Source organism: Globicephala melas, chromosome 1 (assembly GCF_963455315.2).
Source record: "Globicephala melas chromosome 1, mGloMel1.2, whole genome shotgun sequence".
Taxonomy (NCBI): domain Eukaryota; kingdom Metazoa; phylum Chordata; class Mammalia; order Artiodactyla; family Delphinidae; genus Globicephala; species Globicephala melas.
The window spans coordinates 129,994,935-130,275,580 of NC_083314.1; the positions used below are offsets into that span (position 1 = coordinate 129,994,935).

A 280,646-nucleotide genomic window follows, 5' to 3' on the forward strand; every position below is an offset into this window, starting at 1 on the left:
ATTATCAACATCACTCTCAGAGTAATAATAAAAGCTGCCCTCTGAATGCAGTCTATGATGCAGTCTATTGCCAGGCACTGGCCTAAGCAATTCACATACACACCACCTCATAAACTCATGTCAATCTCACCACATGCCTGAGAAGTCACTCCTTAAACACACAGTCAAATGACATATTAAAACATCTGGAAAGATGATCCTTTTCCATATATATCAGGTCATGTTACTACTCTTCTGCTCAAACCCCCAGTGGCTTCTCAACTCATTTAGAGTAAAACTTAAAGGTTTTACATGGAGTAATGTTCCTTCTTACTTTTCCTCAGACATTAATTCAAAGCATACCTTCCACATTAGGGTCATTGCATCTGCTGTTCCTCCCACCTGGAATCTTCTTCTCTACACTTAGTTCATGTTTCAGCTCAAACGTCACCTTCTCAGAGGGGCTTTCTTTGACCACCCCTTCTAAATAGCTTCTTTCCACCCCTCATGCCCCTTACTCTGCTTTGTTCATTGCACTTGCCACCTGGCATCCATATTTATCTATTACCTGTTTCACTCAACTAGATTCTAGGTACATGAGAAAAGGAACTCTGTCTTTGTTCACGCCTGTACTTATTCCCCAGAGCCTTGAGTCACACATTGCAGGTGCTCAAAAAAGTATTTGTGGAAGGAAGGAAGGAAGGAAGGGAGGGAGGGAGGGAAGGAGGGAGGGAGGGAGGGAGGAAAGGAGGGAGGGAGGGAGGAAAGGAGGGAGGGAGGGAGGGAGGAAGGAAGGAAGGAAAGAACTGTTAATATACCCATTTCATAGATGAGGACTCAGGTTAAGTAACTTGCTCAAGGTCACACAGCTAATTAAGTGGCAAGACAGAGATCTAAGACTTCAACTCTTAACCACTACATGGTTCTGTCACTAATTATCACCTCACACATACAGGAGTATTGGAGAGTTTATTTGCAATATTGGGTGATTTTTTTTTAAAAGAGGCCTAAGTAAATGTTATTTATAGATTACTTGCTTTAAAAAAAAAAAAAGGAAAAAGAAAACACAGAGAGAACCAAAAAGCAATATACACATTCTGGGTGAAAACACAAAATTAGAAGTGCTTGAATATTTTAGTTGGCTATGGCTTAGTACTTTATTTTAACGCCTTCTCACATGTACACTCAAAAGGCATGGAATAATTCTGTCTGTGACATAGGGCAGTCGCTGCAAATGCCTGGGCATTGGGCTTATCTAGAAGGCCACAGTCCAGGTATCTTCTCAGAATGCTGACCTATTCCTTTTATTTAGCCAAGGTAACATAATCCTTTAGACATCCAATTTGTAGGTCAGCTGTAATGGGGGTGGCAAGTTGGAGGCTGGGTATTATCCTTCTTCACTCTTTTCAGTTTTTAGTAAACAAAAAGTGAAATACTATGTCCAAAATACATAAACCAGAGCGCACAAGTGCTAGAAACCCCTTTAGGGAGCATCTGGTCTACCCTCTCATTCTCCAGATGAGGAACATAAGTCCCTTGGAGGTGAATTTCTACATATATAATAATTATGTTTGACATTTGCTTTCAAAGTTAGCATGGCATTATGCCAAATGAACCCAAAAGCTGAGAATATATGGCCAAAAAAGTCCATGTGTTTCTTCAGGAACTCATTGAATCATGACATCAGTTTTCTTCTCAAGTCTCTAAAATCTGAGTCTCACTAAAAATGATCTCACACCTCAACAGGGAATAAATCTGTGGGACTGTTAATCTCAAATTGGCCAAATATTGGCACTCTTCGTGTATCCTGGACCACATCTGATTTAACCCACCAATCCTCATAGAGCTCCATCTCTGTTCAAGGGTGCTGACCACGTACTACAGATATGAAGGCTTGGTCTTCAGCCAGGCCAGAATTAAAGTCTAAGGATGGGGTCTATGTGACTGCAGTAAAATCCTCTGCACAGGGAACTTGTTAGCTTCGATGGCCAGAGACAAGTCTGAACAATTTATTTTCTTTTCTTCTTTTTTTCCCCTATTTTATTATTGTTTTATTTCCTACTGTTCCTTTTCTTCCTTCCTGATAGTAAAATAAATGCATGTTTGGGGACTTCCCTGGTGGCACAGTGGTTAAGAATCCGCCTGCCAATGCAGGGGACACAGGTTCGATCCCTGGTCTGGGAAGATTCCACATGCTGTGGAGCAACTAAGCCCATGCGCCACAACTACTGAGCCTGTGCTCTAGAGCCCGGGAGCCACAACTACAGAGCCTGCGTGCTGCAACTACTGTGAAGCCTGCATGCCTAGAGCCTGTGCTCTGTAACAGGAGAAGCCACCGCAATGAGAAGCCTGCACACTGCAATGAAGAGTAGCCCCCACTCGCCACAACTAGAGAAAGTCCGTGCACAGCAACAAAGACCTAACATATCCAAAAAAAAAATTTTTTTAAAGCATGTTTGATGCAAAAAAAATATGGAAAGAACAATTAAGTATTGACATTACATTTATAATTCCAAATACTGGAAACACTTTCATGTGCGGCACTTAGAAGTCCATTCATTGAGAAAACAAGGCTGTTTGTGAGAAATATGGAACCTCAGATTTGACATCATCAATCAGAACCTCCTCCACATCTCCCCAGGGCCCATACTGAGAAAGAATCTTGGTGTGGGTAGTTGAGCTCATGATGGGAAATTTTTTGTAACTGAGATCCTGAAAGTAAACTGCATCAGAAGGTTACCTTGAGATTGCAATGCTGGTGAAGGAGAAATGAAGGTTAAGGCTATGGTAGGCGCATCATGATTAAGCCCCTTGAGGTTTTGGAGCTTGACTCCTGAGTTAGAATCCTTCTCTATTACTTTAGGCAAGCAGGTTACTCAACCCCTCAGAGTCTCCTCTATAAAAATGGAGATCAAGGGGCTTCCCTGGTGGTGCAGTGGCCTGCCTATGCAGGGGACACGGGTTGGTGCCCCGGTCCGGGAAGATCCCACATGCCGCAGAGCGGCTGGGCCCGTGAGCCATGGCCGCTGAGCCTGTGCGTCCGGAGCCTGTGCTCCACAACGGGAGAGGCCACAACAGTGAGAGGCCCGCGTACCGCAAAAACAAAAAATTGGAGATCAAGATCCCTTCTCTGAAGGAAAATTGTGAGGGTCTCATGAGACGGGCCTATAGAGACCTTAGCGCAGAGTCAAGCCCATGGTATGTCCTCACTCAGCATGTGCCGCTCTTGTATGTTGGCCGTCAGTGCAGTGCCATGGCAACCAAAACTAAAGGAAGAGTCAGAAGAAGTTGCTCCCTGCTCTGAATCATCCACATTGTCACAGGGGCTCTGCCCGCAACCTCGTGGTAGGTGGTTCATAGAAATCTGGCTAGGACCAGGCACAACCTGCCCATTGCTCCGGGCCTGGGGAGCCAGGGCAGCAGCTGCCAGGGATGCAAAGTATCTCTTCAAGTTGCCAGAGTCACTCCCTCCTTCACTCCAGCATGTTGTCCAGCATGAAATCTGGTGAAAATGAGGAGTCTGGACCACCAAAGGAGCAGGAGGAATGGAAGCCCAGAGGAACAACTTGAAGCCTGAGAAGGGGGTCGTGTGGAGTCAGGGAAGTGATTGCCAGGTCCATTGCCCTGGTGATGGGGGCAGGAAAGGAAAATGAAGTCAGTTAGCTAGTTCCTATGACAGGAAAAGGAACTCCCCAAGTAAGAGGACTGGGGAAATCGACTTAGGAAATTAGACAGGGCTTAATTTGTTAAACCATTGGAAGGATAGAGATACTGGGAAAGGGCTTCCAGGTACCTTGGGAGAGGGGACGGTGGGTGGCACATCCTCTGCAGGGAGAGATTCAGATAAATACACTTCTTCTGTTGTCTGTTTTTCAGGGGAAAGGAAAAACACACACACCCTCTCCTCCATAATAAGAGGTTTGGTCTGTGCTTCTCTCTGACTTCCTCACAAACAACCACGGAGCAGACAGACTTCTCAGATTACTCTTGACCTTGGGAGTTGACCCTTAGAAATGCATTCTACTTCAAGATCTGAAAAAACTAAACAAAACAAAACCCAAAAACCTCTTGTGGAAAGTGGCTTATTTCTGTTGGGGCCCTGTTTCCCTTCTCTAATTCACTGCCACTCCACAGTTAAGATCACTTTAATAAACACACACACACACCAGGCCATTCCTCTTCTAATTAAAGCACTTCACAGCTTCCTACTATCCTAGATTAAAATCCAAATGGCAAACCGTGGACAATAATGTCTCCCATGATCTGGCCCTTGCCCACCTCTCAGACCTCATCCGTACCACTCTCTGGGTGTTCATTATCTCCAGTTACCCTGGTCTTGGTCTTCTTCCAGGCTTATTCCCACTTAGGGCCCTTGCACCAGCTGGTCTCTGTATCTGAAATGCTCTTCCCCCTGATTTTGTCATGGCTGACTCCTTCCTGCCTTTCACATCCCACTCAAATGTCACCTTCTCGAAAAGAACTTCCTGAACCACACAGTCCAAATCTGAATCCGTACACACTCCATCACTTGCCAGCACTTAATCACTTTCTGGCCTCTTTCTTGTGTACTTGCTCCTTGATTGTTGTTGTCACTCCTACAGGGACATAAGCCCCATTATTACAAGGCTTTAGCTTTCCTATTCATCACTATCCACAGAGTCTAGAGTCTTGCCTGACGCACAGCCGAGCTCAATACCTAATTATAAACCAGAAGAATAAAGCTCATACCTCCCTACACTTTCCCCCATTGCCATCTTTGATGACAACACCTGATTCCTTCTCATCTCCCACCTACACCACCCAGATACCGGAGCCTTTTTTTGGCCTTCATCATCACACTCTGGGGCTCCTGCTCAACCATCACCAGCTTGGAACCCTTCTGATCTCTTGAAAATTCTACATCTTCCAAGTGTCCTTTACCCCACCTCCACTAAAGCAGGAATTCCAGCTGTTCAACCCTTCCCAAATCCCCAAGCCCATCAGCTTCCTTTCAACTTGACTCCCTGCACAGACTTTTGGCATCATGGCTAAAAACACAGGGTGGCGGCCACACCAGTGACTGGGGTTTGAGGTTTGTTATGAGGATTAAATGAGCTCAGCACAATGCCTGGCACATCCTAAGTGTTCAGTCAACATGAGCTGGTCTTGTTACTACTAGTACCATAATTAAAGTTTCTTCTTTGCCTCTGCCTCCTACTGTTTCTTCTCCCCCACCCCTACTCCTACTTGGTTAGTTTTACTCTGTTTGGTTCATTTATGAGTTGAAGTTGGGACCCAGCCAGGTCTTCTTGGTGGTAGTGCATAGTTCTGACTGGATAGAACCAGCTCGGTGCAGGTTGGAGACGAGCTAAGAGCTTTCCAGACTCCCTAGGAACCTTGTACACCAGCCTTTGGGCTTCAGGCTCTGGCTGTCTGGTGTCCATGGCTGGGGCTTCTAAAACTGTTGGAAGTGGGGAGCAGAGGCCCTCTGAGCACGGTATGTTGGAGGGATGTTCACCCATGTTTTCACTTATTAGATGCTTAAGAAGCCAGCTTCTACCCTTTGGGGTTATCAACTCAGGGTTTATTACAACCCCTTCAGTTTTTTAGCCTTTCTTGTTCAAGGTCTCAGGCATCTGGAGAGGCAATCCTTGGAAACGATCACAAGTAATTCCTGGCCTGATTCCCTGTATGGGGTGGGGTGGAGTTGGTGCAAACAGGGGAAGCTGCCCATGTCTTCTGGCTATAGTTCTATGACCCAGGCAAACTGAAGTCATGAAACCCTTTCTTTGCCTCTCCTCAGATATGTCTCAGGCCTCAACTGCGGGGAATTTTTCATTTGAGGAAATCCAATTTATTTCAGGATGGTTAAAAGTGGTCACTTACCAGATTCTCAAATATTTGCAAGAAGGAACTCAGAAATAGATATGACTAGAGACCCTGCTGCTATGAGGGATTGGCAAGTCTGGAGTAACCAGGGTGACCTTATAAAATTAACTAAATTATTTCCACAAATGCCCTGAGCACATTGTATGTGCCAGATACTGAGCTAGATGCTGGAGATGCAGGGGTGAGCAAGGCAAGCCCAGTCCCTGCCCTCTTAGAGCTCAGAGTGTACGGACAAGGATTATATAGTGTGAGAGATGCTACTGCCAGAGAGAGGTACAGGGTGACTTATCTGGGAGCACATGAGAAAGGACGCTTAACCCAGACTCGAAGCACTGGGCTCAGGGAGGGCTTCTTGGAGGACAATACGATGCTCCAGGTGAGGCTTAAAGGATGAATGAGTCAGCCAGATGGCAGGAGGGGAGGGGAGGTTAAAGGGGAAGTGTTTCAGGCAAAGCCAAGAGCATGTGCAAAGGAAGACAAGAGAGGGCATGGTGCACTGCAGGAACTGAGAAGTAGTCAGGTAGGGCTCCACTGCCAGAGGTTCTGATTTATTTGGTCTTGGATTAAGCCCAGCCTTGGGTAGTTTTAAAAGCTTCCCAGGTGACTTTCAGTGTAGCCAGGATTGAGAACTGCTGGACCGGAACATGGGATGGGACGGAGTGGTGAGAGGCGAGGCTAGAGACGTGAGCTCGGCTGGATCACACAGAACCTGGAAGACCGTGTCAAGGGATTTGAGTTTTCTTCTCTGAGCGCTGGGAGGCTGTTTAAACATTCAAGCAAGAGAACAAATGGCATGATCAGACTTGCAGACTTAAGAACATTTCTGTTGTGGAATAGGATCAGAGGGGAGCAGGAATAGAAGTAAGAAAGCCAGTTGAGAGGCTCTTGCAAGAATTGAAGCAGGGCTTTCCTGGTGGCACAGTGGTTAAGAATCCGCCTGCCAGTGCAGGGGACACGGGTTCGAGCCCTGGTCCGGGAAGATCCCACGTGCCGCGGTACAACTAAGCCCATGCACCACAACTACTGAGCCTGCGCTCTAGAGCCCGTGAGCCACAACTACTGAGCCCGTGTGCCACAATTACTGAAGCCTGCGTGTCTAGAGCCCATGCTCTGCAACAAAGAGAAGCCACCGCAATGAGAAGCCCATGCACCGCAACAAAGAGTAGCCCCCGCTCACCACAACTAGAGAAAGCTCGCACGCAGCAACGAAGACCCAACACAGCCAAAAATAAATAAATAAATTTATTAAAAAAATAAAGAATTGAAGCAAAATATAATCATAAACTGAGTTAGGTGAGTGGCAACAGGGATGGATGGAGGCAGATGAATTTCAGAGATTTAAGGAGTAGAACTACTAGGGCTTGATCAAAGATGGGCTGTGGGAGAGAGAAGTCAAGGGCCATCCCTTTGTTTGGACAGTGGGGTGGATGGAGTATCATCCCCTAGGATAGGGCTTGCCAGAGGGCAAGCACCAGGAGAGAAGAAGCTGATGTGTGGATGGGTGGGTGAGGACATCAGCCTGGGATCTGTTGAATTTGAGGTGCCAGTGGGACATGCAAGTGAGATAAGTAGTCAACAGATAGTAGTTTAGCCCTCAGGTAAAACACCTAGTTTGAAGACAGAAATGTAGAAGTCATCAGAAAAGGGTGGAAATGGATGCGATCCCCCGGTGGGGAGGGTGTGGAGTACAAAGAAGAAAATATGTTCACAGAATCCTGCAAGTTGTTTCCTTCCTCCAGGTAGACAGCCCTGAACACATTAAGGTAATTAGGATACGTGGTGAAGTGACTTGTCCTAGCTAGTGCTCCTTAAGTATGTGAGCTGGCTTACCCCAGCCAACAGGAACCCTTGCCGCTGGCCTATATTTGGCCTGTCACTGTTAGTGCGATTGGATCAAGCTGATTGGCAATGAGGAGTGGCTGGCAGTTGTGTCTTGCACCTACGGAGCTTAGCTGCAGCAGGCAGTTCCAAATTCCATGGTTCTGCTTAGGGGGTTCTAAATGCAGTGGTAGTTATGTGTTAGACATCTGAGGCGTTTTAAAGAACATAAGCCTGAATCATCTGAGAATGGGAACATTTGACAACTAACTCAGCAAGAAAGTCCTGGGAAGAATTTGCTGTGGAGAAGGGAAGGATGGGTAGGCAGAAAGTGACGCTTTTATTCTAGGCTCGGTGCCATTGTGATTCTATTTTACATTTAGTCCACCTTGATCTAAATGCCCCAAGTGCCCTCAGATTCCAGAATCAGGGTTTTTTTTTTTTTTTTTTTTTTTAACCCCTAACAACAAGACTATAAATAAGGCAGGTGTTAGCCCCATTGTAAAGATGAGGGAACTGAGACTGAAGCTAGTGTATTAGCTTGCCCAAAGTTGCAGAAAATATAAATTGGGCTGTGGTTAAGAATCCGCCTGCCAATGCAGGGGACACGGGTTCAAGCCCTGGTCCAGGAAGATCCCACATGCTGCGGAGCAACTAAGCCTGTGCGCCACAACTGCTGAGCCTGAGCTCTAGAGCCCGCGAGCCACAAATACTGAGCCTGCGTGCTGCAACTACTGAAGCCTGTGCTCCTAGAGCCTGTGCTCTGCAACTGCAATGAGAAGCCCGTGCACAGCAAGGAAGAGTAGCCCCCACTCGCCACAACTAGAGAAAGCCTGAGGGCAGCAAGGAAGACCCAACGCAGCCAAAAAAAATAATAATAATAAAAATAAATAAATAAAACGATAAATTGGGCTGACAGTTTCTCACTCCAAATCCACTTCAACCTCTCAACTCTGGCTTTCACCTCTTTTATTTTGTTTTGTTTTGTTTTGTTTTTTTGCGTTACATGGGCCTCTCACCGTTGTGGCCTCTCCTGTTGCAGAGCACAGGCTCCGGACGCGCAGGCTCAGCGGCCATGGCTCACGGGCCCAGCCGCTCCGCGGCATGTGGGATCTTCCCGGACCAGGGCACGAACCTGTGTCCCCTGCAACGGCAGGCGGACTCTCAACCACTGAGCCACCAGGGAAGCCCCTCACCTCTTTTAAAAGGGCCTTTTTAACCTGCTCCAGAGGAGAGCTACAAGAGAGGATGAGAAGAAGATGTGGAAAGAAGCTGAACATTTACCTCCTGTGATTGCTGTGTTTGTGACTTTTTCCTTTGCTCTTAATCTCGTCCCAGCATAAATCACACATGCCTAATAGCAAAAAGTTTGAAGTCTGGAGTGGGCAGAGGAATCGGGAAACCTGATTCCAGATGAATTATAGTCCCCTAGGACTGGAAGGAACCAATGGGTCATCTACTTTAGCTCCTAAATTTACAGATGGGAGAAAGTGAGAGGAACGTAACAAATGCATGCTCACCTAGCCAACTGTGGCCAAAGGAGCCCAGAACCTTAGCCTGCTGATGTACACCCAAATAACAGCATGAAAACAACCACAGACTCACAGCACCGAAACAAACACAACACCCCAAAATATATAGGGGAATAAAGAGCTGACCTAAAAGAAAGAGTACACACTCTGCTATACATTCCCCTTTTCTTTTGGATACATTCTCACAGGGCTCTGATTGAGGAAGTTAATTAAGCAAATTATTATGGTGCTCTCTCTTGTCTCTTACTGAAGTCATGGAGGGAGGTTGGCAGAAGTGCCTAGAAGGTAGAGTGGGTGGAATTGGGAAATTGCTGTGTAAGATTCAGGTTGGTGACAATGGGATTATTGATTCCACCAGTTTACTATTCACTAGGCACTAGAATTAAATGTAATAGTAGCTTGCATTTGTACAGTATATTCTAATTTACAAAGGGCTCTTATGACATTATCTCATTTGATCCCACTGATAACCCTTTAAGGTAGACAAGACAGGTATAATTATCCCACTTTATGGATGAGAAAACTGAGACTTGGAGAAATGAAACAACTTGGCCAAGCAAATTCGGTTACTAAACTACAGTCTGGACTAGAAAGTAGGTGTTCTTACTCAGAGAGCTTCAGTTTTGCAAAGGTCACACAGCTAAGTAGGACTTGAATCCCAGTGAGGCCGCCTCCAGAGCTTATGATTTTTACCACCATGTTCTACTAGTCATGCGAAAGACATAAGTTGAGTGACTCTTTTCTTAGTTCCCTACTCATTGTAAATATAACCCATGTGCTCCTGCTGAGACAGGGACTCATTAGTGAAGGCATGCTTGGAAAAGGCTTCCAAAAACCCTCTCCACACTTCAGCAAACACAAGTCTGTGTCCTAATTCCAGAGTCCCCACTAGCCCTAATTTCAGGGAAGATGAGCTAAGAGGAGCCTGGTGGACAGCCCAGGGATGGCTGCAACCTTCAGGCTCTGGGCTCGTGAGAAGCTGGTGTGCTACAGTGTCACCCTGGGTCCAGTCGGAAGTAAGGAAGCCAGATGAAGGCTCTTTTTCCCAGGAGTCTTCTCTGTTGCCCTCTCCTTTGCCCTGTTAGCACCTCTTCTGAAAAACTAGTAGCAGCTGCTAGCTGGTCTTGAAACTTGCCCAAACTGAGGGGAACGTGTCACAAAGTACACAGGGCCTCCTTGAGACTGGACCCCTGGGACAGGCGGCTCAGCCCAGCAGCTCCATAAATAGCACCGTCGTATGTGAAAGGGGAGGTAGGTCAGGAAAACATGCTGGCTCTCCTCGGTGACTGCAAACCAGTGAGTCTAAATGATGAGTCTCAGGAAAAAAAACAATTCCTATTACACAGGTTTAACGCTGAGGAGTCCCTTTAAGGACTAATTCCTGTTATGAGTTGTTTAGGACTTTCTGTTCTTCATTTCTTCACTCTCTTTTCTTCTGTCAGTCCCTGACTAACATGCCTTTTCCATCTTGTCCGTCAGATGATATTGTATAAGAATCCAGACAGAGTTTTTCTGACTATTTATAGAAGACAGTTGTGCTGCTTTAGCACGGGAACTAAAGTTTGGTTCCGGGTTATGTTACTTGTAAAAAACTTACAGAAATGTGTTTGTTCTCAAATGTTCTCTCCCACTCCTGTCCCATCACATCAGAGAGGCCTCTTTGAGAAACATATCCCTTTCCCCTGTCCTTTTTGAATTAAAATTTTTTTTTTCTGATTGCAAAAGCAGTTCATGCCAGTTACAGGTTTCAAGGACTATATAAATGTATAGTTAAAAATGTACAAGTGCCTCTTAGTCTCTAGCCCAGAGATAACCACAGTTAACAGTTGATGTCTCCTAGGATGAAGGCTTTTGCAATGATGCGTAGGAAAGGTCAAGAATAACGATAGCAGGTTTCTATAGGAGGGGACCATACAAAAAAGTTTCAAAGCAAAATCAAGGGGAGGTGGGAAAAGAGAAAAGTGAAGGAAATTAGCCCCAGTCTTTCAGCCTGGGTTATTGGGAGGAAGGTGTTGCTAAGGGAAAGAACTAGGAAAGATGTTTAGTCTGCTAGGCCTGGGTGGTCATCCTGTGTCAATTATTATCATTGTTCTAGGAGCCACAGTCACAAATGCTTCAAAGCCTGCAGTTGGCCTCCCAGATGTGCTGTTTGGTATTCCAAACTGAGACCACTTCAGCATCTCAACAGGAATTAAAAGCTGAGAAGGAGGGAGAAAGTTCAAATGTAGAAAAGACGGACTCACCTATGTGAGGAACCTAAAGTTTTCAACATCACCTCCAGGCAGCTGCTCAGAACATTTTAGAGCTGCCATCCAGAATTTCTATAAACTTACCCATAACCTTCTCAAACTCTAAACATTCTCTAATATTTCTTTTTTTAATACATTTATTTATTTATTTTTGTCTGTGTTGGGTCTTCGTTGCTGTGCGCGGGCTTCCTCTAGTTGCCGCAAGATGGGGCTACTCTTCGTTGTGGTGCACAGGCTTCTCATTGTAGTGGCTTCTCTTGTTGCTGAGCACGGGCTTTAGGCACGTGGGCTTCAGTAGTTGTGGCTCGAGGGCTCTGGAGCACAGGCTCAGTAGTTGTGGCGCACGGGTTTAGTTGCTCCACGGCATGTGGGATCTTCCCAGACCAGGGCTCGAAACCCTGTCCCCTGGCTTGGCAGGCAGATTCTTAACCACTGCGCCACCAGGGAAGCCCTAAACACTCTCTAATTAATGCAAAATCACCTTCAACAAAATGTAATTTGAGCCAAACAAACATCTTAAGGCTAGGGTAAGAGGTAGACTATTTCTAAGTTAGAAACGTGAATTCTGTCCACCTACTTTGGGGGTACATCATATAATAATTAACAGCAGACCAAGAGTCAAGCTCTTGACCCCATCACTCTTGACACTATTAATGTCGCTGGTACTCATTGTTGTGTGTATAACCAGGCAAATTCCCATTTTAGGACCTTGACAAACAGGTCTCACTGGTCCTTCCCTTCTGAATCCAGTATCCTCACAGAGAGCATGTGTTATTAAGTAGGCTGAACTAATGCCAGTTCCTATGCACCTTGAATGAGGCTGGTGAGGAGAAAGTCAGCCCTTGGCCCTGCTGACTTCAGAGTGGGAGGGTAATTGCTGCTGACTTGCAGATCTAGATCCTGGGAGTCTCCTACTCCCTGGATTGCTCTCAATGGGGGTGATGACTGCTGTAACTGTACTTCTCTTTCTTTTTAATTATTGCAAAAGAAAAATAGGAATGTAGAGATAATATCGTGTTGTCACTTGTTATTTAATTTTACTTTGCTATTTTAGGCTTTATCATTGGCTTAACTAAACGGAGAGCTTAAATTTTCTCAGCATAGCCCCAAGGGATAGAACAAGGATCAAAGAGAAGAAACGGAAAAGGAGGCAAGTTTTAGCATTTCTAAAGGCACCAATCAAAGAGTGAAGAAGCAACCTCCTGAAAACGAAGTTCCCTCTCTCTAACAAAAGTCAAGTATAGGCAGTAGGATCTTTTGTTAGGATGTTGTTCTCATCTGAATGGAAAGACCTGGGGTAAGGTCAGATGTGACTTGAGCCACAAAGCTAGTTGACCAACTAGAGAGTCTACCAGATGGTGGCATTAATTAGGGATAGTCTCCAGATTTCCAGGAAGGATTATACTCTTTAAAGGCTTATAAATTGAATTACAAGTACACCAAGATATGATCGAAAGCTAAGAGAGACATATGTACAAAAATTAGTGTGCCATATACTCATTCCCTATGAGAAATGTAACTACACAACGTATTGGATATGTCAACCAATTGACTGCATTATCAATTGTAAGGGTAAAAACACACACATTTAGACACATCTACAGAATCCTGGAAATATACTGTCAAGACTGTGATAATTAGGGATTTTATCACACTCTTGGGTTCTCTAGGAATATAGAACCAGCCTCATAACATGTAAGACTATTGAGCAATTTTAGCACATTCACCTTTTGGAACATGTTTCCAACTTTCGACCCCAGCAAGCTTTCAAGAATAGGCCTGCCTTTATGTGTTTAGTAGAAACATTTGTTTTGAAAGGGAAGGGTTCACAGACTCTCTCTTAGGTCATTTCCTCAGTCACTAAGCTTATGCCTTACATTTTGATTCTTACTAATGCTCTTCCCAGAGAGTTCTGAGTTGAGTCAATTGTGAAAAAAACTGGCAGCTCACCCCTCTACTGACTATAGGGTATTCAGTTATTGAATGGGAAGCTGTACTAGATGACCTTTATGGTCCTTCTCAATTCTCTGGTTTTATGGTTTCATGAACCTATTCATAGGGGAATAGAGGAAGGGATAGGAAAAGTTATATAGTTGAGGCAGGGGAATAAGGAGAAGGTTGAATCTGATTTAACTAACTAAAGAAACTATTTTTACTGAGGGCAGAGATATGGAATTATGTATGTTGAATTTTCTCCACTTTCATTGCTCATAGGCACTTGCCACATTTGGCAGCTAAAATCCAAGGAGGCTCTCCTGTGAGACAAACTAGGCAGCAGCTCAGAATCGTGTCTATGCAGCAGCCCCACTGCGTAAGGGCCCACATACCTTGCACTGAATTACCATAAACACTTTCTGATTCCACACAGAAATTGGTTTGGCTGCAATTCCATTCAGCTAAGTAACTTGCTCTGTCTAGTCATTCATTTATTCAATCAACTTTTACTGAGCAGTAAGCCAGATGAGGGCAGAGAGAAATAAGTAAGATACTGTCCATTCACAACCTAACAAACGAGTAAGATATAGAAGGAATGGTTTTAAAACAGGAAATTTTGTGTCTTGCTAAAGGAACATGCAAAGTACTGGGGTATTCATAGGATGGAAAGAGTACCTCCAAGAACTGCTTTAGTTGCATCTCACAACAAATAGGTTGTATTTTTATTTATTTCTATGTACTTTTTATTCCTCTTGAGACTTCCTTTTTAACCCAGGGATTGTTAAAATGGATTTGTTTTGTTTATAAGTGCTTGGAGATTTTTCGGTAATCTTTCTTTTATTCTAATTTGATTTCATTGTGGTTAGAGAAAACACTGTATGATTTCAATTTTCTAAATTTTGTTGAGGTTTGTTTTATAGCAAACCTCATAGGATATGGTCTATCTTGGTGTATGACCCATGGGCACTTGAACAGCATGTGTATTCTATTGTTGTGAGGCAGAGTATTCTATAAATGTTGATTAGATCCTGTTGGTTGATGGTGTTGTTCTCTTATGTCCTTGCTAATTTTTTGTCTAGGTGTACTATCAATTGTTGAGAGAAGTATATTAAAGTCTCTAACTATAATTGTGAATTTGTCTATTTCTCCTTTCAATTTTATAGGTTTTGTTTCACACATTTTGAAGCTCGGTTGTTTGCTGCATACATATTTAGGATTGCTATGTCTTTTTGGTATAGTGTCCCTTTTATCATTATTTTTTTGTGCCTGTCTTTGGTAATTTTCTTTTTATTGGAGTTTACTTTTTCTGACATTAATATGGACAATCATGCTTTCTTTTGATTAATGTTTATATGACATATCGTTTTCTATCTTTTCCTTTCAACCTACCTATTTCATTATAATTGAAGTGAGTTCCTCATAGATAACATATTTGGATCATATTTTTAAATTCACTTTGCCAGTCTGTCATTTGATTGGTGTATTTAGGCCATTTACATATAATTATTGATATGTGAGGGCTTAAGTTTGCCATTTTATTTTCTATTTATTCTGTTCCATTTCTCTGTTTTCTTTTTTATGCCTTCCTGTGTATTACCCGAACATTTTTGAGAATTTCATTTCGATTTGGAGTATATTTCTTTGCATAGCTTTTTTGATGATTGCTTAGGTATTATATATACATAAGTTATCTACTCATAACATCACTTTACCAGTTTGAATAATAAGAATGATTGAATTATAAGTGAAATTTTTTCCAAAGTCTGCAGCATTTAACTACAAGACATCACCTCAGGCACCTGGGAAGGTCTTGATGTCACTGAAATCCAGATTTCAGAACTTCCTCAAGTCTCCAGAGGTGCCTGCCTGTGAAATCCAGCTGTCATCACCACAGGAAAAAGAGGTGCACTGAAATGTTTGGGAAGCTACCAATTGTCCACATTTAAGAGCAAAGGGATAGATTAGATACTTAAAATTCAGATAGAACTTTCAAAATTCCAAATTTTAGTTGCATATACCAACTTGATAAACCTTAAAGAGGAAAGTTTAAAAACAGCAAAATTACATTATTCAAATTTTACCTGACAATTTTATCTTTTTTCTAGTATTTCATGTAAAGGGAAAAATGGGTCATAAATGACTCACACTGGATCATCAGACTGCAGGTACTTTGAGTGAGGCAACATAAATTTGCATATGGAAGATGTCTAGACTTGGATGTCAGATAGATGTGGGGTTGAATCCCATCTTTGCCATTTATAAGCTATGTGACATTAGATAAATTACTTAACTTTTTGGATACCTTGTTTATAATCTGTAAAGTGTGGTCAATCATTTTTCCTGTAAAAGTGAGGATTAAACAACACATGACATATATAAAAGGCTTAGCCTAGAGGAGATGAGCGACAAAAATGAATTTCCTTGTTATATTTCTGTTGACTTTCACAGAGAGAAACCAAATATCTTTATTTACAAGCAAATGGGTATTTCCAAACTAGGCCTCTCTCATCAACCAAGGTTTGTATTTGTTGATACCATCTTGACATATAAGCATGAGGTGGTTAACAGAGAGCAGAGAAGTGTGCTAGATATTTAATATTTTGGTAGCATTAAAGAAGTCCCTTCTTGAGACTTCCCTGGTGGTGCAGTGCCAATGCAGGGGACACGGGTTCAAGCCCTAGTCTGGGAAGATCCCACATGCTGTGGAGCAACTAAGCCTGTGTGCCACAACTACTGAGCCTGTGCTCTACAGCCCGCGCGCCAAAACTACTGAGCCCACATGCCACAACTACTAAAGCCCACGTGCAGCAACAAAGACCCAAAACAGCCAAAAAAGAAAGAAAGAGAGAGAGAGAGAGAAGGGAAGGAAGGAAGGAAGGAAGGAAAGAAGGAAGAAAGAAAGAAAGAAAGAAAGAGGAAGAAAGAATAAAGAAGTTCCTTCTTAAAGGGTTTAAAAAACAAAACAAGATTTACTGATCACTGACTATGTGATGAGCAGGGGAGGGGCACTTTGACATCTGACATCATGGCTTCCTTTCATTGCACCCACCTAGTCATCTCCAAGATCCAGAGAGATAAAGAGTCAGGCAAAAAGGGACCTGACTTGAAAATTAAGTCTGGGATCCACATCAGAGTTGCCTAGGTAATTGTTTGACCTTGAAGAAGTTACTTAGCTTCTTTAAACCTCAGTTTCCTCATCTATTAAGTGGGACTAGACCTCCTTTGGGGAAGCTGTAAGGGTGAATTAGGTCATGTCCATAAAACACTTGAGGTCTTTGAAAGAAAAGCTTTTACAAACCTATAAACAGCATAATTAATGTCATCATTGCCATTATTGTTGTTGATGATGGGGAATAGTTTAGCACACATGCAAATTGCAGAATAGGGAATACTTGTTACAGAGAATATGAATCTGAACACTTTTCTATGGAGTATATCTTACCCCACACTCTTTTTTGCTGGCTTAAAACATCCCACTCCTACAGAAGTACTTTTGTTCTTAGAATTGGCATTTTATTGCTAGCAATAAAATGTATGTGTAAAAAGTCCCAAAAGCCATCACGACTATCTTTTGCAGTGGTTAAGAGTCCCTCAGGAGTGTCTTATGTGGAACTAGAAAACTTTTCACCTTTCCTGTAATGCAATACCTTCTTTAATAATCTAAACAGCTAATATTGATATGGCACCCAGTGTATTCCAGACACTGTGCTAAGATTTTATCAGCATTATCTCATTTAAATCTTACAACAGCCTGGAATACACTTTATTCTTTCACTTTCTTTAGTCTCTACTCAAAGGGCACCTACTTATGGGGTCTTTTCAGACCACCCTATATGAGAATAAACTGCTCCCTCACCCCCAGTGCTTTTACTTGGCTTTGTTTTTTCCATAGTCACCACCTGACACAATTAAGTTTCTTGGTATATTCTTGTCTCCCATTAGAATGCAAGGTGTATAAGGATGGGATTTTGTTTTGTTAACTGTCTATCCTCAACATCTAATACAGCGCCTGGCAGGTAGGTGTTCAAAAAAATATTGATTAGCAAATTAGTGACCCTATGAGTTAAGATTATACCATTTTACTGATGATGAAATAGAGGCTTTGAGATTTGTCCATAGTTACAAAATAAATGGCCGAGCTGGTACTGGAAAGAAGTCTATCTGATTCTAGACTGGTCACTAACCATTGACCTCATGCCCCACTGCCTTCAAGGAAGATCACAAAGATGATACTTTATTGCTGTTTCGCTGTGGCATGTTTCTGTTAGAAGAGTCATGAAAGTAATAAAAATGAGATAAAGGCAAGGGATGTGTCTAAAGTGACAGATAAACTGGGGAAAATAATTAGATTCTAGTAAATTGTCCTTTTCTCCCCTTCCAACACCTTTCATATGTAAAAAAGATATATCAGTCAATTTTCTCTTTGGGTCTAGCTAAAATGACCTATAAATATGGGGCCCCATGTTTCTCCTTTCCCTTGTCTACCTTCTATAACTTCTCCATCAGTGTGCTGGGGCCACAAGTTCCTATAAGGAGAAAAGATGAAATAAACATTTTAAACATTTAACGTGCATTGCCACTGCCCTAGACACACTACATTCTTTATCTCTACCGCACACCGATTTACAGGGAGTGGGTATTTTAAATCCACATTTTATAGATGAGAAAACTCAAGGAGGCTAAACACACACTTCAAGGTGTCTCAGCCTGCCTTCAAAGCATGCTCTTTATCTGTCTGGATTAGTGAAGACAGTCAAAGACTGGAGTAGACCCACTGGGATTTTTCTACTAGATATCATTTGATCTCCTAGAAGATTGGTGACAAATGCCAGTTCTTGAGTATAAGGAGTACTCAAAACTGCAGGGGTTGCAACACCAGAGCAAAATGACAAGATTGGTATCTCCGTACTTGGCTAAGATATGTCCTCATTGTCTCTACACTTGGTCCTCAGATGTTCTTCCATGTGGAAAAGATCAGGGTCTAGGATTGGGCATCTCTACCCTTGAGCCTTTACTCTCTTCTGGGAGGATGCCTATGCCTAAGGAAGAAGATCCCAATTAAAATAAGTTATCTTAGGAGTATGGTAGAGTCAGGTGAGAAAATGGGTCTGCCTCTGTAAGACAGAAGGAAGGAGTGTTGAGGAAAGGCAGCCCCAAGGAAGAAAAGGTGGTTAGGCTCCAGGGACAAGGTAAGAGTTGGACCTAACACTTTCCTCCCCTTTCTACTTTCTTCCCATTTCCTCTCCTAATCCCCTCCTCCCCAACCCCTGGACCACACCTATACACAGTCTGTAAACCCCCTCCACACACCACTCACCCTCCCTACCGTGCATTGTGAAAGGATTCCCTCTGACAGAAACAGGCTCTGGGGAAGTACAAACGCCTAATAAACATTAGAAAAGCTGCCAACCTCTCTGGAAACCTGGGAAGTGGAAATTTAAAACAAAGCTAACAATGCTTGGAAGAGTTTTTAAAGCAGAGGAGTGGTGTTGTCAGAATACATGTACCTTTGTTTGACTTGGGATTTTAATGCAGTGTATAATTCTTTGGATACATCCTCCGAAACAAATGATTCAATTTCAGGTTTTAAAAAAAATATACCAACAACTACCCTGGTGTTTTGGTGTTTAAAAATAGCATGGTATCCTTGTATATGGAAAACTAGTTATGCAATAACTAGCTACCTTTCTTTTTTCGTATCTGAAGGATTTCTTTTACCTTGGGAACTTATAAAAGAAAAAACAAACAAATGATCAGTGATGAAAAAGCAAAGGGCAAGGCATATTCTAACATGCTCAATTTATAGTTTAAGTATTACTGAAACAGATTTAGATATACATAAATTCCATTTAATATGAAGACATACCTTTGGAGTGGGACTGGGGTTAACTGCATAACTTAAATCTTTAGAGAAGTTCTAAAAGCTGAAAGTTGGTGGTGTTTAGTTTGGTTTGGTTTAGTTTTGTAACTCATTCCTGGCAAGACATAATCTGATCTGAATTCATTTAGTGGCAAAAACCTGAACTAAGCTCATATGTTATGTGGCTATTTATAGTCTTTATTTCCCACTTAGTATGAATATTCATAAGTTTTTGTGCAGAAATAATGTTTGATTACAATTACGGGTCTGCTGTATATCCCACTAGAGTGTTACATAATATACTTTATATGCACATATTATCTTTCTTATATCTGAAAAATTCTGAATTCTGAAAACCTCTGGCAAAGGTTTTGGGTAAGGAATTGAGGACTACCTTTCTTCACCCAGGTATTAATAGCTGCAAAACATTTTTATGTAAGGGGTTAGATGTTGGACATGATGATCTCTGAGATAGCTTCCTGCTTTAAGTATTACACTTCCCCTCTTTTAAAGGGTGAAAACTATTGTTTACACAGGAAGAGCCTCCAAACACACGAACGATAACTCATAAAGCTCAGGCCAGCATCTCCAAGGCTTATCTCTGATTCCGGAGAAATTCAGCCAGTGAGTGGCACCTATGCTGTCCTGGCATGAATCATCTACTTTCACTGTCATGATGCTGAACCTGGCTTTCGTCCACCTTCTCTCAGAGGCTGAGAGAAGCCCAGGCCATGTGTGGTTTTTGAGAATCTTGGTATGTTTTTTAAAAATGCTAAAATAGAGTTACAAAAATTGTGGTCATGTTTACATTAAGTGGTTTTTAGTAACAGTTTTGTTAATAATGTATGATAAAAAGCTATGCACAAAATAATTACAGAATTGTCATTAATTTTAAAATTAATTGTCATTAATTTTATTAAAAATATTACACATTACAGGTGGTAACGGTCCAGCAATGAAACACCAGTTTAAAACTGTGTATGAACATGACCCACTTTCAATTCTGTAAATATACCTCCAGGACAATCAAACATATAACCTCATTTGGAGATAACATCAAAAGTCTACACGGGAGGGCTTTGAACGTGAGCCCAGGCTCTGTGTCAGGCCTCCTGGACTGTCCCTGGATTGTTTGCTCTTCTATTTTAATGCTGATCTGCCAACTGCAAAGAACTCTCAGTCTCTGAAGCTGCCCAAAGTTGGGTCTTTCCAGGATGGAGTTTCCCTGCATTATGTATTTCTATTGCTAAATTCATATTATTCTTACGTTTTGTTTCTGTACACAGTAGTAATAGAAGAGAACCACACATATCAGGAGGCATGACTCTCTCTCCAGTCAAAAATCCCTCCGAAGAGTAAGTCAGAAAGAGAAAAACAAATATTGTATATTAACGCATATATGCGGAACCTAGAGAAATGGTACAGATGAACCAGTTTGCAGGGCAGAAAGAGACACAGATGTAGAGCACAAACGTATGGACACCAAGAGGGGAAAGTGGCAGGGTGGTGGTGGTGGGATGAACTGGGAGACTGGGATTGACATATACACACCAATATGTATAAAATAAATAACTAATAAGAACCTGCTGTATTTAAAAAAAAAAAAAATTCCTCTGAAGGCTTTGGAATGCCAGGGACTCTTCTCAGACCTGTGGTGGAAGGACAGGCTGTTAGGGACCTCTGTGTCTAAAGTCTGTTGAAAAGAAGATTGTTAGGCTTCCCTGGTGGCACAGTGGTTAAGAACCCGCCTGCCATTGCAGGGGACACGGGTTTGAACCCTGGTCCGGGAAGATCCCACATGCCGCAGAGAAACTAAGCCCGTGAGCCCCAACTACTGAGCCAGCGCTCTAGAGCCCGCGAGCCCCAACTACTGAGCCTGCATGCCACAACTACTGAAGTCTGTGCACCTAGAGCCCATGCTCCGCAACAAGAGAAGCCACCGCAATGAGAAGCCCGCACACCACAACGAAGAGCAGTCCCTGCTCGCCACAACTAGAGAAAGTCCGCAAGCAGCAACGGAGACCCAACGCAGCCAAATAAATAAATAAAATTAATTAATTAATTAAGGGAAAAAAAAGAAAGCCATTAAGAAAAGTTAAAAAAAAAAAAAAGAAAAGAAGACTGCCTTCTGAGCCAAGCACTGCCCGGAAGACTCTCCTCTTACTCAAAAGCCTTTTCCTCTTGGGTTGTTTCCTGCCTCTCGCTGTAACTGTCTCCCTGGCAGAGGAACCACCCGCTCTGGTTCTCCAGGGCCAACTGACCTGGGGATTTCTGTTTAACTACTCCATGCCTATCCCATGTGGGATATTACTCCCGCTCTGAAGGCAAGGAGACTTGAGGCCGAGAGGAATTATGTAACTTGCCCCAGATCTTGTAACTAGCAAATGGCAGAACAATGACATTAAAATCCAAGCTTTATTCCTCTATGCTAGATAGGCCAGGTAGTCTACTCCTTCTGTCTTTTACAAAGCGTTTGTAGCCGATTGTTTAATCAGTTACAAATCACCTAACTCCACTATCCTGTGGCCCACATTTCTCTCTCTTTCCCTCAAGAAATTCATGAAATGCTCTGCTAAATGCCTTGAATTCTTTATGAAATGTGTGGTAACTCCATCAAAAAAAGAAATAAAATTAGTTCATATACCAAGTATTTTTTGATGACCTGCTATGTGCCAAAAAAAGCCCTGTGTCTACCATGATTTATTCCTAATCAGTATGGGATCCTAGTGATCAGTTCTTCCTCTTTTTTTTCTTTTATTTTTTTTTATGGTACGCGGGCCTCTCACTGTTGTGGCCTCTCCCGTTGCGGAGCACAGGCTCTGGACGCGCAGGCTCAGCGGCCATGGCTTACGGGCCCAGCCGCTCCATGGCATGTGGGATCCTCCTGGACCGGGGCACGAACCCGTGTCCCCTGCATCGGCAGGCAGACTCTCAATCACTGCGCCACCAGGGAAGCCCTAGTTCTTCCTCTTTTAGTAATTCACAAACTATTCCTTGAACATGCTATTCCAGAATCCAGCCCAGGATGATCACTGAAGTATTAATAACTAAGTTGTAGTTTGCAGAATTCAACTTTTTCACTTTTTTAGAAAATCAAACTATTCATGCATCCCCCCCCAAACCTTTTTCATTCTCCCTGATACCTTAGAGAGATAACCAAAATGGTTTGGCTCCCTCATTTTAAACTTCTTTCCATTGCTGCAATAAATCTAATCGCAAAGTATACTTTATTCATATTTTGACTTTTATTTTTTAATGGTAATGCTATTAAATTCTTTCAGCTGTTTCTGAGGCAGCTATACTGCCTGCCTGTTTCTCCCAGAGTCTGCCCAAAGGGGAAAAATCTCTCTGAGCCCAGGGAAGCCTGACTCCCGGTCTGGGATTTATGTGTTTTATTGTATACAATCAACCTTCTGTGTGACTTTTCAGCAGAGGATCCTTTCACAGACTTGCTATCTTGAGCATTTTTTGGTTAGGGCTAACTGCAGTTGTTTTGTGGGAATGTTCTCATGATCTATTGCTGCATAACAAACCAACCCAAGACTTCGTGAATTGTAATAACAGTTTATCATTGTTCCATGGGTTGACTGGCCTCAGCTGGGAAGTTCTCACTTAGGATCTCTCAACTGGTTGCAGTCAGAGTCTACTAGCACCAGGGTGGGCTTCATGGCTGAGACCTGTGCAGTCACACAGGACCCCATTCTTAGAAGGGCCTCACGCTTGGTTCAATGTCCTGTTGTTGCCATCTTGATTCTCTAAATACATTTTGAACAAGGAGCCCAGAATTTTCATTTTGCACTGGGCCTTACAAATTATGGAGCTGGTCCTGGCTGAGGCTGCAGTCATCTGAAGACTTGACTAGACTGGATATCCCAGATGCCTCACTCACAAGGCTGCTAGCTGATGCTGGCTGTCGGCTGGGAGCTCCACTGAGGCTGTCACCTGAAATCCCCACACATGACTTCTCTGCATGGCCTGAATTTCTCAGTGACAGTATCTCAAGAGTGAGGTGTCCAACAGATCCAGGCAGAAGCTGAAATACTTCTTATGACTCAGCCTTGGAAAAACCAGAACATCACTTGCAACACACTCTGTTGGTCAAGCAAGTCATGAAGACCAGCCCAGACACAAGGGCAAATGCATTGGACTCCACCTGTTTTTTTTTTTTTGGGGGGGGGGTGGGTGCGCGGGCCTCTCACTGTTGTGGCCTCTCCCGTTTCGGAGCACAGGCTCCGGACACACAGGCTCAGCGGCCATGGCTCACGGGCCCAGCTGCTCCGCGGCATGTGGGATCTTCCTGGACCGGGGCACAAACCCGTGTCCCCTGCATCAGCAGGCGGACTCTCAACCACTGCGCCACCAGGGAAGCCCCTGGACTCCACCTCTTGATGGGGAGTTGGAAGATCACATGGCAGGAGAGCACGTGGCATGAGACATTGTTTTGTTCATCTTTGGAAAATACACTCTGCCACAGGGCTATTTGGGGCACCCCACTGCTTTGCTTTGAGTGCTCTGCCTCTTTCAGGCTTCCCTGAATGCACTCTGCCTTGTTGGCAGGCATTCATGACCAAGTGTGGCTAGACAAGACAGCTTTGGGGTATCCGCCCTGGTTTTTGGTATCTGTCTAACATGATTTAAATGGGACTTGCTTAAAATCTCTTCAAACCAAGTATGTGCTTGGCGGATGAGAGGTGTGCTTAAGGGGGGTTCTGATCTTGAGATGGGGTAGGGGCTGCTAGGAGGAACTACTTTTTGAGGTTTTGCCACAGTTCACGTTGAGTAAAAATACCGAGCTTTTCTAGATTACATTGCTAAATCTTGCAGCTTTCAACTAAAAGGCCTTACAGTAGAGATGAAAGAAAAGAAGGTGTAGTGTTTGATAATCCTTGGACAAATCCCAATTCCACTACCTGTTAGGTAGGGAAAACTGAGAGCTTCAGTTTCTTTATTTATAAAGTAGGACTAATGATATTCCCTTAGGGGCTATTGTGATGATGAAGTAGGATAATGTATTAGCTACGCAAATAGTTACTGTTATTAATAAGTATATAACTTGTTTTTGATTTAGGTTATTACCTTTTAGGTTCCCTTTGCCAAACTCATGGTTGAGTTATTAGACCTACCTAGATCCTCTGGGGTGACTTACTGGTGTAGACATAATGAAAACACCCTAAGAGTAGCATGGTCCTGCAGCCTCTGTATTAGAAGTTGCTGGTTTCGGGCTTCCCCGGTGGCGCAGTGGTTAAGAATCTTCCTGCCAATGCAAGGGACACAGGCTCGAGCCCTGGCCCGGGGAAGATCCCACATGCCGTGGAGCAACTAAGCCTATGCGCCACAACTACTGAGCCTGAGCTCTAGAGCCCATGAGCCACAACTACTGAGCCCTCGTGCCACAACTACTGAAGCCTGTGCACCTAGAGCCCGTGCTCCACAACAACAGAAGCCACGACAATGAGAAGCCCGCGCATTGCAACAAAGAGTAGCCCCCGCTCAACGCAGCTAGAGAAAGCCCGCGCACAGCAACGAAGAACCAACACAGACAAAAATAAATAAATAAAATTAATTAATTAAAAAAAAAAGTTGCTGGTCTCTACCTTTCAATGTTGAGGGCTGACGTTTTGTCAACTACTAGTGGTAGTGGGTAATTAACATTTACTGAGCAGCGTACTTAAACGTGTTAGGGGCTTTTGATTTAATCCTCACTCAATCCTCTGAGATGAGTACTGTTTTATTTCTGATATTATAGATGAAGAAATAGCAGGTTGGTGAGAATAAGAAATTTGTGCAAAATCATCCATGAGATAAATAGTGGCCCAGGATCCAAACAGAGATCTCTCTAGCCCCAGGGCCTGTGTTTCACCATTGTGTTACATGGCCTCTCAGACAGATTAAAGCATTCACATATTTGAATCCTTTGCGTGTGACCTGAGATCTCAGGCTCTTTTTAGCAACTGATTTGGAAGCTTAAGGCCCTAATATTTTACTATCAAGTCTGGTTGTGAGACCTTGTTGGAGAAGAGCTCCTAAAACCATCCAATTTTTAGACTGCTGGTATAAATTTCCCCAGAGGATTATCTTGTGGTAGGCCAATCCCTTGTGCTTGTGGCTGGGTAGCTTTCAGCAAGGCCTCTCATCTGACATTTGGCATTTTTCCTGGCAGGCAGCCAAGGGGACTGAGTATTTCTCTGTTTTCTTTTACTTTCGTTCTTAACCATTTCCTCTCAAAATAAACAAAAAAGAACTTGGGGATTTTACTAGTGGAAATGTATCTTAAAAAGCTGTTTCTGAGGGAAATTTTGTAGCTAGAGGGGAAAGGGGGGAAAAGGAGATTTAGGGAATGGAGGAAACAGAGCCCTTAAAATTATTAACAGAATTCAGAATTCCCTTGAGCTAGAACGGTTCCATCTAATTTTAAAAGTTGTTTAAATTCCTCAAAAGAGAGGTATTCTGTAAGTATAAATATATGGTCAGGCACCTCTTAATGAGCTATGGAGAATCTCTAACGTGATTATTTATTTGTGCTGTGTCCCCAACATTTCCCTTTAGCAAATGTTTACAATGACCTTCTCTTTCCTAACATTTAATTCCCAGACTTGATAAAAAGTAGAATTGGCTTAAGTTTGGATGCTTTCTCTTCCCTCTTCTACTCATTTAGAAAGGTGTTAGCAGCTATTCATAAACCACTGAAATGATTATTTGGTTTTAGTGAACCTCCTCAAGAAAAAACTTTTTCCTCCTTTTTTTTTTTTTTAGCATGCCTTGCTTTGTTTTAAGTGTTTTACAAGTATTAACTCATTGAATCCTCACAAACCTAAGAGCTCTCTAACAATTACATCCCTATTTAACAGATAAGAAACCTGAGGCTTAGAGAGGTTAAGAACCAGGCCCCAGGTCAGTGGGGTGATGGTTTGATGCGAGAGCCTTTTTTCACACAGTCCCAGGATCAAGACCAGGCTCTGCCACCTCCCAGCATGACTGGCCAACTCACAATTGCTTATACTGCCTGTAATATGCTTGAAGCTCTCACAGTATTTCAACCAATCCCAGTGAAATCTGACATTATTCCCATGAGAAATTAAGCGCATTCCAGTTCCTAATGGACTTTCTATCTTCCCTCCTTAAATAGGCTAACAACTCCTTTTGCTCCTGTAGAGGTTGGAAAGGATTCTATTTGTTCATTCCTTCACTTGACAGACACTCACACACAGGCAGTATGGCATAGCGTCAGAGTGCGGACATTGGAACCAGACTACTTTGTCTGAATTGTGGCTTTGCCATTTACTTGCTCAAGGTCACACAGCTTGTTAGTGAATCTTTCTGTGCCTCAGGTCTCTTACGTAAAATGGGTTAATGATTACACTGACCTCACACAATTATTATGAATTTAAAATGAGTTAATCTATATTAAATACTTAGTACTGTGCATGGCACAAGTAAATGCTCAATAAGCACAAAGTATCATTGAACAGCTACTTAGGAAATAGAAGTATGCCAGGCACTGCAAATAAAAGCACTTGAAATCTAGTGAGAAAGAGAGGGCACATTCCGTCAATAGATCCACTCACGTGCTAAGCACCAGGCATCGGGGGGCATAACAGCTAAACAAAACACCCCCACCACAAATATTTACAAACTACTAGAAGAGGTAAATAGACAAATAATGACAGTGCAATGTAATAAGTACTGCAAATAGAGTAGAAATGAGTTATATTAGAGCATAAGAGCGGGTAGGGGTGCATAACATTTGAAGGTTGGAGGAGGCTTCTTACAGGAAGTGAACTGAAGGTAAGACCTGATGGATGAGAAGGAATTTGCCACATATTGCTAGAACAGGATGTGAATTGTAAGGTGTATAAAGAGCATGGAGCACGTGCATGGGATAGTGTGAGTAGTTTTACCTGGCTTAAGGAATCGGGTGCATGGGGCAGGAGGCAGGAAGAAGGTGAGGAGGCTGGAAAGAAGATACCACCAGATTATTAAAGGCCTTCAGGGCTTTGCTGAGGACTTTGGACTTTATCCTGTAAGTAACAGGGAGCCATGAAAAGCTGTCAAGTCTGGGAGTAATATGATCAGATAATCCAGACCTGATGAGATTTGAAGTCAGTGCCACAGTGATACTCCTAGAGAGATATGAAGGCCTGCATTGCAGTGCTGGCCATGGGGATGGAGAAGAAGAGGTATTTGGGAGATAATACGAAGAATTGTTAGAGTGTGATGACTGATTAGAACAGAATGGAAGGGCAGAATATCCTACATTGCCCTCAAAAGTAATATCCTTTTAGCTATGATGGGTACTTAGTTGGAAAAGTTTGAGGAGTACAGGTGGCATAATGGAAAGAACATGAATTTTTGGAGCCGCATGCAACTGAATTCAAATCTAGTCTCTACCATTTGTTGGTTTCATGTTTAGTGTAGATAACAATCCTACTTCAAAGTCTGTTATATAATAACATAAGCATGTAAAACACCTAGTACAGTGCCGGGCACATAGTACGCATGATCATTGTATTCTGGGATTATAAAATAAGACACAATCAGAGGTTCATGCCAGACAGCAGTGGTCCTTAGTCTTTTGAATGTCTTAGCTATTCATTAAAAAACAAAAAACTTTACTGAGATACCATCACATACCATCAATTCACCCATTTAAAGTTTACAATTTAATGTTTTCTAGTATATTCAGAGTTGTACAACTATCACCACAAGCTAATTTTAGAACTTTTTTTTTTTTGGCCAAGTGTCCTGTGGGATCTCAGCTGTATGACCAGGGATTGAACCTGGGCCATGGCAGTGAAAGAGCTGAATTCTAACCACTAGACCACCAGGGAACTCCCAAATTTTTGAACATTTCAATCACCCCTAAGAGAAACTCCACACCCATTAGCAGTCACTACCCATTCGTCCCCAAGCCCCTCCACGGGTGTAGGCTGCCACTACGAGAATCTGCTTTCTGTTTCTACATATTTGCTCTTAAATTCTTCAAAAGATCTGATGAAAGCAAGGTCTATTCTGGGAATATGCAAAATTTTGTATGCAATTTCTAGGAAAGCAGAGGCCCCAGCTTAAATTTAAAAGGAATACCCTTAACAAATTCAAACCCAATCTCTACAAAGTTGGCACTAGAGGAAGAAACTCCCTGTGGTGACAGTGGGCAGCAAGGCCTTGTAGCCCTCACTCCTGTGTCTCTGCCTAACCTGAGATCTCTGCACACACACAACTTGCTCTAAAATTTCTACACATAATCTCCACATGTGAATGTCAGCCACAAGGATCCATCTCCTATAACCTCACCATTTGTTTCTTCTGAGAGCAGCAGAAACCTAAGAGATTCCAGCCAGCAATCAAGAGTAGTGTCTCTGAGGATTGGTTTAAGCTATTGTGATAACAGCTCCTATTCATTCGGTGCTTATTATGTCTGAGCATTGCACTTATAATTAACTCTACTGATTTTTCAATTTTAGGGATACCACCTGCACATGTACTATTTCAGTTTTTTGGTAGCTCCTGGTAAATAATATGATATCACCATGAAGAAACCTTCTGCCAACAATCTTTGTTTGGTACTGTTACATCTAACCTACTTCACAGAAGCCAAGAACAGTCAGAGTACGGAGAGGGAACTTTTAGTGAAAAAAAGCAATGTTTGAGCTCCTATGGGATCAATAAGAATGCCTTTGCGCTCTCAATGCCTAAAGTATCAGGTTAAAACTTCAAGAATGTGTTGACCTGGCTTCTTTCAGAATAACAAATGAGAATTTTGATTACAGAATATTTTTAAAAGATTTATTATTTATTTATTTATTTATGGCTGCATCAGGTCTTAGTTGTGGCACGCGGGATCTTCGCTGAGGCATGCAAGATCTTTCGTTGCGGCACAGGCTTCTCTCTAGTTGTGGTGTGTGGGTTTTCTCTTCTCTAGTTGTGGCACACTGGCTCCAGGGCATGTGGGCTCTGTAGTTTGCGGCACGCAGCCTCTCTAGTTGAGGCACGCGAGCTCAGTAGTTATGGCATGTGGGCTTAGTTGCCCCACGGCATGTGGATCTTAGTTCCCTGACCAGGGATGGAACCCGCGTCCCCTGCAATGTAAGGTGGATTCTTTACCACTGGACCACCAGGGAAGTCCTCAGAATATTTTATATTGTAAGCTTTATTACCATGTTAGTTTCTTCTTCTTTTTTAAAATTTATTTATTTTATTTATTTTTATTTTTGGCTGCGTTGGGTCTTTGTTGCTGCATGCGTGTTTTCTCTAGTTGCGGCGAGCAGGGCTATTCTTTGTTGCGGTGCGCAGGCTTCTCATTGTGGCTGCTTCTCTTGTTGCAGAGCATGGGCTCTAGGCGTGCAGGCTCAGTAGTTGTGGCTCGCAGGCTCTAGAGCTCAGGCTCAGTAGTTGTGGCACGTGTGCTTAGTTGCTCCACGGCATGTGGGATCTTCCCGGACCAGGGCTCAAACCCGTGTCCCCCCCCATTGCACAGGTGGATTCTTAACCACTGCGCCACCAGGGAAGCCCAGGGGATTCTTCTTGGCAGAGAAAATTAGAAGCAATCTGAAAGCACATACAGACTAAATTACCTTTGTATTCACTGTAAGATCTGTCTTCCAGTTCGCCACTCCAACCTCATGCTCATCTGGCTACACACTCAGAGATTTTTGGTTTTGCTTTTGTTTTTTGTCTTGGAATCTACAAGCTCCTTCCTACTTCATGTTCTCTTGCTTGCTGTTTCCTCAGCTTTTTCTTAAAGTCTTTGCAAGGCTGGTTTCTTCTCATTGTTCAGGCCTTAGCTCAGAGGGCTTTCTGAACATACAATCCAAAACAGTTGTCCCTTCCTCACATTATGCTCTCATAGTAGGTACCATTCTCTGAAAATGATGTCAGTGACATTTATTTACTTGTTTATTCTTTGCTTCTTTCCACCAGCATGTAAAGTCCACGAAGACCAGGGCCTTGCCTGTTTTGTTCACCACAGAATCCCTAGGACTCAGAGCAGTGCTTGACATACAGGTGGATGTTCAATAAATAGTTGTTGAATTAAATGTTTATTATCAAAATGAATAAATAGTATTAAGTGTGAAATATATTTTCTGTTTTCAAAGGGGTTTATACAGGTGCATTTGGAACTTCATTGGATGTATTTAAACCTAAAAACTTGCAATTTATTGTAATGTCCAAAATAAAATGTTTTTAAAATAGTAAGATGAAAAATAACCACCTTTTTTTTCCTTCTAAAATTTTTCTTTGGGTTTGACATATTCAAAATTAATTTAAATTAAAAGGAAGGGGAATACATGGAACAAAAAAATTAGTTTTAAATGGATTATAGGCCTAAATGTAAGAGCCAATACTATTTTAAAAATCTATAAAACTTTTAGAAGAAAACATAGGAGTAAATCTTTGTGATTTTGGGTTAGGCAAAGGCTTGTTAGATATGACAACAAAAGCACAAGTGACCAAAGAAAAATAGATAAATTGGACTTCATCACAAAAGACCATATCAAATTAAAAAGGTTTTATGCTGCAAAGGATACCACCAAGAAAGTGAAAAGTCAGCCCACAGAACTGGGACAAAATATGTAAATCATATAACTGATAAGGCCCTTGATCTAGAATACATGAAGAATTTTTATAACTAAATAATTAAAAAATAAATATACTAGTTAGAAAATAGCAAAGATCTAAATAGACCTTCTCCAAAGAAGATATACAAATGGGCAATAAGCATGTTAAAGATGCTCAACATCATTAGCCATTAGGGAAATACAAATCAAAACTACAATGAGATACCACTTCACACCCATTAGGATGGCTATAATCAAAAGACAAACACACAGGATATGGAGAATTTGGAACCCTCATAATTGTTGGTGGGATTGTAAAATGGTGCACGCTCTTTGGAAAACAGTCTGGCTCCTAAAAATGTTAAACAGAGTTACCATATGACCTAGCATTTCCATTCCTAGATATATATCCAAAAGAAATGAAAGCATATGTCCATACAAGTTCTACAAACAAATATTCATAACAGCATTATTCATAATAGCCAAAAAGCAGAAGTACCCAGATGTCTATCAACCGGTGAATGTATAAATAAAACACAGTCTATCTATACAATGGAATATTATTTATTCACAAAAAGGAATGAAGTACTGATACATGCAACAACATGGATGAAGTTAGAAAATATTATGCTAAGTGAAAAGAAGCCAGTCACAAAAGACCACATGAATCCATTTCTATGAAATGTCCAGAATAAACAAATCTATGAGACAGTAAGTAGATTAGTGGTTGCCCAGGGCTGGGGGTGGAGGGAATGGGGGAGTGACAGTTAATGAGTATGGGTTTCTTTTGGGGGTGATAAAAATGTTCTAAAATTAGGTAATGGTAATAGCTGCACAACTCTGTGAATATCCTAAAAACTTTTGAATAGTACTCTTTAGATGGGTGAATTCTATGCTGTGTGAATTATGTTTCAATAAAGTTGTGTGTGTGTGTTTTTTTTAAGAGTACAATGTAAGGGAAAAAAGGAAGGGAAGCTTAAAATCAAGAGTATCAACCTTCAAAGAAAGTTTGAGGTGACAAAATAGAGAGTGTAACATTTCTATTTTTAGCTTTGATATCCTAACTTTAGCAAGAGCCTAGACTTGAATATTATATTTAGCATTCCATACTCAGACATGGCGGATTTGCCCTTTTCTTCATAAGAACCACCTTTATTGCTTTTGTTTTAAAAATGCATTATATAGAGTACACTAAAAATCAGATTCTCTTATTTACATTTATATGATACCTGTATCCAGTGTCCCCAAAGTGTTATAATAGAATAATAGTTTTCTTTTGCTACAGGTGGTAGCCATGAAAGACTTTGTTCTCTCTATCATGCCACTCACAAGTTTAACAGGCTGTGAGATCAGACTGTCTGGACTCTTCTAGGCAATATGAATTTGGGAGAGGCACTTAACCACAGTTTCCCCATGTGTAAAAGGGGAGTAGAGTAATATTATTTACTCCATAATGTTGTTCTGAGAATTAAAGGAAATGACTCATGCAAGGTATTCAGCACAGTGTCAAGTGCATAGCAAATGCTCAAACTGTAGTCCTTGTTAGTAATTACTATTATAATATAGCAACAGTTAGTAACAGAGACTTGAGATTTAGAAATAGGTAAAAAACAAGTTGTAATGTGGTTGACAACTGAGTATTAGCATCCTAAAAACAAGTGAGGGCCGGAAGGAGGTATAATATTCCATTTCTCAGTTACATTAACATCAGGCAACTATATTGGATATTTAATCAAGGTATTTGGATAGTTTTCAGCATTTACTGCTAGAAAACTCTAGAGAGCTTGCTATAGATAAGGCTGTGAAGTTGCACAAGTATTTTTCAGAGAACAATATGTGATTCAAGCATCGCTACAGAGAGCTGATATTTTAAGCTACATTTCTAATCAGTGATATCTTATACCATGTCACCTTACAACTCCTGCCATTCATTTGAATAAGTCTGCAAGAAGTCTCCTTTTCCTTCTCTCTTGAGGTTTATTTGGCCAATATTTTTTCTATTGAGAGTAGCAGGAACTTTTAAATATTTTTAAAGACTATTTCAACTTCTCAGAAGAAAGGAAACATTTGCAAAAATAATTACATATAAAATAAAATTGTGAGATGTAAAAGAATTAGCATTTGGAGCTTTATTGGTATACTTTAAAAATGGGCTTTAAGGGCTTGCCTGGTGGCGCAGTGGTTGAGAGTCCGCCTGCCGATGCAGGGGACGCGGGTTCGTGCCCCGGTCCGGGAGGATCCCACGTTCCGCGGAGTGGCTGGGCCCGTGAGCCATGGCCGCTGAGCCTGCACGTCCGGAGCCGGTGCTCCGCAACGGTAGAGAGGCCGCAGCAGTGAGAGGCCTACCGCAAAAAAAAAAAAAAAAAAAAGTTCCTGTATTAACCAAAATTCCAGGAGAGACAAAAGGGAGAGAAGGAAGTTGAAAGTGCTTACAAATTTTTCCCGTTTTTCCCCAAACGTTTATTTATATTTTTACGTTATATTAATAGATAAAGTCCCTGAGGAGCATGACTGAAACTCAAAAATTCATAGCCATACAATTTCCCTACATGTAGCATATCTTTAAGTATTCTTGTTGTAAGAGTGCTTGGTGGTCATAAAGATCTGTCTGAGGAAATCAGAGACCTGTACATAGGATAAAAAACAACTAAGGACAGGCCTGCCCCACCCCCCAGACTGTGGTAGAAGTGGGTAAGTTACTTAGTCCCTCTGTGCTTCATTTTCCTCACCTTAAAAAGGCAATAATAATACCTTTCTCATAGAGTTGACGTGAGGCTTAAATGAGATCACACATGTAAAGTGCACCAAGTACCTAATAAAATATAAAGTTTTAGCTCCTGACATTGTTGTGGCAGTGGTCAGAAAGGGGTAAGAGGAGGAGGTGTAGCAGATGTCTCAAAGATGCAGATATTAACAGCCCTTGGTAAAGAGAAAGATGTTGTTAAAGCAGGGAGATCTTCCAAATGGCACTTGCGCTATTTTCAAAGGGGCATGAAGAGTATAGTCAAACACTCCTTGTCCTTTGTCTTGGTAGGAGCTACAAGAGCCAGAGCTCATGGAAGGAGGTGGGGTCTCTGTGTGAGATGGGAGTGTGTATGGCAGGGACTGAGGCGACAGAGAAATAGGTGACTTTGAGGAATGGGGGCTGGATTTAGAAGTAAGAAAAACACTAGGCTTGCTGCCACATGCTTGTAACACGACTCTCTTATTTTCCCTGTTAAGGAACTGATTTAAATTCTGCTCAGAAATCGATAAGATTCCATTTGGCCATGTGACATACCCTGCCTGACATGCAACAATATTTAAATCTTATTAAATACTGTAAATTAACTTATATTGACTGACTTCTATCAGAAATCAGAGTCTGGATTAAAGAGCTGATGTCAAGAGTCTCAGAGTGGAGTTAGAAGACTGGGTTAACTCCTGGCACTAGCACTTAAAAAGATGTGAATGTGGTACTGTGAAATGGGAAAACCACCTACCTAACAAGTTGTTGTCGACATTAAGGTTGTTCATAGCACCTGGAACATAGAGATGCATTTTTCTATATTTTATGTTAATGGAAAAAGGTTTTAAAATTATGATAGTACACTTACAGCGTTACCAAATATGCCTGAATACGCACTGACACTCTATTACATTAATGGACTTTAATATTCTCAACTAATATCAATGCTTTTAGTAATGACAGTTAATTCGCTGATATTATTTTCCTCCCCTCACTGCACCTCTCAGCAGACCACACATTCAGATGCTCTAAAATGTTATTTCTTGAGCACTTTTTACTGACACCCAATCCTTGGCTTGCCGGACACTAAAGGACAATTGGATTGACTCTAGAAAGTGTTTCTACAAACAGTGCCTTTTCGAGGCTTGCCCAGCGTCTGGCTAGTGTTGCAGTGTCAGCAGTTTACTTCAATTAAAGCACTAGTGGCAACACGGCATTCTTCACACAAGAAAAGAGCGCAACACTCACATATGATAGTTCAACTTGTCTTTTGGGTTGATTCTGCTGCTCGAGTTCAGTCCCCGCGAGAGGAAGCGTATTCCGCCTCATATTAAACAGAAGAGCCTCAATTCATTATTGGGGCTGCAGGAGGGCGACTCCAGCAACTGATCAGCTAGGAACTTGACACAGAGCGGGTCCTGCCTTCGTGAGGCAAGTGCGGCACCTCAGCAACCCTCCAGCCCTGGAAGTTTGTGAGTCTCCACTTGTAAGACTGGTAGTCACCTTGACCTCCCGGACAGGTGGGGAAAGTTAGCCCTGGGCCAGAGGCGGGACGTAAAAGCGAAAGCTCAGAACTTTCCCGAGCAAAACAAGCCGTTTTCCTGTTTTCAGCGCAGCTCGAAACCCGGAGAGTTTAAGGGTGGCGAGAGCAGGTGGCAGGGCTCCGCCCACCACCACTCTTCTCCTCCCTCTGCTTGCTGCTCCACTCCCTCGGTGAGGTCCCGCCTCTGAGGCGCGCGCGAAGAGTTGTCGCGCCGTGTGTTCTGGGAATTGTAGTCCTAACGCTGGGAGCCGCCTCGGGAGAGGCGACTTCGGCCTACACACCCCATGGTACCGCGCGGCGCTGGCCGCTCCCGGATGTCTGCCTGGCGCCGGAAGAGAAGACGGCCCCCCTCTCTCGGCCCGGCCATCTTGTGGGAAGAGCTGAAGCAGGCGCTCTTGGCTCGGCGCGGCCCGCTGCAATCCGTGGAGGAACGCGCCGCCGAGCCACCATCATGCCTGGGCACTTACAAGAAGGCTTCGGCTGCGTGGTCACCAACCGATTCGACCAGTTATTTGACGACGAATCGGACCCCTTCGAGGTGTTGAAGGCAGCAGAGAACAAGAAAAAAGAAGCCGGCGGGGGCGGCGTTGGGGGCCCTGGGGCCAAGAGCGCAGCTCAGGCCGCAGCCCAGACAAACTCCAACGCGGCGGGCAAACAGCTGCGTAAAGAGTCCCAGAAAGACCGCAAGAACCCGCTGCCCCCCAACGTCGGCGTGGTTGACAAGAAGGAGGAGACGCAGCCGCCCGTGGCGCTTAAGAAAGAAGGTAAAGCTGTGGTGGAAGGTGGGGGAGACCCGGGATGGAGGGAAGGAGCGAGGGGACTGGCGGCTACCACTGGCTTCTGGAGCTCCGAGGGTCCGCGGGAGACTTGGCCGCCGATTTCTTCGCGTTTCCCCCGCCTGATGAAAGCCAGGTCCTGCGAAGGTGCTGGGAGCGTGGTAGCCACAAGTTCAAACCGCCACCTGCAAGGATCCCGGAGCCACCCCTTCCCGCCTCAGGTTCTGAGCGGAGGAGCGTGGTCGGGATCCTGGGAGGCTGTTGTCTTCCCGCCGGATTCCTTGGCGGGCGAGCGCATGGGCCGAGGTTCGGGGAAGGGAGCTCCTTTTCGGAGCGTTTGTTGTTAATGGGATGGTGGGGCCTCCGCGGCTTCTTCCTGCTCAGAGCTTTCTCTCAGCCCGCCGCTCTGAGGTGCGGTTGTGTCTTTTAGGCTCCTGCCCTGCCGTCTTGTCCCAGGGTGGCGTGGGGTACCCCCGAGAAAAGCTGGGGGTCGGAGTTTCCACCTACGCCCCCCCCGCTACGTTCGAGCCTATCGGATGTTGTGGAGCAAGGTGCCCTTTTAGGTGCCCCCTCTGCTTTATCGTTATCCCCTCGCCCGCACCACTATTGCAAACTTAATAACTTGCTGGAGTGCGTCAGGCTGTTGGGAGGGAGAGAAATTTGGCCACCCTGGATTGAGCAGAAGCGGGAATTCTGAATGAAGATTGGTGATGGCAGGAAATCCTGAAGCTCGTCCTCGGGTCACGATCTTTTTCTCCGGCCGGACCCCCCGCATGCAGTGTTTCATGTGGTGTGGCCTGGCCTGGGCCTCGTGGTGCAAAGAGTGCCGAGGCTGTCACAGCGTTTAGCTGCTGCAGAGCCTTTTGGAGTGCAGCTTTTTCTCCCCATGTGTGTGAAGCATGGTCAGGATTTCATTGGCGGGTAGTAGTTGCTTCCAGGTCACTGTAAACTTCTCAGGACTGTCTTGAACTTGGTTTTTGCTCTCTCACTCGTTACTGGTTTGTCTTTTGTGATGGATGAGAAAGCAAAACAGTGGGGGATTAGAAAAAGTGTACACGATCCGTAATAAGTAGGTGTAGGACTTAAGCTTTGAAGCTTAAAGGTTTCCTTTATGTGTTGAAAATTGAAATTTTGCCACGTGCTTCTGAAAGGAGTTCTCATTAGCTTTAGTCGAATTTGATAACATTCAACTAATTTAAATTAAAAAAATCAAAACAATTGTGTTAGGTTTTGGTTTAGAATTTTTAGAAAATACAGAGAGCTTTGTGAGGCTTGGGGTGAAGAACCTAGGTGGTAAATAAAACAGTTGTATTAAAATTACAGGTTGGGGAGGGAAGCACAAGTTGGAGTATTAGAAAGCATGTATATACATCGTTTAGACTAAATATTCAGCTAAGTTTTATAGCAATCTGTAGCACAATGTAATAAATCTAATTTCTGTGTTAAGGAACACTGGTTTGTGTATTTATTTAAACTGCTCAAGTTTACCTCCTTCATCACACTAATCCAAAGAAAGTACGTGAAAAAATGGAATCTGAAGTGTGTTCACCCCTTTTGAATTTTTGAAACATAAAGCATGGTTTAAACCCCTCATATGTTTTGATCATAAAGCCCATTTTTGAAATAAGCTCTTAGCGGGAACCTAGTATTTTAAATTACAAAGTTAAAAATTCATTTCATAAATTTATGACCAGGACCGAGTTCAACATTCACTAGTCTTTCCTTGGGAAAACTTCCATTATTACCTATCAACATTTTCCTTAGGTCAGCATTTCAGAGCACACTTAACCTTAAATTGCATAAAACACAAGCCTATAAAAATATTGAATGAAAAAAAATCGTTTTGAGGCCTTACCTCTTAGCAGTCAATTCTGGGCATTGGGGAAGGATAGACCTGTAAACAAAGTCCCTGCCTCTTGTCATGGGATTGATTGTTAACCTGATCATGTGTTCCTTGCCTTTGAATAGAGGTCCTGGCATGATCCTAGACTTACTTGCCTTAGATGTGTGTTGATGTTTATATTCTTTGAATTTTGTAGTTTGTCTTTTGGCCATTTGAGGAACTTGAGAATTGACACCATCTACTCATTTGTTTTTTTAATGTTAGAAGCCTGGAATCTAGTGAAAATCAAGAGACACTTGCATTTTTAAATGTCAGTCATTGGGTGGATTTATTTTGTAAGTGTTGTAGATTCTGTAAGCCTGATACTGGATATTGGGGTGGGGAAGCAAGCCATTGTTCACTTGGGTGTGTGGCTTGGATATTATAAGGACTGGTTCCATAGCTCCACCCTAATACACTACCTCTGATGAAATTTATTTAAAATGCCTTGGTGTAAGATCTAAGATTTCTGGTCTGTCCTGAGAGTGTATGGAATGGACCTTAAAATTTCACTGAAGAGTTTGACATTTACCGTTTGACTTTGGCTACCAGCAGCCGAATTGGGGGCATCCTGGTGGTGTTACACTTTCTTAGAAAGAACCAGAGTGAACCAACTTAATTTCTTGCGAAACCAATTCCTCAGGTGCTTTTTGACTTTGTCAGAAATTGTGGATTGGGAATTAGAGCATACCTAAAATATTAGTCATGAATTTAACCATCAATCTACTTATTATGTTTAAGGCTACCAGTAATGCATATTGGTTGCCTTTCTGGCCTCTGACACTAACAGGAAAAAAGTAATGAATGAAGGGGGAAATCAGTAAATGCTTCAGCCATCACTTAGTTTCACAAGTTTCTATTTCTGTGTCTTGCTTAAAAGGGGTCCTTTTGTGTATGTGGTTTTTAAAGATTCTTTGGAAACGAAGATACTTGAAAGGGCAAACCAAAAAAATCTCCATAATAATAAAATAAGTGGACTATTTCCTGTTGGTTGCATAACAGTATGTTTTAAAAGTTAGGTGTGGTATGTATGTATATGTATACATATATATGTATGTAGACTGCAACAGGAGAGGAAAATGGTACTTTTTTGCTGTTATATAGCTATCTTCAACTATAGAGAAAATTTTTTATTGAAGTATAGTTGATTTACAATGTGTCAATTTGTGCTGTACAGTGAAATGATTCATCGATTATACATATATACATTCTTTTTTCTAATATATTCTTTTCCATTATGGTTTATCACAGGATATTGAATATATCAATAGTTCCCCGTGTTCTACAGTAAGACCTTGTTATCCATCAGAGATGTAATCTTAAATGCCATTTGTTTTCCTTTCAGTTTTGTAATTTCATAGAATCATCAGTCTTTTTACTCTGTTCTTTTTCTCCCCCTCCAGATTATATAAAATAAAATAATGTCTTCACTGGGGTTTTTTGGGGGGTCTTTACCTGGTGATTGTGTTGGTTTGCTTGGTTATTATTTATGAATGGCTAATGGTGTTATCTTTGGTATCTTTAAAACCAAAATGTATCATTTGCTTAAAATTTCTTTAAATTTAGAATTTTAAATTAAGAGACTGGCATCTTGAAAAGTGAGAGAAATAATGGCTACCCAAATGACTTCCAGGTCAGTTATAGAGAATGCTTTAGGGGAAAAAAGTGATTTGGCAAACTGAATGGAAGTTTGAAACAAGTTTATTTAAATAGGAATTTTTCTGAAGTACCTTGTTACACTTTAGAGATGCCCAGTGTTAGCCTTTTTCAGTGGGAAGTGCTAGTTAATGGACTTAAAGAGTAAATTTTTTTTTCTTTTAACAGCCTAGGCCTAGTTTTTTGTGTTACAAAAAATAATTTGCTTACGTGGTTTTTTTTTAAATCATTTTAGGAATAAGACGCGTTGGAAGAAGACCTGATCAGCAACTTCAGGGTGAAGGGAAGATAATTGATAGGAGACCAGAAAGGCGACCACCTCGTGAACGACGATTTGAAAAACCACTTGAAGAAAAGGGTGAAGGAGGAGAATTTTCAGTTGATAGGCAAGATTGTTTCTTAATCTCTTCATGTTTTGTCAGTTTATAGAGAGACATCTTAACACAGATAAATGGAGCATAATTGCCAGGAAGCAGTGTGGCTAGTTAATTTTATCAGTTTTTCTAGCGAAACGTCTAAGTATGTGTTGTTGTTCGTAGGACATTTTGGTAACAGTTTTTAGTATTCAAACTTAGATTTCTTGTAATGAAACACTTCAGTTATGAAGGTTACATGTGTTTATTTTAATTTTTATGTATATTGGTGAATAGCAGTTTTACTAGATTATAATGTGAAATGAGTAACAAGGAAGAAGTATATGCATTAGTAGTAAAGTTTTAGAGAATGTCAAAGTAATTTTCTTACGTTGGGGAGTTTCCTAGTTTTGATTTCCTTTGGGATATGAGCCAGTAAATATGTTCCTGCATCTTTGAGCCTTTGAATTTCCCTTCTTCCTTTTACCAGAAACCTTAGAAGTATATAATATTTTTTTATTTGTTACAGACCAATTATTGACCGGCCTATCCGAGGCCGTGGTGGTCTTGGAAGAGGTCGAGGAGGTCGTGGACGAGGAATGGGCCGGGGAGATGGCTTTGATTCTCGTGGCAAACGTGAATTTGATAGGCATAGTGGAAGTGATAGATCGTAAGTCTTATATTGGTTTTTATTATACTTTTATATTTGAAGCTACTACTTTAATAAAACAATTTGAATTTCTAGAACTAAAGAGTATTATGTTAACTCAGTTTTGTTAGTTCTTTTTCACATTACAGTGGCCTGAAGCATGAGGACAAGCGTGGAGGTAGCGGATCTCACAACTGGGGAACTGTCAAAGATGAATTAACGTTGGTATTCTGGTTTTTTTAAATAAATACTTCTAATAAAATTGATCTTATACCTTACTAGAGGTTTGCCCATTAAATTTTTACTTGTCCCTGGGACAAGGATGGATGCTCTTATCTCAGAGCTACTTCCTTACAAGATAATGAATGCTTTTTTGGATATGTTTGGATTATAATGTATCAAATGACCAGTTTTTCTACGTTTCAAAAATATATGGTACTAATTTTTCTTTTCATATGGATGTATAGCTTTTATTGAAATCCTATTTTGAGGTTATTTGGGTATTATGTTATTGTATGTTTCTTACTTAATAGTTCTTATTCTAGCTATTGACCCCTTTGGTGATGACAAAAATTTGAAAAGCCAGTAAGGCTTTATTTTAGAACTAACTGCTGTCATACTACTCTTTGAGTAATGTACTTGAGCTATAACTTGGATCAGTATACATTTTTAAATTATTTTCTCTTAGTGGTCTACTGGGGAGTAAATTTAGTAGGAAAAGACATTGGGAATGTGAGAATTTTAAAATATTTCTGTGAAGACTTTCAGCTACATGTAAATGGACCTAGATGCCTTTTTTTTTCTTTCTTTCCTTAGAGAGTCCCCCAAATACATTCAGAAACCAATATCTTATAATTGCAGTGACTTGGAGCAATCAAATGTGACTGAGGAAACACCTGAAGGTGAAGAACATCCAGTTGCGGACACTGAAAATAAGTAAGTGATTTGTGTGTACGGTAGCGGTAATGCTCGAGCATTGAAATGTTTGGGGTTTAGCAAGAAAACAACCTGTAGGCTTAATGCTATTATTTATTTGCTTTTTAAAAGGAGAGACTTTATTGTACTCCATTCCCTCAAATAGTGTTTAGAGGAGTGGTTTACAAATGTATATGTTGGGCTCTAATGGTTTGACAAATAGAAGTGGTTATTTCTATTTGAAGTTACCATTGTCATCTTAAAAAGATACGGAAGATACGTATTTTAGTAAATCCTGTTAACCCTAAGCACAAAAATAGCTGTTTTAACCTGAGAAATATTTGGAACTCGTAGTTCAAAGTACTTTGGACTCTATGTAACTATACAAATTTTATTCTAATACAGTTTAAAATGAGAAAACATGACCATTTTAAAATTAGTTGCTCCATCTCCTTGAAGTTTTTTTTTCCATCAACATAGAATTTGGAACATAGCATTATTGGCTTGTTTTAAAATGTGTGAGGAGAGCAAGCACCAGAACATGTTGTCAGTTCACTAGAAGACGGTTTTGAAATTGTTTGTTCAAGGGTGTGGGAGAGTTTTAAAGACTCAAGTTATGCTAGTAGAAATAATTTAATGCCTTCCTCTGGTTTCCATCAATACAAGCAGAAGTTATATGCCAGGCATTTCTTTCGGTATGTGGTTTAAAGTCTTGCATTACAGATTATTTAGGTCAGTAATTCTTAATCAGGGCATATTCAAATCATTTAGGGAGGCAGTGCTTTTCTATCTCTTTTTCTCCAGAAAGAGTTGTTCTTACAGTGAACCACTATTAATGATTGGAAAATCATATTTTGTGGATTTGTTTGAATAAGGAATAATAATCAATTTACTATTGGAGAGAGTAGATAAAAATACATGGTGTTAAGTGATGTGTAGAACTTGGTAATATAAATTCATTTATACGAAACTATGGAGTCTTAATTTTGTGTGGTAAACAATGAAATTGTGATAGGTGAGATAGATGAACCTTACGTAACATTAAGTACTTTACAAAGCTCAACATAAATGTTGTTCCCTTAATGAAGAGTTCATGTTTAACTCACTTTAAGAGTAATCTGGGGGGCTTCCCTGGTGGTGCAGTGGTTGAGAGTCGGCCTGCCGATGCAGGGGACATGGGTTCGTGCCCCGGTCCGGGAGGATCCCACATGCCGCGGAGCAGCTGGGCCTGTGAGCCATGGCCGCTGAGCCTGCGTGTCCGGAGCCTGTGCTCTGCAACGGGAGAGGCCACAACAGTGAGAGGCCCGCGAACCCCCGCTCCCCTCTGCCTGCAAAAAAAAGAGTAATCTGACAAGATTATAACTTTATCAGAAGGAAAGGATGTTATTGATAGGGTATTGGAAGCAAATCCTTAGCTCAGTTCCCAGGACTAAAAAGGGGGTATTGGGTCTAAAGACCATGATGATGACATTAGAACAGCCTCTAGTCTTACCCCAGAATAGGGGAGAATCTGAACATAGTATTATGTCTTGCATGTGCAGGTGTAAATTTAAGAAACAGCTTTGGCTGAATTTGATTAGCTTCCTTATGTATAGTTCTAGAGCTTCTGTTTTGTCTCATTTGATCCTTACAATCCTACCCTTGACGGTAGGTGTCATGGTTTCATGATATGATAAAGGTGTGCCGAGTTCTTTTCTTGGCTGTGGTACAACTTACGCGTAGCCTAGGACCTTTTTTCAGTCTTTAGTTTTCTGATATATAAACTGACAGGGTTGGACTTTACAGTCTAGATCTCATCAATTCAGTGTAAGCTTGGTCTGGGAAGTTTTAAGATGGGATTTGTCAAACAGTAAAGAGTAGTAGCACAGACAGGAGATATTTGAGCAAGGCTAACTGAATCACCTGCTATCTTTGGAAAGCAATGCTCCCAAAATAGCAAACAACTTGTTTGGTGACAATTGGAAATTGAGATTAAATAGTGGATTCCTAGGCCCATGCTTTGTTTCTGTAAAAAGGGAAAGGGATAATATGTAATAGTTATAGCCTGAGAATTATATTTAGAAATAACTAATTTGGTGTTAAGCATTGAAACCAGTATTTTGTAGAAACTTCCATTACTAGTGAAACTGTAGTCTTGTTTTCATATACCGATTCGTTTGAAAGTTGGAGTATATAACGTTAAGATCTGTAGAAATTAAAGATTTGCCTTAAGTGTTAAAGGATAGGGGAACAGTTCTTTTATATTCTAGAATATGAAACTTGGTTGCTTATGGATGTCCTAGATGATTACATTCATATATGTTATAAATTATGTATTGTGAAAAATTATGGAAATTAAAAAATGTGTTTTAGGAGAAGTTAGGTTAATGATTTTAATCACATAGTGTAAGTTTTAAAAACAGTAGTGTGGTTTTAAAAAATGTGTTCTAGGTTTGATATAGCCAATTCAAGATTGTGTTACTGATAGATGATCATTTAAGAGTTTATGAAGATGAATTGTATGTTCCTTAGTTATCCACGCTTTCAATAATTCAAACATTGGATTCCTGGTCTCTGCCAAGTCACATGTTAGCCACTGGGTTACAAAGAAAACTGTGATTCTCCTGTCCTTGGGTAATCTAGAAGATTACCAACCAGCCAAGGTTAACTTCCTTACTTATAATTGTAAGTTATATGATTTTATAAGCCCCTTACCACGTGTAAAACTTAAAACATTTTCACACAGGGAGAATGAAGTTGAAGAAGTAAAGGAAGAAGGCCCAAAAGAAATGACTTTGGATGAATGGAAGGCTATTCAAAATAAGGACCGGGCAAAAGTAGAATTTAATATCCGAAAACCAAATGAAGGTGCTGATGGGCAGTGGAAGAAGGGATTTGTTCTTCATAAGTCAAAGAGTGAAGAGGTAAAATGAAGTTTTGTGGTGTTTGAAAATGTTCAGATGTCTTGAATTGCATTTACAATTTTTGTGTTAAAATTTCACGTGGGTAATCTGTTTATAAAAAGTTTTACATAGGATTATTTGAGGCAGATAAATTGCCCCAAGAGGAAAATAAACTGCATTATCATATAGTCTAAGAAATTATTCTTTCAAATTTGTGTAATATTTTAAAAAATCTTACCTAACGGAGTCATTAAGACTTGTATTAGGTTAGGCGGTTTGCATTTTTATGTGGGAAACTGTCTGCGTATGCCATATATAATATCCAGGAATCTTTATCCTTCTTTACTGAGGAGTGATGTCTTGTAAAGACCAGAGAATTAATTTATGAGTTTCCTTTCCTTAGGAAACAAGGAAACTAATGAAAATATTTGAGAAAAACGTGTGTGGCTTTTGATTTGGTAGCTTCTATTTAAGCCTTGGGGCACATTCTTAGAGGAAAATCTCACTGCTGTATCCTTTTAGGGTTTGTGTAAGTATGAGATTTTAGTCACAAAGTTAAATTGAAATGTTATGAAGGCAACCTGTAATAAAAAGATTCAATAAAATCCACATTTTAATTTTCTAAACAAAAAAATAGCTGTGAAATAAACTTGGAAATACTTTTAAATAAAATAGAGGTTTGGAGATGATTTTTTTTTTAAACTTTTTTTGTTGTTGCTGTTGTTGTTTTTTGCGGTACGCGGGCCTCTCACTGTTGTGGCCTCTCCCGTTGCGGAGCACAGGCTCCGGACGCGCAGGCCCAGCGGCCATGGCTCACGGGCCCAGCCGCTCCGCGGCATGTGGGATCTTCCTGGACCAGGGCACGAACCCGTGTCCCCTACATCGGCAGGCGGACTCCCAACCACCGCGCCACCAGGGAAGCCCTGGAGATGATTTTTTAAACATTGACTTCATGAAGGTAGTATAAATGAGGATATTGTCAATTCCTGTAGGGAAGAAAAAACATCTTCCTTCATTAGAATGCTTTTGGTTATTTTTTTGTAGTTCTTGCAGACAGAGTTGTTTTGTGTATCTGTAAAACAAAGAGAATTCTTTATTTAAAGAACCATGAAAGTTCACTTCGGGGAGATTGTTCATTTGAACTAATTATTAAACTGTTCAGGTTAATGTGAAAGAGGTTTACCTTGGCACCTTGGAGACAATTATTCATGACCTTTTTGGGGTCCCGATGGAACTTTTCTCCAAAATAGGACACACAGATATAAAATGTTCTGATATATTGTATCATTAGTATCATTAATACCCTGAAGCCTCTTCATGCATTTTTTAGACATCAGGTTAGGTGTTCCAGCTTTAAGTATTATTTTACATCGAGCTTTTAAGAAATAACTATTATACAAAGTGATGTATATAATTAGAAATTTTAGAAAATTATAAAATGTGAAATTGCTGGTGAGTAATCTTGAAATCAGGACATTTTCATTATCAAGCCACTTTTGTATGTTTGGACCCTTATAGTTATGCTGCCTTTGTGATGTATGTACATGAAATCCAGCCTTACTGGCATATATGGCCTTATCATTTGAATACAGATTGATCCCAACTTAGAACTTTTTGGTTTTTTGATTTTAAAATGGTGTGAAAACAATGCACATATAGTAGAAACCATAGTTCAAATTTTGAATTTAGATCTCCCAGGCTGAATATGCAGTACTCGCTACTCTTTTGTGATGCTGGGCAGTGGCAGCGAGCTGCAGTTCCCAGTCAGCCTCCTGATCATGAGGGTAAACAACTGATACACTTAAAACCATTCTGTTTTTCACTTTCAATACTGCATTTAATAAATTATGTGAGATATTTAACAGTTTATTATAAAATAGGCTTTGTGGTTTTGTGTTAGATGATTTTGCTCAACTATAGGCTAATGTAAATGTCCTGAGCACATTTAAGGTAGGCTAGGCCAAACTGTGATGTTTGGTAAGTTAGGTGTATTAAATGTATTTTGGATTTAAAGATATTCAGGTTTTATCAGGATGCAACACCATTGTAATTTGAGAAAGATCGGTATGATAGGTCTTCAAGTTTGTTGTATACAGTGCTTTAAGTACTCTTTCTCTTTTACTTATCTTCATCTTCACAACAAATATGAAGTAGTTAGGGAAAGAAAGAAACTTTGAGAAATGGAGAACTGAATTATTGACAGCTGAGACCAGAGCTCTTATTTCCTCATGTCATACAGTGCTCTAGAAAAAAAACTTTGTAAAAAATTTATCCTACTAGTTAACTTGAAGGTTGGGGATGTAACCTGAACATCCAGACTTCCTCTTTATTATTATAGTAAAACCTTCAAGATGTTTTCAGTAGTATATCAACTTAAGTTTTTTTGCTTCTGTGCTCTGGAAACCTATAAATGCTTTTAATTGATAAATTGATATCATTGCAATAGCTAACGTTTAAAATCAGAGACTTAGTATATATCATTGACTTTAATTTGCTAGTGATTTTGTGGGTTTGCATCTGTGTTTTATGCTCCTTTATAATATTTTAAAAAGAATCTTCTGTTGCCTTTAAAGTTCACCTAAAGGGATGACATTTAATTTGGGTATTCGATGATTAAAGGAATGAAAATCTGTGTAAAAATACAAAATTTACTTGTACTTAAAAGGTAATTATTAACGTAATATTACAAGCTATTTAGAAAGAGTGAAATATCTCTTCAGAAAAGAGGATTATATGTGTATTTAGAAAAATTAAAACATACTTTAAATTAGTATGAGAAGTTTCTAGCTGGAAGATTAAAACCCATTTACCCCAAGCATACAAAAGAGATCAGATATTAAGCAGTGTAAAATTCTCTGGCCTTTTTTTGCAGAGTCCATTATGTAGCTTAGGATCTGGGTTTCCCAAATATGATGACTTCATTTTTAAGAAGGTTCCTGTGGTAAATTTAAGGCATGGTTTTATTTGTGCACAGCTTTTCAAGGTTCCTTTCTTATGTAACGTTGTGTTTCACTTGAATTTGTAGTTCTCCAATTTATATGGAAGAACACATAGTTATATATGAACAGAAAAGCATTTTGAGAAGTTTATATATAATTTCTTTCCCAGGTCATAGTTGGAAGAGTATAGAGCAAAAGTTCTCTTTAAAACTTAAATATTCAATAATGTCTCTAATAGAAATATATACCATCTATCCAAGTCTTCCTCAGAGGTTCACATTGGAATGCTAATCTGAAGGGCATATTTTAAATGTACTTATTCATACTTCACTGCTAAAGATGATGATTCAGTAGGTGTGAGATGGGGCCCAGCCACTTGAATAATTGTGATTATATCTCTAATCAAGACTTGATAATATCATCTATAATTTAAAGTTAAGGGAACATGAAATAGAGAAAAGTGAAGGGAATTATTCCTCCTAGATTACTGTAGCTGATCCCAAAGCTTACTTATTACCTGTAGAGGTGTTTCTATATTTTTTCACACAAAGAGCAGGTTGGATTTTTGGTCTTTTTAGGAGAAAACTCATTATTTAGAAGTGTGCAACATTACTTTCCTATTAATCATCCAGTGGCCTTCACTTAAATTTTTAGGCTCATGCTGAAGACTCGGTTATGGATCACCATTTCCGGAAGCCAGCAAATGATATAACGTCTCAGCTGGAGATCAATTTTGGAGACCTTGGCCGCCCAGGACGTGGTGGCAGGGGAGGACGAGGTGGCCGTGGGCGTGGTGGACGTCCAAACCGTGGCATCAGGACTGACAAGGTAGTTTTAAGGCTTCTTTTACCCTTTTAAGTAATTCGAGGACCTCTTTCCATATATCACTGCCCTAGGTCCTTTTGGGGACATAAGTCGAAGAAGAAAAAGGTTGACATGCATGCCTTTAAGAAATTGCATTTTAGGTTATATTTTTTGTTTAAAGCACTTATGTGACTGAATAGTGCTGCCAGTAGTTAAGTTTACCACCCTTCATCGAGTACTTATCTGGTGCCAGTTATGGTACTGTGCTAAAAAAACAAAAACAAACAAACAAAAACCCCACCATTTTACAGAAGATGAAATTCAGGTGAAGGGAACCAAGGTAATTCTTGGCCTTTGGTAAGGTCTGCCTGAAATGCCAAATATTTACTTTGCCTTGACAAATCTTCACTGCTTTTTAGGGCTCAGCTTAATAAAACCTTTGTTTCCTTTGTATAATTTTGTGGCATTGACTGATTGTTTATTGTTCATGAGAGCTGTTCTGTAAGTTGGGATTCATTTGTGTCCTATTTTCTGTAATCTCCATTGCCTTGTACTAAGTGTGACAAAAAACAAATTCTTCTGAAATACGTTGATAGAAGCCCTAGTAATTGGTAGATTTGAAATGATCTGTCGGATGCCAAAGTCCATGGTTTTAATGACTAGATGTTACTAAAGTATTAGAGATAACTTGGGTTAGTTTATTGTCTCTTATGGTCTACCTAGGAAACAACCATAATGTCCTCCTGAATTCTCAACACCTGATATACAAATTGGGGGACCCATCTGCTTGATTGAGTCTGCCAATGTTTGATTATAGTGGTAACTTAATATCCTAGATTTTATGGTCACCCATAACAATGTAGTGATTTTTTATTTCTTTCTGTGACATGGGTTCTTTTTAAAGGCATTGTGTATATGGATCTTTTCAATACTTTTTTGTTTTGTAAAAATTTGTATTTTGACTGTAAATAGCCATGAATGTGCTGCTTCAATAATTGTAATTGGTTTCTTAGCCTGCTGTCCTATTGCTACCATTCTTATTTAGCAAGTGGGGAAAATAAAAGGATACTGAACAACTGAGTAAGAATCCACATACATACCTTGTGTGAATCTACTTGTGTGATTTATTAGAAAAATAACCCATGCTGTTGCTAGGGAGTTTTCTGAGATCTTGATAGAAATTTAGGACAAGGCTCATTGCAAATATTTGTAGTCCTATTCTTTTTTTTTTTTAATTGGAGTATAGTTGGTTTACAATGTTGTTAGTTTCTCGTGTACAGCAAAGTGAATCAGTTATACATATATCCACTCATTTTTAGATTCTTTTCCCATATAGGTCATTACAGAGTATTGAGTAGAGTTTCCTGTGCTATATAGTAGGTCCTTATTAGGTATCTGTTTTATATATAGTAGTGTATATATGCCAATCCCAATCTCTCCCCAACTGTAGTCCTATTCTGATCCATAATTTTGCCTTTCAAAAGTAAAAGCTTTGACATATTTTACTTATTGTAATAAGACTAAGTTTTTTCCAGAATTCTGTGTCTAAATGTAGACACTGGAAATATATTAATAAGATTTGAAAATCTTTAATTTTGCTTCTGTTTCTTTTTCAGTCAAGTGCTTCTGCTCCTGATGTGGATGACCCAGAGGCATTCCCAGCTCTGGCTTAACTGGATGCCATAAGACAACCCTGGTTCCTTGTGGACCCTCCTCTTTGAGGCTTGCATGCTTAAGGATCCCAAACGACTAAGAAATTTAAAAAAAAAAAAAAAAAAAAGACTGTCATTCATACCATTCACACCTAAAGACTGAATTTTATCTGTTTTGAAAATGAACTTCTCCTGCTACACAGAAGTAACAATATGGTAGTCAGTTTTGTATTTAGGAAATGTATTGGTAGCGGGGATGTTTTCATAATTTTCAGAGATTATGCATTCTTCATGAATACTTTTGTATTGCTGCTTGCAAATATGCATTTCCAAACTTGAAATATAGGTGTGAACAGTGTGTACCAGTTTAAAGCTTTCACTTCATTTGTGTTTTTTAATTAAGGATTTAGATGTTCCCCCTATTACAAACTGGTTTTAAATATTGGACATAATAGCAGTTTTAATACCTGCTTTGCATTTTCACACATGGTCAACTGAGACATGTAAACTTTGATTGTCAAATTTTATGCTGTGTGGAATACTAACTACTTTATGTATTTTAACTTAGTTTTAATATTTTCATTTCTGGGGATAAGGTCTTTTTTCACTTCTCATGATAGCTGTTATATATGCTAGATCTTTATATACAAAAATATCCGTACTTGAACAAATTCAAAGCACATTGGTTTATTAACCCTTGCTCCTGCATGGTTCATTAGGTTCAATTTATAATTGATTCACAATTTTAATTACATTTACTTTTAAAATATGTCACTTTCCTGTTTTAAAAACCAATCTAGACACCTTACTGGTGAAAGTTGTTTAAGCTACTTATTGTTGATAGACACATACTGTCAAGTGAAGTAGTTTTATGGGTGTTGGGTTTTTCCTCCTCCAGTAGGGTGGGTGGAACAAGTTAATTTGGCTAATGCGTAATATTTAAACTGCTCTGTAAAGTAAGTGGCCGCTCAGTATGATTTGTATGTGTGAAAGGTCCCAAATCAAAATTGTACATCCATAATCAACCCTTCAACCCTTGTTCTAAAGAAACCAAAGGGCACTGGTTAGTATGGTAAGTGGGGGGGTATGTTAATTTTTGGAATTTGGAAAGCAGACAGCTTTACTTTATAAGGTTGGAACAGCAGCACCATCCATGAAATACAAACCAAAAATTTTACTGTTTCTGAATTTCCTATATTGCTATTCATTTTGGTCTTAAGTTGATAGATTCCACAGAAAGTGATAAGTATCTTTTACCTCTTCCTCCCTTAGAGAATTAGGTTAATAATGGATTTCTTGATCGAGAGCATCACCACTGACTAAAACATACATGGAGAGAATAATCAAACAGGCTTTCTAGGACCTTTTTTTTTAAGTCTTCTGCAACATTTATTGATAAACAGGAAAGGGGTTTTATTTACAGTTTTGAAGATCTTTTTGTCACTATTATTAGTAATTTTCTATCTATGGTATGTCCAGTTTTTAAAATACTTTATGATTTAAGACTTTAAATCATAAAATGTCTGTTTAGCTGATTAGTTCTCCCCTATACTTCTAAATGAGAAATTGTACAGTACAAGAGTTGTTCATTGGGATTAGATTTATTAACCTAGTTACCTACTAGTTTGACATCTTAGGAAGGAGGTAATTGGTTTTTTTTTAATGATGGATAAACTTGTGCTGGTGTTTTGGATCTTATGATGCTGAGCATGTTCTGCACTGGTGCTAATGTTTAACATAATTTTATATTTACAAATATACCTGCTACCCAGAGGCAAGTATTAATTTAGTCCATATGGACTTTTACCCCTCTTGAGATTGCAACATACACACTCCTAAACACACTCATACATAAGTGTGTTTAGACTTAGAAGTATCTTAACTCATTTCTGGACATGAATGTGTTATAAACCTCCTGATTCTAGCAACATATAAAAAAACACTGCTATTAAAAACCCATCACAAGTTCTATTCATTGTCAGCCATTGCTGGCATTCTGTCACTAGAGAATACACAGCAATATCTGGTATGTTGCAAGCTTTCAAGATAGCTTGGAATTTAAAAGTTGGTCCATTAGTTGTATCTGATGGATGTAAATTTGCCTCCTAGTTCACTTTGTGTCAAGAGCTAAAACTGTGAACCTAACTTTCTCTTATTGGTGGGTAATAACTGAAAATAAAGATTTTATTTTCATGCTCACTTCTTAAAAGTCATAAAAACAATCAAATAGGAGCCCATTTATCGTCATGTGTTTTCTATGTGTGCACCCCCAAGGGTAATGCTCATATTTCTTTTTTCCTCCTTAAACTTAGGTTTTGTTTATGTGGGGTGTTTATTAAACTAGGCTGTCAACATTTGGGAGGGATACCTATTTTAATTATTATAATAAGAAAGTTCTTGTAAAATGAATTTCAAGGACTGACAAGACAATTGGCATTTCTTTTTAGCAAACCATGTTTTTGAGCGTGAAGGTTAACCATACTGAATGTCGGGGGGTCGTTTGTTTTTTGGTGGCTGATAGAATGTTCTAATGAACTTTTATCTTGATGCTTTTAAATGGAAATAATGCCAGAGCTTATATTTTTTATTAACATGTTTCCAGTTTGCATTGATGATTGGGATGAGGTCTCTTTTTTTATAATTAAATGTTTTGAGACCTGTGCAGAGTTATGAAAGATTTTAATATGTGTTGCTAGGCACTGTACGTCTAAGTTTACTCAGTTTTATTTAAAAAGTGGAGGCAGGACATATATCTAGTTGTAAATACATTTGGGGCTTGTTGGTGTGGGTGTGGAGGGGGAATATTAAGTGTTCATTTTGATTGTGTTATTTTTCGAATTGCTGTAGATGGTTGTCCTGAAATAGAAAAATTTTGTTATGCTGTTAGGGAGTTGCATAGAAAGTCTGAATACGGTATATTGGATTTTTAAAATATATTTTTAAGAGCACTAGCATTATATGGAAAGAATCAACAAATAGTAAAGGGCTAAATAAAAACTTAGAAATGTGGAGCTACTAGAACTGGAATGATTTTGACTTTAAGGTAAGATCATATCAGGTATACTAATGGACATCTGTATCCCAACGTTGAAGTAATTGGTAAAGCAAATTCTCAGGCTCTCAGATGCCTGTAGTTCTACTTTGTAAAGAAAATAAATAAATGCTTAGAAAATAGATTCTAATGCAGACATTTGTAATTCTGCTGAGATTAACGTGTAAATAAATGTTTAGGGAGTCGGAACACTTACAAGCCACATCTCCAGGTTCACTGGAGAAAGCCCGGAACGTGATGACTAGAATGCTTTACAGTAGTAACAAGGCATAAAATCCCTAGTCAGATTTTCAGTTCTAGTAATTAGTGAGATAATCTATAAACATTGTAAAACTATCAGGTTTTACCATTGAGCTGTATGTTAAGTGGCAGCTTTCAGAAATTTGGGCTCAATGATTTTTTGCTCAGCCTGGGTTTACCTATGACATGTTCTCTCAGCTTCAGAATCTTACTTGATGTAAGTTAGACAAATAGAGAAGTGATCGAAATAAGTCAAGCTGAGAGGAATGCATTAGATCAGTAATATGGGGAAAGGTTGTAACCTAAAGGATAAGCTTAATTTCAGAAAGCGATTAAGATATAAATTATTGAAATCATTACTAACATTGGAAATGAGTAATGAGTATCATTTAAATAAGTGCTATGTCTAAGCCAGGGGTCAACAGATTTCAGCCTGTGGCCTGTTTTTGTATGGCTCCTGAGCTAAGAATGGCTTCTACATTTTAAAAGGATTAAAAATTATTCTATAAAGATGTGTGTAGCCCACAAAGCTTAAAACATCTGGTCCTTTACAGAAAATGTTTGCTGACCCCTGATCTAAGCATCACTCTCAGGTCAACATATAAGTTCTTTTTTTAAAAAAAAAAGTTTACTTCCAGGTACAGATTAAATCACCCTACCTCCTGGGAAGTTGTGAAATTAGAAGTGTTAAAAAACATTTTTTTTTACCCCTTACCTCTAATCAGAATAAGGGCAAGATACTTGATAGCTTCTTAGTAAAGAAGATCTTGTTATTTAAAAAATTGTTTAGCTTGCAAATTCTGAAAGCTGTTAGGAAAGTATAAATTTGCTAAAACAGTATATTTAGTGCCCGATTATAGTTTTTCACATTTAGTGGCACTTAACCACTTAGTGCTAAGATAATTCTGTTGTGCTAATTTTGACTTTTCCGTAAGATGACAGTTATGAGTATTTTGTATAGGTAAGAAAACTAATGTCTCTAACTCCATAGGTTGACTGGGGTGGGAATTAATGGCTTCTGAGGACTGCATTTCTCAGCTTAACCAGGAGGTTATCTGGGCAGAATCTAGCTTTTGTGCCATTACTTCCGTCTTAAATAACAGAGTCAGTTGTTCGCTTCTGTCGTACAAAATAACTGGAAGTCAGTTCGCTTTGAAATGGAAGGAAAGAAAAGGTGAGAAACGGCCTGTTCAAGTTAGAAAATAATTTACCAAATTACATTTTTGTTGGAGATGTTAATTACATAGGTAGTGTTAAATCAGTAACATTTGTCCCTTTTGTTGCCCATTGAGGAGGGTATGACAGTTCTATTGCACTTGAATGTGTATTCTGCCACTTGAAGGTGTACTCTAAGTCTTGTGCTTGGAAAACATAAAAGAGATACTTGCTGATAACTAATCTGACAATTCTGGTTCATAATGGATTTTTAAAAACTTTACAGACAGTACCTAAAGTGATGAGAATTGCTCTGAACTGATCTTGCTGTGGCTTTACTCCTTAAATAGCTGCTTTAGTGTTACTGGTATGGAAATGTGAAAAGCAAAGGGCTAGTGAATATTTAGGATTTTGTTATTTGGAGAACTGAGAAGTTATTTGGGAAGTAGTTTGTTTGGACAGTATTGTTTACACTATATACAATACATAGTATAATATACACTGTATATAGTTTACACTGTCACCTTAATTGCAATTGTAGTTGATTTCTCTTACAGATTTTAGGACCTAGAAAGAGCTTCAATTTGAAGAAATGGCACAGGTTTTCATCTACCTAGAATGGAGATTTTGTGTAAAGTGATGCAGTTGAACTTGGTTCTTGACATTGCCCAGAATTTTGTCAGATTGGATCTCAAGTTTTTTATTAGCTGATGAATAATGTCAGAAATTACGGGAACTTTTACATGTTGAATTCGTTGTTTCACACCTTGGGTGTAATAATCTATAGTGAAATGTTACTTTGTTTGGCAGCCATACTGACAAAAGTTAGATGAGCACATGTTTAGGCATTTTGTCAAAGTGCTCAGGGGTTGACTAAACACATCAACAAAGATGGTAGAATCCTCCCCACCCCCCCCAACACTATTTCATAGCTGAAAATGTGTAGGCTTACATGACTGGCAAAATGAACTAAACACAGAAAACCTTTCTGTTTAGAGAGACAGTGGTTTGTCTTTTCTGTGGAAATTCTGAATTTCCAGTGAAGCTTCCACATTTTTTTTTCCCCAGTAAAAGAGGAAGACCTTTTCCTAAAAACTACAGATAATTTGGTTTCAGCTTGCTCTTGTGTACTTGTTTATCAAGGCTTCACTTAGGTGCTACAGTTGTAGTAGCTTCTTAAATATGCCATGGAAGACTGGATTGGATAAAACTACTTTTCATGCAGGTGTTCATTGGTCACTAATCATACGAGGAAAATCAGCATACCCAGCCACGTATATTGTGTGTGCTTCAGACCACTGTGTTTTGTTCATAACAGTATCCCTTGAAGATGAGTGGCACTTTGTCACTGTATTGACAAAATCCAGTAGATGAAAGTGTTCAACATTGAACAGTTGGATTGGCCCACCCCCACTCAGCCCCACATTTTGAGTCAAATGGTAGAGCTGGAAGTCACGTTGACAGAAATAGAGAAGTGCTTTGGAGGCTGTATGATACCAGGTGAAAATATTTGCTTGAAGAACTTAAATAACCAGCACCTCAATTACAGCAAAGCATGGATGTTCCCCCCACCTTTTTTTTCAGGATCATCAGTTTCTTGCTACTTAAGAGTTATTAAACTTTAAAAATAACTGCAGATTTTTAGAGGAAAAAGTTTGAAGAGTATCTGTAGCTGGAGAAATTACTGAATTATCCTTTCTAGTTATTTTATCTATTTTAAGTATGTCAAAAGTGGGTGTGTTTTTTTTCTTTTACATCTATACAACTGCTCTGAAAGCTATCCTGCCATAGACCAGAGGGGAGTCTAAAGGGAGTGTTCATAGGTATGCAAAGGAATCCAGTCATATGCAGTTGTTAAAGTGAAAGGAGAGAAAACTTAGAAAACTAGTATTTTCTACAGTATTGTGAAAAGGCAAATGGTCTTTTAACTCCCTTTGTGATGGGGTAAAGTAAGATTTCTGCTTCTAAATGAACTCTTGTGGCATCCTATTTTCACCTTGAGAGATTTTTTTGTCTAGGGATGAGGGTCTCCAGGCTCTTCGCTTTGAATAGCACAGGAAAAACCCTCTAGTTAACACAGGCTACATTTTCAGCTAATGTGCAGGAGGATATATAGTTGACATTTTAGTAAGTGAGTTAGATTTTGTTTCCTAAAGGAACAAGTGTGTTTCGTTACTAATAATTTCTATCCAATTTCAGAAGAATGTTTTTGCAGTTTTCTGAACTTGCAAAAATGTTTCAGCTTGTGGGTGTTCTACCTTTCTGGTGAAAATTCAGGGCCTTTGAAAACAATTTAGTCTCTGTGAGAATCTCATAACAGCTTTTATAAGTATTTCATTGGGTCCAATTACCTATGGGTAGCAAAATATGTGAAATTGGAAAAGGGAAGGTATTGTGGGCCTCACCTGACATTCTCTTGCCTAGGCAAGGCCCAGGTCTCTTGTGGAAGAATTCCGTACAGGTGTGGAAATTGAAAAGTGGCCAGAATTGAGGTAAAGGAACCCCAAGGTAGCACATAATAGGTTTGTATGTTTCTTGGAGATTCGGAGCCAAATTAAGAACGGTTTTGCCACTTGTAAATAAAAGAAAGGACGATTAACAAAATGTGGAGCCAGTTACCATAGAATGAAGGAAAGGCATTTATGTTTCAACAGTTCATACAAGCAACACAGTTGAGTCAAATGCAGCCCTACTTTTTACTTAAGAAATAACCATGTTTGGAAAAAATCAGGTAAGTTGGATGGGGTTATAGTTATTTTAATTAAAGAGAGAACACACTGCTCTGGTTACTTTTCTCTTTCTTTGAAAGGCATAATGTTTTCATAGTTTTAAATACTTACCAATTTCCTTAAAATAATGGACTTTCTCAGGAGTGTTATTTCCCTTCTGTGGCCTTACACAGTGTGCCTTGTATTGTAGGATTTAGATTAGCTGGGTAGATAAGTTAGCAAATTCAGGAGTGCTAGAGTTGTCCTGGTGTCATGCTTTTTGGGTAGATTTCTCAAGAACCAAGAAGGCTCTAGAACTTTAGAAGTACAGAGATGCCAGTTTTTGGTTACCTAGTAACAATAGCTTCAAAGATTTTTATGGACTCACAGTTACAGTCAACTACAGTCAGAACCCTAATCGATATAAATTTGTTGTGTAGTCACTTGCACAGAAAAGAATTAAAGTAGTTGAAAATTATGCTCTAAAACCAGACCGGTATCAGGTACTAATTGTGTGACTTTGGTTAAGTTACTTGTATCACAGTTTCCTCATCTCTATAGTGGAGATAACACCTACCTTAAACCAGTCATGGTGAGAACCGTCTTACACCCCTTAAAAACTGCATGTATTAAGTACTGTGTTAGAGGTCATTGATCATTAACAATTACTGTTAGAATGGGAATAAGGCAAAATTTGGCTTTTTATATAAACTTTGTATTTCAAAGATCCATTGCTTCAGTTATTACTCTAACATCCCCCCCCCTCCCCCCGCCTCACCTAGTGTGGAAGCTACTTTGTCTTTTCTACCCTCTGACTGGAGTATTAAGGGTCGAAGTGCCAGACAGGAGGTGGAGGATGAAAGAGACATGGGCCATAAAGAAAGTGGTGAGTGTCTGTCGTTAGGACCCACTGTCTCAGGTCTTTGGAAAGAAATTGGTAATATTTTATATTTCATTGACTCTCCACTTCTAACAGTAATGAGCCTTTGTGATGAAAGGAATGCAAAAGTGTAATTTAAAAACCTGTGGCTGGATGTAGTCACTGTTAGCATTTTGGTGTATATTTAGATTTTTTTTTGCATTGCTTTATAAAAGTGAGATGATTCTATTCAGCCGTTTTAACCACTTCCATGTCAAACATTGTTATGTTTTTTTTAAAAGGCTGCATAGTATGCTTTGCATCAATTCTAAGACGCATCCCAATTTCAGTCATGTTAAAATTATGTGGAGGGGGCGGGGAAGTGTGCACCATAGCAATCAATGGCATATTACAGTTTAATTTGCATTTTTCCCTATTCATAGCAAAGTAATGAGGTGTCCCCTAAAATTGGTGGCGTCTTAGACTCCATGAAATTCAGTGATTGATTGTATGCGTGATTTAACCATGTCCCTACTGAAGGGCATTTAGGTTCCTCTCCCCATTATAATCAATGCTGTGATAAATCTTTTATAGACTTTATGATATTTGTACTGTTCTTTAGTCTACATTGCTAGTCAAATTTTATTGAATATTGCCCAGGTGCCTCCAGAAAAGAGCCAACTAACATTCCTGTAGCCAACCGCAGTTCTCTGATTAATAGTCGCTAATTTTTTCATTACTGTTGCTAATTTGGTAAGGGAAAAATGGTACTTAATTTTTATTTCTTTGATTACAGCTGGGGGCTTTTTATGCATATCGGACATTTATATGTATTTTTTGAGTTGCTCACTCCATTTTTCTTTGAAGTGTTGGCTTTTATCATATTGATCTGTAAGAGTGCCTTATTAAGTATCTTGGCATGTCTTGCAAATACTTTTATCTAACTTGGTGTGTGTGTTTTGCAAAGTTTTAATTGGAAATTTATTCCTGTGTAGGCTGTGATGTAAAAATATGACTTGTTTCTTTCTATCATCAGTTGGCCAGTTGATTAAATTGCTTATCTTTTTTTTTTTCTTTTAGGTTGAAGAGGAGGCCTTTCTGATCTTTTATTCTAGAGATTGATTAATTTGAGGGTTCACCTATTAGCCTTTCATAAGGGTGGATAATGTGAGTGTCTTTGTGTCCTGCAGGCTAGGAAGAGAACAACAGGGCTTCTTTGGAGGGCCTGAGCTGGGACAGATGACGACTACGTCAGGTGAAAGAAAAAGAGCTTGATCGAGAAAACCAAGAATCAAACACGGGGGGATTGACTAGAATAGAATGTGCCTAGTTTGGCATTTCTTTGACTGGCCTCTGGGAATTGGAGAGTTGCAGCTGTAGGCTATTAATGGAAGCTGAGAAATTGGGACAGGGTGGAGGGGAAAAGGCACTAAAGGGAAAGAACTAGATAACACCAGTTTGGCTTTCCTATTGCCTATAAGGAAAACAGAGGCCCAGGAAATAGAATTTCTGGCTTCTGGAAAAGAGGGCCCTTTTAATTCAGGGTAATGATCTGTACACAGGAATTGGTAGAGATTCCCATGAATTCATTGAGAATGAACTTGGACTATTTGTAGTATTTAGGTCCCAGAGAATTAAGGAATTTGATGTGTTTTAGTAGAGCAGAGATTTCTGGGTTGGCTTTTGGATATAAGGAGAGAGGATTTAAAGAGTTGCAATTTTCCTGAGGAATGAAAGCCTGGCTATATGAATATTAGTGAGCTCTACCTAGTCCTGGTAAACTAGGCAATCTGATTTGGGATTTTGACTGTGTGTGGGCAGAAAGGGAGATAACAAAAACTTTGGGGCAAGGGCAGAATGAGGTTACCCATCCTGTCATTCACGGAAAGAGGACATTTTCTCTGGCAGGGTGAGCAGCCAAAGGCATGTTCAAATATGTTTTTAATATAAGAAACTGCTACATGTATTACAATAGTGCTGTCAATAAACGGTAGGGTAGAATGGGGGTTGGGAATGAAGAGATTACAAGCAAATGCAATTGTCTCAATAAAGAGGAAGCAGGCACAGCTGGACTGGCTTCTGGAATAGAAGGAACAAGGTGGAAGTGGTGGCAGAAGACATCTTTTACTTTTTATTGATAGCCTACTATGGACCAGGCATGGTGCTGGAGATTGCCATGGTTCCTGCTTTCCAGCTATTTGCAGTCCACTAGAGGAAGTAAGTGCATCATGCTAGGGGAGCACTGAGGAGGCCTCTGCATCCTTAGAAGGAGCCTTTAGGGGTCAAGGAACTCTCACTTTTCACCTTTTAGGAAAGCAAGTGAGGACTGCAGTACCACCTGGAGTTTTAAGGGAGGGGAAAAGGTGTGGAGGGGAAAAGGGAGACTGGGGCCTGTGTGTTGAGGCCAAAGGGGTAAGGCAGCGGTCCCAAACCTTTTTGGCACCAGGGACGGGTTTCGTGGAAGACAGTTTTTCCGTAGACGGGGGTAGGGTGGGGGGAGGGGGGATGGTTTCGGGATGATTCAAGCGCATTACGTTTATTGTGCACTTTATTTCTATTATTATTACATTGTAATAAATAATGAAATAATTATACAGCTCACCATAATGCAGAATCAGTGGGAGCCCTGAGCTTGTTTTCACTTGCCGCTCACTGATAGGGTTTTGATATGAGTCTGCAAGCAATTGATTTATTATGGTCTCTGTGCAGTCACACCTCTCTGCTAATGATAATCTGTATTTGCAGACGCTCCCCAGAGCTAGCATCACTGCCTCAGCTCCACCTCAGATCATCAGGCATTAGATTCTCAACCTAGATCTCTCGCATGTGCAGTTCACAGTAGGGTTTGCGCTCCTATGAGAATCTAATGCCGCCACTGATCTAACAGGAGGCGGAGCTCAGGCAGTAATGCCAGCGATGGGGAGCGGCTGTAAATACAGATGAAGCTTCGCTCGCTTGCCCGCTGCTCACCTCCTGCTGTGCGACCCGGTTCCTAAGAGGCCATGGGCCGGTACCGGTCCATGGCCTGGGGCTTGCGGACCCCCGGGGTAGGGGAAGAGTGACTAAGATGGCTATCAGGTAATCAAAAGGAAAGTAAATATAGGAAAAGCAGGTATTGCAAGAAAGAAAAGTTGGCTCTTATTGTCAAGAGGTGATAGGTTGGCCTGCTTCTGAGGTGGCAGCTTTGTCATGGCCCATTGCAAACAGTCAAGGGGCTCCACATCCTGGGTGCAGACAAGCCAGTACTGAAGCTGCTGAGATGCAGGGAACCATGGTATGGGGGTGCTACACAGCAGCTAAATAGAGTAGAATGGAGATGTAAGGAAGAAGCTTAAGCTTTTCAAATTAAGCTCGGAAGAACTAAACGTGTTAGTCTGGAATAGCAGGAGGCATGGATGAAGTGTTGAACAAACAGAGCAAATGCTCATTTCAAGTTCTAGAGCTCTGAGGGACATCTGGTAAACCAAAGCTGCCTCAGCTCCAGTGTTTGAGCGGGATGGTGGTAGGGTGTATGACCCAGGCTTGACAGGGATTTAAGAAAAAGGTTTCTGGACCTTTCATCCCATTTGTTTGCAAAGAGTACTATTAGCATGTAGACTAAGAGTCTTCTCTATCAACTTAGCAGAAGTGCCTATAGTTAAGGGATAGAGGCAGTGATGGGTGAAGGGAGGATGATAAGCCAGAGGCCATATCTTTAAAGTTTTCCAAGTTCATGCTGGGGAAAAGAGAATTATCTTCCATGCTCAACTTGAACTGTCTGAGGACCAGCTCACGAGTTTTCTTGAGGAAGGAAAGCAGGATGCCTTCAGAAGGGATGACTTATGAGTGCAATGGTCTTAGACCCTGAGGTAGCCCTGGTCCTAAAGGCAGTATCAGCTGCAGCAGAAAGAAGAGGAAACACAAGGGGTCAGAGAAGCTTTGGCCCACTCTTTTACAAGACATTGGATTTCAGAGAGGGGAGGCTGCTTGCCCAGGGTCCTACAGTGGGTTTAGCAGTAGCTTTCCACCATCAAGCTGCTTTCACTGAAAAAGGGTGAAGGCAAAAGAAAACAAACGGGCAAAACTAAGGAAAAGGTACATTCTTAGGCTTCTACAAATAAGGACAACCATGACCATCTTGGGAGCCCTTTTATATTGGTGTTCACTGGGGTCTTTTATGCCTGCATATGTAAAACTAGGTCGATCTGTTTTGAAGGTACCCAGTAATTCTCACTAATATGTCCATCATTTAGAGTTGTGCTCTCCAATACAGTGGCCAAGTGTCAATAAAAAGTCAATTCCTCAGTCATACTAGAGATACATCCCTAAGTAATCAATGGCCAATGTGGTTAGTATCTGTTGGATCAAACAGGGCAGCTATACATAGAACATTTCTATCTCAGGCCTATTGGACGGTACTGATCTAGACATAAGACCTGGTTTGTAGTAGCTGCTTTATAAGTTGACCCTTAAACAATGTGGGGGTTGGGGTGCCAACTCCCCTGTGCAGTTGAGAATCTGCATATAACTTTTAGCTGGCCTTCCTCATCTGTGGTTCTGCATCCATGGGCTCATCCAGCAATGGATCATGTAGTACTGTAGAATTTATTATTTAAAAAAATCTGTATATAGGTGGACCCATGCAGCTCAAACATATTATTCAGGGTCAACAGTAAATAGTTGTTGGATGAATGGTCCTCTGGACTGTCTGCCATTGCTAGTAAGAGTTTTGGTTTCCACTCTTGCCTTTCTCCTTTCTGGCCAACATAGCCAAGAAAGTTGCAGGAACCCAGATTGGAGTCTCTAGGTCCACACAGCAGAGGATGTGATCTTAAGGCTCTGGAGAAGGCAAGATGAGGTATCTTGAGATGAGATTCACCCTGAGTTGGCTTGCCTGCCCTCTAGCTGCAACCAGACATAACAACCACTGGAGCAGGTGGCTGGGTAGATGGGGCACGCTGTGCCACTTGGAGGCACATCGACTTTCCAAACTTCAAGCTTTGCCACTCAGAGCATGAGGGAGCCACACCCCATCTTTAACTGATCCAGAGTCAACTTTTTACCACAGGAGGAGGTGAGTGGGTGAAGGGGACTCGAGGGGAAAATGGAAAGAGAGATGTGCTGAGGCAGTTCTTCCCAAGGGTCAGTTATGGGAGGCTCACGTGAAGGGAGATAATCTATGTTGGAGGGTAAGTAGCCCTCATGGGCAGGAAGGTAGTCCACTGGGAGGACTGTCGAGGGGCTGGCTGGGTTTCCCGGTGTTGAGTCGGGGCCCTTGCTCCCCAGCACCTTGTACAGATCCACCCCTTGTCCTGTCTCTGCTGTGAGAGCTCTTGGAGGTGGGGGGCTCGAGGCACTGTATCCTGTGTCTTCCTCAGAGGTATAGTGACCTTGGACTCCTTGTCCCTTTTCTGACCAGTTGGGGTGATGGGAACGTCTGAAGGCTGGGGTCACTTGGTGAAGGACTTTGTTGATGACCAGGATCTCAGGTTCCTCGGGAGTGGGCCAGTCTGTCAGGAGCCTATCCAAGGCCAGCTGCGTCTCCTCCTGAAAAAGGGGAGGAAGAAACTCATGTGGCTATGTTGAGTAAGTAGCCATGACGACCGACTTCTCCAGGGTTCCAAAAGGCCTGGCAGCCTGCACTGCCTAGTCAGCTCAAGGTGGAACACTGTGGGCCTTTACTTTGTGAGGTAAGAGAAGCAGTTAACATTGCTGGGGAGGCAGACAGGCAGGAGCCGTGGACTCCTCTCAACCCCAGCCAGTGAGCGATTCGCTACCCTGCTCAACCTTCAACTAGACTTGTTTCTGGTGAGTCAAACTGCACCAGCTGCTTTTCCTCTAGCAGAGAGGGTACGACGGTGTGCAAAGGAAGGGCTGAGCTTGCATCTGTCTGGGGATGAGGCACAGAAGAATTTAAAAGAGTCACACTAGGGCTGAATCCTGAGAGATGTATAGTATTTTCCAGGTAAGGAGGTGGTGGGCAAGGAGAATTGGTCTATTCTGGAACCTGCTAGTTCTTTCTTAGGACAGACACACTGAGGCTTCAGAAATAGAAGGAGGTCACATGTTGAAGGGACTTTTATGGGATGCTAAAGAGTTTGGGCTTTGATACAACTACTGAAGGTTTTTTGTCAGGGTAATATCCTTGTCAGTTATGCTCATAAGAAAGAACCCTCTGGAATAACTTTTTTGGAAATGATGTTCATCCTTTCTTCCCTACAGCTAATTTCAGTTGGTACTTTTCTTGCTTTGTCTTTCTCGACATCTAATTGGTTACCAGCTCTTCAGTGTCATATCTTTCCTTTCCAAACTTATTACTGATTCCTGAGTCAAGTTCAAGCACTTTATTAACATTTCTTTTTACAGGCTTTATTGGGCTCTCTTTACGTCCTTGAAACTATGTTTTATGCTGACTGCTTGATCTTTCTGAAGCAGATCTCCAAAGCCTGCTTTCATGAAGCCCCTAGTGACTGTTCCCTCCACTGGATTCCTACAACAGCAAAGAAGCCACCTGTTAGGTTCTTAGCACAAGAAGCTTTATGCTGTCACTTTTTTTTTTTTTTTTTTAACATGTCTGTAAGCTATCTGCAAGTAGGGACCATGCCTTAAGGGAGGAGGAGAATAACAAAAAATAGCATCAGGACAGGGCAAACCCTGAGGACTAGTCCCAACTCGGAGACTCTACGGCTTGGGAAAACTCAGTCTACCTGTCTGGACTTTGGATCCCTCATCTGTCGGATGCCAAGTTGTGCAAGAATGGTTTGGTTTGGACTGGCCTCTGATGTCCCCACCCTTGCCTTGAGCATGGCAGTTGTCCCCAAAGTGAATGACGATGCTGTCTTAGGGTAGACTTCTGCAAAGGGCGCTGAGCAGCCAGAGGGTACGTGTGTACTTTTCTTTCGGGAGCCTGCTTTTTCCCTATCGCTATGCAAACTGGCCCTGGCACATTGGTCTGGCTTGGAACATGACTGGCAGCGGCCAAAGTGCTGAGACCACTGCTATGGAAGAGATCTCACTGGATGAGGATCACGTTGTTTTCACAGTGCGAGGCTCTGCCTTCTTGAAAGCTCTGGCAGTATCAATAGAGGCTGTTCCTCAGAGCTTTTACAAAGCAGCCCCCCTGGCTGACAAGTCCTGGGGCAAGGCGTCTTGGACCACTAATAACTCAGGTACATCATGGAAACTATTTTAAGCTTTTACAAGCTCAAAATAGATAACATCCCAGTGATCCCCTTTATGACTGGGCCTTTCCCTTTAGAGCTTTAAGACCCATGGCTTTTTAGCCACATTTTAAGAAATGGTAGGGGGATGTAAAGTCTGAGAACTTAAAGCACATTTTGTTGGAGGTGAAAGACTATTGTGTTTCTGATGTCTGCCCCAGCCTGTCACCAGGAGAGCAGTTTGGGTCTTTAAAAACAGTCTACCCCTTCAAGGGTCAAGTGACATGGGGTTCTGAGGCTGCCACAAGGCCATCATAGATGGCATGTTTAATTTTTTTTTATTTTCTAATTTACTGGTTATTTTTGCAAAAGAAATATATGCACATAGTTTTGTAAAAAAACTTTTTTAAGTTCAAAGGGAATTTGTAATAAAAATTAAGTGGGCTTCATGCCTACAGCTGCCTCCCCAAAGGCAACCACCATTATCAGTTTCATATTTAGGCTTCCAGAAATATCCTGTGTACATGTTGGAGACTGTGTGTGTGTGTATAAAATCATCTTTTTATACAAATGAGAACCCACTTTAGACAATTAGTACAAACTTTGCTTTTTTTCACTTTTAAATATATTAGAGATGTTAGACACATATAGATCTCATTTTTTTTGAGTAGTTGCATAACATCCTGTTGTACAGATATACCCAAATGTTTAACCTAGCCCCCTGGTGGCAGGTTACGTTACAGCTTCTATTTATAATGCTGCAATGAACATACTCATACTGTACAACTTTGGGCATGTGTATGGCAATTTGTTATTTTTTCCATGTGTTACTTTCTCTAACTCTTTGTCTTTCTCAGCATCTCTTCTAGGCTTTTATGGGCTCTTCAGTGGCTCTGCATGCCTCTGTATCCCCTCATGTCCAGGCAGTGGCAAATAGAGGCCATGATGCCACAGCTACCAGCTTGGGAGCCAGGTGTCAGCGACTGACCCAGAGCTGCTTCTCACTGTGCTATTTCAGGCTTTTAGGACATGGGACTGTGGAATCTCCGCATTGGAAGAGAGAGATCTTAGAGCTCAGTTGATTCAGTTCCTGGTACCTGAATCCCCTCTAATACTAGCAGTGGCATCCTTATTGAGTGCCTTCCCATAGGTCATCACAATATTGCCACCAAGTGAGGGCCCAGTGTGTGAACACCTCTTGAGTTAGTCTGTTCAGCTCAGAGGTTTTGACTGCTGGAAACACACCCCTCACCCTGTGCTTAAGATCTTTTAGAACGTATAGTATAATGGAGGACAGCACATCCTGCTTGTATGTGAATCCAGGGTCCACCTACTAGCTGACTAACACTGGGCAAGTTACTGAGTCCTCTGTCCCTCACTTTCCTCATCTGAAAAATGGGGATAATAATATTACAATCTCATAAAGCTGTTGTACAGATTAGGTGTTAATGCATGAAAATTTTTTTTTAAGTGCCTGGCATAGAGAAAGTAATGTATGTTATGTGTATATATAAATGTAAATATATTATTATGTAATACTGTTGTATATCATATATAATTATATGTCATGTATAATCAAATATATATCAAACATCTATCATATATACGACATATACACGCACATACACATACTGTTATTATTATACTGTTCTTGCTACTGTAACTTAACAGCAACAAAACTCCTCAATAGAGAGAGGAGACTTCAAGTGTAAATCTTCCTGGGAAGAAAATGAATGATCTTTGCCTTGTATGAGCCATGTGCTTTACATGGCATCTTACTTAGTCTTCACAACAATATACATGAGAGATATTGTCAATTCCTATTTTACGGAGGATGAAACTAAGGCTCATGTCATCGGGCAAGCGCTCAAGGGTCATTGACATAGTAAGTGGCAGAGGTGGCCTTATTTCAAAGGCATTAAACTGCGGTGACTTAACTTCCTACGGAGGCAGACATGGCTGGGACCAGCTCTTTCTCTGAGAGGCGGCTGGTACCACTGGCTTCTGGATGAGGCATGGGTGACTGAAGAGAAGAATCTCGGAGGAGGAGGGCTATACGATGCGAGAGTGCGGGGCTGCCGAGGCGCCGGGTGATGGGAAGAATGTGGGCACCCCTCTCCTCCCCTTCAAGACCCTCCGTCAGAGACAGACCCTGCTGCCCGCTGTGAGCTGCTCTTCCCTCCTAGGACTGTGGCAGCCGCTCCCTGCGTGTCCTTTACTCCCAGCACGCTCATCTGCAGCTGAGCAACCTCTCCTGCCTTCAAACCTTTTCCTTGCACAATGGAATGACTTACTGGCTTCCTGCCAAGACCAAAATAGTCTGGGCTCTATTTATCTGTTCTGTGCTCACACAGGACGGGGAACATCACAGTAAAGCTTCAGTGCTCTTGAATTTGGATGAGCCAATGCTCAGACTAGTGCTTGGCAAATATATTTGCTTTTAAAATTTCTTTTGAAGTGAGCTGAGGTGAGGAGAGGAACAGAAGGCATAGAGAGGAATGAAAAGTTATGGGTCTTTTAGTCTTGGTCAGAAGCTTCAGAAAATTCCTGTGCATGGGAGTGATGACTCAGATGGTAACCTAGCACTCGTGATAAGCAGCTTATCCATAGGATCTAAACACCAAGGTTTCCCTGTACTACAATGAAAGACTTAGATGTACTGATCACCAGAACCCCATCGACTGACCACTAAGGCTTTATACCTTACCTCCACAATGGGATATTTCTTGGCCCAAGTGCTATTCGCTGGGTCTGGAATTTCTTTGCTACACCACTGAGGTCTGAGGGCCAAAAGGAGAACAACTACCCTGCAGGTAAAGAAAACAGTGACATGGGTTAAGTGGGCACACGGTGGCATGGAAGCACAGTGACTTCAGTGTAGGGGTATGCAAATGAGTAAAATGTAAACACTGCAGGAGAAAGATGATGCATCGTCCAAGTCTGGACTAGTTTTCTGTGAAGTTTGGATAGATGATAAAGACTCGTGGTGCAACCGCTTAGGGTTTGCTAAATAAACTAGGGAACTTTTGCTCGGTGTAATGTTTAGCTATCACTAAGCAGCCAAGCACTCACTCAACAAACGTTGATTGAATCCTTAATGTATGACCAGCACAGTGCCACATGCTGGGGATAAAACAGCAGACAAGAGGACATGGTCAATACCCTTGGGGAGATTACTGTTTATATTTAGTAAATTAGAATGTTTATAAAGAGCTTGTAATGAAAACAAAGAGTAAAACGGGATACAGGTGGTATAAACAGCTTGGACATAACCAATTAAAAAAATGCCAAAAAAAAATACCAATATGGAAATATCCAAACTATTAAAGTAGTTGTATTTGGTGATCAGAGGGTCTTTTTATTTCTTCTTTCCACATCTCTGGGTTTTTGAAAATATTTTAAAGTGAGTTTATTATGTGGAAGAAAAAATCCTAAAAATGTTTCTCATATGCATATGACTTAACTATTTTGACTTTTTAAAAAAAATTTCAAGACCAATATGAAGCATTTTTAAAGACTTGGCTTTAACACACTTTGTTTAATAAGAAAAGTAAGCTTCTGGGACGTGCTCAACCCTTTGAAACAAGAGATGAGGCCATGTGACTAGGTTTTTTCCAAAGAAATGTGAGCAGAGGTACCTGTGACCTAGTATAGATCATGCAGATGAGGAAAGTACCCAAGGGATGGTGGGCCAATAAAGTGGAAGACAATTGGATCCCTAAATGACAGTGTGGAGCAGAGCTGCCAACCAATCTGGATGACATACCTTAGAACTATTATATGGGAGAAAAATGAGCTATTTTATTAAAGCCACTATATTTGGGGGCTCTTTTTTTTTCTTTAACAGCAGAAGCCTCCACCCTAACTGATACTATTTCCCTGAAGAGAGGATGCATGTGATCCTAGTTGACTCTTTGAGTTCAACTTTTTCAAAGTCTACCTAAAGAGAGCTCTGCTTTGAATTATCTATCACATATGGGGGAACTTCAATAAATGGAAAACCTTTCAGACAGGTTCAATGACTAGTAGAATGACTTTGAGCTAGTTTTATTTTGACCTCTTCTCCTACATTACACAACATCTGAAGAAAACTATTGAATAACTCATTTAAAAAATTCTCTTTACCAAATAATACATGTTTAAAGAAATTTTAGGAAATACAGTTAAATAGAACTAAAAGCACTATGATTCTATCCCCTGTTATAACCACCATTAATGTTTTAGTGTATGTCCTTGGAGCAGACAGTATTAACTGCCGTCCAATACCCATTTTCCCCTCTTAGAAAGGGGACCCTGATTTACTGGGACAACAATAAGCCCAGCTAAAAGGCCACAGTCTTAAGCCTTCCTTGCCTCACCAAGTTCTGGCTAATGAGAGGTAACCTAAAGTGCCATGTGTGACTTCTTCATGTGTCTTGAAAAGGTGGGTGTGGGCACCTCCCCTCTCCCTGTAGTTGTAGAATGCAGGCACGATGGCCATAGATCCTGCAGCCATTGGACCATGAGGTGAACTTGATGATGAAAGCCAATGTCGGGATAGTGAAGCAGAAAAAGAAGGAGCCTAGGTCTCTGATGACTGGGGACCTCCTACACCAGCCGTTACCTGAGTTTACTTACTTTACCTGGGTGAGAAACTTAGCTCATTTGTCATATTTTTATGTTACATACAACCAAATTAAATGCTAACTAATATAACTTGCGTGTCTGTGGGCACGTGTGTATGCACTATTTTTTAAAAATGAAAGTACATGTTTTGCAACCTGCTTTTTAAAATGTAATATAGCAAATAGTCATACCATTTAATTTTCTTCTACATCTTTAATGAATGCATAGTATGCTGTATAGCATGAAATATACTGTGATTTATTTAACCAATCCCACGTCGTTAGGCATTTAGGTTGCTTCAAATTGTTTTCCTTCTATGAACGATACTTCAGTGAACATAGTTGCCACTAAATATCTGTATATACCTATGATATACTTAGATGGGAATTGCTAGGTGAAATGTTTAATATTTTTTAAAATTAAACATATACTGTCACCCCAAAAAGGTGACTATATTTAGTGTGCTACCAGCGACGTAGGAGAGTAACCATTTTTTTGACCCATAGCAGCAACAGCTATTATATGAAAAAAAAAAAAATTTACCAAAGTTGGCAGGTGTAATGAACTTACTTTTGCCGGAAGCAACGCACTGAGAGAACGCCCACCATGATGACACCCATGCAAATGCTTGGTGCCACAAATGTGCTCCAATTGGCTTTACCTGAAACGAAAAGTTAGCATACCCTGTGACTGAGTTATCGTCAATGAACATTTCTAAATACTGACTGTTGTGTGAACCCGCTGGGCTTTACCCACAGCTCCTGGATAGCTAGACTCAGGAACAAGGCCAACTCTCTTTCGCCCATTGAAGAAGGAAGAAAGGGCCCAAAGGGGCCAATACTAAGGTTCAAAGGAAGGAGCTCCAGCCCTACAAGGGCTTCTTCCTCTAATAGGTGCAGAAGGAAAGGGAGTGTGGTATACAAAGCACTGGTTGTGAACTGGAAGCCCTGGATTCCATTCCTAACTCTGCCGCTGACTGATGTGTGGACCTCAGATTCCTGATCTACAAAAGGTGAACGATGACATCTACCTTGCAGGTTGTTGTGAACATTAGAGATGGTGTATTTAAAGGGCACAGCCATGTACTTGAACAGAGGAGGCCTCAAGAAATGGTAGCTATTAATTTTACCAAACCATTGGATAAGCCCTCTGTCTACCTAGGGTCTTTGAAATTGTTCTGATTCCTTCCTATGACATGTAAATATTTCACTACGTGTTGGAATTTTTCATTAATTCATCCAACATGTATTGAATGTAAACCATGTAACAGGCCAGATTAGGTGCTGTAATACACAGGTGAATGGGACATAGGCTCTGAAGACAGTCCAGGAGACAGATGTGTAAACACGTAAACAGTAAACCATGATGCCACGGGATACATGTAAAAACAGCATGTACAAGGCTGTGTCACAGAGAACAGCATGGGAAATGGCTTCACGAGCAGCTCAGAAAGGTTTCCCAAAAGGCAGGATGTCAAAAGTTTAGAGTCGGATGGCTAGGAGTTGGCTAAGTGGACAAATTAGGGAGGTGCAGACTAGACAGCAAGCACGGAAGGAGGAAAGAGCGAGTGCTTCAGCAACCGCAAATAGTCTGGCCTTGCTTTCCAGTATGAATGATGAGTATGCGGCAGACAACAAAGCTAGATGGATGAACAGGACCAGGTCGTGCAGGGCTTGGTAACAAAGCAGTTTAAATTCTAGCTTGAAAGCCCGTGGGGAACCACCGATGGGTTGCAACAGGAGGTAGAATGTAGCAACAGGGATCTTGTAGAAAGATTCTTCTGATAGAGTGAAGAACAGGGTGGGAGGGAGGGTGACCAGGGGCCACTAGCGGCCAGAGACCTGCTAGCCCCTGTGACAGGGGCTTTTCCCAGGGCTGAACAGGGGAGTTAATGCAGGAAACCTTGTTACCACCCCACACAATCGGCACAATCTGACATTTCGTTAGCATCTGCCTTTCTTTCCGGGCAGATGGGACGAGTCTGGAGTACCAGGAGTAGAAAGATGCTGAGTCCTTAGTCCAGTTAATTGCTCACAAGTTAACTTTCATGGGAGTGCTTGAGAAGAGGGCTTGTCACTTTCCCCAGTGGAGGAGTATCTGGCATAGAACAACAAAGTCCTGAATGATTAACTTGATACTCCATGTCATAAAGCAAGAACAGCTTGTTTTATGCTTAGAGCAGATGCAAACAGGGGCTGCCAGAGAGAAAAGCATAATTTAGCCAGTGGAGAGAAACTCATGTTAGCTGGGTCACTTCGTCACATACTCAAATTTAACTTAAGAAACTCAAATCTGTGTCTGATTTGTAGTTCTGCCACTTGCCACCTCTAAGACCTTGGGTAATCTTTTTGTACCTCACACCTGTAAAAAGGCATCATAATCTCTCATTCTTTTATTCATTTCGTATTGAGTGCCTGGTAGTATGGCCAGGTACAGGCATGTAAAGCAGTCACATTACTTGGTTGTGGGCAGGATTAAACGAGTAAACGTATGTGTTACATGTGTTGAATTGTGTCCTCCCACCCCCAAAATTCATATATTGAAGTTCTAACTCAGTAAGTACCTCAGAAAGTGACCTTATTTGTAAATAGGGTCATTGCAGAGGTAATTAGTTAAGACAGGTCAGGCTGGAGTAGGGTGGCCCCTAGTCTGACATGACTGGTATCCTTGTAAAAAGGGCAATTTTGAACAAAGAGAAACACACAAGGAAAACTTTAAGTGAGATGAAGGTAGAGATCTAGAAACCAAGGAATGCTGAAGATTGCCCCCAGTCGCTAGGTGAGAGGCGTGGAACAGATTCTCTCATAGCCCTTGGAGGAAGCCAACTCTGTTGACACCTTGATCTCAGACTTCCAGCCTCCAGAACTGTGAGGAAATGAATTTCTGTTGTTTAAGCCACTCAGTTTGTGGTACTTTGTTACAAGAGCCCCAGCAAACTGATGCAGTATTCAAAGAGCTTAACACAGTGCTTGGCACATAACTATCTGATATGCAGTAGCTGTATTATTTTTGGGATTATTCTCATCATTCATTGAACAGATATTCATTTAACAAGTACTATGTGCTGGGTGCCATTCTAGACCTTGATGATAGAGATTAAACAGATACTAGTCCCTGCCTGTTGGATTCAGAGTTTTGAATAGGGGTCAAGTATAGCGCATTATGAAGGAAATATGGATGTGCATTTGGGAAGGCTTTCTGGAGGGGGCAACATTTTTGCTGAGTTTAGAAAAACGAGTAGACACTGTCTCCAAGCAGACAATGTAATGGTAGGGCACTCTGGTTAGAGGAAATAGGAAGGGCAAAGGTATAGCAGCAAGAAAGTAATTAGTGAATTACAGAAAATCTGATAATCTCCATATCAAGGAGTGGGAGTATACTCCTGTATAGGAATTCACAGTGGACTTGCCCTCTCTAAGGGTGGTTCTTACCTTGCAGACAAAATTCTCTTTCATTTCCTTGGGGGCTTTCACCAGCAGCTGTCAGAGCTGTCATCCATAGAATGTATGTCACTCTGGGCCGCAGGCTGTCTATGGGATGAGAATTTGGGGAGACCCTATAGGGAATTTCTGAAAGGAAGATAAATATAAAGGTTAAGGCACAAATTAAAGGAAATATCTGAATGTGGGCTCTTACTCATTTTTATTTGTTAATGCTTCATTTAATTTGAAAGAGGAAAGCACATTGCTGCTTTAAAGTAGTCCTAATTCATTAATACTTAACACTTTAAAAGGCCCTAGGCACTGTCATTTATGACAGCACCACTTCACAGCATATCAGAAGAATTACATTTTTTTCCTGTGGTAAAATCTTTTCAAAGAATTTTTATTATTTTGCTTTTGAAACTATTTAGCTGTAGTAACTTCTTCTATTTCCTATGACTATAATGCTTCCGACATTTATCAGGTATATTTGAGAACTCCTGGGGAGGAAACTAAATGTACAAATTATTTTCAACGGAATTTTTAAGCAAGCTAAGTTTAGCAATTAATGAAATAGACATTTAATAACATTTATTAATTCTGACTTTCTTTTTTATTTTTTGGTAAGTTCTGGGTACTGGTCGTAGTGGGTTTAATCATTGATCTGCTTCAATTTGACATAAAATCTAAAAAATGAGAACAATGGTACTTAGATTTATTTTGGTAGTTCAAGGCTAGACTGTCAGTTCTTTATGCTTTTAACACCCCTGCAGGTTCTCAGCAAGTAAGACTTTGGTTTTTGAGCAATGTGTTGATGCTGTTTTTTTCCTCCAAGAGATATGAATATCGGTAGCCTTTAGTAAATAGGCAGTCTCCTCCTCCACGGATCTGCTGGGTGTGAGTTTTGGAGTGACCTCTCAAAAACTGAGGGGGGCTATAGAATCGAGGCAAGAACTTTGACAGGTGTAGCCTACTGGTTTGCTCAGCAGACCTGTGTGTGTGCTGGTGATCAAAGTGGAAACTAGAACTCAGCACTTTGTGCCTCAACATTAGTTACTGTCTCACAAACCCCAGGGCAAGTCAGATCTTGACCCTGTTTGCTGAATTTATTTCAACAGTCACACATATTTATTGAGTGTTTGCCATGGACAAGGCACCAAGGCACAGAATCTGCCTCAAAGAGTTCACCATCTAGTAGGGAAAACAGACCCCTTACACTCACTCACCCCTACTTACTATGTGTGACCAGCAAGATGGAACCCTGTATTATTGCATCCACTCCACCCAAAGGAGCTGAGGCCTGAGCAGATCATTTAACAGCTGTGACTATCAGAGCAATTTCTATATTTTACATCCTTTTGAGAAAAAGTACCATGTGGAAAATTCCCAAGCCTACTTTAACCTGATGAAATTGCTTGCACAGACTTCAGCTCTATGATTACACTAAAATGTCTCTTATTCCCAAGGCAGGGGACTAAAACAATAATTTGGGAGAGACTTTCTGCTCATCTTTCTGCAGCAAAGCATAGGCGAGCATCAGGGAGTCAGTCGTCCAACGGTGTTAGGGCATCCTTAACTCCAGGAGTGAATGAGCCGTTGGAACACAAGGGAAGGAGTTTGAATGATTTGTTGGGCCAAAAAAGTTTACACGCAAACACAGATACATGCACATGTGTATATTTGAAGAATAAAAATAGAAACTATGGGGGAAGCCAAGAGGAGGGTGATGGTGTCAGCAGTTTGGCTGGCAAATAGGTTGAGGCGAGTAAAGGAAGAAAGAAGCCATGCAGGAAATACTGGTTCTGCTGCCTTGTCTGGGCTGTGATCTCTGGCAGAGATAAAGGAGGCCATTCTGTTCTTGGATCTGAAACTTTAGGTTTAAGGTGGTTAAATGACAAAGGCACCAGTTTAGGGAGATGTGATGGTTGCCAATCATCTGAAAGGTCACCAGTAAGAAGGTCAAGTGGTACCAGGCAAAACAGCTGCATGGCGCCTGGAAATCAGCTTTTATCTAAACATCTGCATTGGTTTGACAAAGCCCACGGCAGTATTAACCCATTTGTTACTCAAAAAATACGATTTTTATTAAGCACCTACTGGGTGCTTGGCTGTATTATAGGTAAGGGGGAGACAATGGTGAGCTAACTGCCGTGGCTTCTGCCCTCATGTTGGCAAAAACAGCCAAGTGATAAGTAGAATGTGTGTGCCCATAGAGCAGTGCACATGGCAGTATCAACAAACTTCCAGAGGAGTGGCTGTGGACCCAAATCACCTGGGGAATGCAGATGCCCCACCCCAGGGCTACCCCGCTCACCCGCCCAGGCAGGCGAAGTGTTCCTACTGCGCCCTGCTTGTGCTGTTAGGGGCCGTGACAGAAGACGCCTCGGAACTCCATCCTCCTTTTGCTGATGTGGAGCCTCTCTGCTTTCTTTTTCCCTCCTCCTCAACCTACTGCCCTCTACCACTCTCTAGAAATGGCACTTGTGGATTTGCCAATGATTTCTGGTTGCCCAATGCAATAGTAGGTGTCAGTCCTTGATTACAGCACTTACATATCACTTTTGTGTACTTTTCCATCTCCCTGGGTGCACTGTGAGCTCTCTGAAGATAGGGAACAGGTCTTTGTTCATCTGTAAGTGCTAAAAGGGAAACCATCTAAAACTGGTACAAATAAGGGCTTTGAATCTGCACCTTCTCCCCTTTAAACTTATTTTAAAATACCCTTACACAGACTTTAGATTCATCAGATTTGGTGCAAAAAAGGTAGGTAATTTCTTCAACATCTACAAGAGCAGATTTAAGAACCATCTAACCATGTTGATCTTGTTGTAAATAAGTATCTTGGTTTAAATTCTGTCAAAATGAAAAATTGGGGGGGAGCAAATTTCATATGAAGTATTCCAAATGGCTCATGACAAGATCAATTGATTCATCACCTTTGGTGCATTTCAGAACTGACCCCAACGGTGGGGAGCAGTTCTGTTCAGTGATCTGCTGTATTTAACAATGGTGGATTATTAAGCTGATTATTTTAAGATCTTACAGTGGAATACTATAAAGCTGTTAAAAAAAGAATGAGACAAGTCCACATGGATTGATGTGGAAAGATCTCAGTATGCATTATTGAGAGGCAAAAGTAAGGTGCAGATCAAAATACAGATGTTTATCCCAAATGTATGCTAGTGTATGCATTAAGTTTTTTTCTGGACGAACACACAAAGAACTGCTAACAGCCTAAGTATGGAGGAAGGGATAATTTCCACTTTATATCTTTTTGAACTATTTGAATGTTTTTCTATATACAAGTATTATTTATGTAATAAGAAATTAATTAGCTTTAAAAGTCATAACTTTTAGAGAAGCAGTACTGCAGATCTAAGGTCAAGAGAGAGGACCAATTCCTCAGGTTTCCCAGGTAAAAATCACTCTGCAGGCAGCCCTCTGACACCTACATCTCAGGCTGGCTTTGTTACATTCTTCTTGGACCTAATAGTTCTCACGAAGGAATAAAATGGTTGCTTCTTTATGATAAATGCTCCCGAAAGAAAGCCAGCTGCCTATGAAATACTAAAGGGAAGCTCAAGCCAGGAAAAACAAAACAAAACTGAGTAAATCAAAGATTAGAACATTAAATCTGGCAAGTGACTTGGAACTGCTCGGTGAACGAGTGATGAAATCATTTGAGATAATGCTCCAGCCAGAATTTAATTGCTTTAGTCTTACAGCGTAATTACGGGTCATAAGGAGTTACTTAAATTGTATTTTATCCATTTAAGGAGAAAATAATATGCTATGATGATATTTGCAAGTGTGGTGATTCGAAGATTCTCCAAATGCATTTCCTGCAAGCCTCAAGGGTCTATATAATAGTATCAAAGCACACTTATTGCTTTTTGAAATGCTATCTCCCCATATGAGTAAGCTCCTTGAAAGCCTCGTCCAGTAACTTCATTTCTTCAATTTGCTTGGCACGTAACACATATTCAGTAACTTTGTGTGTGTGAGTGTGTGTGTATGTTTAGATGTCTATTTTTCTTCATTCAATTAATTTCACATATATTTATGGAGCACCTCCTAAGTGCCAGGTATGGTGCTAGCACTTGCACACCCTTGTGTTTTCCCAACATCTAAACAAGAAAGACCCTGCTGGCTTTGTTTCTCACACATACCACAAAGCTGAGGCTGGGAATCGGAGTCCTGTTCCTTCCAATATATCCTGTAATGGAGGATGCAGCCCATTTGCTCCCGGGCTGGAATTTCGTTCCATGAAATTAAAATGCTCCCTTTTTCCTCTGAGATGGCATTAATGTGGGGGCCACTCAGTGGTGCTGTGAAGTAGAACACAGGAGGCTTTTGTCACCCTCCAAATCCAAACCATTAAACTACAGCAAAATTGGGCAAAAGGTCCCAAGACTCACCTTTGTGCTTAGAGTTACCCCGGATGGAGTTGCATCCTCCCTGGCCCCCTGAAAGTGCATGCACGCGGATTTCATAACAGATGTAGGGTTTTATGTTTTCTGCAAGACATAAAGACAGACACTACTCCGGGTGAAACAAGGATTTAAAGAAAACCACACAGACAGCTTCTGAAACAAAACTCACCTTCAAGGAAAAACTTTGACTTTTACAAATAAATTATTTGCTGTTTACAGAAAAGTAAGGGTGGTGTTTTGCAGACATAGCACCGGAACAGCTCTTCTAATTCCCTAGATGCTTATCAGGCTCTGACAGGGCAACATGGGATGACACATTCAGGCGTGACTAATCAGGGGTGCTCAGTGCAATCTACCCCTTGTTCCCCCACTTCCCCCACTCCTCGTACCATGTTCCACTCAGATCTCAGTTGTTTCACAGCTTGGAAGATTAGGAAGATACCTGGGAATGTTAATACTCCTTCCTAGCTTTTTTTTTTTTTTTTTTTTTTTTGCGGTACGCGGGGCTCTCACTGTCGTGGCCTCTTCCGTTGTGGAGCACAGGCTCCGGACGCGCAGGCTCAGCGGCCACGGCTCACGGGCCCAGACGCTCCGCGGCATGTGGGATCCTCCCGGACCGGGGCACGAACGCGTGTCCCCTGCATCCCTCTCAACCACTGCACCACCAGGGAAGCCCTCCTTCCTAGCTTTTAAAGTGCCACACTTGGCAGTTTTCTGTCAGTCATGAAGTTTACTGGCAAGTCACTCTTCCCTTCCCTAACTCCCTATTTCCATGAATCTCAGATTTCTACTTCCTGTAAAGAAAAGTCCCCTCTCATAGATACTGCCCATGACATATCTTTAAACTCCCAATGAAAGTTTAAAGGAAAAAGATTACTTCTGTTAGGTACCTAACTGTAGTCTCATGTGGTCAGGGTAAGGACTCTCTCCCATATTGTTCAATGCCCTGCCATAGGTAGGTCTGGTCCCCTACACTGACAATTGATTAGGGTTTAACATTTTCTTTTTTGGGAAGAAGAATTTTACATCACAAAATAATTTACTAGTGTGTGTGTTATATAAAAATCCATTGTCTCTTAAATATTCCAGCAAGTAGGTAGTATATGAAGCGCAGACGTGCAACCAGTACCGTCGGAAGGGACCACGAGGAAATCAAAACTCACACCATGGGTGAGTTCCAACTCGTATCCATGAACCGAGTGAAATGGAGCGAGGCTGCAATCAGCTTAGTCCTGTAATCCAGAGATACTTTGTGTGTAGCTTCCAGACCCAGAAGCTCCGAGGGCAACACGGAATATGGAATCATTTCATTTGGGAGGGGCTGGTGCCTGGCTGCTCTGTCGCTAGTTCTGGAAGGGACCCACCAACCACCGTGCCATGTGGGAGTTCCAGATGAGCTCATTAGGCAAATGGTTTCGTTGCATTTTGCCATGCAAAGTGTGAGTTCAGGGCAGAGGCCTTGGGGAGCTGCTGCATCAGAAGCTGTGGGTTCCTTCTTATGAACAGCCTACCCTTAGTGGAGGAGGGAGGAAAATGTGGCTCCATAACTTAGCTGACATTTTCCTTTCTATGAAGAGCAGAGCCCTAGCAAGCTTGTTCCCCAGTTCTGACCTTAAGAACTCCTGTTTTACTGGCTAATTCTTACATGAACACCCCCTAATCATTGTCTGCTCCCTACCTCAAAAATTCCTTAGCCTTTGCTGCTGGTGGATGAAGCCCATACTCTTTTTTTTGTTGTTGTTTGCTTGTTTTGTTTTTGCGGTACGTGGGCCTCTCACTGCTGCGGCCTCTCCCATTGTGGAGCACAGGCTCCGGATGCGCAGGCTCAGTGGCCATGGCTCACGGGCCTAGTCGCCTCGCGGACCGGGGCTCGAACCCGCCTCCCCTGCATCGGCAGGCGGACTCTCAACCACTGCGCCACCAGGGAAGCCCTAACTAACCTAACTTTGATATGCAAATAATACCATTTCTCTTTGGGAAAATTAAAATAAGAAGAATTTCACTAATAGGTTTTTGGTAACATATTCATCGGTAAGTAAGGGAGGCCTCTGAGTACTTTAAACACAAAACAGTCTTAGAAGCTGACTGTGGGGCTTCCCTGGTGGCACAGTGGTTAAGAATCTGCCTGCCAATGCAGGAGACACAGGTTCGAGCCCTGGTCCGGGAAGATCCCACATGCCACAGAGCAACTAAGCCTGTGCGCCACAACTACTGAGCCTGCGCTCTAGAGCTCGCGAGTCACAACTACCGAGCCCCACTGCTGCAACTACTGAAGCCCGCACGCCTAGAGCCCGTGCTCCGCAACAAGAGAAGCCACCGCACTGAGGAGCCCGCGCACCGCAACGAAGAGTAGCCCCCACTCACCGCAACTAGAGAAAGCCTGCGTGCAGCAACAAAGACCCAACACAGCCAAAAATAAAAATAAAAAAAGAAGAAGCTGACTGTGGCTAACAGACAGAGTAAGACACTTCAGAGTTTGTGAATTAAGAACTTGAAAAAAAATAAACCTGAGACCTTGCCTTTTAATGTTTGTTTGGCAAATGTCAACTGCCTGCTGTGTGACTAGGACTAGATCTCCCCTCTGAGAGAAGAGGTTAAGGATTCTTTTCACTGGTCAGGAATGGCAAGCCCCATTTAGGGATTGCTATAATGAAAGCTAAAGGGCAAGTGTCACACTCTGATGGGAGGAAGATGTGCACCACAGCAATGATTTATAAAAATGATTAAATGAGCCTTTGGCTACCTTGTTTTCCAATTGTCCAATGTGGTTTATGCTCAGGATTGAATGGTTGACTATTTGTGAGATTTCTTTTTCGTTTAAATTCATATTGTATGATACAGAAATTTAGGATGTGCTTGCTCCAAGGGTAAAATGAAATTGTAAAAAAAAAAAAAAGAAAAGGCATTGATTAACTTCTGTCCTATTATTTGAATACATTTTCAGACACTTTCTATCACTTGATTTTAACCACTGACAGATTCAGAATTTGAGGGCTAGAGACACCAATTATCATATAGATAATTCTGGATTTGTTATCACACAACTAGTAAGTAGCAGAATTGGAAATGAAAGATCTTCTGGCTTCCTCATCTGTACAATGGGTATAATAAGTCTTGCTACACATGACTGTTCTCAAAATTAAATGAACTCCCAAATGCAAGGTGTCCATCACACTGACTGGCTACTACTTAGCTCTCAGCCATGCTTGTTGGGTTCATTATTCAGTCATCTTATACGGCACTGTATCAGGCACATAAGTTTTCCATAAATTCTAGAGTTTTTAGTTAATCAGTGAGTCTTCTATGGCTGCAGTGGTGCATCCTGATGGGCTCTAGGTCATCACTATCCTTCTTCTCATGCAGCTGCCTGTAACTGAAGGCATGACTCTGGGTTCCCACCTGCAATTTCCTCAAAAAACGTGAACTTAGAAACCCTCTAGAAGGAAGGTGAATAATTAAGTACCTGAAATCAGAGCAGACAGGTTGTAGGGGGGACTCCACAACCAGCCTAGAGGGGGCTGCGTGCTGGCCCCCGGATGGAGTTCCCTCCATTCCACCACATACTCCTGCACAGCAGCGGCAGCTTTCCCTGGAGGTGTCCATGTCACCATGAGGTTGTCCACGCCCTCTGAGTTTGCTGAGACCTGTTGAGGAGCCAGCAACCCTTTATGGGGAAAGAGGAGGAGGGGTAAAAATAAAATCACAGTGGATAAAGACATAGAAAACAACAACTCAACCCAGCAAAGTTGTAGCAAGAACCGATTTCTTATAAAGAACTTCAGGTTCACAGATTTTGTTCATCCAGCTTCTCAGATCAGTGCCAGGACCCTATGTAGTGTTATTTATGAAATTATTTTCCCCTTCACCTTCCATTTCACTTCCCATTTCTGTGTCCCCAAAGGTACCTGCTCTAGTGAATATAATATGCATCCTTCTAATCCACCTCCCATATGTTTATTTACATATATATGTGTCCTTGAGAATTAGTGTCGCTTTATGCTGGTGTGTTGAATTTTCATGAAACATGTTTGGAGTAAATCTAATGCATTTGCTAACTTTTTATTTCACTCAACATTATGTTTCCAGGATACATCCATCCTGCTGCTATATGAAAATCCAGCTCATTCCTTCAGACTGCTGCCTCAACCCTGTCTTTGTCCAGTCTCCAAGTGACAAGCAGTAGCTTCCTTCCAACTTTTTGCCAACACAAACAAGGATGCAATGAACATTCTCTAGCATGTCCTCATGTGTGCCTGTGCAAAAGTGTCTCTCTCACCCTCCTACACTGTTGGTGGGAATGTAAATTGGTAAAGCCACTATGGAGAACAGTATGAAGGTTCGTTAAAAAACTAAAAATAGAGCTACCATATGACCCAGCAATCCCACTTCTGTGCATATATCCAGAGAAAACCATGACTTGAAAGGATGCATGCACCCCGATATTCATGTTTACAATAGCCAGGACATGGAAGCAACCTAAATGTCCATCGACAGAGGAATGGATAAAGAAGATGTGGTACATATATATTAATACAATGGAATATTACTCAGCCATAAAGAGGAATGAAATAATGCCATTTGCAGCAATGTGGATGGACCTAGAGATTGTCATATAGAGTGAAGTAAGTCAGAAAGAGAAAGACAAATATCACATATCATTTATATATGGAATCTAGAAAAATTGTTCAGATGAATTTATCTGCAGGGCAAAAACTGAGTCACAGATTAGAAAACAAACTTATGGTTATCAAGGAGGGAAAGGGTGGGTGGGATGAACTGGGAGATTGGGATTGACATATATACACTACTATATATAAAACAGATAACTAATGAGAATCTGCTGTATAGCACAGGAACCTCTACTCAGTGCTCTGTGGTGACCTAAATGGGAAGGAAATCTAAAAAAGAGTGTGTATATATATATATATATATATATATATATATATATATGTATGTATAACTGATTCAATTTGCTGTACAGCAGAAACTAACAAAATATTGTAAAGCAACTATACTCCAATTTATTAAAAAAATTTTTTAATATCTTTATTGGAGTATAATTGCTTTACAATGTTGCGTTAGTTTCTGTTGTACAACAAAGTGAATCAGCTATAAGTATACATATATGTTCATATCCCCTCCCTCTTAAGCCTCCCTCCCATCCTCCCTATCCCACCCCTCTAGCATTGAGCTGATCTCCCTGTGCTATGCAGATGCTTCCCACTAGCTATCCATTTTACATTTAGTAGTGTATAGATGTCAGTGCTATTCTCTCACTTCGTCCCACCTTCCCCTTCCCCTCCGGTGTCCTCAAGTCTGTTCTCTACGTCTGCATCTTTATTCCTGCCCTGCCACTAGGTTCATCAGTACCATTTTTTAGATTCCATATATGTGCGTTAGCATACGGTATTTGTTTTTCTCTTTCTGACTTCACTCTGTATGACAGACTCTAGGTCCATCCACCTCACTACAAATAACTCAATTTCATTTCTTTTTATGGCTGAGTAATATTCCATTGTATATATGTGCCACATCTTCTTTATCCATTCATCTGTCGATGGACACTTAGGTTGCTTCCAAGTCCTTGTTATTGTAAATAGTGCTGCAATGAACACTGTGGTACATGACTCTTTTTGAATTATGGTTTTCTCAGGGTATATGCACAGTAGTGGGATTGCTGGGTCATATAATAGTTCTATTTTTAGTTTTTTAAGGAACGTCCATACTGTTCTCCAAAGTGGCTGTATCAATTAATATTCTCACCAACAGTGCAGGAGGGTTCCCTTTTCTCTACACCCTCTCCAGCATTTATTGTTTGTAGATTTTTTGATGATGGCCATTCTGACTGGTGTGAGGTAATACCTCATTGTGGTTTTGATTTGCATTTCTCTAATGATTAGTGATGTTGAGCATCTTTTCACATGTCGGTTGGCAATCTGTATGTCTTCTTTGGAGAAATGTCTATTTAGGTCTTCTGCCCATTTTTAGATTGGATTGTTTGTTGTTTTGATATTGAGCTGCATGAGTTGCTTATATATTTTGGAGATTAATCCTTTGTCAGTTACTTTGTTTGCAAATATTTTCTCCCATTCTGAGGGTTGTCTTTTCGTCTTGTTTATGGTTTCCTTTGCTGTGCAAGAGCTTTTAAGTTTCATTAGGCCCCATTTGTTTATTTTTTATTTTATTTCCATTACTCTAGGAGGTCGGTCAAAAAAATCTTGCTGTGATTTATGTCGAAGAGTGTTCTGCCTATGTTTTCCTCAAAGAGTTTTATAGTGTCTGGCCTTACATTTAGGTCTTTAATCCATTTTGAGTTTATTTTTGTGTACGGTGTTAGGGAGTGTTCTAATTTCATTCTTTTCCATGTAGCTGTCCAGTTTTCCCAGCTCCACTTATTGAAGAGGCTGTCTTTTCTCCATTGTATATTCTTGCCTCCTTTGTCAAAGATAAGGTGACCATAAGTGCGTGGGTTTATCTCTGGGCTCTCTATCCTGTACCATTGATCTATATTTCTGTTTTTGTGCCAGTACCATACTGTCTTAATTACTGTAGCATTGTAGTAGAGTCTGAAGTCCAGGAGCCTGATTCCTCTAGCTCCGTTTTTCTTTCTCAAGATTGCTTTGGCTATTCGGGGTCTTTTGTGTTTCCATACAAATTGTGAAATTTTTTGTTCTAGTTCTGTGAAAAATACCACTGGTAGTTTGATAGGGATTGCATTGAATCTGTAGATTGCTTTGGGTAGTATAGTCATTTTCACAATGTTGATTTTTCCAATCCAAGAACGTGGTCTATCTCCCCATCTGTTTCTATCACCTTTAATTTCTTTCATCAGTGTCATAGTTTTCTGCATACAGGTCTTTTGTCTCCTTAGGTAGGTTTATTCCTAGATATTTTATTCTTTTTGTTGCAATGGTCAATGGGAGTGTTTCCTTAATTTCTCTTTCAGATTTTTCATCATTAGTGTATAAGAATGCAAGAGATTTCTGTGCATTAACTTTGTATCCTGCTACTTTACCAAATTCATTGATTAGCTCTAGAAGTTTTCTGGTAGCATCTTTAGGGTTCTCTATGTATAGTATCATGTCATCTGCAAACAGTGACAGTTTTACATCTTCTTTTCCAATTTGGATTCCTTTTATTTCTTTTTCTTCTCTGATTGCTGTGGCTAGGACTTCCAAAACTATGTTGAATAATAGTGGTGAGAGTGGACATCCTTGTCTTGTTCCTGATCTTAGTGGAAGTGGTTTCAGTTTTTCACCATTGAGAACGATGTTGGCTGTGGGTTTGTCATATATGGCCTTTATTATGTTGAGGTAAGTTCCCTCTATGCCCACTTTCTGGAGAGTTTTTATTATAAATGGGTGTTGAATTTTGTGAAAAACTTTTTCTGTATCTATTGAGATTATCATATGGTTTATATCCTTCAGTTTGTTAATATGGTATATCACATTGATTGTTGTTTATACTGAAGAATTCTTGCATTCCTGGAATAAACCCCACTTGATCATGGTGTATGATCCTTTTAATGTGCTCTTGGATTCTGTTTGCTAGTATTTTGATGAGGATTTTTGCATCTATGTTCATCAGAGATATTGGCCTGTAGTTTTCTTTTTTTGTGACATTTTTGTCTGGTTTTGGTATCAGGGTGATGGTGGCCTGGTAGAATGAGTTGGGGAGTGTTCCTCCCTCTGCTATATTTTGGAAGAGTTTGAGAAGGATAGGTGTTAGCTCTTCTCTAAATGTTTGATAGAATTCACCTGTGAAGCCATCTGGTCCTGGGCTTTTGTTTGTTGGAAGATTTTAAATCACAGTTTCAATTTCAGTGCTTGTGATTGGTCTGTTTATATTTTCTGTTTCTTTCTGGTTCAGTCTCAGAAGGTTGTGCTTTTCTAAGAATTTGTCCATTTCTTCCAGGTTGTCCATTTTATTGGCATATACTTGTTTGTAGTAATCTCTCATGATCCTTTGTACTTCTTCAGTGTCAGTTGTTACTTCTCCTTTTTCATTTCTAATTCTGTCGATTTGCGTCTTCTCCCTTTTTCTCTTGATGAGTCTGCTAATGGTTTATCAATTTTGTTCATCTTCTCAAAGAACCAGCTTTTAGTTTTCTTGATCTTTGCTACTGTTTCCTTCATTTGTTTTTCATTTGTTTCTGATCTGATCTTTATGATTTCTTTCCTTCTACTAACTTTGGGTTTTTTTTTGTTGTTGTTGTTCTTCTTTCTCTAATTGCTTTAGGTATAAGGTTAGGTTGTTTATTTGAGATTTTTCTTGTTTCTTGAGGTAGGATTGTATTGCTATAAAGTTCCCTCTTAGTACTACTTTTGCTGCATTCCATAGGTTTTGGGTCGTCGTGTTTTCATTGTCACTTGTTTCTCAGTATTTTTTGATTTCCTCTTTGATTTCTTCAGTGATCTCTTGGCTGTTTAGTAGCGTATTGTTTAGCCTCCATATGTGTGCATTTTAAAAGTTTTTATTCCTGTAATTGATATCTAGTCTCATAGCGTTGTGGTCAGAAATGATGCTTGATACGATTTCAATTTTCTTAAATTTACCAAGGTTTGATTTGTGACACATGATGTGATCTATCCTGGAGAATGTTCTGTGTGCACTTGAGAAGAAAGTGTATTCTGTTGTTTTTGGGTGGAATGTCCTGTAAATATCGACTAAGTCCATCTGGTATAATGTGTCATTTAAAGCTTGTGTTTCCTTATTTATTTCTGTTTGGATGATCTGTCCATTGGTGTAAGTGGGGTGTTAAAGTCCCCTACTATGATTGTGTTACTGTTGATTTCCCCTTTTATGGCTGTTAGCATTTGCGTTATGTATTGAGGTGCTCCTATGTTGGATGCATAGATATTTACAATTATTATATCTTTGTCTTGGATTGATCCGTTGATCATTATATATTGTCCTTCCTTGTCTCTTGTAATAGTCTTTATTTTAAAGTCTATTTCGTCTGATATGAGTATTGCTACTCCAGCTTTCTTTTGATTTCCATTTGCATGGAATATCTTTTTCCATCCCCTCACTTTCAGTCTGTATGTGTCCCTAGGTCTGAAGTGGGTCTCTTGTAGACAGCACATATATGGGTCTTGTTTTTGTATCCATTCAGCCAGTCTGTGTCTTTTGTTTGAGGCATTTAATCCATTTACACTTAAGGTAACGATTGATATGTATGTTACTATTACCATTTTCTTGTTTAGGGTTTGTTTTTACAAGTCTTTTCCTTCTCTTGTGTTTCCTGCCTAGAGAAGTTCCTTTAGCATTTGTTGTAAAGTTGGTTTGGTGGTGCTGAATTCTCTTAACTTTTGCTTGTCTGTAAAGCTTTTGATTTCTCTGTCGAATCTGAATGATATCCTTGCGGGGTAGAGTAATCTTTGTTGTAGGTTTTCCCCTTTCATCACTTTAAACATATTTTGCCACTCTCTTTTTTGGCCTGTAGAACTTCTGTTGAAAGATCAGCTGTTAACCTTATGGGGATTCCCTTGTATGTTATTTGTTGCTTTTCCCTTGCTGCTTTTAATATTTTTTCTTTGTGTTTAATTTTTGTTAGTTTGATTATGTGTCTCGGCATGTTTCTCCCTGGGTTTATCCTGTATGGGACTCTCTGTGCTTCCTGGACTTGATGAACTATTTCCTTTCCCACGTTGGGGAAGTTTTCGACTATAATCTCTTCAAATATTTTCTCAGACCCTTTCTTTTTTTCTTTGTCTTCTGGGATGCCTATAATTCGAATATTGGTGTGCCTAGTATTGTCCCAGAGGTTTCTGAGACTGTCCTCCATTCTTTTCATTCTTTTTTCTTTATCTGCTCTGTGGCAGTTATTTCCACCACTCTATCTTCCAGCTCACTTATTCGTTCTTCTGCCTCAGTTATTCTGCTATTGATTCCTTCTAGAGTATTTTTAATTTCAGTTATTGTGTTGTTCATAACTGTTCGTTTGCTCTTTAGTTCTTCTAGGTCCTTGTTAAATGTTTCTTGTATTTTCTCTATTCTATTTCCAAGATTTTGGATCATCTTTACTATCATTACTCTGAATTCTTTTTCAGGTAGTTTGCCTATTTCCTCTGCATTTATTTTATACTCCAATTTAAAAAAAAAAAAAGAGTGACTCTCTCTCTCTCTCTCTAAATGCACAGAATTTCTTGATTATAGACTAAATTCACCTATTTCACTAAATACAGCCAGGGTGATCTCTAAAATAGTCAGTCAGTTGACACTCCAACAAGAAAAGCATAAGAAGTTCTCATTTCCCCACCAGCACTTGGTATTTTCTGACTTTCTCATTTTGCCAATCCGGTACATGTAAGGTGGTATTTAATTGTGGTTTTATTTTCATTTTCTGATTTCTTATGAGGCTGAGCTTCTCTTCCCATATTACTAGCTGTGTGACTTTCCCCTTCTCATACTTCACTCATTTTTTCTATTGTGTTTCCTGTCTTCTTCCTGACTTGCAGAAATAGCTTTTATATTCTAGATATTAATCACTTGTTAGTTTTCAACACCAAATATATCTCACTCCAGTCTTTCAATCTCTGAAAACTTTGTGATGTGTTTGTTGCACAAACATACTTTGATGTGGGTAAATTTATCCACAGTTTGTGTATTTTGAGTCTTGTTTATGAAATCCTTCCATTCTGGGGTCACAAAGATACTAAACTACATTTCCACCCATTGGCTTTTGGTTTTACCTTTCACATTTAGGTTTTTAATCCAAATCTAGCTAAAGTGTATTTTTTTTAAGGAAATAAACTTTATTATTTTTTCCACACAGTGAGTCCATTTTTCCAAATGTGGTTTCATCCCTGTCCCACACCAAGTTCCACACATTCATGGGTTTATGTCTAGGTCAGCTTCTTCACCAGAACACACTGGTTGCATTACGAGGCTCTGTGACACCTGACTATTCGGTGGTTAAAGTCCCTCCTCATTTTGCTCTTCTTTTTACAAAGTGGTCTTGGGTATTCAAGAAACTTTATTCTTCCATATAGCTTTTAGAATCAGTTTATCAGAGTCCTCAAAAATTTCAGCTGGTACTTTTATTGAAATTATATTAAATTTATAGCTCAATTTAGACAATGTTAAATTGTCCCATTTATAAATATACTGTCTATTTGAAATTATTTAGGTCTCCTTTTATATCTTTTAATGGAATTTCAAAAATTCGTCCTTAAAGTTTTAATGCATTCTTTTTTAGGTTAATTCCTAGACACTTTATACTATTAGTTTGCAATTTAAATGGCATCTTATTTTCTACTGCTTTTTCCAGTATTAATTTGTGTATGTTATTCTTATTCTGGCAGACCTGCTAAACTCTCTAATGAGTTCTAATAATTTGTCTATTGCCCTTGTTAAAAAATTTCCATGTAATAATCTTATTAGCTGTACACTTAAAATATCTTCTCTTTTCAATCTTTGAATTAAATCTTATGCTTTTTTTTTTTTTTGCTTTTATCTTGTAATTTTAAAGAGAATGTTCCTACATATCTTTATTACGATGATGCTTGCTGCATGTTTTTGGTAGAAAGTCTTAGCAAAGCTGAAAAGTTTTCTTTTCTTCATAGCTTTCAAATTGATTTTATTTGTAATAAAATACTACTTATTTGGGCTTCCCTGGTGGCGAAGTGGTTGAGAGTCCGCCTGCCGATGCAGGGGACTGGGTTCGTGCCCCGGTCCGGGAAGATCCCACATGCTGCAGAACGGCTAGGCCTGTGAGCCATGGCTGCTGAGCCTGCACGTCCGGAGCCTGTGCTCTGCAACGGGAGAGGCCACAGCAGTGAGAGGTCCGTGTACCGCAAAAAAACACCCAACAACAACAACAACAAAAACTATTTATTTACTAAAAACTTTGCTTTACTGAATATATATATATATATATATTTTTGCTGTACGCGGGCCTCTCACTGCTGTGGCCTCTCCCGTCGCGGAGCACAGGCTCTGGATGCACAGGCTCAGCGGCCATGGCTCACGGGCCCAGCCGCTCCGCGGCATGTGGGATCCTCCCAGACCAGGGCACGAACCCGCGTCCCCTCCATCGGCAGGCGGACTCCCAACCACTGCGCCACCAGGGAAGCCCTGAATATTTTTCTACATCTGTTAAGAACATATCCTTTTTTTTCTCTTTCAGTATTAAAGTAATGAATTACAATGATGCATTTTTCTGATACTGATCTATCTTTGTATTTTTGGGAGCAACACCTGCTTGATCATTCTGCACTCGTATTCTTTCCTTCTATTACTTCTTTCTTTTTTAATAGACTTTATTTTTTAAAGCTGTTTTAAGTTCATGGCAAAATTGAGTGGGAGGCACAGAGATTTTCCACACACCCCTGCCCACATACACACATCGCCTCCCCCACTATTGACATTCTTCATCAGAGTAGTACATTCTATAAGATTCTTGATAAATATTTTAGAAAACTTTTTCCCTTTCATTTACTTTTTTTCTCTTATTGGGACTCCTTTTAGGTGGTTGTCATTACTTCTCTTTTTATTCTTTCAGTGTTTTAAGTCTTCTCATTTTTCAAATTCTTTTCCCCTTTTGATGACTTTTCAAAGAGTTTCTCATCCAATCTTCCATGTACTCTTTCAATATTCAGATGAGTCCTTTCTGCAATCCAACCCATTGGGTGAGTTCATTATTTCAACAACTGAACTTTCCATACTGAATCTCTTTATTTGGGCCTTTTCCACAACCACTTATTTCTGATTTATGTTCCTAGCATCCTCTCTTATCTTTCTAAGGATACTTATTATGCTTATTCTAAACTCTTGCTCTTTCTGTTGTGCTGGTTATACTTCCTACCATACAGGTAGTCCCATTTGCTGCCTTTCTTTCTCAGAATTTGTGCCCCTCAGATTTCTACTAATTTTCTCCTTTGGGATCATGTTTTATTTTCTTGGATTGATCAGCAGCCTTGGCCTTTATTTTTCTGTTGGGGGAGGAGTGAAAGTTTAGCCAGAGCTCATGCTCCTCCAGGTAAGTTTAGGTGGGGTGGAAGAGCTTTTCAGAGAGGAAAGCCAGGGAGCCTGTAGTGATTCACCCTAAGCTCTGCCTGCCTCCTGTTCCCCGTAGGTGTACCTGGCAGCTCCAGAACCTACCCATGTCTCTGTGGATGGCACTGCTCTTCATGGGGGGTAGGGCTGTTATTCTCTTTTATAATTGCCAGGCCATGGGATGGGTGGCAGAAGAAAATCACAGGCACTCTTTGTCAGGTTCCAGGGCTTCCTTGAAGTTACTCTGCCCTGCCCTCCAGACTTTCCTGCCCATAGTAAAAATGCCCAGGTGATGGATATCTCAGGGCAACAAGGGGAAGAAAAAGGAGTGCAACCAGGAAGTGCTACCTCAGCCCTCCCCCTTCATCACTATTACCCATCCATAGGCACTCAGCCATCCAGTTCTGTCTCTCCTGTGGTTATCTCCAGGGAAGGTTTGGTGGTGAGAGCCTGGAACCTGTGTGTTGGCTCCCTTGCCAGGAACTCGAATTCCCCAGCCCTGGTTCTTTATCTTCATTTGCCTTGGTATCTTATTTTCTGGCTATGTCACAAGTTTGCTTTTGTTTTGTTTTGTTTTGGAGAATAAAATGTATTCATTCAGTAATATGTATTGATCACCTAGGGTTTGCAAGACCCTTTGCCAGATGATGGGCTAAAATAGCCAAAGAGCCTTTCTAACCACTGCTCTCTTTGCAGTTAGCTAAGTAAATCAACCTGGCATTGCCCAGCCTCTGAGTCACCACACTTGGCAGGAACCAGCCTGACTTTCCTCTCCATCATGTTTGCCAGGGCATGCTCTCTCCTTTAGAACTCTGCTAACAACTCACCTCTCTGACACCTTTCAAAGTTATTCCTTTAGCCTCTATCATTCGACTTCCCATCTCCATTTTCACCGAGAACTTCTAAATAGAGCTATGGAGTCATAAGGTATTTGGAAAAAGTGCCCACCTAAGAGACAGGTGGCTTGGTTTTTCAGTCCAGCTCTGCCACTAATTGTGTATATGATCTTGGCCAAGTTACATCACCTCCTGGGGCCTCAGTCTCTGACATCTGTGTGGGCCTCTATTTATGGCTGTACTGCTTTCTGTTTCTTGTCATAGTTTCAAGAATTCTTGAGCATAGGGACTGGTCTGAAATATTAAATATGTTTTACTTGTTGACTGGTGGGTTTAGCACACATTCAATTTTCATCATAAACCAACAAAATCATTCTAGTGCTTCTTGATATGCAGTGCTGTGGCATATACCTTTTACAACAAAGTTGTCCCTACTTTCTCAAAATCAACATAATTCTGCCTCGTGGGGCATTATTTTTCTCTTCCTAGAAGGAAAGCTATTTATGTGAGTAGTGTGAACATATATTGAAAGAGAGGGAGACAAAAATCATGGTACGCTATTCCTACAGATCATGCAGAATTTGCGTAAGACAAGAGGGCTCCAGGATGGGACCATGTGGTTTGCAAATCTGTCCTCCAGGTCTCGCTGGGGTGCACAACTACTCTTATTGGATGGTTTAGGTGTGGCATTAGGAGAGACAATAGGCTCTTGAGATTTCTGGGAGTAGGACCCTCTTAGTCACAGCTCAGTTCTAGAGAACTGTTTCAATATCCTACTTTACCACCCCTCCACGCTCCTCCTTATTGAGCCTCACCCTTATTTAACACCTTCCATTATGAGAGGAAGAAGTGTGTCTCTTACATCTTTTTTGCTATTGGATCCCATCATCTTTCAGCTCCCCAGGAACTTCATTCCATTAATGATCCCCTTTCCCCTTTACCTTCAACTCTTTCCCACCCCATTTCTCCTTTTCAACTTATATGCCTGCTCAGACCTCACTTTAAAGCAAACCCTCACGCTCGCACACCTGCACTACTTTGCCTGGCTAACACCATCTTGTCTCTCCGTTTCTGTTCACATGTAGTCTCCTCTCTAAGCCCATGCTTCAGCTTTTCTCTGTTCCTAGAGTGCCCTGTGCACACCTCTAATATTACACTTATCCTGTACTGCAGTTTACTTGTTTATATGTCTATCCCTCCCACCGGACAAAATATCAAAATATAACTGTAGGACCTTGACTGTATTTTTTACCTCTTGTGAATTCCAGTTACCTTATATAGTAATCTCAATAAATTTTTGTTGAATCAATAATGTAGAGGCCAACTCTAAAATAATGAATGTGTCATTTTGAGAAGCTGTTTCCAAATCTAAATAAAGAAGCTGGAATGGGCCCAGAAACTTCAAGAAGCTTATATCCTCAAGACCCATCTGCAGTGAGGTTTAAAGAAGTAACGTATTTTGACATACTACATCTTAACAAGAGCAGGATACTAAACAGTGGTAAGATCTCAATTTCCCCCCACCAGAATTCCCTTTAAAACTTATATACATAGTACTTATTCATTGAAGAAAAAAAATTTAAATATAAAAATCACCTGTAATACCATATTGTAGATATGGTTTCTGTTAATATTTCCATGTACATTCTCCTAGATTTTTTTTTACTATGTTAAAATGTGTATTTGTGTAAATATATTTTTTAAATGACATCATACCATGTATACTTTTGAAAGCCTACTTTTTCACTTATTATGTGCATATTTCCATGCTAATAAAAACATAGCTACAATATCACTTTAATGCTGGAGTGGGATTAAGATGGGTGAGGGTCATGACATATTTAACCAATCCATCCTCTATTATTAAATATTTAGGCTTTGAGGTGTTTCATTATTGAGGTGTTTCATTATTTCAAAAACATTTCAACAAACATTTTTGTGCTTACATTTTTTTAAGCTCATGCCTTATTATTCGCTAGGATACATTTCTTTTGTTGTTGTTGTTGTTGCATTGGGTTTTTATTGCTGTGCATGGGCTTTCTCTAGGTGCATTGAGTGGGGGCTACTCTTCATTGAGGTGCACTGTCTTCTCATTGGGGTGGCTTCTTTTGTTGCAGAGCACAGGCTCTAGGCACGTGGGCTTCAGTAGTTGTGGCACGCAGGCTCAGTAGTTGTGGCTCGAGGGCTCTAGAACGCAGGCTTGGTAGTTGTGGTGCACAGGTTTAGTTGCTCCGCAGCATGTGGGATCTTGCTGGATCAGGGCTTGAACCCGTGTCCCCTGCATTGGCGGGTGGATTCTTAACCACTGCGCCACCAGGGAAGTCCCGAGGACACATTTCTAATGGCAAAATTTCTTGATCGAAAGATATGTTCATATTTAAAGTTTGTTAGTGTTACCAATTGCCAACTTTCTCTTAAGAAAGTTGTACCAATTTACACACCTGCCAGCAGTATACAAGGGTATATTTTCCCCACACTCTCACCAATATAGGTTATGCTAATTCTACTTACTCTTTCTCGGTCTGGTTTGATTTCTCATGTTTTTTCAAAATTTGCATCTCATTGATTGCTAACTAGGCTAAAAATTTCATATCTTTATTATTACTTTTATTTTATATTTATGTTTTGAGTAGCCTGTTCATATCCCATGATCTCGTATTATTTGAAAACTTATATATACAGATAATCAATCCTCTTTTCACCAAAAATGTAGCATACACTTTTCTTAAATTGCTCTTTGCATTTTAAAGCCTTATTTATGGTGTTTTAAAATTTTTTACTTTACTATGCATAAAGTTTGAGATTTTTTTCCCTATAGTTAATCCATCTTTTCCTTCAGGTTTCATGCCTTCCCCACATGAGACAGAGATTACCAGTTACCTACCAAATACTCTCTCCTCAGCTTCTTTAGCAAGGGAACAATGTATTTCTGAGCCTCCTTTGCAGTTGGGTGTGATCAGGTGACCAGTTAGGGTCAATGACTGCAAGGGTTGTTGTGTGACCTGGGGCAAAACTCCTGAAGAGGGAGAGTTGAGGCTTCTCCCTTCTTCTTTTCTGTTGCCTAGAAGGAAACAGCTAGAGCTCCAGCAGCCATCCTGGACCACTTCCATCTTGTGGATGGAAGTCAACTTGGCAGTGGGTACGGAAGGAAGGAGCCTGGAGTCCTCACAATGTTATGAAGCTGTCACACTAACCCTGGGCTGTCTACCTCCAAATTTCTTTTATACAAGAGAATAAATAAGTCACTGTAGTCAGGCCTTTGGTAAGAGCAACTCTTACTCCTAAGAGCGATTCCTAACTCATATGCCAACCCAAGGTTATATCAATATTTATTTGTATTTTTATCTACTATATTACCTCTACATTTACAGATGTACGACTCAAATGACATATAACCAAGGTTCGACAGTGTCTATAAGATAATCATTTTTGGTAGAAGCTTCTTCAAAATGATAATTGCTAGACCCCCATGTGGATAAACTGTTACACTGAATTTTAAGGAAGGATCTAATTATAGAGTTTTATTCTATCAGGCATTTTTTGAAAAAGTTAGGCCAATGATCTTGACTTGAAATACTTTTATTATACAGATCTTGAGAAATAGCTTTAATATCTATTTTTTTTTTTGATGAATTACGGGCTTACACCCTAAGTTAGTTTTCAGGGGATGCAACTATAAAATGTGTATAGCTAGTTGGGAGGTTTTCAGAGTAGATAATTGGATACATATCTAAATTTGTGTAATAAAGAGCTGTATTATAGCAAAATTGTACTATAGTTCCATAACAGCCAGAATTTCATTTTAAGACTATTGGTTTTAAAACATATTTTGACTATAGGTATGGTTTTTCTAGAACTTGACAACACATATTATTCTTGCTTCTGGAAAAATGAGCCAGATAAGAGCGTTCAATTTAATGTAATGAATATTTCCTTAACTAGTATTTATTAAGCACCTGCTACGTATTAGTCTCTGTATTTAATCTCACAATGACCTGTAATTCAGGTAATAAAATCCCTAGTTTAGAGAGGGGGAAATTGAAGCTCAGAGGTGTTAATTCACTTGTCCAAGGACACTCACTGGCTAAATGGGAATTTCGGACAGCCTCTGAAGGCTGTTGACTCCAAATTCTAAACTCCTGTGTTACTCATACCAGGCCCTGAGCTGGACCTGAGGGAGATAAGAGATTAGTAAAACAATTTCCTTCAAGTAATATTAAAGAAAATTTGGTACTTACCTGCCCCACACAGGTCCGTTATGTTAATATGAGTGGGCAAGGAACTGCCTTTCGAGTTAGCTGCAGACACGGATACAGCCCAGTTCCCAGTTCTGGGAATGACCCAGGTCCAGGAGGTGTGTTCTGTGATGTTCTGTAGTGTGGCTTTCCCCCCTGCTACCTCCTGCAAGGTCACTCGATAGTGGAGGATTTTTCCTTTTGCCTCTGATAGACTCAGATTCTGCAACAAAACACATCTCCTTACTATGTACTCTCAGACAAGGTCACTGGATGCTCTATGCTAGGACCTCATGACTACCAGCAGCAGGTGGCTACACTGCAGTGACCTTTTTATTTACATCTTCTCATCTCCTCCACTGCACACTTTCATGTCTCCACCCAGCCCCGCCACTTAGAAAAAAAAATCAGTTAACATTTTTTAAAGCTAATTCTTAAAAACATATTGATTTTCCTTTCTTGCTTCAAAGTGACACTTCCTAATAGGAGAAAACTCAATTACATTCAATGGAACAAGTGAGGGATCTGGACTCAGAAGATCTGGGTTTGAGTTCCAGCTCTACCAATCACCAGCTGTGTGACCCTGGGCAAGGCATTCAGACCCTCTGAGTCTCCATTTCCAAATTTGTGAAACACACACACGTATATATTTTTACATAGAAAGTGCAATGCTGCTCCTGAAATCAAAAACAAGCTTTCTAAGAGCTAAACTAGTAAAATCCATACTTAGTGAATTGGATTAGCCATCTGTGCTAGGAAACTAAGACACTGTTTATAGATGTGTGACTAACAAGTTTTGGAACTGCAAGAATTCCAATTGAGACGGCTTGGGAACAATCCCAGAAAGTAAGCAGAAAACTAATTATTTGTACTGTAACCCTGTTTGGACAAGGACCATGGGAAACAGAAGCATTGGAAATGGGGAGTTGCCAAGGCCTGTGCTGGCAGTGCCTGTCCATGCCTAGTGCAGGGAGAGAAAGGCATTGCTCACCAGACTTAAGCATCACAGTTTTCTTGACAAGACTCTTCCTTCCATGGGGTGTGGGGTGGCCTCAAGCCGCTGAAAGACACACCTTAGGGTTGGCAAATGCCCCTTTCTCTGGTTCTCTGCTCCCTAAGCAATCTTTTAAATTTGGTTTCCTATGTCATTTATCGTCATTTATCTGTCAGGAGAGGCTGGGCTAACGTGAACATCTGGTTCACTTAAAATTTGTATTTTTCACTTAAAGTGAAAAAATTGGCCTTCTGATTATAATTTGGCTTCTGAAATAATTAGCACGCTGGGAGAGGATGCTCCTATCTGCTGACTCAAGCCTTCTGGTTGGCCCAACAGCTGCAATTCTCACTATAAATTAATGCATGAACATCCAGCTTTTTATATTTCAGGCTCTAGGAGCTTGAATAATGCAGATCATGCCCTAGGTACCCTTCTGGATCCACAAGGCCCAAGACTGGGTCATAAACCATGGTCAACACACTGGGTGAATGCCATGTTGTTGGGGGCATTTTTGGGCGCACGTTCAGCCGTTCCCTAGAAGACATCCTGTGTCCTGGCAAGAACCAAGAAAGTTAGCACTGCAAACGTCCATCAGCTGATCTCATAGGCCCATTGTGTGGATTAAAACAAGTGAATGCTTTTGACATTGTGATGTTCTGAACTGTTATTAATAAACATGCCCTTTGTCATAGGAGAAAAAACAAGATAAATTAAAGCAAAAGCTGGCTAGGGAAGACCATTCCCTCAGCTCTCTCTCACTCCATTCTTCCCTCCCTGTCCCTTGTGCAGCTCCAGAGGGAGGACTGTCACCCCCATCCCAGGCACCCCACCCAAAGGCACTCCCCAAGAGTTAAATGGGCTCACAAAGCTCCCCATTCTTTTGCCCAAGGGGCAATAGGGAAACAGCCTGCATTACCACGCGCTCATTATTGTTCACAGACACCTCAGCAATCCAGCAGTAGAGTGCTGACAGAAGGGAGGAAACGTCAAGTCCTCTTGGATCCAATGAACCTACCTAGAGACCGCTGTGGAAATCCAGCTGATCCCAGTGATGTAGTAAACAGAGGTGAGGGTTGGAAAGATGAGTAAATGTTCCCAGAGGGCAGGGAAGGGCTTGGACCCACCTTGCATTAGTTTTGAGTTGCAAATATCAGTGAGAAGGTGAGGATGGAGCCAAGGAGTTAGACAAATAAATATGGTATCCCTTGAGTTATGCTTGTATAAAATGTCAAGCTCCAGTTTGGCTGTAAACATCTCTCAGATAACTGGTCTCCTTAACCAAACTGGAAAATGGGTCTAACTTGTCCAGCAGGGTCCATAGAATAAAAGATTCAATGAGTTCAATGAGCCAATGGGAAAACAGGTATTTAGCTGGAGGGGCACTCAGTCTCCTGAAGCAACTAAAAAGAGTGTGATTAGGTTGGTTAAAAAAAACCCAGTAACATCAAGTTTGCGAATCAGGTATATAATGCATTACCCCTTGATGACACGTAGACGGAATGGACTATCATCCCAGAACAACAGAACAGGAAGTGGTTCTACAGATTAACAATGAATTCAGTGTTTCATTTTATCAACGGGGAAACTAAGCCCTGGGGACAAGAGATAACTTGCTTAAGGCCACTCAAGGGACAGATAGAGGGGTTGAGAGTGGAATCCAGGGCTCCTGACTTCTGGATTCATGACCCCTCCACTCTGACTCACTGCTCCCTCTAACGGCAAGCGTGAGACAATGAACTGGTAAGTACGAGCGCCATGTTGCATAGTTGGACCCTATTCACCCTTCTGGCCCAGAGTTGCAAAGCAACTGGAACATCAACAGTGGGCATGAGGTCAGCAATTTGGGGAGAGTGGAGATCCAGAATTCTTTTTTTCCAGAGCCAACGAGCCCTGAGTCAGAAGGAGAGAAGCTCTGAACTGAGAAAAACCTTGGCCTGAGGAGCCAGCTGGGTCTTCTCAGATAAATTTATTTTTACTCTAGTGTTTGTTTATTTGGGTGGGTGAGAAGGGGGAATCTATCATTTATTGGGCCATACCATGAGTCAGAAGCTCTACATCCTGTCATATTTATTCCTTATAACTCCTCATTCTGATGAGGGTGCTAACGCTTAGAGAGGTTAAGAAACTGACTCAAGAAGTCCCTACAAATCTAAAAAAAAAAAAAAGGTTCTGAAGAACCTAGGGGCAGAACAGGAATAAAGACGCAGACTTAGAGAACGGACTTGAGGACACGGAGAGGGGAACAGTAAGCTGGGACGAAGTGAGAGACTGGCATGGACATATATACACTACCAAACGTAAAATAGATAGCTAGTGGGAAGCAGCCACATAGCACAGGGAGATCAGCTTGGTGCTTTGTGACCAGCTAGAAGGGTGGGATAGGGAGGGTGGGAGGGAGGGAGATGCAAGAGGGAAGAGATATGGGAACATATGTGTATAGCTGATTCAGTTTGTTATAAAGCAGAAACTAACACACCATTGTAAAGCAATTATACTCCAATAAAGATGTTAAAAAAAATTAATTAGGGCTTCCCTGGTGGCGCAGTGGTTGAGAGTCCGCCTGCCGATGCAGGGGACACAGGTTTGTGCCCCGGTCTGGGAAGATCCCACATGCCGCGGAGCGGCTGGGCCCGTGAGCCATGGCCACTGGGCCTGAGCGTCCGGAGCCTGTGCTCCGCCAAGGGAGAGGCCACAGCAGTGAGAAGCCCGCGTACCGCAAAAAAAAAAAAAAAAAAAAAAAAAAATTAATTCAAAAAAACCTCCCTACAGAAAAGTAATGCGAGATTTTAGTGCGCCCCCTGGTGGATATGAGAAAGGAGGGCGATATCCAGACGGAGTCTGGGGTCCCTAGGAGCATCTCAAAGACAGGGTACTTCCTGCCCCTTCTTGGGCAGTGCTGAGAGTGGGTTTCAAGCCAGTGGTCCTACTGTTGTCACCCTCTCCTACTGGTAAGAATACACTAAAAAGGAAAAGCTGCCCACTGCCTCTCTCCCTTCAGTCTTCTTTCTGCTCTGCCCTGTGGAAAATGATCTAAACTTAGTGAGCGTAGCCTTTCTGACTTCGCTTTGTCTGAGAAGCAAAGAGTGAACAGCTCCCTCATAAACCATTATAAGAATTCTGCTGCCTGAAAAGGCTTTCAGCGTCAAAAATAACTTGGTGAATGTAATCCAAGAAAGGACAAAGTCTGATGCATCTGTGAATGTGTGCCCCGTTTGTGTTTTGAAGTATATTATAGGAAAGGTGTTTCTGTGAACTGATAAATCATTTCCTCTTAAGACTTCGAAAAAACTACTGTACTTACAATAAAGTAATATTTTACTTCTGAACTTCCCCTGATGCAAATAATAACTTTTAAAAAACTGTTAGAGCTTAGCCTGTATCAGAGAAGAGAGTCTGTAATCAAGACCCGTTGGAAAGCTGGGCAGTTTGAATACTTATTAGTCACAGCTTTATCTGTGAAGATTTTTTGGGTTTTTTTTTGGTTTTGGAACACTGCTGACTTGGTTCTTGTTATTCGGAAAGATCTTTTGCTTTTCTGCTCCACCACCTAGCAGCCACATGACCTTGGGCAAGTTATTTCACCTCTCTGAGCCTCAATTTCCTCATCTGTAAAATGAGGATAATTCTATATCCAGCATAGGCTTATTGGAGGATTCAATGAGCTAAGGGCAGTAAACTGTTTCAAAAGAGTGTTTGGTGCATGAGAGATATGAAGACACTTGGTGGGTACCCTACTCTCACTTAACTCTAATATAAAAATCATCATAATTGGCACTTTTCCCATCATACTTATATGGCTCTTCTATTAATCTTGACCTGGCTTATACCACAGCTCTCTATGGAAGTTTCACCAGTGCCATACAGTTGATTACAAAGTATATGCAATTTGTGGGTCTAAGTCTGGGTACCTTGACTTCAGAACTTATGACTGCCTTCAGCAACCCCAGTCCAAAGTGAAGACAATCCTCACCTGGAAGTTTTAAAAATCACTGTACTGGAAATTTCCATCTGTGGACCTATCTCCCCACTAGCCTGTCAGTTCGTCTTTGCATCCTCAGTGTCATGACCAGTGTCCGCCTCCTAAGAATGACCTGGCAAACACTTTTCACAATTCTTATTTTCATACCAACCTCATGTTATATATACTTTTACTATCTGCACGGTACTCATGAGGCAAGTAAGGCACAGAGAGTTTAAGCGCCTTGCTCAGGAACACACAGTAAGTGGTAAAGCTGGAGCTTGAACCCAGCTAGCACAGCTGCTCTATCTGGAGAATGAAGTCTTAACTGCTGGCATGCTGGCACGTAGTAGGCATCCCCCAGGTGTTCCGCTACTCTGAACTGATTTAATTGATAGTCATACCTCCTGGTCGTTACCCGGGCATAATGATGTCTATCTTGTTTTACAGCTAGAAAACAGCAAAATAATGGAAACTTTTAAAGAGCAAAGCTTTAACTCCCCTTCCATCTCTGTTTTCTATCTTCTGTTAATTCTCTGCTACTTACTCTTATCTTTGTCACTGACCACATTCTGCTATCCAACCCAAATTCCCTGCATTGCATCTGGTACAGTATGTGTGACTAGTAAGCAAGGGAAAGCAACCTGTTCTGTCTGAAAATATCTCCAGAAATGCTGTGCCAGCCTGTGATGAGACAGGGTTGGGAAAGGGAAGGAGAGAGAGTTGAATACTGCAGCAAAACTAATCTTCCCATCTGCTGCTTTTGTATTTAAACATTGATTCTGAGGTTGGATACCTCCTATAATTATATAAGGGCCTCAGGCTCCTGGAAGCCAATCTTCCCTGGGGATTTACAATAGACCTTTGTCCTCCATCAATATAAACCAGGTTACAAATAATACTTTCTACTTTTACTGAATCCCTTTCATATGAGGAGGCCAAAGAATTCATCCCTTCAGTGCAATGTGATACAGGTTGGAATATTATTCTTTCACCAAAGACAAAGACAGGGAGAAAGAGACCAAGTGAATGTACTGAATAAGCCGCTTCTGGTCTCAACAGTCTGAGGCTGTGCTGTAAACTGGTGTATGGGGCTGGCTCTTTCTCTTTCTTCTTGACTTCTATGGTTCGAGGGTAGCTGTTTATCCAAATGAATTACTTCATTGAACAAGTGAATATAAAACACCCAGTTTTTTCCCCACCTTTGGAACCAAAAGATTACCTATCTCTCTTCTATCTTGCTTGTTAAGGCTCAGGACACTGGTTGTTGGCCACTACAGGAGGGAGCTCTGCAGCCTTCAAAACGGGGCTCTCCTGACCTGAGACGGGCTGCTATCTGGAGGGTGAGCCCCTGGCCACTGTGCCATACTGGCACTTAGTAGATACACCAGTTGTCAAAGACATAGCAGGAAAAAAAGAATGTAAAATAGCTCATTCATATTTTTAAAATCAATTACATGTTGAAATGATAACATTCCAAATATATCTGTAAGTAAAATATATTATTAAAATTGTCCCTGTTTCTTTTTACTTTCTAAAATGTGGCTACAAGAAAGTTATTTTTTTCTTTTTTTTTTTTGCTGTTCGCGGGCCTCTCACCGCTGTGGCCCCTCCCGTTGCAGAGCACAGGCTCAGCGGCCATGGCTCACGGGCCCAGCCGCTCCGCAGCATGTGGGATCTTCCAGGAACCGGGGCACGAACCCGCGTCCCCCGCATAGGCAGGCGGACTCCTAACCACTGCGCCACCAGGGAAGCCCTACAACAAAGTTTTAAATTATGCATGTGGCTTGCATCCGTGGCCTGCTTTATATTTCTATGGGACAGCACTTCACTAATGTGATCCTTCAAGCCGAAGTCGTGTCCCCAGGGGTTCTCCTGTCAAATGTTCTCCCACCCTTGTCCTGACTAACTTGTTCTTCTGGGGAACTCCAGTATTAACTTCTCTTTTTTTTTTTAGGGTCAGAAAACTTTAATAACACCTGGACAGAATCAATACTAACAATTTAAGGGGCAGTTTATACGTGATATTTTCTAAAGATTTAAACTATTCCAAAAGATTTTATCCTTAAAATTGTTTAAAAATACAAGCGAACAAACAAAAATTTCACCCTATTTAACCCTCAGCAACTCGACTGTGGACTCACTTTACCCATACCTCGACATCCTTCCAACCAATTAAGAAACTAAAAAGCAGAAACTCACGTGGGATTCTGACTGTCAGGCCTATCTTTCGATGTGTAGACTCTCCTATGCCCTTTGTCCTTCTGATGCTCCATCTTTTAACTGCAGTGACTCGCTCATTGCCTGAGCTCCACTTTGTTCTATGGTTCACAAAGTTAGTCAGCTGCATGGAGAATGGACGATGCTGAAATCTGCAGTATTACATTCTGAAAGGTCCTCTCCGACTCCTCACTCCTTCCCCTGCCTGGCCATCATCCCCCCCAGCCGAACCTTGAACCCCTCCTTGAACCTGAGGGCCCTCACCACCTCCTTGCTATTTCTGTCCTCCTGCTGGACTGTGAGCTCAAGGGCATGGAGCCTGGACCTGGCTTGTTCACTTCCATATCCCCACATGCAGCACGGGCTCTAGGCCTAAAGAGGGGTTTTCATGTATGTGTTTGCTTGAATGAATAAATGAATGAGTGAGTGAATGAAGGAGTGAATTCAGCTCCATCTGCACACAGGTATTTCTCTTCCAGACCCATGGCCCAAACCACCATTTCAGAAAGTTTGTGACTTGCTATGATCGAGACAGTGAGAGGACACTGAAGAAATTTACAGAGGAAATTGGAAAGGTTAATGTGGCTTTAACCCATCGTCATATCTTTTCATACATCATCCCCATATATATTTGAGGTGACTTTCTTCTTAAAGGATAGAAGCTGTATTAACTGAAGGAGAAGTGTGCTGGAATCATGGATTGAAACGCTTTGTTAAAGCAAAGGAAACGGTATGAAAGTTTGTGCAGAAGGAGATGATAGAGGGAATCTGAGGTTAAGAATTGGTGACACTCCTCTCCCCACCCCTTAAAGGGCTCTAACCCAACACTGAGGCTGTTGGTAACACAGCAACAGTTTCTACCTGTTATTGCATTTACTGTTTTAACAACATCCAGGTGTTTTTGCTTGATTCATAGATTAGGTTCTACTTTTTGGCTTCAACATAGAAAGTATTTTTTCTCTTAAAAGCAACTATGGGGACCTCCCTGGCGGTCCAGTGGTTACGACTCTGGCTTGCACTGCCAGGGGCATGGGTTCGATCCCTGGTTGGGGAACTAAGATCCTGCAAGCTACGTGGTGTGGCCAAAAATTTAAAATTAAAAAATTTTTAAAAAGCAACTATGGCAAAAAATAGTACAGGATATTTTTGAGGAAATGGAGTTTTTCGGAGAAACCAAGGTGTGGGAAAATGAGTAACTATGTGGGAACCAGAACATCAAAGGTCTCCTTTACCCTCAACATATTCGCACACCCACCTTCATAAATCACACGCATATAGATACATTCATACACATTCACACTCAAACACCCACACGTATACACCCACACTTATACCCACATGTATCCCACACACACCTTCACACTTACTCACTGCGGAGGGTGATTCACATGTTGGACTTTAACACCTAATGTGATGGTGTCAGGAGGTGGGGCCTCTGCAAGTTGATTAGGCCCTGAGGGTGGAGCCCCCATGGGTGGGATTAGCACTCTCTAAGAGACCCCAGAATGCCGTCTAGCCCCTTCCATCACGTGAGGATACAACAGAAGTCTGCGACACAGAAGAGGGCCCTCACCCAACCATGCTGGCAGCTGGATCTCAGACTTCCAGCCTCCAGAACTGTGAGAAATTGATCTCTGTTAGTTATAAGCCCCTAGTCTATGGTATTTTATTATACTAAGACACATCCATGCATAACATACATGCCCGCACACTCACACACGTACTCACATATACACACCCACACACTCACATCCCTCCCACGCATACAAAACTCCCACGCATTCACACACATGTGCACTCACTCACATATACAACACACATGCACACACACCACTCCAGACACGCACATTCATACATCCTCAACTCCCTCCACACACACCGGGGCTGTACCCATTCAGCACCAAGCTGTTCTCCCCTAGTGTAAACATCCTACAAAAATGAAAGGTCATCTCACTTCTCCCTATCGGCAAGAGAAACGTGTTCTCTCTGTGTTCACAGGCTGATGGGGTTTTACTTGGGGCTTCCTCTGGTGCCAAAGCCCCAAATTCCCCTTTGCGGTGGCGGGGTGTCCCCCTTATCTGGTTTCCCAGTATTGATCAAAGTGAAAAAAGAAAAATCAGCCACCACACACGTCTTTGCTTCCTTTCCCCCGTGTGGTCTGACTGAGGCCCCACCACAAAGCTCTTGATCCGGCTACAGTGTTTCTTTCTAGCCTGAGGTTTAGATGAGTTCCTTGTGTCACAGCACAGCCCTGTATGTGAGACTCCCAAGCCTGCCTAAGGGGGGCAAGAGGAATCCCCAGGCGGATGAGTGGGAGAGGAGTGGTTCCAGAGGGCAGTATTTCCGCCCAGGAAAGGCTTCCAGTACAAGCACCACATCATGGAATCCTCTCATGGGAAATCACTTCCCCTCCCTAGACCTCAGTTTCCGTGTTTGTAAAACGAGTGTTAGAACCGCATGCTGCTTAAATGCCCTTTGGCTCTAGAGGTCTGGGATTCGTGGTTCTGGGGTCCAGAGCAGGACTGCTCATCTCAGCAACTCCAGCTGGGGTTTAATTGCCTCTCCCAGGTGGGTGGAGAGGCAGTTGAAGAAGCCCAGGATTCGACAGAGAAGGACTAAATCTTGCAATGACCCTATAAAACTGAAGACTGGGTCCAACTTTCCTTTCTCAGCCTGGACCATCACTGAAGGTTTTGAAGGTGCCCTGTCACGACTACCATCTGGCACAAGGTTATAGAAGCTTCTAGTATTTACATTTTTGGTTTCTTATTCAAATCGATTCCAGTCCAAAGCATCCTTCTTGGGCCCACAATTCTGGCTCCACAAAAGGAAAGATTTTCTAACTTCTCAATAAGAGATGCCATCGAGGCCTGGGCTTCCTCCAAAGCGATTCTCCCTGTCCCAGAAGGTCCCAGATATCTGTCTGTCCTGGCTGGGCTGGGAGCAATGTTTATGAGAGAAAGCGTGGACTAGAAGAGCTTTAAAGCCTCTTTGAATTTCAAGGCTTCATTTCAGAATCTAAGCTTCATGAGGAATAGCGACAGGATCAAGATGAGTAGCAGAGAGGAGTTTGCATACGCAAGCTTGCTAAGCATTACCTGTTGGCTAACAAATAATTATTTTGACTTTGCTCTGACGTTGGTTTCAGGGTACCCTGCTCATGCCTGTTCTAAATTCTCTCTGTGACAGTATACACAGATATAGCACCAGGCACATTGCTTACCCTGTTAGGATAAAAATCATGATGCAGTATCATTTAATTTTTCCTTGGTGGCCCCCGTGATTTTTCTGCGTTTGTGTCTTCTCATTGACTGGGCCCTATGACGGCCTTGTCAGCTCTGCAGGTACCAGGCTCATTACCCTCATTCTACCGAGAGAAACCCTAGAGTAGAGAGGAGTGAAATGGGACCAGAACAGAGTATCTTTTCAGATAACTGTAAAGTACATTTTGGGAGGAGGGATCTTTATGGGAGGAAGAATATTCGTTTTAACCAGTCGCTTACTTCTGAAAATGAAAACCAATAGCCAGGAATTGAGCTGGGTTCTTCTATACTATTTACAAATCATGGCTGCTCTAAACGCCTTGCTTTAGGAATAATCTTGCTATTAACAATGCTTTATTTTAAGATAAATTTTAAGCTGCAGTTTTAGTTTCGAAGGGAAGAACTTGATTATGACTCACCAAGCTATTTATAGTAGACTCCTCTTATGCCAGACATTTTGTGTGTGTGTGTGAGAGAGAGAAAGGGAAAGAGGGAGCAAGAGCTCATTTCTTAAAACTGAAGAAGATTGCAATTATCAAAATCTATCCAGCTAACCCCACCAGAGGACTTCATTAGTCTGACTTCTGGTTTCATGCTCATCAGCTTCATAATTCCAAAACTGTTTATTTGCCCTTAACTAGAAGAACTGTCGTAAAAGGGATGTAAGTTTTGGGAAATAAAACCTCTTCTTATGAACATGCCAATCAGTAGCTCAATTCAAATAGTTATTTTTTGGGACAAAGATGAGTCATGCTGTAGCAGAAAGAGCGCTGGATGGGTTTCAGCCCCAGCTCTGCACTTAGTAGGTGGGTGACTTTGAGAAGAACCTCCTTTCTTGGACTCTCAGTGTTTTCATGTGTTAGTGGGGATTCTAGTATGTACCTCTTAGAGTTTTTGTAAGGATTAAGTGAAACGATAATGCCAGCTTTCAGTACTCTGTAAAACTTTTACATTTTGTAATAACATTAGGCCTCATTGTTTTCTGGAAGGTTGTCCAGTTTACTACTCTTTTACTACTATTCGTAAGGGCTGCTTCCTTTTCCTATTCCTATTATTTTCTACTATTATTAGTATTCCTGAGGTAGAGCAGCTTTTTTTCCATCCTTTCCCTTTTCAATGACCATAGAAAACATATTGTTTTCCATTTGGTTTTTTTTTTAACATCGCTATTGGAGTATAATTGCTTTACAGTGGTGTGTTAGTTTCTGCTTCATAACAAAGTGAATCAGCTATACATATACATATATCCCCATATCTCCTCCCTCTTGAGTCTCCCTCCCACCCTCCCTACTCCACCCCTCTAGGTGGTCACAAAGCACCGAGCTGATCTCCCTGTGCTATGCAGCTGCTTCCCACTAGCTATCTATTTTACATTTGGTAGTGTATATATGTCCATGCCATTCTCTCATTTTGTCCCAGCTTACCCTTCCTCCTCCTTGTGTCCTGAAGTCCATTCTCTACATCTGCGTCTTTATTCCTGTCCTGCCCCTAGGTTCTTCAGAACCTTTTTTTTTAGATTCCATATATATGTGTTAGCATACGGTATTTGTTTTTCTCTTTCTGACTTACTTCACTCTGTATGACAGACTCTAGGTCCATCCACCTCACTACAAATAACTCAATTTCATTTCTTTTTATGGCTGAGTAATATTCCATTGTATATATGTACCACATCTTCTTTATCCATTCATCTGTTGATGGACACTTAGGTTGCTTCCATGTCCTGGCTATTGTAAATAGAGCTGCAATGAACACTGTGGTACATGACTCTTTTTGAATTATGGTTTTCTCAGGGTATATGCACAGTAGTGGGATTGCTGGGTCATATGGTAGTTCTATTTTTAGTTTTTTAAGGAACCTCCATACTGTTTTCCATAGTGGCTGTATTAATTTACATTCCCACCAACAGTGCAAGAGGGTTCCCTTTTCTCCACACCCTCTCCAGCGTTTATTGTTTGTAGATTTTTTGATGATGCCCATTCTGACTGGTGTGAGGTGATACCTCATTGTAGTTTTGATTTGCAAGAAACCATATTCTTAAACATCCACAGCTTTAATTTCCCCACAAATGAATAAGTGAGGTTGCATGGTCACTGTTGGGCATATTGTATGAATCAGAAGAGAAGGTGTACTGAGTGGGGTCAAAGGGTGGACATGCTCGGGGATGGGAGGGAACCTTGATCTGACTGGAAGTGGGTGAGGGAAAGATGTGATTGTGTGGAGGCAGGAAGTCAGAGTTCTCACCCTTGTTTGGGAAAAATAAATGACACAGAATCAAGCATCATGAGGATCTGGCTGAGAAAATGAGCTCCAACACAGACTCTGAAGGCTCATACCAAAGCCACTATGGAAACAGAAGGTCTTTTTCTGGCCTTGAAACTTATCATTCAAATATGTAATTCTCTTCATATGTCAATTATACCTCAACAAAAACAAAACAAAAAACCCAAATCTATAATTCTCCTGAATTTTAAGTGGACACTGTAAACTTACCTTCCAGAAAAGAGAAATCTGTTGTCTATTGTAGTCAATGTGCTGTCTCATGTACCAGACATCTAATGTTCCAGTAGGCTCTGTTTTGAAGGGGAAAAAAAACAGTTTCATATATACATATATATCTATACAATATGAAGACTTTGGAAGTCAATTGGTTATTCATTAAATAATTCAGGGGGAGTAGGATTATAGGATAATTTCAATTTTCTTTGTGTCCCAGTATCTTCCTTTTTCTGCTGTTACACAATGAACATGTATATATCTTTGACTACAGAAGTCAGAAAAAACAAGGTTACCTTGAAGACAAATTTTAAAAAATGACGAGGAAATTAGATTCTTAACTTACTCTTAAAACGTGTATTAGTAAAACAACTCAAAGAAAGTACGTCTGGTTAATTCTTTTTTATTGGAATGCAGAAAGAATTCTCAATAGAAAAATAAACATAAATCATAAGGGAAACATTTTTTTGATCCTGTAAAAATACAAAATACAAATGATGAACTTTGTGTTCATCTCCGTTCCTGAACTTACGCTGGAGTATAATTATTTGGTTTTATGATCACTAGACAATAATCTATTTGTAAGGAGGCCTATCTCATTCATCTTAATACTCCTCATACCTAGCACAATGCTTAGAATGTAACAGACTCCCAGTTACTCTTTGTTAAATGATGAATAAGCAAATGAAAAAACCAGGCAATATTATCTACTTGATGCTGAAACACAGGCTGAACTCATAGAAGAAATAATCACCAATCCATGAGACGATGGTCAAATATTACCTAATTTAATTTGAGAAAGTCAATAGAACATACTTGAAAAGAAACTGAATAATCAACTCCTGTGTCTAAGAGTGTGTGTGTGTGTGTGTGTGTGTGTGTGTGTATGAATGGGTCAAGTAGTTTTATTTCTCCCACTGTCAGATTTGTTTTGATTTACAGCCAGGGGTGGAATCAGCAGAAGCAATCCCTGAAAACGGCTTCAATTGCACCAATTTTACTTGTGTAACAGTGACATTCAGAGTATATTAGGGTGAGGCTATCTTGGGGTTCCTTTTGGAGCAGCAAGTTCCATTTAACCAGATGGAAATTTCCAGAAACTAAGTCCCATCTGGAGAGCAGAAGACAAACAGCCAGAGAGGGGAGAAGAGAAAGAAGGACAGGGAGGGAGCACATGTCCCAGCACATACTATGGGCAGGCCCTTTGTGGGCCCATTCAATTACATCTCCCGTCCTCCTCAGCCCCGTGATGCACTAGTTTCAGTGCAGTGGTTAAAGTGTGAGCTCCAGAGCCAGACTGTCTATGGGCAAATCCCAGCTCTGTGATCCTGAACAAATGTTTACCATGTCCTCAAGCCAGGTTCCTCATCTGTCAAATGAGGACAGTAATTCTACACATCAGATGGGGCTGTTGTGAGAATGTAAATGAACGGAAGAGTGCTGACACATGGTAAGTACTCAGTAAATTTTGCTGCTGTGTTTTCTTCCTTTGAGAACTGAAGTACTGAGAAGTTAAGGAACTTGATCAAGGTTCCAGAACTAATCATCGGAGAAGCCAGGCTTTGAACACAGCTCTGTTTTATCACATAGCCTGTGCTCTTTGCTCTGCATCATGTGGTTGCCTGGCTCTGTGAAGGGTTATGATTTCTCTATAAAACTTACATCCTCCATCAGGTACACCTTTCTATTCTCTTCCTTTGTCACTTCCTCTTCCTGCCTCTCTCGCCTTTGTCTCTCTTTTTTTATTTCTAAACATTCACTTCTTTTCTTCCCCTTCTCTTCCCACCAGTGGTAGTATTTACCCTTGCAGCCAGGAATTAGAAGTAAGAAATGTGTACAGAAGACATTCTGAAAGTGCTCTCAATCGTTCAGGATTACAGGGAGCCAGGAGTCAAGCTCAGAACTTTTTTTCTGCTAGTCCAGATGCATAAAAGGAAAAAAGCACAGGCAACAGAAGGAAAGGGGGCCTGACATTTATTAACCACCTACCATGTGCCAGGTAATCTTTGGATACTTTATATGCATGATCTCACTTAATCCTCACACAAGGCAGAGGGTACATGTGATTATACCTGTTTTGCAGCTGAGGACAAGGAGGTTGACAAATGTTAAGTGATTTACAAAAAGCGTGGAGCTGGTGATGGCAAAGCTAAGAGCCGAGCCCAGGTCTCACTGTCTCCAAAGACCCCGCTCGTCCGTTACAGTCCACCGCGTTGAGCAAAGATCTGAACACTCCACAAACTAGATAATCCAGACATTGACTACATAATCAGGATTTGGAAACTTGGGTGTGCTCAATGTCAAAGCCAGTGGACGTGTTCCATGGTGCTAAATGTCTTCAGTCAATTACATATTGGTAAGAAATTTAAAGGGAACACTCATTGCCTCATTGCCTCTCATTGTCACTCATTGCCTCTACAACCTACCAGATTATCACAGAGCTAAGAATCAAATTCTAGAGTCATATTTTGTTCACAGGATAAATTGCAAGTGAAGCTGAAATTTTAATGGTGCCCACTTGCAGCATAAGCCTCTATGGGAGAGAAATCATTAGCTAAATCTGTATGAGTGTCAAGCGTAAAATTTCATGACCAGGAGTGTCAAACCATTTCTGCTTAGAGCAACTTAAGGGCTAATATTAGAGACAATCTTTGACATTCAACTGTCATAAAATCACTTAAAGTCCTAACCTCAGTGTTATCTAACAAAAGACAGATAAAACTACTATGGGTAGACGAGAAAAGGTAAGTCAAAGGCCCATATGTCCAAGTGACAAAAAAAAGATGGGTACAAATGATTAAAAATATGAATATTGAGAAACGGAAGTCAGTTCTCCTGAGATGAATGTACCTTCAAGGTAAAGGAAAAAAGCACTGGGTTAAAGAGGAGGGAATCACCAATATGAAAAAAGAGGACATCCTAAATTAAGCAGAAGATCAGTTTAACTGACCTAACTGACCTCGAGGGTTCTTTCAACTCTAAATCCCAAGATTCTAGGATTCTGTGAAACAGCACATGTGGTAAATAAATCAGGGCCAAGCCATGTGCTGCTTCTGAGGTTAGCATCCGTCTCTGAAGCCAAGGCAAGTGCAAGGGCGTAAACAAGAGCAATTGAATTGCAAGTGGAAAGCAATCCCTCCACAGAGATTTGAGCAGGCAGTGGAGTGGAGTAGAAAGATCTCTAAGAACAGTGAAAATGGAGAATTTAACACAAAGTAAATATGAAAAAGGAATATCTTGAGAGATTTCAGGTAGTGGGCTAAATTGAACCCATGAGAATATTTTGGTCCAAACCATGCTCCAAGCAGGACAAGAAAGAGATAAGTCATTTGCCATCTTGGTTACTCCACGTCCACTCTTTGGGCTGTGATACGTTTCTCTAAAATCTAGTTTCAAATAACTCAAACAGATTTACAAACACCCATTTGCTTAAACAATTTTTTAGTGGTATACTCTTGCCTTTATATGTTACCCCCTGCTATGTCTCCATGGGAAGCCCTACACAGATGCTCCCACCCTTCCTCCTCTTTGACAACTTTCAACAGTTGGTTCACTCTCTCTTTCCACTCCTTTCTGTCACTATTTTTGGTGGCTCATCATCCACCCTGGTGTTCCTTCCCAATGGCTGGTCCTGTCCCTCCCTCCACCTGCTCACTTCCAATGATCTGATTCTCTCAACTTCTTCACTGAGCAAAAGGAAGCAATCAGAGAGGGATTCCCTAATCTTTCCACCCTGGAAACTTTCGAACTTCCCCATCAATTCCCTAACACAGCACCCCTACTGATTTTACTGTGGATGAAGCATCCCCACCTCCATCAAAGACCAACCCCTTGAGTTCTGGATCCCATCCTCTTGCTTCAACAAGGATCTCTCTCCCACCATTATCCTACTTCCTGTATCATTAATTTCTCCCTCTCTGCTGGGACCTTATCATCACCTTGCAAATATACTGTATTATCTCTGATCCTAAAAGCAAAAACAAATAGGGAATTTCTTAATACCACATCCTGCTCCAGCTACTGCCCAACATCTCTGCTCTCCTTCACAGAACTTCTTGAAGAGTTGTGAATTGTCACTGTCTTTATTCCCTCACCTAACATTCACTCTCAAGCAATGCCAATTGATTCTGTCCCCATCACACTACTGATGCTGCTCCTGTTCGGCAATGAATGCTATTTTGCCAAATCTAATGATCACTTCTCTATTCTCATTTCATTGGATTGATTGGCAGCATTTGACATAGCTGAATACTCCACCATCTTTTCTTTTCTTAAAGAAACATAACCTTTCAACATCCAGATCACAAGTGAAGAGCTTGTTTCTTAATAGAAGCAGAAATGTTTCATCCATACGAAAGTCAATGGAGGCCTCATGTTAGAGTGCCAAGGGAAAAAAGTGAGTTGCAAAAGATTACATACACATATAATTTTGATTAAGCTCAAAAATAAGCAAAACTAATCACTGTTTAGAAATACATACATTTCTGAAAGCTACGAGAAAAAGTATGAGGATGATATAAACACACAGTCCAGAATAGTGGTTACGTATAGTGAAGCGTGACACGGTAAGAATATATTGGTAATTTTATAGCATTTAAGCTGAATGGTGGGTTTCTAAGTGTTCATTTTATTGTTACGCTTTGTAATGAGAAAGTAGCTTAAACTAGGATAGTCAGAGTAGCAATGGAAAGAATGAATGCATTCTGAATGTTTTAGAAAAGTCAACTGCTGGTATGAGGGGATAGGAGAAAAGGAGAAGTTAAGGATGATTTCTGCATTTTTGACTTGCGTAGCTAGGAAGATGGTGGTGTCAATTACCACGATAGGAAAGATTGAAACAGAGGCATTTTGGAAACATTTTGCTTTGGAGAAAAAAATAAAAGTGTCTGTTTAGGCTATGTGAGGTTTAGAATGTCTGTTGACATCTAAGTGAAGATATGGAATAGGTGATTGGAACACAAACCTGAAGTTCTGGAAAGAGTCCTGGACAGAAACTATAGTCTATCTTTCTCTCTCTCTCTTCACCTACCTATCTAGTTTTAGAGCCATGAGACTGAATGAGGTCAGCTGGGAAAAGAAGGGGGTCCAATATAAAGCCCTACAGATTGAGATTAAAAAGAGAAAGATGGACAGCAAAAGAGACAAAGAAAAACTGACCAACATGGTAGAGTAAAAACCAGGAACAAGGGATTTCACAGAATTCAAGAGAATCAAGTACTTCTAGGAGGAAATAGCTCTTTTCTTCTACTGCAATAACCTTGGAGACCACATGTTCCAGATGGAGGAAGGCCACAAGATTCCCTTTGGACTTTGCAGGTTTTTCTTGGTGTCGTCTCTTCCAGGAATCTTTCCGTGACGTTCCAAGATAGACTATAAGCTCTTGAGTCTGAGGATCTGACTGGTTATCATTATGTCTGAGCACCTGGCATAGTTCCTGATATACACACATTCCTCACAGATCATCCAGAGAAGTATTTTTCCCCCAGTGGCTTCTTTTGGAGGGCTTCATGGAAAACATTTCTTCCCATTTGGGTGATCACTACCTTGCCAAATAGTTAAGCTCAGGCATTTACTTCTTCCAGGACAGATGCTGGGCTTAGAAGAGACCACAAGAAGAAGAAAAAAGGGTAGGGACACTCACTGGATCTAAAACATAACATTTTCCCTCTAATGAAAATGTTTGTAGGTAAATCCCTTTAGAATGTAAAGAACCATTCATTCTCATTTCCTGAAGCCTTAGGCAAAAAAGATGCAAGTATAATAGTTTCAAGTTTAGCTAGTTTAGGAGTCAGCAAACTATGGCCCATGGACCAAATCTGGCTGATTCCTTATTCCCTGTTTTGGTATAGCCAGTGAACTAATAATAATGGTTTTCACATTTTTAAATGGTTGAAAACAAGTCAAAAGAAGAATCATTTTTAGTGACATGAAAATTTTATAAAATTCAATTTTTAGTGTGCAAAAATAAAATTTTGGACACAGCTTTGTCTATGTATTTGTCATACTGTCAATGGCTGCTTGCCTGTGATAACAGTAGATTTTAGTAGTTGTGACAAAGATCATATGGTCTGCAAAGCTGAAAATATTTACTATATGGACCTTTATAGCAAATGTTTGCTGACTCCTAAGCTAGACTTACCATCTTGCTTGCTAACTAAGATGGTAAAATAACCTCTAGTATTTAATTGTTCACACCTAACCTATCCTAGCAATAGTTCAAAGTCACAAATGAATGAATAATTGTCTAGCTTCTTAATGTGAACATGGGTGGCTGCAGCTGGTAGCCTTGCATTTTCTCCTCTTTGGGATCTCTCACCAATCACCTATGCTATCACCACAGTGGGGGAGGACTCCTCCTTTGCTGCTCTGGCACTAGTATGAGCATTTAACACTTCCTTTATTAATTGTTCACCGTCACATTTAGCAAGACCAAACATATAAATAAGACTGAAAAATGGTGAATGAACAGACAGAAACACGTAACTGATGATACAGCTCTAAGGAATGGCTCATTCATCTTTATTTTGGAGTCTCCTCCTGGGTGTTCAAAATGATGAGGGAGTGCCTTCCCCCCAACATCTGGGCATATTCTCAGGCATGTTTGGACACTATGCAGCCCAAATTCAGACTGTTTTCCCACTAGAAGTAAAATATGATTGCTTGTTTCCCAGTATCAGGCCCACTGATGGTTACTGATTGCTGGACTGTCCTCCCAAACATAAGAAAGTTATCTCTTTCCTTCCACCCCTTACTTAGTGGTCATTTAAAAAGTGTTTTTCATGGAGGACCATGACAAGAGTTGAATTTAATGACATGGGAAAGGGCCATATGGAGTGAATAATACCCTCATTCTCTGCTGGAGTGCTATAAATAACTGTGCCCAATCCACCAGGAGATAACATATTGCTCTGTTTTGAGTAGCCAAGGCTGCAAAGAAAAAGCTCTACCATAAGATCATTCAGTTTTAGACAGTAACTAAAAAAAAAAAAAAAAAAGAAAAAAGCTTACTAGTATTTTTTTTTTAAATGCCAAGTTATATATCCGTACACATCTCAGGGGTCAAAAGGAAATAGTGTTAAAAAAAAATTCACACCTTTTAGGTTTACATCAGTTGATGTTTCATACAGAAACTGATGACAGGAACAGCGGTTAGAGGTGAAAACCATGAAGTTTAGAGTAAGAGAAAAGAGATCCTACAACAACCCACAGAAAGATCAAACACAAAAAAGGGAGATTCAGACACTGAAAGGAAACCAGCAGAGCTTGGTAGCGTGGTGTATCTCAGAGAATGCGTTTCTCTCTTTATGAATGTTTGCAATTACTCTGAATAAGCCAGCTTCCTTGGTTCAATTCATAATCATCTACGAGTTCATAACCGTAACAAGTTGCTACACTCATTGTTATGATGGTGGTTTATTTTGTAGGATATGAGAAAGTTACCATCCTGCCTTGGGTTTTTAATGCAACAGATAAACACTTGAAAAAAAAGAAAGAAAGAAAAACCTTTTCATACATCTCTAAATGGGTCATTATCAAGTGTGAGTAAAAATGATAAGAATTTACAAGCCCAGAGTTTCCCTAGTTTATACTTTAGCTTAATGTGATATAACTTAAAAATTTTCAGCCTATTTACTACCTTGGACTTGGACATAAAATATGGCCCATTTCCAAGAATTTTATCTGTACTATGTATAAATAAAGTCTAAAAATCCATGAGGTATTTTTAAAATGCATTACTTTGACATTGTAATAAAAGGATAACAAGAGTAAGCTCCGGAGTATAAAAATGACACACATTTAAACAGAGAAAAAGTGGCTTAACATTAATTTAAGAGATTTTTATCATAAAATGAGAGGAATAAATTATAATTGCTGAATGAATTCATTTAAAAATATTTTTTTAAATAGCGAAATGCAATTATTGTCAGAAGAAAGGAAGAGTATACAATTATTCTACAATTTATATATTATTTATTTTATTAATAGTTTACATCCTTGAAAGTCACTGGAGTATCACTGATAAGTGTCATCAGTTACCAGAAATCACTAGTAGCTCACAGAAAATGAATGTAGCTTAATCATTAGGCTAGTTTACATGCACACATATCTATAAGTTTCACAAATAAGGACTTAGCTTTTCTGACATTAATGCTTCAAAATCTCCAGATAATAAAGCAACAGATTATATGTCAATTACTTTTCCTCTGAAACAAATTTTCATAAATTATGAAGCTGTATACTGTATCACTGAGTGCTTTTGAAAACTAATATTCAGATGGCTATTTTTATATCTCCAAAGATTTAGTATTGTCATAAAGTTCATATAAGCATTTTTGCTTTTTCGATTATACTTCAATAAAATTGTCTTCCCAATAATTACCAAAAAGAAAAGTCCATCAGACTTAAAAGTATATTTGATCTCCTCTTTATAGCTATGGGCAGTCTAGTGGTACTCACGTGAGCAGTGAGTATCAAAGGTTTGAAGAAGTGCAGTGCTGTAACATTTGGAGGAGAGAAGATTGCCAGATGTTAAACTTTATTTTAAAATGTTGTCTCCAGAGTTTACCTTTTTTCAAGCTTTTAGTATGGCTTATAAAGCCATATTAATTTTCATAGACTCTAAAGGGTAAAATGTATCAAGGTTTAATGGTAAAGGAATGAAATTACTGGTTGCAGCTTTGTGGAATAAGAGAAAGTAACTGAGAAAGTAAGTGAAATAGAAATAAGAGATATAATCAAACATTACTGAGGCATAAACTTGTAACCAGCATGATAACATGTGGCAAACAGGAGTAGGACTTACCTAATGTTAAAAAATTTTTAGCAATATAAACATATCTCCCTGGACAGCTTCAATACTTAAGTCAATGTCAAAATGAGCTTGTTAATTAATGCACTCATACTTTTTGATTCAGTAACAGTTCTTTAGAGATTCTATTCCAAGGAAATCATTACATCTTTCTCTCTCCTGTCTTTCCTCCACTCTATCCACCTCCCTCCCCTCCGTTGTTTTTTAGACACATACCTTCTTCTGGTGTTTGTGTTCTCAATGATTCACTCCAATCACTCCAACTACCTTTATAAAGATGTAACTTAGAGGAAATCTGAAATTCATATTCTGTAAAGGGTTTCAGATCCAGCAAATCATGTCTTCCTTTGGCATTTGTGGCATTAACCTTGAATCCAACAAGATTTTAAAAAGTGCCCGTTAATACTAAATTAATTTAAATAAAGGTAGGAAAACCAGACCAGATAACGCTTTTTACTTTTCAAATCTGTCATTCAATAAGAAGAAATATCAATGACTGGGTTACTGAATACACGTGATGTTAATCTGAAACAATAGCTTCTCATTAATAAAACAAAAAACTCCTGGGTCTAAGAACCCATCTATATGGATTCCAAGGGGGGGATCCCGAAACCAGCTGAAAAACAAGATTGAAAACTACCAGTTTTCAAAAGGGCCTTGAAGAAGCTTGTTTCTACACTAGAGATTATTCTTTATTTGGTTACAACTAGGATGTGATGAATGTTTTAACACAGACATAAAACTGGTCCCAAACAGAAAAATTTAATTATATAAGAAAATTATATAGGAAAAATTATAGGTGAAAAATTTAATTATTATACCTCTCTACATGTGGAGCTGATCCTTTGTTATTATTATAAGCCATTATATTTTACAAAATACTGGAAGGAATTATAACCTTATATTTTTTATTGTAAAAAATTTAATGTTTAGGGAAATTCCTGGTGGTCCAGTGGTTAGGACTCCATGCTTTCACTGTCAAGGGCTGGGGCTCAATCCCTGGTAGGGGAACTAAGATCCCACAAGCCACGTGGCATGGCAAAAAAAAAAAAAAAAAATTAATGTTTACTATTACATCAAAATGTGAAGCTTTTTCTTTGGAATATTCAATTCAGATAAGCCCCTCTTTGAACATTCCCTAATATTTCTCTTTCCAATATGTTAAAAAAAATTACTAAAAAGTAATAATGGAAGTAATGATGGGGTAGGGGGTAAAATAACAAGGAAAAATGACTCACTAGAAATAAATTGTAGAAAATCAATGTGGATTTACAGAAGCCTGTGGCTTAAAAAATTTCGGAATCAGCGATCAAATTTTAAGATATTTCTTAATAAACAGAAGTGTAAGTGACTGGTATGTCTCAAATGTGTATGTGTACTTTTGGGCTAAATATTCTTAAACTCCATATTTTGCTGGTATGAAAAGAGAAATCTGGGCATTGCTACTAAGAACCCCTCCCTGGTTTCCCCTTCACTCTAGAGACCATTACCATATTCCAGGACCTGCTGTTAATGGGCCGATATCTGAGTCGATTAAGCAGCACCAGACCCTCATCTCTCCACTGAAGGGTACACCTGCTCACGGAAGCGTTTACAAATTTGATTCTGATGTCCCACGGAGGAAGAGGCCTCACTGGTAACCAGGACAAAAAAAAGTGTGATTCAGGCTCCATAATTGGAAATTGTCTTATGTATTGACATGGGCTTACAAGGAGTTGAACAAATCTCATTTCTAAGATGCATGGCTACTAAACTCGGTGAAATAGACAAGAGAGCAGTCCCTGGCTTTTAGAAAGAAGAAAAAGTTGGATTCATTTCTAAATCATTAAAGTAATTCCCTTTAATCTACCCTCATTTTTACTAAACTACGATGAACATCAGTAATAATTTCGATTCCATTTAATTCAATGATTAAAAGAAAACCAATATGCCAAAACCCAGGAGTTCCAGTGGCTGAGAAGGTAGAGGTGTGGTTAGTGGTGATCACCTCAGAAGGAGAAGAAATATTGGTAGGAAAAGCCATAGGAAAGAGAGCAACAGAGGAATAGAAGAGAAGAATAAGATGGAAAGAAGGTGGCTAGAGATGATCAATGTAAAGAGATGGAAGGTAGAATGGGCAGAACTTTGATAGGAAAATATAGAGTAGATACCGACGTTCAGACTCACAGTTAGCAGTATGTGTGCAAAGAGGTGCTTTGGGAAGAGAGAAGAGAGACACATAGTGTGAGGCCAGAACTTCAGGCAGGCCTGAAGCCCAGTCCTACATGGGATGTTGAGACCTTGGGAATGCCTGGGATTGGCCTCTGATTCAACTGGGCCAATTACATTTGCTCAGAAATGTGCTGGGACTGGCTCACTCTAGCTCCCAAGCTGATGAGAGGGGTGGAGGTAGGTATTCTCTGAGGAAGATGGATTGGTACAATGATACACTTTCTTTATAGGTGGCACCTGGCTGCTCTAGCCCTGCACGCCAACATGCAGCCTATCTCAGAACAATGGAGTAGCCATGGGGGTGAAAAGACATCTGAATAACCTCACATGACCCTTGCCTCAGTCAGATGGTATCACTGGCAGCCAGTGCCTTCATGGGATTTGAGGCCAGGGGGCTCTTATTTCTCCAACAGAGAGAATAATGTTCAATATCCCATTTTGAACATCTCTCTATAGCTCTAGAGACATACATCCTTTTGCTTGCATCAAAGAAACATCTATCCTTTGCCTATGCCTACTGGCCACTTTCCATGAACCACTGTCCCTTTTGAAACAATCACACATAGAACATTCAAGTGATTTAAAAAATAATATTCATGTGCTAAAGATCGACACTTACAAAAAGTGAAATAATACATACCTATGTCCAACAATGTGAATGAGGATGGGAATGAAGAAGCACTCCCAAGACTATTGATAGCAGTAACCTTGGCTGTGTAACTAGATTCAGGTGATTCAGGGGTTAGGTTAATTCCAAGGTCCAAATGATCACAATAGTGATCATTACATTGCTTCTGCAAGGTTAAATTTTTTGGTCCCTTTAACCTGTAAATGAAAGACGATTGTGTTTAGCAAGATACTTTATGTGCTGTTGCCTTCTTAGCACAAAGGAACAAAATGTTCATATATTTAAAATTCCTCACATTTTTAAGGTCAGTTTTACTACTAGGGGATACACAATGGGAATATTTGTATTCTGTGGTCATAAATAGGACCATACTTCACCCCTCTCTTTTTTTTTTTGGTAGGACTGAGACTTTTTGACATTCGTATGGGTGAGTAACCATCTCTACACTGTCTGAATTCCCAAAACCCTGGCTGACATCTTAGCTCCTTAGGACAGATCCAATCATCCAAAGGATCCATGGCCACCTTGGCATTTACTGCACAGAAATGCCAGATGCTGGTACAGACCAGAACCCTGAGCCCCACTGTCTTTTCCTTATCTCCTACTCACTTAGGCATAGCGCTACCAGCGGGATCTTTGGAGAGGATTACAGAATCAACTCCAAGGAAAAGAATCTCCCAGACTCTCTCTTTTTGTGAACTCTCAGGTCAGGCAAAGGTGCTTTAAAAAGAAACTCCTCCAAGGCAAATGGAATGCTACCACAAAAAAGAGTCTATTTATAGACTCTAAGAGTCTATACCGTGACCCTAAGAGTCCACAACTGCAGAAAAGGAAAGGGATATAATGCAGCCAGTTTAATCCTATAGAGCAGGGAAGAACGACTACAACAGGGGCCTTGGAGGCCCTGAAGAGAACCCTGAGTTAGTCACACTTTAGACGAATAAACCAGTTTTACTTGATGAACACTAGAATTTTTTTTAAAGTATCTAATTATCTAGAGGTGTTTATTGCTTCTTCTCTCTGGTAAAACTAGAACTGTTCGGTACTTCTAAATGTCATCTAAGAGAAGACCTACCAAAAAAGCTGTGAAAATACAGTCTCACTCACTGTAAAGTATAGGCAGTATACAGGTGGGTGTCTTGTCCTCTATCCCAGGTGCATCTCACGGTCCCACGTTCTCCCTTCTGTATACAAGATAAGTTTTGAGGCTGTTCTGGAACAACTTTAAAAATAAATAACAAAACCACCTATTTTAAACAGCACACAGGTGATACTTCTATTACATTGTTATTATTTGCCAACAAGATAACAATACTTCCCCTATGTCTCCTATACCCAGAGGAGCTGGGAGCTATTTCAGATCCCATGAAGTTCAAATTTGCCTCCTAGGCATGCATTTCTTCTAATAACCATGGCAATAATAGTGAATATGGATCAAACAATTATTATATGCCAAGTCCTATGCTCAGTGTTTTATGTGTGGTTTTTCTCAATTGGAAATCATAGCAGCTATATCAAGTACCTAAGACTTAGAGATGAAGTATCTTGCCCAAGATTACAAAACGATGAAGTGGCAGAATCAGGTCTCCAGCCCAGGAGTGGCTGACTTGAATCCAAGCCTTTCACCACCATATTTTACTGTTCTCTCTGACAGGTGAACGTCCAGTGCTAGCTCCATTACCCCGGTTGATGATGAGTTTACTTTTTTAGAATGAAGCCCATTCAAATATTAGAAACGTTTAAAACTGAGGGGCTTTCTTTCTCCATTGACCTGAGATTTGTTGCCAAGGCACTTTTACGCACTGGCCCTTAGTCATGCCTTCCTGGGCTGTACCACCTGAATCTAATTTCTGCAGCATCACTTGGACCACTTAATGAACACGTATAAATTAATTCTTTATGTACACAGACATTGAGAACCTTCCATGGGCTAGGCAGTGTTAGCTGTGGAAATGCAAAGGTGAACAAGGCAGGCATGGTCCCTTCTATCATAAGGTGTGTATTTTTAAATGAAGCCATTTTATAGTCAAAGACAGAACTCAAAGCTACGAGTTTCTCAGATTTAATGGAGATAAGAGAGAATACTCTGTTACTGGGTCATCTCATTCTACCCTAATACTGAGACCCAGATGTAGACAGAGGCTTCCTTTGGGTGAGATAAAGCAAGGGTACCACCGAAGCCCTAGACACTGTCTGCTCAGAAAAAAAGAAAGCTGTAATTGATGGAATAAAAGCTTTTTTTGTCCTTAGCACACACCATAGATCTGGGGACAGTAAGTACCCACTGTGTGATCTTGTCCAGATGAGCTTCTCAGAGCTTCAGTTTCTTCATCTATAAAGTGAGTAGAACAATATGTAGCTCATAGAGGTTTGTTTAATGGAATAATAAACTCTTTCTTTTCCTAGGATAATAGACTCATATGTGTATATATAGATATACATATATACATGTATACATTTATGTATCTGTATATACAACCGCTTATGACTAATACTATGTTAACTTTTCATTTTATGTACAACTTCTTGTTTATCTTGGAGGTAGTCATTTTCTTGTTTTTCCATTTGTTTAGTTTCCTTATTATTAATATAATTCTAAACTTTCAAGTCAATTATCTGAATCACTGTTCAACATACTCAGAAGCACTGAGAATTCTATTTGTTTCATCTGCTTGGAGACCAGTTTCCGGGAGCCTTGTGAACTTTCCAGTAAGATGGGTTTGCCTCTATGCCTGTACACAGCTATCTTTCTGGAACTGCCAGACCTCAGTGTCCTGGAAATTCCTTCTCTTTTTCTTTTTCCCTGTGTTGGATCTCCTGTTTCTTAGATCCAATGCTTTCTTCTTTCTTGATTTAATTACTTGTGCTGGTGGAGTATATCCTCCAGTGGTTCCCTGGGAAAGGTTGCAGGAGAGGAAATATTTTGAACATGGCTAAAAATGTCATTATTCTACCCTCACACTTGACTGATACTTTGGCTGAGTATAGACTGTGCTTAATGGGGTCTCTTTTCTTTCATTCTTATGGATTCTCAACGAGATCATAACTTCTGGGAACTTTTAGTTTTTATTTTGGGAAACATTTTTGAATTATTTCTCTGATAATTCTTATCTGTTTTTTTCTTTCTAAAAATCCCTAGTTTCATAGGTTGGACCTTCTTCTCTAATTTTGTATTTTATCTCCTATATTTTAAAACTCTTGATCCTTTTGCTCTAATATGAGGGAAAAAAACCCCTCAGTTTACATTTCTTCCCTCCTATTGAGTTTTTCATTTCCACTTATTTTTTCTGGGGGGGGATGTTTTTTATTCTCTGAATATTTCCTTTTTATAGCATCCTATTTTTGTTCTACATGCAATATTTGCTCTTAGTTCTTAAGTGTATCAAGGATAGATTTTGTTTCTTAACATTTCTTCTCCCTGAATACATCTGTTTCTTCCACTTTGCTTCTATGCTTTGTTCCACATGTTTGTTTCAGTTTCTGTTCTCCGTGTTAGGCATTTTCCTCAGATCCTTGTTTTTTTATTTTTTTATTTTTATTTTTTTTTTTATTTTTGGCCACCCTGTGTGGCTTGTGGGATCTTAGTTCCCCAACCAGGGATTGAACCCAGGCCCTTGGCAGTGAAAGCGCTGAGTCCTAACCACTGGGCCACCAGGGAATTCCTGGATCCTTGTATTTTTATTCATATATAGGAGGGGGAACACTACATTATAGATTGGAGCTCTGTGGGTATGTCAGTTGAGGGACATTTGTTGACTCTGGGTTTCACTCCAGGATGATCTGACTAGGGTTTCTTAGGAACCTCTATTGCAAATAATTTTAGATATTTCCTCTTAGCCTGGTCTGATTTCCAGAAAAGGATTTTCTAATCTGCCAGGAGGAGGGTACAGGTCTGAAGGGAGCTATATGCCAATGTCCTTTTCATCCTTCTGTTTTTCAGTGCGTACCATCAATCTCAACTGAATGGGCTGAAACTAGCTCAGTGGCCCTCTGATACCAGGCCTCCAGGGCTATGCCAGTGTAGAAAAGCAGCAAGTAACTGGATACATGAAATTGGGAAGGGAATCTGAGAATCTGTTTTTTAAATAGATTTTTCAATTAAAATCTCCCATTTTGATCCCCACTGCTACCCTCACTCCCAGCAGTATATGGTATCACCAATTTCTGTCTGTCTGGGGTGGGAGCTTCTGCATTAAATCAGGTTGCATCTTGAAGTTTCTCACTGCCAGCTGTAGGCTAAGCCAATTATCACTGGCCCACCTGTTTTCCAGCTTCCAAAACTTTGTTGCTGTGTCTCCCCTCCCATTCCTTTTGTCCTTTACGGTTTGTGCCTCTACAAAACTTTTTTTTTTTTTTTTTTACTGCATCTTGGCTTTATTTCACAAGGAATGAAAGTAAATGCATGTGTTCAAACCAGCATCATTACCCTAACGCTTCATACAGTCTTTTGATGACCAAATGAGATAAAGTACCTGGCACTTTTGCTTAATGAAAAAGTTACTCACCCTCACCTTTACTCCTAAAAGTTTGCAGAGCATCTCATTTTAAAGACCACAGCTCTTACCCACAAATCAAGTCAACTTTCTCGGTGTGAGTTCCCTGGACCATGAAATCAAGGTGTCTACTTCAGCCCAGGACTTGGTTTGGGCAGAGACTGTCTGCCCCAGGAGAAACCAGATGTGATTCTCTTCAATACAAATATATAATAGCCGATGCTAAGGAAAGGTCAGAAATCAAAGTCTCTGAAAATTAAAATGGTTTACCATGTAATGAATTGTTATGCGTATTATGCTTATTATTTTTAAAAGCCCTACTTACTAGGTGAAATAAAAGGTCTTAGAAAAACAGCTTTCAGAAATATCAACAGCTAAACATATATTGAAAACAACTAAGCAAGGATCCATTGTCTTTCATTTATTTCCTTGATTGTCCAAATAGTTTGTGGCCCAATCCTCTGAGGTTAGGTAGAGCACTGGTTGTTTAGTTACCGCACAATTTGGATGAGCTCCAGGCAGCAGAGCAGCACAAGCCCAGGAAGGGGCCAGAAAGAGAAGGCTTAAAGGCCATTTACCCATTCCCAGTTCTGAAGAACCAGTCAACTTTATGACAGGCCCACTCAGAGTATGCAATGGCACTATGGGCTACTGCTTATCACAAAAAAGAAAATGGGCTGCTCACTCCCTCACTAGATAGGTTTAAGCTTACTACACTGGGTTAAACCAACATTCATTGTGTCTTTTCTTGGAATGACTAGCCATACTCAGAAAAAGGTGTTGCTTCCAGTCAGTTCTTCACCTCAAAGGTGCTAAACTTGTTCAAAGAGCAGCCATTTGATAGTGTGGTTACCACCTGAGTATGCTGCACAAGCAACATCCCAGCAGTGTCACCCAACTGAGCTGCACTGGGCAGATACCCCTCACTATCTCCCTAGATCTCCTGATGTTGCAAACTGTCACAGATGTATCCACAACCTCTGGATGGAAAAGTAAACAAATGAGGGCTTCCCTGGTGGCACAGTGGTTGCAAGTCCGCCTGCCGATGCAGGGGACGCGGGTTCGTGCCCCGGTCCGGGAAGATCCCACATGCCGCGGAGCGGCTGGGCCCATGAACCATGGCCGCTGAGCCTGCGCGTCCGGAGCCTGTGCTCCGCGACGGGAGAGGCCACAACAGTGAGAGGCCCGCGTACCGCAAAAAAAAAAAAAAAAAGTAAACAAATGAAAAGGGGTTACATCACTCTCATGCACCTAAGCAAAGATAGGAAATGGAATGGAATGGCTTAAGGACATCTGCAAAGATACTGACTTTCAAGGCCATTGTTAGCCCCCTAAATAAGAAGAAAACACCTGCAGCACTGTGGACACCTGGAACTGACATCACAGGGCTGAGAATGTCTGATACCAATATGGTATGATGGTCTGTAAGATTGTGAATTACCTGGATGAAATATTCAGGTGTTCTGAGGACAAGGGAGGTGAGGACTAATGGTGTTTTTAAGAAAAAATTTTCATTTTGTCTGTAACCAATGCTTATACTTCCTTTCAAGAGAAACAGGCTCAGCACTTAGCATGCTGCACACATGAAGAAAAGAGTAAAACCGATGGACCTGCAACCCTAGCGCTCATCACTTAAGTGCCTCCTATGTGACCGGTACTAGGTTAAGCACTTTGCATACAAGGTGTCATCTAATCACTACAACCATCTTATGAGGTAGGTGTTAGTATCTTCATCACACAGATGGAGAAACTGAGACTCAGAGAATTGAAATTGTCTAAGAGTCCACTGCTAGTGGCAGTGTTGAGATTCAAAGCCCAGGTACCTTTTACTACACCACAGGCTATCAGAGCTGAGAGTACATGACCCATAAGTGGTGTGAACAGGAGCCCCTGATCTGGAAGAGGAGTACAGGACCTAGTTTATGCCTCCGTGCCCACAAATGATCTGCTTAGACGTTTGCTTGGTGTTCTGCTCAATGCTTGTGGCTGACCTCCAGGAAGACCGCCTGGTACCAACCACCTTCTTATAGGTCACAGAGAAGAGGTCCCTAGAAGAGGGAAAGAGACTCTTTCCATCCTGAAGAGTCTCACTGAGCTCTATGTCACTCTCTTTATGAGAGGGACCCTGTCCTCGCATCTTGGTCAGTCAGCCTACTGCAGCAATTCCTCCCACTCTTCTTATGCCTCTCACCTGCCCCTTCGGAGCTTCCCTGGATCCACAGAGGCACAGAGTGCCGTGGGATCGCTCAGGGCCTATGTATGCTCACTGGCTTGCTGGGCTGGGCCTTAGAGGCTGCAGGCTGCAGGCTGCAGGAAGGTGTGCTGTTGGCTCACCCTGTGCACTGTGGCTCAGGCTGCAGACGCCAACTCTGACATCTTAGTTCTTTCTCCCCACGGCTGCGTGGAGGAGCCCACACACAGTGCAAGCAAGCAGTGCGGGGGAGTTGGTGCTCTGTGGGTGAACTCTGACCGATGGCAGACTGTTAACTCTTTCACGTGTCACTCTATTTCTATATGTTCTTTCTGAGGATGTCGCTACTGACCAAGAAACCAGCTGTATCTTCTGTTGATGCCAAGGCCAGCTCAGTCACTTAACCACCTCGTGTTTGCTCTGCTCCTTTCCTAGTTCATTCCCTCACTCTTGCTTCTCTAGAACTGTACAACTCCCCTCCCCCCATGAAGTCTTAGCATGTCAGTTTTGTCTCAGGCAGTTTTCTAGAAAACCCAGGAAAAGATACTAAGTATGACGATAGTTCTCTCAACTTCTGCTAAGTCTGATAACCAGTGGTCAGGAGTGAGGTGGATGGAAGAACTATTTTTTGTGCATTAAGTCAGAGAGAGGAAAAGTGCTCAGCCTTGGGTATCAGCCTGGGCTGCATAAGTCAAAAGAGACATCTCTCTTCTTTTTAGGGGGCAGTGGCTTTGAACAATTCTCATAAGTAAGAAGGAATGAAGACTCAGCTGTGGAGAGCCATTTTCCTGCCATTGGAGGCCACGGGCAATAGGTAAATGGTCTTAATGGCCAAAAAGAGGAGCGAAAGAGAGAGGGGAGGAGAGGGGTGGAAAAGAGAGAAGAGAAGGAAGAGGAGACTTACTAAATGTGATCCCAGTTCTATTGATTTCTGGACTTCTTACATTGAGGTGCTCATGTTACTATCAAGATTAAATGTATCCAGGACTTCCCTGGTGGTGCAGTGGTTAAGAATCTGCCTGCCAATGCAGGGGACACAGGTTCGAGCCCTGGTCCGGGAAGATCCCACATGCCGCGGAGCAACTAAGCCCGTGTGCCACAACTACTGAGCCCATGTGCCACAATTACTGAAGCCCACGTGCCTAGAGCCTGTGCTCCACAACAAGAGTAGCCACCGCAATGAGAAGCCTGCACATCGCAACGAAGAGTAGCCCCCGGTCGCTACAACTAGAGAAAGCCTGCGTGCAGCAACAAAGACCCAATGCAGCCATAAATAAATAAATTTATATTTAAAAAAAGATTAAATATATCCTTGTGGTGGGAGAAGAAAGAACACTGTCTCCTACTTGGATTTCTGCTTAATCATGACAAATACAAGAAGATCACCAATTTTTAGGAATTCAGGATGGAATGCTCACCACCAACGGAGATCTCTGCCCCACATATTCGAATCTCGTCATTACTGCTACAGGCCAGTTTGCAGACAAACAGGGTTGTACCCAGGGGAAGACCTGTGACTTGCGAGCTGAGGGAATGACCATGCTGAAAATAGATTCTTCTGTCAAACTTGTAGAGGATTAACTTGTTAAAACTGGAGAATTGCAAGCAGCCTTGTTTGGTCTTCAAAGAGCACGAAATGTTGACAGCTGACCCAAGTGAAATTACATGGGAAGGCTGCACAGTCACATCCCCTCTCTTGCACACATCTGCAATAGACACAAATGCAAAAGACATAAGATGGCATATAAGAAACCCATTGCAAGATGGAGGGTTTGTGTAATTCCCCAAAGCTGGATAAAACTAACCCTGTCAAATGATGGAAATATACATAAGCTACATTGCTCTGTCTGTATTGGTGAAGCACAATGAGGAGAGAAGGCAAACATATTGAAGGCTAACTGTATTTGAATTAAAATGTACATCCTTCTCAAAACAGTAATACTATAACCAGAACTATAAATAGGAAAGTGGTGAGAAAATAGGGTTGGAAGAACATTCAGGAGCACAGTTCTAGGAAAAACCAATCTCTCTTATATGCAAATTATTCACCAGACTACTAAAAATCACTTCCCAGAATAAATCACATTTGTTTCCATCCCCACTTATGATTTATAACACTTACTTCAATACTCATACCAAAATGATGAACAAGCTATTAGAAATGTTTAAAAGGCTATTACAAATGTTAAAGGGAAGATTTGGGAATAATTCCCTCTCTTGCTATATTAGAGGTCTAAAGTATGTGTAATCTATTATTTTATAACAAAGAGAAAATATTTAGGGGCTCTGTATGTGTAGTTTGCATCAAGGATGGAAATCAAGTCTTACCATGGTATTCCTTCAAGATGTAAGACCCTAGGTAGGATGAACCATTGCCCAATACAGCTAATACGAAATCACATGAATGTATTCTTCTTTTAAAAAGAGTTCTCCATATTATTTTCTATATGCCAGGTCCCACAATAAACTCTTAAAGAGAGGTCATTCTTACTCTCCAGGAGGTTTTGTATATGTAGATACGACAACTAATCAGAAATTAGCAGTTTTGGGTAGTACTCACTACTGCTGATGAAAAAAAGAAAAAAACCCTCAGAATTATAGACTCACCTTGAATTTTTAGATGTGATATAAAGCCTCCACTGAAAGCCTTTTTTGGTAATTATCAGATTGCTTGGATCAACTACCATAAACAAATTGGTAAAAAAGTTATTCAAATCAAATAAAGGAAATACTGAATTCTGAAAAGTTTCCATTTTTATTTTCAGAACTAAGTCTCTTTCTCTCTCTAATCTTACTTATATTTTTGTTTTCTGTTTCTTTGATCCTAAGGGGCCAGAAAGTAAAAAATAAGATGCCAATAAAAACAGCAAAGAAAATGCCAGCCATTATTTTTTTAGCAGAGCTGAACCATCCATGAATACCCTCTGTTAAAATGCACTATAATGTAAAACATTCATTCATGATGCCTAGCTTGATACCTAGTCATTTTGTTAAGAGGAAAGATATCATTGGACTCTTAATCATTAGTATTAATGAAATAAAATACATATTAGTAACAGACATAGAACCAGACTTATCCACTTAAACTTGACAGAAGATTGACTACAAAAGACCAACTACCAGAACATTTACCACAAATGCATATTTCATCTATAACTGAGAATTTAAACCAAAAATCCCTCCACAGATTAGATTACAGAAATATCTTACCTATTTTTGCTTTAACTAACAGCCACACGATGATAAAAATAAGTGCCAATGGGCACCCGTTAACTGTATGTACCATGGACAGTCAACTCTGGAATACACCTCTGTATTTTTCCTTGTAAAAGAACACAAATTCATTCATGTTAAATACATTCACAAAATACCAGAACCAATACTATTCAGAGGGCTTAAAATGCCCCTTTAATTTTCTTCACGTTGTTAAGATTTTTTTTTTTTTAATGAAGTTTACCTTTAAAACTAGTAAACTGAAAATCTTAGCCACCTCTAACCCCCATGTCCTTTAAGCTTCTTGGGGTCAGCAAAGGGTGGGGGAAGAGATCTGGCCTTTGGAGTCCTTTAGAACTGGTTTAAATACTTTTGAGACTATTGGGCAAGTTACTTAACCTTCTGAGCTTCAGTCTCACACAAAACTTTTTTCTTCCAAACAGGGCTGCATCATCATAGTCAAACGCAGTAGTATTAAATTCCAAGAGTAGTGAGAATTTCTTTCTTTTTTTTTAATTTTTAAAATTTAAAGTCTTTTACTGAATTTGTTACAATATTGCTTCTGTTTTATGTTTTGGTTTTTTGGCTGCAAGGCATGTGGGATCTTAGCTCCCTGACCAGAGATGGAACCCACACCCCCTGCTTTGGAAGGTGAAGTCTTAGCCACTGGACCACCAGGGAAGCTCCAGTAGTGAGAATTTCTGATCTAGTTATGTGCTTCTGGAAGTAACAGGAGTGGCTCATAGGCCCGTAAGCCATGGCCGCTGAGCCTGCGCATCCGGAGCCTGTGCTCCGCAACGGGAGAGGCCACAGCGGTGAGAGGCCCACATACCACACACACACACACACACACACACACACACACAAATAATAATAATAATTAAAAAAAAGTGGCTCATAACCACACACACCCCGGCCCCCCCCCCACCAAGAATTTAGTAAAAGATTGATCTCTTTGGCAGTAAGAAAAGAATTCCAAGGGTTCTTAGGGGGCTGTTTGGGTTTTCTATAGAAGTTCAATTTTGTTTGTTTGCTTGTTAATTCATTATTTATTTATTTTACTGAGTATTTTTACCTTGAATGATTTGGAAAACGCAAGCTGGTGATTTCTGTTTGTTTCCAAGTTTAAACTTAAGGAATGGCTTTAGCAAATCCCTAAATTCTATTAAAGGTGGGCCAGAAATTCACGAAGCAGGCTGAAAAGCTGTGTGATGTTGGGCCACTGGCAACCAGCCAATGCAAATGTTCACCTCACATTCCCATACCTAGAAATGGGCCAGAACGTACTGGAGAGCCTCAGAAAAATTCACTTATTCATTCAACAGTGATGGCTACCTTTCATCTGCCAGGCACCGTGTTAAGTGCTAGAGATACAACAGTCCTGCCCTAGTGGGCTTCTAGAAAGTGTCCACTTGTTCTTTCCTTTTTTGCGGTACACAGGCCTCTCACTGTTGTGGCCTCCCCCGTTGCGGAGCACAGGCTCCAGACACGCAGGCTCAGCGGCCATGGCTCACGGGCCCAGCCACTCTGCGGCATGTGGGATCTTCCTGGACCAGGGCACGAACCCGCGTCCCCTGCATCGGCAGGCGGACTCTCAGCCACTGCGCCACCAGGGAAGCCCCACCTGCTCTTTTGACTCCTCTGCCTCTAACCCAATCATCACTCAGGGTAGCCCCCAGATAATATCAGCATCTTTTCAATAGTCTTTGCTGGTGGCTCTTCCTCCTCCTCCTGACTGTTAAGTCTTGGAGGACCTCAGTGTACTCAAGACATTTTTGTCTCTATTTCTAGTCTCTCCCGAGGGATCTCCTCTGGTCACCTGGCTCTAGATACCATCTGTATGCTAAAGACTCTCCGATGCTTATCTTCAACTCAGACATTGCTCTGAGCTCTAGTCTCATACGTATGTCTCCTTGGCATCACTTCTTGGACATCTAAGAGACTGCTCAATATTAACATATTCAAATTGAATTTTTGGTCTCCCTTCTCCAAACTGGTTCTTCCTCCAGCCTTTTCTACCTCCGTGAATAATATTTTTATCCCCTGAATTGCTCAAAAACCTAGACGTCATCCTCGATTCCACCCTCTCTCTCATGCCCCACAGCCAAACCATCACTAAGTCCTGTCAATTTTATCTCCTGAATACATCACAGATCAGTCCACTTCTCTCCATTTCTACCATCCTCACCCCAGTCCAAACCACTGTCCTCTCTCCCCTAGATGACTGCAGTAGCTCCTTAATGTGCCTCTCCATCCATCTTTGCCCCTTTCTAAGTCATTTTCACATAGCTGACTACCTTTTAAAAACATACATCAGATTATGTTACCTGCTTCATATCACCTCTATTTAAAACCCGTCAACAGGGCTTCCCTGGTGGTGTAGTGGTTGAGAGTCCGCCTGCTGATGCAGGGGACACGGGTTCGTGCCCCGGTCCGGGAAGATCCCACATGCCGCGGAGCGGCTGGGACCGTGAGCCATGGCTGCTGAGCCTGCGCGTCCAGAGCCTGTGCTCTGCAACGGGAGAGGCCACAACAGCGAGAGGCCCGCGTACCGCAAAAAAAAAAAACAAACAAAAAAACATCAACAGGTCCCCATTGCTGTTAGAAAAAAAATCCCAAGTCCTTACCATACATGAGTCTCTCAGCCACTTCATGGCTTCATGTCTCCTATCTTGCCACCATCATTTGCTCTACGTTTTTGCCTTGCCAGCTCTGCTTCATTCACACTGGCCTTCAGACTGTTCCTTGAACAAGACATGCCCTTTGCTGCTCCGGGGACTCTGCGCTTTTCATTTCCTCTGCTAGAATCCTCTTCCCCTGGCTCTTCTTAGTGGCTGACTGGCTTACATCTCTCAGACCTCAGATCATGTGTCACTTCCTCAGAGAGCCCCTCCCTGACCACTCAGCCAAAGTGGTCTTGGCCATCTCCTTTCTACTCATCACCTTATTTACTTCATGATACAATCTGTAACTATCTTGTTTATTTGATTGTCTTATTTGTCATCTGTCTTTGTGCTAGAGTTTAAGCCACCATGAGAGCAGGAACTCTGACTGTCTTGCTCACTGCCGTATGCGAGCACTTGGCATTGGGAAAGAGTACTCAATATGTCTTTATTGAACGAGAGAAAGGAATGGAGGGGCTATAGACAATTCCCTATAAACGTCCCTGTGGTAGGCAGCATAATGGCCCACCAAAGATGTCCATGCCCTAATCCCCAGACCTGTGAATATATTATGTTGCACGACAAAGGGACTTTGGAGATGTGACTAAAGTTAGGGACCTTGAGGGGAGGAGGTTATCCTGGACACCCAGATGGGCCCGATCTAATTATGCGAGTCCCTAAAAGTGGGTGAGGGAGGCAGAAGGATCGGTCAGACAGCTGTAGAGCGAGGACTGTGTAGCTGCCTTTGAAGATGGAGGGAGGGGGTTATGGGCCAAGGAAGGTGGTGCCTCTGAAATCTGGAGATGACCCTCAGCTCACAGATACTGTAAAATGTATTCTCTGGGTCTTGGTTTAAAATGTTTGAGAAACACTGATCTAAATTGAAATCCAACAGTTTTGCTCTCTCTAAATCATGAAGGCCCAAGTCATGGCACACAATGGCTTCTGTGAGCTAATTCCTGTCTTCATTACCAGCCACATCCACCACTGTTGACACTGTTGTCCAGTAACACTGAGCTGCACATCCCATGCCAATACATGCTTCTGTGTCTTTGTTCATGCTATTCTCTTACATTTCCACTGTTCTTAGACTGGCTAAGTCTTTTTTTTTTAGTGAATGGTATTTTTTTTTAATTTATTTAATTTATTTTTGGCTGTGTTGGGTCTTTGTTGCTGTATCCGGGCTTTTCGCTAGTTGAGGCGAGCAGGGACAACTCTTTGCTGCGGTGCACAGGCTTCTCACTGCGGTGGCTTCTCTTGTTGCAGAGCACGGGCTCTAGGAGCGCAGGCTCTAGAGCGCAGGCTCAGTAGTTGTGGCGCACGGGCTTAGTTGCTCCGCGGCATGTGGGATCTTCCTGGACCAGGGCTTGAACCCATGTCCCCTGCACTGGCAGGCGGATTCTTAACCACTGCGCCACCAGGGAAGCCCCAGATTGGCTAAGTCTTACTCATCCATCCCAACTCAGCTCAGGCACCTTCTATTCAGTCATTTATTCAACAAATATATATTTAGCCATTGCTATGTGCCAAGGACTTGGGAGAGAGTGGAGAAAAAGACAGACAAGGTTTTAGGTCTCATGGAACCAACATTCTGGAGAAGGTAGACAAAAGACAAATAAATAACAAACAAATACCTTCAGATAATGACGAAAGAATAAGAGAGGCTAAGGGGAGAGAGAACCCGAGGAGGAGAGAAGCCAGTCAATGAAGGTGTTTCTAGGAGGTGAAACTTGAGCTGAGATTGGCACAGGCCAGACAAAGACTCAAAAAGACTTCCTGACAGAATAAAGGTTGAGTGCAAAGCCTGGAGGCAAAGGAACAAGCTTGCTGTGGTTGAGGCATAGAAATAAGGTCAGGGTAGCTGGGGAAAGTGACTCTGGGGAGAATGGTATGAAATGAAATTTGAGAAGAAGGTAGGAGCCAGATGTACCATGGGCTTGTTTGCCATGGAAGAGAGCCTGGATTTTACTCTCCAATCTATGGGAAACCATTGGTATATCATTAGAGGGTTTATTTATTTATTTAGCTGGGTTTTAACTAGGGTATCACAAGATATGAATTACATTAAACACACACACAAATACAAAAGCAAACAAACAGAAAAACTAGTCTTGGCTCTGTGTATGGAGGCTGGAGTAGAAGCAAGCAGACCAGTTAGGAAGCACCTGGGGAGGCCCAGGTAGGAAGTGATGGTGATGTGGACCACAGTGATAGCAGCAGAGATGGAAAGAAGTAGCCAGATCTTAGCCTTATTGATGTCTTCAGGTAGACTGAAGCCTCCTACTAGTATCTTCATAGCATCCTGGCATCCTCCTATCTTAGCACCTGTTGTATTAAATAGGACTAATTTCTTCTGGTATCGGCTTGTCTCCTCCATTAGCTTGCAAGTTCCTCATGGGCAGAGGCCACAATCCGTGGCACATAAAAGGCATGTGCTGAACTGAATGAAATTTAAATGGTTTTTCTGTTTTTTACTTCTGGTTTAGTTTAATATAACTACAATACGTTAAAAGTACATTAAATCTTATTCTGCTACATGGTGTTCGACATCATTAATAAGTCTTTTTTTATTGTAGCTACCTTAGTTTAGTTTAAAATTCGTTAGTTTTCATTAAGCCTTGGAATATTCTGGCATAAAGGAAATTATGGATTGAATTAGAAGATAACTGAATGAACAGATATATAGGGATTAAATAGGTTTCTGCTTCTTAACTGCAAAGGGTATCTACAGGGTATCTTTCAATGTGCCTTGCAACTTATGAAGCAATAACATTCTCCAAATATTCAACAGTAAAACATTACTTGGTTATTATAAGAATTTTAAAAATGTATATATCTGAAATATGTACATATATGATAGATATATACACACACCTATATATGAAATAGGCAAAATAGAGGATAAATTTGAGTTTATATAGTACATTGATTCAAACACAAACATGCTCATTTCCTCTGAATGACCAGATAAAATAGCTGCTTCATTTATAAGAAACTCAGAACCCCAAAGACCTTCAAGTAAATGAGGTATCTTCCAATAAAATGAAACCTCCTATCAACTGTAAACATCCTTCATACAGCCTGCCTGGAGGGTCAATATTAAAACTACAACTCTGTCTTGAATCAGAAAATCAAAAAGTGTGCTATGTCACTGACTCATCACTCAAGTGGTGACAATTTCCAGACAGTGAAAACAACATCTCAATGAGGGGGGCGGGGACCAGCCAGAAATAAAGCAACTGGCAGGAGGGCAGAGACAATTCCCCCTCAGTGAGCCTCTCTTTCCCCACTGCTCCAAGAAGCACAAAATAAAGAGCTAAAATCATATTTGACTAGGCTAGGAAAAACCCTTACCACAGGTGGTAATTTCATGTAGGCTAGAACTCTTCCTACTTCCACATCACTTTTCTTCTGTAGCACCATAGTAAGCTCAAGGGGCAGCATGGTATTGTGGAAAAGAAAAAGGCTAGTGAATCTCAGTTCTACTGTGTGCTGTTAACTGTCAGGGGGCCATTTCCTCATTCATGCAATGAGTTCAGGAATACCTACCTAGACAAAGTTACTAGGAGGATGAATATGCCAGTGTCATGGACCCATGAGAATACCTAGCACAGGGTAGGCACTCCACTGAGGCTAGCTCCCATTTTCCCTTCTGGGTCCAGCTTTTGTATCTCTTTTCTAAATCGTTTACGACTTTCAACGTATTGGAATTGTATGTTTTGTTAGACTAGGTAAAAGGTCATATGTTAGGCAGTCTTAGCCCTGGCTATCAAAGAATTTAATAACTCAGAGGAGGAAGGAACCTCAAAGGTTAGCCAATAATTACCATGTCCTACTGCTCCTTTCCTCTCCCAAAAGCTGACATTTGAGTCTGGGCCACCAGAGAACAACCAAGTGATTGTTCTGAATGTGCATTAAGGCTGTCTGCCTTATAAATACATGCCGTTAATTACCCAGTTGACGCAATGAGGCAGGGTACAAAATCATTCTCTTCTGCCAGCAAAGCTACTGACAGACATATCTTACTGGTGGCAGATCAGGGACAACACTTTGGAGGTCATGTATTCTACATTCCTCATTTTTTTTTTTTTTTTTTTTTTTTTTTTGCGGTACGCGGGCCTCTCACTGTTGTGGCCTCTCCCGTCGCTGAGCACAGGCTCCGGACGCGCAGGCTCAGCGGCCATATGCCATATGCCACGTATGGCATATGGCCATATGGCCCATATGGCCCATATCCCATATGCCACAGGCCCAGCCGCTCCGTGGCATATGGGATCTTCCCGGACCGGGGCACGAATCTCTGTCCCCTGCGTCGGCAGGTGGACTCCCAACCACTGCGCCACCCGGGAAGCCCTACATTCCTCATTTTATATACAGATAAACTGAGCCCTAGAGAAAACAAGGGACTTGCCAAAGGTCCAAAGGTCACATTAATAGCAGAATCCAGATCAGAACGGAGGTGTCCCAATTTCTAATCCAAGATTACTTCTAGCAGGTAAGATTGCTTCTGACCAGTTGCAACTATAGCAGCATGAAACTAGAAATAATGCTAATATTAACACTGCCCTTAATACTAATGCTACAGTTTGTTGATCTTTTATTATGTTTGATGTACATTACATACAATCTTTATGATACCCATCTAGTAAAGCACTTACAATGACTAATGCTTTAGTTTTCAGAAGGTTGAATCACCCACCTCCCTCAAAAGAAGATCAAACAATAAAACCCAGTGTACATACAATATGTAACCATCTCTAATGATCTATTCCACTCTGAGGATGGAAGAGGAAAATCAGGTCCACCAAGTAGCTAACTTGCAACTCAGCCACTGGAGCCAACTTCTCTTCCCCATACCTTTCCATGGGCTATGTCATGAAAAAGAAGAGTTTCCTGACCAAAGCATCATCTCCTTTTTGCTTCTGAGTCTACCATTTGTTGAAAAATCGAACAAGCCATAACACGGACAAACCCTGGCCTGCCAGCCTCAGATCATCAAATCACCCCCTTCATAATGTCATGTCAGATGGCTTAAAGGGGAAGGAAAGTAACCACATCAACCCCTTCTGCTTTTTCTTCTCTCTAGCCAACAGTTCCAACCCCCATTACATGAGCCGAATTGGACGCACACCTGTTTTCCTTTCTTATGCAGCTGCTGAGGCTCTCTTGAACCTTCTCTCATCTCACTGGTTAGCATTTGTAGTCCTAATTTTACCCATTTACAGGAACTTTCTTCTCTTGCTTGAATTCAGGAGACTTCTGAAGTTTGGGTCCCTTTCTCTCTCTTTTTTTAAATTTTAGGGTGTTTTCTCCTTTCCCGCTTTATGACCTCTTTATAATTTTTCTTAACAAAGATCCCCTTATGCTTTTTTCCCTTCTTTCCTGTTTTTCTGGAATGTTCTGTCAGACCTATTCGTCTCTATTTCCAATTCAGATATATCACCCTGGACATAATATACTGGCTCCTGAAATGTTGTGTGTAAACAAATTATATTTAAAATGCATTAGGGAATCTTATCAGGCCCCAACCCCAGAATCATGTGTACTGTGAACTGTCTTATAAATTGAACAAGCATTCCTACAATAGAGCAATAAACAGGAAATAAAGAAAGAAGAAATAAGAGGTGGATGGAGTCTTGAAGAAACAAGGTACTTTCAGATCAGTTGGTGTTATTTGCTATGTTTTTTCTTTCTTCGATTAGCTTCACAAGGCTACAATTTTCGTGGCACTTGTTCAATTAAGTTTCAACAATCCAATCTTCTCTAATTTCACTCTCTGCATCTTTCAATAGCTATAAATAAAATAAGCCATCTCTTGGGCTTCCCTGGTGGCGCAGTGGTTGAGAGTCCGCCTGCCGATGCACGGGACACGGGTTCGCGCCCCGGTCTGGGAAGATCCCACATGCCGCGGAGCAGCTGGGCCCGTGAGCCATGGCCACTGAGCCTGCGCGTCCAGAGCCTGTGCTCCGCAACGGGAGAGGCCACAACAGTGAGAGGCCCGCGTACCGCAAAAAAAATAAAAAAATAAAAAATAAGCCATCTCTTACTGAAAAGGATGATGTACTGGAAAGAGCCTGGTATTTAGGGCCACAGGATCATCCTGGGGCCAGGTGTCATCCTGGTTTCTCCACTTCTACCTGTGTCATCATAGTAACATCATCACAAGTAACTCTGAAAAATGGCAATCCACATTTATTGAGAAAATTAGATCTCTTTCACTAACTTTTCCTCCTTAGTTTATTGGAAAGGTCTCTCCTTTGACACATTTAACCTTGAAGTCTCTATTCGTGGACAATGGCATGGGAGTGGCAGGTTTATCCTTGAGTCTTGTAAAATCCTGGCAAGTTTTGTAGCTTCAACCCCTGAGTCTTTTCTTAGTGCTATAAGGCATTAAAAATATTAAAGCACATTACAATTACTTTGTTTTAAGAGTCTTCTCGGAATTTCACAACTATCCTAATATAATTGGAGACACCCTGGGTCTAGGGGGCAAAGATTAATGATCACCATACTACAATATTCCTCAAGGTTTCTTCTATAAACTAAAAATTCAACCGAAATCTCGACACTAATAATCCCATATCTCAGCACCTCTGCCTGTTTTACTTAATATTTTCCTTTTACTGCAAAAGGGATGTAAATTAAGATTCTAATCTTAATAATCTTTTATAGGCATTTACTTAGCAATTTATCACAATGCAGAGCATGTGACTGAGTTGTTAACATTTGGTCTTCTACTAAATAAAGTAACTATTGGTATCTCTATTCTGCAGGTGGAGAGATCTGCAAGTTGATCACGCTAATACAGAAAAACCAGAAGTAAATTCAGAATTAGCTAAATTAGAACTACCTTCCATGCTTGAGTTTCCTCAATTGTAAAATAAAAATAAAGATAGCACCAAACTGACGGGATTATTGTGGGAGTTAAATGAGAAGCTCTTAGCAAAGTGCCTGGTATATAGAAAGAGCTCAATAAATACTATCATCCATTATTATTATTTTAAGAAAAAAGATAATATCATTTACTTATCAAGGACATTGTTAGAATTAAGCTAGACAGCCTTGCTTTTTGACCTCTCTCTTGGCCCATTCATCTGGCTCATCACTGAAGAATTAATTTGATTAAAACTAGATCCCATACCTCCTTCATAAAAGGTGACTTCATGCCACTTATAATTTATGACATACTAAGTGTTCTCATAATTATTGTCTTCCTAAACAGTTTTAACTTTTTTGAGGACAGGAACTGAGACTTACGTTTCTTTATATTACAATGACCAGCACAATGTCTTGAACATAACAGATGTTCAATACGTATTTATACTTTAAAAACACATTGTTACCATTAGCAAAGAACACCACCATGTTCCAAGAACAAAGGAAATTGGACAAAGCTTCTTTGGGATTTGGGTTTCTTTCCAGATTAGCCTGCACAAATGTACATGCAGAAGTTGAGAGCAGTGCTGTGAGTGTAATTGCAAAGATGACAAATAATTGGCCAAAGAACAAAGCAGGTACAATTAAAAAAAAAAAGTCCACAATTGAGAAATGATGTACATCTACTGTACTTATAGGATTCTTCTCCCATAAAAATCTCACATCTGCTTTAGAATTTTTTCCACACTAGAACTCATTCTAATGTAAGAAAGATTCAAAGCTTGCCAAAATTTGGGAATTTATGTAAGCATCATGACAGTCAAGAAACATGATACATGATAAAAGAATGCTGCAAACTCTTTTAGAGCCTTTTGTGCCCAAGAAAGTGACAGTAATGAATTGAGAATTTCACATTAAAATGGAGGGAAAGAGTATCAGCTCTCAGCCACTAAGGTCCTTTCAGTTATATGCTGGACAGAGAAACAGGGCACTGTACCATTCCTTGTTAATGGGAACCAGAATCTAATGTTTGTTTGCCCAAGTGGAGGTGGATATAATGTTTTGAGTCAGAGGTGCAAAGGCAAGGAGCACAGAGCCTGGAGCCAAAAACCTGTAACTCACTATCTCTGTGAAAGTGTGAAAGTTTCCACATCTGTAAAACGGGAATACTTATAACCAGTTCACTGAGTTTCTAAAGAATTATAGAGGATAACAGCGATACCCAAGGGCCAAGTCCATAGTAGGTGCTCAACGAAGACTTTTATCCACACAGGATATACTCGTAGGGGATTGTAACAGACATTCGGAGTTTTGCCTTGTTCTTTAGAGATACCAGGAAAAAACTTTTTGTATGCATTTGCATTGCTATTCGTAAAACCTGGATCTAATCGCAGGGATACTTAATCTCCTCCAATGTTTGTATTTACTGCCCCTCAACCAAGTGAAAAGAGCCTCTCTAAAGAGACATTTCACAGATGAGAAAAGCGACTGGCCAGGCGGCTCGCCCCAGAGCATTCTGCTAGTGACTAGACAGGTGGGGACTGTGCTTCTACAGAGGCCTCAGGAAAGTGCTGCGGAGAAAGGGACAATTCACCCCCATGCAAGACTAAGTAAGACTCCTCCATATCTTATTCACAAAAGATCCACTTCCGAGCCGCGAGTCACGCCCGTGGGCCTGGCCCCTGACGGGTACCCGCTGCCGTTTCCAGACACCAGCCCTCCCCTCCTCACGTTCCCACCGTTCTGCGAACGCCTTGGAAACTCAATCTGAGCGCCCCTCCGCTCCATCTGGCCAACCGCGACCCGGCACTCTCAAGCGAACGTCCAGCCCACAGTGAGGACCCAGATGAGCAGAGGCCGCCCCCAAATCCCCCTCCCCGGGAGAAGCGAAGCACGAAAGCCGGGGGTCCCAAGCGTCCGCGCCCCACCGATTCCCCGGCCACTCACCGCGCGTCTCCAGCCCGCGGGCCCGCTGCGGGGCGGCGCGGAGCCGATGGCCCGGGTGCTGCGGGACGCACGTGCGGCGCAGGCAGTGTGCGCTCCGGGCGTTCCGGTGCCCGTGCGCGCCCCGCCTGTGACCCCGGGGTGGGCGCTCCGGCGGCGCAGGGGCGCGCGCGGACGTGCGTCGGGCGGCGCCCGGGCCGAGGAGATGGATGTGGCCGTGGTCGTCGGCAGAGGGAAAGAGGCTGCACTGTCAGCTGTCGAAGCGGGCCGGCCAGGGTCCGGTTCCGCTCCTGGCGGGCTATGCCCGTGCCCGTGCCGCCCGGAGCAAGGTAATTACCGCGGCACACGTCGGGTTCCCCTTCTATACAAGGAGGGTAGGAAAGCCTCGCTCCTCAGCCGGGGTGGTGAGGTGAATTAAGCACCAGGGTATGAAAAGCACGGCCGAATCATGTTTTCGCCCTTCACCGCCACGGGGAAGCGGCACTTCGTTGACACTCTGTAGAGAACTTTCCTCAGAGACGTTCTTCTGTGCTTGCCCAGCACTTACCACACCCTAGTGCTGCGGTCACCGAAGCGGGCTGTGTGTAAGACTGGGTGTGAGAAGAAAATACTAGAACTTTCATTTGTGTTTGTAACTAAAAAGTAAGAAAGAATTCACATTAAATAGGTGGCATGACCCTGACTCTAAATGGTCCCATGTTCCATATGTTATAAGTGGGATTCTGAGGGAAGAGGGAAAACTGTCCAAAATGCAGAGGGGATGACAGCGGTGCTTTTACTTATGACAATATTTTATTGACGCTAGGAATTCAACTCTAAGACGTACTATTTTTTTGCTTTTTTTTTTGGTGGTACTTGGGCCTCTCACTGTTGTGGCCTCTCCCGTTGCGGAGCACAGGCTCCGCACGCGCAGGCCCAGCGGCCATGGCTCACGGGCCCAGCCACTCCGCGGTATGTGGGATCTTCCCAGACTGGGGCACGAACCTGTGTCCCTTGCATCGGCAGGAGGACTCTCAACCACTGCGCCACCAGGGAAGCCCCGTACTATTTTTTATACACTAGTAAGAAAAAGAACTGTCTTATAAACTTGTGACATAATGCTTTCTTGTCACTTAGAATATTTTTAATTGAAATTTTTATTTTCAAAAAATTTTTTTATTTTATTATTTTATTTTATTTATTTATTTTGGCTGCGTTGGGTCTTCGTTGCTGCGTGGAAGCTTTTCTCTGATGGCCGCGAGCGGGGGCTACTCTTCGTTGCGGTGCGTGGGCTTCACATTGTGGTGGCTTCTCTTGTTGAGGAGCATGGGCTCTAGGCACGTGGGCTTCAGTGGTCGTGGCACGTGGGCTTCAGTAGTTGTGGCCCATGGGCTCTAGAGCGCAGACTCAGTAGTTGTGGTGCGCGGACTTAGTTGCTCCACGGCATGTGGGATCTTCCCGGACCAGGGCTCAAACCCGTGTTCCCCGTGAAGGCAGGCAGATTCTTAACCACTGCACCACCAGGGAAGCCCCTAAAATTTTTATGTTTTAAAAAATATCCCTTTTAGATTTATTAGACATATGTGTTTGCTATCAGTCTTGTTCATTTGAAAAGAAAAAGGAAAATAGAAGCAAAATAAATTTGGTTAAAATATTCTTTAGATACATTCGCGTTCAGTCTGCAACATTCCTGATGACTTTTTTGTTTCACTCAATATCATCTTCAGTGACATGAGTATTAATAAAGCCACATTTCTTAAAAGAATGTCCCACTGTTACCTCTGGGATGTTCTTCCCTTCCACTGAAACCAATCCAGGCTTGCTTAGTATGTGCAGAGCCAACTCCATCACCATACCGTTTGGGCAGTAAGCATAAGACACCTCCCAATTTCTTTTTAATAGATCGTTATTGGAGTATAATTGCTTCACAATACTGTGTTAGTTTCTATTGTACACCAAAGTGAATCATCCATATGCATACGTATGTCCCCATATCCCCTCCCTCTTGAGCCTCCCTCGCATCCTCCCTATCCCACCCCTCTCGGTCATCTCAGAGCACGGAGCTGATCTCCCTGTGCTATGCTGCTGCTTCCCACTAGCTAACTGTTTTACATTTGGTAGTGTATATATGTCCATGCTACTCTCACTTCGCCAAGGCTTCCCCCTCCCACCCCATGTCCTCAGGTCCATTCTCTATGTCTAATCTTTATTCCTCCCCTGCAACTAGGTCCATTAGTACAATTTTTTTTTTTTAGATTCCATATATATGCGTTAGCAAATGGTATTTGTTTTTCTCTTTATGACTTACTTCACTCTGTATGACAGACTCCAGGTCCATCCACCTCACTACAAATAACTCAATTTTGTTTCTTTTTATGGCTGAATAATATTCCATTGTATATATGTGCCACATCTTTATCCATTCATCTGTCGATGGACACTTAGGCTTCTTCCATATCCTGGCTATTGTAAATAGTGCTGCAGTGAACATTGTGGTACATGTCTCTTTTTGAATTGTGGTTTTCTCAGGGTATATACCCAGTAGTGGGATTGCTGGGTCATATGGTAGTTCTATTTTTAGTTTTTTAAGGAACCTCCATACTGTTTTCCATAGTGGTTGTATCAATTTACATTCCTGCCAACAGTGCAGGAGGGTTACCTTTTCACCACATCCCTTCCAACATTTATTGATTCTAGATTTTTTGATAATGGCCGTTCTGACTGGCGTGAAGTGATGCCTCATTGTAGTTTTGATTTGCATTTCCCTAATAATTAGTGATGTTGAGCATCTTTTCATGTGCCTCTTGGCCATCTGTATGTCTTCCTTGGTGAAATGTCTATTTAGGTTTTCTGCCCATTTTTTAATTGGATTGTTTGTTTTTTGATATTGAGCTCCATGAGCTGTTTGTATACTTTGGAAATTAATCCTTTGTCCGTTGTTTCATTTGCAAATATTTTCTCCCATTCTGAGCGTCCTCTTTTCATCTTGTTTATGGTTTTTGTTGTGCAACAGCTTTTAAGTCCCATTTGTTTATTTTTGTTTTTAATTCTGTTACTCTAGGAGGTGGGTCAAAACAGATCTTGCTGTGGTTTATGCCAAAGAGTGTTTTTCCTGTGTTTTCCTCTAAGAGTTTTATAGTGTCTAGTCTTACATTTAGGTCTTTAATCCATTTGGAGATTATTTTTGTGTATGGTGTTAGGTAGTGTTCGAATTTCATTCTTTTACATGTAGCTGTCCAGTTTTCCCAGAACCACTTATTGAAGAAATGTCTTTGTTGTATATTCTTGCCTCCTTTGTCATAAATTAGGTGACCATATATGCATGGGTTTATCTCTGGGCATTCTATCCTGTACCATTGATCTATATTTCTGTTTTTGTGCCAGTACCATACTGTCTTGATTACTGTAGCTTTGTGGTATAGTTTGAAGTCAGGGAGTCTGATTCCTCCAGCTCCGTTTATTTCCCTCAAGACTGCTTTGGCTATTCGGGGTCTTTTGTGTCTCCATACAGATTTTAAGATTTTTTGTTCTAGTTCTGTAAAAAATGCCATTAGTAATTTGAAAGTGATTGCATTGAATCTGCAGATTGCTTTTGGTAGTAGAGTCATTTTCACAATATTGATTCTTCCAATATAGGAACATGGTGTATTTCTCCATCTGTTTATGACATCTTTGATTTCTTTCATCAGTGTTTTATAGTTTTCTGAGTACAAGCCTTTCTCCTCCTTAGGCAGGTTTATTCCTAGGTATTTCATTCTTTTTGTTGCAATGGTAAATGGGAGTGTTTCCTTAATTTCTCTTTCTGATTTTTCGTTGTTGGTGTATAGGAATGCCAGAAATTTCTATGCATTAATTTTGTATCCTGCAACCTTACCAAATTCATTGGTTAGTTCTAGTAATTTTGCATCTTTAGGATTCTCTATGTATAGTATCATGTCATCTGCAAACAGTGACAGTTTTACTTCTTGTTTTCCAATATGTATTCCTTCTATTTCTTTTTCTTCTCTGATTGCCATGGCTAGGACTTCCAAAACTATGTTGAATAAGAGTGGCAAGAGTAGACATCCTTGTCTTGTTCCTGATCTTAGTGGCAATGCTTTCAGTTTTTCACCACTGAGTATGATGCTTGCTGTTGGTTTGTCATATATGGCCTTTATTATGTTGAGGTAGGTCCTCTCTATGCCCATTTTCTGGAGGGGTTTTATTATAAATGGGTGTTGAATTTTGTCAAAAGCGTTTTCTGCATCTATTGAGATGATCATATGGTTTTTATTCCTTAATTTGTTAATGTGGTGTATCACATTGATTGATTTGCATATATTGAAGAATCCTTGCATCCCTGCGATAAATTCCACTTGATCATGGTGTATGATCCTTTTAATGTGCTGTTGGATTCTGTTTGCTAGTATTTTGTTGAGGATTTTTGCATCTATGTTCATCAGTGATATTGTTATATAATTTTCTTTTTTTGTGATATCTTTTTCTGATTTTGGTATCAGGGTGATGGTGGCTTCATAGAATGAATTTGGAAGTGTTTCTCCCTCTACAATTTTTTGGAAGAGTTTAAGATGGATTGGTGTTAGGTCTTCTCTAAATGTTTGATAGAATTCTCCTGTGAAGCCATCTGGTCCTGGCCTGTTGTTTGTTGGCAGATTTTTAATTACAGTTTCAATTTCATTACTTTAATAGGTCTGTTTATATTTTCTAATTCTTCATGGCTCAGTCTTGGAAAATTGTACCTTCCCAAGAATTTGTCCATTTCTTTGTGGTTGTCCATTTTATTGGCATATAGTTGTTTGTAGTAGTCTCTTATAACCCTTTGTATTTCTGCGGTGTCAGTTGTGATTTCTCCTTTTTCATTTTTAATTTTATTGATTTGCTTCCTCTCCCTTTTTTTTCTTGATGAGTCTGGCTAAGGGTTTATCAATTTTGCTTATCTTCTCAAAGAACCAGCTTTTAGTTTTATTGATCTTTGCTATTGTTTTCTTCATTTCTATTTCATTTATTTCAGCTCTGATCCTTATGATTTCTTTCCTTCTACTGACTTTGGGTTTTCTTTGTTTTTCTTTCTCTAGTTGTTTTAAGTGTAGGGTTAGAGTGTTTATTTGAGATTTTTCTTGTTTCTTGAGGTGAGATTGAACTGCTATAAACTTCCCTCTTTAGAACTGCTTTTGTTGCATCCCATAGGTTTTGGGTCACTGTGTTTTGTTGTCATTTGTTTCTGTGTATATATTTTTTTCTTCTTTGATTTCTTCAGTGATCTCTTGGTTATTTAGTAGCACACTGTTTAGCCTCCATGTATTTGTGTCTTTTACAGTTTTTTTCCTGTAATTGATTTCCAATCTCATAACATTATGGTCAGAAAAGATGGTTGATACGATTTCAGTTTTCTTAAATTTTCTGAGGCTTGATTTGTGATGCAAGATGTGATCTATCCTGGAGAATGTTCTGTGTACACTTGAGAAGAAAGGGTATTCTCCCACTTTTGGGTGGAATGTTCTATAAATACCAATTAAATCTACCTGGTCTACTGTGTCATTTAAAGCTTTTGTTTATGTATCTATTTTCTGTGGATGGTCTGTCCATTGGTGTAAGTGGGGTGTTAAAATCCCCTACTATTATTGTGTTACTGTCGGTTTCTCCTTTCATGGTTGTTAGCATTTGCCTTATGTATTGAGGTGCTCCTATGCTGGGTGCATAAACATTTATAATTGTTATATCTTCTTCTTGGACTGATCCCTTGATCATTATGTAGAGACACCTCCCAGTTTTGAAGATGTTAAATATGAAAAATGTACGTCTTAGACATCACAAAGTACAGTGGATTGCTTTTATGAGACTGTGACATGTAGTTTACATACTTCAGCAATTTATCTACGTGAATAATTTGATAAAAACAAATCCTTAAGTTATAGAATCTTAACATCACTGCCTAGTGAGCTGGTGAGTGACTGTGAAAATTATTTGCAACAAAGTTAAAAGAATCTAGTTAAAACTGAGCTTTTTTTTTTTTTTTTTTTTTACGAAGAAGGCAAATATTTTAAACTCGCTGATCTTTTCTGTAATGATGTGTCTCTTAGTAGTATGTTACCTAATAGATATTTTTGGAAAAAAATAAAAAACAAGGCTTTTTTGTCCCTTCAAGTAAAGATAACATTTCAACACTGGGTGAGAAAGTGCTATAAAGAGAACATTTGAAAACAAATATTTCAAAACGTTACCACTATTGTGAGATTTTTTTTTTTTTTTTTTTGCTAAAAATATGTAACTTTGTCACCTACAAAAAAATGCTTAAAAAACTTGGAAACAATTTACTATCTTTTTCAGTCTTTCAGTTGAGTAATTGAGTGAATTTTCAACCCAGGTGTTAAAAAATATGAAAATGCAGCAGCTTCTGCTCAGTTTGAAAGGACGACTAATCAATATCAGGAGTAATAAAATTATGTAACCAAATGTTAATAAAAAGCTTATATAATTCATAGATTAGCTTATTTTTCTACAATTTTTAGTGAGAAGAAAGGCTTCTTATTTTGTTAATAAATTATTCAAAAAATGAATTTTACTCATTTTAAAATTAATTTCTATTTTTGTGTACATTTTACAATATATATGTTGGAAATTTATATTTATAATATATATTTATGTATATATAAAATTTTTTAAAAAGCTGACCATATATTGGGGATATATTCTCAAGTCCCTTTTTTCTTAAGGCATGCACAATCTAAAATGTTTAGAAACCACTAGTCTGTTAACTTCTAACTGAAGCATGTTATAAAATTGCTAAATCAGACACAAGATGGTATTCCAGTACATCTGAGCCATTTTCTGTAGGGGAACAGATGAGAGGTATTGGAGAAAGGACTTGAATCAGTTAAGCAAGCAAAACAAATTATGAGAAAACTATAAGATGCAGGCAACAATGATAGCCTTCATTATTCTCTTCTTTTCCCTGGATGCAAATAAATCAGAAGATGACTTATCTTACATAAGCATTATTAGAGAAATTATCTTCTTCTAAGTTCATCAGTAGCTCATTCAATTTAGGGTTAAATATTGAGGGAAAGCTCGTGCTAATAGTTATTGATAACAGTGGTTCTCCCATCCTCCCTGCATCCTTCCTGTTATTGTAAGCTCCAGGACTGCAAGGAGTCCTGTCTTGTTTGCCCCCTTATCTCCAGCACTTGGCACAGTGAGCAGCACAGAACAGGGGCTCAACAAATACTTGTTGAGTTGAATTGACTTGCTCTGGAGAGATCTCATTCTCTTTGGTCAACCAAAGTTGTAAGTGGTATTGAATCTTCAAACTTTCAACAGAGTTAAAAAAGAATAGTTGGAAAATTATATATAGTTTTGCTTAGCATGTCAATGACCCTTCCGTATGGAATTTAACCATCTGTAGAGGTCTTTCTGTTTTCTTTTTTCCTTTCTTTTCCTTTCCTTCCTCCTCTTCTTTGAACCTCTGGGGAGTTTCCCTAGTAGATACGTGGTGGTTGTCAGTGGTTGCCTATCTAGTTAGAGAAAAAAAAATCTTGCTTCTGTATTTTCTGAGAACAAGCCCTAGACAGTTGAGAAAGGCTGGTGAAGCAAGAGCCTAACATACAAACCAAACTATCAACCTATGATGGTTAGGATGATTAAGTCTTTGGATATGAGATGGTCATCTGTGTAGCTATAGCACTTGCAAATCAAAAGCTCAATTAAGTGAATAACCACACTGACAGTGACAAAGACTTTTCTAGGAAATACTAGTTCAGTTTCCATTTCTGGTATTTTTCCATTCCTTTAAATGTCTATTTTGGCTCATTGTTGATACCAGAAGTCCTGAAAGTACTTAATCATACTGTGCTATGAACAACTGAGTGTCATTTGTCAGAATAAATATTAAGAGATGGTTGCCAACATAGTGATTTAGTGCATCAGACAAATGCTGGCACACTTAAGCTTGGTAAGAAGTTTTGACATACATTTTAACCTTTTATTTTAATAAGAAGATTAGAATCTAAGATTAATTATTCATTCTTACTGCTTCACTTTGCAAAAGTTCCATTTCTGAAAGTTTTTGCTTAATTATCAATTTTACTCATCTGTCCAAAGTGTTACACTGATAGGACACCAATGTAACTCCTAAATATACTTATAGTGTCATATGTTGAAAATATAAAATATTGTAGTGTAAGATTCTTAGATTATTTGTGATCCCCAAAGATTCTTAAAATGCAGAGTTGTAACTTTTCCACAACTGACATTCAGCAAGCGCAGATGTTGTTTATAGATGAACAAACCACATGGAAAATGCCGTGTCTTAGATAGGAACAATGCATTTACAAGAGGTTTTTAGGTTGCCAGAAGCCTTATTAAATGAAAATAAAGCTTAAAGAGTAAAATGAGACAGGAGGCAAATTTAAAACACTGACAGCCACAGGCCCTGCACAATATAAGTTTGATTCGCAGTCTGGCTTGGCTCTTCTCAACAGCTAAATCTAAGAGACATATGACACACAGGATTCACAGATCCCATCATATAATGGCTTGTAACCTGGGCATCAGAAGCAGAACTTGCGGTGGCCCAAGAGAAAGTTCTTAGGTTCTTCTAAAGAGGAGAGTGGTTCACATAAAAGACAAATTTCTCACAAACATTCCTACATAAAATCACACAGTAGATTCTTATTTATTTAATTAATTAGTTAGTTATAGATTTGCTCAATGAAAATCTAATGAAGGGCACTCTGGAACATAGATGCTTGGTGAGCATTAACATTCTTTTCTATGTATCAGTCTTTTAGGCTCCAAATATCTCTTTGCTCCATGCTTTCCATACATAAAAAAATACTCTCTGGAATGGACTTGAGGACACAGGGAGGGGGAGGGGTAAGCTGGGACGAAGTGAGAGAGCGGCATGGACATATATACACTACCAAATGTAAAATAGATAGGTAGTGGAAAGCAGCCACATAGCACAGGGAGATCAGCTCGGTGCTTTGTGACCACCTAGAGGGGTGGGGTAGGGAGGGTGGGAGGGAGACGCAAGAGGGAGGAGATATGGGGATATATGTATATGTATAGCTGATTCACTTTGTTATACAGCAGAAACTAACACACCATTGTAAAGCAATTATACTCCAACAAAAATGTTAAAAAAAATACTCTCTGATTTCTGTAGTGAGATAACCTCCAATCCTGTCCCGTCAATGTATCCAGCTCAGAGCCAAGCTTTCTGGGTAGTGAGCAACAGTGGCTGCCTAGTGAGCTATGACTCCTCTGGTCCACTGCCTATAACCGCCAGACACACATTACCTGTACCCCACTCCCTCACCCATGATGTAAAGTGGTGGAACAGGAACAATGAATGCTCCCCTTTGGAAGGGAGAAAAATGTGAGACACCGGAAGTCATTGGTCTGAAGCACTGCTATCTGCTGGGTGATGTATTAGTGTTTTTGATTTTCGTCTACAGGACCTCTGTTAAAACTGAGACAGAATCTCAATTAAGTATCCTTTGCTACAAGTCAAACACAACAGAGTAATAATAGGGTAAATTAATAATTTGGCCTTTCTTTCTAGTCCCTCCCTCCAAAGTAATAGTTATTTTTTTGTTTTTTTTGCGGTACGCGGGCCTCTCACTGTTGTGACCGCTCCCGTTGCAGAGCACAGGCTCCGGACGCACAGGCTCAGTGGCCATGGCTCACGGGCCTAGCCGCTCCGTGGCATGTGGGATCTTCCCGGACCGGGGCACGAACCCGTGTCCCCTGCATCGGCAGGCGGACTCTCAACCACTGCGCCACCAGGGAAGCCCCTAAAGTAATAGTTTTGTGAGAATCTTTCCACATTTTTCTTCATGTCTTTACAGCTGTATAGGGTTTTTTTTTTCTGCTTTAAACAAAAATTGAGTCATTCTATCTATCTTTTGTTTTTCTTTACCACTTGGCATAAACTTCATTCCACAACATACATAATAGATCTAATTCATTTATTCCATAGCTACAAGTATTCCATACTATGTATACACTAAGATTTATTTGACCCTTCTCTTATTTATAGGTCTTCAGTTTTTGTCCTATTTTCCTCCAAACAAAAATACAACATACTCACCAAAAGAAAAATATTCTTAAACATAAACATACACAAATGTATAGTGTGTAGTAGAATCTCACATGTGGCTTGTTGAATCAAAGGGTTTGAGCTTTTTCACTCTAATATATTATGCAAGATTATTATCCAAACTGTAATAATTCACACTCTTACGAGCATACCACATCATCACTAACAATGAATGCTATCCATCTTCTGTAATTTTTATCAATATAACAGGTGAGAAATGGTATCTCATTGCTTTAAACTGTATATCCTTGACTACGATCATCTTTTCCTATATCTGATAGTTTTTACAAATAAGTATTATTAATTTATCTCAGCCTACCTTCAAATAATGTATAATGCAAGACCTTTACAACAGTAGGCTTCTATCTTCATATCTTCTGTGCTATTCCATTGCACATTTTACCTTCGTACATATTACAAGCCACACAATACATTATTACTACTTTTGCTTTAACTATCTTTTAAAGAAATTTAAAAATAGAAAACAAATTTTTCTATATTTCCCACATATTTTTCAGTACCAGAACCCTTTATTCCTTTGTAGAGATCAAAGTTTCCACTGGGTATCATTTCACTTCTGTCTAAAGAAATTCCTTTAACATTTCCTATAGTGCAGGTGTGCTAGTGACAAATTTTCTCAGCTTTTATTTGTCTAAAAATGTCTATTTCACCTTCATTTTGCAGTATTTTTCGTGTTTATATAAAGTGACAAGTTTTTTTCTCCGTAGCATATTAAAGATATTATTCCATGGTCTTTGGGGTTGCATTGTTTCTGATGAGAGTCGGTGGATTTCTTATCTTGTTCTCCTATATGTAATGTCCTTTTTGCCCCCTTGATGTCTTCAAGATTTTTCTCCTTATCACTGATATTCATATTATATTATGATGTGCTTTGGTGTGATTTCCTTGGTGTTAATTCTGCTTAGTGTTTGTTGAACTTGGTAGATCTGTGGGGGTTTTTTGTTTTTGCCAAAACTGGAAAAATATTCAGACATTGTTCCTGTAAACCTCTTTTTTTTCAGTTTTTTTTTCTCTTTTTGCTTCAGCTTGGATAGTTTCAATTGCTGTGTCTTCAAGTTTATTGCTCTTTCTGCAGCAGTGTCAAATCTGTTAAATCTATCTAGTTTTATTTATTTATTTATTTATTTTTGGCTGCATTGGATCTTTATTGCTGCGTGCGGGCTTTCTCTAGTTGCGGCGAGCAGGGGCTACTCTTTGTTGCATTGCACAGGCTTCTCAGCATCGTGGCTTCTCTTGTTGCAGAGCATGGGCTCTAGGCGCGCAGGCTTCGATAGTTGCAGCATGCGGACTCAGTAGTTGTGGCTCGCAGGCTCTAGAGCGCAGGCTCAGTAGTTGTGGCACACGGGCCTAGTTGCTCCGTGGCATCTGGGATCTCCCTGGACCAGGGCTCGAACCCATGTCCCCTGCATTGGCAGGTGGATTCTTAACCACTGCACCACCAGGGAAGCCCCCTATCCAGTTAGTTTTAGAAAAAATTTTAAAATGTTTATCATCTTTAGAAGTTCCATTTTTAATAGTTTCCTTTTCACTTGTTATCAGTTTTTCCTTTTAATCCTTGAGTGCATTTATAATAGTTGTAGTAAAGTCCTTGTCTGCTATTTCTTTCATCTTTGCTATTTCTGATTTTATTTCTATTGCCTGCTTATGAGTCACATTAATTGTGCTTCTTTGCCCATGTAGTAATTTTTTACTGAATCCTAGATATTGTAAATGTTACAGGATCTACAGAGGCTAAAATATTTGTTATCTGGTCCTATACAGAAAATAAATTTGCTAACCTTGCCCTAGATGTATAGAATCATGTTGAGTATAACTGCCAGTACATGGAGTACACAGCATGCAGTTGTCTTTTAAAATCCTACCCCACCCCTGCCTTTCTTCTTTCTTTCTTTCTTTCTTTGCAGTTAATACATTAGTACTTTTTTTTTTTTTAATTAGGCAACAGTCAAGAATATAAGAGTGGAGAGCAAAATAAACAATGCCCTTTTTCCCCACCCTCATCACAAACCCAACAACTATCAAATTTAGTTTAGGGAGATTTTGGTCCTCTTATTATATCTATCAGTCCATCCAGACCATACTTTGATAGTGACACCTTCTGTTGTTTGAATTTATGCAAAGTCCCAAGCAAACACAACTTTTAGCTGGGTCTACTGTTAACAATTTCTAACCTCTACACCCACTTTCTATTCATTGTATTCACAAACATACGCCTTTCTTTGTGTGGGTACATTTGGGACCATGGTATACATATTGGTCTTTTCTACCATTGTTCATCTTGGAGTTCTTTCCATGTCAAAGTGTGTAAGCCTATCTCATATGTTTCTTAAACAACTTCATCACATCTGTAACACAAATAGGCCACAATTCATGAACTAGTTTCATTTTAATGGACATTTTGTTTTGTAATTTTCCATTATCAACATGATATTGCAAGAAACATACTTTACATAGTTTATATACGCATTTCTGAACATTTGTGGCTATTTCATGGGATAAATTTTGGAAGTAGAATTTAAGCATCAGAAAAAGTGCATGTTTACAATTTTTATTGACATATAATTGACATATAACATTATATTTCTTTCAGGTGTACAACATAATTATTTGATATATGTGTATATTGTGAAATAATCATCACAGTGTCTAATTAATGTCCATCATTCCACAGAGTTACGATTTTGTTTTCTTGTGATGAGAACTATTAAGATTTTCTTAGCAACTTTCGAATATGTAATACAGTTTTTTTGTTTTTTGGTTTTTTTTTGCGGTACGCGGGCCTCTCACTGCTGCGGCCCCTCCCGTTGCAGAGCACAGGCTCCGGACGTGCAGGCCCAGTGGCCATGGCCCACGGGCCCAGCAGCTCCGCGGCACGTGGGATCCCCCTGGACCGGGGCACGAACCTGCATCCCCCGCATCGGCAGGCAGACTCCCAACCACTGCGCCACCAGGGAAGACCTATAATACAGTATTATTAACTATAGTCACCATGCTGTATACATCCCCAGGACTTATTTATTTTATTTTATAACTGGAAGTTTGTACCTTTTGACCACCTTCACCAATTTCACCCACTCTCCATCCTCTGCTTTCAACAAACACCAGTCTGTTCTCTGTATTCACCAGTTTGGTGTTTGTTTGTTCGCTTTTTAGATTCCATGTATAAGTGAGATCATACAGCATTGTTTTTCTCTATCTGACTTATTTTACTTAGCATAATGCCCTCAAGGTCCATCCATGTTGCTGCAAATGGCAGTAATTCCTTCATTTTTATGGCTGAATAGTATTCCATCATATATATACACACAACTGATCCATTTGTCCATCAGTGGACATTTAGTGTGTTTTCATATCTTGGCTATTGTAAATAGTGCTGCAATGAATTTTGGGGTGTGGATACCTTTTCAAGTTATTGTCTTTGTTTTCTTCCCTGAAGGAGAATTGCTGGATCATATGGTAGCTCTAGTTTTAACTTTTTTGAGGCGGCTCCATACTGTTTTCCATAGTGACTGCACCAATTTACATTTTCACCAACAGTGCACAAGGGTTCCCTTTTCTCCACATCCTCTCCAACACTTGTTATTTCTTGTTTTTTTAATAATAGTATTCTAACAGATGTGAGGTGATATCTCATTGTGGTTTTGACTTGCATTTCCCTTTTGATTAGTGATATGGAGCACCTTTTCATGTGCTTGTTGGCCATCTCTATATTATCTCTGGAAAAATGCCTATTCAGATCCTCTGTCCAATTTTTTAATTGAGTTGTTTGTTTTTTTGCTATCGAGTTGTATGAGTTCTTTATATATTTTGGATATTAACCCCTTTCAAATATATGACTTGCAAATTTTTTCTCCCATTCAGTAGGTTGCCTTTTCATTTTGTTGACAGTTTCCTTTGCTGTGTGAAAGCTTTTTTAGTTTGACATAGTCCCACCTGTTTACTTTTGCTTTTGTTGCCTTTGCTTTTGGTGTCAAAGCCAAAAAATCATTGCCAAGACCAATGTCAAAAGTTTACTGCCTGTATTTTCTTTTAGGAGTTTTATGGTTTCAGGTCTGATGTTCAAGCTTTAATCTGTTTTGAGTTAATTTTTGTGTAACGTGTAAGAGAGTGGTCTAGTTTCATTCTTTTGCATGTGTCTGTCCAGTTTTTCCTGCAATATCTATCAAAGAGACTCCTTTTTCCCCCTTGTGTATTCTCAGCTTCTTTGTCATAAACCTACATATGTGTGGGCTTATTTCTGGGCTGTCTATTCTGTTCGGTTGATCTGTGTCTATTTTTATGCCAGTATCATACTCTTTGATTATGATAGCTTTGTAATATACTTTGAAATCAGGATGCATGATGTCTCTAGCTTTTTATTCTTTCTCAAGTTTGTTTTGGGTATTAAGAGTCTTTTGTGGTTCCATACAAATTTTAGTATTGTATGTTCTTTTTGTGAAAGAATGCCATTGGAATTTTGATAGCAATTGCATTGAATCTGTAGATTCTTTGGGTAGTATAGACATTTTAACAATATTAATTCTTCCAATCTATGAGCATGGACTATGTTTCAATTTGTGACTTCTTCAGCTTCTTTCATCAATGTCTTATAGTTTTCAGTGTACAGGTCTTTCACCTCCTTGGTTAAATTTATTCCTAAGTATTTTATTCTTTTTGATGCAATTGTAAATGGGATTGCTTTCTTATTTTCTCTAATAGTTTATTATTAGTGTATAGAAACCTCACTGATTTTTGTATATTGATTTTATATTCTGAAACTTTACTAAATTTGTTTATTACTTCTCAGTTTCTTTGCTTTTTTTTTAGTTGAGCCTTTAGGGTTTTCTCTAATAGTATCATATCATCTGCAAATAATGATAGTTTTACTTCTTCCTTTCCAATTGGATGCATTTTATTTCTGTTTCTTGCCTAATTGCTCTAGCTAGGACTTCCAGTACTAGGCTGAATAAAAATGGCAAGAGTAGGCATCCCTGTCTAGTTCCTGATCTTAGGGGTAATACTTTCAGCTTTTCTCCACTGAGTATTATGTTAGCTGTGGACTTGTCATGTATAGCCTTTATTATGTTGAGGTCTAGTCCCTCTGTTTCCACTTTGTTGAGAGTTTTTATCATAAATGGATGTTGAATTTTGTCAGATAACTTTTCTGCGTCTATTGATATGATCATATGATTTTTATCCTTCTTTTTGTCAATATGGTGTAACACTTTGATTGATTTGTGGATGTTGAACCATCTTTGCACCCCTGGAATAAATCCCATTTGATTATGGTATATAATTCTTTTAAGGTATTGTTGGATTTGGTTTGCTAATATTTTGTTGAGTATTTGTACATCTATGTTCATCAGGAATATCGGCCTGTAATTTTCTTTTCTTGTAGTGGCCTTTTCTGGTTTTGATAGTGAGGTAATGCTGACCTTGTAAAATGAGTTTGGAAGGGTTCCCTTCTCTTCTATTTCTTGGGAAGATTTTGAGAAGGCATGATATTAGTTCTTCTTTAAGTGTTTGTTAGAATTCACCAGTGAAGCCATCAGGTCCTGGACTTTTATTGGTTGGGAAGATTTTGATTACTGATTCAATCTCCTTACTAGTAATAAGTCTGTTCAGGTTTTCTATTTCTTCATGATTCAGTTTTGGTACTTTGTATGTTTCTAGGAAATTATCCATTTCTTTTAGATTGTCCAATTTTTTGCATATAATTATTCATGGTAGTCTCTTATGACCCTTTGTATTTCTGTGGTATCAGTTGTAATGTCTCCTCTTTCATTTCTGATTTTATTTATTTGAGTTATCTCTCTCTTTTTTTTTTTTTTTTGGTGAGTCTAGTTCATACCCCCTTTTAACTTTTTGTTTTGTTTACTTTTATTTTTTCTTTCTAATTGTCTATGCCCAGTCTTATTACTTCCCAACTCACTGACACTCTCATTTATATAATGTATCTTTCCAATTTGCATTCTGTGTGTTTATTCACATACTTATGAATTTATGATAAATATCTAACATTGTTATGTTTTAAAAAATTTAAATGAATGGTATTGCTTTATAAATTTAATACTGTTTTCACATTTGTTTCCCTCTCAACATGGTGTTTTTATGATCGATTCATGTTGTTACAAGTAGCTTTGGTTCATTGTTGCAGCCTGTTGCATAACATTCCTTCAAAAGCATAATCCACATTTCCACATTCATTCTCATATTGATGGGCTTCTCAGTTGCTTCGAACTCCTTGCTGCCACAAATAATACCTTGAACATCTTCGTGTATGTCTCTTGTGCATGTATGTGGATGTTTCTCTAAGGTGTGCACCCAGAAATAGAAGTGCTGAGTCATAAGTGATGCACACACTCAAATGAACTAAGTACTACAAGATTGCTCTTTAAAATTGGCTGCACCATTTGGCAGTCACATGAGTGGCATGTGAGGATATCCATTTCTCCTCATCTTTTTCAGAAACTTGTACTATCCAATTGTATTAGTTTCCTAATGCTTCTGCAATAAATTACTACAAGCTTGGTGGCTTAAAATAACACAGATTTTTACATTCTTAAGGTCAGAAGTCCAAAGCGGGTCATATTGAGCTAAAATCAGTTTGTTGGCAATGTTGCACTCTTTTCTAGAGACCCTAAGGGAGAATCCATTTTCTTGCCTTTCTCAGCTTCTAGAATCAACTCACATTCCTTGATTCATGGCTCCCTTCATCTTCAAAGATAACAATGGTCAGTCAAGTGTTTTTCATGTCACATCACCCTAACTCTCCCTTTCCTGTCTCCCTCTTTTACATTTAAGGACCCCTATGATTACATTATGCTCACTTGGATAATCTCCCTCTTTCAAAGTCCACTGATTAACAACTTTAATTCTACCTTCAACCTTAATTCTCTTTTGCCCTGTAACCTAATATATTCACAGGTTCTGGGGATTAAAATGTCAGGATCATTTTAGGGGGGGGGGCGCATTTTTCTGCCGACCACACCAACTTTATAGTTCTTGCCAATTTGTAAAGCATCTCATTGTAGCTAAAATGTACAAAAAAATCTTATAAATTGATAAGAAAAAAATGAATAGAAAATGAGTAATGGATATAAATAGACAAGTCACAAAAGGAAAAACCTGAAGTGTTAATAAATATATGGAGAGATGCTCAACTTCACTCTTAATAATAGGAACGCAAGTTGAAACTACACTGAAACCACTTTTTTGTAATAATTTGAGATATTTTTGGTAACAGTTTGAGATATATTGAGATATAGTTATTATACCACATAACTCATCCATGTACAGTGTAGAAGTCAATGGTTTTAGTATATTCATAGAGTTGTGCAACCATCACTATAATCAATTTCAGACTGTTTTCATCACCTCCCAAAGAAACACTGTAAACTTTAGCTATCACCTCCGACCCTTCTAACCCTCCTGACCGGAGGCAACCACTAATCTATTTTCTGTGTCTGTAGATTTGCCTATTCTGGACATTTCATATAAATGGAATGATATAATATACGGTCTTTGACAGCTGGCCTCTTTCACTTAGCATGGTTTCAAGGTTCATTTGTGTTGTAGCATGTATCACTAACTTTATTCCTTTTTCTGGTTAAATAATATTCCATTTTGTTGATATACTTCATTTTGTTTAGCCATTCATCAATTGATGGACATTTTGGTTGTTTCTATCTTTTGGTGGAATGATGCTGTTATAAGCTTTCATGTACAAATTTATGTGTGGACATATGTTTTCATTTCCCTTGGGTATATTCCTAAGAGTGAAATTGCTTGGTCTAATATAACAACTCTATGTTTAAGTTTTTGAGAAATGTTCAATCTGTTTTCCAAGGTGGCTGCATCATTTAAAATTCCTACCATCAGCAGTGTATACAGGTTCTTCACCAAAACTTAATATCTGTCTTTTTATTATAGCCATCCCACTGTGTGTGAAGTGGTATCTCTTTGTGGTTTTCACTTGCATGAGACCATTTTTTACCTGTCATATTAGCAAAGATCAAATTTTGAAAAAACACTGAGATGGAGAGTATATTGGGAGAAAACAGGCACTAACCAACATTGCTGGTGGGAATGTGAATTAGTGCAACCTCTAGGGAGGTATTTTGGCTATTTGGCTTATTTATTGATATCTTAAATGCACAAAACCTTTGACTTAACAATTCCTCTTCTAGCAATTTGAACTTGAGATACTTTTGCATATGGAAATGTGGAAAGTGATTTACGTACAGGGCTTTTCACAATAACATTGTTTGTACCAATATTAATTAGCATGGGACTGGTTATGTAAATGGAATGCAGTGCTACACTTCAAAAGAATGAGGCAATTTCATATGTACTAATATGAATTTATCCCCAAGATATATTGATATGTGAAGAAAGATGGGGTACTGAGCAATGTTCCACTATGCTGTCATTTTATAAAAAAAAAAAAAGAAAGAAAAATATATATTTGCCTGTGTATCCCTAGGATATCTCTGACAGAATGCATAAGAAACCAAGAGTGATTTCCCCTGGAGAAGGGAATTAAGTGGCTGAGAAAGGGTGGGAGGTCATTTTTAAATAATATTTCTTTCTTTTTGTGTTTTAAATTTTCGAACTATATGTATGCTGTAGTTATTTTATGAATAATTTTTACTTAAAATTTTCTGCATAAAGGTCTGGCATTACTTATTATGCTAATTCCAACTTTATCTTTTGTTATAAAAGAAATCTTTTTATTACGTTTTTTAATTGGAAAAAAATCTTTTTATTATGTTTTCTAATTGGATATTGCTAGAACCAGGGGGCACTAATGATTTTTATATACAGATCTTATTCTGATAAATTATTATAACACTCTGTTATAATAGTTAATCTTATTGGTTATCATAGTTTATCTTTTTTTTATATAAATGATTGTATCACCTAAAAATATGAAACCTTTGTCACTTCTAATTCTTATACTTCTTATTTTTTTAATTGTCTTATTGTGTTGGTTTGGTGGAGTTTTCCTTGACCCATTTTCACTAACAGGTCAACCTTGAGTGGTTCACAGAATTATTCAAGCTTTCCATCAAACTTGGGTCTGAGGCTATGTGCTGCTTCTTCTCACAAGTAGTGAAACTCCAGTCCCAAAGGTCTGTAATTATTTCCTTTACCCCTGTGAATTCTGCTTTAGCTCCTACTCAGTGCTTTTACTTTGAGCCTCTCTTCGTATCTGGCAAATGGGGTAGTTCTTTCTTACTTTTGGCTTGGCTATGTATTTTAAACAAATTTTTTTAAAAATTCAGAATTTCAATGTATTTGGAGTTAGAGACAGCTTCTTATATCACCTGCTATATTATTATCAGGAAGTCTCCATCTGCTTTGGACAGAGTGTTTGCGTTCCCCCCCAAATTCATATGTTGACGCCTTAATCTCCAGTGTGATGGTATTTGGAGGTAGGCCTTTGGGAAGTAATAGGTTTGGATGAGGTCATGTGCGTAGAGCTCCCATGATGGGATTGGTGCCCTCATAAGGAGTTAAAGAAACCTAAGCTCTCTCTTCACATTGTGAGGAAATCAAGAAGACAGCTCTCACAGGAACCTGACCATGCTTTCACCCTGATCTCAAACTTCCAGCCTCCAGAACTGTGAGAACTAAATATTGTTATTTAAGCCACCCAGTCTCTAGAATTCTTGTTATAGCAGCCCAAACTAAGACACCGTCTGACCACCACCCCTTTTTAATACCCATTTTTGTCCCTATTTCTTTTCCCAGTCATTCAAATATGGATATATCAATATTTGTCAGAAATTTTGACCCTCTTTGGTTCTCTTCATATTCTTTTTCCATTGGTGTATTAGTATTCTACTGCTGCATCACAAATTGCCACATAGGTAACAGTTTAAAACAATATATATTTATTATCTCAGAGTTTTGGTGGGTCAGGAGCCCGGGCATGGCTCAGCTGGGCTCTCTGCTCATAAAGCGTCTCACAAGGCTGCACTCATGGTGTTGACCAGGGCTGTGACATTATCTGAAGCATGCTGTCCTCTTCCAAGCTCACAGGGTTGTTGGCAGAATTCATTTCCATGCAACGATAGAACTCTTGGTGGCTTGTTCCTTCAAGCCAGCAGAAGAATCTCTGAACGTGGGGAAGGCCTCAGTCCCTCTTTTAGAGGGCTCATCTGATTATCTCCCTTTTAACTGACTCAACGCTAACTGATTTGGGACCTCAATTACACCCACAAAATACCTTCACCTTTGCCATATAAGGTAGCATAATTACAGGAGTGATATCCTACCACCACTACCATTTTCTCTTGGTTAGAAACAGGTCACCGGTTCCACACTCAAGAAAGGAGGATTATACAAAGATATGAATACAAGAGAGTGAGAATCATAGGACTATCTTAGAAGTCTGCCTATCACACTTGGTAATCTTATACTTGAATACTATTTGAAATTCACTCTTTAGCAGGAATGAATCTCAAGTCTGTACCTTAACTTCAGTTTCTTTTTCAATAACCATTTCAACCATCTAATGAGCATCTCTGCTTCTGTGGCTCATGAGCATTTCAAACTCGATACAGTAAACCTTGATCAATGATGTATCTAATTCTCACATAAGGAGATGATTGTGTGAGTTCATAATTTAAACTTAGCCTTTAAAGTCATGAGTTTCCTCTGCACATACCCATTCCACAAGCTGATCTTTTTCACTTTGTTAGGGCTAGTGCATTAAAAGCTGAGTTTCATTGGCTAGGCACTCAGCCGGGCTAACTACTAAGTCACTTGCTGTTATAGAGCACTGCCTCAGGCTTCAGCATCCTTAGAAATTACACGTCATGCTCCTCAAGGGTCTCTTTAGAGTAGTCAAAACCACGCACACTATAAGGTGTTTGTTCTGTATTTTTAAAACTCGACTTCCCTCTACTCCTCTAAACCAACTATTTTTCAAGTTGTTCATAGGTTGCTTAACGCTATCACCATCCTCCAAACCATCCAGTCTTACAACTCTAAAGGAGTGGTGTGTGAACTTAAGTGGTGATATTTAAGAAAGGAAGGAATCTCCTGATTTATCATGCAAAGAAGCTTTTGCGAATGAGCATATGTGCATTCTTTTCCAGGAATGATGCCCTTAGCTTTCTTTAGATTTTCAAAGGCGTGCATAACTGAATAAAACTCTTAGAGTTAATTTTGTTTTTTCTCTCTCCTTTTTAACTTTGGCTGGGTTGTCAATTTCTTTCAACATTGCCACCTTGATATTCTTAGTATTTCTATCATCACTAGCAGCATCCTAGTTCAGGTATTCATTGCCTTTGTATTATATTCCTAATTACTCTTTCGCCAATTTAATCTTCCTAAAGCCCAAATTTGAACATGTGTTTAGCCAGTCAACCATTCATTCAGTTTACAGTGCCAATTGCTGAGAATACCAAGATGGGTAGATATTTCATATCCTCAATCTTTCCCCATTTTGGTGGAAAAAAACAGATATAAAGATATTTTTAAACAACAGCATATGTGCAAGAGTAAGTTTTACTATGTGTATACTGCTATGGTAATAATCAGAAGAGTATCTAACTCATCCGGAGGGGATAAAAAACAGAGTCACAGGATGTGACACTCACGGTGGGTCTGGAAGGATGAATAGGAACTTTGCAGGTCCAAAGGAGCGTGGGAAGATCATCGATGGAGGTGGATTGTATGGTTAGATGTAAGGAGTCAAAGTGTAGGTTGAGCTTGGGAAGGTTTGAATAATTTCTACGAATCCTAAAGATGCATGGGGTGGAGTGTGGGAAATGAGCTGACATGTAGGGTTGGTCAGATTGGAAGATTCTCATTTGTCTTTTGTGAGGACCCATGAAAGATTCAACCGTCCATTCCATTAGTGGCAATTTGTTAAATGCCTGGTATGGGTTGGGCGTTATGATAGGCCCCACAGGAAAGAGGTGATAAGAGACACAAATTGAAATTTTGTAAAAGAGTAGAACTTAAATGTTCTCACCAAAAAAAAAAAAAAAAAAAAAAAAAGGTAAATATATGATGTGTTAATTAACTTGATGCAGGGAAGAATCCTTTCACAATGTATGTGTATATCAAATCGTCATGTTGTACACTTTAAATACCTTACAATTTTGTTTCTCATCTATACCGCACTAACGCTGAGGGGAAAAAAAGAGATGTGTAGATAAGTAATCATAATAGAGTTTGATGAATTCTGTGAAAGTGGCCATCTTGTAAAATGGGGAGGCAGATCAGGGAAGCTTTTTGAAGGAAGATATATGAGCCCAGGGACTTCCTTGGTGGTGCAGTGGTTAAGACTCCACATTCCCAATGCAGGGGCCAGGGTTCAATCCCTGGTCAGGGAACTAGATCCCACAAGCATGCCGCAACTAAGAGTTCACATGCCACAACCAAGATCAGGCACAACCAAATAAATAAATAAATAAATATTAAAGAAAAGAAAGTGTTATTAACAACTGCAATGTATAATCATTGTACTTTAAAAAAAGAAAAGATATATGAGCCCAGTGTTTTGCACATAGAAGGCACACGTTAAAGTTCCTTGGATGATTACACGGACAAGAGACTGGCTGGCTGATATGACAGGGAGGGGTCTCCCAAGTAGAGGACAAAGGAATAAGCATGTTATGTTTAGGGAGAGAGAATTATCCTGAAGTATATAGAGAACTGTTGAAGCACTAAAAACATTGACCTAATTCTCCTTTTAAGTCTTGAAATAGAGAGGAGAGTGACCTGGAGGAAGGAGAGACTGGGTACTCTGTGAGTGGGGCAGAGATGCAGAGGAGAATATGGAATTAAGAGACATTTAGGAACAGATTCCAAAATAGGACTCAACCAGATTATGGAATGTCACATAGAGGAGGATTGTCAGTTCAGCTTTGGACAGGCTGAGTTTGAGGCCGTTTGGAGTTATGACGGAGGATGTCTAGTAGGCAACTGGCTATATAAGCCTGGTACTTTGAAGAGAGGTCTAGCCAAGACATATAGAAGGCATCAGCATGAAGGTGGTAATTGAAAACATGAAAGTACATGAGATCATCCAGGGAGATTTTATAAAGTCCTTGGGAACCTTAGAAACACTAATCTTGAAAGAATGTGAGAAAAAAAGGGATAGACAAGAAACTGTGAGAGGCTGGGGAAAAATCAGGTAGAGAAAGAGACCATGGAAACTGAGGGAGGAACTAACTTAAAAAGGTAAGGAACTGTCCAAAATGATAAGTTCTGCTTCAGAGGAGTGCATTTAGTCATTAAATTCATTTGTGAAATATATATTGGGAACATAGTCTGTGTCAGGTTCTAAACATTAAGAATAGAAGCAATTCTAAATATTAAGGATAGAAATTCAGAGTTTGGTGGCTTACATTTTGGTAGAGGAGTATTATATAAGCAAATATGAACAATGAAATATTTAAGGTGTTTGATCAAAATTTCCGTAAGGTATACCAAAAAACACCAATGCAAGAGAGACCAGTTCTACCTGTGGAGGGCAGGGGAAATGGAAAGGATTCATATAGAAGGTGACATATGCGAAAGTATTAATTGGATTTGGCAATTACCTGCGTAAGAGGAATTCTTTAGAGGTAACGAAAAAGGTCAAATTGTAGTTGGTAAGGAGTAAATGAGAAATAAATAAATAAGAAATGTAAGTTATCCTTTCAAGAAATTTGGCCCTGAATACAAAGGGGTAATTTCAGGTTCTGTCTCGTTCTCTCTCAGCTTCTGCTTCTGGTGACTTCTGTCTGTATTGATCATGTTTTTATTTATATATTTATTTATGTATTATTGAAGTATAGTTGATTTACAATATTGTGTTAGTTTCAGGTGTACAGCAAAGTGATTCAGATATATATATATATATTTATGTATATACATACATATCATACCATTCTTTATTCTTTCATACCGTATCTTTATCCATTTATCTGTTGATGGACACTTCGATTGCTTCCATGTCTTGGCTATTGTAAATAGTGCTGCTGTGGACATTGGGGTGCATATCTTTTCGAATTAGAGTTTTTGTCTTTTCCAGATATATGCCCAGGAGTGAGATTTCTGGATCACATGGTAATTCTATTTTTAGTTTTTTAAGGAAACTTCATATTGTTTTCCATAGTGGCTGCACCAATTTACATTCCCACTAACAGTGTAGGAGGGTTCCCTTCTCTCCACACCCTCTCCAGCATTTATTATTTGTAAACTTTTTGAAGATAGACATTCTGATGCCTCGTTGTAGTTTTGATTTGCATTTCTCTAATAATTAGCGATGTTGAGCATCTTTTCATGTGCCTGTCGGCCATCTGTATGTCTTCTTTGGGGAAATGTCTATTTAGGTCTTCTGCTCATTTTTTTTTTTTTTTGCGGTACACGGGCCTCTCACTGTTGTGGCCTCTCCTGTCACGGAGCACAGGCTCCGGACGCGCAGGCTCAGCGGCCATGGCTCACGGGCCTAGCCGCTCCGCAGCATGTGGGATCTTCTCGGACTGGGGCACGAACCCGTGTCCCCTGCATCGGCAGGCAGACTGTCAACCACTGCGCCACCAGGGAAGCCCTTCTGCTCATTTTTTGATTGAGTTGTTTGGTTTTTTGATATTGAGTTGTATGAGCTGTTTGTATATTTTGGAAATTAAGCCCTTTTTGGTTGCATCATTTGCAAATATTTTCTCCCAGTCTGTAGTTTGTCTTTTCATTTCGTTTATGGTTTCCTTTGCTGTGCAAAAGCTTTTTTATAAGTTTGATGATCATGTTTTTTACTTTATGTGTTTTATGATGCTTTGACATTTTGGGGCCTTGCAGACCTGGGGAGAGACCTCCCCTCCCAGGACTAGCTAATTCCTAAGATAGTAAACAATTTGCTTTCAAACACTCTTCATATACAGATCAACTGTCTTAATCAGCTCCAGTTGCTATAACAAAATGCCATAAACTGGATGACTTAAACAACAGACATCTACTTCTCAGAGTTCTGGAGACTGGGAAGGTCAAAGTCAAGGTGCCAGCAGATTTGTTCCTGGTGAGAGATCTCTTCCCAGCTTGCGTATGGCTGCCTTCTTGCTGTGTGCTCACATGGCCTTTCCTCCGTGCACTCTCATGGAGAGAGATTTCTCACTCTCTTCCTCTTCTTACAAGGACACTAATCCCATCAGGAGGGTCCTACCCTCATGACTTAATCTAAGCCTAATTACTTCCCCAGATCCTCACCTCCAAATACTATCACACTGGGAACTGGGGCATCAACATATGAATTTTGGGGGGACACAAACATTCAGTCCATAACACCAACTAACCTAAAGTCCATATCCCTGAACACCTCCTTTATACAATTTCCATGCATCAAGTCAGTATTTCCCCTTCCTCAAACCACCCCACGTCCGAGTACCAGACGACTAAAGACCACCTTTATAGCCCAGAGTCCACTGGGATTATTCAAACTACCCAATCCTAAACTTGCTCAAACTTGCCTGCTCTGCCTCGCTCATTCCTTCCCATGAAAACCCCCCAAAAGGCTGTAGGACATGTTCTCCCCTCACTCTTTCTGCCTCCTGACCAATCCTGGAACTTCCCTATGTGGCCCTGCACAGTGTGGTGTGCCCCCTTCTCTTGGGAACTGTGAGGAGTAATAAAGCTCACAGTTTCTACAGTGAGGTATCACCTCACACCGGTCAGAATGGCCATCATAAGAAAATCTACAAACAACAAATGCTGGAGAGGGTGTGGAGAAAAGGGAACCCTCTTGCACTATTGGTGGGAACGTAAATTGATACAGCCACTATGGAGAACAGTATGGAAGTTCCTTAAAAAACTAAAACTAGAACTACCATATGACCCAGCAATCCTACTACTGGATTTCTCATATACCCTGAGAAAACCATAATTCAAAAAGAGTCATGTACCACAATGTCCATTGCAGCTGTATTTACAATAGCCAGGACATGGAAGCAACCTAAGTGTCCATCGACAGATGAATGGATAAAGAAGATGTGGCACATATATACAATGGAATATTACTCAGCCATAAAAAGAAACGAAATTGAGTTATTTGTAGTGAGGTGGATGGACCTAGAGTCTGTCATATAGAGTGAAGGAAGTCAGAAAGAGAAAAATAAATACCGTATGCTAACACATATATATGGAATCTAAAAAAAAAAAAAAAAAGGTTCTGACCCTAGGGGCAGGACAGGCAGGAATAAAGACACACATATAGAGAATGGACTTCAGGACACGGGAAGGGGGAAGGGTAAGCTGGGACAACGTGAGAGAATGGCATGGACATATATACACTACCAAATGTAAAATAGATAGATAGTGGGAAGCAGCCGCATAGCACAGGGAGATCAGCTCAGTGCTTTGTGACCACCTAGAGGGGTGGGATAGGGAAGGTGGGAGGGAGACTCAAGAGGGAGGAGATATGGGGATATATGTATATGTATAGCTGATTTACTTTGTTATAAAGCAGAAACTAACACACTATTGTAAAGCACTTATACTCCAATAAAGATGTTAAAAAAAAAACCCTCACAGTTTCCTTTCCATGTCATCACTCAGTCATCTCTATAAAATAAATCCCAAGTACAATCAAGACAATGTCTCGGATTTAATATTACTAATGGGAGAAGTTGTGATTAAATTTGTTTGTCACTGTATTATTAGTTCTTTAAGGCAGCTATAAAGAATTACCACAGGGGCTTCCCTGGTGGCGCAGTGGTTGAGAGTCCGCCTGCCGATGCAGGGGACACGGGTTCGTGCCCCGGTCCAGGAAGATCCCACATGCCGCGGAGCAGCTAGGCCCGTAAGCCATGGCCGCTGAGCCTGCGCGTCTGGAGCCTGTGCTCCGCAACAGGAGAGGCCACAACAGTGAGAGGCCCGCGTAACGCAAAAAAAAAAAAAAAAATTACCACAAACTAGGTGACCTAAATGATGGAAATTTATTCTCTCACAGTTCTGGAGGCAAGAAGTCTGAAATCAAGGTGGACCATGCTCCCTCTGAAGGCTTTAGGGAAGAATCCTTCTTTGCCTCTTCCTAGCTTCTGGTGGCTCCCAGCAGTCCTTGGAATTCCATGGCTGTAGCAGCGTCCAATCTCTGCCTATTTCTTCACATGATGTGTTCTTATGAGGACACCAGTCATTAGATTTAGTGCCCACCCTAATCCGGTATGACTTTATCTTAACTAATTATATCTGCAGAGACCTTTTCCCCAAATAAAGTCATATTCTGAGGTTCTGGATAGACATGAATTTTGGAGACATTATTGAATCTAGCACAGTCACTCTCCAAACTGGTATGAGGCAGAGTTCTCACATTAGGCTGCTCACATAGAGAGCTTATGCTGCCGGCTGTGCTTACATGCAACAACCCAGCTTAAAGATGGAGTTTCCTATCTAATTGAAACATACACAGATTCAGAGGAGGAATTGTTGAAAATAAATGCCTTCAAAACATTGATTCTTGGGACTTCCCTGGTGGTCCAGTGGTTAAGACTCCACGCTTCCAATGCAGGGGGCGTGGGTTCAATCCCTGGTCAGGGAACTAAGATCCCACATGCCAAAAAAATAAATAAAAAAAAAATGATTCTCTAGAGAACATATTTTTAAGGCTTACTTGTTCCCAGGCATACACTCCTGCCTGTGGGAGAAAGTTAAGATTGGTGATGGGACTCCTTGTTGAAGAGGCAGTACTACTGGTTCCAAGAGACACCTGAGCACAGCTCAGTGGACCAGCCAGTGTGTCCCAACAGTGGGACCCTCTGAGAAAGTCAGCTTCTGAAAAACTGATTCTGGTTACCTCTTCCCATCTAAACCTGGCTGGCAAGAGGCCAGGGAAGACCATGAGAATTTGCAGGAGCAAGACCTGGAAGTAAAGTCTAGGTATGTGAGCTTGGCATTTGGACTCTTTCCTTTTAGAGGTGCCAGACAAATGTGTGACTGAGAAGCTCCTTGAGAAGTCCCAGGAGTTGCAGGGACAAAAAAATGGATCTCAGAAAATGTTCCCTGGTAAACTCTACAGGCATTCAGTTGGGATCCTGAAGGGCTTCAGCCTATGAGTCAATGGGAGTACGAAATAGGCTTCGCAAGAACTCCAGCCTAGCTTTGCATTATTTTAATCCCAGATTGCATTAAGATGATCTACCTCTCGCCAAACTTCCTGCCAAAAGTAAAAGTCAACCCAGGGCCCCAAATTGCCTTCATATTTCTTCATGTACAATGTCTAGAATTCAATAAAAAAGAATGAAGCCTACCAAAATAATAATTAACCTAAACCAGAAAGAAAATATGAACAGAGCCACAGGAGATACAAATGTTGGGGTTTTTAGACATGATTTTAAAATAACTATGAGAATGTGTTTAAGATATTAAAGAACAAGATGAATAATTTTGTCAGAGAACTGAAAACTATAAAAATGAATCAAATGGAAGTTCTAGAACTGAAAAATAAAAAGTAAGCACTGAATAGATTGATTTAATAGTAGATTCGATGCAGCTAAACAGGAAATAAAATTGGATATATGTCAGAGTCAAATATCCAGACTGAAGCAGGGAGAGACAAAAGAGGTAAGTGACACATAGAACACAGTAAAAAGGTCTAACATACATAGAGCTGGAGTCCATTGAGAGAGAAGAAGGCAAAGAGGACAGAATCCAGGCTATATAAAGAGCTTCTAGCAGCAGACAACTCAAAAGAAAGATGGGCAAGAGACTTGAAGGCACTTCTACAGAAGAGGGGTTATGGGCTGAATTATGCACCCCTCCCCCAATTCATGTGTTGAAGTCTTAACCCCTAGTACCACAGAATGTGACCGTATTTGGAGATAGACTCTTTAAAGGCGGAAGTAAGTTAAAATGAGGTCATTAGGATGGACCCTAATCCAATTTGACTAGTGTCCTTATAAGAAGAAATTAGGACACAGACATACACAGAGGGATAACCACGTGAAGACAGGAAGAACATAGCCATCTACAAGTCAAAGAGAGAGGCCTCAGAAGAAAGCAACCCTGCTAACACTTTGATCTCAAACTTCTAGCCTCCAAAATTGTGAGAAAATAAGCTTCTGTTGTTTAAGCCGCCTAGTCTGTGATACTTTGTTATGGCAGCCCCAGCCAGCTGATGCAGAAAGTATTCATAAGGCCAGTTAATACACGAAAAGGTGTTCAACCTCACTAATCATCAGGGAAATGCAGATTAAAAACACTAGGCTACCACCACACCCACCTGAATGGCTAAAATTTAAACATCTGACAGTGCCAAAAGTGTTAACTATTGCTATAATTGTCGACTCTGTTTACAGATATTTGTAAAACATTGTCCCAGGCACTGTACTAGAGAAAGGGACTCTAAACAAGGTAGACACTTTTCTTACCCTCCTTGAACTTGTGGTCTGGGAGGGAAGACAGACAGCTAAATTAGCTAACAAATAGTATGTGCTAAGTGCAATGATTTTGAAAGTGTGGGATGCCTTGGGACACACAGCAAGAATATCTAGTCTAATATGGGAGTAAAATCAGTGGCAATTAAGAAGAGGAGTAAGCATTGCAGGGCTCTTCTAATGAGAGTCAGACTGAGGTTCGTGGGCTCCACAGGCAGCCTAATAACTGGTGTTCCTTCAGGGAGATGATTTTCAAATAGATATTCAACATTTATTCAAAGATGAGGCTGAATCTCTTTGGGGGAAGAGCAGCGAAGGACCTCAGGGTCTGCCTCAGCCTGTCCCCTAGTATTCACAGAAATCCTGCTCTGGCCATAGACTCATCAAAACAGAAGCCTGCAGTCAAGCCTGGCTTCATGGATGTGTGACCTGTAAGGATGCACAGGTCCCAAGCTGAAAAGAGTCTTGCGCTTGGTTTAATGCTCTGCTGTCCCCAACTTTTGAAATTCTTAATAATTCTTGAACAAGGAGCTCCAATTCATTTTTCACTGGGCCCCTTAATTTATGTAGCTGGCTTGGCCTGTAACAACACTTGAGATCCTTAAACAGTAGTTTAGCATTCTCCTTGGGAGTTTTATATGGCCAGGATTATTGTGAATACAGACTCTCTGTCTGTATAATTCTGAGTCCACTCCAGACCTCCTGAATCAGAATCTCCATTTTAGAAGTTCCCTGGCAATTTAGTGCACATTAAAGTGGGAGAAGTGTTCATTGATAACACTTCTTCTCCCCTAGGAGCTGAGGTTGGAACTAACTCCACCCCTGACTCCTGGGCATGTGACTTGGCCTGGCCAATGAAAGCATTGCACTCCCTAGCAACAGTGATTAATTAGCTTAGAGATAAGTATGTGATGTGGGTTATTCCAAGCACCTTAATTGTTGGAATTTGTGTAGGAGCTGCTCAGCTGAGACCATCTCTTTTTCCCTGGGACTGCTAGCAGTAAGAGTGACCTGATGGTGGACACCATATGAAGCTTGAAAATAAGCCAGCAGTGTAGAAGGACAAGCCAAGAGATGGGGGAAAGCAAAGTCTTGATACCATTGCCTTAGCTCCTGGATCAAGAGGTACTTAAAGTTAAATCTGCCCTTGGAGTTTTTTTGGGTTTTTTTACCTGATGCAATAAACTCTTATTTTCATTTAAGTTCATTTGAATCAGGTTTTCTACTCTTTGGTACCAAAAGAGCCCTGATGGATAAACCCCTCTCTGTTTAATTTTATATAAGGTGACCCTCAGAGCTAGAGAGATGTTTTGCTGCAGTTGTGTGTACTCACCAATAGATGCACTTTTTAAAAAAAATTTTATTGATTGATTGATTTTTTTGGCTGTGTTGGGTCTTTGTTGCTGCACGCGGGCTTTCTCTAGTTGCGGCGAGCAGGTGCTACTCTTCGTTGCGGTGTGCGTGCTCCTCATTGCTGTGGCTTCTCTTGTTGCAGAGCACGGGGTCTAGGCACGTGGGCTTCAGTAGTTGTGGCATGAAGGCTCAGTAGTTGTAGCTCTCGGGTTCAGTAGTTGTGGCTTGCGGGCTCTAGAGCGCAGGGTTAGTAGTTGTGGCACACAGGCTTAGTTGCTCCACGGCATGTGGGATCTTCCCGGACCAGGGATTGAACCTGTGTCCCCTGCGTTGGCAGGCAGATTCTTAACCACTGCTCCACTAGGGACAGTCCCAATAGATGCACTTTTTGCTTGAACTATCCAGTCTAGTAATCAAGTTGCAGAAATTCACTGGATAATTACGAAATTTCCACTTTGTTTACTTTAAATGACACCAGTCCTGGATCAAAAATATTTTTTCTTTGTGCTTTTCTGCTGTTTCAAAACATGCTATTCAGTGGTAGCTATTAATGGAGGACCAGTTAATTCCAATGTGTAATAACAGGTTTCCTTCTGGGGTGTAACTTCCTTAGGTGGTTCACTGAGCAAACAATGCTAAGAATGAAAAGGTCCTCTTTCCCCATCAGGAATCTATGGCTAAAAGCACTTCTCTAACCAAAGCCTGCCCTTCTCCCCATGTTCACTATCTCCTCTAATTGCAGCTTAAGTTCCATTATCTCAAGGAAATGATTAATCAAGCTTTTTCTTTAATACAACATCAGTCCTTTTTCCTTCAAAGCATACTAAACTATGTTTTACTTGTCTCTGTGTAGGCTAAAGGTTATAAAGTTTCTTAAGGTTACAAATCTAACTCGAACATAGAACATGAGTGCTGGAAAGGACTGAAAGATTCTTTAGCTGAATTATTTTACTTTCTCTGTCTCTCTCACTGTCTTTTCCCCTCTGCTTCTCTCTCTCTCTCTCTCTAGTTGCAAGATAGGAATAAAGATGTAGACTTAGAGAATGGACTTGAGGACACGGGGTGGGAGGGGGAAGCTGGGGCAAAGTGAGAGTAGTAACGACATACATACACTACCCAATGAAAAACAGATAGCTAGTGGGAAGCAGCTGCATAGCACAGGGAGATCAGCTCGGTGCTTTGTGACCACCTAGAGGGGTGGGATAGGGAGGGTGGGAGGGAGGCTCAAGAGGGAGGGGATATGGGAACATGTGTATGCATATGGCTGATTCACTTTGGTGTACAACAGAAACTAACACAGCACTGTGAAGCAATTATACTCCAATAAAGATCTATTAAAAGAAAATTATAGGGCTTCCCTGGTGGCGCAGTGGTTCTGAATCCACCTGCCGATGCAGGGGACACAGGTTTGAGCCCTGGTCCGGGAAGATCCCACATGACGTGGAGCAACTAAGCCCATGCACCACAACTACTGAGCTTGCACTCTAGAGCCCGTGAACCACAACTACTGAGCCCGCAAGCCACAACTACCGAAGCCCGTGCACCTAGAGCCCGTGCTCCCAATAAGAGAAGCCACCGCAGTGAGAAGCTTGCGCACCACAACGAAGGATAGCCCCTGCTCGCCCCAACCAGAGAAGAGCCCATGTGCAGCAACGAAGACCCAATGCAACCAAAAATAAAATAAAATAAAATAAGTTTAAAAGAAAAAAAAGGAAATTATAGATACGACCAAAGCCCACCCTATCCTTCCCTTCCTCCCTCCCGCCTAGAGGTTAGCTCTATGGTGAAGCTGGTATACATTAATCCAGTATATGTTTTTGTACTTTTATGATGTATTTTAGTGTCTGAAAATTTGTATAAAGGGAATCAGATTGACATATCCTTTTGCAGTGTGCTTTTTTCCCCACTCACTCATATTCTTGAATTTATCCCTGTCGATAATGTGGATCAGGTCTGGGACAAGCTTGCATGTGAGCACAAGGAAGCATGTATACGGCTGCTCATTGCAGCACTATTTGTGATGGTGAAAAAGTTGAAACTACCCCATGTAGGGGAATGGATGAGCTGAGGTTTATTCATATAATGGAATGCCAATCCATAATTAAAACAAAAAACTTCCGTATTTTACATGGTCCAGAGAGGTTATGTGAAATGGCAAATGTCACTCAGTTGAACAGTGGGAAATCTGAGCCTGAATCCAGAACCCCTGGGTGTAACCTAGGGCTCTTTTTTTTTAATTTTTTAATATCTACTCTTTTGTGTGTAAGTTTTCTTTTATAAATTTATTTATTTTTGTTTTTGGCTGCATTGGGTCCTCGTTGCTGCGTGCAGGCTTTTCTCTAGTTGTGGCAAACAGGGGCTACTCTTCACTGCGGTGCACGGGCTTCACATTGCGGTGGCTTCTCTTGTTGCAGAGCACAGACTCTAGGCGCGTGGGCTTCAGTAGTTGTGGCACTCGGGCTCAACAGTTGTGGCTCACAGGCTCAGTATTTGTGGCTCGCGGGCTCTAGAGCACAGGCTCAGTAGTTGTGGCGCACGGGCTTAGTTGCTCCTCAGCATGTGAGATCTTCCCCGAGCAGGGCTCAAACCCGTGTCCCCTGCATTGGCAAGCGGATTCTTAACCACTGCACCACCAGGGAAGCCCATAGGGCTCTTTTTAAATTAATCTTTTATTTTTTAATAATTTCAAACTTACAGGAAAACCATGAAAATAACACAAAGAATTCACATATACATTTACTGGATATTTTTAACGTGTTGCTTTTGTTTCGTCATCTCTCTTGAGACACAATTTCTTCACTAAGCCATCTGAGAGAGATTGCTTGCATATATTATTGCCCTTTAGCTAAAATACTCCAATGTGTTTTCATATAAATATTTTTTTAAATATTCACAGTGCAGGTATCAAATAGAGGAAATTTTAACATTGATACAGCATTTTAAAAATAAACTGCAGCTCATATTAAAATTCTGCTGAATGTCCCAATAATAGTCTTGATAGTAAATTGCCCCTCATACTTGCCCTCAGCATAGGATTCAGTCCAGAATCATGTGTCGGTTTTAGTGGTCAAGCCTAGTTTTTAAATGATTTATTATTGCTGCATCTGAACATGTTGCACAGGTGTGCTTTTTGTAATTGCTCTATTACACACACCTGCTGACTTTAATATACTCTTGGTATAATTACTATATTCTTGGTGCTGAGTACAGTATTACTCCCAAGAAGAAAACTCCAGTCTTGCATAACAAATGTTAATTTTAAAGAAACAATTTAAACCACAGCTGAGAAATTCACAGTAGAGCACAGTGCTGAGTTAGGCATATGGTGGGAGTGAGTGACCTTTGTTCAAAATCTTACAAGCTGGGTGACCCTGGCACAATGCAACAGCTCTCTGACTCAGTTTCCTCAGCTGCAAAGTGGTGATGATAATACCTCACAAGTTGTTGGGAAGTTAAACAATGTTTGGGAATAGCCCCATATGAATTCATAGAACTTTTAGAGCAGACCGGGTTTGTTTTTAGTTTGTGCACTGAGATTTAGTTTCTGTCAAAGTTTGTGTTAATGGTTATGACACCTAGTAGCCCTTAAGCCTATTCACAGCAGAAGTGGGCGGTGACACTTAAGTCATTTCTTCCCCAGTTTATGACAAGGTTACCTGGTTTCTGCACAAACACAGATAAGGTGCTTTCTCTTTTACACATTATACCACATAAAACTTGGTACTTGGGGCTTCCCTGGTGGCGCAGTGGTTAAGAGTCCGCCTGCCGATGCAGGTGACACGGGTTCGTGCCCCGGTCCCGGGAAGATCGCACATGCTGTGGAGCGGCTGGGCCCGTGAGCCATGGCCGCTGAGCCTGCGCGTCCGGAGCCTCTGCTCCACAACGGGGGAGGCCACAACAGTGAGAGGCCCGCGAACCACACACACACACACACACAAGAAAAACAACTTGGTACTGCGCAAAAGATTTTTGTGTACGTAGTCATAGAAAAGGAAATTTTCATCAGTTAGTTTGAACATTTTGGTTAGCCATCCTTTATTAACATTCTAAAACTCAGTCACATAATTTAAAGGTATTTTCTCTTCTCAAATAGCGTGCAATGTTTTTATTGAGGCATAATTGTTTGAGATGGAAAGAGGACAGTTATAAACATTTATATAAACAAAAACATTAGAATTTCATTTCTAATTTTAGTCTTCCAAATAGGAAGTACAATGAATTGATAATGCAATCCAGTGGTCCCTCACAGGCTTTTAAAATTTATGGTGTTTTTTAAGCTGAATTGCATTTATGGCCAATTCTTCTGTCTGTAATTGCAAAGAGGTTGATCGAGGAAGAAGTTGTCAGGACGGCTTGAGGTTTAACTCCAGTTTACTAAAAATTTACTGAAAACAACACCAAATATATGTTTGTGCAGTAGTCCCTATTCAATTTCAGGTAAATTAGTGCACAAGATAAACACCACTATTGCTAATCATTATTAAAACTATATAGATTCTGGGAGCAAAATACAAAGCTATAACTCTGGAGGGTTGTATTAGGACTCTCAATAGCAAATAACAGAAATACAACTCTAAGTAGTTTATGCAAAATGATGACTGTATGATAAAGTTTTCTCTTATACTGTAGGTCACGAATGTAATTGAACCTTGTTAACAATTAAAACCAGGGACTGTGATACATTTGGGGTTCTCATTCCACCTCTCCTCTTTGCCCTTTTCTGTTCATCTGTTTATTCTTCTTGCTCTCTGCAAACCATCCTCCTTTTTAAATTCTGGTCATGTGAGAAAAAAACATGACTAACAACAGCTTCTGAACTCTGCATCTAAACTTCTATCACTGGAGAGACTGTTTCTCCAGAATTTCTGGGGAAGGCCTTTCATTGGTCCAGCTTAGGTCAAGTGTGTACCTCTAGCCCAATTGTTATAACCAGAGTCAAGTCCTAGGAGGGCATTTGGTTGGCCTGCCTTGGATTAGGGTACCCCACACTAATCAACTGCAGCCTGCTGACCAGTGTGACACTGAAGGAACATGTGGAAGGGAGGAAAGGGGCAGTTCCCAGAGAAGGGGAACTGGGCAGACGATAGATGGCCACTATAGGAGTGTACTCCATCCTTTCTTAGAAAAATTAATTTCTGATTACTTATTGCATCCATAATGATTAACTCATATACAAATATCTAGACTACCAATAACAGTGAGTTAAAAATATTAGCCTCACCTAAAAATAGTGGTAAGTTCTCCAGGGCAGCCCCTCAAAATCATCAGGGACGTGGGCTCCTTCCATCTTTCTGCTCCACCGTCCTCAGTGTGTGGCTTCTATCCTTCAGGTTGTCTCACAGTCCCAGATGGCTGCTGGAGCTCTAGCTATCATGTCTACTTTCCAGTCATCAGGAAGAAGGAAGGGGGAGGAAAGAAGAGGTTTCTCCATGTGTCTGTCTTCCCTTTTTAAAAGACTTCCTGGAAATCCCTCTAAAAACTTCTATGTAAATCTCATTGGACAGAACTCAATCATACGGCCACACGTAGTCTTAAGGGAGGCTGGAAAATGGCTTTTAGTGGGGTACATTGCTGCTTCAATAACAGAGAGGTCCTGATAGTAAGAGTGTGCGAATGGATGCTGAAGAGACAACTAGAAGACTCTACCACATTTACGATGAGCCAGACACTGGTAAACAAGAACGAGGTGGGTGTGATTTATAAACAGTGAACTATAGCCAGTCCCTAAGGAGGCACAAGATGAGGGGGCGAGTCCAGTGCCAGGTGGAGAGAGTAGCTTGACAAGGGAAAGGTGTATCTCTTTTGCTTTATGGAAGTAAGGAGAGAGGATGAGGGAAAGCAATTTGTAGGTGAGGTGGTGGTGAGGAAGGGGCTCCATTGATTAGCGTCTGTTGTCCCTGAGAAGAAGAGGTCATGGAAGAAGTGGGGATGCTGAATAATAACGGACAAAGGCAAAAAGCTCCTTTTTACAAGGAAAAACATTTAAGTGGCTGGTTCTGAACCCTGGCAGTGCACAAGATACCGCTGATGAACCTTTAAAAAGGTACTGATGAGGCTGGCGACCGTGATCAGGCTTCAGGAGGTTTTGGGTTTTCTTTTTTGTTTGATTTTTCAGTTCCTCGGGTGATTCTAAAGTTTAGGCAGGTAAGAACTACTGCTCTATTTCTTTCTTTTTCTGAATTGATTAAGCATTTTATTTAATCAATATTTTACTTTTTTATTTTTTATTGAAGTGCAGTTGCCGTACAACATTATATAAGTTACAGGTGTACAATATAGTGATTTACAATTTTTAAAGGTTATACTATATTTATAGTTACTATAAAATACTGGCTATATTCCCTGTGTTGCACAATATATCCTTGTAGCTTATTTTATACGCAGTAGTTTATACCTGTTAATTCCCTACCCCTTTATTGCCAGCCCCCTCACCATTGGTAACCACTAGTTTGTTCTTTAATCTGTGATTCTGCTTCTTTTTTGTTATATTCACTAGTTTGGGTATTTCTTAGATTCCACATGTACGTGATATCATACAGTATTTTTCTTTCTCTGTCTGACTTATTTCACTTAACATAATGCCCTCCAAGTCCATACTACTGGTCTATTTCTAAGCAGTTAAGTTGGTTTAGGTGATAAAAGAACCCTGGAGCAGGAGTCGGGAAAGTGGGTGTGCCCCCAGCTCTGCCACACTGCATAAATCACTGAGCTGACCCCAGCTTCATTGAAAAAATTAACAGGCTAGATTGAAACAAAATAGACGACATTTAGAAAAGTAATAAGTAAGTAAGTATATTCTACGTATTATCTCTACTATTTTAGTAGACTATAGTGCTTTTTTTTTACACCAAAGTTCCTATCGACGAGAATGCCTGGTCTTTCAGAATTCAGCTGGTGTTTTTTTTATTAGTGAGCTATTTAATGAACGTCCTGTAAGGTGAGCACACCTGTTGGTTTGCTCGTTTTCTTTAACACACCACACAATTTTTCTGCTCCTGATTATCAGAGAAAGCTGTCTAATTAGTGTGGTAGCTAGAAACATTTTCTCCTGAAGAAATGGAAAGTATTGTTTGCTCACTGAGGTGTTGTTAACTCTGCCATGTGAATCTATTTGAAGTAAGGAATTCAGTCAAAAATTTAAAAGGTGGTTGAAAATAACTGCCATGTTGAAATGATCCAAGGAAATAAAAGAAAACTGCAGAATTGAAAAGAAGAACGCATATTTTTACATTGTATCATTGCTTTCTCATCAGTTATACTGTGGCAGCTTAGAGAGAAACAACAATGATGATGATAAAATAATAGACTATATGGAAAAGCCTCAGAAGACACACTGAGGCCTGAAAGTTCTCTGATGCCTTCATGTAAGATTGTTTTCCTTCTCATGGGAAACAGATGGAATTAATAAATTGTGTCATCGTCTATTATTCATTTACTCTTTTAACAAGTATTTATTGAGCACCTACGATGTGCCAGGCACTCTTCTAAGCATTAAAGATTGGTGCGGAAAAAAGCAGACAAAATTTCTGCCCTCCTGGATCTTACATTGTAGTAGGTGACAATGAATAATGTTTGAAATATGCAGTATGTTTGTTTTTAGATGGTGGTGAGTACAATAAATAAAGAAAAGGGAGGGGAGGAGAGTAGGAAGTATGGGGGGCAGGTTTCCAATTTTAGATAGAGTGACCAGGGAAGGCCCGGAGGTAGTGTGCTAGTGAGCAACGCAACAACCTTGGGGAAGCGCATTCCAGGAAGAGGGAACAGCAAGGCAAAGGCCCTGAGGTGTTTGCTAGGTGGCCAGGGGACAGAGAGAGGTACACCAGGTAGGCCTTCACAGGTCACTGTAGTGACTTGGACTACTATTGTTTGTGGGATGGGGAGCCACTGACAGGTTTTGAACAGACAACATTGTTTTAGCAGGATCATCTAGTTACTCTATTGAAGAAGATCTGTAGGAGACTTTTGCAATGACCCAGGCAAGGGATGTTGGTGGTTTGAACTAGGGTGGTCGAGCAGAGGTAGTAAGAAGTGATTTAATTTCTGGATATATTTTAAAGGTGGGGTGAATGGGTTTTCCTGAAAGAGTAGACATGAGGAGTAAGAGAAAAAAAAAAAAATCAAGGATGACACCAAGATTTGTGAGCAGTACTATTTACTGAGATGGGCATGCCTGTGAGAAGAGAAGTCTTGGGAGATCATCTTGTATTGGATCTTACAGCCTGTGAGGAGGTGCAAATGGACACGTCAGACAGAAAATTGAATGTATGAGTCTGGAGTTCAGGGTCAAGGTCGGGCTAATCTGTTTTCATGACATGTAGATAGTGCTTTAAGCCACAAGAATGGACGAGATCACCAAAGGAGAAACAAAGGCCTGAGCTGTGGGGCCTCCAGCATTTATGTGACAGAGAGGCCTAGGAGAAACCTGAAAACGAGGCTGAGAATGAGTAGCCAGAGAAAGAGGTCATGGGCTAGCGGTGTCCTGGGAGTGAAATGAAGAGAGTGTTTCAGGAAGGAGAGAGTAGTCAACTCAGTCAAATCTTCTTCTGCAAGGTACACCAAGATCCGTGTCCCTGTCCCAGAAAATAGGATGAAGAGAGAGAACATGAAACTCCAGTGATTGCCCAGGGTAACACACTTGGCATGTGGTAGATTTGAGATTCAAAAACCCTGATTGTTTGACCTTAATCCAAGCTCTTAAAGGGAAAATAAAACAAAGTGTAGTCCACCTATTTGCAACATCAGTTGTATTTATAGCTCTACGTGCTTTTCTGCAAATTTTTTGTTAAAAAAATTTGGATTTTTAACAGAAGGATTTCCATGCTTAGTAAAACAAAGGAAACAAAATGGGGAAAAAATAGGAGTTTTAAAAAGTGCTTTTAAAAATCATCATTTCATTAAAGTTATGAGGATAGGCTGAAACCAACATCTAGCATTTTTCCAAAGTGTTTCTGGGTTGGTTTGTTTGTTGCATTCGAATTGCTTTTCTGCATTACTCTGGGCTTTAGCGAGCTCCTTCCCCATCCCTCACAAGGTTCTACATATGCTGCCTCTGTTCAATCAAGTGGAATCTCCGAAGTAGCATGCTGGGTGGAATGTGGAATGAATACTAAAAAAGGAGAAATGAACCTGCAAACACTTGGCAGCTGGCAGCTTCTTAAAATCCTAATCTCATTTAATGAAATACAAGTGATTTTCAATTTTAGCTACTAAAATAATATTCTACGTTGAATACCAAAGTAAAATGAGTGCTGAACTTTGTTTAAATCCAGATGAGAAGAGGTTTTAAATAAGCATCACATCAGCCAGTATCCAATGAATATCAAATTTTGCATGTTTACCGTGAAATCCTGAACACTGAAAAGAAAACAGCAGGAGCGTGATGAGAGTTTAGGGTTGGTGTTGTTTACTAGGTGGACATGAGCAGCCTGCATTACCTAAAATGCATGCTTTTCAACTTTTCTAGTCCTTTTTCCTCCTCTTCAGTCCACAAGTCTAGTGACACTTCCTGCCTCTCCTCTCAGGTACCTCATATTCCCATTCTTGCTGTCTCCATTTAAGTATCTGTCTCTTCCCCCCAAACTCACATATGTGTGTACAGACATATATAAGAGGATTCATTACAGGAATGGGTATACTAGTGAAAAATTGGAAACAATCTAAATGTCTGTTAACAGGAGAATAGATAAATATATTAAAAACACATTTATTCTATGGAATACTATGCAACTGTTTAAAGGAGTAAGATAAGGTTAAATATAATGACGTAAAAATTTCCAAGATACATTGATAGGTGAAAATAAAAAGTCACAGAATAATACTATATATTAACCACTTAGGTAGAAAACATATTGGAAAGAACACCATTAACTTGTTGAGAGTCACTATTTTTGATGATGGGGATGACACATGGGAAGCAGGGGTGGGAAGAGGCACTGTCACTTTTCATTCCATTTACATTGGTATTGCTTAGATTTGATTTTGTCATGTATAACTGTATAGCTTAAAACTATGTATATATTTTACTGCTGTACTCTTTCTTTCTCACTCACTTCTAATAAAATTCTCAGGCAGGATGTGAACAGAAAGAAACAGTCAGGTTTATGGACTTCCGCATCTCACACTTGGGTTCCAGTGTTTGACTATTTATGATTTCCTTCCTGTGCTCTGACAAAGTCACTAATTTTAGGTATGCCTTTATGGTTAGAAACTGCATTTTGTTTTGCTTGAATTTTTGAACCAGTGATCTCAAGAACTGTGTTTCTGCAACACTTGCTTACTGTGTGAATCCTCTTCCTACCCCAAACAAAAAGGGACCATTTAAGAATAAGTTCTTAATTTGTTGCTAAATGCTAACGATGAGAATTAGATAATAAGTTGTTTTCCTGACCATAAACATAAAGGAAATGCATCTTCAGAAAATCGATGGAAATTCTGTATATAAAAGATGCAGATTATTTATCCTAAATTAAATTCAGAAGTGAAATTAGCAAAGTGGCTAGGGTAGTCCTAACATGAAACATTAATTGGGATTTAATGGTGATAATCTTAGCGGTAGGAAAGAGACATAATAACATTCTATCAAACCTTTGTTAGCTATCCTTGTAATATTGCCTTAATGATAGCATCCAAGAAAGTTGCACACAATCCACTCCATGAATCAGAATCCAATTATTTTTTATTGGTTTCATGCTTTTACCCAAGAGAGATCCATAAATTGTTTTTAATCACTTCTTTTATCTTAAATCAGTAGTGTCTGCCAAGTGGGTAATGTTTTCCATTAAAACATCATCTCCCTATAATTGGTATGATTACTTCATAAAGAGATAAACTGCAGCACAATTTGGCAGTCTTTGGGTTTATAAAATCTAATTATATTCACAACACAATATTTTATTCTTAGTAATCACAAAAAGAACATAAACTTGAACAAAACCCAGACATTTATGATGAAGTAATTGGAAAGAAACAAGTTAATTATTGCATATAGTACCACCTCTATTAGTAGTCTCTGAGAGAAAGCATTTTACAGAGTCATTCAGAGTGTAGGGAGGTTCGAGGGAGTTCTGGTCCTCTTTGCCTAGTGGCAACCTTGTGGCTGAGATGGGGAGTTTAGTTCAATCCTGAGGTACAGGCTTCTCAAGGCTGGGCTAGGACCCGGATCACCCAGGTGTGGACTAGCAATTCCCCAGCCTTGGATTTTCATATGCAAGCCTATGCATGGACGGATAGGCTGCTTCAGCAGCAGCTACAGGGGAGGGGTAGTGGGGACAAGCATGAACGTCACCCTCTGTTTCAACAGAATATTTGCTTTCACTTGTTTTATATTTGGGGCTTCTGCAACAGATTTCATTTGGAGAAAGGGGATCAGCTGCTAACATTTATTTTTGAAAACCTCTGCCCTATGCCATAGTCATGTTCTGCCTCTATGTCAAAGGGACTGAAAATAGAAGGAAAGAAAAGAAGCTGGGAACACCTTCTGACTGAACCAGGAGGGCCAAACAACAACCCATGTTACCCAAAAACTGCATGCTAAAACTCTAAAGCCCTCTTATAGCATCAATATTATTTCTAACTCTGGCAAAAACAAATTCCTAATTTAAAAAAGGATAAAACACACACACAAACCAAGAAGATACCCCCAAATTGTAATTCAGTTTTTCCTCCCCATATTGCTTCTGTGTAAGAAAAGAGAGGTAGGGGGCAAAGAAGATTCAAAAACAGGAGGAAATTGGATGTCCCTTAATCAGCTTCAGTATTGTCCAGACCAAGGTATTCCATTTTGCTCCAGCATCACTGCATACTAATCTACCTTTCTTTCTTTGTATTTCTCTCCCCTTCTTTCCTCTCGATGGTATCTCGAGGGGCTTTTTCTCTCTCTTTCTTCCTCTTTCTCTGTAACCCACTCCAGTAAGTATGACACATTCATTTAGGAAACAGCAACTTAGATTGTGAGACTCAGAGAAAGAAAGTTAATAATAAGCCCAAAGGCTAGATGGAAAGGTGAAAAGATACAAAGTTGTCCCCTAAAGCTACAGAAAATTCTGACTGAGGAAGGGAAAGGTGGCAGAAGTCTGGGGTTAGGGGCAACTTGTCCAGGAGGGAAAGAAGTAGAGACATTAGCTCTGGAGAATTCTTCTATAAAAGGGACTTATCAGTGGCAAGCTGATTCTCACATGCAGCTCCTACCTGTGATTCAGATTGCAATGTCCCCTCCTGGGAAAGACCTTCCCTGACTGCCCAGCACAAAGTGGCCACCAAGTCCTTCTCTATCACATTATCCCATTTTACCTCTCTACATGGCACTCATTAGCTGGCATTTTTCTTCTTTATTTTTTTCTGCCTCTCTCGATCTCCTATCCTCACCCTCTTCCCCACCAAAAGCTCCCTGAAGGGCAGTGATTTGGTTCCATGTGCTATCTGCTTCTTGCTTTTAGAATATAAGCTCTAAGACTGCAGGGACTTGGCTGGTTTTGTTAACATCTATATTGGTTCAAAGTGCCTTTACACATAGTAGGGGCATTCAACACTTCAGTGAATACTTGTTGAATAAGAATCATAGAAAGATGGGCTTCTCTGGTGGCGTAGTGGTTAAGAATCCTCCTGCCAATGCAGGGAACATGGGTTTGAGCCCTGGTCCAGGAAGATCCCACGTGCTGTGGAGCAACTAAGTCCGTGCACCACAACTACTGAGTCTGTGCTCTAGAGCCCACAAGCCACAACTACTGAGCCCGCGTGCCACAACTACTGAAGCCCATGTGCCTAGAGCCCATGCTCTGCAAAAAGAGCAGCCACGATGATGAGGCACACCACAACAAAGAGTAGCCCGGGCTCACAGCAACTAGAGAAAGCCCACGCACAGCAGCGAAGACCCAAGGCAGCCAAAAATAAATAAATAAAATAAATAACTTTATTAAAAAAAAAGAATCATAGAAAGAAAACCCTTTGCCCTTTACCAAGGTTGCATTGTGATGAAGCAGTTGAAATTTTCTCTGAGTTGGGGCAATGGCAAGCATACTGCTTTGTTTATAGGTATAGCCTCAAATTTTAGTCCATTGGGACCAACAAGGGCCAATGGCATGGATGGAACTAGAAGTGTCTCCTCCATTCTTAACGTGATGTGGGTGTGAGAAGGACACTATAGGAAGAGAAAGCAGCCCCCTTTCTGCTCCAGGGGGACAAGAAGATGTTATAAAGGAAGCACTGACTGCATTGAAAGCACACACAGAAGATCAAATAATGCTGCAATCCTATAAGCCTGACAAAAGCTTTTTTGATGTGTGGCAGATTACAGTTATACTGAAACACACTATGAAAATATTTTTCACTTGTTAACAGATGTCTTCAGCAGATTGGTAAACATCAAAGATTCATCTTGGTCTTTTGTTATTTCTATCTCAAATACTACCCGCCTCTTTGCTTCATTGTATTCTCCCATTGGGTAAGGAATAACACAAAGGCATATGATCATTTACAAGTCAAGATATTTAATGTTAGCATTTCATTAGTGATTTAAAATATACACCTTTCAGAATATGTGAAGTACAACAAATATATACATATTTTAGGGTAAACAGAATAGAATTTCACAGCAGGAGATATATTTTTTACACCAATAGTATGTTCATTTTGGAGCACAATGGCTTTAGTAAATGATATAAAATAAAGAGGACCACCAAGGCAAAAAAAGAGATGAATTGTGATAAATTATTTATATGTTGGACATTAAACAGTCTTCATAGATGAGTGACCAAATGATTTATCATCCAAAGAGATGCTTCTGAGAGGGAAAAGGCACACTGGCCATACTTAACACTGGGACAACAGACAAAAACCAGGACAAACCAGGATGTGTGGTCATCCTCCTCATGGGGACATTTTTTTTTTTTTTGCAGTACGCGGGTCTCTCACTGTTGTGGCCTCTCCCGTTGCGGAGCACAGGCTCCGGATGCGCAGGCTCAGCGGCCATGGCTCACGGGCCCAGCGGCTCTGTGGCATGTGGGATCTTCCCGCGTCCCCTGCATTGGCAGGCGGACTCTCAACCACTACGCCACCAGGGAAGCCCCATGGGGACATTTAATGACAACAAAACTGCTTTTGTGGTTTTTCTTTTTTTAAAAGCCAAAACAAAACAAAATAGCTTGCTCATGTGCTAACAACTGGTCCTTTTTTGATTAACTGCTTTGTTTGCTAAAGTAAAACTAATCTGAATATAAATTATTGCTGACAACTGTTAGAAGAAGAGAAATTCAATGGGTAATCTATTCAATTTTCAAATTGTTCTGATCTTTAGAAAAAAGTCCCCCTGATGTAAAAATTAATCATAATAGAGATGTCTGCTGGGTACCGTTTCTCAATTAAAATACGCATTTTATATTTTTAAGATCACCTACTTCCAATATTGACCTGGTTGGCAGATAGAGTTCATCTCCAGTCCCAGCCCTTATTGACTGTGGCCATGAGGAGCACTGTGTTGCGAGGATTCTGAGGCCACCTTAGGGCTCAGCAGAAAGGCACGTGGTGATGAGTTGGTGATGTTTACAGGAGACACAGGATATGGGGCAGTGACAGGTGTGGCAAGTATTGCCATCCTAGATTTGGAAAAATACCTGGTTTAACAATAATTTTGTGACAGATATCTAATACAAAAGAAATAATTACACCTTGTTGATCTTCTACCTCAATAAATCTACTACAGTGTAATTAATACACCAACTACACCACAGGAGAACAATGCCATCACTCTGAACTGGAATGAAGACAGCTATCTTGTGATTTCCACACATCACTGTTTTACAACTCTCTCAGTCCAAAATCAAAATAAGGAAGATCAAATTCTTAACATCTGAATAGAAAGTCGTAGGGCAAAAACCCAACACAGTAAACATGCAATTAATTGTTCCTCTGTTTCCATCCCTTACCTATTTTGTTGTCTGTGGGCTGTATTTTTATCTACTCGAGAGAACACTAAGTAATAAAATGAAAATTAAACTTGCTTTTCCTCTTGTAAGCGAATACTAATATCTCAATTTCAAAGAACGATTTTCAGCATTTATTTCACTACCACATATTTTGTATTATTTATCCTTCATACAAAAGAGAGATCTGTTTTGTGCCTTGTAATGAGGAAAATTCAAAAAGATATAGTTGATACATCTTCTAAAATATAGGAGGCATCCCTAATATTGTTGCTGCTTTTGTGGCCATGAATTATGTTCTATCTTTAGATCTTAATTCTCCAATTAAAAAAAAATAGGGCAGAATTAAATTTGTGTTGAGGGAGAGAGCCATCTTCAAATTGCAAGGCAGCTTTGGACTACACAGCTCTACTTTTCTAAGAGTGAAATCCTATTGAAGTGGCTTTCCAAAATATTTTGTGGAAAATAAGAATTTATAGATGGTAACGCCTCATTCATGCTCCCCAAACAGGTCACGAATTCATCAGGCAGCAGGGTCTGTTCTGGAATAGTTTCATTTGGTGATGCATTTTCCAAAAGCATGGTGGTTTCCCCTTCTACAGGGTTTTGCATGTCTGGAGGACTGCATTCTCCTTGATTTAAAATGAGGCTTAATTCTTCAAGAAATAGTGTGTTGCTTAGCGAATTCATACTTGAGACAGAGAAAGAAAAATTAGGATATTTTTTAAACCTGGCATTCTTTCCCAGGTTTAAGCAATCAGCTGGTGGCTCCAGAGTTGAGGAAGCTGTTTCATCATTATTGCTGAGATGGTTTCCCCCAGTGAGAAAATTTGAAATCTGGGGTTTATACCCAGTGTTGAGATCAGGAATATATACAATTGTAGTGTTGGTGAGTAGTGACTTCTGCAGGCTGTCGTTTGTCTCCACGGATCCTGTGTTCTTTTCCCTTTTGTAGTCCATGGGTTTTTCTTCTGGGAGAAAGATTTCTATCTCTGTAATCACTGGATCAACATATAGGACCTGTTCTCTGGAATTACTATTCATAAATTCACTTTTTTCCTAGAAAGAAAAGACATTGTTTTTTTTTTACAAAAGAAGTTTAAAGGAGCCAACTGGATAATTGAGTAAGGACTGGAGTTTTGCTTTCCCTCAACTTTCCTTTCCCCCTAATTTTTCTTCATATTGTTTCGCTTCCCATATGATTTCCTCCTTTTGTCTTTTGTTAACCCTGCTCCATTCCAAATGTTTGTTAAATTCTCCCAGGAGGAGACTGAAGGAAGGGAGTAATAAAAATAGTCCATGCTGTAAGCACATGCCTTTATTTAGAAATTTTGAAGAGAAAGAAGCCTCTTTCATATTAACTTGCAAATTCTTTCAGGGCCTTTTAAAATTTTGGACTATTTCTTAATATTATAGCTCCTTTCTACAAGAAAATACTTTGTTGCTTAAATAAAAGAAAGTTGGCGGTGGGGGATAGTGCATGGAGAATCCTATTTTGCTTCCATTTGAGAATAAAGTTGTAGTAAATGCTTTGTGCTGTGGTTCTAAAGGCGTGCAGCTAGCTGCTCACAAGTCAGACATGTCTGTGATGATCAGTCAGGAGGGTGGGTGAAGAAAGTTTTTCTTTGTATAAAAGCCTGATGACTCTTCTGGTAAGAAAAGGACTCGAAGCCTTCCAGCTGATGGCTGGCTTCCCAGGGCAAATAACTCCCACCCAACACAATTACAAAATTATAGCCACTTGCTATGGACTGAATGTTTGAGTCCCTCCAAAATTCATGTGTTGAAGCCCTAACCCCCAATGTGATGGTATTAGGAGGTGGGGCCTTTGGGAGGTAGTTAGGTCATGGGGGTGGAGCCTTCATGAATAGGATTAGCGTTCTCATAAGAAAAGACACGAGAGAGCTGATCTCTCTGTCTGCTATGTGAGGACACAACCAGAAAGCAGCCATCTGCAAGAGAGCTGTCACCAGGAACCAGATCTGCTGGTGTCTTGATCTTGGACCTCCCAGCCTCCAGGACTGTAGGAAATAGATGTTTGTCATTTAAGCCACCCAGTCTATGGTTTGTTATTTAAGCCACCCAGTCTATGGTTGGAGCAGCCTGAACTGACTAGAACACTACTCCTTAGTCTTTGGGCAGAAAGCAAAACCTCATCTGAAGGAAACCCTAAGGTTCATTTCTAATTCCAGGAGCCCAGAATGGGAAGGAAGTTTGACAAAGACAAAGACCTTGAATAAAGCAGCATGAAGGGTCGTTCAAATTTTCATCGGCTCTGCCTCCCCAAGGCACTTGCCAGGTTTGGGTTGGGAAGGGCAGACATGTAGTCGTGGGTCAGATGAAGTCAAAGGAACTAGAGTTGCTATAGTAAACTGAGAGGAAGGCGGTGTTTTCCCCTCTTCAGGCTGGCAGCTGAGTGGAGAAGTAGATGGGAGTCAGACCATAGTGAAGGACATAGAAGAGCAACAGGGACTATTCCAGTGTGAGGACAGTAAAGGAAGAGGAGGATCTGATCACAACGAGGGCAGGGACAATGCTCTGAATCACAGAGTGTCCCCAGTTCCCTAGGATAACTAGTGGGGGAGCAAGACAGAACGACTAAGTGGAATGTATATCAAGACCACAGTATTTATTAGTTGTAATTTGGTGACTATGTACTTGTCCTTCAGTCAGCTGTTAACTGTGTACTTTATTCTATATGTGGGTTCAGTTATTCCAGACCACCCGTCCACTGTGTAGGCAACATTACCTCCTTCAAAATCAACCACGTCCACACCCTTTCTCTCCTTCAAGGATCCAGAGACAAGGATCCCTCCTCTTGCTCCAGGTGAGACTTTCCTCCACATCCCTTCATAGTCGTACTTGATCAGTCCTCTCCCTCCCCCGCCCCCCCCATACTAGTCCTCTCAAGCCCATTCAATTTAGTACAAACACGCTTCTGAGTCCATACTGCTCTGGAGCTACTGTTAATACATTCGTCACATCAGTATTGAGAGTATTTGATCATGTGTCAGCATAGCCCCTTTCTTACTTCCCTTCTAGAGTACACTCCTCAAAAGATGTCTCCACTCTCAGTCCCCTTCCATTCACTTCTAACTGAACCCCTGGACCGGGACCACCAGTGACCTGCTCCTTGTCACATTCCACAGATGCATTCCACTTCTTATGTTACAGACCCTCTACAAAGTCAGCACCAAGGACCCTTGCTTCCCGACACTTGGCCCACAACTCACGATGCTTATTTCTCTACCTTCCCATTCTGCCTCTTTCCTAGGACCATTCCTATTCCAATGGACACACCCTCACTGACTCCTCACTGGCTTTAGCAATAGTTTTCAACCCCTTAACAGTGTGCTCAGCATGGCTGTGTAGTGGAATCACTTGGGAAGCTTTGGAAAATGCTGAGGCCTGGGTCTCCCCCTGCCCTCCCTCCCCCAAAGACCCTGGGTTGTGGCCTGGGAATCAGGATTCTAGCATGCAACCAAGGCTGAGAACTGTTGCCTTAGGGACTCACCTGGGGCTAGGGAAGGAGTTGGTTAATGGGCTCACTAGATCTCCAAAAAGAGCCACTTTTTCTTGTTTTACAAATATTTGTCTTCCTCACATCATTTGAACAAAGGGTTCCTAGGCTAAAAATAACTTTTTTTCAAGTTTGAAAACTACTGATTGGCAGAATGAAGTCTGAGTTCCATAATAAGGTCTCCTGTGATCTGATCCCACTCTGCATTCCCACATTATTCCAGTCACTCCTCACACCAAGTGTTTCTACAAAGCAACACCCAACATGCTCTTCTCACCTCTGTGCCTTTGCTCATGTAGCCTGTCTATTTTGAATGTCTTCCGTTTCTCCTGAGCAACTCCTTCCTGTCTTTTAATATGTTTCCTCTATACTCTCATCATGTTTTGTCTCATCTCTGTTACTGTACTACGTCACTGCATTGCAATGCTTGAATGATGTGTCTGTCCCATCAACTGAGTTTTGAACCCCTTGACAGCCAGGCTGGAGAGCCAGAAAGTGTAGGAGCACACATAGCAGATTACTTCCCCTCTTCCATAATCAGCAGCAGCTCCTCCATAACTGGCAAAGTCCCCCTACAGCCTCAGGGTCTTCCTGGGGCACCCTTCTATTCTTTGCTAAACTGGATACCTGGCCCACCCCTGGTGATGCCATCTGCCATAGTCCCCTCACATTCATCTTCTCGAATTCCACTGGGTCTCAGGAGCAAAGTGGTGTCCTCCCTGGGCTCCACCTGCTTCTCCAGTCTCATGTAAAACAGAAGCCCCTTTGTGTCTCTGAGGCTCGATCTATTGAGATTTTCTTCCCTCTTCCTTTTGTCCCTGAAGACACCTTCCAATTGCTTGGCTACCAAGTAAGTGGCTCTGGCACCTGGCTTACAATCTTCCATTCACTCTTCTCTTTTGAATGGCATTGCTTCTCTCTTTCATCTCTCTTTTCTTCCCTTAGTCCATTCTCTCATCTCTCAAGTATGATTTGAAATATGTATAATTTTATCTCTACATAAGCCGTACAGTTGTGCAAATATGCACACATATTTCTTTATTTGAATGGAAATTCTACTCTAATTATTGGACTGCACTCTTGGTTTCAGCTGCCATTTAGTTTGTATTTGATGGTGTTTGGTTACCTGTAGCATTTTCACAACATTGCTATTTTCTATATTAGGAATATCTTCATAAAGCCACTTCGGTATTAGCAATAAGATTCTTCTTTTAATTCTAAAAAACAAAAAATGACTAAGAATAAGCATCTTACTTGAGGATTGGTGCAGGCAATCATCTAGGAGATTAGGAAATCAACTAGAATGGAATGCATAATTAAAACCAAACTTTCCGATGCAGAAACTAAGATTTCCATCTCTTACTTTAAAAAGTTATGTGGAAAGTTGATTCAATATCTTTTCAGATTTTCCTCTTCTCTCTATTGCTCTGCCTGTCTCTAATAAGCCGGAACATTACAAAACACTCACACTAGATTCAAGATAAATGGGAGAACCACCCAGGAAGTGAAACTATACACATGTTAAATATGGCAAACCATTATAAGCGGAGATGTCAGTGTGGAAAAGTTTGTAAAACCTAAGGGATATTTTGTAAAACTTTCCAAGGGGACCATAACCACAGAGAAATGTTAAAGAAGAGAATGTCATATAATAAAACTATAATATTTGAGCTCCTCTAATTGTAATGATTCTAAATAGGGTTGAGATGATAGTGGTGGCTCCAGACTTTCCTTATGTAGTTGGAGCAGGAGTCCTGGGAAGTTGGCTTGCAGTTGTGTGGCATGGTGAGGACACCAGTTTTTACTTAGGCTGTGTGCTTATTATGGATCTCTGGGATCGGGTGGTGGAAGGAAGAGTGAGAAGCTGTGAACACCTCACTTTTCCTCCTAAGCTACCCCTTGGCACTGCAACTGTGTTGAAAGCACTTTCTGCATTTACGTAAAAATTGATTTGAGCAAAAAGGTTGTCCCGGGAGCTTCGAAGAGACTACACTGATCTCTGGCACATTATTATGTGTTAACAATGCAGCACAACAGATCAGACTCTTATATCTGTTTATGCAGCTTCTCTAAGAACTTTTGCTAAGTATCAACCAAATTAGCTGCATGGACTTTGCTTGCCCAATTTGACCTTGAACTGTAGGGTAAAAAATAATTTCTTTACACATATTTATACAATGTTTTATGGTTCAGTTTTTTAAATAATTCACACTCCCTTTGTATACCTAAAATTAGACCAAATTAGTAAGTTCATGCTATTGAAGAAAAGTTTTTATACAGCATACTGATACAGTGAGAAAAATATATATGTGTGTGTGTGTATATATATATATATAGATAGATAGATACCACTCTTGTTTTCATTATATTTAAAATTGTTTTGCTCTCCATTTTCCAGTCCTGTTTCTGAAATAAGGCTTTTATAAATAATGTAAAGTTATAGTAAAAACAGTATCTGCTCATATGTAAAACAGTAATATTGGAATTATCTCTAGTTTTATCTTTTTAAAAAGAATGCTTATTTAAATAATTAAATTAGCAAAGAATTGTTTTATTTTCTTATTTATTGTTACCAGTAGGAAGTTAATTTTTAGTTCGTAACAAACTTAATGTTATTTAAAATTTTACACTCTCTAGGACATCTTTGGATAATAACACAAATATTAATATGATTATGCACTACAAGTTGGAACATTAAGATATTTCAAAGGGTTTTATAATCAAGTATATTTTAAAACAACCTGAAATAAAGTTCCATATTAGTTTTCTCACCTCACAAGGGTACCAGGGATATATTTATTAATGTGTAATTTAAAAGCTTAGGTTTTGAGGAAAAAACCTATGTAAATTTAAAAAATATATCACTAGTGTACCTTATTCACAATAGCTCATTCTGAATCTCTCTACTGCATTTTGATTATAAATTTCAAAGAAAGAAGGATTATCTCATGAAGCAAGTGATGGCAAGAAATAGAAACTCAGTGCCAATTAGGCAAAGAACATTCACATGTGTTAAATTTGTGCGTCACTGGACGAACTGGGGGACTGCCACATCAAACAACTTTATTAACCAATTAGAACTACTCAGTGCATCTGGTAAAATTTAGGGTGTCAAAGGCCTTGCTTCCCTCATTTTAAATAATTAAATAATTAATTATAATTATAATTAAAAATAATTATAATTATAATTAAATAATTGGTCTCATTTTAAAATAATTAGGCATTGATCTTTATTATACTAATACCATATTGGAAAAAAATGACTGAAGGAGGCCAAGGGGAATGGGCATTGGGGCTGGATGCTAAAACACTAACACGATTGGTATCAAAGTGATGAATTCACACATTGCCACACTTCTCTTCACATTGATTCAGGGGATTTGCTTGGGTAGAACTTGAGGTAGGTTACGACTTAAACTACTGTGAAGAATTCAGGCACTGTAGACAGACTTGAGGGCACAATGAGAAGGCTGCCTAAGGAAAGACAGAACATGGGCTGAGACGTGAGCTGTTCCTGGCTTAGTGTTTGGTGACCTTGGGCTGAGCACTTAACCTCTCTAAGCCTCGTGTAAGTCATCTGTAAAATAGGCCACTGAGCTTTTCTGGCAGGATCTTGCAAGGATTAAATGAATGACATTTGTAAATAGTTTGGCATGGGTGGGTACTCATTGAACAGTTTCTTTTGTCTTTCTCTCAAGAAAAATGTTGATGAATTTTTCTAGTAAATCATAGAATTGACTACATTTTGATGGTACCAATATATGTCTAAATGAGAAAACAAATTCTACAAAAACTTACCCAGTTCTGAGCGATCTGTTCAATATCCCAATCAAAGAAAGAATTGATAAAATAACGGCAAAGAAGACCATTCCTAATAGAAGCCCAGTGTCTTGTTGCCTATTGTCTGAGAGGAAAGAAAAATAATTTTAGGTATAATTTCCATCTATGTGACGCCAGAATCATTGTTCTTCTACTCTGCTCCAAGTGAAGGTCATTGATCTCAAAGGAAATAGGAAGGGGAAATAAAATTAACCTTTACCTTGGGCTGTAAAGTGACTGCCCTTCCAAACTGCACAATACCTTTTGTTTGAGGGAATTGGGCTGCATATATCTGATGTCAGTGAATTGAGTCTCTGGCAAACGTGGTCAGCATTAGACATTTTTCTGAGCTTGTGCTTGCATATTTTATATAAAAAAAGTTTAGTGATAAACATCACTTGGTTTGTTTGGCACGAGTGAGAATTCCCAATTGCTTGCGACAGAGTCTAAAGCTGGCCACAATCACAACTGAGTTGTGTTTTTTTTTAACCTTTTGTACAAGACGGAAGTTATGTACAACTTGTCACCATTCTTCGAAATTTATTGTTCATGAATTTTTTCCTGCTAAAAAAGAACCTTCACTCTACTTAGAACAATATTTGTTATGAGAGAAATCCAAATTGCCATATATCTTACACTGGCATTTTATTTTAAAAACAGTGCTTTTTTTGAATTTTGAAGTGGAATTAATCACCTGTAATCTTTAAATAATTATTATATTCGGCATGTGTTACCTACCAGGCTCATCCTATTTTCTCCCTAGTACATGAAAAACCCTATTTTCTATTTTCAAATGTAAACTTTAATTTGGACATGACTTGTCATGCTGGAGTTGGTTCTGAGCCATGCTGGGTATTGGCCCCTTCCATCCTCCTTCCTCCCCAGCTTTGGCAGACGTTTATCGGATACTTACCATGTGTCAGACACTGAATTGGCCCTGCCCTAGTTATTCCCCAGCTGCACCTAACATGCACTTGGGGGTCTCCTTGCTGTCCAGCCCCTCTCCTAAAGCCACTGGTGGGCCAGGGCCAGTGTGGCTTACTTCGCTCCAAAGTCCCAGTGGGGTATGGAATTAGTGTTTTCCTAGGACTACAATACTATTGCTAAGGATTTCAAGCAACTAACGGGAGGTACTGGCTTCCACATATCCTTGTGCATTAGTCCTGGAGAAGAATGAGGAATTCCCAAGTTAACATGGGGCCAGGTAAAGGGGTTTGAGGAGTAGAGCAGAGTCACCAAGAGAATAACCTGAGATACCTGGGTTCGAACTAGATGCTGCTGCTTATCAGCTCCGTAACATCAGAGCATAATAATGAACTTGCTGAAGCTCAAGTTTCCTCTTCTGTAAAATAATACCTATCTCACAGAGCAGCCATGGGTTCCTAGCCTCCACAATTCCCACAGAAATATCAAGGTGCAGGTCTGTGCAGGCATTTGTAATTAGGGATCTGTGCTGAACCTAAGCACTTGGCCCGTAATTGATTCACATAAAGCAAGTTCAGAGTACCCTTACATTGCTTCATTTCCTATATAACACTTGCTGCCACCTTCCTTTTCTTTTTTTTATTTGTGGTTTCCCCCACCCCACCCTGTCTATCTGGAATGGAAGCTCCATGAAGACAGAGCCTTTGTTCATCTTTTTCACTGCGGATTCCCCAGTACTCAGAATAGTGCCTGGCACATAAAATATGTGCCTGGCAACATAGAATATTTTTTGAATAAATAAACAGAAGTCCAAAGAATGTCAATATCACCTGCCAAAGTTTTTATACTATTCTTGCCAGATTTCTATGCAAGGAGATAAATGCTCTACAACCTAATCTAGTATCTTTTTTATGCCTGAAACATTTAGATATGCTTATCAATGGAAAATACAAAGTCATACTAACAAATAAAATGGGAGCTGGTTTACATAAGAGAAGGAGCACAGACTTCAGGATTTGAAAATTGTATTTGAATTTTAGTCCAGACAAGTTCCTCAACCTCTCTGAGCTCCAGTTTTCCCATCTGTAAAATAGATACATAGCACTTACCTCAACAGGTTGCTTTGAAGATTGATGACGATTTTGAAGATTGAAAAAGATGATGTATATGAAATTCCTAGCACATGGTAGACACTCACATAATGGTATTTTTTGGGAAGAATTTTTGAGGTCTTGAGCCCCAGCAGCAATTGAACTGAACGCGTATCTAACCCAGAGCAAAGCTAGCAAAATCTACCTAAACCACTCCTTACATTCAATTTTAAGCAGATTTTTGTGTGATTATTTTCCTGTGGAAAGCATGTGGCATATCTTACTGTCAAGAAACGTATGCCTGACACATGATTTTTCAGCATGGAGCATTCAGATGGATGATTAGTAAGGACTACTCAACAAACCTAAGCAGTATTTTCTTACCAGAAGTAAGGTGTCCTTCAAAGATGGAAGCAATTAGAAGCCCAGAATTCTGAGTATCATGTTGAAATGATTTCATTGTGACCTGGGGAACTTAAACAAAAAGAAAATAGTGTCAGCTTTTTATTTTTGCACTCAGGTTACCCAATTTCCTAAGAGAGTTTCTTCACTTGTTTGGAGATGATTAAAGCAAACCAGTAACTTTAATAGGCTGGAAAGATGGAGTAAAAGCAAAAACCTGTGTGTGTGTGTGTGTGTGTGTGTGTGTGTGTGTGTGTGTGTGTGTGTCTTCTTCTTTTTATTAAATTGGGTAAATCCTAAAGGAGGAAACATTCAAAGGACAATAAAAACTACCTAGGGTTTGTAAGACTTGAAGGTGTGTCCACTAATTTCATGAGGCTTCTAGGCAACAAATTCCAAGGAGCTTTATTTCATTCACCGAGCCAGAAAAAAACACACAACTGGTCTCTACTTGATTCCTTCCAATAGATGATGCAATAAAGTTTAGGTTTCCTTAAGAGCCTCCAAGATGTGTCACTTTTGCCTTTGCACAGTCTTACAGATGCTGTTTGTGAACAGCCTCTTGGCTTCATATAAGAAGCCCAGTTTTGATTAGCAGACACTTTGAGGTTATAACATAAGGGTGGAATGCCATTAATGACTTCCCTCTGCTCCTTCCCCACGGGCAAGGATCCTGGCCAGCCCTGTCTACCCGTAAAGCCTGTCAGAACACTGCTAATGAAATCTTCTGACCAGGGTGGGGTCAGCTGTCTTGGTAGCTAACTTGTTTTCAGCCTGAACTCAGAAGAGTCCTGGATGGGCTTCCCTGGTGGCTCAGTGGTTAAGAATCCGCCTGTCAATGCAGGGGACACGGGTTTGAGCCCTGGTCGGGGAAGATCCCACATGCCGCGGAGCAACTAAGCCCGTGTGCCACAACTACTGAAGCCTGTGCTCTAGAGCCTGGGAGCCACGACTACTGAGCCCTCGTGCCACAGCTACTGAAGGCCGCGCGCCTAGAGCCCATGCTCTGCAACAAGAGAAGCCACCGAATGAGAAGCCCGCACACCTCACCTCAATGGAGACCCAATGCAGCCAAAAATATAATAATGATAATAATAAAATAAAATAAATAAATTTATAAAAGAGAAAAAAGAGTCCTGGAGTTTCCTTACCCACCTCCTCCCTCCTGATAATTAAAAGCTGCCAGAGGTGACTTCAAGGACACAATTCTCCCAGCTGACAGAAGATATTCCTGAAAATGTTTCTAAGCTCTGGATCTCCAAGAGGGCCTCAAGCCCTATTTATTCAGTCATTCTGATTTCAGTGTTCAAATTCTTCTATTAAAAGAATCACTTTGGGGGCCAGGGAGAAATCACAACTTGAGGTGTCCTTAACTGCTACGGAGATATCATAGGCTTGTATAACAAGCTATGTGGCCAGGGCAACTCCCTTTGAGAAAAATATCACAGAGTTCCGATAAAAAGATTCCTATGGGTCTTTGGAAATGTTTTAAAAAGGCTGATCTGGGTGCAAACACAGGCTCGATTGAAGAGTAGTTTTCTAAGAACAACGGGTAGGGAATTTTAGAAGATGAAAACATCAGAAAAGCCAAAAGTTCTTTCCTGTGTTTTTATTCTCACTTCTCCACAGCAAGAGGGAAATGTTTCACTGTGGATTGTGACAAATCAGAAGCTCTTTCTGGCTCCTCAGTGCTTCACTACGTCTCTTTTTTCCCTAAGTATGTGGTTCCATCCCCAGTGGTCAACAGCCAGGTTTATTCATCTAAATTAGTATTTTACAGGCTTATGTTCATTCTCAGGGAGCCCAAGCAGGAGTCTGCATCTACATTAGTTTACAATTTTAAGAAAAATATTACATTAAAATGTAACACAACTTTCAATTTTGCAAAATCATGGGTTTACAGCATATGTTGCTGGATTATTTTTGTTTTCACTTTCATTATTTTAAAGATAACATTTTTATTTAAAAATATATATGGTGCTGTTGGCTTTTAATACAGGTTAATATAATTCTGTTGTATAAACTACAGGTGGTTATTTGGCATGAAACGTCAGTTATTAATTTGCATCACATAAAAATAATTTTCATATCTGACTAGGGCTTTATTAGCCGTAATAGAGAATAAACATAATCTTCCTTTAGAGTCTTTTTGTTATCATAGTTTCAAATCAACCAGGTGTATTAATTTAAATTAGATTAAATTAAAGTCAGTTAAAAGAGATGCTTAATTGTAAGAGGGTAATTTCACAAAGAATCAGATATCTGAAGTAAGACAATTTATAAACAAAACTGTCAGAGAAGAAATCAAGCCAATGACAAATTTTTTTTATTAATGTTTATTAGAGTATAGTTGCTTTACAATGTTGTGTTAGTTTCTGCTATGCAGCAAAGTGAATCAGTTATACGTATATACGCTGTACCTATATCCACTCTTTTTAGATTTCCTCGCCATTTAGGTCACCATAGATCATTGAGTAGAGTTCCTTGTGCTATACAGTAGGTTCTCATTAGTTACCTGTTTTATACATGGTAGTGTATATATGTCAATGACAAAATTTTTAAGCGAAGGACTGAAATGAAGCCATATAGACTATTATCTTCATGACATACTGCCACCAAGTGGCTAGGTCATTTCTTCTTAAATCATACTTAATATTTTTCATTATAAAAGCAGTAACTATGATAGGAAAAAATAATTTTAATAAGAAAAATAAAAGAGAGAGGGAAAAACCCTCTAATACATCCCCTTAATCCACCTGCCATGACTGAAAAACATTGTTTATATCAACTCTAATCATCAGTGTATTGCCTAAAATGCTAGAAAAAAATCTCATGGTATTTTTGTTATTTATTTAATATCTGCAGTGTTATGTCTGTAAAGAGACAGTTCTGTCCCTGCAGCAGAATATTAAATTATGCTTTATTACTCTCACAGCATATATTTGAGTATACTTAGAAACCCCAAATCATCTCTAATTTGGTAAGAATTTTTATATAACATATACACACTGACATTGGACACTAGAGTTAGTCTTAACAGAAGGCAGTATGTTTATAGGGAGTTTAGAATGGTTTTAAAAAAAGATGCAGTCTCTTGTTCTTGGACAAAACTAGAAGCATAACTACATTCTTTGGCCTACCCAATACCAGCTTAATTTAATCAAATCCACTCAAAAGGAATTAGTTTTAGCAATAATGTATTCCATCTGTTTCTTAGGGATAATGTTAAATCAGCCTCCTCAGCCTTTCCCTCTACGTCTATCATGGGGCAAAGTGTGTTTTGTTATTCTTTTAAAGTGATGATTTATCGAGTACTAATTATGTTCCAGATACTGTACTAGACTTTACATGCTTTCTCTCATTTAATTCTTACAACAACCCAATCAGGTAGATAGTACTACTGTCCTCATTTTATGGATGAGGAAACAAAGGCATAAAAAGGATAAATGACTTGTCCAAAGTCACCTAGGTAGAGGTCCAAGAGTGAAAATTCCTCCCTGGTTCTGGCATGTAATTTGTGCTGGTCACTGGCTCCATTAATTAATAATCTCACTTTTGTAGCAGGATGGCTCCAGATGGGGCAGCTGAGTCAGCCTTGCAAGCAGTGCTCCCATGCTGAGACTTAGCCATTGCTCCCTGGGGGCTGGCCAGTGTGTTAGAGCTGCCTGGCCTTGTAGGGCTGGGAACCCACCACAGTGGACGATGGTTGGGCTAACCCATTGAGCACTGATTCTCAGACTCTTCCAGCCTAGAGTTATCTTCTTCTGAACACCAACTAGTTCCCTTTTATACAAGCAATACTTGCTAACTGTAGGATGCTCGAAAAGTATAGAAGAGTATGAAAAAGAAAATATAATTTTACATTTGTTCACAAACTAGAAACAATCATTTTTTTACATTTGTTAACAGTCTTTTGTGTATATCTGTACCCTAGTTGAGATCATGCTCTTCACTAAATGTTGTGTCTGGGATTTTTAAATTTAATATTATATCATGAACATTTTACAATTTTTTTAAAAATTGTTCAAAATCATCATACTAATGGCAATTTAATATTTCATGATGTTTGTACTGTGTTTATTCAATCATCCTCCATTAAAAAAGTGTATAGCTTGGTGATTTCAAATAACCAGCTTTGGATTCAGATGAAACTCAGTTCAAATCCCGGCTCTACCACTTGGAGTTGCTTGGCCCTGGGCAAGTTGCTTAACTGCTTTGTGACTCAGTATCTTCATTTGTAAAATTGGGTAATAACAACGCTTCATTCATGAGGTTTGATGACATAGTTCATACAAAGCACTTAGTACCATGCCTTATACAAATTAAAAGCTTAATAAGCATTAGCTATTGCTATGATTGGACTTTTAGATTGTTACCAAATTCTTACTTTTATGATTAGCTTTTAAATAAATATCATTGCACATAAGACTCCTTTCCATAGCTCTGCTTATTTCCTAAGGCTAGATTTCTATAAGTGGAATTACTGGGCCAAAGGGTATGGACATTTTATAATGCTCCTTTGTTTATTTTTGTCCTTGCCAGTCTTGGTGTCAGAGCCACAGTGATCAAGGCCTGCTTCTTAGAGGTTTGACCAGAGCCGACACAGGGACCTTTCTAGATCTTTCTCTTTCAGAAGTTTCTAGATATTTAAGAAAGAGGAACCATATTAAAGGTGTGTTTTTCAAGTTAGTGAAGGGTTTTTTTTTCATCTTGTTTTTCTTAAAACATAAACATCTCCTTTTGATTTCTTTCTATTCTCCTTCTTCTAATATTCTCAGCTATTCACAGCATTTACATGCTATCTCCCTAGGCCAATTTATTTATTTATTTATTTATTTTTCTTTCTTTTTTTTTTTTTTTTGCGGTACGCAGACCTCCCACTGCTGTGGCCTCTTCCGTTGCGGAGCACAGGCTCCGGATGTGCAGGCTCAGTGGCCATGGCTCACAGGCCCAGCTGCCCCGTGGCATGTGGGATCCTCCCGGACCGGGGCACGAACCCGTGTCCCCTGCATCAGCAGGCAGACTCTCAACCACTGAGCCACCAGGGAAGCCCTCCCTAGGCCAATTTAGCTCTGTGGTTGGAATTCAACATTATTGGGCCAAGGGTGAAGATTTGCCCCCAGTCCATGTCAGATGGCAAAGCAAAAGACAGTGGCCAGACCTATCAAATAGGCACCAGAAGCCCAGGGCAGAGAAAACAATACATCAGAACAAACTCTTTATCACACCTCGAAAAACAAGTCAAACTATGAATCATTTCATGAGTTACCGTGTTATCCTCGTATATTAATGATAGGAGGTCGTGCCTAGGCATATTCAAGGGACCGTCTTCATGCTTATATTCCTAGGCTGTAAGTACTTGGTACATAGAGAGTAAAGAAGGTAAGAAATATGTATATGGCAATCATATTGTTAAAGAGAAAGAATAAGAGAAGGAAAAGGTAAAAAGCAGCAGCCACCTAGACATTTTCTTGAGTGACATGGACCACACAGAGGTGAGGGTCTGATGTCAAAGTGTAGCAAAATTCTATGTGCAAGAATAGGCAGCTTCCAAGTTTTACCCAGTGGTTTAGGATTCTTCAGAGGTGCAACCTTGCTGTCAAGCCAGCGTGTTCCTGTTCCTGAGTCTGAACAGTCTAGTGGACATTTGCCATGTTTCAGTTGCCCAGCACCAGGACTTACTCTGTGGGCATCCTAGGGTAGGTAGGAGGCCAGTAGGGCTTCCCACTGTGGTAGCCTCAATGGAGCAGAGGCCCCCTCTCCCCACAGCCAGCAAGTAGCTGCAAGCAGATGACCTGAGCCTAGCTCATCAGATGCCCTCCTCCCCACCTCACACAGGACACACAGCTCCAGGAAATCGCTTAGAATCCAATATGGGTGCAGCAGCTATATCCAGGGTCTGGTAGCAGCAGCACCAGTGGAGTGTCCAGGGCACAGGGCAGGCAGTGGCAGTGACCACAGTGCCAGCTGCAGAGTTCTCACCAGATTCTTCCTAGGCTGCGATTTTGGCTGTGGTTCTAGTTCCTGCAGGCCTTGGATCCTGCCCGTGATCATTTTGCCAGCCTTTCTACTACTTTCCAGCTCTCTTTCCCATAATTCTCTTTCTGCTTAAGAGAACCAGATTTTATTTCTTTTGCTTGCACCTATCGCAGTGAAAACTTGTGTAGTTGGTAAAAATTGCAATTGTTGGTAGTGGGTGGTTAGGTGAGGAGACATGGTAGGACAATAATGACCCCACAAAGATGACCATGCTCTAATCCCTGGAATTTGTGTATAGATTACCTTATATGGCAAAAGGGATTTGAGATGGAGAGATTATCCTAAATTACAGGGACGAAATTTCAAGGGTCTTTATAAGAAGGAGGCAGGGGGGTCAGAGTCAGAGAAAGAGATTGGCAGATGCTATACTTCTGGCTTTGAAGATGAAAGATGAGGCTACAAGCCAAGAAATGCAGGCAGCCTCTAGAGTCTGGAAAGCGCACTGAAACTCTCTCCTAGAGCTTCCGGAAGGAACACAGTCCTGCCGATTCCTTGGTTTTGGCCCAGTGATATTTATTTTGGATTTCTCACCTCCATAACTACTAGATAATACCTTTGTATTGTTTTAAGTTACTGAATGTATGGTAACATTTTACAGAAGCAATAGGAAACTAATACAGGAGATTATTACTTCCTCATGAAAAAGCATAATCTTTATTCTCTATTACCGGATTGCAAACCTCAGAGAAATTGTGAAACTCTTATGAATTGCTTTTTATTCTACAAAACCCTGGTGGTTTATTAGGGACAGGACCCAAAGATTAAATAAATCCAGATGAAGGGTCTAAAATGATTAGTATTTCAAGGAATATTGTGTATATGTTTAACCCAGTTTAGTAACCACAAATCTACAAATTTATAATCCATCTCAATATGAATGAATCAGAAATCTCTAGTTACAAATAACAGAATTTTTGCAAGAGTACTTTCTGTGTGCCACTCCTAATTTGCATTATATTTAATACCACCTATATTTGGTTCCATTGATATAACATTTGTTTTAGTGGCTAAAAAGCCACTAAAAGTCCTGGAAAATTAATGAGAATCTTTGAGTCACTGGTAATGCAACAACAGTATTTTGTGAGAACAAAGTACGATGTGGTTTAATATCTTGCTTATACTTGCCTTCCTCTGGAGAATTGTCAAAAAAAAAAAAAGAATATGATTTCTCTGGGAAACTTTTCTACTGCAAGTTGCAATTCAAGCAAGTTAATTAGTCATTATGAAATGTGACTGCCCTTCCCTCAGGCTTCTGACTTGTCTTTAAAGGGATTAGAGAAGCCTCTACCTTTTCTTCATTACAAAGGGATCTGTATTACAATGCAGAATTGAAAAAAAAAAAAACATTCCTGCCTGGAAGACCTCTCCTCACATTGGTAGTAGGGAATTCATGTTCACATTTTCAGTGTTGGTTTTTTATGCTGACAAACCATCTTTTCCCCTTTGGGGCTCTTTCTGTACTGCTTAAAGACCCCAGAAATTTTTACAGCGACTATCCAGGTTGGTGGTCTAGAAGCTGCCATTTCAGCAGCCCCTGGAGGTTTTCAGAGCCTCTGCTGAAACCTCACACCCAGAGGCAGGGGAGGGTGTAGGCAGAGGGGGTAACATGGGATGTGATGGTTTACTGGAGCCTAGGTCCTGCATCCCGTGCTTCTTGGGATCCTGGGCTGCCAAGAGACTTGGGGTGCCCAGTGACTGAGAAAGCGGTGGGCAGGAGGAAAAGGAATAGAGAGGGAACAGGACAGTACTAGAGAGAGTGGCCTGAGACTCTCATGTGCCCACCCTTTTCTGGCCCCCAGAACCACTCTTACCAAGGCAATGGCTTGGGCACTCTGTTCTCCTCCTTTCTGTCCACATGTCCTACCCACACCCTTCATGACACTTCTCCCTCTTAAAGGGTGTGTCCAACTTCCAGAACACTGGTTTTTACACTTCGCTGCAGAAGTATCACTTGACTAGAGGCTGAGGCGTCTGTATTTTAAACTAGTACCAAGCATTTCTAATGTAGATGGTCCACAGACCCTGCTCTGAGAAACATTGCTTTCAGGACATTTTCCTGAGCCAGGGCCAGCTGGAAAAACACACTATACATTTCCCTGTGGTGCCTTGTCTTGGGCAAGGTCACCTTTCCCGTGTATACTTTGTCCTCATCTCAGACTGCACTATCCTATCCCAAGGTTTCCATTGTTTCATTCTCATCACTTTAACCCAAACGTGCTTCCACATCTTGTATTCTTTGCCAAAGTAGAAATAGTTGATAGCATCTTACAGTTCCCTCTTCTCTCATTCATTTGCATTTCATAACAAGCATTACATTAAATGAAGTTATGTTGGCATATTAGCTAATGTGTAGAGGAGAATATGGTTAGGTGGCCCAGGGAAGGTTGACATGGGACCCTCCTAGGTCTCTTAGGAAGGAGACCAGTAGAGCTACAGGATGAGTGCTGGAATCCTACAGCCTGAGCTATGCCCTGGCCCTACCATTTACCAGCTCTATAATGTTCAGCCAACTGCTTAACCTCCCTGAGCCTCATCTCTTCATCTGCACAGTTGGAATAACAGTTTTATAGGGCTGCAGTGATGAGTAAAATCCTTATCGCAGTGCCCAACACACGATAAGCATCCAGTAAATGTTAGCTATATTATTTATTATTCTGAAGTCACCTGGATTCAGTCACCGAATTAGCCTCTTGTTATTATACCAGTGTAGAAAAATGTGAGTCTCTAATCTAGAGAAGTTTCTCCTATGTGATTGTTAAAGCCCAAGAGGAAGTAATCAACTAAGGTTGATTTTTTTTTTTCTTTTTTAGTACAGGAGTCCCCCCTTATCCAACGTTTTGCTTTCCTTGGGTTGTTACCTTGGTCAGCTGGGCCCCAAAATATTAAATGGAAAATTCCAGAAATAAACAATTCTTAGTTTTAAATTGCATACCATTCTGAGTAGTGTGATGAAATCTCACGTTGTCTAGCTCTGTCCCACCCCAGATGGGAATCATCCACGGATCTGGCCTGTTAGTCACTTAGTAGCTATCTTGGTTATCAGAACACCGTCTTGGTTATCATGGTGCTTGTGTTCAAGTGACCCATATTTTACGTAATAATGGCCCAAAGTACAAGTGCAGTGATGCTGGCAACTTGGATATGCCAAAGAGAAGCCGTAAAGTGCTTCCTTTAAGTGAAAAGATGCAAGTTCTCAACTTATTAAGGAAGGAAAAATAATCCTATGCTGAGGTTGCTAACTTGTACGGTAAGAATGAATCTTCTATCCTTGAAATTGTGAAGAGGGAAAAAGAAATTTGTGCTAGTTTTGCTGTCATACCTGAAACTGCAAAAGTTACAGCTATAGAGTGTGATAAGTGCTTAGTTAAGATGCAAAAGGCATTAAATTTCCACAAGATATTTTGAAAGAGACTACGTTCACATAACTTTTACTATAGTATATTGTTATAGTTGTTCTATTTTTTTACTAGCTATTGTTGTTAATCTCTTGCTGTGCCTAATTTAGAAATTAAACTTTATCATAAGTGTGTATGTACTGGAAAAAAAAATAACGTATATAACGTTCAATACTATCCGTGGTTTCAGGCATCCACTGGGGGGTTGGAATATATCTCCCAACTGTTAAGGGGGGACTACTGTGTAAGGCTTTGTTTTCCGTTGAAGTCTAAATACTCTAAGGAAGGAAAAGATAATACGTCATTTAACCCTTATTATAATTAAGTTCCTTTGGTTTCTTTTGGAGACCAGGTTTTTAAAGACCAAGGAAAGGCGCTGTCCAGAGGGAAAGTGGTACAGAAGAATGCTAGGAGCCTGCAGGAAAAGCCGTACCTACTTCATGATTTGTCCTGCTGTGCCATCTGGGCATAATTTTGGAAACACATTGTTTCAGGATGAATCAGTTTAGTGATACACATATGAGAATTTTAGAGAACAAAACCAGGAAATTCCTGCATGGAGGGTGAAGTATTGCCTGGGCTGTGTTTCTTCATAAATAAATAAACCTTAATGACTGGGAAAGTTTAGCCAAAAAAACCCCATTATTAAACAAGTTGGTTATGAAACAATTCAAACTTCAGTTGTGAGGTTTGATTCTTACTGCTTGATTTCTATATTTATAATGTTATATACTTTTTATTATACTTTTGTATTGACTGTCTTCTCTAGAATTAAGGGATCTTTGTCTCCTTTGCTCACTGAGGTTCTGCAAGTACCTAGCAAGTGTCTGGTGCATGGTAGAGGATACATGAATACTTCATGAACAACTTAAATGAATTACTGTCTTTTCATGGATACCTTTTTAAAAAGAAATTGATATTAAAGATTTACTGAAAAGCAGTTTGGCAACTTGCATCAAACATCTTAAAATGTGCTTAACTCTTGATCCAAAAAGACCTAAAGACGTAAGGAGAGTTCATATACAAAGCTATTCAAAGAAGTTTATTGATAACGGAAAAAATGCAATAACCTAGATATTGTTTAAATAGAGAAATGATTAAATTATACTACATCCATAAACTGGAATGCACCCATTAATAGGTTTTTAAATTCAACAAAGTAGTTTAAGTAAGAAAATCCGGATATAAAACAGTACATATACCACAGCATCAACCATTTAAAAATATGTGCATAGGAAAAAACTAGTATTAAATCCATTAAAATGTAAACAACACTTATGTCTAGGTTGCATATTACAACAGACTTACATTGCTTTTACAAATAGATAAAAAGAGATAAATTTTTGAAAAGATTTAATACTAGTACTTTCCTTAACACACTTTCCCTGTTTCTTCTTTAATGTGTCTTAGAAAGGAATCTGTACCAAGACAATAGTTTATGGTTCCTCTTAGCTAACATGTTAAACATGGATAGATGCAAGTTTTCAGGGATATTTCATTTTAACTGGCATGTTTGCTTCTTAAGTGGTTTTCTCCCCCTTAGGAAACAAAGACTTTACATTTAGAATTGTTGCGGGGTAGCTGATATTCCTGTTCCTTCTATGTGAGGTTTACGGCCTTTACTTTTTTTTTTTTTTTTTACGGCCTTTACTTTTAAAGGAGAACATTTGTGGTCCTATACAGTAGTCCCTTGGTATCTATGGGGGATTAGTTCCAGGACCGCCCCCCCCCCCCACAGCGGATACAAAACTCCGAGGAAGCTCGAGTCCCTTAATTAAAATGGAGTAGTATGTTCCCATAACCTATGCACATCCTTCCGTATACTTTAAATCATCTCTAGATTATTTATAATGCCCAATACAATGTAAATGCTATGTAAATAGTTGTAAATACAATGTACATGCTATGGAAATAGTTGCTGGTGTGAGGCAAATTCAAGCTTTGCTTTTGGAACTTTCCAGGCTTTTTTTCCCCAAATATTTTCTATCTGTGGTTGGTTGAATCTGTGGATGTGGAACCCATGAATATGGAGAGCTGACTGTACTGAACCTGTAGGATATTTTAGTAAGCTGTTCCTCCACTTTGATGTATAGTTGACCCTTGAACAACACAGAGGTTGGGGTGCTGACCCTCCACACAGCCAAAAATCCCCGTATAATTTATAGTTGGCCTTCAGTATTCTTGGTTCCACTACATCCCAGTTTTGCACCCGTGGATTCAACCAACCACAGACTGTGTAGTACTGTAGCATTTATTGACAAAAATCTGTGTATAAGTGAATCCGCAGAGTTCAAACCCATGTTGTTAAAGGGTCAACTGTAATTGGTTAAAGAAAGAAATTGATGAGATTACTGAGGGCTGGTGGTGAGTAAGAAAACTTGTGTTCTCCTTTAACTGCTGTTAAAGCAAATCATGCTTGAAGCAAATCATGCTTCAGTTTCCTCATTTGTAAAATGATGCCAATTATACTACCAAATATGACTAATGTAAAGATCAAACAAGCTTCTATATAGTGGTACGTTGTAAGTGGTAAGTAAATGTTAATTATCAATTTGAATAATCTTGCTAAACAATTTTAGATTTCATTAAAATAGATTATCAACTAAATTCTGACTATTCTAAAATGGCATCTAAAGTCCTAAGAATTTTAACAATATCAACTTAAAACAGAATACCTTAAATTAAAAAATCACTTTAAAAAAAGAGAACTGATAACCCGTATTGTAAATGATTCCCTTAATAATGTGTTTCTGAGATTTTGGCAGTAGGGGGCACCAAAAGAACTTCTTAGCTTGTCTGGCTCTTGGCACCTTCTGCTTATTTGGTGTCCATCAATATTTATAATGTATGTCAAAGTGTTTTGAAAACATAAAACACAATTCCAAGATGTTGTATTATAGTAAGAACGCTATTAACAATGCTTTGATTACAATTAAGTACTTCAGTTCTGAAAAAAAAAATTTAATCTAGTGTATAAGCTACCTACAGTAGGGAGACATCTTCAGGATAATGGGGCCACTACGGAGTATTATGAAAATTACTATAGATTTATTTTATTATTTGCTTACAATTGAGTCTGTTTGGCTAAGATTTTATTGAACAATGTGTAAATGACTAGAAAATTAAACGAATAATATTAAGAGCAGGAAAATACCTAAAGATAATAGCTCAGCTAGATTTTATTGAGAAGAGAATTACGTAATCCCATGCATACTAAACAAGCACCCCCACGTGGTTTTTATGCTCTGAAATGTTTGAGAACCATTACATAAACTGTAGTCAGCCTTAACAAAATCAAAGGAAAATGACAATTTAAATGTTATCACCTGCCCTAGAATAGTTTTGTCGATTTTGATAGAAATTAAGGAGAAACAAATATATACTTAGAAAAGAGACAGAAGTCAAAAGAGAAGCCTAAGAGATTAAATATATAAATACACTCACCTATTTCAGGAGTTTTATGAAAAAAGGGTGAACTCCAGGGCTGCCAGTACCTTTTAGCTTTTTCTTGACATCTTACTTGAAATACGTACTTAGTGTTTGGCTGCAAGTAGAATTCTGACTGTTGCGCGTATGTAAAATTGGTGTCAAATTCTTTAACCTAAAATGGATGAATAACCATAGTGAAATACCATAAAGATATGATGCACCGTGCTTTTAAAACAATTATTCCATTTAGCAGAAATGTATGGGACACTTATTATGTTCCAGGACCCTGGGAAAACAGAGAGGAATAGGCTACTTTGTATAAAAGATGGCCAAAGATAATCAAATACGTGTTATTTAACCTTAAAAGTGAAATACATGTTGCTTAGTGTTTGACAACTCTTTCAAGCTTTTAAATATCAAGAAATTCCAAAATGTAATATAGTCTTAATTTTGTAACAGCTGATTTTAATAGGGTGGGAGAAAGGGGGACATAATAGCAATTGTTTGAATTCAGTCTTCCCTCCTCTCTCTCTCTCTTTCTCTGCAGTTGCATATTTAGATCAATAATTCTTCCTGAATGATGAAATAATTTCACTTGTGAATGATGACTTTTGGAAAAAATTACCTACAAACTAAGCTGTTAAATTGGTCCTTATTGCAGATCTATGCATTCTACAAGGATATATATATCCTTTCTCATATATATATATGAGAAAACAAAACAAAACATTTAAGACTGTTGAAACGTGAAAATCCAATGGAAGATAAGCAAGAAAGTAGCTGAGGGATAAACTTAAAAATCATTTTTCTGGGACTACAACCTGCTATAAAATATAATGAAAAAGGACCCCCAGACAAGCTGGTTCAGATGGGAGAGAAAAACCAAGGCATTTACGCAGCACCTTAGTGTGTCGTAATAGTGGATCTACTGAAAAAAGTGAAGCACAATTGAAACGTAAACATAAAAAACGTCTAGGGCTTCCCTGGTGGTGCAGTGATTGAGAGTCTGCCTGCCGATGCAGAGGACACGGGTTCGTGCCCCGGTCCGGGAAGATCCCACATGCCGCGGAGTGGCTGGGCCCGTGAGCCATGGCCGCTGAGCCTGCGCGTCCAGAGCCTGTGCTCCACAATGGGAGAGGCCACAACAGTGAGAGGCCCGCGTACCGCAAAAAAAAAAAAAAAAAGTCTAGAAATGCATTTATTCAGCAACTGGGAGAGAACAGTCACCATGAAAGAGAAAGTTAAAACTATCATGATTAAAACACACACACACAACAAGGTATACACGTCATTTAGAGATTCTAATGTTAAAACCCAGTCTTAACATAAATCTTTAAAACTTGCAATGCATTGAAAATGTAAAAATCATAAACATATCTGTTTTGGGATATCACGTTTCCTGAAAGATATCATTCAGAGTTTCCGTAAGCCACATTTCTACCCACGGCCCTTGAAATTTTCTGCTCTTCTAAATATGACTGAAGGCCCCTAGAGGCTACTGGGATCCAGGAGAAATTTTTTTTTTAACATCTTTATTGGAGTATAATTGCTTTACAATGGTGTGTTAGTTTCTGCTTTATAACAAAGTCAATCAGTTATACATATACATATGTTCCCATATCTCTTCCCTCTTGCATCTCCCTCCCTCCCACCCTCCCTATCCAACCCCTCTAGGTGGTCACAGAGCACTGAGCTGATCTCCTGTGCCAGGAGAGTTTTTATTAGTGCCAGAAGTTTGACTTCCATATGCACCCTGCTTCATATGAGCTTCTTTTGGAGGGGAGTTGCTGTTCTCCAATATGTCTCTTGCCATTATGTTTATAGATAAGTCCTCTAAGAAGAGAAATACCCTAAAGTACAGCCAGAATTCTAAAATAGAAAGAAGAATTTTATGGAACTGTTAACAGTTGCTTCTACTAAGAGGCCAACCAGGTGCCTGCTTAGGGCCTTGCAAGCTGAAGATGGTACCTTCAAAATGATACTTTCAGAGGCTACAGTAGTCATTGAGAGAGCTGGACCTAACTGTGTTCCTATGCAGAGGGTATGACCTCAAGGGCCAGAAATATAACTTTATTTTTATAGCAGCTGCTTTCTTTTTAGAGCCTCAATTCTGAAGGCGTGAGGCCTAGAAACTTAATCTCCATCATTTTGAGGTACCTCTTTTCTTAGGATTACACCTAAATTTCTGGGAGCATCCTTGGGTGAAGGGGAGAATCTCAACCTATTCAGAGTTCTATAATCCCAACTTCCTCTGACTTCCAACCTGGGGCATGGCCCAGATGAGGGGTCCTGCTCAGTAACCACCCAAGTCTAAACTCTTTTTGTTCTTCCCCCTTACCAACCTCTTCCCCTCACCCATTTCCCCCTCTCTCTGCTCAGGAATCTTTATCTAGTCTTTGGTGTGAGAGGGAAGGGGGATGGGGATTGAGAGAGCCAGTCATGACTAATCACATTTTCTTACAAGTCTTCTGTCCTATACTAGCATTTATACTTTTGAAATGCAAAGGCCAAGGATTTGAACCTTGGCTATCTACCTGCTGTTCTATTAGCCATTCCAGGAAAAAAGTGAATGCTTGGTTTTGTGCAGCCCATGAGCTAAGAAGAGTTTTTACATTTTTTAAATTGTTGAAAGAAAATCCAAAGAAGACTATTTCAATGATGCATGGAAATGATATAAAATTTGAATTTCAGTGTCCAAAAGTAAAATTTTACTGGAACACAACAATGTCCATTCATTTACATATTGCCTATGGCTACTTTTATGCTACAAATGCAGAGTTGAATAGTTGGGACAGAGATCTTATGGCCTGCAAAGCCTAAATTGTTTACTATTTGGCCCTTGAATAAAAAGTTTGCCAATACCCTGGTCTAGCTTAATCAGAGACTCGAGTCAATGTTAATCCATTCAGTTGAACTTCTAGTCAGGATTTCCCTACTTTACTATCACTGCTGTTGGCACCATTAAAGGCAAATAATAATAATACTAATAGCTAATGTGTCAAAATACTATCTCTGTGAACCAGACATTATAAATATCAATGGAAATACAAAAATGCTTATGGAACAGTCCTGTCTTCCAGGGACTCATAGTTAAAGGATGGGAAAATACACGTGTAAAATGGTAAATACAAACAACATGGTAAATGTTCCTGAGATAAGGTACACAGAAGTGGGCAAGGATGCCAGGGAGGTAGGGAGACAGTCCGTGAAGATAACCAACAAGTAGGTATTCTCCCCATGGTGTCAGCCTTGAAGGTTCACCTGAAGGACTGGCTAATACCTCGTAATTTATATGCAGCTTAGCTAAAAACAGCTGAAAACACCCTCAATGCACTGATTTTGATTTTCAGGTGGGCATCCTTGGCTCGACCACACCTGCTGCATGGCTCTCCTGGAGGTTAAGATGAAGAGGAACAGTAACAGCCAGCATTTACTGAACATTAACTCTATTCCAGGCTCTGGGCTAGCTTCTTCCATCATTTGATCATCCCCCAAACCATATGAGGTAGGTGCTTATCTTATCCCTCTTTTAGGTGTGGTAATAATGAGGCCCAGAGAAGCTAGGGAACTTGCCCAAGGCTGCACAACCAGAAAGTGGTAGAGCCAGGCTTTGAACTCCAGAGCCTATGTGCTTAGCCACAAGGCTTTGTGCATAGCTGTCTGCCACTTTGAAGTGAAGAGCTTCCTTCCATCAGTTATCTGATGCAGGCAGAGCTGAGGTGGAAGAACAAATCGGTAGTCCTTTGTGTCTGCCCACTCTTCATGACTCTCGCTTCCTGTCTCCTTACAAGGAGGTAAAGACAACATTTTATGCATGATCCAGATGAAACTGATGGGTAACAAATGTAAAAAACAAAGCATCATTCTGGCTGTTACCAACTGGACTTAGGTCATCTGTGTGAGTAATTACATTTGGAGGAATCATGGTAAAAGGGATAGGATACACATATTGAATTGAAACTGGTTCCTTCATTTTCCCAACATTTTTGGGGTGCCCAAAGTGATGTACGGTCTGTAAGAGGCATTAAGTTACTAACTCTGTAAGCTTGGAGAACCTGGCTTAAGCTCTTTTCAAGCCCTGTGTCCTCATTTCGATGATGGAGCTGATACTACCTATCATAAAAGATTGTGATGAAGATGAAACGAGGTAGCAAATATTCTTTCAGCTCCTCCATTTGCCTGCTTCTGATAAAGAGAAGGTTTTGAAAAGGGAACTCGGATTTACCTCTGAGTTACCAAGTCTCACAGTGGCATATGTAGCACCACCAAGGGGAGCAGAGAACAAGAATTTCAACAAGAAAACAGTTGGTTTCTGAAAATCTATTCAGGGATACTGATACTGTAACTCCTTTCTATTTTCTAAACATTCTTATAGCTTATTATGCCAAATAAAGAAATTTCGTCTTCTCAGTATCATCCTATGACCCTGACACTACCCAGGTGTCTTATTAGAGTAAAGCCTCATCCACTCAGAATCTAGGATGAGAGTTTCATTTGGGTTGTTTTCAAATTTACCTAAATTCCACATATGCAAAAGATTGGCTGTGCAGTTTTTAATCTTGCTCGTCCTAGGCTTCAAGCATGGGGTTGCTGTGCACACAAATGCCGCAGTTATTTAGTCAACGAAGTCCAGCAGGCTCTTCATTTGGTTACTGACCAAATGTTGCAGAACATGGACTTGCATCCAAGTGTAATCTAAACAACTAAAAGATCGCATTTCTCATGTACATTAACAAGGGTAAATAAACAACTTGGCATCCGGGATTTCTTTTTAAAGAGCAGTCTTTAGAGTATGTCATGAAATCAGTATAGTTTTACCCTCATTTTCTTGACACTCTTTAAACATATTGTTCTACAGCAAAGCCAATATCGTTCATGTTCAGAATGATGAAAACTTTGGAGCCATGCTAATCACCAGAGAATAAATACATATCATTTCACTTAACTCTCTGAAAACTGGTAAATTCATACATGACACATAACTATTAATTAAGCAAAGCCATAAACTCCATTCCTTAATTATTTTGACTAAATGCCAGTTTATTGTACTTAAAAATAATAAAATGGCATTTGTTTTCAAATACACTAAAATTGGTACTTTTTCTTCAGCCAGGCTAGTGTTACCCTGTAGTTCAAATTAGTGAGTTTTTATTATAATGTTCACAGGTGCTGTCATGTGATGCGATTTTATTAATGAACCTTGTACCTATGCCTCTCCTAAGACGCTTACTAACTTACCATTGGTATTTAAGGATGATTAGTTTGCCTAGACATTCACTTTTTACCTTATGCTCATCTAAGACTAATATAGTAACAAATTTTACATTTTGGATTGCACATTTTTCATTTAAAAAGAGACACCCATAAATCTGAAGTTCTTTGAACAGATTTTATTTCCCTGGGTGGCTGTTAAATTTCAGCATAGAATACTTACATTTTATATTCATAATCACTGATATAAATTTCACCCTAGGAGACAGTGAATTACAAGGAGCTAAAGAGATGAATCCGTCCTAGTTGGACATTTGTCTATTTAGCAGTTTACAAAAGGCAAGAGACCTTTTCAGGAAACACCTCTCTATTTGGAAGCATCATTATTAAAAGTAGAGTGGTTTGAATATTACATGAACAATCAGATAAAAACATGTAAAATAGATCATTATACATCCACTGTGGTCACTGACTATTGGCTGGCTTTTCTTTCACTCACTTACATGCAAAAGAATAGTGAAAGTTAGCTTACGTTCCAAGTTTGGTTTGTTGTAGCCTTGTATCTCATTTCACAGGAAACCTTTTCAATTGATGTTTGACTATTCCAGTGGATTATGGTTTTGGGCACTGTAGTATTTATATCCTCAGCCCTGGAAATAATGGATGCAGAAGGTATCACTAAAGAAAAACAAAAACAGAAATCCAGCAGCTTAAAACTTGCCTAGGGAGAAATCAATATTTTTTCATCAATATTTAGAATGTTAAAACTCAAAGTACCAAAAAAAAAAAAATCTCATGATCTAATTAACATGAAATTTTTCTTGTTTTCTAATCTATTATGTAGGAGAAAACTGCTGTTCTTAAGTAAAATTCTGTTCCACCCATTCTCCATTTCTGTTAAATGGAGCTCTGTCTTGTCCTTTCCCACCTCATACTCCCCTGTATTCCGAACTAATGAAATTCTGAAGCCTGGCCTATTAACAAAAGAATGTAAAAAGGAGGTAAGAAGATATCTCTTCTTTCCCGCATCTGTTTAGGGAGAAATGATGTTTTGCATCCTAAATTTAGTTCAGAGAATCTAATTTGGTAAGATGTAAAATTAAGATCGTTCACAATAATATTTTTATTCTCTTGTGTCATAGGGAAACTTGTATGAATATTTATATTTATTGCTAACTTTTGTTATCTATTAAAATAAATCTGTACTTGAAAGTATGATTTGAACAAGGAGTCTCACAAGACTCTTAGACTTTACAAATTATTGCTGTGTTCTGTGATTATGATTTTCAAAAGAAAACTGACATTCTGATTGGTTATCTTACTAGTTATTTTTTGTAGTAGGTGTAATGGTGTAACTGGAAGCTCTGTATTTCTAAACTGTGTAAATTCTTGTAAATTTGTTCTGTCTGAACAGAATAAAATCATGGGTATTTCCCATTTCTCCTATATGCATAGTAGAACAGTGAAAACCTATAACTTTGTTAGATGTATTACTTAACAAAGAACTCAAGAACCTGTATGTGTGTTTTTAGAGGCCATTATTACAGCTTAATATTCTCTATGACTTAGTTTCCTTTTTGTTTATTCTAAGTTTATAAAGTATTCTTTGGGAAATTTGTTTTATTTTCAGTGAATAATATTATCTAAAATTATGTGCACAGATATATGATTTGTAGAAAAATATAAAAATTAAAGATTTGCTTTCTAGTAGCACTGACCTAAAATAAAATCCGTGGGCTAAACCCAGTATAGAACATAAGTAGCAGTAGCAGGATTAATCTAATTAAAGAGCTTACCATACTGAAGTTTTATCATCTGAATTCCATAGGTGGTTTCCTTTTGCTAGTTTAAGCTTCTTGTAATGAGAATCAGAATTCAGAGATTTCTAGAGTCAGGGAAGTGGATCTCCAGGGCTCTGAAACCACTTGGGACCATTTAAGCACCCTCAAGGCTACAAATTACCTACCCCCTCCTGTCTCCCACCTCTGAGTGTGACCTGCCACAGACGTAACAGCACAAGCATTCCGAGACCCTTTTGCAGAAAGAGATATTCTGGGGAGGAAGCAAAAGTCTGCTTAGTCCTATGAGAAACGTAAGTTGAGTTTAAGATAGAGTCTTAGCACAGAGCAGATCGGTGCAATAGAGATCTGACGGTTTAGGTTTGAATGAGCTTATATTTTTCAAATAAAAACATGTTATGTAATATGTACTTGAACATTAGTTTGTTACAGAAGACTCAGAATGTTGAATTTTTGCTCTCATTGCTTTGGTTTCATACATTCCCATTAGATCTTACATTTTTTAAAAAAACCGTCAATTCCATCATAGATGCCATATCTTTAGTTTCCACTTATATTGAAATAAAGAACCATATTGTAGTTCTTTGGTGTCTTTCTAACAGCATGTATTTACTTATAATTATTCAGTGGGGAGAACTAATGTTCAAGATGGCAGCTGGAAGGCACTGCATTTTCCATATTGAAACTTATTTCTCTATAAGAGAAGTTTAAGCATTCCTCTCACATGTCATTTTGGCAGTGTTACTGCACTCTTAATTCAGCCCTGCCTTTCAGCATATCTTCCTAACTTAATTAAAGACCAATCCCATAGCCGTTATGTGGAAATTGCTCCCAAGAGAGTTCCCTGTCTTCAGTTTCATAGAACAGTTCATATATCTAACTTGCAATGTCTCATTCTTAAAGGGCCACAAATGAATATAGTTCATCCGTTAATAACCTAGGGGCTCTGTTGGGAGTAGCCTCCTACACTGTCAACCTGTGCTTTTCAACCTGAGTTTCTAAGAGTGCATTTTGGGATACTGAGAAAGGAGGAAGAGAAGGAGGTGGAGTAACTCTAAACAAGAGGCTCCCTGGTTCAGTGTGAAAAGCAGATTTGGAGGTGACAGCCAGATGAGATTTTCCCTTTATGGGAGGTGGGGTGCTGGTTAACTACAGCAAGTCGGCAAGTCTGAGATGACATCTGGCTCTCCTCCTTCCTAGCTATGTGCTTTGAGCAAATTATTTTATCTCTTTCTTCGTCTGTAAAATGGGCACAGTGGTACCATGCATGATTGTTTTCAGAATTAAATGTGATTTGCATGTTAATTGTCTGGAACACTATAAGTGTTCAATAAATGGATGCAATGACACTAAGATCATAATAAGATAACAATGGTAATAATAGCAGTAAGACTAATAGTCATAATCTAGTTCCTAAAAATGATACTGCCAAAATGATACTGAATACAATAGCCTTTAAACATCATTAATCCATTGAGGGGAACCTGTTTTAAGATAAGGGCATGTTATGGCTATATCCTACCTCAAAATGTAAACTTACAAAAATGTGGAGAACTATAAGTCCAAGAATATACAGTACAATGGAGTTACTATTCACCACCATAGTCAGCAGTGTTTGTTTTCAAAGCCAATATTCATAGCATAAGGACAGATTTTTAGACCAATCTTATTAGTTGAGATAGTTCAGTTTAGTTGAGACGTTGAGATATTAGTTCCAATAAAAGACCCCAGTAGTCCCCAAAGAATACCCGTGTTGTGCCCCAAGAGGTGCCACATCCCCTAGAACATTGATCAGCAGGAAAGTTGTCAGACACATTGCAGTGTGCTTTAAATAACGACTGAGGATAGGAGTTGAGGATACTAGAACTAGAGGCTTCCTAGCTCTGCAAACTCAACTTCTAATGCCACCTAGCCTTGGTTTCCTCATGTGTAAATTATAATCTCTTCTACAGAATAGGACTGTTGTGAGGGTTAAATAAGATAATGTATGTAAAAGCAGTTAGCACTGAAGAAAGTGTGCCATAAATGTTAGCTACTGAAATCATCTTTAATAACAAAAACAGGAATAATTGGCACTAGAACTCCAGAGAGAAGGTGGTTCACACTTGGTGCTCTTTGGCTGTACTCTGGCTTTAGGACTACGATATAGTTGTAAAAGGCTCAAGGGCAATCACTTTTTGGAAGTTATCTTAAGGAAAAAAACAACTACTATGCAAAAATTCAGCCAAAAGGTTGTCCATGGCAGTGCAGTTTATGATGGTGAAAAGTTGAGAACAATAATAAGGGACTAATTAAAGATATTAATTAAAAATAAGATTATAGGTTAAATTAATAGAAATATGTATTCTATATTATTGTTTTTTTAAAGGCAAGTTCTAAAATACCTGAAGCAAAAAATGTTAACTTTTGTTGAATCTGGCTGGTGTACATAGAGATGTCTACATAATTCTCCACAATTTTCTGTTTTTTGTAGAACTTTTCAAACAAAATCAAACAAAAACATAACTTCCAAAATAGCATATACAGTAGAATGCTTTAGTATGCTGTACTTCTCACAACATAAGACTCATCACACTTTATTATAATCCTTATTTCTTTCCCTCTTGCCTGGTAGATTGCAAGATATTTAGGACAGGAAGTATCTTCCTTGTCTATCTCATTCTCCCTAGCCCTTAGAACAATGGTTAAACATAAGAAGTTCTCAGTAAATATTGTGAAAAGACATACCCCATGTAGAAATAAGACTGGAAGAATATACAACACAATGGCAGCCTTACTTATCTTTGGCTTGTCTCAGGCAGTGACTTATGGGTAATTCTTGTTGTCTGTATCATGATCTTCAGGAACTTTAGGGAAACTCTTTTCAAATCTCAACTTCATTTGATTAGGTCAGAACAAATTAGTTGTTTATTCGTAAAGCCATTACAGAATTTCTTTTTCTTTACCTATATCGTCCAGGTGAATTTGCACTTGTTTTGACTTCTCCGTGCCCAGTACATTTGAAGCTTGGACCCAAACCAAATACTTCTTGCCCCCTTGCAATGAATCAGTGGAGATGTTAACATAACTTGAAGTGAGATACTCTTGCTCTTCTTCTGTCTCTAAACTTAAAAAAAAGATTATGATCACCAGTTATGTTGGTTTGAATTAATTATTCCTCAATTTTTTTGATGCTATCTTTTTAGCTAGCTTTCAGAAGGCAACCTTTTACTTAAAAATGAATCAGAATTGGTTTCACTTTTAGAATTTTTTAAAACAAAGTCAAGACCATCCAGGGCCACAGTATGACTTTCATGGGCCCTAAGCACTTTTGCCTTCATAGACCCCTTCTCCCATTAACATAAAAAAGTTTATATGTGTGTAGGTATGTTTATGTTTATATATATACACACACACACACACACACACACACACACACATATTCATATAGATTATGTTTCACAACTGCTGATATAAAAGCAACTATATTAATATCACATATTAAACCATTTTCTTTGACCTAATGGTTCATTTTTTCCTGTGATTTTAAATGCAATTAAACATCCTGTAGACTCCTGAAAGTATGGCTAGCCCTGGGTACTATGCCTACTGTACCTCTTTGGGAAGGGCAGCTGTGGACATGGCTTGAAGTAAATGAGCTCCCTCTGAGAAGGAGCATGGCACAGGGGTTCCATGCAAGGGCTTTGTAATAAGGAGTGCTAACTTCATGGTAAATAAGTATTCAAATGTGAAAATAAGAGAATGGCAACTATGTGTAAGTAGTAAGTAGGGCATCTTTGAATATTTTCCAGTTAGAGAAAACCACATACATGTTGTTAATTGGTTTGTGGCTAATTCTTTTATCACACGTATTGAGACCACAAGTCAAAATGGAAATGTATTCTCAAAACGACATTAACCATAGCTACTAGGCAATTTAATTCTTCTTTTAAAGTCTACCCCTCATATCAGCACCTAGACCACAAAGCACTATTTTAGATGAAGAATCTAATTGTAATGACTGACTATATACTTTAGGACAATTTTTGCATACAACTGTATGTTACAAAGTTTTTTTTTGTTTGTTTCTTTTTTTTTTTTTTTGCAGTCCGCGGGCCTCTCACTGTTGTGGCCTCTCCCGTTGCGGAGCACAGCTCTAGATGCACAGGCTCAGTGGCCATGGCTCACGGGCCCAGCCTCTCCGCAGAACGTGGGATCCTCTCGGACCGGGGCACGAACCCGTGTCCCCTGCATCGGCAGGAGGACTCTCAACCACTGCGCCACCAGGGAAGCCCTGTTACAAAGTTTTTTAAATTTCTTACTTCTATTTCATTTTTTCTTGTGCTAACTAATACATAACAGATTATTTGTTGAAGGAGTCAGCATGATTTATATTTTTCTGAAGTTTCCATTGCACCTAATCCTAGTTGTAGTTAATAGATTTTTAATAAACACTGCTGATTTGTGGTGATAATGGTGAACAGTACTTTTTAATTTAATCATTCATTCAAAAAATATTTATTTAACACCCACTATGTTCCAAGCACTACTTTAGTCACTGGGGCTACCACAGTGAACAAAACAGGTAAAGTCCCAACCTTTGTGGAGCACACATTCTGGTGGAAACAAATGCATATATAATATGTCTTGTGGTGATAAACATTCAGAAGAGAAAAGAAGGAGGTTAGGAAATGCTAGGAGTAGATGTGGGTTTTTTTTTTTTTTTAGGGAGATTGGGAAGATCTGAGCATCTGAGAAGGTAACACTAGAGCAGTAAAGAATCAGGTCTTGTGGCTCTTTGGAGCATTCTAGGTGATATGCAAAGGCCCTGAGGCAGGACCTTGCCTGTCCTGTTCAAGAACAGTAAGGAGGTCATTGAGGCTTGGTAGACTGAGGGATGGAAAGGGATGAGATGATATCAGAGAGTCCTAGAGGAGTGGGAGATTTAGAAGACATTGTAAGGTCACATAAGGCCATGGAAGGATGCTGCCTTTGATCTCTGAGTGAAATGGGAGATTTTGAGCAGAGGAGTGACATCTGATGTGCATGTGAAAAGGATTACTCTGACTACTTGTGAATAGTAGACTGTAGCAGGGCAAAGGTGAAGGGCACCAGTTTACTAATGCAGGTGAGAGATGATATGGCTTGGACCAGGCAGTGAGAAGTCAGTTTTTTAAAGACAGATCCAGTAGGTTTTGCTGATCAGTTGAATGAGGGGGCGTGTTAGAGAGGAATCCAGGAGGACTCCAATGATTTTAACCTGAATACTGCAAAGGATGGTGTTACCACTTACTGAGATAGGGAATGTGAGTCTGGGGAAAGGAAACTGGGTATTTGGTTTTGAAAGTGTTAGCTTGAAAATACATTTTGGACATCCAAGAGGAAATACTGAGTAAGATGTTAGATAAATGATGGCTGCATTGCAGGAGAGATATCTGGACTGGAGATATAGATTAGGGAGTTTTACACCATAAATTTGGGTGAGATCTTTTAGGTAATGAATGTAGATAGAGATAATAAGAGGTCCTAGGATAGAGCTCTGGGTCACCATTACTTAACTGGAATAAAGGGGAACTGGCAAAAGAGACTGAGAAAAAGCATCCAGGAAGGTAGGAGGAGAACCAAAAGGGAGTGCTGTCCTGGAAGCCAAAAGAAGGAAGTAAAAAGCTAAGTTAAATGTTCCTGATGGTAAATCCTCCTGATAAGGAGGGTGGGGACTGAGAATAAACCATTGCATCTGGCAATGGGGAAGTCATTAGTGACACTGCTAAGACCTGGAGGTGAAGGGCAAAAACTTGACTAGATTAAAGAGACGATGAAAAGAGAGGAAGTAGAGGCAGAAAGTACAAACAACTCTTTTGAGGAGTTTGCCGTAGAAGGAGCAGAGAAATAGATTAGTGGAAGGCAAGGACCAAGGGAGGGTTGTATTTTCAAGAGAGCAGATGCTACAGCATCTTTGAAAGCTGATGAGGAGATCCAGTAAAGATAGAAAAGGTGATGATACAGAGAAAAGGAGTATTGTTGGAGCGATGTCCTCTAGTAGGCAGGCAGGGTAAGATCGAGTACACAGTGGAGAGCTGGCATCAGGGCAATGGTAGTTCATCCACAGTACTAGAAGGGAAGACCAAGTATGTGGATACAGATGTCAGTGTGTCAGCAGATGAGGGAGGCTGTGGTATTTCTCATTACTCCTATTTTCTCAGTGAAATAGAAAGCAGGTCATCAATAGAGTGAGGAAGAGGAGAAGATGTTAGAGACCAGAGATGAAAGAAAGAGTAATGAAATAATTACCCTGTTAGTGGGGGAGTGACTTGACCAGTGAAGTGTAGTAGGACTACTGGGTGGCTACCTGGGTCCAGGTGAGGTGAGTGGTCATGAATATAAAGTAATATCAGTCAGTAAGTTTGTGTTTGTCCCCAGCCACAATTAGCTCTCCAAGCACTGGTGCAGAATCGGTGAGGAGATGGATTTTAACATATGAACTGGTTATTGAACTCAGTAGAAATATAACATCACAGCCTCAAATATATTTGGAATTATATCTAAGAACTCTGGTTATAATGAATATGCATATGGAGAGGAAGATGTGGCAAAAACAAGCAGGCCTTATGAACTGGAAAAGTAGGCAGTTGTTTTTAGGGGTCTCATTAAAACTAAAAGACCCTGGGCTTCCCTGGTGGCGCAGTGGTTAAGAATCTGCCTGCCAATGCAGGGAACACGGGTTCAAGCCCTGGTCTGGGAAGATCCCACATGTCACGGAGCAACTAGGACTGTGAGCCACAACTACTGAGCCTGCGCGTCTGGAGCCTGTGCTCCGGAACGGGAGAGGCCGCGACCGTAAGAGGCCCGCGCACCACAATGAAGAGTGGCCCCCGCTCGCCACAGCTGGAGAAAGCCCTCGCACAGAAACGAAGACCCAACACAGCCAAAAGATAAATAAATAAATAAAAAGTGGAAGTGTAGCAGTTACATAATAAGAATAATACAATATCTAAAACAAAAAATTAAAAGACCCTATTGGTCTTTCATAGTACCTGAAAATTCTACCATTGGTGCTGTTCTAAACAGTTTATAAACTTGTCATGTACCGACATGTTGCGTATGTTAAAAATTTTTCTAGCATTTAACATAGTTCCAAGAAGACATGAAATACTAAATAAATATTTGTTAAATTGACTTGAATAAAATAGAATGAAGGGCCATCATGCACTTATTTTCATTTAACAAGTTATTTATTTTCATTCAACAAGGTACTGTGCCAGACATTGCAAGAGTATCCAAGGTAAAGAAAGAACGTATTTACATGAAGCTGTTGAGCGTAATGGGACAACAGTAAGTAGATATTTATTAGCAGAGATTCATTTTTTTTTTTTCTATCACCACCCACTGGTACATAGCAAAATACAGAGGGGTTGAGGAGTGTATGTGAATGGACATGCAGCTCTGCTGGTGGGGTCACCACAAAGGTTCTGGGGAGAAAGAAGACTCTTGAAGCAACACAGACACAATTCCTCTACTTTACAACTTCAATCCAACACCAGACGGAGGCCCTGATGGCCCCTATGCTGCCATAGAGGGAATGCCATCTTTCTGCCACTGTGGAAACAAGTGGGTGGGCTGAGGTGAAATGCCTCTCTCTATATGTGATTTTACTGGAAAACAGAACCACATGAGTTGGAAGTGAAACCTTGCAAATGCTGATCTCTACCTATCTGCCCAAGTGGAAAATACCCTGAGAACCCAGGATCTAGAAAAGGCTTTTTAAATCTGATACCACTTCAACCACAAAATTCATTATAACTCACCTTTTTCCTAGGGGGAAAGGCCTTCTTAACCATAAGTTAGAAAAATGGATTGCTCTAATTTTTCTCAACTCGTGGGTGCATTTTTAATTAATTGTAAGACAAACAGATGTTTATTTTCTTTTCCAGTTTGTGCTTATAGGAGCTCATTCTTTGAGTTTGCTAGAGGAGAACATTTGTTTTTATGGTAACCCTTCACATCTTTTATGATAACCTATGATGAAGTTTTAAAAAAAATGATAAAATTCCATTAATCTGGACTCAATCAGGTCAGAATTTGGGTTAGGTTTGCCTGAGTTTGGCTATAATTTGCTCTTGGTTTCAGAAAAGACAGTAAGAAAAGTTTTTTTAATATATAGGACCTTGTAGTATTATTAGTTAACTAGATTGTGAAGGGAGGATGCAGGAAATGTTTATTTCTAGTTATCAGAGTAATCACTCAACGAGTGTTTATTGAGCGCTTACTATGCGCCAGGCCTCATCCTGGGCTCAAGCAATATAGCAATGAACAAAACAAACAGAAATTCTTGCCCACATTGGGTTTACATTTCTAGTTGGAATAAATGAGTGACTTTACTACTGACATATGTACAACAGTTAGAAAATTAGTCTTATTAGAGCACATTTAACGATCTTTCTAGATAGTCATCTGTCCAAAATTACTGTTACTTGAAAATAATGTAAATAAAGTTATTGTTTATAATATCCTGTAAGTGATCATTTTTTATGGCTTTACATTAATCTTGTCTCCCAAATCAGTCAGGTTTTGATTTTGGAACAAATCAAACAAGTCTAGAGAGCCAGCCTTAGTTTCACCCTAATGTTCTAATATTCTAACATCACCTTTTTGTCAGTTTCTAAGCATTTCCTATCTGTGAGCCTTTTCTTATAATTTGCTTTCTTGTAAGTTTTATAACACTCAGTATGGTATTACTTATACTCATTTCTCAGGAGGCTGAGGCTTAGCAAAGCTAAACAAATTTACCAAGATCCCTCAGCTAGCAATTGTGGCAGATACTATTAGATGACAGTACTGAACTCCACCCATAACACCCCTCTCTGATGTTGCCATCCTGACAGAGTAGACATGTAACTCAACTCTGGCCAATGAGATGCAAGTGGAATTCCATGGGAGAATATCCTTTTCCCTTCACCTCTTTCCTTCCTGAAACTTGGATGAGAAGCCTGGATGTGTAGCATCTGAGGATTAAGGCCAACGCACTAAAGGCTGCAGAGGAGAAAAGTGGCAAGAGCCTGGTTCCTTGGGGTATCGTTGAATTAACATGCTAGCTCCGTACTACCTACCACTATGGCCTTGTCTGTTTAAGTCACTGCACTTGGGTTTTCAGATATTTGTACCACAAAAGACATCTAAATGATAAGCCTCAGAACTGGAATTCAAACATAAAATTCTAAAGCCTGTACTCTTTCCAACGGATATTTCTGACAGTTTGCTCTTTAATAAATCTATTCTTAAGACTTCCAAAGTGACTTTTTGGGTACTGAGAACAATTTCAGTATTCATAACTACTGCAAGTATTCCTCACTTGATAAAGAAGATGTGTCCCTCAAAAACCACGTGTAAATAATTTAGACAGATATAATTGTTAATGCATTAATGGCTTTTAAAAGAGATATATAATAATCTTATAAAATATTAGGAGAACATTTTTATGATACTAAATAGGAAATTAGGGGTAGCCAACAGGCACATGAAAAAATGCTCAACATTGCTGATCATTAGAGAAATGCAAATTAAAACAACAATGAGAGAGGGGCCCTGGCGGTCCAGTTGTTAGGACTATGCGCTCTCATTGCCAAGGGCCTGGGTTCAGTTCCTGGTCGGGGAACTAAGATCCCACAAGATGTGTGGCATGGCCAAAACAAAACCAACAAAACAATGAGATACCACCTCACACGTGTCAGAATGGTTATTATCAAAAAGTCTACAAATAACAAATGTTGGCAGGGATGTGGAGAAAAGGAAACCCTAGTACACTGTTGATGGGATTGAAAATTGGTACAGCCACTATGGAGAATAGTATGGAGGTTCCTCAAAAAACTAAAAATAGAACTACCATATGATCCATCAATTCCACTGCTGAGTATATATCGGAAGAAAATGAAAACACTAATTCAAAAAGAGACATGCATCCCAATGTTCATAACAGCATTATTTACAATAGCCAAGATATGGAAGCAACCTAAGTATCCATCAATGGATGAATGGACAAAGAAGATGTGGTGTGTATATATATATATATATATATATATATATACACACATACAATGGAATATTACTCAGACACAAAAAAGAATGAAACTATGCCATTTGTAACAACATGGATGGGCCTAGAGAGTATTATGCTTAGAGAAATAAGCCAGACAGAGAAAGACAAATACTCTGTTATCACTTATGTGGAATCTAAAAAATAAAACAGATGTATGTAACAAAACAGAAACAGACTCACAGATATAGAAAACAAACTAGTGGTTACTAGTGTGTGTGTGGGGGCAAGATAGGTGTATGAGATTAGGAGATACAAACTATTATTTATAAAATAAATAAGGAACAAAAATATATTGTACAGCACTGGGAAACACAGCCATTATTTTGCAATAACTTTAAAGGGAATATGACCTATAAAAATATTGAATCATTATGTTGTACACCTGAAACTAACATAACATTGTAAATCAACTATAATTCAATTAAAAAAAGCAGTATGGCAGTTCCTCAAAAGTTTAAACTGAGTTACCATGTGACCTAGCAATTCTATTCCTAAGTATCAATATATGCTCAAGCGAAATGAAAACATATGTCTATACATAATTTTGTACATGAATGTTAGTAGCCCCCAAAATGGAAACCACCCAAATGTCCATCAACTAATGAATGGATACATGTGATATATTCATACAATAATGGAACTTTAGTCAGCCATAAAAAGGAATGAAGTACTGATACATGCTACACCATGGATGAACCTTGAAAACCTTACACTAAGTGAAAGAAGCTAGTCATGAAAGACCACAAATTGTATAATTCCTTTTATATAAAATGTCCCGAGTAGGCAAATGCACAGAGGATGCCTAGGGCTGGGAGGGTTGGGGGGAGATGGGGAGTAACTGCTAATGAAGTTGGGGTTTCTTTCTGGCATGAAGAAAACGTGCTAATATTGTGGTGATGGTTGCACAACTCTTTGAATATACTAAAATCATTGAATTGTACACTTTAAATAAGGTGAATTGTATGGTATGTGAATTATACTCAATAAAGCTGTTATATTAAAAGAAAAAGAATGAACCAACTAATCAAGATCAGTGAGTCCATGAGATAGTATAAGTTGCAGGAGATAGCAAAGCCTAGGCATTCTCTGTCAATCTGGCACTATCTAACTTTTCTTTGAGCTTAAACTGTGGTGTTTGCTCCCATACTGCCCTCATTTTCACATTCCTAAAGTTGCCTTTGCAATGAGATTCTTGTCCTCATGGACTCTTTTCATCTCGAGGGGACTACTTTGTCCCAGAGGCAAGGAGGATTGGTTAAGTCTTGGACACCTGTTAGAATTCTGGCTCCCTTATGTCTAAGGGGAAGTAACATAAGCTCTGTAAAGGGGACAATTCTAATAGTTACTGCTCAAGGTTAAGCTGAGGATTGAAGATGTAAGGCACATGAAGTATGGAGCGCAGTGCTTAGTATATTATATATTTGACAACACAACCCATCACTGATCTCAGTGTTTCCATCATCCCTTTGCTACCTGACCATACCGCTACTTAGTGAAAGATGTGAGCTTCTTGCCCATGACATGTAGCCAGTAACCCCAGGCTTAGCAATGTATTCATAAAATCTGTCTAGTTTTTACCCAAAATGTCTTGAACACAGAGGTGTTATTTTTATGTTTCACTTAATCAAAGTTATTCTGAGTACCTAACAGATGGAGAGAGAGAGTAAGATTGGAAGGTTATTCTTTCCCATAATGATGAGACCTGGATAGCATCTCTCAAATATACCCTGTGATCTGGGTTCCCACACCACTTCAGCAGAAAAGACTAAACTAGGAAGAAAGCAGTCAGGCCACCCCAGATTCAAATCCCACCTCTCCCTCTCATAGCTGCGTGGTCCTGGATGCATCACCTAACCTAGCTAAGCCTCAGTCACCTGTCTACAAAAATCGGAAAAATAATCATATGTACCACACAAGGTTGTATAGGGGATTAAATGAGGTAGCACATATAAAGCTTTTGGCCCAGTGCTTGGCAAACAGTAGGAGTCCAATAAATATATATATTTTTTTAAGTATAAAAGAAAAAGTAGTTTGTGAAACTTTTGAGAATCACTAGAGAAAACGTGTACTTCAAATACAGTTGACCCTTGAACAACATGGGTTTGAACTGTGCAGGTCCACTTATAGGTGGATTATTTTCAATAAATATATTGGAAAAATTTTAGGAGATTTGCGACAATTTGAAAAAACTCACAGATGAACTGCATAGAGATATAGCCTAGAGATATCAAAAAATTAAGAAAAACTTAGGTATGTCATAAATGCATAAAATATTTGTAGATGTTAGTAGATACTTGTCTATCCTTACATAGGCATAAAGTGAGTGATATTTAATATAAAATTAATGATGTGTTACTTTCTTACTGTTCTATAACTTTGCTTTCAAAGAATTACATTACCATATAGTACGCCTGTTTTTCCTAATCAGAGAAACTGTGTATCAGCCTATCATCACAGGTAAGTGGTTTTTTAAAAAATGTAAAAGTTTCCAATGCTGTATTATGAATATGACTGCAATATTGTACGCCATAAAAATTTTATAATGATTCATTCATTAGTGTATAGGCTAGGCTATTATAAAGCAATCATATTGCTGCTTCTTCCCTATCAATGCATGAATTGTGACACCTGTAAATAAACATGAATTTCTTTTTCACATGATCTTTTCATTTTTGATATCAGTAGTAAGAGATGATTAAGCTTGTAAACAGACAACATTAACTTACAAGAAATACAGTACAGTATTATAAATGTATTTTCTCTTCCTTATGATTTTCTTAATAACATATTCTTTTCTCTAGCTTACTTTATTGTAAGAATACAGTATATAATACATATAACATACAAAATATGTCAATCAACTGTTTATGTTATCAGTAAGGTTTCTGGTCAACTATTAGTTGACTATTAGTAGCTAAGTTTGGGGAGAGTCAAAAGTTACACGAAGTTACACAAAGGGGTCAGCACCCCAACCCCTGCGTTTTTCAAGGATCAATTGTACAAAACTAAAGACATTCTTTTTTTAAAAAAATAAATGAAACAAAACAAGGATAGGGTGACCAATGTAGCCCAGTTTGCCCACAATTTTTCCCCCCAAATTAATGGTATTATTTCCATCTTTAACACTAGCAAAGGAGTCCAACACAGACTGACATACGTGGATATAGTTTAGATGTAACAGTGAAACATTTTTTTTTTTAAGGGATAGAAGAGAGTTTTATTCAAGCCAAACTGAGGACTATAGCCCAGGAGACAGCCTCAGTAGCTCTGAGGAACTGCTCTAACAGTGAAACATTTGAACTATGTACATTCAGGAAGGAAAAGATTTTTTTCACATCAACCTTTTCCTATTTTGCAGTTTCTGAATAGCAGAAACTAAAGATACATTTCTCCCAATTTAATTTAGTATGAAGTAATATAACTCTTATGATCAATTATTTGTCCTTAAGCATAAAACTTAAGAGATTTTGGCTGCATGGTTGTCTGGCTCCTGAAGTCTGGTTATCGTTAGAACGTAACAAAAGAGCGTTTCCACAAAGCCCTCCTCAACTCCAATTAGAAAATTATTACTTTCATTCAATTATTACTTTCAGTTTTAAAATTGAAAGTCCTGTGTCCTGATAGCTCCCTTAGTCTCAGGCAAACGAGGGAAGATGGTCAGCCTACACAGACACCAAATTTAAGATTTGGGGGTCATTATTAATAACTAATAGCTTCGATGAATGTAGTGCTGACTGTGGACCTGGCACAGTGATACATACTTAAAAAGCCAAATTCCACTTAAATAATTAAAATTACCCTGTGCATTAGGTTTTATTTTTAAACCCATTTTAAAGATAAAGAAATGGCAATTTGGAGAGATTAAAATTGCCTAAACCCTAGAAGGAGGATGGAGCTGGGATTTGAGCAAAGATCCTTTTAAAACTGTGCTGTGCTGTATCCCATTAGGCCCTTGCCCCCAATTACCTCCAATGAGTAAAAAGAGTAGAAAGATTATGAAACACATTTTCCCACAGAGTGAAAATATTAATGGCCTGAAAAGCGTTTTGGTAGCTTCCTTGATCATTATTAGGGAGTTGGTGATAAAAAGGATGCATTTAATATTTAAAGTTGATTTCTTGGATCTCTGCTGGAGGCACAGCATGGGCTGGACTGGAGTGGAATTGCTCAGGTTAGACTGTTAGGAGGCAACCTACCTCTGCACGTACACCACATACTTGGTGTCTATGTAGGTGGGCTTCCCAGGGTTCCAGGTGCAAGTCATGTTGCCTGAATATTCATAAATGACACAGGTTACTTTGTCAGGGACATCTGGTGGATCTGCAACAAAATATATCACTTAGGAGCATAGAAACATAAAGTTTTTTATAGTTACTTGATAAACTTTCCATTTTATTTGGAAAACCAGGCCAATTGGTACACAGCACCTCCCCCATTCCATCCCTACCAGCTCACCTTGCAACCCACTTTGCCCTCAAACATTGCTACTTTTCTCCATATACTTTACTATATTCTCCCCTCCTTTGGGATACTAAGGTGATCAAGTTCCTCCCATCCAAAAAGAAAATTCCTCTCCAAATTGTCTCCCCTCAGCTGCCAACGTATCTTTCTCCGTTTCATAATAGCTTTTTTTTTTTTTAAGTCCATTATACTGGTCTTTTCCCTCAACTCCCATTTACTCTTGAACCCCAAACAATCAAGATTCAGACCTGCAATTCCACCAGAACCACTGTTGTTAAGGTCATCGTGACTTTCTAATCCACAAATCCCATGATTTCTGTGAAGTCATCATTGAGCTTGACCTCTGCAGCATTTGCTATTTTGGTCACTCCCACCTTGAAACCTCTCTGCCGTTTGGCTCTTGTGAAAGGGTTCTCCATGGTGTTTTTCTTCTGCTCTGGCAACTATCTACTTCTCCAGCACCTATTCCACTACCCACTTTAAAAGTTTGGTGTTCATACGTACAATGGAGTATTACTGAGCCTTTAAAAGAAAGGGAATTCTGACATGCTACAACATGGATGAACCTTGAGGACATTATGCTAAATAAAATAAGCCAGACATGGAAGTGCAAACACTATATGATTCCACTTATAGGAGGTATCTAGAACAGTCAAACACACAGAGACTGAAAGCAGAATGATGGTGTCTGGGGAGATGGGGGAGATGGGGAGTTGTTCGATGGGTACAGAGTTTTGGGTTTGCAAGATGAAAAAAGTTCTGGGAATGGATGGTGGTGATGGTTACACAGTGATGTGAATATACAATATGCTTAACGCCACAGAACTGTGCACTTAAGAATAGTTAAAATGGTACATTTTACTACAATAAAAAAAGATTAAAAATTTTTGGCATTCATAGAATTCTATTTCTAGTTTCTCTCTCTTTTTCCCTTCTCCCATGCCCTCAACTCTTTCCCCGAGTGGCCCTGTTATGGGGAATATTGTTAGTTTTTGTCTGCTACCATCTTTCCCTGTGAGAATTGACATCTCCCTCACTCCCAACCTCCACCCCTATGCCAAGGGCTGTCAATCACACAGAAGTGTACCCTTGACCTAGGATAACTAATCAGAGTATTTCCCTTGGGAATGAACACATGACTCAAGATGAACCAATCAGAGTTATCCAAGGATCTTCTTCTGGAGCCATTGTAAAAGAGGTGCTTCTCCTCCACTGAAACTGCTATCTCTGAGTAACATGTGAGCTGTGAGTTGTTGATGGCCATCTTGCTGTCATAGTGAAACAGTCTATTTAAGAATGAAGCCAACACACGGGAAAACAAAACCCAAGAAATGAGAAAAGATGAGAGAGTTCTAATGACATTGTTTGAGCCCTTGGAGCCTCTGAAGCCTATGAAACCCCAGCAACTGTAGAACTGAATCTGGAATTTCAGATGCATCATCCAATAATAAATTACCAAGAATCAAGATAAAAAAAGAAGTATGGAAATACTGAGTGTTTAGCATATGCTCACTTTTCAGGTGTGGCTCTCTCAGCTTGTGCCTACATTTGCAATACTGCCTGGGAAACTTGACGACTCAAAAAATGACAAGAGGGATTTCCCTGGCAGTCCAGTGGTTAAGACTCCACACTTGCACTTCAGGGGGCGTGGGTTCGATCCCTGCTCGGGGAGCTAAGATCCCACATGCCTCACTGTGCGCCCCAAAAAAAAGGAAAAAAAAAAAGAAAATGATAATTCTTTCCCATTAAAAAAAAAAGGAAAGGATGGGGGCTCAGAAAGAATAAAAATGCAGACATTTATGCACCTGAAGTTATACCCAAAGCTTTATCTTAAATACAAGTATGTTCTTGCACTTCACCTGTAAATCATCTACCAAGAATACTACTTATAAAAGAAGAAATAAATATATGAAAAATTTATCCTCATTGCAAATTAAACTGATAATAGATGTCATTTAGATCTATCAAATTGGCAAGGATTTTGAAAAATGTTAATCCACAGTATTGGAATGAACTCAGGGAAATCCTCTAACACACTGCTGGTGGGAATGCAAATTGCTACAACCTTTATGGAGAGCACTTTACATATCAAAATCTTTAAAAGTGGGAGTAATATCTTGCGACCCAGCAATTTTAAATCTAGGAATGCAACCATATTGAAATGTTCATAGATATACAAAAATATTTGGCTAAAAAGGGTTTGCCTCTTAAAGTGTTGTTCCTAATAATGAAAGAATTGGAGACCACCTTAACAACCCAAAATACACTCCTAAAATACATCCAAAAACAAAGTTATAGAAGACAGTTTAAGTATATGGCCTTTGGAAGGCACTAGAAATATGTTTAATTAAGTAAGTAAGTACTGGCCATATGATAAAGTGAAAAAAATAGTATAGTATAGTAGTCTCATTTGAGAGACAAACAGAGAGATAGAGAAGGGGAGAGAGAGAAAAAGACTGAAACTTGAAAGACATATTCCAAATTATTAAAGAGGGAGTCTGTTAGTAGTGAGATTATGGGATTATAGAAATGATAAGTATTTCTTTTTTGTTAGTCCAAAATTTTAAAAACTTTCTACATGAATGCAATTTGATTTTACAATTAAAAAACATATTTTCGAGGAGATACGGGGATATATGTATAGCTGATTTACTTTGTTTTAAAACAGAAACTAACACACCATTGTAAAGCAATTATACTCCGATAAAGATGTTAAATAAAAATAAAACTTTAACTTGGCGTTCTCAGAAAAAAAACAAAAAAAAAAACGTGTTTTCAAACAGTAAGAACACACTAAAATGTGTAGTTGTAGTATCAAGTTACAATGGGGAGAAACTGGACTCCAAGTAGGATAAAAGAAATCTTTAAGTTTTCTTTGAGCCTTGAAGGAGGTAGCTGTGGAAACATAAATTTAAATCATTTTGGATATTGATTGAGTTGGGGTCCCTCAGTGATCTGTGCTGAAGTTATTTTTTCCCTCTGGTTTCAGACAGAGTATCACTGATTTGGCCATCCTAAAAGACAGCTGTCAGTCTTTTGGGCTATGTTATTCCACAGCATTCTCTCTGAAGTGTCTGATAACTAATTAACTTTGCAAAAGATCAAATAGATTATATACACACATGCAAATATACACACTATTTGTTAATGTGAAGCTATGTAAAGAAGGGAATGTGAATATGGTTATACGAATAAGACCGAATTGTTTTTAGATCTCATTGCCAGGTTATTAAATGTCCATGGATAAAAACCTTCTGTACAGCCAGATAGCAGAAAACACTCTGCTCTCTCCTACTAATTGCACCTCTCCCCTACCATTGGGTCCCTCACTATTCACAGGCCAGGTTTCTTGTTAATTCAAAGTTTAGCCAAGTATCATTTTCTACTGAGAGCTTCTTGAAGGCACTGTCTGTGATCCCCTCTTCTCTGAATTTCTATCGTTTAACACATTTATGGTGCATACCAACCACTTAGTAAAGTTTATTTCATGACTTGATTGGCTTGATTAATAAAATGACAATGAGAAGAATTTAAAATTAAAAGAAAGTCAATACTTCTGTCAAAGATCACTCCATAATTCCTTACCTAAGGAGCACGCAGACCAGCCTATTGTGTCACTAATGAGACGTAGTAGCAATGTTAAAGACGAATATTCAGTGCCTTCTAGGCACTGATGACAAGTAGAGATCAAAGATGGTTAAAATTTAAGTCAAAGATATTTAAACTTTTAAATAAATGATTATGTGGATATATGACTTTCATGAATAGTTTAATCTGGTGTTTTTAAATGAATAAAGACATCTTATAGTATTTTATCCCGTGAATGGTGTGACTCTAATAGAATACTTTTCATAATATGCATGCATTTAATCACAGATAAGAATCTAGGAAGTTTTTAAGATTATGGCTAAAAATGAAAACTGTGATAATAATAGTTTGTATTTCACAAATTACACATTAAGGTACAGAACCTTTTTAATATGTTTAGATATCTTTTTAGGAACAGCAACGACTCATTTATCTTCTCTTTGTCTTTTATGATTTGTCTCCAGTTTAAAAAAATACACATAATCATTTTGTTCAGAACAGTGATGATAAGTTGACACAATAAAGCTCACAGGATGAATATCCTGTAATCAAAGTGATCAGTGAAAGCAATGTGATTTCTAGAATACCACAAAACCCCTCAAAAACCTTTGCTTGACCTACTTAAATAGAAAGTTCTGTTTGCTAAGAGTGCAGAGCCTGAGAACACAGGGGTTCTTGAATCCAGGGGTTTGAGTAAACCCTTACATGGCAGTTACAATTTCACGCTCATAACCAGAGGTCTATGTAAGAAGTTCCAACTCACAAAGTAAATAAGTGGAAAGGATGATGTTCTTTCTAAGCAGCCATCAGCAAAAAGTATAAGTGCTTCTAATATGTTGTCCTGGAAGGGGAGAAAAGGCCATTTCCTGGCCTTAAACATCGCCTGGTGGTTGTGTTTGAGGGCAGAGGGCCTCAGGCAACACAGGGAGAGCGGTTGGCAATAACCTGTCACCCAAACTGCAACAGAGGGAAGGAGGCGTACTTCTTTTGCCTCCTTTCTTACTCTGGCTTTAATTAAAAACTAACCTTTCCACACAACTGTGAAAGTTACTCATTTGCCCTCTAAAGAAATATTCTCTCAACACCCCACCACACCCCCAAAGAAAAAATAGGAAAGTATTTAAGCATGAAGGGTTATTTCTGTTTCCTGAGGATGTGGACAAGCTAAGAAGTCCTTAGACATCAGATAAGATGTCTACTTGTGGTTTCAATTCCTACAATTTAGGGCAAGTTTAGCATGTTAGTATTACTTTAAGGCATAAATTTTTTCTTTGACTCCAAAACCTACTAATTTCCTTCCTTAGTTGACCTCTACCACTTCCCACGGCTCTTCTCTCTTGAAAATCACAGAGATCAGGAGCCCAGCAGGACGATAGCCTTACTTGAGAACAAGGAAGCCTCTTGCTTCTCAGACATCCCCTCAAGGGGCAGGTGGAGGTGGCCAGGTGGGCTTGCTCTGTCTAGCTGAGTACTGGAGATGAGGAAGAACTCAGATTTGATTCTCAAAAGTATGGAGAAAGGGAGCATGACAAAGACCCAAAGCCCTCTATCTTTCACTGAAAATGGGCCCAGATGCTGTAGGGAATGAACCTCTGGGTTAAAACCGTGCTGAACTTACTGATTTTTCCTTCATAATAGTAGAACCAAGAGTTAAGTGTATAATTATACAAGCCAGCCTATGTTACTATAGTAACTTAAACACCTTCAGAATACCATGAACACAAATTGAACTTACCAAATATTTAAAAAATTAACTTAATTTTTTTCTTAATAATTGTAATAACAAACACAATTATTCACAATTAGGGCAGTGACATTAGGAGCAGGGAATTGTATCAGAATCTCCCCATGTTTTATCAAAAGGATGCATTTAAGAGAATTTAGGCACATTAATGTTGTAGTTTAAAGTGTATAATATACTTTCAAATAAATTATTGAAATTTGATGCTTACCATAGCCAATATAATTAGCCTCATTTTACAGACATGGAATTGAGGCTCAGACTAGTTAAGCAACTTGCCCAAGGTCACACAGCTGGTAAGAAGTATAGCAGGCACACAAAGCTAATGTTGCAAATGTTTTTCTCCTTCCTAAATCTTAGCCTCAAAATTTTTCAATGGGATCTGCTTCAAGGTTGATATTATTGAATAGTTTGGATAACAATGTTAAGTAAAAGACAGATGAGAAGAGCAACAGTGAAAATCTGAGGATGCTGCCCTTCACATATGCTGTGTTTGGCCAGACTAGTGTTGAAAAATTATTTTTTGAATGCATTGGCATACAAACATTTAAAGTTTGTAGAGTTCACATTGAAAATTTACACTTCTGTCTTCTTTTGAAGTGTCCAAAGATCTAGGGATACTGGACCCTCATAGATGCTGAAGCTGGGCAGTGGCTGAGCCCAGTAGACCATCTCTGTGCTTTCCTCTCTGCACGGATCCCACCAGCCTCCTTAACTCACACATTTCACCAGCCTGGCCCCTGGAGACATTTGAATTTGCAACTCTTACATTAAACTAATACAAGAAGTGAAATATATAAATTTGCCTCTATTTTTAGACAAGATTGGTAATTACCAGTTAATTGTTAGCCTAACTTTCATTTGGATTTTGAATGCACCTCAACACTTACATCCAGAAGAAATGTCTTTTCCACATATCAGTGTCTCTTGAAAATATCCAGGACATTCAGCAGTACAGTACATAAAGGCTTGTGGCTCCTGAAAGTTGTTATACCAAAGGCGAGCCGTTGTTTTATTAATTCTTGTGATTTGAAATCTTTCTTTGATGCCATTTTTATAAAAATAAAGTTTCCTTGGTTGGCAGTTCTTAATTGCTGCTTGGCAATATATAGAGATATTCATACCCATCTTAAAAATTGTGGCTGGTTCTACCCAGATGCGTCCAGAGCAGTTTATATTTGTAATTCCTGGAAAACAAATAGATAAAATTAAAAATTCCATGTAAAGCATTAAAACCAGAGATTCAGAAGAATGTGCTATTGCATTTAAAAATTTTTTTCGATTAACTGAATAATTTCCATTAGAAAAGAGTTTTAGGACTCAGAGTATCATTTGTTTAGTTTATCAAAGTGTGTTTTTACCGTGTTCTATTGATGTTCGGCAGCATGACACCAGACTAGAGTCAGCTTTCAGCCTTTAAGCTTCTCTAGCTGTCTAAAGAGCAAATATTATTAGCTCTCCTATTTTAAAGGTGAGGACTGAGACTTTTTGAGTCTACCTCATTTTTCAAAGGTAACATTAGGAATAAGAATTGGCACTGCAGAATCCAAACCCCATTAACCAGCTACTCAATCTTTCACTCTTTCACCAGCTACTTTCACTTTCACTTGATAAAGGCTACTTTTAACAGAAAACTATGAGTTTAATGAGTAAAATCAGTACTAATTACTAACTGCAAAAATTTATTGCTTAACAACCACTTAAAATTCATCATTTTTAAGTTGAAAAGCAAGTTTCAAAACAACATATTTAATGGAGGCTCAATGTTAAAAATAACTCAATGAATGAATTAAAAAGAAATACACTAAGATATTAACAATGATAATCTCTGTGTGTTAGAGTAATTTTTTATTGTATATTTCTATGTTTTAAAAATTATATAATATATTATTTTTATAACCAAAAGACAATAAAGTCATTTTCATAAACTTGAATGACAATGCAATGCAATATCAATTAAATTAAATTCACATCAAGGAAAATTTATTGTAGGCTTTTTCTGGAAATACCTGTATCAGAATATCTTAAAACCTTATCAAAATAGTGATAATTAAAAGTCAGTATTTGATTTTTAAAAGTTCTTATCTTTGGAATTCAAAGCTTAAAGAATTAAATTTTGGGGGCTTCCCTGGTGGAGCAGTGGTTAAGAATCCACCTGCCAATGCAGGGGACACGGGTTCGAGCCCTGGTCTGGGAAGATCCCACATGCCGCAGAGCAACTGAGCCCGTGCACCACAACTGCTGAGCCTGCGCTCTGGAGCCTGCAAGCCACAACTACTGAGCCCACGTGCCACAACTACTAAAGCCCACGTGCCTAGAGCCCATGCTCCACAATAAGAGAAGCCACCACAATGAGAAGCCCGCACACTGCAACGACCAATGCAGCCAAAAGTAAATAAATTAATTAATAAATTAATTAATTTAAAAAAAAGAATTAAATTTTTTATAATATAAACATAATTGAATATGGCCATTTATGTAATGAACATTTACATATAAGTTATAAATATTTAAATGTTGAGGTAATGCTAAAAATAATTCCATCATTATCAATAGGGAATTGAAGGCAAAGACATAGAAAGAAGTTTTAAGAAAGCATCTGACTGCTTTAAATAAGTTCAACAATTCATGTTCAGACAAACTGCATCTTGAGCACCTTAAAAAATCTGTGAATACTTTCATGAAACCATTGCGAGTAGTGTTTGAGAATACACAGAAAATATCAATTCAGATTTGGACAAATATTCTCCTGGTTTTCAAAAGTGGAATAAAGAAGAACCCCAGAAACACTGGACCACTGAGCTTCACAACATTCAAGAATGAATTAGTAAGTTGATCATTTTTCAGTACATAGAAAAAAATCAGTAATCAGCAGGAATCAACATGGATTATATAAGAATAAGTCATACGAAAAATTGTCAATTTCTCTTTTTAATATGTTAAAATAAGTCATATAAAACATTAATTTCTTCTTTTTAGATTGGTCAGAGGAATGCTAAACATAGTATATTTTTTATTCAGCAAATCTGTTAAAAAGGGGTAAAATATTGTTCTAGTAGAAAACGTGGAGAAGATAGTCTGGATGATATTAAAAATATTCATAGCAGATTGAACAATAATATATAAAATAATTTTTAATGGACAGCTAGTAGGTCTCTGCCACATGACACGGGCTTGTCTTATTTCTCTATGCTTTATATTAATCACTTGGATATATAAACAGAAGTCCTACTTATCATTTGCATATTTCCAGAAGCTGGAAAAAGTAGCTGGTGTCTTATTTTTACTAAGTCTTCTTGGATAGCTGTTGGTCTGACTCTGGAAGTGTCCAATATCCTGCTGGAAGGATTCTAGTTCTCAAGGTGGGGCTACTTCTATATCTCTAATATAATGTGTCCCAAGCTACAGAAGACAGTTTTGCTTTTGTCACTATTCTGAGTAACTTGCATGATTTGCAAAGCTTCCTTCAAGGTCTAGAACCCTGCCTTGGTGTTGCTTATCTCCTAGTAAATGAATCCCTGTCACCTGCCCAGGATGCTATGCAGAAACTCTCAAATGCTGATGGCTGCCCTGCCTGAACTTCTGATGATCTCCCTCCTGGACTCCTAAAATCTGTGTATGCCTTTGTCATAATGCCAGATGTTTGTATGAATTACAAAATAGGAATAATAATAGCACATAATACTACTGCACAAAGGAATACAAGGCTTAGCACAGCACCTGACACACGGTAACCGTCAATAAATGGTTTGTGGAATTGAATTAAGTTGAAATGTTTGATGAGTTATCGTATAAGTTAAAAATGTTCAAAGATAGAATATGCCAACTCAAAATAATAAGCTCCTTCGTGGAAATGTTGGTATAAGAATTAGACGTCTGTCTGTTAGGATGCTTGATAAATGAATCCTGAATTAGTAGGGAGGTTGGACTTTATTTCATTCCACATAATTTTATGTGCATATAATTTTTTTGAATATAATAAGTTTTTATTCTTCAGAGATCCTAGCATAATGCCATGAACATAATAAACACTCAATATTTTATTTGAATAAAAAATAGCAATAGGTACTCAAAACACTGTACCTCCATGACACCAATTGAAGAATATGTAAAGAGCTATTGCCACGTCCCATTGAATTGTGACCTGATTCATGACCAAAAGCAGGAAAAAGCTCTTTGTCGCCCTCTAGAAAAAATATGAGAAATGTTTAAATTGTAATATTTTAATAAAATAACAATAAAATACTAAAAGGCATAACATTTTTTCTAACCGTTGTTTTTGATGAGAATAATTAGGAAGAAAAAATGGAAGGAAGGAAGGAAGGAAGGAAGGGGGAGGTAAAGGAAACAGGGCAAAGGAGTTACTGGAGTGCGAGGAGGTAGAATACAGGTGGAGGAGTAAAGCAAAAGTATGGAATTTTATACCCTCCCAAAATCACTATGAATTACCTTAGTAGGACATTTTGACCCTTGATAAAATATAACTCCTCCTAATCTTGTCTCTCTCATCAGAAATCTCTCTCTGCTCTAACCCCTGATGCTCAGTTCTTTTCCTGACCAGGTTTACATGTCTATCAAGCTACAGAAATATTAGTCTTTGATAAGTAAAACTCAGGAAAAGCCAAAGATGTCAGAACTTCCAGAAAAAAAAGCATTCAAAATGAAGAAAGAGAAAGTGAGACAAAGGCCTATGTGCTATCACCAGTTAAATCTACAGAAAGCCCTTTTATCTGTAGAGAGTTCAAAAGAAATACCTTATAGAAATGCCAAACAATATTGCCATGAGTTTACAACTGGAGTTACATTATTCAGTTAATCAGTTACCTACATTATTGAATAAATTATTCAATAATCAACATTATTCAGTTATTTTTATCTCTTTAGTAAAATCTGAGCCTTTCATATAAAACAACAAAACTCATGACTCATCAAATAGCACAAGATATCTGATAACACTTTTAAAAACTGGGGTCCCCGTGACTTATGAATATAAGGATCCCTTTCATAATTTGTTAACAATAGTAGGTCTTCACTTTATAAATAATAGGCGAAACAAGACCTAAAATGTTCCTAGTTAGGAGTTAGCTACTCACCTAATAGAATATACGCAATAATATTATTTAAAGTGATGTGATAGACAATATTACAGATTCAACTTCCATCAGTAACCACTGTATGAAATACCACAAGAACTTATAAGAGAAGACAACTTGGCCCGTGTATTTCCAAAAGAAAATATAGCTGTTTTTTGAGTATTTAGATGATTGTTGTCTCTTTACCTTTCAACGTGTTTGAAGCACATAATTCCACTTCAGAGCCAGGCTGTCGCCTGTGTCACATCTTCTTTCCTCACTGCCTGCCTGTCAACGATCACTTCAGGTTTTCAGTGATGAGGCAAATGGAAATGTCAGCAAAGCACCGACCTACATTTCAGATTCTCAGAGAGGAACTCAAACCGTCCAATTCAAAACGACTGGCTCTTATGTCACTATTTGGGAAAACCCAGATTACTGAAAGTGAACTGCTTTGTCAGTACTTTTTTTCCCTCATCTTAATTTAAAATAATCTGTCTCAGACAAGAAGTAGAACACATATATATGCTTTATCTATCAAAATCTTTGACACCAAAGATATGATGCTTAGTTTTCATTTGCAACCAACAGTGATATCCATTATAAACCCATTTCTTAAGAAAAGAAAGTTTAAATGCTACTGTTGACCATTCATGTATTTAACAAGCATTTTTGAGCATCTAATATGTGCCAGGTATTGTTCAGGGCATTAAGATATAATGGTGATTAATCACAGAACATCCGCTTTATTGTATTGTTTACATGACAAAATTACAGATTAGTGGCTTTGAACTATTGTTCATGGTTTAGCAGGATCCTACAACCAAATAAAATAATTATCAAATTATTTGGTTGGTTTATAGTAAGCATCACCAGGAGACTTCTGCGACACACCTTTTCTTGCCTCCTTATTTGTTGTACATGAATATCTTTTCACTCTTTGTACTCCTTTATATTGTAAATGACAATTAATTTATTAATTTCCTCCACAGTGAAATTCTTGAAGTTAGAAACTCCATACTGTCTTTTTAATTTTTATATCTTTTGTACCTAGCACATTAGAATACTCTGGGGGAATATTTAAAACATTCCTATGCTCAAATTTATTGTACCCAATGAAATCAGAACTTCTGTGAGTGGATGTTTGTGCATCGATATTTTTAAAAAGCTTCTCCTGGTAGTTACAAGGAACAGCCAGGGCTGAGGTCCACTGGAATACACGAATAAGAGTGTCTTTGACTATCAACTGGGTTTTAATCACCAGTAACAATTTTCTAAACTGTGAAGGAGAGGGTATGGGAAAACATTTCACATACCAAGAACAGAAGGTGCAAGTAAATTGTTTGGGACTGGCAGGTTGTTTCTCCAGGTTGAAGGGAAAAGGATTTGAGCTGGAAAATTAGGTCAGTGGCAGAATGTAATGGGCTTGGTATTCCTGTGTATTCCTGTCCGTCCTCCCATTCACCCAGCTGCACATCGCCACCTGGCCGTTGCTTGTCAGGCTACACAGCTGAAAAAAAACCAAAACAACAACAAAACCCCAACTTCCTTTATCAGAAAGTGTCAGAGATAGCAAAGATTGTTAGGCAGAGAAATACATAATCAAGTTGGATTTTTAGAAAGATAATTCTAATTACTGTGTGAAGAATTGAATGAGGGTAGAGAGTCCAGTTAGGAGGCTATGGAAAACCAGAGTCTGATGAAGGCCTAAGGCAAAGCAAAGGCAGTAAGAACTGAGAGGAGGAAACACACCTGAGAGCTCTGTGGAGACCAATTCAACAGCTGTGCAGTGAACAACCGCTGTGTGGGGCTAAGAATTTGGGAGCTTAAGGATTGACTCTGTGGCTACTTTTGCTGACTCAGCAGATAACAGCATTAACTGAGCACACAAAAGGAGGAGTGAGGGTGGGGAAGTAATGAATTTGGTTCTGATCATGGTGATTTGGAGGAGCTTACAGCATGTTCAGAGAAGACTGGTAGGATATTGGAGACATGGGTAAACTTAAGAGAGAAGTTTGAGCTGAAGATCTAAATTTAGAAGATTTCAGCATGTCAATAGTATAAAAAGTAAGATTAGAATAAGAGAACTCAAAGAGAACATCCAGGGAGCTAAGGGAAGGGAGTAGGTGGCCAGAACCAAAAATCTTGACCAAAGGACAGAAGAAGAGATACAAGAAGTGTGTGACCAGTGTCAAATTGTCAGAGATTAAATATGATAGGAACTAACAGGTAGTGTTGAATTTAACAAAAGTCTGTCTTCCCTGAGAATAGTTTCAGAAAAGAAATGGGGGCAAAAAGGAGATTGAAGTGAATTAGAATAGAAAATAAAGGAGAGGACATCATCTAATCTTTCAGGAATTCGGACAGTGGAGATGAGATTGATGGACAGCTCAGTGCAAATCAGGATTCATTTATTTATTTATTTTAATGGGGGCTGGTGGTACTTCTTAACCATCTTTTCAAAGATATTTGCCATGCATATCTCTTTTTTAGTGAACAGTCTGTTCAAATCTTTTGTCCATTTTTATTGGTTTATTATGTTTCTTATTACTGAGTTTTGAGAGTTCTATATGTGGTTTGGAAACTAGTCCTTTATCAGACATACGTTTCGCAAATATTTTGTCCTAGTCTGTACTTTATTTTTTCATTTTCTTACCAACATCTTTTGAAAGAAGTTTTTAATTTTGATTAAGTCCAATTCATTAATTATTTTAGTGATTCTTTCTTTTGCTTCTTTGTCCTGTGAGTCTCTGCTTACAATTTTATCAATGGATCAATACGTAATATTGCTTTATGTGTGTTTGTGTGTGTTTCTGTTTACGTGTGTTTCTGTTTATATTGTTGACTCATTAACATTGAACTTAGGGCCAACAGCCCTATAATTCATATCTGAACAAAGCTTACGTAACACGGGTGTTCTTTGTAGTGTACATTGCAGACTTCTTACACTTAGGAGCACTAGACAATACTACAGGACTATACTTGAGGGCCATGTTAAACAGCAAAATCACCAAAAAAAAAAAGCACAGAATGTGAAAAATGTAGCACTAAAATAGACTTGAGAAAGGACACTTGATTACAGTATCATGCCGAGACAAGTTTCTTAGCTGGGAACTTGCACATTGTGTGACTCAAATCTTTCGCCACTCTGTAAATCTCAGCAAATGACTGACAAAGTGCTGCAAGTGTTGATTTTGGGGTTACAAATCAGTTTTAGTTAGTAAATAAATTCACAAATACAGAATTGGAATGATGAAGATCGACTATATAAAATCTTGTATGTAAATGGTCTGACTTCACTTGCTAATCAGAAAGCATCAAAACCCATTGTCCTGGCTTGCTTTCCATAGGCAGGGTTGCCATCTGGGTACCCTGGGACAGTGCAATTTAAACTTGTCCCAAGGTAATTACACATAACACTCCATTTTACTTTCAAAATTATTCCATTTTGGAAGATATCTTGTCACCATCTTACAAGCCTGCAAGTAATAAACCTTGTTTATTTTCTAAAAGTCACACAATTTCAAGTTTTTCTCTAGCATTTGGTAAAAGTTTGGAATGGTTGTTGGCTGAGGGGATGAAAAGGGTGATTGAGTGTAAAATGCATGATCTTGAAAATATATCATATTAAATTAGTAAGTATATTTTGAGTTAACACATACAGGGTAAATACATTTAATGCAACATTTAGCTTTTTTCCAACTTCAAATCCACTTTAGGGAACTTCAGAACAGAAGAAAACAGCTAGAACTATAGTCCTTATGCAATTGTGCTTTTCTATAAATTTACCTGCCTATTGTGGATTGAAAATATCTCCAGTTTCCCCATCCAGTGGCAACATTGTCATAAACCAACTGACTACTAGAAGGAGCTCCTTGAAGTGGATTGGTTAGGATCTTCCAGTTTAAGAAGTATAGCTGGACCAAGACCTGGAATGTTAAACTGTTGCCTAACAACACTCGTCTAGCATTGGGGAGGAGACCTAGAGGGATCTGTCTTGCCTCAGAACTCAGATGCCCTATATGGGTGGGAATGAGAAGAACAAGGAGTGGACTGTTGATCCCTGAAATGAGAACTTAGTGACTCCCTGACTCTGAATAGAGGTGGAAAACCTACCACCTCTATATAGGGAAGTGATATGGCAGCCCCAACATTTTTAAATAGGCCTGGCTTAGGGCAGATAATCTGGTTAGAGAGGAGGACTAGGGAACTCTTGAATTTGTGCTTGCAAAGCAGGTACACTATTTCTACTTTGATTACTGCGTTTCTTTGAAGTGGCTTTAGTAGGGGAGAATGTCTGAATCATGTGAAAGCTCCTAAGCCATCCCTTTGAAGGTACCACTAAATATGCAGATCCCATTCAGTAGACCTGATTTGGGAGGCTTAAAGTTTTGTGCCATAGTAATCTAGCAATTCTGTGTGGAAAAAAAGGAAATCAATATTATGGAAGGGTGGGGAAACTGATGGGTGTTTGGATGAATTGTTTTTTGTAGGAGAGAAGATGACAACGGCTACCCATAGAGGCCAGAGGAAGTCACCTAATATACGGATATGCTCAGGGCAGACATTTGTACATATCTGCACAACTCTTGGTAGCTAGGATACAGTGGTACAGCCCAGTCTCTCGCTACACCATGTAAAACAGGTGTTCCCATTTGAGAGGGCTTACTGTACTACAATGACTAAAGTGTGACTGGATTCCCTCCTCACTCCCTGCCAGGGGCTAGACATGTATCCACTCTTCCTCCTTGGGCAGTCACAAATCGAACCAAGATGACAGAAAAGGGCCTTTAGAAACTGCAGCACAAAGATAAGACAGAGGGCTGCTTTCTCCCTAGGCAAAAAACAGGAGTTATGCTTTGAAGCAATTCCCCAATTCATAGTAGAATAATAGTCTAATTGTTTAATAGACACTTGGCTAGGAAAGTGGCTTCCTCCTCCCAATTTCTTCTTTAAACATTCAAAAGAGAGGCAACTGCATGGGTGGGCCCCCCAAAATTTAGGATGAGAGAAGAAAAGCCCACTGTGGCTGTGGATGGACTTGTGCAGGGGCAGTGAGCCACTCCTCAGGTCTATTTAAGGTGGTTTCTGTATATACTGCAATAAGGGGCTTGAGCCTGGAGTGAAGAACCATTTTGCACTCATCAATATACTGACGTTTGCATGTGCAATTGAAGACTTATTTGGATAATTGACTGTGTCACCCTGCCCTTCTATTGTTACAGGCCTGATAAAGGGGCCTTAAGTGCCTTCTGTGTGCCAGCATAGACTGGCTAAGTGTTGTGACTACAGAAGAGGATGTTAATGGCTTTCAAGGACCCTGAAGTAGGAAACAAAATTGTATTTTAAAATTACAATGAAAAAAAATGCTAATAGAAAATATGAAAACAATTAGGGGATCAGAGAGGAATATACAGGAGCCTCAGGTTCACACTTTTGCAAGCTTCAGCCCTGAATGCCAACTCCTGTAGGGCAAAGTTTACCTGATCTGGGTCAGTGACTCAGGCTTGGTTTCTTACCTATTCCCTGCAGTTTGATCTCACACTTGTGACTCTGAACTAGATTTTATGGTACCAAATAACTCTGGTTTCTCTTCAGATCATGTAAATCTTTTGCCTTTTTATGGTACCAGCATTCCTCTTTCAGCTGCCTCTACTTCTACCCCATCATCCTCCAATGGGTGTGTACCACACCATATCACTTTGCTTCACCAACAGTGCCCAGCTCACTGTCTGGGCCTGCCCTACTTTTCAAAACTCACAACTGAGTAATTACGAAAAGTACAATTTCAGTTCCGCAGTCTTAAGAATGTAACAGACAGTAGTATTCATTTCAGAAAACTTTTTGTCAAAAATGTTGAACTTACTTTTGTAACTTTATGGCCTTGGAGTTATAATTTTCTTGATGATAATTTTACCTGGAAAAACTCATTCTTCTACTATGCCAGATAAAAGAGGTGTCACTTTATTAATTTTCTCAACTACTGAATTAATAATCCCATTATTCATAAAGAGTTAGGTAGTCGCTTTGAAGAGAAATAAATACCATAAATCTTTTGACTCATCCAAAGGACCCTACATGTGCCCTACATGCATCTGCTCAGCATTTCTCAGTATCAAGTACCTTATGGCTCATTCAGTTCTATCGGAGGAGTGGGTGCTACTGGCTGAATCATCACCATTTCCTGTGAGGTGTGCATTAAAGGTCAACTTTATCTTATTTCCTGTGAGTTTCTTAGAGACTTAAGAATGCTCAGAAGCGGAGGTGAACTCAAAACTTTCAGTGTACAACTGTAGCTCTTGGAGACTTCATGCATACTCCTAAGGAGATCAGTTTCCAGATTTTCAACTTCCTAATGTGCACTTCCCTACATTTGATTTCTCTGAGAATGAGCCTGGGTTCACAGTAGTCATTCTTTCGTTTCTTAAAGAATGGTATCCCTCCACCCCAAATCTCAGTATTGTGCATGACCCTGGGTATAATTAGCTCCAGGGTACCAAACAAACAGAGAAATGGAGATACTGGTTTCAGAGAGAACTCTTCTGATTACTAATCAAGGTGCGTTAAACTCATAAGGCTTCTAATCTTTTCCTGCATTGTATACATTTTTAGAAAAGTGAAGCTTACTAAAATACTTGTATTTCAGCCCATATTGATGTACTCTGAAGTTTAGCCAATTTGGGGATATTTGGGCCCATTTTGGAATAGTCTGAATGCTGAGCATCAGAAGTAATATGGGGGACTTATGGTTATCCTCTTAAATGTAAATGAGATTTTTGATGGACTGTCATATTTTTTCTAGACACATTGGATAAAATTCATGTGTAATTACCTTATCAATAAAGTACAGCAAATCTGAAAGAAATCAAGTAAAATTTTAAAGGTTTTGTTATCAAACTATATCATGGCATATTTGTCCCTATAACAGCCTTGTCTCACTTATTTCATCTTGTAAAACATTCAGTAATTTCTATTTAAAAGGAAGTAAACTTTTTTAGACTTATGTTTAATATTTTAGACATTAATTTTAAAATATGCAATAGGGTACATAATTTTTAAAGTTTATTTTAAGGGTATTTAAGGAAAACATTTGGAAGACCACTGTACTAGTTCTCACCTATACTAGCCAAACAAAATCCGTATGTGGAAAAAATACACCAAAATATCAATAGTGGTTTCTTTGGATTATGGAATTATGGTTACTTTTTCTTCCTTTTGCTTTTCTATAACTTCCTATTTTTTAGGATGAGTATATTGTATATGATAATTTAAAAACATTTAAAAAATACTAAACACATTAAGGACAGGAAGTCTTTAAAGGGAAGGATATAAAGAGGAGATTACTTCCTAGTTGATTCTAAAATATGAGGCAGCTGGAGGCAATTGTTGATATGTCTACTGGTGTACACATTTATTTATGCAAGCTCAACTCTAAGTGGAGGCGGGGGAAGAGTTTTTATCCCACTAAATTCTCCTTCATTCTTCTACCATCTTCTTTAAAAGAGACCTTAAGTCTTTAGTGACTCAAAGAAAAGAAGGCCATACCAGAAATGCAATAATAATAAATATTTTTTAAATTGAGGTATAATTGACAAATAAAATTGTATTCAATATATATTTAAAATTTACAATGTGATGATTTGGTATATGTATACATATGTTGAATGATTACCACAATCAAGATAATCAGTGCATTCATCACTTCACATAGTTACTCTTTTTCTTTCTTTCTTTTTTTTTTTTTTTTGTAAGAACACTTCAGATCTACTCTCTTAGCAAGTATACAATATGGTATTATGAACGATATTCACCATGCTGTATGTTAGATCCTCAGAACTTATTCATCTTATAAATAAAAGTTTGCACCCCTGGATCAACATCTCCCTATTTCCCCCACCCCACAGCCTCTGGGAACTACCATTCTACTCTCTGTTTCTATGAGTATCACTTTTTATTTTTTTTAGATTCCTCATATAAGTGATACCAAATAGTATTTGTCTTTCTCTGTCTTGTGTATTTCATTTTGTGTCCTCCAAATTCATACATGTTGTCACAAATGGCAGGATTCCTTTCTGTCTCATGGCTGAATAATATTCCATTGTATATATACATCACATCTTTTTTATCCATTCATCTTGTCGGACACTTAGGTTGTTTCCATAGCTTGGTTATTGCATTTATTGTGTATAACGGTAATGAACATAGGTGTGCAGATATCTCTTTGGATACTGATTTCAGTTCCTTCAGATATATACCCAGGAGTGGGATTGTTGGATCATATGGTAGTTCAATTTTTAATTTTTTAAGGAACCTCTATACTATCTCCAATAATGGCTGTACCATTTTACATTCCCACCAACAGTGTAGAAGTGTTCCCTTTTCTCTACATCTTCTGCAACATTTGTTATCTCTTGTCTTTTTGATAAAAAAGTCCTTCTAACAAGTGTGAGGTAATATCTCACTGTAGTTTTGATGTGCATTTCCTTCATGATTAGTGATGTTGAGCACCTTCTCTGTTACCAGTTGGCCATTTGTGTATCTTTTTTTGGAAAAATGTCTATTCAGTTCCTCTGCCCATTTTTTAATCAGATTGTTTTTCTGCTATTGAGTTGTATGTTCCTTATAGATTTTAGATATTAACCCCTTATCAGATATATAGTTTGCAATTATTTTCTGTCATTCCATAGGTTGCCTTTCCTTTGTGTTGATTGTTTTCTTTGCTGTGCAGAAGCTTTTCAGTTTGATGTAGTCCCATTTGCTTATTTTTGCTTTTGTTGTCTGGGCTTTTGGTGTCATATCCAAAAAATCATTGCCAAGACCAGTGTCAAGGAGCTTTTTCTCTGTGTTTTCTTCCAAGAGTTTTATGGGTTCAGGTCTTATATTTAAGTCTTTAAGTAATTTCAAGTTAATTTTTTTGAATGATGTAAGATAGGGGTCTAATTTCATTCTTTTGCATGTGGAAATCCAGTTTTCTCAGCACCATTTATTGAAGAGACTATACTTTCCCCATTGTGTGTTCTTGGTGTCTTTGTCAAAAATTGATCATATATGCATAAGTTTATTTCTGGGCTTTTTCTTCTATTCCATTGGTCTGTGTGTCTATTTTTATGCCAGCACCATACTGATTTGACTACTATAGCTTTGTAATATAGTTTGAAATCAGGAAGTGTAATGCCTTCAGCTTTGTTCTTCTTTTCAAGATTGCTTTGGCTATTCAAGGTCTTTTTTGGTTCTATACAAATACTAGGGTTGTTTTTCTATTTCTGTGAAAAATGCCATTGGACTTTTGATAGGTATTGCATTGAATCTGTAGATTGCTTCAGATAGTATGAACATTTTAGCAATATTAATTTTTCCAATCCAAGGAAACAGGATAGCTTTGCTTTTCTTTTTAATTGAAGTACAGTTGATTTACAATGTTGTGTTAGTTTCAGGTGTACAGTAAAGTGATTCTGTTATATATATTATATATAAATATATTCTTTTTTCTATTCTTTTCCATTATAGTTTATTATAAGATATTGAATATAGTTCCCTGTGCTATACAGTAGGACCTTGTTGATTATCTATTTTATATATAGTGTGTATATGTTAATCCCAAATTTCTAATGTATCCCCTACCCCTTTACTCTTTGGTAACCATAAGTTTGTTTTCTATGTCAGTGAGTCTATTTCTGTTTCATAAATAAGTTCATTTGTATCATGTTATTTTTTAGATTCCACATATAATTGATATCATATGGTATTTGTCTTTCTCTGTCTGACTTACTTCACTTAGTATGATAATCTCTAGGTCCATCCACATTGCTGCAAATGGCATTATTGCATTCTTTTTTATATAAGATGTGAGACATATATATATATCTCTCACATCTTCTCTATGCATTCCTCTGTCAGTGGACATTTAGGTTGCTTTCATGTCTTGGCTGTTGTAAATAGTGCTGCTGTGAAAATTGGGGTGCATGTATCTTTTTGAATTATAGTTTTCTCTGGATATATGCCCAGGATTGGGATTGCTGGGTCATATGGCAGCTCTCTTGTTTGTTTTTTAAGGAATCTCCATACTGTTCTCCATAGTGGCTGCACCAATTTACATTCCCACCAACAATGTAGGAAAGTTCCCTTTTCTCCACACCCTCTCCAGCATTTATTATTTGTAGACTTTTTAATGTGGCCTTTCTGACCAGTGTGAGGTGATACCTCATTGTAGTTTTGATTTGCATTTCTCTAATAATTAGCAGTGTTGAGAAACTTCTCATGTGCCTGTTGGCCACCTGTATGTCTTCTTTGGAGAAATGTCTATTTAGGTCTTCTGCCTATTTTTTGATTGGGTTGTTTGTTTTTTTTGGTTATTGAGTTGTATGAGCTGTTTATGTATTTTGGAAATTAATCCCTTGTTGGGCGCATTATTTGCAAATATTTTCTCCAAGTCTGTAGTTTGTATTTTCATTTTGTTTATGGTTTCCTTTTCTGTGCAAAAGTTTATAAGTTTGATTAGGTCCCATTTGTTTATTTATTTATTTTTATTCTATTGCTTTCAGAGACTAACCTAAGAAAATGTTGCTACAATTTATGTTAGAGAATGTTTTGCCTGTATTCTCTTCTAGGAGTTTTATGGTGTCATGTCTTATATTTAAGTCTTTAAGCCATTTTGAGTTTATTTTTGTGTAGGTTGTGAGGGAGTGTTCTAACTTCATTGATTAACATCAGGGTATCTTTTCATTCATATTTATATCTTCTTCAGTGTCTTTCATCAGTGTCTTATAGTTTTCAGTGTATAGATCTTTCACTTCTTTGGTTATGTTTATTCTTAAATATTTTATTGTTTTTGATGCTATTAAAGTGGATTGTTTTCTTAATTTCACTTTCAGATATTTTGTTGTTAGTGTATAGAAATGCAACTGGTTTTTGTATATTGATGTTGTATCCTGAAACTGTGCTGAATTTGTTTGTTAACTCTAGTTACTTTTTGGTGGAATCTTTAGGGTTACTCTATATATAAAATCTGCAAACAGAGACAATATCTTTTTCAATTTGGGTAGCTTTGATTTATTTTTCTTGCCTAATTGCTCTGGCTTGGACTTCCAGTACCATGTTGAATAGAAGTGATGGGAGTGGACATACTTGTCTTATTCCTGATCTTAGAGGAAAAGCTTTTAGCTTTTCACTGTTCAGGATGATGTTATCTGTGGGATTGTCATATATGGCCTTTTTTTATGTTGAGGTACATTCATTCTATACCTAATTTATTGAGAGTTTTTACCATGAAAGGATGTTGAATTCTTGTCAAATACTCTTTCTGCATCTATTGAGATGATCATATGATTCTTATCCTTCATTCTATTAATGTGTATCACATTCATTGATTTGAATATCAATAAATGGATGTTGAACCATCCTTGTATCCCAGGGATAAACATGGCTTGATCATGGTATATGACCTTTTCAATGTGCTGTTGAATTTAGTTTGCTAGTATTTTATTGAGTATTTGTGCATATATGTTCATCAGGGATATTGACCTGTAATTTTCTTTTCTTATGATCTTGTCTGGCTTTGTTATCATGTTAATGCTGGCCTTATAAAATGAGTTTGGAAATGTTTCTTCCTCTTCAATTTTTTGGAAGTTTGAGAAGGATTGGTGTTAACCTTCTTAAAATGTTTGGTAGAATTCCCAATTGAAGCCATCTTGTCTTGAACTTTTCTTTGCTAGGAGACTTTAGATTACTGATTCAATCTCCTTAATAGTTATAGGTCTTCATATTTTCTATTTCTCCATGATTCAATGTTGGTAGGTTATCTCTTTCTAGGAATTTATCTGTTTATTCTAGGTTATCCAATTTGTTGGCATATAGTTGTTCATAGTAGTCCATGATCTTTATATTTCTGCAGCATCAGTTTTAATGTCTCTTCTTTCATTTCTGATTTCATTTATTTGAGTTGCTCTCTTTTTTTCTTAGTCTAGGTTTGTCAGTTTTGTTCACCTTTTCAACAAATTGGCTCTTAGTTTCATTGATCTTTTCTATTGCTTTTCTAGTCTCTGTTTCATTTATTTCTGCTCTGATCTTTGTTATTTCCTTCCTTCTGCTAACCTTGAGCTTAATTTTTTCTTCTTTTTCTAGTTTCTTGAGATGTAAATTTAGGTTGTTTATTTGTGATCTTTCTTTTTTCTCAATGTAGGTGTTTACTGCTATAAAGATAATTATTATTAACAATGAAACTTATCATTTATTATTGACTTTGATGGAAAATTTATATCATTTGCTAAAGATAATAGAAAGTAATAGAATAAAAGAGTTTTCTTTATCCATTTACTGCTGCCAATTGTTGGGAAAAAATATTTAGGAAGTGTTTCATGACATTAAATATTTTTAGAGAATTTTTCAGTTAAAGAATAATAGAATATAGCATGATCAAGACACATTAATCACTCTTATTTTTCAGGCCCCTCACTCACTTGGCCTTCATGTATAATTATAATGGAAGCTCACATTGTAAGGGTGATTTTAAGCTGTTCAAATTAGCAGAGATATCAGTAAGATATTCTACTTTTAAACCCATTCGTGAAAACAATTTTGAAGATTGAAGGCTTTCTTCAGAAAGATTTAGAGTTCTATCAACTCAAATGAAAGAGTGAGGACTTGGGCGCATGGAAGCTAATGATCTTCAGTGGTTTTCATTGCCTCTGTTCATCTCTTTGAAAAGTAAAAATCTGAGATTTAAGAGAACTTTGGATTATACAACTGACAATTTGAAAAGCATCATTTAAATACTCCTCTTCAGTGTTCATATGTGTGCTCAGGGGGATTTTGCTGGTGCATCCAAACAGTGAGTAGATTATGCTTCTAGGGCAAACATTATAATACTCCAGTACTCAATATTCAACAGCTTTTCAAAGTGATATTTCAATTTAATGCTGAAAAGAATGCAGGAATGGGCTTGAAAATTCAGTATGTAAGAAAACATACTAGTGAACAGCATCATCCGTTATCCATTCTATGAACAGTTCCAAGAGGAGGTTCACTATGATCATGGGTAGGCCTGAGTCCCACTCCTGTGATTCGTGTGATATACAAATTACCACAGCTCTTCCTGTTGTAGCCTCACCTTAAAAAGTCATATCCAGAGCTTCCCTGGTGGTGCAGTGGTTGAGAGTCCGCCTGCCGATTGAGGGGACACGGGTTCGTGCCCCGGTCCGGGAAGATCCCACATGCTGCGGAGCGGCTGGGCCCGTGAGCCATGGCTGCTGAGCCTGCGCGTCCGGAGCCTGTGCTCCGCGATGGGAGAGGCCACAACAGTGGGAGGCCCAAGTACCGCAAAAAAAAACAAAAAAAAAAGTCACATCCAGAAGATCGCAGCATATCAGCTGTGATATGCTAGCTTTGTTTTTCCTAACACACATTAAAATAATCACATGGCTATTAAATGAAAATGTTTACCTGTGTACCATCTAAAATTACTCACTTATCACCAGAAGTACTCTGCCCTAAGGAACCTTGTTTAGAGTATCCTCTGTAGCAAAATAAATTTTTAGAGAGCCAAAATAAATTTTTAGAGAGCCAAAATAAATTTTTAGAGAGCCTTTTTTTTTTTTTTTGCTTTACTTTGGCATATTTTCTCTGCCATTCTACCCATATGTATTTTTTAAAAACAACTGAATGAGAGTGTTTTTTTTATTAACAATGTAAAATGTACCATGGAGTCATTCTTGCCATGTAGACACATTCACTGAAAGGTATAATTCGAGTGAAAGAAAATTATTCTTCATCATTTTGTTCTGTCTGTATTTGTTGTGAACTTATGTATCTACTTTGAGAACGTTCATTTATTCAAGAAATATTTACTGAGTGTTTACTATGTTTCAGTAATTATTCCACCACTGAGAATAAAGGGGTAAACAAAACAGACAAAAATCTAGTCCTCACGGAGCTTAGATTCTAATGTGAGGAGACAGACAGTAAGTAAAATAAATAAGTGAAATATAGTTTTAGATGGTGGTACCATTTGGAGAGAAATTAAGTGGGAAACGCAGACAGAGTTCAGTGTGCTCAGAGAAGCTCTTGCTGGAATATAATATCTGAGCAAAGATCTGATAGACTCAGTGAGGGGCCATGGAGTTAATTTGAAGAAGTGTGCTTCAGGCAGGCAGAACAGTGGGGGGCAGGGAAGGGGAAGAAAAGAAGCTCTGGGCTGCATTTGAGTACAGATAAGGAGGCCAGTGTGGGAGGAGCTTAGTTAAACAAGGGGAGATGAAAGTGGGAGATAAAATCAGAAGGAAAGGAGGTTAGAGAAGTAACTGCAGTGAAGGGGTGGTGGGCAATAGTGTCAGGCTCCATGGGCCTTCAGCTCTTCTGATAGTTGAGATGAGAAGCTATTGGAGTGTTTTAAGAAGAGGAATGACCGTGATTTGACTTCAAGGATTCTCGCCTAAGCAACTAGAAAGGTTGGGTAAAGTGGCCATTAACTGAGATGGGGTAAAACTTGAAGATATTTTGCAGAGGAATGGGGAAACAAATTAGGAATTTATTTCAGACCATGTTAGGTTTAGAATGCCTATTATGCATCCAGACAGTGATGTTGAATAAGCAGTTGGTCATATCAGTCTGAATTTCAGAGGAGGGATACAGGTGGGATACAAAATTTGAGTGTCTTCTGCACAGAGATGAATTTAAAGCCTCAAGCAGAGTGAGATTACCAAGAAAGTAGATATAAACTAGAGGTGGAAAAGGGAAGAAGCCCTAGGACTGAACCCAGAACATTCCTATGTAAAGATATAAGGAAAAATAAACCAAGGCAAATTTTCTAGCTATCCTTAAGAAGGTTACCTGGAAATTCATTTATTTATGATTGGAAAAAAGAATTAACTGTATATATGACAAAGCTAAAGAATCTTAAAGCTAAAGTACGTCTTAACCTAAAGGATGATCAAATTCAACCTGTTGGCCTTTTGGCAACAAATATTTTGACCTTTAAAAAACTAGCTGACTCATTTGCCCAATGTAATTTAGGGATTTAATTTCAGTCAAATGATGGGAAATGATTGAAATATGAACCTCCAGCATAAAGTAGGTGGGTTAGAGTAAACATGGGTTTACTTGGACAAAAGAGGGAATCTAGTTTTAACCCAGGGGTTTGGGTGAGGGACCACTTAATTCCACAAATATTTACTGAGTGCCAATTATGTGTAAGACACTTGAAAGAGTAATTTGGTAAATGCAAATTTGATTAGGAGACTGTCTTTTTCTTCAGAAGGATTACAACAGAAAAATAGAAAGTAACACAAGTAAAGTGTGATAAGAGGCACAGAGAGACAGAAATACTTTATGGAAGTTCGAGTTAAAGAAAGTGATTCTCCACTGGGAACATCTTCGATGCTCCATAGAGGACATGACATCTCAGATAGCCCCTGAACTATGGGTGGGATGGGATTTGACAGGTAGAAGGTATAATATGGCCAAGGGCCCCAGTGTGAGAAAGCTCAGGAGTATGTTTCACTGGTGGGTGTTTGTGTCCTCAAACCACTGTTATTATCGTCTATATTTCTTTCATTTTTTTTCTCCCAAAGTGGAGAAGCAGAGATTGCACAAGAAATTATGGGTTTGAATCCATTAAGAAAATATGTATATATTTGCACGTATTTCCCATCTTCATGGCAGCATTATTCACAAGAGCTGTGAGGTGAAAGCAATCTAAATGTCCATTGATGGATGAATGGATAAAGAAAATGTGGTATATACATATATAATGGAATATTATGCATCCCTAAAAAGAAGGAAATTCTGTCATATGTTATGATGTGGATGAACTTTGAGGACATTATGATAAGTGAGATAAGCTGGTCACAAAAAGACATATAGCTCATAATTCCACATATATGAAGTATCTAAAGTAATTAAACTCAAAGAAACAGAGAGTAGAATGGTAGTTTTCAGGGGAAGGAGGGATGTGAAAAAGAGGAATTGTTGGTCAGTGGTTATAGAGTTTCAGTTTTACAAGACAAAAATGTTCTAGAGATCTGTTGCACAACAGTGTGCATATAGTATGCACTACTGTACTGCATACTTAAAAATGGTTAAGATGGTAAATTTTACATAATATGGTTTCACCACAATTTTTTAAAAAAAGAAAAGAAAAAGTGTGTATGGGTCAATACTCATTCAATTGCAAAAGACCAAACTCAGCCAAAATAGCTTAGTCAAACTAAGGAGAAATTTATTGGTTCAGAGAACCTAAGAAAGGTTAAGGATGCAGTGAGGCCTTAATAACTGCAACCAGGGACTCTAAAGAGCCCCTAGGTGTCGCTCTTCACCTCCCGACTCATCTTTCTCACTGCAAATCTGCTTTCTCCACAGGGCGGCCAAAATGGCTGAGGATAACTCCTAGGTTTTATACCTTAGACTTTCTGCCTCAGGAAGAGTGCCCGCATGTTCTCCCTCCAAGTTCAAAACATTGAGAAGAGCTCTAAGTATTCCAGTCTGCCTCTGGACCAGCTGTTGACAGCATGTTGTACGAAGATTACAAGGGGTCAGGTTTGTAAGAAGAACTTGGTAAGTTCTATGAGAACCATGTGATTGGGAGTGGGGTGTGGGGGAGGTAGTTAGTTAGCTATTACCACTTTCATGCTGTCTAACAAAGCACCCCAAACTCGTTGTTTAAAACAACTATCATTTATTTCTACAGATCTGCAGATTGGCTGAGGCAGCTCTACTTTAGGCTGTGATGACTAGGGTGGCTGTATTCTACACGCTGGTCATCTACCTCTTGGAGCGAGCGAGGTAGTCTCGGCACATGGGAGGCCTCTGAAGTTTAGGCTCTGAACCATCCTGACACTGCCACTCCCACTCACATGCTACTGATCAATGCCAGCCACATGGCTAAACTCTAAGTCAGGGGGCAGAGAAAAACTTTCTGCCCACAGTGAAGCTATAGTCAGAGTGGGATACAGGGGAAGGAGAAGGATGGGGCTAAATCATTTAATCTACCACAAGGTGTGAATGCGAGAAACAGTTTCCAGAGGAAATTTGGATGTTGGGCAAACAAGACAATAGGAGTCCTGTATAGTATTATTACATAGATACAAATACAGAAATATCAAGTAGTAGATTTTATCAATCCCCAAATGCTAAAGTAGAGAGCATTGGAAGAGAACCAGTTATCCCTTACAATGTTGTGAGCAGTATACTAGGAATTCTATAGCTATTATCTCAAAGGAGAAGCAATAAAAGTTATTAACCTGAAACAGTGTCATTTTGCACATAAACTCTCTTAAGTTGCAAAGAAAGTGTCCTAGAGGATTCCAAGTTAATAACCTCTTTTCCAGTTGGCGCCTCTTTAAGAGTAGGTCATGCCTATTAAACTTTCTAATGTTTATGTCTGTGAAACAAATGCACCAGCGTGGAATAATGGGAAAGAGAAATATTCTGGTGCCAGAGAAACCTAAGTTTAAATTCAAGTTCGGCCACTTACTAGTTGAATGACCTTAGACAAGTCACAAGCCCATTTTACCATTAGTTTTCTTCTCTGTAAAATATGGGTAATAATACATACCATATAGGGTTTGGGGGAGAATTGAATGAGATCACATCTATAAATGTATATCACAGTGTCTGGCACATAATTATGCAATAAATGTTAGTTTCTTGGCATGGTGATAACAAATGGAATAAGGCAAGAGTCCTGTCTTGAGTTCAATGCTGTGTTCCTTTCCACACTAAAATCGAATACTATTACAGAATGGGAAAAGTCTCAAATAAAATGGAGCACAAGTTTACACAGGAGAAAAAAAGTAAAACATTGAAGTCATTGGCACTATACTTGAAACCAAAATTCGACTGAAAGAAAACAAAGTAGTTGTTTGTTTTGTCAACTATTTCTGTCAGGAGAATCTTCTGGTAACCTAACTGTGAGAGTTTTGCTTCACCTCTCAGTCAGTAGTGGAGCACATGTAGCTTCCTGTTAAACTGTTAGAGTACAGTGGTCTAAACACTGAGGAGCTTAACACATCTTTCACTAACCACAATTTACAGGTGTGATTCAATTTTTTTAACATAGGAGAGATGTTAACTTTACCATCAGTAACTAACCAACTTTCTCTTTCAGGTTGTTTCTTCCATGTGCCTCCTTTTCTTCACAGTATTGGGAAATCAAAGTGTTCACACCTGTAAATACATTGTAAAAAGGCAATTTATAGTATAAATTAGGTTGTCAATTTTCTACTTTCCTGTTTGACAGAGTATATCTTGGAAGATTAATTTAATTAATTTGTCTCCTTTAGATGCCTTTATACTTTATGCATTTCACAAATGGTCCTTGCTGCAGCCTTGTTTACAAGAACCTTTATATTTTGCTGAGATTTCCTTCTTAGTTTAATACTAATTAGCTGTTAAATAAAAGAATGATTTAATATGTTATCATTAAACATTTGTACATATTTTATGCTAGAAACCAACAAAAAACTTCATTAATCCAGAGCATAGTATTATTCAATAGTAAAGAATTCTCAGAGTTTCATTACTTCATATTATATCGTGTACCTTTTCTTTTCTGGATAGCAAAATTATAGAGAATTTAAAAAAAAAACAACCAAATTTTCAAATTGGAGTTGCAAGAGAAAACGGTAAAGCTGAGTAACTTTTAAGATTGTCATTTTACTCCAATGAAGCACACATTTTTCCATAAATTTTTCCCATTACAAAAAACTCTGAAAATCTAATTTTCATTTCTTAAACAATTTGTTAAGCTCATCAGATTGTGGCAACCACAAATTATATACCATAGCACATTGATTTCTTATTAGGTAACTCTTTAAATATACTGCAACTTCAGCTCTTTTTACTGTAAGTCATTTTCCCATTATGAATATAAGGCAGATAAATTAAAAACAAGAAAAAATATTTTTATCATTTTGGTGTGCTTGTATTTGCAATAATCAGAATTTGTTAAACTGTAACTGCTAGAAATCCAACTCAAACTACTTAAGTAAAAAAATGGGAATTAATGGGAAAAGCATGCGGCCCATTATAGAATTGATGGAATTTCTGTGGGGAACAGGTAACTTCAGGTATCTCAGGGAGAGAAACTTCCAACTTGACATAACTAGGACTTAACTCTCTTTCATACCATTCGTCTCTCATCTGCTTAATTCTTCTAGCCTTTATTTTCTCAAAATATCTTCCACATAGAAGCCCAGGACTACAGCTTTCTTATTTTGTGCCTCAAGAAAGGGGTCTTTTCCTGAAAAAAATCTCAGAGAAGAACTCTGCCTTGTCTTGGGGACTGTACTTATCCTTTAAAATAATCCCTTTTCCTAGAGAGATAGGGTACTATGATTGACCAGAACAAGGTCATGTTCTCATCCCTATAGGCCAGGTGGAGTGATGTACTGTAGTTGACAGTCCAACCAAAACTAATTGGAGGGAGTTCCCTGGTGGCACAGTGGTTAAGAATCCACCTGCTAATGCAGGGGACATGGGTTCGAGCCCTGATCCAGGAAGATCCCACATGCCATGGAGCAACTAAGCCCGTGCGCCACAACTACTGAGCCTGCACCTAGAGCCTGTGCTCCGCAACAAGAGAAGCCACAGCAATGAGAAGCCCGCGCACCACAACGAAGAGTAGCTCCCACTCACCACAACTAGAGAAAGCCCACGCACAGCAACGAAGACCCAACACAGCCAACAATTAATTAATTAATTATAAAAAATAATTGGAAAGGGGGAAGGACAGTTTCCCCAAGAAGAAGGTAGCTGTTAGCAAATGAAAGTGGGAAGAGGAGAGGTATTCTGCACTTAAACATATGAATGAATAAATATCTCCAGTCATTACTATAATCTGGGCACGTTGAGCCTCTTGGTTTCAGTCTTCTCTGGTCATGTCTGAAGGTCTGGTGGGGTTCACATCCTAGTATCTGTATACATGAAGGACTTGGTGACTTGTTGGAGAAATTTTCATCCAAGGGAAGGGAATGTCATAGCACAAATTATGGCTTAAGGACAGTGGGCCAGGATAAAGGAGGAGAAATGATTATGAATGTGGCACTATTTCTGTCTGTCTATCACTCAGATTATCTAGTGGCCCATCCCCCACAGATTCATGCCTGAGTCCTAGAGTGAAAGGGACGCAATAAAAATGTGATCAGATCTGAAGGGCTTTTTCACAATGATCTCTGTGGGATAGTGAAGTGCAAGAGGTCAGCAGTATCCATGACAACAACTTCTGTAGTGACCTGAGACTGCACCCCAGTGTAGACATCTGCACTCTCAACGTTGAGTGCCGGCAATGTTAGCATAGACATTGGCAGGCACTGGTAACTGTGGCAAAGACTTAGAAGACAGCAGAATTGTCACTTTTGTCATTACACACGTAGGAGACATGATCACATGAAGCCAGAATAGGAGAGAAGGAGATGACTGGGCTAAGCTGAAAGGTTCTTCTGTCCCACATGATGTTGACTGGAGTTGTGGTTGTCTGTGGCTCAACTAGTCTGGAACATCCAAGATGGCTCATTCACATGGCTGGCAGCTTGTGCTGGCTGCCATCTGGGAAATCAGCTGGGACTGCTGACCAGAGTGCCTCAGTTTTCCTCCCTATGTCATTGTCATGGTTTGGACTAACCACAGCATGTTAGTTGGTTTCCAAAAGGGAATATCCCAATCAGAAAAATTGGAACCTGCAGATATTTTAAGCCCAACCTTAGAAGTTGCACAATATCCATTCTTCCACGTTCTATTGATTAAAACTAATTACAGAGCCAGTTCAGACTCAATGTGGGAATTGTTTACATAAGGGTGTGAATACTGGGAGACATGGTTTACTGGGGGCCATCCTTGCAAACTAGCTACCACAGCAAGAGAATGCAAGTTTGCTACTATTTTAGTGATCTTGTGTTGTCTGCAGTTTATCTAGGAAATACATTATAGATAAAAATATTATTCATTCATTCATGTATTTATTAATTCATTCAGCAAATATTTAATTACCCAATAGTGCCAGACACTGTGCATGCATGGTAGTGAAGATATTAACATGAATATGATAGTTAGTGAAATGAACACAGATATAGGAAAAAAGAGCTACAATGCAATGGCATAAGGGCTAGAAGAGAGGGAGGCCATGGGAGCACAGAAAAGAGGAGATGGAATAAAATGTCAGGGAAGATTTCTTCCTGAAAGGCAACAACTAAGTTGAATTTCAAAAGATGCATAGGAGAGGCATTCCCAAAAGGAGCAGCATGTTAGAAAGCAGAATAAGGGGAATTGGGGGACCTGAATGAAATGAACATGAGGTTGAGGGGACTGGCCTGTGGTGTGGGTGTTATCAAGCTTGTCAAGGATCTTGTGGCCCATGCTGAGAATACTGGCTGTTATCTGCTGGGGAATGGGAAGCTGTTTAAAAATGTTAAGTAAGAACAGGACATTAATATAATATTATTTTAGAAGGGTCATTCTAGCTGCACAGTGGGGTATGGATTGGAGATGGTTGAGGATGGAGGCAGGAAGATGAGTTATTTAGAAGGATTTAGGAGCTGTCCCAATTAGAGAAATAATGAGGACTTAAGAGAGGAAGAAGAATTAAGGAGGAATGAAAAGATTTGGTAATTGATCTATCTGATGTGGATAGTGAAGAAGGAGGAATTTATTGGCACGTTGCTTGTATCAGTCAGGATAGGCTAGCATACACAGTGATCACAACAAACTGAAATCTCCGGAACTTACCACAAAGGTATTTTTCCTTAACCATATGGCATCTCCTCCAGCTTGTAACTATGCCATCTGGAATTCATGGCTTCTAAGGTTGCCACAACTGAGGGAAAAAGGGATTGAGGGGAACACAACTTCTTTAAGTGCCTTGGCCTGGAAGAGACACACATCACTTCCATTCCCATTTCATTGGCCAGAACTAGATAGATGATCCCAACCTAGTTGCAAGGGAGGTGAGAAAATGTTTAGACACATGGATATTTGGTGCTGCTCCTGTTAAGTGTGGGTTAGCAGTATGGACTCTGAAAACACCGAGTTTACATCTCAGTTCCTCTACTTACTAGCCATGTAACTGTGGGCAAGTCTGTTTCCTCATTTGTAAAATGGTTTTAACAATAGTACTTACCTCGTAGGCTTGTTTTGAGCATTAAATAAGGTAATGCATATAAAAGACTCAGAACTCAATTAATCATTTTAATTATTATTATTATTCACATCAAAATTACTCCAATATTTCATTGTTAGTGACCAAGTCAAAGGGCAAAAGGGTGCGGGACGGAACAAATTTAGGAAGGGACATAAATTAACAAGTAGACATGTTGAATTTGCAGTGCTTGTGGGACCTCCAGTGGAAATATTAAACAGGCCATCACAAAATGAATGGAGCTTCAGAGAGAAATGGGGCTGGAAAGATAAACCTAGGTCATAAACCTATGGTCATAGTTATCAGCTTTTATGATGATTTTTTTGTCAGCATTTTGATAAGAAAGACAACTCCTCTCTTACTGAAAGGAAAATCTTCCTCTTTCTGTAAGGAATGCCAAAGTAAGGAGACAAATCAGGCCTCAGTAGCAGCAAAAAGTAAAGAGACATACAAAGTAAGAAAGTGGTTTAAGCATTAATTCAATAGTTTCACTGCATTATAATAGTAATTTCATGACTATTATAATAGTATAAAAACAGGCAGGGGCTGGGGGAGAAGGGACACATTGGAGAAAGAATTTTTCTGAAAAACCTACAGTATAGTAAGAGTAGCTTAATCTCCAACTGGAAAATGACACATTTTGGGGAAATTGTTTTACAGCCATTATCATGAGATATTTAGTGTCATTTCAAGTCATTACTACTATTTTTTTAGTTTCAATCATCTAAACTTTTGTATACTGCCATCAAGTGGTAGAAGAGTGTGTGAAATAAGAGAATATTGTTTTTCTCTTCATTTTATTCTTTGAACCTACTTCTGTAACTGCATTTTATTCTACTAAAATTACACACACACACACACACACACACAGAGTTATTTACTGGACTCTGTTGACATCCTACTTGAATCCCCTCAATTCACTCCTTTTTTAAAATTATTTATTTATTTATTTACTTATTTCTGGCTGCGTTGGGTCTTCATTGCTGTGCGCGGCCTTTCTCTAGTTGCGGCGAGTGGGGGTGCTGCTCTTCCTTGCGGAGCATAGGCTCTAGGTGCGTGGGCTTTGGTAGTTGCAGTGCACGGGCTTCTCATTGCGGTGGTATTTCTTGTTGCGGAGCGTGGACTCTAGGCACATGCGCTTCAGTAGTTGTGGCTCGTGTGCTCTAGAGCGCAGGCTCAGTAGTTGTGGTGCACGGGCTTAGTTGCTCCGCGGCATGTGGTATCTTCCCGGACCAGGGCTTGAACCCGTGTGCCCTGCATTGGCAGGCAGATTCTTAACCACAGCGCCACCAGGGAAGCCCCTCAATTCACTCTTGATGTCACTTGCAGCTTCAAGAAGAATTGCTTTATATTGCCAAGGGCATCTCACCTCAAGCATCTGTGTCTTTCTGCCTAGAGACTTTCTCTGGCCTCAGGAGTGAGCTCAGCCCATTTGTGGGGCAGGGTCGATGTGCCAGGAATATAATGGCTCAGAATAACCATTAGTCAGTGAGGGATGAGTGTTGTGGATAAACCCTAGCTTCCTCACCTATCGTAGGGACAATCATGTCGTCGGTTCTACATCAATTCCATCAACTCTCAGAATTACCCAGGGAAAATGAGCCCCAGTTGCCCACCGCAGTAACCCATTCATTAAAGCATTGACTTTTCTTCTTTCCTTTCCTTGTTTCACTTCTTCATCACACTTCGTGGGATCGCCTCCTAAATAAAGTCCTTATACCAAATCCTTGTTTTCGCTTGGTCTGCTTTTGGGAGAACCCAAGTAAGACAACAATTCACCTTTAATTTTACTTTTAAAGCAAAAATCCTTCCCAGCACTAAGTCGTGCTATTCATTGCCAAACAATCTAAAGATTGCATATCTATTAGTCTGTAAAATTTGTCTTGTGTCACAGATAGGATATTCACTCTGCTTAGGTTTTGCCTTTGAAGCACATGTATAGCCTTTGATTTTGTTTTGCTGTGAGGTGGAGTAGAAAGCTCCTGGCTTTGAAAGAAAAAAAAAAAGTTTACCTCTTTCTACCTAAGTAGCTTTGTCAAATTACTTAACCCGTCCAAGTGTCAGTTTTCTCATCTATGAAATGGGGATAATAATACCTACCTCTTAAGCCTGTGGGGAGGACTAAGTGAGGTTATGCCCTGAATACAGGGTCCAATTAAAAGTGGTTCATTCTTTTTTTTAATGTATTTTATTTTTATTTAATTTATTTATTTGGCTGTGTTGGGTCTTAGTTGCAGCACGCAGGATCTTCATTGTGGCATGTGGGATCTTTGGTTGCGGTGCGTGGGCTCTTCATTGTGGTGCGCAGGCTCTCTAGTTGTGGCATGCGGGCTCCAGAGCATGTGGGCTCAGTAGTTGCAGCACGCGGGCTTCTCTCTAGTTGTGGTGCACGGACTCCAGAGTACCCGGGCTCAGTACTTGCGGCGCACAGGCTTGTCTCTAGTTGTGGCACTCAGGCTCTAGAGCATGCAGGCTTAGTTGCCCCGTGGTATGTGTGACCTTAGTTCCCTGACCAAGGATCAAACCCAAGTCCCGTGCATTGCAAGGCAGATTCTTAACCACTGGACCACCAGGGAAGTCCCAAAAGTTGTTCATTCTTAATATTGCCATTTGCAGTGACATGGATGGACATATCACGTGAAGCAAGTCAGACAGAGAAAGACAAATGTTATATGATATCACTTATATATGGAATCTACAAAATAATACAAATGAATTTATTTACAAAACAGAAACAGACTCACAGACATAGAAAACAAACTTATGGTTACCAGAGGGGGAAGGGAAGGGGAGATGAATTAGGAGTTTGGGATTAACAGATACACACTACTATATATAAAATAGATAAACAACAAGGACCTACTGTATAACACATGGAACTATATTCAATTGTTTGTAATAAACTATAATGGAAAATAATCTGGAAAAAATATATATATAACTGAAAAAAGTGGTTCATTTTTTAATGAAATAAGTAGATAAAACATCTAGCAAAATACCTCGCACGTGTGTCTTAGTTCCTTTCTCCTTAACTTCTTTCCCTTAAAGTATTACCTTCTTTCTCTAAATAGTACCAAAAAGAAGAAAATAACAAAAGAGCTATCTAGGGCATATTCTTATTTGTACCATAAAACCGTCATGATTATTTTTCCTTATTTAGACATAAATTATTTATTTGCTCTTTAATACTCTTCCCTCCTATTCAGTTTATTCGTATTTCTCTCTCTGTCCTTTTTATCTTTCTCCTACCTTCTCTGCCTCAGTTTAACTTTGCCTGGTTTGTCACTGGTCTACTAGGCCTATAATAATAATATTTTTCCAATTTAGTTTTAGAGTATTTTTGAACAGTTTAAAGTAATAAGACAGATTTCCTAGAATTTTCCTAAAAAGTGACAGAATTCCTTGCAAAATATTTCTAATAAAACATGTATTTAAAAATCACAGCCTAGGGTTCATGGCCCTGTCCAGGCACTATGGACGTGTGTTTGGGACTTCCCTGGTGGTCCAGTGGTTAAGAATCTGCCTTCCAGTGCAGGGATGTGGATTCAATCCCTGGTCGGGGAACTAAGATCCCACATGCTGTGGGACAACTAAGCCCACGTGCTGCAGCTGCAGAGTCCATGTGCTCTGGAGCCTGCACACCACAAATAGAGAGAAGCCCAAGCGCTGCAATGAAAGATCCCGTGTGCTGCAACTAAGACTCGACACAGCCAAAAAAACAAAATAAATAAATAATTTTTTTTTAAGAAAATAAAAATCACGTTAAACTGGTTTTCCATCACAGTTGTAGAAAAGTTGAAAAACTGATTTTGGAATTATAATAAGCTTCCCAACACCAAGTTCATCTAAGCAGGAATTCTGAGTTCAACTCAGCATAAGAGATTGTTTTAATTCAGTTGAGTGTACCCTCCCTAGTTTTGAACAATAAAAATGTTTACATCTGATGTTATAAGTCATAGGAGCAACTAATCTATTATTTCTGCTCTAGGATACAATCTATATTTAGGAGTCTTGATGTCAGAGTTAAAGTGTCTTGACCATTTCAGATTTTTCCTGCCTTAGGATCAAAGCAGATTGCTGTATTGTATTTGTAAAACATCTTTGAGAGCAGGCCAATTGGAGGGGCTCCAGCTCTTATTCACACAAAAGTGTCTTGACGCCTCCCTCAGGTAAAAGTGTCATAGCCTGGAACAGGCAATAGAAGCATTTTAAAGGGGATTGCTATCAAATTATCAGCAATTTTCCTCTTGTCTACACTCAGCTTTTTTTTTTTTTTTTTAAATGTATTTATTTGGCTGCGTTGGGTCTTCGTTACTGCATGCGGGCTTTTTCTAGTTGTGGCAAGCGGGGGCTAATCTTCATTGTGGTGTACAGGCCTCTCATTGCGGTAGGTTCTCGCTGCATAGCACTGGTTCTAGGCGCATGGGCTTCAGTAGTTGTGGCATGCAGGCTCAGTAGTTGTGGCTCGCAGGCTCTAGAGCGCAGGCTCGGTAGTTGTGACAGACGGGCTTAGTTGCTCCGCAGCATATGGGATCTTCCCGGACCAGGGCTCGAACCCATGTCCCCTGCACTGGCAGGCAGATTCTTAACCACTGCGCCACCAGGGAAGTCCTACACTCAGCTTTTCTATTTTTCATTGGTTTATCCCTTACTTTTGAAATCATTAAATTATTATTTTTTAAATCTTTAGCTTTATGTACTTTTATTCAAACTTTTTTGAATGCCAAATGGAAAGACATTTCAAACTTTTTTTCAAAGAGGCTCTTGCCTTTTCAAATTTCACAAGAAGAAAATAATTGGGGGCCATATTGAAGTATTTTAATAACGGGTGCAAATATAATACATATTCATGTGTAGTCTCTACTATGCATTAGTCTTTTGTGCATTTAGGAAATGGAAAAGAGTACAGAGTAGCAAAAAAATTCCAAGGAATAGTTTTACCACCCTAAGATAACCATCTTTTAAGAGTGTTTTACTGCAGATCTTTTCTGTGAACATAGACCCATACTTTGTTAAAAAAAAATAATAATTCTAAATGTAAATATGTAAAGTCCTATAATCTGATTTTTTTTCAGCTAACACAACATCATGAACAGTTTCCTATGTCATTAAGTATTCCTTTACATCACTTTCAATAGCTGCATCATATGTAACATCCTATGGCTGGACAAAAGCTTGACAAGAAAATCTGAAAATAGTAGTAAAGATTATAGGCTTTGGAAACAGATATAACCGGGTTTAAATTCTGAATCTGCCACTTACTAGCTTTATGATCTTAACCAAGATACTTAAAGTCTCTGAATCCAACTTGTAATCTATAAAATGAAGAATAAATGAGACAATATATGTGAAATTCAGTATAGTACTTGTTACATAATACATTTAGTAATTGAGAATTCAATAAATAATAAATAGATGCTATTATCCTATTTTTTATTTTTCACACCATTATAAAAAATGTTACACTAACAGCATTGTGTCTAATTGTGCATTTCTGTGATTAACTTCTAAATATAAATTCTTGAAAATGGAATTGCTGGGCCAAAGTTTACATATATTTTGAAAGATTTCCTACAAATTGTAAATCACCATTCTAACAATTCATACTTCCACTGGTACAGCATAGGTGTGCATATTTCTCTGTTTCTTTCCCCAGATTGCTGATAGGATAGGGAAAAATTTATATTTTGTAGGTTTAATGCATATGGCTTTGAATATTTTGTTGATAATTAAAAATACAATTAATGGTCATTTGTAGGTATTCTTTTGCAAGTGGACTGTTTATATTCAACACACATTTTTTTCCCATTATTGTGTTTGTCCTCTTCTTAATGATTCCTAAGATTTTTGAGATACTTTTTGTTTACACATGTTGGATAGTTTTCCAACTTTAACATGTTTTGATGTTTTTTGACATGCAGAAATTTTAAATATTTATGAAGCCAGATTTTACAATCCTTTACTTTAAATATTGTGTTTTTGCATGTAAAGCAAGCAAAACATTTTAAGATACTATACAGGGCTTCCCTGGTGGCGCAGTGGTTGAGAGTCCGCCTGCCGATGCAGGGGACACGGGTTCGTGCCCCGGTCCGGGAAGATCCCACATGCCGCGGAGCGGCTGGGCCCGTGAGCCATGGCTGCTGAGCCTGAGCATCCGGAGCCTGTGCTCCGCAACGGGAGAGGCCGCAACAGTGAGAGGCCCACGTACCACAAAAAAAAACACAAAAAACAAAGATATTATACAAAGGAATATGTTTAAAGTTGTGATCTTAAACAGGAGGAGAGGATTTATGGGGGAAAACTCAAGGATTTAATAATTTAAATATTTGAGAATATGTACTTTCTTGGTACTATAAAATCAAGTTCAGGTGGCAGTTTTGAATTGTGCTGTGTGGACTTTGTGGAGATAGGGAGGAGGGCTAGGGGCACAGAAACATAATGAAAGTTTTGAGAATCTGCTTTTGTTAGGCACTGGGCTTGGTGCTTCAGATTGGTAAATCGTTTAATTCTCAGACCAGCCCTAGGAGATCATTAATCTACCTATTTTAAGGTTTCCATTCATTTGACAAGTATTTTTTGAGCATAGTGTCAGTTTTTAGATTTCCTTTTATAGGAAGTGAAAAAATAAATCCAAACTGGTTTGTGCACAAAGAGAATTTATTTTATCATGAAAAAGTCTGGCAGTAGTTCTAACTTCCTTGGTAGCTTGACCCAGGGCCCTAACTGGCCTCACGTGAGTCATGTGCCTCTCCCTGAGTCAATCACTGTGGTCAGGGGGTACAGTCAGTGGTCTCATTGGCATAGCATAGACATGTTCTCCCCTTGGAGCTTTGAGATTACGTTCCTCTAAAGTGTCTGTACTGAGGGAGCAGCATAAACAAAGGCACAAAGATATGAAAACCTGAAACATCTGAAAAATTTACATGAACAGATAAGGCTGTCATTTTGTGTACCAGGGATTGGCTGAGATTTAAAAAAAAAAAAAATCAGAACTCAGTTCAACATAAACTGGACTCAGATGGTAGAAATTTCCATATCCATATTCTTTGCTGTGTAATTTGGACTGTGTTCTGAGGGCAATGTCAAGGCCAGGAAGGGAACGGAAACCGCACACCTCAGATGGGACTCGAACCCAGCCAAAACTCAGATTGGTACTTGAACCCCTGGGCTGAGACTCTTAGCCAAAACTCTAAGACTTGAATCCACGGGCTGAGACTTTTACTCAGCCAAAACTCAGATTGGAACTTGAACCCATGGGCTAGGACTCGAACCTGCTGTCTTTTAATTGAGATCGGACACCTGGTCTCAGGACTTAGTGAAGCTCAGGTTCTTTATGTCTCAGTGCAGGAGGAATTCAGCAAGAGGCAAATTGATAGGTAAGAAGTGGATTTATTTAGAAAGATACATATTCCATAGACAAAATGTAGTCTGTCTCAAAAGGTGAGAGCAGCCCCGAGATATGGAGTGGTTAGTTTTTATGGGCTGGGTAATTTCACGGGCTACCAAGTGGAAGAACTGTTCCAAGTATTTTAGGGAAGGGCTGGGGATTTCCAGGAATTGGGCCATCACTCTCTTTTTGGCCTCTTATCATCAGCCTCAGAACTGTCTTGGCGCCGGTGGGTATGTCATTTAGCTGATGTATTACAATGAGTGCATAATGAGGCCCAGACATCTACTGGAAGTCAAATCATCTGCCGTCTTGGGGCAAATGGGTTCTAACCAGTTATGTTGTATCCTCAACAGCTATGTCATTCTTTTAAAGGTTGTGCCCTGTCCCCTTCCCTCCTGTTTCAGAACGAAGGAAGATAATAACAGGAAAGAATCTCAGCGTAGAATAATATTTGAGGAGTGAGCAGAGGAATAGGAGTCCATAAAGGAGAGTAATAAGAAACTTCTCAGTAAGGCAGGAGAAGTAGGCAGGAGAAGTAGGAGAAGAGAGTAGCATCCCTTGAAGCCAAGGAACATTTCAAGGAGCCAGAAATCAACAGTGTCAAATTCAGAATAGAGGTCAAATAGCATAGGGTCTGAAAGATGTCCATTGGATTTTCAAATAAGAGAGATGGAATTAAGGAGTCACTAAGGGGCCAAAGAGCCCATTATCTAGAAGTAAGAGGGGTGATAGGCTAAAGGGAGGAGAGTTTGTGATCTAAGATGATCTATTGAAGCTCAAGATTTCAGAGTTTCAGTTTTCGTGGACAATGAAGTAAAGATAGGTTTAGTCTGGGAGGTTAATGAGTGTTGAGGTGAAACTATTGACTTCATAAATTAAATATAGAGACTGAGAAAGTTCCCAAATCCAGAAAAGTGAGAAATGGCTGGGAATTTGTTAATAAGTAGGTGCGGAGAGATGGTTGGCACAAACCTCATAAAAGGAAGTCTTTCCTAAGGAAGAAGAAAAATAGAGGTATGAAAGGGACAATAGGAAAGTTGAAGAATAATGACACTTCTCCCAGGCCTCATGGTTTGTGTGGGGCAAGAAAAGAAATGCTCCCTTTTCTAGAGAGGGCAGAAGGTGGGGAAAGACAGGATTTCACCATTTCTGAATGGCTACATAAAAATCTGGATATTTTCTGAACAAGATATAGTCAGTATGTAGTAAAGAATATATAATAAAGAATCTCTTGCCCAAAAAGATGCTCTGGACTTTGCCCTTGGCTTCTGGGAGGTAATCTCTGGGTCCTAGGAGTGTTGTATCTGATAGAGTGTCTTTGTTTGCCTGGAGGCCTTGGGTCACACTGGATAGTCCAACAATGTGATTTAGGGTGGAGGGCTGGCTCCTCCCGCATAGTCTTAGGGGTGGGGAATGACCACTCCAGAAAGACCAACAATGTGACTTAAAGTGGGGGCTTTGGATCAGTCAACCTGGAGACTGAGATTAACCATGTGGGCAATTAATCAGTCAGTCACGCCTATATGATGAACCTCCACTAAAAACTCTGGGCACAAAACTTCCCTGGTTGGCCGTGCTCCTTATGCATTGTCATACATCGATACTGGGAGAGTAAGCTGTTCCTGACCCCAGGAAAAGGACAAAAGAAGCTCTGCATTTGGCACTTCTCCTGGACTCTGCCTTATGTGTTTTTTTCCTTGGTTGATTTTAACCTGTATCCTTTCCGTGTAATAAACCCTAATCTTGAGTATCATGGCTTTCAGTGAGTTCTGTGAGTCCTTATAGCTAATTATTGAACCTGAGAGTTCAAACTTGGTGTCAGAAGTGAGTGGTCTTCGGGAAGATGCCCTCTAACTTTGTGGTTGGCCTAAACACCTTGCAGGAGGAAAAAGTCTGCAGATACTACTTTCTTTGCTTTCTTATATCAGTAGAATACAGTTTATGTTTTAAGATAGTGTTGTTTGTTTATGCTTTAAGACATTGTATACTTTTAAAATAAAGCATTCATTAGACTCCTTTACACAATATTTGTCTATAGTAGGTTCATGAGCTCATTCAGTAAATACCTGTCGAATTTAACTGAGAGCAATTAAGGAAGTTAGGAAAGAATCCATTTAAATTGTTTCTGGCGTACATTTTATCAAATGTTTTTTTTTAAAGAGAAAATACTTTATGTTATATTAATGCTTAATCATTGTATAATATTGGGCAAATCACATAATTTCTTTGCATTTGATCATTTCTAAAATTGAAGATAATACCATTCTCATACATAGTAATTAAAGATTAAGGATTAGTGAAAGATGAAGCATTGAATGAGAGATGTTATTAAAAATTTCTAGTCTAGTCTCTGGCACATAGTTGTGTTCCATAAATATTAACTCATATAATGATAATATTCTAAGAATTTTGTATAAGATTCATGTTTTAAAAATTTTATTGACTAAAAATTGGTAAGTGGCTAACAATTCTGAACTCAGTTCTCCTTTATTTAAGAAGCTAATTTCACCTTTATGCAAATTTGAGGTGAAGGCATTATAATAATATTAGTCAAATGTCCACTAGATTCTATTTACCAATTCCATACAAATCATTGTACTTGAATGGATATGGTTTTAAAAATATGATAGAATTAAACTACCTTATACTTTTATCATTGAAAGTCTTATATTTAAATAAATTGATTCCAATTTTTTCATACGTTGGCTATGAATAACAATTTCTAACTCAATTTTTATGACTACATAGTTAAAACTACTTTTTTTGCAAAGTTCTGTCATTGCCACTAGCATGGACTTGTGTTGTGATGATTAATGCTGTTTTCTAAAGCTTTTACTTCTATTTTGATTTGCATCAGTTAAGGCACATTCCTGAAATAGTTATCAATATAACTCTTGACTAAAAAATTAATCATTGTTGTAGAAATGCTCCACCATTCTTGAGCAAATCAAGAATGTTTTCAAGTCAGTCATTTTTATTTTATTTTATTTTATTTTTGCAGTACACAGGCCTCTCACTGTCGTGGCCTCTCCTGTTGCAGAGCACAGGCTCCGGACATGCAGGCTCAGCGGCCATGGCTCACGGGCCCAGCCACTCCGCGGCATGTGGGATCTTCCCGGACCAGGGCACGAACCCGTGTCCCCTGCATCAGCAGGCGGACTCTCAACCACTGCGCCACCAGGGAAACCCAAGTCAGTCAATTTTAGATTATTATTCTGTGGTGTGTATGAATGGTATAGGATGTGTGTGTGTGTGTGTGTGTGTGTGTGTGTGTGTGTGTGTGGCCAAACCTGCTATACAACTTGTAAAATACAAGAGTGATCTTACCAATCACACGGGTGGTTTCTTGGCCTCAGGAATAAGAATGGGTTTTCTTTTGTTTGTTTGTTTGTTTAATGTCATAAGTCATGAAAGCAGTCTTTCATCAAGTATTCAAAAATAGATTGTCAACTTCCATTCAGAGCTGCAAACTGCATGGAGGAAGCTTTAAGCTTCTTTTTGAAATTCTGCATTTCCAAGAAAGTACAAAAGGAAGAAGGAAATAAAGAGAAGCAAAGTCACTGCTCCCCAGTTCTTTATACTTGATTTTATTCTTTCCTTAACCTCTCTCTCCTTCCAGTCTTCAGCATAATAGTTTTTATATCCGTAAGGGTTTGGTGAGTCATTTTGGTTTTTAGTGACAGAAGTGTGGGGTCGAAAACCCCTTGGAGGAGAGAGAACTCTGCTCTTAAGACCTTTTCAAGGTAGGGAAAGCTCAGGAAGCTGTTTCTGTGGACACAGGACGCATTGCCAAGGGGCTAAAGCGGGCAGAAAAGAGCTACCAGAGCCAGAAGAGAAAAGAAAGAAGTAGATGCCGTCTGGGGAGGTAGAGGCTCTGGAAGGCTGGAAATTAAAATTTGTATGGAGATGGAAGGCAAAATAAGAAATTCATAGTTTTGGGGCTTCCCAGGTGGTGCAGTGGTTGGGAATCTGCCTGCCAATGCAGGAGACACGGGCTCAAGCCCTGGCCCGGGAGGATCCCACATGCCGCAGAGCAGCTAGGCCGGTGTGCCACAACTACTGAGCCTGTGCTCTAGAGCCCGCGAGCCACAGCTACTGAAGCCCACGCGCCTAGAGCCCGTGCTCCCAACAAGAGAAGCCACCGCAATGAGAAGCTCGTGCACCGCAACAAAGAGTAGCCCCCACTCACCACAACAAGAGAAAAGCCTGCGTGCAGCAACAAAGACCCAATGCAGCCAAAAATAAATAAATTTAATTAATTAATTAAAAAAATAAAGAAATGCATAGTTTTATTAAGTCTTAGACCCTTCCTGCCCTGGTCGCAGTAATTTCTCCAGTGAGATCTGACTGGGGAGGGATTGGGTGAGAGGCATCACCATCACGCTGGGTTGTGGGCTTGCTCTCACCACGCTTTCTCAGGTGAGTGTGGGATGCAGGTGGGAGGCCGGCTTCAGGGGCTTTTCCCAGGTTCCTTGAAAAGACCTTTGCTTTTTCTATACTTAATTTTAGGAGCTTCCTCAATCAAAACATCTTTGATATTTTGGCTTCCTATTTAAGGATCTGTAGGCATAGAGTGTGCAGGGCCCTTGTTTTCCACATGCACCTGTGCCCCTGCGCCCCGCCGGCGGTTCCTGCGGTGGAGGCTCCCTGAGGAAGCAGAAATGGAGGGCGGGCATGTGGTGCAAGCCGACTCTGGGCTGCATAATTGGTGCACTTCAAACTTCCCAAAACAGACAGAATGGGCCTGGACCGGTCTGGCTGGAGTTGATCACTCCTGCAATAATTGTGGTGGGATTTCGAATTGGCCAATGGATTCTTCCAATCGTTATCTCATTGTTTGCCCACAGTAATACTCCCCAGAACATATACATCATACTTTTAAAACATTTTTGATATTTGCCATTAGAATTTTACCATCCAACCTCAAATTGGTTGACCAGCAAATTTTAGTATTGTTTGAAAAAGATGAGGCAATTTCCTCTACCGCTCTCTTATAACAAAAAGGGGACAAGAAATTATACGGTGTGGATCTATGCACGTAGGCCAGGTTTAATAATTAATTCTTCTAATAATGAGTTTTTAAATTAGTTCTCGTGATTTGTGGGCTGTATTAGTTTTCTGGGGCTGCCATACACCATACCACAGACGGTGTGACTTAAACAACAGTAATTGATTCCTCACAATTCTGGAGGCTAGAAGTTCAAAACCAAGGTGTCTGCAAAGTTGGTTTCTTCTTAGGCCTCTCTCCTTGGCTTGCCGATGGATGCCTTTTCCCTGTGTCCTCACATGGTCTTTCCTTTGTGCATATTGTCTATGTCTTAATCTTCTCTTCCTATATGACACTAGTCATAGTGGATCAAGGCCCACTCTAATGACCTCATTTTAACTTAATTACCTCTTTAAAATAAAGGCCCTCCCTCCAAATACATCCACGTTCTGAGATATTGGGATTAGGGCTTCAACATACAAATTTGGGGGTGACATAAGTCAGCCTATAATATGAGTCATTTATCAACATTTTAGACTAAAAAAAGGATTCCCTTGTATGTGTACTTGGAATGCGAGGTAAAGAAATTCAGCCAGTTACCTCATTATTGAGCAAAAAGTTATCATTTAACAGGGTGCTTACTATGTGTTCAATACAGTGTTTAGTGGACTGTGTCAGGTACAAGTATAAGACAGAGGCCTTGCCTGCAAGGAGTAAACATTTGAACTGGTAAAGCCAGATAATGGAGTAAATTTTGAGTCTCCCCATTTTCTAGACAGTTGCTCAGTCCTGCTCTTTAGTTTGTGAGTTTAGAGCCACTTTCAGTTTTCCTAAATTCTTCCTTTAATAGGAGACATTTGCAACTTGCTGAAGAAGTCTTCTTAGCAGAGCCGGTTATGTTGGCAACGTTGGGCTTTTTGTTTGTGTGGTTTTTGACTTTTTTTTTTCAAAGTGCTAACTGTTAAAATGAATTAATGCTCTTAAAAGTAACTTTTTAGTTTGGTATTGTTATTTTTAGTAACAACTCAGTCCCTAATGTGCTTATAATGTTGGCCTTGCAACCTTGAAATTTGTTGATGTAGCCAAGTCTTTGCAGTGAGGCCTGTGGATGATTTAGTATGAGAGTGACTGGGGATTTTATTCTGCTCTAGTTGGCAAGTTCTCTATTTCATTGTATTCTTTTTCAAAAAACTGTCATTACTGAGCCAGTAATTAAGAACATAAATCCACGTTTCCTTTGAAAATAATTTTACTGAGTTTAGATTTGGCAAGAACCAAATTTTATAATTCACTCAACTTCATATTTCATCCCCAGTAAATCATCATGAATTAATATCATCCATTACAGATAAACTGGGATTACTCCTCCTAAACCGTTTCATTCAGAGACATCTCCAAACTAAATTATAATTTTCAGATCCCAGTTAGGTGTAAAATCCTTTGCCTGGTGCTGAGATTCAAAGGTAGGTAAATCAATTCTTGCTTTAAATGAGCTTTTAACACAGTGAGAAAGAATTTACCATTGTCAATTGTCAAATGATAAATCTCTTTAGCACAATGTGCCAAGTTCTATAATGAAGGACAGAATATAATAGCACACAAGAAAATGAAACTGTCACCGGGACAAAGAATGAAAGAATGTCAAGCAAAGTCTCACAGAAGAGGTTGCCTTTACATTAGGAGTTGGGAAAGAATAGGCTTTTGACTGGAAGACATGAGGAAAGAACATCCCAAGTGGAAGGAAAAACAGGAGTGAAGGACGTGCTTGGAAAGGGGCAGGATGTGTCTGGGGAATAGGAGTAGTAGCACATGGCAGAAGAAGATGGGTTATGGTGGGAGATTAACTGGAAAGGTAGACCGAGCCAGGTCCTGGACTGTTTTCTTGAACTGTCTCGTATGTCATCTGCAGAGTTTGCGTGTTATTCTGCAGGTAATGGGGAGCAAGCCGAGGTTTGTGGGCTGGAGCTGGACCTGATCGGTGTCCTGCTTAATAAAGACAGCTCTGATGGCATTTTGAAGGACCAATATTTGAGGGATATTGAGGAGGAAGGTTAGGGGCTAGCAAATTAGGGAGATTAGAAGCGTAGTAACTGAGAGGAGGGAAAATGAACACCTGAAGGTCTGAAGGAAGACATGACAATGAAAATAAAAGCAAGGATCAGAAAGGTCTTGTCCATTTGGGGTCAATGTTGCCTCACTGTTCATGGAATTATGTGAAAGCCTATTGACCCATTTTAACCCCAAGATTCTATGGGTTAGGTTTCTGTGACCACATAAGAGCTCTCTATTCCAGAAGGGAGGATTTCCCAGCAACCGTAAGTATATATAAGAATGCTTCAGATATATCGATACATATTTAAAAAGTGAGATCATCTCTTTCACCCCTAGTTAATATATCAGTTGAAAGGGGGATGATTAGATCTATTTACTTGAACACAAACTAATTTTGTTTTTTGATGAGTCTCCAGTATGGCAGCATAGTAATGCTTATCAAAGTAGCGTCCCTAAACAGTTACTATATATTCAAGGCCTACAGTAACACTTTATGGGACAATGAGTTTTAGTTTCTGTTCACTGAACTCAGAATAAGAATTTAATAAAAAAACTGAGAAGTAAAACTATGAGAAAATTAGAGAAGGAAAGGAAAGAAGATAATAGATGACATGGTACAGAAGATACTGAATTTCTGGATTAAAATAGAAGATACTGACTTGCTGAATACTTATTGTTTCCCAAGTTCCAAGCATTTAGTACAGGTATAATTGAAGAAATATACTGTGAAGGAAGCAAGTAGGCCATAAGACGTATGGAAACCATTGGTGATTGCATAGTGGCAGGTATGCAGAAAAAACCAAAATGATATGCATATGAGGAACATGCATTTTGCAGAATTTATACGTAATCTCACACATCTTAACCCTAACTGGTAAGTGTATCATTACTTATATTACTTCTTTTCTTATCAAGCACTTAATGTGTCACTTGCATTCACTCAATTAAACCTCATAACCCCATGAAGCAGGTCCTCCTATTATTCCCATTTTATGGATGGGACAACACAGAAAGGTTAGGCAATTAGCCCACAGTCATACAGCTGGTAAGTAGCAGAGCCAAGGATTCAAACCCAGGCAGTCTGATTTTAGAGTCCATGTTCTTAACCAGTATACTATGCTGCCTTTCTAAGTTTGAAGGTGGGAGAGAAAGCAGTGTGTTTGTTTGTTTTTTTTTGCGGTACGCGGGCCTCTCACTGTCGTGGCCTCTCCCGTTGCGGAGCACAGGCTCCGGACGCACAGGCTCAGCGGCCATGGCTCACGGGCCCAGTTGCTCCACGGGACGTGGGATCCTCCCGGACCGAGGCACGAACCCGTGTCCCCTGCATCGGCAGGCAGACCCTCAACCACTGCGCCACCAGGGAAACCCGAAAGCAGTGTTTTTTAATGCTATGGCTTGATCTAGAAGAACCTCAAGAGGACTCTGTCAAAGATTTATGTATACTCAGAAATGTAAATGCAGGATGAAAGCAAGTGTAGCATTTACGGTTTTCCATTTCCTCTATGGCTGATGGTTAGTTCATTTATTCAGTTTGTTAGGTATTAGGGATGCAAAGATGAATTAGACATGGTTCCTGCCTTCAAGAAACAGTACAGGGGGGAACCAAGTATATCAAATGCTTTAATAAAGTGTGATTAAGTACTAGGATAGCAGTATACATAGACTATCATGTGAACACAAACGTTGGACATCTAAATCACAGTGTATCAGGGAAAGCCTCCCAGCGGAGGTGTCATTTGTGTTGGGTCTTGAGAGATGAATGGGACTTAGAAATACAGGGAATGGATAACAGCATTGTAGGCAAAGGGAACAGCAAAGACAAAGCAACAAGTAAAGGAAAATACAACACATTCAAGAATTGCAAGCTGTTCATTAGGACTGGAATATCAAGTATACGTGAGGGAGAGGCAGGTGGGGTTAAAGGCTTAGTCAGAGGCCAAACTATGAGCCTTGCATGATAAATCAAGGAGCTTGACCTTTGTCCTGAAAGCTATAGGGAGTCATTGAAGCTGCAATCAGGGAGGCATGTGATTGTATTTTCCTTGAAAACATAATTCAGGCAAAAGTGAAGAATAAAATGGATAGGATGGAACAAATGTACGACATATTTTGAAACTACTACAATAATCCAGACAACAAGTTATGGAATCTTAAACTGAGGCAATAGCAATGTGAATGGATAAGAGGAAAAAAACTAAAAAGATATGTAGGATGTAGCATATATAAAAGAAAGTGACTGCTGTATACTTAGGGAAATGGTGGGAGGGAGTTTTCCACGAGAGTGGTGACAAAATTCTGGTTTGGGGAACGGCTGCATCAGAATGGCTTTAAAAAATAGATACTGGGTCTTTACCTCCATAAATCCTGACTTAGTGGATCTGAGGTGGTAACTGGGAATTTGTATTTCTTCAAACTGTTTGAGTTCATTCTGCAGTGTAACTAGGATTGAGAACCTTTACAACTCCTAAGTTTATGGGCTGGATGCCTAAGATACAACCTGTGTGATAATAAAGAGATGCCTATGTGATAATAAAGGTTGGAAGAGATTTTTGGCTAAGGGAGCAGAAGAATGGATTTACTTTTAGACCTGCCTTTGGGGTA

General features: G+C 39.6%; 3 protein-coding genes and 2 long non-coding RNA genes across 9 annotated transcripts; 2 read left to right on the forward strand and 3 right to left on the reverse strand.

Annotated features, from left to right (window-relative positions):
* Nucleotides 1-32,985: 32,985 nt before the first annotated feature.
* Nucleotides 32,986-35,195, reverse strand: LOC138842864 (uncharacterized). Its single transcript, XR_011377815.1, has 3 exons — nucleotides 34,773-35,195; nucleotides 34,279-34,317; nucleotides 32,986-33,138 (listed from the first exon to the last, which is right to left on the reverse strand). It is a non-coding gene; the product is annotated as an uncharacterized lncRNA (long non-coding RNA).
* Nucleotides 35,196-35,421: 226 nt separating this feature from the next.
* SERBP1 (SERPINE1 mRNA binding protein 1) lies at nucleotides 35,422-51,774 on the forward strand. 4 transcript variants are annotated; one of them, XM_030865893.2, is made up of 8 exons: nucleotides 35,422-35,831; nucleotides 39,617-39,767; nucleotides 40,264-40,404; nucleotides 40,515-40,604; nucleotides 41,200-41,319; nucleotides 44,024-44,201; nucleotides 47,774-47,947; nucleotides 49,540-51,774. In XM_030865893.2, exons 1-8 carry the CDS (start codon nucleotides 35,519-35,521, stop codon nucleotides 49,594-49,596), a joined length of 1,224 nt encoding a protein of 407 aa, XP_030721753.1. In that variant the 5' UTR covers nucleotides 35,422-35,518; the 3' UTR covers nucleotides 49,597-51,774. The 4 variants fall into 4 exon arrangements, with proteins under 4 accessions (XP_030721753.1, XP_030721755.1, XP_030721754.1 ...); XM_030865895.2 differs by having other exon boundaries at nucleotides 41,245-41,319; XM_030865894.2 differs by having other exon boundaries at nucleotides 40,533-40,604.
* Nucleotides 51,775-58,957: 7,183 nt separating this feature from the next.
* IL12RB2 (interleukin 12 receptor subunit beta 2) lies at nucleotides 58,958-141,322 on the reverse strand. Of its 2 annotated transcripts, XM_030865892.2 has the most exons (16): nucleotides 141,224-141,322; nucleotides 129,735-129,846; nucleotides 127,943-128,230; nucleotides 120,948-121,062; nucleotides 119,853-120,037; nucleotides 118,492-118,634; nucleotides 117,218-117,368; nucleotides 108,190-108,269; nucleotides 95,262-95,481; nucleotides 80,652-80,852; nucleotides 77,174-77,272; nucleotides 76,925-77,083; nucleotides 72,765-72,902; nucleotides 69,904-69,994; nucleotides 67,436-67,535; nucleotides 58,958-63,115 (listed from the first exon to the last, which is right to left on the reverse strand). In XM_030865892.2, the coding sequence occupies exons 2-16, from the start codon at nucleotides 129,808-129,810 to the stop codon at nucleotides 62,576-62,578; spliced, it is 2,586 nt and encodes an 861-aa protein (XP_030721752.2). In that variant the 5' UTR covers nucleotides 129,811-129,846; nucleotides 141,224-141,322; the 3' UTR covers nucleotides 58,958-62,575. The 2 variants fall into 2 exon arrangements, with proteins under 2 accessions (XP_030721752.2, XP_060160404.1); XM_060304421.1 differs by lacking the exons at nucleotides 117,218-117,368; nucleotides 118,492-118,634.
* Nucleotides 141,323-141,421: 99 nt separating this feature from the next.
* On the forward strand, nucleotides 141,422-223,868 carry LOC132593822 (uncharacterized). The gene is made up of 3 exons (XR_009559719.1): nucleotides 141,422-141,549; nucleotides 212,903-213,057; nucleotides 223,792-223,868. It is a non-coding gene; the product is annotated as an uncharacterized lncRNA (long non-coding RNA).
* On the reverse strand, nucleotides 187,342-240,577 carry IL23R (interleukin 23 receptor). The gene is made up of 10 exons (XM_030865889.2): nucleotides 240,508-240,577; nucleotides 237,315-237,611; nucleotides 230,831-230,954; nucleotides 219,508-219,668; nucleotides 215,296-215,441; nucleotides 209,568-209,724; nucleotides 196,672-196,761; nucleotides 194,252-194,357; nucleotides 191,580-191,670; nucleotides 187,342-187,992 (listed from the first exon to the last, which is right to left on the reverse strand). The coding sequence occupies exons 1-10, from the start codon at nucleotides 240,575-240,577 to the stop codon at nucleotides 187,342-187,344; spliced, it is 1,893 nt and encodes a 630-aa protein (XP_030721749.1).
* Between the last annotated feature and the right edge of the window lie 40,069 nt (nucleotides 240,578-280,646).

Coding starts and splice junctions, on each gene's coding strand:
- IL23R (XM_030865889.2), bottom strand. CDS start 240,577: ATGAATCAGGTCACAATTCAATGGGACGTGGCAATAGCTCTTTACATA. Junction 237,612..240,507: donor CTTCAATTGGTGTCATGGAG/GTACAGTGTTTT, acceptor TTTGTTTTCCAG/GAATTACAAATATAAACTGC. Junction 230,955..237,314: donor AAAAGACATTTCTTCTGGAT/GTAAGTGTTGAG, acceptor ATTTTGTTGCAG/ATCCACCAGATGTCCCTGAC.
- IL12RB2 (XM_030865892.2), bottom strand. CDS start 129,810: ATGGTACATACAGTTAACGGGTGCCCATTGGCACTTATTTTTATCATC. Junction 108,270..117,217: donor AACACAAACACCAGAAGAAG/GTATGTGTCTAA, acceptor CCTTCAAAACAG/AGCCTACTGGAACATTAGAT. Junction 95,482..108,189: donor AGATTTCTCTTTTCTGGAAG/GTAAGTTTACAG, acceptor GTTTTGTTGCAG/AATCTGAGTCTATCAGAGGC.
- SERBP1 (XM_030865893.2), top strand. CDS start 35,519: ATGCCTGGGCACTTACAAGAAGGCTTCGGCTGCGTGGTCACCAACCGA. Junction 40,405..40,514: donor CATAGTGGAAGTGATAGATC/GTAAGTCTTATA, acceptor CAGTTTTGTTAG/TTCTTTTTCACATTACAGTG. Junction 44,202..47,773: donor ATAAGTCAAAGAGTGAAGAG/GTAAAATGAAGT, acceptor TTAAATTTTTAG/GCTCATGCTGAAGACTCGGT.